The following is a 288,358-nucleotide window of genomic DNA, read 5'->3' as shown; positions in this document are numbered from 1 at the left end:
AAACTGTCCATTCGATTTTTCTCAAAATGTTTTCGAATATTGAAAACAATATTTCTTGTAAGTTAAAATTAGGTGGAAGATATAATCTCAAAGTTTTGAAAAGATATTTGAATAAAAAATCAATTTTTATCAACTTTTATTAAATTTTCTTTTAAGTTTTTATTTTTTGTAAAAAAACTGTCAATTCGATTTTTTCTCAAAATTTAAATGAATATTGACAACAATAGTAGTACCCGTGGCATGATGGTTAGTGCGTTGGACTGTCATGCAAGGGGTCTTGGGTTCAATCTCTGCCTGTGCCACCTTAATTTAAAAAAAGAAAAATATTCGAGGGTACAAATCAAGGTTTTGAGCAAATTTGAGTTTAGGCTGTTGTAGTAGTAATCAAAAAAATAGTGCCAACAAAAAAATTGTTGGCGTAATTTTAACAATTAGTAAAGTTTGTGTTTAAGAGTGATATCAAAAGTTAAATATATTCATACAATACTTCCACTGCCATTTAGACCCTTAAATGCAAAATACTTGAACCACCCGCCCGTGGCGGCGGCGGAGTACTGACTTAAGATCGATATTTAGTGTGTGCTTTAAGTCCCACCTTAGTGAGGCGCAGACTATAAAAATATTTTATTTTGTTATAAAATTTGTTTTAAACATTAAAGAAAATATTTAATTTCCAATAAATTATAGTTTTGTCGACGTTTAAAACTAAAATCGCAAATTTTGAAAAGTATATGGTTTTGTCTACAAGTTTGTATTAAATTTGTATTTTGTTGGTATCCAAGCAAGTTTACAAGCCTCTTTTGCTTGAGCGCACTTAAGAATTATTTAACGTAGTGCAATCGTAATTTTTTTGATTTTTAAAGAAAAGGTAAACTGTTTCCAGACACATTTTCAGTATTGTTAATGAGTTTAACGGTTAATAAGAGCAAAACAAAGTACATGCTGTCAAGAAAGGACTTGCAACAACGACGTCTCGGTCAAAACGTCACAATCAATGGACGTAACTTTGAGGTAGTCAAGAACTTCGTCTATCTATGCTCCGATATAAACGCAGAAAATAACACCAGCAATGAGATCAAACGACGAATAACTCTTGCTAACCGCAGTTTCTTTGGGCTAAGAAAGCAATTGATTAGCAAAGCCCTCTATCGAGGGACCAAGGTATCGCTATCTCATTATCTCTGTCCTGCTATACCGTGCAGAAGCATAGACCATGACAAAAGCACCTTGGGTCTTTTCGAAGGCAAAGTTCTCTGTAGGATCTACGGTCCCGTATGCATAGAAAGGTAAAAGTCCAACGCATAGAAGCATAGAAACCAATGTTCCGGCCCGGAGTGTCTTGGAAGACCGCGGATCATGTGTCGGGCATAAGTAGATAGTGACCTCGTCCATTTAGCTACAGACCGAGTTCACACAGGACTGTAGCGCCACCTAAAGTAAGTACGTACGGGAATTTGGTGAAAATTGATTTTCGATTCTCGATATTTCGTTTAATTAAGGTATTGATTTCAAAATGATTTCATTCTGGGCTAAATTTTATTAAAAATTTAATTAGTAATTGTTTATATACAAAATAAAAACAAGGAATTCTACTAAAATTGTTAAAAATGTTTTTGAATACCTAACATTCATATTCAAAAAGGGTATAATAAATTATTTTCGACTCAAGTATTAGGAAAACAAAGAAAGATATAGACTTTAATTTATTTATCTGACATAAAATAATCTGAATATTTTGTTAAAATTTTAAACAAGACAAATCTACAAACGCGATGTTAACATATTAGAGTAGGTCGCATCCCAAACTTTTTTTGTGATTATCAATAATTTTTAAAAGCTTTTTTGCTGAAACTTCGTATTTACAAAATTGTTTCGCAGCTTTTCTTATTTGATTATTCATTCAAATTCTTGTTGCTCTCCGGTGTGGACTTTCAACGGCAGAGTTTTAATTTTGATGTTGACAATGTCGTCCAATTTTGAACCAAAAACCCCGCAGAATCCAATACTTCAAAAACTCGATGCTACATACTGTCCTTTTAACGTAAATCTCCCCCTATGACACTATCCATGGGTATTACTTCCGTTTGGGAAGAGTGAAAAGCTTTTTAATTTGGAATATGCACATCAGAAACCACCTGCTGTGAAGTGATCACATATTTGAAGTATAACTAAAAACTCTGTTTTAAGTTTCAAGGTTTTCTACGACAAAGTGCAAAAAGATTTCTATCCTTTTTAAATTGGCTGTAATCTATAAAGTCTTGGTTCGTCCGAAACTCAAGTAGGTACAACTAGTATATTTGCAGATTGGCCCCAATAAAACACTCGAGTCTTGGACATAATTTAAAAAAAAAAATCTCTAAAAATTATGCGTATATTGTATAAATGAAACAATTGCTTTCTTGATTTGTATTTAAATGGATTTCAATTACCTTTATTAATTGATATTATTTGATATAAAATGACACTTATAGTTATGCTAATGGCTATAGTTATGTTATTAATAAGTTCAAAAGTTGAATTCTAATCGTTAATTTGATAAGTTATTTCTATAATTCTATGGCAATAACCAATATTGAAAAAATGTATTCAAAATCATTACAGTTGCAGCGCAAAGACCAGTTATAATGCAAGCTACTATGACAGCACACATCATGCAACGTATCCAATCACATTGAGTATTGCGATGAATAAAATAACCCATTTCTGGATTATTAACTTGAATACCAACAGAATATGTGGAATGATGTGCTCGATTTCTTGGGACATAGGAAGCGGGACGGCGTCGGCCAGTAGCAGTAGAAAAAGTAGCATCGCTTTGTAAAAATTCCCAAGGATTTTCATCGACCGGGGTTTGTTGTAATCTTTGAAGCTCGTCACTAATACGATTTAATGAAGGTGAGTATTGTTTTGTAATAATTCGGTCCATATTCGGGCCCACGACCACATTTTCATTTCCAAATGATTCCGGGGGGTCAACCTGAGGTCCTAACTCAGAAGCTGCACTAGGAGAACAATTACCCTGGATAGATTGACTTCTATTTATAGTTGTTGCAAGTGGAGGGTTTCCAATAACATTGTCAATATCGTCCTCAAATCCATTGAACATGAATAATTCGGCTCTATCTTCTGATGCTTTTGTTTGTAAATCATTGTTATTATCATTCCCTTTTTCATTCGAATTACAAAGAATTGTTTTTATGGACTCCTTCGAAAACTCAATTGGACTGCACGATTCAGCTGTTCCAATATCTGAGTCCGATGAGGTGGTAGACATTGGTTGGACTTTGCCAGTATCCTTACATCCATTATCTGCTGAGAGTACTTGCACTTCAATTGGAACATCTATATGAAGAACTGCAGTGACGAACGAAGAAGAGGAGCCTGGAGATTCAAAAATTGAAAACGTTGAAAATGTGTTGGTTTTGAATAATGTACTGTATTTTCACCATTTGTCTTAATTACATTCTCTTCATGCGTAATATCCATATCTATCAAATCAGTCTTTTATTTAAATTTTCAAAATTACAACTTCTGTCTTGACCGAAAGTACAGATTGCTGTGTTCCCTCAGGAGGTGAAAACGTTTCTGAGCTGATTGAAAATCTTGATGCACAACCCAATAAAAAGCAATAATATTTTGTACTTTTTTCTTTTCTCATCTGATATTTTTATTTTGTTTTTGTTCTAAGAATCAATTGGGCGGGTGGGAGTTTTATTCTTGTTAAAAAGAACTCCGATGGATTAGAAAAATGTATAACCTTTATTGCATGATGCAGGTACCCCCACACAATTAATGTCACAAACTTATGATATATGTATGTTGAATTCTAAGAAATAAGAAAACCAAGCAAAAGGATCCACTGAGACAATATTCTACTTATTATTGTATGCTTTGCCGCTTGAATGATTTAAGAAGCTACACAAACAACAGTAATTAAACGAGACGATATCTTCTGTGCTGTGCGTCATGATTTCTGTTGAAAAAAAATTCTGGAAAATATTCTTTGTTTTAACAGAAAAACCAATTACCTTTAAAATTAATTCTATTAAAATTGAACTTGAAGTTTCCATTAATATACGGTGTTTAAGATGATGATGTTGATGACCCTTTTGCAAAGGAATATAAGATATTGTTATACTTCCATAATACTCGTAATGCTTTAGATAATATTAATAGTTGGTTAGGTTAGATATAATAAATAGGTCTTAAGCATCAAGTTTACTTCCAGCAATAGTATAAACAAATAAGCTTGCGATGGAAGGCGGCTTGTGACGCCTTATACGTTATGTGTGCAATGGTTACAAAGTCTTTCGTGTCAATTCTGGAATTAGAGATTCCAATAGGCTAAGTACGATAACTCAGGCGACAATCATTTTTTACTATGGGATGCGTTTAGGATAAATAATTTGTACTCCTAATACTTGACTCGAAAACTATTTGTAATCAGTTCTTCGTTGTTTCTTTAGGTTTTCGTGTATTTTTTAAAGTTTTCTGTTGAATTTTTCTAAAAAAATTAACTAAAAATAACCAACATTAATTTTCATATGATAAAATAGATTGATTTCAAAATCTATTTTAGTTGAAAACAATTTTAGCAACATTTTTTGAAAGCTTCTATTTCCTTTGTAAGCAAATACAAATAGGTTAGACAATTTAGCACAAATTTAAATCATTTCGAACTCAAAATAATATTTTCTATGAGATGAAATTAGTTTGAAGGCAATATCTTTAATTTAAAAAAGACATTTAAGTCGGAAATTACTTTTTAACAACTTTTAGTAGTGTTTTATTTAGGTTTTTATTTTTTTTTTAAAGAATGTAAATTTTTTTTTTCTCAAAATTTTACCGGATGTTATATAAGTTATTTGTCGTTGCATGAAATTGTTTCGGAGTTAAAATCATTTGTTGTTCATAAAATATTCGTGGTTACACTTAATTGTATTTGAATTTTTTTTTTAATTATATCAGTTTGTCATCATGTCACAACATATAATATAAAGATATTTCAAGATATTCGTGTGACTTCCGACACGTTTCAATCGTTCAACATTGACGACAGTTTTGGTAACGTAAAACTAAAGAATTACCTATATATTTAAACTTAAGACTTCTAATTGCACAGATAAGATACAACAACGATGACCCATGAAGTTTAAGAAAATCATTATGATTTAATTAATATATTTTTATATTTCCTTTTTCCTTAGTTGTATTTAATGTAATGTTGGTATTTCCTTTTAATAAAGTAATCATTTAGAATGAAGCTCAAGAACCAGAAGATCGACTTCAAATAAATTGTGTTATATATAGATAAAAAGGCAGAAATATGCAGAAAGGGCTCTCAAGAAAATTGCGTGGGTGTTTTTTTTTACCATAGCATTTTTAAAAAAAACTGAAAATGTTGGTTAACCTTTAATATCTTACGAACCAAAACCGCTAGAGACTTGAATTTGATTTTTCTAACATTTTACTGAATATTGAAAACAAAATTTTTTAATAGATAAAAGAAGTCGAAATCCATAATCTCAAATTTTTGAAAAGATATTTAAGCCGAAATTCAATTTTTACCAACTTTGAGTAGTGTTTTTTTTTGTTTTTATTTTTTATAAAAAAACTGTCAATTCGATTTTTCTCAAAATTTTACCAGATGTTAAAAACGTTATTTTTCGTTCCACAAAATTGTTTTGGAGACGCAATCATTTTGTGACAAATTTTTTTCATTTTTTTTTATATATAAAAACAACCGTTAATTGGATTTTTTCAAAAAATATATTTATTTGGTATAACGTACAATATATTATATAAATTTTTGATCAAGTCTCTAGCCTTTTTGGTTCGTAAAATATTTAGGATTAATCAAAATGTCCACCTTTTTTGAAACTGCTATGGTAAAAAAACCGCCCACCCAATTTTTTGAGGGTCCTTTCTGCCTTTTTATCTGCATAACAAAACTTATTTGAAGTCGATATCTCTTCTGGTTCTTGACTCTTGAAATAAACGTCGCGAACGTACGGACGTACGGACAAACGTTCGTTTGTACGACCCTGTAACGTCGAGATTTGTTAAAATTTTCAATTTGACAAATCGGACCCATTAAAATAACGTCCTATGGGAAGTTAAAAAAGCTACATAATATATACTTTTTTGGGCAGTTTATGTTTCTAAGATTTCTGAGAATTTTCTCAGACTCCAATTGCCAGAGGAGGAGAATGAAATATAAACACAATTCACTATTCATTCTCACTTAGCAATTGTATTACTTTTCTGTGTTTTTGAACTGTACGATAGAGAATTCTTGAGAAATCGAATCATATCCGTTCTCAGAAATTTGTGTGTGAAATTTTGTTTATATTATACTGAAAATACGAACATCTCTAAAGTCTTGGAAATATAAACTTAACTTGCCAAATGATTTGTTTGAAAGGCCAGCTACATTAGAATACAAAAGCTCACAGACTTTCAATTGCTTATTATTCTGGAGTAGTTTCTATACCTTTGAATTTTGATGTCTAAATAAAATCTAGGAATAACTAGTATCTGGACTGTTTGCAGACTTAATTTTAATGACAAAAAACTAGCGGTTTTAAATTTAAAACAAGTAAGGAAACTAGAAGTTCAGTAACATATCTTAAGAATACTCTTGGTACTGACTTGGGTATTACGTTCAATACCTATTATATTTATGTTTCCGGAATTCATTAAATATGTGCTCTTATGCACTCAGGGCTTGACCCAGCTAAACTTGAGACCTGTGCTCTTTTTTATTTGCAAATATACTATACGCGTAATACAAAATTAATGTAGTTGTGTGATATAGTTGTGTGATGCTTGGGAAACTAATAATTGGATTAATTGTCATGAATTTGTTGTAAATTGTAAAGAACTGGGTTACTTAGTATTTTTTTTTATTTTTTCGTAAGTCTACAACATAGAGCGAACAGTTTTACTAGAAATGTTTAAAAACAATTTTTTGTCTTTCATGAGAATTGATTAAATTATTATTTTCCTAAAATTGTATAACAGACATTAAAAATAACTTATCATGATGGATTTGGATATGGACTTTGGCAATATTTTTAAAATTTTTTTGGTTAAATTACAATTACCAGCATTTTTTGCGAAAGTTCGAATTTTATTTTCATGCTCTTGCGGTCTGAGACGTTTTTCATCTGATTCGTTGTTATTTTCCGAATTTTCTTTATTACTTGCGACAAAGGAACTATATGGCATGTAATGCATTAGTACAAAATTTAAAACTCGAGATTTTAATCAAACATGACATTACGATGGTAGGGAAGTTCAAAAAAGTAGGTTCCCCGATTCCGTTTGCTTTCCTTTTTTTTCCCCTTCACCAAGAACAGACTAAGTTTGAAAATGAATGTTTCTAGCCGATTGACGTTGGTCGTTTTTAACTTCAAATTGGAAGTTAATGTAATCGGTCCACTTTGTCGAATTGAACATTTTAAGGTCACTAAAATCTTAATAAAATATTTTTAGAAAGATGTCTGTGTGTGCGTTCGGAGAGCTTTTCTTTCGTCCATATTTCAAAAACCTTTGGAAATATCTAGGTGGCATTCATTTAAAAATTTGTCATACTGATAATAATATAGATAGATAGAAAAAGGACTCTCCAAATAATTAGTGAATGGTTTACCATAACAATTTAAAAAAAAGTAAAAATGTTGGTTTACCAAAAATATTCATGAACTTATAACGACTCGAACTAAATTTTATATCATATATTGTGTCGTGATACAAAATTAATACAATTTAAAAAAAAATTCAACTAATAATAAAATAACTAAAAACTAAAAATAAAACAGAATTTAACGCAGCATAACGTTTTTGACTCCGGCAAAATTTTGAGAAAAATCGAATCGAACCCTTTTTTACAAAAAATAAAAACCTATACAAATAACATTACTCAAAGTTGGTTAAGATTGATTTTCGATTTAAATAACTTTTCAAAAATGTAAGATATTGGCTTCAAACTAATTTCATCTCATAGAAAATGTTGTTTTCGACATTCAGTAAAGTTTGTATGAATATAAAACAGCTTGTTTTGTATTTGCAAAAAATAGTACGCACAATTATTTAACATTGATATTCAATTCTCCTTATCTCGTGTACATTTTTTTTAGAAAAACCAATATGTATTTTTGATTGATAATAACAATATTTGGCGACCAGGGAGTCATAAAGATATTGGGGTCATTAGGAAAACCCACAAACTTTATGAAAGAAAATAAAAAAAGGTACGTTTTTCAAACTGTGCGAAAAAGTGTCCGAATCGCTAAAAACTTGTGCTATAAATGTCACGTTATTTTTTCATCAATATCTACTCGTAGTTTGGTTTTACTATAAGAGAAAAAATTATTTTGAGTTTTACAATTTTTGAAAAACATTAATTTTTGCTTTTTAAACAAATATATTTTCAAAGGTTTTAATGCTATGTAAGTGTAACATTTAAGAGGTGACGTGAATTTTTTCAAACAAAATTTTCTTGTAGCAGAAAAGATTTTAATTTCTCCCGGAAATGTCTAGCGACTCCAGCAACAGTGATGTACCATCTACAAGTAAGAGGAAGCGAGGAATAAGAAGAAAACATTTATATAAGCAAAAAGTCCAAAGGTTACACCGCTAACGAGGTTAAGCGGTTACAAAAGCGTTAGAACTGGAACCAGAAAATCAGCAAATCATTAAACAAGGATTCCATGTTTATGATTTCTAAATACAGACATCTGACCTACAGCTCAACATCTATAGGGCGCGTGGAAGCTTCGGAATAGATCGATGGTCTAATAAAACACCAGTTTTTGCTCCAAAAACGCCTCGTCACTCTTGCCTTACCAACGACAATGGCTTATGAAAATAAAATTCCCATGAACCATAAAAAGATGGAGGATGTCCGCAAAATCATATCGTATATAGAAGATGACAGGAAAGAGGTCTTCTTAACTATATTAACATGGCCAACCACAGCTTTGAAGGTGATGAAGAAGAAAAAGGATACAACTTTTTTTTACTATATTTTTGTATGTGATCTTGCTTATGTAAACCACTTTTTTTTAATTACATAATCTCTACTATTACTTAAATATTTTGTTATCATTTAAAGCTTTATTTTAAATAAATTATGTATTTATTTCATTAACATTTGAGTTTTATTTGAAATTACAAACCGTACGTAAGATGCAAGAACGGAATAAGTCTAACGTTTTCAAACCGTTATACCTAGCTACCAGAACCGGCTAAAATACAAATTTTTTATCACATTCCACTCAAATCCACGTGATCTTCATTTTATCTATAGGTCTTGCATCTCAAAAAAAAAAGTAAAATATAGACGCTATTCAGTTTTTTGCGTTTTCCCAACACTTTTGCAAAATGGACATAATCCGTTCTCACAACTGACGATTCAATTGGTTAACGACTAAAAGTATTTTCTTAAAATGGGATGGGATGCGACCCATACAAATAACTTTCCATCCCGTCTGCATATTTATTCTGCTCAGATCTTCAACAAAACATTCAAAACAAAATTTTGTGACCTACTGACAGTAGGATTTTTATCCCTGAATTTATTTATTAGATGAAAATATTTTGAAGCAAATATTTTTAATTTTTGAAAAATTATTTGATTCGAAAATCAATTTTTACTAAAATTTAGTAATGCTTTTTATACCTATTAGTATTTAAAAAAAACTGTCAATTCGATTTTTATCAAAATGTTTCCAGATGCCAAAAAACGTAATTCTTTGTTGTTGCAACGTGTAGCTTGCTGAAGGATTTTTTTTGTAGACAATAATGTTTTTGGTAGTGCTTGTACTATGAACTAAAGGTAGAGATTAGTAAAGTAATGCTGAATTTGAAATGTAAAATGAATGGTATTTGAAAAACTAACTAGTTGCCTTTGTTAAAATTTACGTTCAAAAAATGCAGTTGATTACAAATAAAGTGCCTTATGTAGTCTAAACCTGCCCAATGTTAATTGTGGTGGGTGTTAGGCTATAATTGTACACAACTAACACCTAGCACCTTATTTTAGATTTTAACACTTTTTTCCTCTTATTCTTCACAGTTTTTAACTAAAACCGTGTTATAAGATTACGTCGCTGAGTATTTGGTATTTCAAAGTGTTTATAAGACAACAGCACTTACAAAAATCGGCGGTGACGATACGTGAGTATCTTTGCACAACTAAATTTTAACAAAAGACCTATAATTGATTGCATCGTTTTTGTATGTCCTTGTTTTTATTAAAATAAGAGATGCACTCACAAATATGTGCTTGTAATATGCAGGAATTATTATTTTGCTATACTGTTGAAAATTTTGTTGAAAATATTTTGATTAAAAAAGAAAAAGCTTGTTCTTAGTGAAATTTGCAAAGCCTTATTTTCCTGTCATATTTAAAACAAATTTCAAATATGGATTGATTATGGCACTTAACAACACATAACCTTATCGAACAATCATCAACAAATGCACTTGTGATGAACCTCAGATCGTATTTGACGGTTGCTACAAATCAGTCGTTATTTGACTTCCAGCGAGTGAAGAAGTGTGCATTAATCTTTTTTTTTAGTTTGCAATTTAAATTTAAAAGTGTTGTGCATTTGCTAAGTTGGCATTGTGCCACAGTTTTCAATAAGTAATCGATAGCCTAGTGGAGGTGGCGGCCGAACACAACTCCAAGAGTCGTGGGTTCGAATCCCGGGCGGAGCGCACAAAAAATATTGAAGCTTTTTTTCACAATCGTGAAATCGTAGATTTTATTGATTGGGAAAAAAAGCAAATGGAGAGGGAGAGGAAAGCAGGGGTATCGAAAGATACCTCTGCCAATACATCAGGTGATGTTACTGTGGTGCAAGCAGCGGTACAAAAAATCACCGAAACACAATCGGACCATTCAACTGACCAGTGGGCAATAGTAAAGAGAAAAAGGCAATCTCCCAACTTGGTAAAACGTACTAATCCAGCCAAGCGGAACGCAAATAAGAAAAAAATGGAAGAAAAATCGAAAGGTGTGACGTCAGAGCACGAAACATCAGAGAGTGACGACTCTGGGAGCCCAGATTACGTCTCAGAGGGTGGAGAAGGGCAGTTTAGGTCTCCGAAATATAGGAACAAGATCCTATCGGAGACAGAACCGCCAACAAATAAATCGTTGGAGGGGGAGGTGGACCAAATCCTCCATGAAGAAAAGCAACTGATGGAGGCACTGCAAACTAAACAGGCCGCCATCAGTAAATTTGAAGACAGCCTGAAAAAACTAAAGGAGGAAATGGAGCCACTCCTCAGCCAACTAAAGCTTAAGCAAGAAGCGCGCCGGCAGCAAGTGGCAGCGCAACTGCAACTGCAACAAAAACACCAGCAGCAAAAACAACAGCAACAACAGCCACGGCAGCAAAAACAACCACAACCCAAGCCCGCTCCCAAAAACACAGGAGCGGAGCAAAATAAAAAGAAGCCAGCAGCAGTGACAGGCCCAATTGCTGAGGGCCCATCGACTTCGGCTAAGGCCAAACAGCAGCAACAACAACAGCTACAACAACAGCAGCAGCAGCAACAGAAACAGCAGCAACAGACACAGCAGCAGCAAAAACAGCAGCAACAGCAAAAACAGCAGCAGCAGCAACAACACCAGAAACAACCACAGCTCAAGAAGGAGAAGGTGCCACCAATTAGGACCTATCAGGTTGACCTGCAGGACTTGAAACAGGTATGTAAGTCGGCCACTAAGGGAAATTTTTTACTAAATATTTTGAACGAAAAAGAAAAGCGGTATTCGGTACAGTGCTTCTCACTGGCCGAATACAAGCTAGTGAAAGAGTTACTTAAGGAGGCCACAGCTGAGTTCTTCAGCTACACGCCTAAGAGCGAAAAATTCCAGACGGTCCTTCTGAAGGGCATAAGTTCCTGCACGGAACCAGAGGAGCTTTTAGCTGAGCTCCGTCAAAAAGCCACAGACGATCTCGATTTTATCGGGGTCAAGCCTTTCACTACGGTGAAGTCCAGGCGAGGGGGTTATACGCTGCCAATGTTCCTGGTAACATTATCGCCCCAAAGCAGTGTTAATAGTGTCAAGGGAATCACATCTCTCGACAATCAAACTGTACGCTGGGATACATTAAAAAGGCACGACGGCATTTTACAATGTACTAACTGCCAGAGGTTTGGCCATGCCAATGCCAACTGCAATATGCAGTTGCGTTGTGTCAGGTGCGGAGAAACCCACAAAGTAGGGGAATGTAAGCTGGGGAATGAGCGGGTTGAGGATTTGACCCTGCTCAAGTGTGTCCTTTGTGGAAACCAAGGGCACCCGGCTAGCTATAGGGGTTGCCCTAAGGTCCAGGAAATGAAACAGAAACAGGCCAGTCAAAAAGCCGAAATAAGTCGAAAAGTTCGACAGGCTCCTATACAAAAATTCGTAGATCCCAAATTCTCTTACGCCCAAATGGTGTCAGGGAGTGGAAACACGAGACAGGCTCCACCAACGGTTGCCCCAAAGGCCCCTGTGCCTAAGGCACCAGAGGTGCAGCCTGACATTGTAGCCTTGTTGTTGAGCATTCAAGGTCAACTAACAGGACTGCAAAGTCAGATAAAGGAGCAAGGCAAAAGGGTAGATCATCTCTACTCTTTGTTGCCTGGCCTGGCGCAATTTAGACCATAATGGGCGCGCTGCCGGAGACGCGCCTAAAAGTCCTAGCTGTGAATGTAAATTCACTGATTAGGATTGAACGAAGAGCCAATATGTTCCAATTGTTGAAAGACTACAGTCCCGATGTGTTTATGGCTAGCGAAACTAAGCTAAACCACAAACACAAATTGACTCATAAAAATTACAATATCGTAAGAAAAGACCGGCCCGACTCCACTCAAGGGGGCGGTGTCGCTCTCTTTATACGAAAAGGCATTAATTATAAAGTCATATACAACAATGAATTGCGAAAGCTCAAGACGCTAGAAGTTTGCGTTGTATGCATCTCTCTCACTCAAGGGAAGCGGATGTATATGATTGCGGCTTATGCGGCTGGAGCTCCGCAGGTTACTTACTTTGCTTCAGAACTCGAGATTCTTTTTAGGGAACTGAAACTGAGCTTGGAAGAAAACTATTTCATCTTGGCCGGTGATTTGAACGCAAAACATGAAGATTGGGGAAATCAACATAATAATCCCAGAGGTAATCATCTTTTTAATTTGATGAATCTTTACAGCGTTGAATATGGCGTCGACCTGCTGGCTACCGAAAAGCCATCGTATCCAAGAAGCGGCTCCTTTCTGGATCTTTTGCTGTACGACACCAGACTGACAGTTACAGACAAAGTGGGTAATCACCCGCGAAACTGCTTACAGACAGTCGAGTACGACAGTGATCACTGCGGACTGGCTGCTGTAATGCAGATTCCGAACGAACGCGTGGAGTTGGAGGAATACGTTCCAACGCATTCTTACAATTACAGTAAGATGCGGTGGCCTCGTTTCACCAATGCCCTAGCGAGAGAACTTCGTTCGAGTGACATAGCCCCACCAAACAACAGAAACCTGACAAATACAGAAATCGACCAACACTTACAACAGATGGACGAAACAATAAAACGAACGATGGAACGGACAATCCCAAAGTACAAAGAACGGGACCAAATGGACGCTTACAGAAACGCGACAATTGACGCACTACGTAGGCACAAGAGTGGCTTACTGACAAGACTCAAAAACTTGCACAGACGACTTACAGACCCACGCGACTTGGAGGTTAGGACACTGAAATCGTCAATAAAAAATGTCAATCTGTTGATTAAGGAGAACTACAGGCTATCAATTAACAAGTACTGGGACCGCAAGATCCGGTCAGTTAATTCGATTGACCCTAGTATGTTCCCCAAAATCAACAAGATATTCAGGAAAAAAAACGATAATGACCTTCCGTGTCTTAAACTCCAAAGAACTGAAGAGAACAGAAACGTACTAAGGACAGCGCAAATAGATCCAGAAGAAGCCATCTTTGACGATGACTTTTACATAATTGAAGATCCGAAGGAAAAAGTGGAGGCGGTGGGAGCTGCTTTTCAGCAAGTGTACAAGGTGAATGTTAGCATTCGCCCCAACCACGACCTGGAAAACAGAGCCCTACTTAATCACTTTTACCTCCGTAATGATATCACACATTGGCGATCTGAGAACCGCGGTTTCATGCGGTTCAATGACGATTCCTTGGCAAATGCCATAATCGCCGAGCAAACGGGACCAAGTCCCTTGTTAGTGACGAAGGTTGAGCTTCAACTCATCTTCAAGTCAATAAAAAATAAAAAGTCAGCAGGTGTCGATGGTATATCCAACGTTGTACTGAGACATTTACCGATGGAAGCAATTGACATATACACCACACTCTTCAACAATGCACTGAATAATGCATATTATCCAGCGCATTGGAAGACCGCTGTGGTTCATCCTCTCCCGAAAAAGGGAAAGGACAACTCCAACCCGTCAAATCTTCGGTCGATAAGTCTTCTTCCGAGCATCAGCAAAGTTTTCGAAAAGATCATTAATAGGGCTCTGACTAAGTGGGCTGCGGACAACAAAATAATTCCGGATAAACAGTTCGGGTTCAAGGCGGGTCATGACACAATTCATGCTGCGTCTAAACTCGTTTCTGATATCCAATGGAATAAATCAAAACAACAATGCACAGGTGCTGTTCTGGTTGATTTGGAAAAGGCCTTTGACACCGTATGGTTGGAGGGTCTTTACCTAAAACTGAGCAGGCTTGGCATAAGCAAGCCATTGTTGTATATACTTTATGATATGCTTAACGGTAGAAAGTTTGTTGTCAAAAGTGGCAATGTAACTTCTACCACAACATTCTCAATTAAAAATGGTCTTCAACAGGGAGCAGTGAATTCGCCGATTCTCTTCAGCATTTACACCAGCGATCTGATAGGTAGTCTTACAAAGGCAATTGCGTACGCCGACGATCTAATTGCGTACAGAACGGCCCGAAAGGTTGAGGTTATTAGAATTCTCTTGCAGCGTGATTTCGACAAGATTCAGCGATATTGCGACGACTGGAAACTGAAAATAAATGTCCAGAAGTCAGAGACAATTCTGTTCCGGACTCCGTTGGCTGGGGCTACAAGGGATACGTCTAAGAATTGGCGCAAGATGGTCATCGTTGATCTTCACGGGCAGCCATTGGCGAGCAAAAGTGTAGTGAAGTACCTCGGTATCTGGTTAGATCAGTATTTATATTTCGACAGACATATAAATGCTGCTCTGACCAGGGCCAGAGGAGCCTTCGCTCTGACGAAACGGCTGTTTTTTAGCAGTCGGCTTGACCCCAGAGTGAAGGTAATTTGCTACATGGCCCTCATACGGCCAATGATCGTGTATGGTTGTCCTGTGTGGTTCAACGTTGCCCCTTCCCAGATGGAGAAGTTTCGGGTGTTCGAGCGGCAGTGTTTACGACGCTGTACCGGCTTATATCGAACAGCCGAATCTTCTTATGTGCATTATTATTCAAACGAGGTCCTATACAACGGGGCTCGAATCAACAGAATTGACAATTTCGTGATAAAACTCGTTCGAGGTCACATTGCAAGAGCTATGTCTGCGACCAACAATTTAATTTTCGGGGCGTTCTATCCGAACGACGAGTATTTTGAGAGTGCACGCTTGAGCGGCTTCATTCCCCCAGAGGCATTCCTCTTTTTAGATAGATGCGGTCTGATACAGGATAGATTGGCAGTTCCGTTAATCTACCACGTCAGACGAAGAACCGTGGATAGGCGACTCCTGTACAATCGGGACGTCATGGCACAAGGCGGAGCAGAGCTCCTTCGGTTCAGTAGGGCTGTGTCCGAACGGGACCGAACGGATAGGGTGAAGCAGGAGAACCAGTTTTGGTGGCTTCAATCTGCACTTGATATTGGGTAGTCGGGATGGGGCTTTAAGCCTTGGCCGGCTTACATACTTGTTTTATAGTTTAAGGGTTTAGTTTTAAGTAGAATAGGCATGGTGGCACAAAAAAAAATTAAAAAAAAAATTAAAAAATAAAAATAAAAAAAAAAACAAAAACAAAAAAAAAAATTAAAAACAAAAAAAATCAAAGAAAAAAAAATAAAACATGGAATAAAAAAAAAAAAAAAAAAAACATACAAAAAAGACAGTAAAATATAAAAACAAAACACGTTAGATTTGCTGCTGTGGTTGTTCTAGTTTTAAGTAGTTTATAGGTAGAATAGGTAGTTTAAGTTAGTTTTAAGTTTTATTTAAGGACCTTATTTTAAGTAGTTTGTAAGTAAAAATAAAAAAGGTTATTGATATTAGTTTTTTTCAAAATTTTCTAATGAAAACAAAACAAATAAAATTTAAATTGAAGTAAAATATATCTTAAGGCCGAAAGGCATTAGTAATTAGTGTTATAGTTTAGCTTAGAGTGTCCGTATGGGACCATTAAGTTAGTTGTAAGTTATGGATAATTTAGGCTAGTTTTATGAATTTTTGTCTAGCTTTAAGATAGGTTTAAGATTGAATTAAATAAAAATGAATTTGAAAAAAAAAAAAAAAACGGTTGCTACAAGCAAACTACTTGCTTTCAGAAAAATTCTGAAGTGTAATGATTTGGGATCATTTTTGTATTTATATTATTGTGTTTTATTCACGTAACCACATACCGAAACACCAAGCGGATAAAGAAAGTTGAAATGAAAAATAAACTGTCATTACACAAGACTGAAAAATCAGAAATGTCTTCGTGTGATTCACACACTTTAAAATAAAATAACTGAGAACTGCACCTTAAATGCATTCACCGTGTAATACCGGGATTAAACAGATACATACGGTTTTATAATGCACCGTATTTAGGAGGAAAATTTAAAAAATACATAGTGCAGCGCTAGGAGCAGAATTTAAAAAATGCATCGTGCAGCGCTGCCGCTGGGCTGAATGCAGCATTTCTTAAAAAATGTACTCCCATCACAGCCCGTGTTATTAAGGTTCGCTGTACGAAAAAAGCTGCACATTTATAATCCATAAAAAAATCAACTTAGAGTTCACTTATCATGATTAACTGCATTGTAAAATTTTAAGTGTATCGACAAAAATCTAAATTCACGCATCTCGATCAATACTCCACTTTTTTTTAATTTGCATTCTTTCAGATACACATAAATCTGCGAGAGAGCGGGAGAAACTTACTTGAAACTTTAGCTGCTTAAAGCTCTAACTTGCTTCTCTTTAATAACATAGTTGTTGTTATCTTCAAAACTGTTGATATCCTATAGGTATCCAAATTAAGAGAACTTTTCCACCGTTATAATTATTACCATCTCCTCATTAGAAACAGTTTGATTTTCTATTTAGTTTGATTCCCGAACTTCAAGATTGAAGTCTCTCCTCCTCATTTAAAACATTTAAGTTTTCTATTCAGTTTAATTTCTGAACTTCAAAACTAAAGTTTTGCTATACTAGATTATTAAAAATTAAATTTATAGTGTAACAATAAGGCGAGTGAATACCAGCTTTTGTAAAAACAAATGTAAGAAAGCCTTTGTTTTATTCTGTCCTATTTTCATTTCTGTGATTGATGTTCGATCGGCATCGTCGTCGTCGATCGGTGCACAACAACGATAAAAACTTAAACAGTTGAAGGTATCCGAAATTTAAATCTTTAAGTATAAGATATATTTAAAAAAAAAATACATTTGATTTGTCTGCTGATCTTCAAAAACATAGCTTCAATAAAAGTAGCATTAAGTGCGACCGAATTATTTCATTTCCAAAAACACACAAAATCTGAGGGTGACCCATAGCCTATTATTGTAAATTTACGACACTGAAAACAGAATTGTTTATTTGTTCAAAGTTATTAATCGGCAATATCTATGGAAATCTATCGGACTGTTTACCTCGAAACAAATAAAGTGGAGTAAAATGTGTCTGAATTCATTCTTAGAAATTGTTAAGCGGATGATGTCGCTAAAAATGGGTCATAAAATATTTAATGCTTGAATTTCAAAAAGCAAAAGCTAAACTTTTCATTTCAGTTACAACCACCAAGATTTTAATTATCAATCTGCATTCAAATCTCAAGGTAATTATTTTTTCTTAAGGTGCTCGAATTTCAACGAAAAGCATCTTTTGTTTTTCGAGATAAAATCGTATCGGTAAAAAATAATATGTTCCGCTTTGCTGAAAAATAATTGCAGCGCCTTAAAACAGAGGCTCATAAAAACTTGAACCAAATGTTAAGTATTAAATTTTTAATGACCAACTAGATGCATTTTAACTGACACACCCCACACATGTATACAATATACATACATATATGTATGTTTATATGCATTTGCAAGTTCTGGGTAATTCATAAATATTTTTACCAGAGATTTAAAGACTTAAAACAAATTGATTAGAATCTAAATTCTTTTCGATATTTTAATTTATATCCGCCTCGGGTAGGTTGATGATCTCTATAAAAAAAAACCTTTTTCAATGTTGAAAATCTATTTTTCCTCGCGTTTAACAAAAAAAAACTGTCCGCTTTCAGAAAAGGTGGCTAAATTTTGTTCATGTATACAGTCATTGAAAAAACAATGGAAACGATTTAATTTGTTTGTAATGTTGAAACGCCCTTTTTTTAAATGTTAAATTTCTTGATTTATTTCCGATTTTTTAAAACTTCGTTCCACCTGCAACCCATGGAATCACTAACTTGGCACAAGTAAAGGGCTCTGCAGCGTACCACTCTTCCTAGATTGTTTTTAACAGCTTATCTTTGTTTTTGGTTTTACGAGTAAGTCCAATAAGTAATTTTTTTTATTCCCCATATATGCTTCATGGGATTCAAGTCCGGCGATTGTAATGGCCATTTCAATAGATGGACTTTGTTTTTTTGCAAGTCGGGATGAGTGCTTGGGGTCATTGTTCTGTATATACTCCTACTTTAACGGCATGTTTTCTTCGGTAAATGACAACATTAAATTTTCAAGGACAAAAACATCAATGTCAAAACATCCTTAATTCAATAAATTGGTCCCATACCTGAAGCCGAAAAACATCCTTATCTTTGGTCTTGTTCGTGACTGATGCATTTAGCTCCTTCATAAGGTAAGCCGACGATAAAAATTGATTCTTATCAAAAAGGCACTTAAATTGGAGGTTTCCCGCTTTCTACCGGACTGCTCTGGTTATGGTTCAAAATGAATGGCAGTAAATAAATGGAGCAATTCATTAATAAGACTTTTCACGAAGTCTCTTTCTTCGTTTAAGCACGGTAACCCATGGCCCATTCTAACAGTGTTAAAAATAACAACAACAACAAAAATTCACGATGCTGTTTTGACACCTTTGTTTTTTCAAGTTAACAAATCAAATCACCTTATTTTAGATTTTAAAACTTTCCTCTTATTCTTCACAGTTTTTAACTGAAAGCGTGTTATAAGATTACTTCACTGAGTGTTTGGTATTTCAAAATGTTTATAAGACACCAGCACTTACAAAAATGGGCGGTGATGATACGTGAGTATCTTTCCACAACTAAATTTAAACAAAAAACCTATAATTGATTGCATAGTTTTTGAATGTCCTTGTTTTTATTGTTGTTTTATTGTTAAGTTGCACTCATACATATGTGCTTGTAATATGCAGCAATTATTATTTTGTAATACTGTTGAAAATTTTGCTGAAAACATTTTGATGAAAAAAAAGAGAAAGCTTGTTCTTTGTGAAATTTGCACAACCTTATTTTCCTGTCATATTTAAAAAAAAATCAAATATGGATTGATAAAACATGCAATTGGAAACTGATTTAAAAAGATTAATTGATGTTACACTTTTGAATGATTCCGCACCCAAACCAGTGTCTACGTTATTTAAATAGGATAATAAGTAAAATTTTGTTTGGTCACGAAAACAGGGTGGCAAACTAAGTATTCCTAGTTGAATGACTTGGCTTCAAATATAGTTAGCACTTCATTTAAAAACCTTACACGAGCAAAACTAATTAAAGTAACACAATAGTCTCTTTAATTGCTTTTTAATTTTCGAACAAAGTAAGCATTCACAATCCGCTGCAATTAAATATAGCAAATGTCCCCCAGATTGAAAATGCTAATTATTTAAGAAATCTACTATCTTTAAATTGATTTCAATCGTACAAAATTTTAATTGCAGGTAATACAAGGCGATCTGTATGGAAGCCAATCCTAACAATTGCAAGGGGTGTCTGCTACCCCCATGCACTTTGCATGATTACCATCCACCTACAAAAGATGTCCAATCAACAAATTCAATATCCCCTAGAATATTGTATGATAATAACACTGGTGAAGATTCTTCGAGCAAAAACAAAGCTGAACTGAAGGGAATTTTATTAAACGAAGGGAAAAATAAGTTAATAACAGAAAGCCAATGCGGTATTGAAAGAAAAGTCAGAAGCACTAGCGATTCAAATCATATTACTCAAAGTGATACATCAAATGCATCAAAACATAATACAGACGTTATATATATTGAAGCTTCAACAAGCAAAAATGAGGGGAATCAGTTAAAAACAGAGACCGACAATGAGAGCAAAACTAATAAAGGTTCTGAAAATGACAACAATATGGAAAATAATCAGCGAAAAAAAACAACCAAAAGCAACATAGATATCGCAAATAAAAATCAATCTAGTTCATTAAATGTGTCAACGCAAACTTCATTCGAAAGTAAGGAAACATTGCCACAACCGAGCGTTTGTGTTGTTCGCCCGTCAGTTAGACAGGGGTTTGCAGAAAACAACCGAAATGTATCACAAGAAACTGTCTATACATCTTTTTATAGAGGAACACAAAGAGAATTACCAAGAATTGTCAGAAATCCTCCTTTATCCATAGTCGGCGAAAGATTTATGATGCTTTCCCAAAATGTCGACTTCATACGCACTTCCACTCACCATAATCAGGATTTTTTACAAGCAGATTATATTACAGCTCCTTTAACCCGGCAAATAAATGAAGTTTCTAATCAGTTGTATAATTTTCCCAATACTCCAGAAGAAAACATCAATCAAGCTCAAAGCGAACAAATGATTCCAATCATGCTGACCCTTAACAGAGAACAAGTAACTACGGTTCAAGAAGATAGTGGACCAAACTTCGAATCGAATCACTATATCCAGAATATTGGCAACCCATTGATCTACAATCAAAATTCATTACAGGAAATTCAACACCCATCGAATGCTTTGGAAATAGTTATCAGAAATCCACCACTATCCACAACTGTCGGAAGCGAAAGATGGCTCTCTCAAAATATCCAAACTAATCAGCGAATTGAAGATACTTTACGAGAAGAATATCTTTCAGCAACAATGCAATTAAGAACCGAAATTGATCAGCATTTGCAAAATATCCATCCGTCTGAAGTCAATAGTGTTTCAGCATCAGATATTGACCATGCGCATTTCCAAGGCAGAGATGATGGTTTTTTTGAGAGTTCGCAGGTCCATATGAGAATGCAACAAGACCATTTGGACCGAGGATTTCAAATGCATTATCATCAACCGACTTCGACTAATGTTTCAAACACAGTCAATTACTATTCACGTTCTCCGCCTGACTCGAGCATGGAATTAACCTATGGTTCAAGAATAAACGAATTTCATATGCAAGATCACAACTACTCTTTAAGGTCAAGCCAACAGTGGCCTCAAGAACGATATGTATCAAATCAACTTATTTCAATAGCTGCATTTCCAGATTACCCATTTCAGTCACATAATTCAATTTCAAATCATCGAGCCGATGGTTTTTACCAGCATTACTCATCAAATGAGGAAATTATCTCGGACCGGTATTGTCCAATGGCCTTCAATAGTCCCAGTCAGAATTATGCTCAGATTTCATCAAACTCCGATTCATCTCTAGAAAGATATATGTCTAGAGTAGATGGTTGTCTCTGTCAAAATTGCTCACGAAACGCAAATAATTTTGGATCCATTTCAAACGAAGGGGTTTTTGGTTGTGAGACCCCATACAATACTGAACCACTTCCAATCATATGTGAACCGAATATGTGTTGTTGTGACCACCAGAATTACTCTTAGGGATCATCAAACAACGAGTCATAATCAGGCTCATGATATCTTAAAAAGCTTATCATAAATTTGAGATCTTTTTCGATAAACATTATAACATATTCAGACAAAATATTCAACCACTTTCAGGCATATAACATGCTCTGGTCAGTTACTGGTAGACACTTAAACCTACTCTCAGTGCTATTTATTCTTCCGAACGACTAAGATACAATGCTGACTCCTTCACTTAAACAATCTTCTCGACATGCCAGCAACAAACCTACCATCTATATCTATAAATTAAACCAGCTTCCACATGTTTCTCGAGGAATGTAAGGCTTAAGGATCTCCATACGCAAAATATATCCAGATACATAGCGCGACAATCACCGTTTTTGGGTCCCGAAATTTGAAGTACTGATTTCAAAAAATGTTTCAGTATTACTTGATTTCCCTAAAACAATAAATGATTATTTCAACGGAATTCAACATTTCAACTTGTGCGTATATAATGTATGTATGTCCTCTCAGCTTCCAAAAGAAGCCTTAATAAAAATGTATTCTATTATTTTTATCAATAAAAATTATGAAGATATTCATGCAATGAGATAAATGTCCGCTTTGCAGAAAGGAAAAACTCCAAATAAATAATTTTGGAATATTAGAAATGTTTGGCTTCTTCTCCTTGTTTATTAATTTCGACTTTTTTTTCGTAAACTATAAAGTTTGGTTAAAAACCTCACCTAAAAGTCAGAAATGACTCTTTTCAGTTTAACTGGCAATTTTTAAAGTTTGTAAGGAGGGGATGTTTATCTGGCTATCAGGTTTATACTGGTCTTCCTCTATTACATGAATATCTTTTATGTTTTTTTACTATAATTATTGTGTGTTTTGTTTTTGAAAGTTTATTTTATTTTTATTTTGTTTTAATTTACTGATCATTAAAGCGACGAGTAAAAAGTCAAGAATTAATTGTTTTCTTTGGAAAAAGCCTTTACAAAGTTGCAATAACTGAAACTCATCTTTAATTTCTTTTCAGTTTCTTTTAGTGCACAATGAAAGTTTCGAGACTTTTTGAAATTGGATAGTTTTTAAAATGTATTAAATACCTTTTACCTTTTTTTAAAACCGTAGGAGGCCATATCAGTGTAAGATTTACAAAAATAAATGTTTACCTTTTTAAACAGTGTAATTTTACAAAATATATAAAATAAAGCACAAAAGCGGTTCATTTGATTTCATAGTGCTGCAATTTAAGAGCAAAGAGAATTTTTTGACTTTCTTGCTACTGCTGACGTCACAAACTTCCAGTTGTTTACTCTCTGATCAAAAAACCCGTTTAAGGTTTATTCTTTTGTTAACCAACATCGGTAATATTGCTGAATATCAAGTTGACACGCGTCAAAACAAAGTGCAATTTGTATTACTCTTTAAATTTCTTACTAAATATTTAAAAACAAAAATTAGGACAATTTTGTTAGCAGAGAAAATATTAAAAGGTTTATAAATTAAATTTAAACTTAAAGTCATAATTTAATTGCTTATTTTTTTTTATTCGGTTAAGGATATTATGAAACCGCTTTCAACCGAAGTAAATGAAATGTTTTTTTTTAGACCCTCAACATGGGTTGACATTCCAAAAACTAGCAGAAAAATATGGATTGTCTGTTTCTGGTGTAAGAAAAATCAGCTTTTAAAATTCTTGTGGAAGGAAAAGGAAGACTACAGCTGTCGATGATCGCAGAATAAAAATTGAGGCTCGAAAAAAACTGTTATCCTCGGCCAGCAGCATCAATAAAGACCTGAAGTTATCCATTACCCCAAGGACTGTTCAAAGGCGACTGAATGAAAGTGGCTTAAAAAACTTTATTGCAAAGAAAAAGCCTTGACTTCAATGAATATAAGAAACGGCTAGCTTTTGCCAGAAAGTTTCTATCAAAGCCACAATCCTTTTGGGAGCACGTAATTTGGTCCGATGAGTCCAAATTTGAATTAAAAAAATTAGAAGCCAGAAAAGGTGCATTCAAAAAATCGTCAAACATGGAGGAGGGTCACTTGTGGTCTGGCGATGTTTTTCTTTTCGTTGGAAATATTATTAAAATTGACACTAAAATGACAGGTTCTAGTTACGTCAATATTGTCAGAGAAAATCTAGCTTCTTCTGCTTCAAAAATGTCTTTGGGAAATTATATTTTTCAACAAGATATAATGACCCAAACCATACAAGCAGAATTGCAAACTATTTGTTTGCTCAAAACAATATTGACGTTCTAGAAAGGCCACCTCAACCCCCAGACCTTAACCCTATTAAGCACTTTTGGTCTATTTTGGATGACAGAATACCTTTGGATGAGCGTCGCAATTTAACGTCTTTTTTGGAAAGTATCCAAAATAAATGGAAGAGAATTGCGCCTGAATTTAACAAAAATCTTGCCTGCAGTATGCCCAAACCTCGTGCTGAAGTTATTCAAAAAAAGGCGGAGCCACTCGTTATTATCTTAAATTTATTTTATCAAACTGTATTTTGAATATTTTATACAATTTATGTTAATATTTTAAATTTGCACTATATTTTGTCTTTTCTTTTTTTAATATTTCAATATCTTTTTTTCTTAACTAGAATTTTGTAAATAAATGTATCATTTATTTGTAAAATAGCATTAAGATCATGGTGTAAACAAATTTTGGAAGTAAAATTAAATATAATATATGTATTTAAACGAAAATATTTCACTCCAATTTAAGATTTGGGATTTGGACTTTATTTTGTCCAACAGTTTATATACCTGAACCTAACCCCTTCAGATTTTCGGAAGCGTTTTTATGAAAATACTCGTTAGATTTTTTTTAAATACGACTATGTAGGATATTTTGGGCATTTTTTCTCAAGCCGAGATGTTCAATTTTGTCATACAGATAATAATGCAGAAAGATACAAAACGAACTCTCAAACAAATTGCGTGTGAGGTTTTTTTAGCATGGCAATTTTAAAAAACCAATAACCATACCGACTTCAAATAAATAGAATTTTTTAGAAAAAATAAAGACCGAACAAAATATATCTAAAAGTTGATAAAAATTTATTTTTAGCTTAAAAAATTAAAGATATTATCTTCTAACTAATTTTATCGTATAAAAAATATAATTTACAACATTCAGTAAAATTTTGGGAAAGATCGAATTGACAGTTTTTTCTTACAAAAATAAAAACCAAGAAAACATTACTTAAACTTGATGAAAATTTATTTCAGCTCAAATGTCCTTTTAAGAATTAAAAATATTAACTTCTAACTAACTTTATCTTATAGAAAATATTGTTTTCAAAATTCAATATTTTTTTTTATAAAAATCCAACAGATTATCATAAAAATTAAAATCTACAAAAGTAGTACACAAAATTGGTAACAGTTGATATTCGATTGTCGATGTAAATAAAGTTATTGACTTCATTCTGTGCTAAATTTTTTTGACAACGTAAGATATTGTTCTTGGAAAAATCCAATCTGTATTTGTTTATATAAGAAATAAAAAAAAATCAAGAAATTCTAAAATTGGTTAAAATTAGTTTTCGACTAAAAATCTGTTTAACAAAAAGGATAAATATATTCAAAATAATTGCTATAAGAAATGGTTTTCGACTCAAGTATTAGTAGAACAAATAAACATATTTACTTCAAGTTATTTATAACATATAAAATATTGTTTGGAATATTTTGTTAAAGTTTTAAGAAAGACAAATCGACAGACGGAATGGGAAGTTGTTAGTGTCGTTCGCATCTTATATTGTTTTTTGATTTAATTAATGGCATTTAAATTTTTGAAGATACATTTTAAAATATAAGTACTATTTGCCAAAAGATCCTTTGGATTCAGGAGTAAGTTCGAGCGACCCAGTCGTGAACTTTATTTTTAATTGTACGTATTTTCTTTATTTAATTTCCTATAACTCTTAAAAAATGACTCGTTTTATGATAAATTTAAAACATTTTTTTTTAATGTGAAAACCATACAAAAACCTTTAATTTTTCTACACAATCCAAATTCATTATATTACAAAGTATCAGTCTCAAATCAACACCACAGCCATTATGATGATAACAAACAATGTTATTAACATTTCCATAACTGAAAATGAGGATATGATTTTTAACGAAATTTTATAAGTCTTCAGGAAACGTCTGTTTACTAAACAGGGAGCTTTTCAAATTTTGCATTTTTGTTTACAAAACTAAACCATACATATTTTCACAATTTTAAATGTAAACATATGCCAAGAAATTAATTATATATAATTTTACCAAGTAGAATGCTTAATGCGTTGTTCATTACGGATAAATTCTAACTTATTTAAATTCACCATAAATGTTCAATTCTTTTAAGGGTTACTATGCACTCGCATACGTCAGTGTATACTTTTGATGGATTACTTTATTACTTGAAACAGTAATTTGAATTCCAATGAATGCAAGTCTGTGAAAAAAAAACTACCTGCTGTTTTATGAATATATAATTTTTGTATTGAAATAATTTATCAATGTTATACTGCACACAAATGCTTTTATTACTTTATTTTTATTTTCTACAAACAAAATTCCCTTTTAAAAATAGAAGGCCGCACCCACAATTTAAAAACTCGTCAAACTTGAATCTCATCGTCTTAACAGATACCTACAATTTACCTGTCCAACCACAATCTCACGGGCCAATGCGACGCGAGCTCTTCGTCTGCGCTTCTATTTCACGTCATTCGTCACGAAGAGGAATACAACATCAGACCCCTCGACCAAAAATAAGTGGTATACAAATACGATGCCATTGGTTTTCTTACAAAACCACCATGGCATGCTTCCAAATTGGGGGCGCGGAAAAGAGCTAATTTGACAATCGCCATGTCGTTGGTCTCCCCATTAAAAATTTGGCCTCCCTATTTTATACCTAGTAGGTAAGGTACCTACTTACGTAATAAGATTAAAAGCTTTAACAGAATAGCATTAAAAAATTTATTTGAGTTCAAATAAAGCCTCCCTTTAACCGTTTAATTATCACACACAAACAGTACATAGTGTTACGAGATATTGGCACAAAAATGAGAAATCGGTTTAGGTGCCCGTAATACTACTCTGTTGAGAGCCAAGGATAAGAGGCCGGTATAACTACAAGGGCGGATCCACAATTTTAATCAGGGGGGAGTTCACAAACTTCACATTTAGATGAGTTTTGAATCACCGCTCAAAAATGTTCTTTAAAGGAGACTGACAAAATTTAAATAACATAATGCGTATCTTGACCTTACATTAACGTATTTCAAGTTCTAAAGGAAATTTTGTTATTAGATTATTTTAGAACACTGTAGTTGTGCAGCATGGTATGCTTTGGTCTTAAGTAGTATTCACATGACAGCGACCAACGAACGACGAATAAATTACAAAATGTTAGTTTATATACGTTTGAAGACATATTTCCCCACAAATTCTTAACAAAACGATAGCAATATAGTTTTTATTTGATTTATGGTGCATACTTTCACTTTTCAATATAATATACTAATAAATTTAAAAAAACAAATTTATTCGTCGCGTTCCACATTAACCACACTCGCAACGATTAAAAAGATCGCGCGTATTTAACCTTAAAAAATCATTCTGGTATCTGGTTTTGGTTTCGGTGGTGAATGGTGTTTGGCTGTGGCTTCTTGTCAAACTTTATTCGCGACGAATGAAAAACTCTCATGTGAAAAAAAAGTCAAAATCGACGAATATTCGTTCATTCGTTGGTCGTACTCATGTGAATAGTGCTTTACTTTGTAATTTTGACGACACCCCACCTATATGAAAGCATTCCAAAATTTCAACAGGATTTTAAATATGCCATATTTAAGTTAAAATACAGTAGGATAGAGAGTTGTTCGTTAATTTTGACGAAGAATTTTTAGAAATTGTGTTTAAAAGTAGCTTTTTTCAAAAATAATAAACTCTATTCATGTTGGCATTTCTATAAATGCGAAGAACGTTACAAAAATACAGATGCAGAAACCCAAACAATTTGCCAGAAAAATTTGATCTTATTTCGTAGAAAAATAAAAAAGAACCTGGCTTTTTTCGGACTCAATTTTCGGCAGTCCATTATTACTATAGTTGTCAGTCTTCTTACTCTTAGATTGGAGATGATGCTAGAAGAAAAATCCTAAAAAATTACTGTATTTTGATTTTAAGGGAGTCAGCAAAACTAAAAATTTGAAAAATGATTGGTTCTTGAATTTAAGGAATTATGTGCATTTAATTACAAAATATTTCTAATAATTTAATAAAAACAAAAGGTAAACAAATAAGTTGGGAAGAAACGTTAGTGTGGCATTTAGAATCTACACTTTGCAGAATTTCTTTTCACTTCGTCTCGAGAGATTTAAAGCTTTTATATTAAATGAATAGATATAAAACGTCCATTGTTTTCCAATTAGCCATTAGTTTAAAGAAAGTGTCATTTTTCTTCGGGAAATGTATTTCAAAAAAATACATTTCCCGAAGAAAAATGACACTTTCTTCGTGCTTAAATCTCAGTTTTCAAAAAGAAGATGTTAAAAGTTTTTGCATTTAAAAGAAAATCAATTTAAAAAAAAAATCTTTAAGAAAGCAATAAATTATTTACATAGGTGCCTCAAAAAAAAAATAATATGGTATTAAAGAGGAGTTTAAGAAATTTGAAGGGCAACTTAATTTCAAATTCACAATCTCTTGTTCAAATTTTCTTCTTAAGAACGTAAATATTTTTTTCTTTTTCTCTCAGGAAAGAGCTTAGAAAATATTTTAAGGCATTACTAAAGTTTAATTTAATTTTTACGCTGACTGCAAAACGCCAACAAAATTCCATTTCGTTTTGCTGATGGTATTACTGTTCCGATGGCATCATTAAGAAAATTATTGATGAAATCAACAGCAAAAAGGAAATGCTCATCTGTAAAATATTGTACACCCCTTTTTACTGGCCCCTAAAGAGCAATAACACTTTTACAGAGCTTTACATTCAAAGCAAAACCGCTCAAGTGGAGCGATGGTATTTAAAAATACTGTGGAGCTATAGAAATTCAAATACAAAATATCAAAGTTTACGTGTATTTTATATGAGACAACTTAAAGGGCCATGGGTGAGTACTTAATATTTATAATAAGAGCTCAAAACTTAGGGAATTGTTATTTCTTAGATTTCGAACAATTTTTATAGAATGGGCCGACAGAAAATAATATCGAAAGAGACTGTTTACAAATTTTCCTGCAATAAAAAATTTACAAATGTTCCTAAAATAAAATTTAAACCCAGTTCAATGGTATGCAGTTTTTTAGAGCTTATTATTTTAAGAGAAAATTAAAAAACAAATATGAGCCGTTTCTTTTGAAAGTAGTATAAGTCACTTTTTAAAAAAAAAATCGAGTTAATGGCAACACTTAATACAATTGAACGGTATCTTTTCATTTTTAAAAAATTTCTCGACTAAATAATAAACTAATAAAAAAAGTGACTTATGCCACTTTCAAAATAAACGGCTCATATATCGTTTTGTTTTTGAGCAAAATCGAACTTTTGATTTGTTACAAATTTTTATGGGGGTTACTGTTTTTTTTAGTCTTAAGAAAAATGAGAAAAATACCTTACGTCAATCTACTCAAAACGTTAATTTCCAATTTTGAAGTCAATCAACCCAAAGCTTTGGTCTATAAGGCCAGGACAGGCAGACGTATGAATTACTCTACCATCGTAATTTCATGTTTTCATTAGAATATTTTAGTTTTTAGTTCCTATATGTCGCAAGTAAACAATTTTTAAAAAAATTACATTAAGAAATATAATTTAAATTTTCAAATTCGAAACGTGAACCGTTTAAATTCGAGAAAAATGTTTCATATAATTTATCCACAGATAAGATTATATGAAAACTTTCTTGCAAAACTGTACCCGCAGCCTTAGACTTTCATATATATACATATCCACACTCAGAAAATAATGTATGTATGTATATTTATGCAAAAAGGACTGTTTCACAAAAAAAAAACAATAAATAATTTTTATTGTGCATTCAATTTTTTTTTAGTGCAAATAATTTTGTTTGCAATTAATATTAATGTATCATAATAATTTCTGTAAGAAATGCATTAAAAAAGATCATTTTTCAACTCTGCTAGGTGGCCGCAAAGGTCACCGAAAAAACGTTTTTGACGTTTTTAGACACTTGGGAAACTAATTGAGATTAGTCCACTGCGATAGCTCTCGACTTCCTGATTATTATACTGGACAGGTCTATCCCCTCTTCAAAACAATTTTTAACGCTCTGCAATAGAACCTTGATGGATACTATAACAATTCCCATGAACTTGAACTCCTTATCCCCTAATAGTTTCATTACAGGAAACACATATCCTATCAAAGGCAGCAATACACAAAACCCTCAAACAGTACATTTCATAATTTTGAAACAAACTACTCCGCAAAACAAAACAAACAAGGGAACTAAAATACTAATCCACAGGTCAATCCCTCAACAAAAAAAGATATTAAACCCAATATATCTATGTATCTATTAGCAATTGCAGTTCATCTCAAAATGAAAACAATTGTTGTTTTTTACAGAACAAGATTTAAATACCATACTAAATTCTGTAAATAGCTCAATTTTATCGATTTGAATTTTATGACTTGCTTTCTTCTCCCTTATAAAAAATGGGATATAAACAATTTTCTACATGGAAGTGATCACTTCCCGAGTTTTATATCAATTAACTTTGGGCATTAAAAAGTTTGCCCTAACCCCACTGTAAAATTTAAGACTAACAAACCTAACTGGGGTTTGTTCTAAACAGAAGTATTTGAACTGATCGTACTACACCCACAATCCCATAACATTAATCAGAAGCTGCGATTCTAAAAAAATGTATCTTATCCGCTACAAATATATCTATACCTTAGACCAAAAATTTAAAAAATCGTTTCATGCAAAAACAAAAGCTTTGGAAAACATTAAGAAAACATCTTAGTGACACAAAATTAACAAAAGTTTACTGCAACAATTAAACCAACTTCAACTTTCAAGAATGTACAGTCTGACATAACTAGCAATTACTCACCCGAAGTTGTAAAAACCATTTCATCTACAACAAAATGTAAAAGTGACTCAGATCAAATATCAGAACACACTAAGAAGTGGTCTTTTTACTCAAGTTTCTAAAGTCAATTCAGATTTGAAAAAAAACAAGCTATCACAAATAACTATTCCCAACACTTTTAAGTCCCGCTGAAAAAAATACATCGAAAACCCCATAAACGTAATTGAATTTAAATCTTGTCTTAGCTGTGTTAAAGAAAAAACCACAGAGTTTGAACAAATGGCTTATTCTATTTAAAAAAAAAAGATCAAAATTTGTCGACATTCGTTATACGCAGACGACGCCTACCTGTCTACGTGGTTTTGAAAATCGACAATAATTCAAAAACGAAAAATGTATTCAATTGAATACTAACTGGTTTTGAAAATCTACCTGTTTTTGAAAATCAACAATAATTCAAAAACAAAAACTATTCAATTGAATACTTAATCATGCGCCTTTCTTCTTGGTATTTTTAGATGCTGCAGAAACCCTTCCTGAAACTCTGCCTAAAAGCATCGATTTCAGCTACAATAAAAAATTACCTCCGGAAGATACGACTCTTTTACTCACCGATTCATTCCGACGTGGTCAAAATTGTAAACCTGCTCAAGCTTTCAAAAACACCCTCCACTCAGAATGGATTAATTCTAGTAAATTACAAAGTTTGTTTTAATTTGAATAAAATGAGACCAGAATCACCCCCTAAATTGAATTTCATGATTACTTACCCATTTGTAAAATATGCCTAAGGCAGGCAATACAAGTTTAATAGGCATTTAACAATTTAAATTCTCCTGAAAAATATAATTTACAGTCCCAAAAATTATTATCACTTTTGAGAAGATATTTAAAAAATTCATAGCTTTCAAAATGTGAATACAAATTGATGAAGTCCAAAATCTAGCATTTAACTTAATTAAAATTCAATGTTTTTTATTAAAGGAAAAATTACAAACATTGTTCAAAAACGAATTGGCATTCAATCCGCAAAATGCACCCTTATTTTAATATTTCTTCAAAAGTTGGTACACTTTAAGTTTCACACCCTCGCCCTCGACACTGAACTAAAGCATTTTAAGCAAATTTTATATTTTTATCAATTCATTGGAACATTTTTAAAACAGCCTTTGAAGTAAAATATATTAGTGGACTCTTTTTAATTCCTAATGGAAATGCCAAATAATACATCTAGACAAAAAATGTATTTAAGATAATTTTATTTGAAAGGTGTTTTTTTTTTAATTTACACCGGGTTGTGCCAAATTGAATATTTCAGTTTGTATGATTTTCACCTCCGCGAATCGCACCTATTAAAAGCAAAATTAATTATGATCATGAATTAATTATTCCGACCTTTGAGCCTATCTTTGCCATGCTATAAACTAAAACTGAGATATTAATTAAAAAGAACTAAAAATAGGTATAATGTAAATACATCGTTATGTTCAAGGTCTACGAAAAATTTCAAAACCCAAAATATAATCTAAACAGTCATAGAAACAAGTTCTAGTAGTTCACTTCAAAAGTGGATGTTCGCTGAAGCACAATGTGTTTTTTAGTGGCATAAAATACAAATTGTAATCTTATTTTCCGTTCATCTTAAGAATTTGCTTTTCTCTAACAAAACAAGTTAATCAGTAATTAATTAAAAAAATAATAATTATTAATTATTTCATAAATTCTTAATACAATACTGAAATCTAGATGAATTATGTTTTCTTGTTTATGAGAAAGTTCAAAATTACCTAAATTAGCTTTCTATTGAATTTTACTTATTACTTGAGTTTTTTTGTATTCAACAGAACTTGGATCCTTTTTTCAAAATATATGTTTTCGGTGTAAATCCGCTGCTTTTTTGATTTCACTTTAAACCCCGCCGGTATGCGTTATAATTGAATAATGATAATAGAAAAGGATGGGATACGACCCACACTGATAACTTCTTTTTTTTTTATAATATGAACGACACCAAATACAAGATAAGTGGGCCGATACAACGCACCTCAGTGTATATAGTTTCAAGTTTTCTTTGTTTACACATCCCTTCCAGCTTGCTAAATTTCATTATTTTTAAAGAATAAATATTGAAGACACCGAATACATAAAAAGAGAACCCTAAATCTAATACCTACCTGAATTTCCCTTTTTCTACACCAAACCACCTAATACATTTTAAGATGATACGATTTTGGTAACTAATAGTCAGTTGATCAGACAAGGGGTTTGTGATCTTTGAAGTGCTATGTTTAGAAACCACTTATGATGCAATGTTAAAATTTAATGAAGTGAGTTGATGACCTCAACTTGTAACCAATTAGTAAATATTGCTAATTTTGAGGTCATAACTCAATTGGTTTTAAAGTCAGAATGTTTAAAATGGGATGAAATGGAATTTGCCTTAATAATAACACTTTTAATCTCAGAAAATTGATTTAACGCAATTTCTTACCATTACTAGCTGGTAAGATGCCTGATTGAATCTATCGAGACTATCGGAATTCAGTCGATACTTACAGGCAAGAAAACTGATTGACAAGTTAAAATAATTATTCAAAGCCTTAAATCTTAATAAAAACTAAATTATAAGTAGCCCATCAAATACTTTCATTATAGATTACTGAGAACGTTAATTAAGATGTATGTCGATTCAAGTTGTAATACGATTCCTTATATTTACCAAGCCTGACACCTTAAAGCGGTAAAGTTTTAATGATTCACATTAAAAGTACCTACAATTTGTATAAAACGAAAATATATAAAAAAAAAGAAATTCAATTTTGGAATATATTAAAATTAACATTAAGTAACAATAAAACAGAAAATAAAATAAACAGGAAACAAAACTTGATTTGTTTACATACACGAAAATTATAGAAAATGAAAACTGAAAAAAGTACAGTAATAAGGAATAACATATTACATTCATCGACGCTATTAATTATTGTTCTTGTTTAAGAATTTTAGGGAAAACAATAATTCACAAAGTGGTACATTTTTTTTTACTTTAAAAGTAACAAGAACGAAAAAATGAAATTTAAAGTTATGTTACACATCATTCTAAAACAATATTAAGTTATGATGAATCAGGAAACTAATAATGAAACAGATTGTTTACATTGATCTTCATAAGATGGTACAGTTTACATAAGAAGTTTAGAAGTAGCAAATTCTTTTTAAATAACCAAAATGAACAATAATTTTTAAGCAACACAATTTGTTTGCAAAATATTGCAGGACATGCATAATTAAGAAAATAATACAAACAAAAGAACATAAAAACTAACCAAAATTCAGTGACAATAAAAATATAGATAATAAATAATAATATTACGTAAATAATAAATATATATGTACATACATATCGAAAAGCATATTATTTATTTATAATTCATTGAGGTATTCTTCTTCTTCTTGTTCAAAAAATTTATTAATAATCTGGAAGTCAAGAATAAACGAATTATTCATAACCAAACTAATAACATTTTTGTGATCGAGTCGAAGATGTTTCCCATTCATTTTTATCCCATCTAAGTACAAATTATGTCCGACGTCTATTAATGTTGGATTAAAGTATTTTTCGCAATGAATTACAAATTCGCTTTTCTTAACTCCGAATTCTTTTATTTCAATGTAGTTTGATTCTTTATTGCCAATTACATTCCATCCGTATTTGAGACTTACTCTGTGACCTATGTGGGTTACTATTTTCCATACAGATCTTTCATAATCTTCTGGAGGATGTGTTGCAATCAAAACATCTTTTGCGAACTCAAAGTTCGGTTGGGTATTGGTCGCCTGATGTAACGAAAACAAAAACCAACGTTTTAATAGAAATATGAATATATTTTAAACAAAAGAACAGCAATCATCAAGCAAATCAAATCAGCAGCTTAGCTTTTAACTTGATTCATAAATCTTAACCATAGAAGAACCAATTTTTCATACAGATCATTAATAGAACTTAAATTTAATATTTGATTAAAAAAACACATACTTGTATTTGTTTAGTATTATCAGTTATTTAATATTTTAAAGCAAAAATTGAATACGTAAAAATTCCTAGTTTTTTTATAATTCCAAAAATAATTGTAACTTTGTTCTAGTTCAATATGAATGTCAACTTACCGTTCTTGCCATTTTAATTATGTTTTGTTTTTGTTTGTTTAAAAAAGCTTTTCCACCTTCAAAATAAATAAAAATATATAAGCTTAACATTTTTATCAATCTATGATTTATGTTGTAGAAAATGTTTTTTAAGTACTTAAAGTAATGTAATATTTGGATCCGTTATATATTTGTTGAAACGAAAACAGAAAATAAAAATAAGAAAATATTTTAGGTATGAAGTCTTAAGATTGAAATTTTTAGATGCAGGAAGTTTTAAATTCAAAAGTCAGAAGTCCAAATCGTACTAGTTATCATGGATAGGAATTTAAAAGAAAGGTAAACAGAATTTGTTCCTGGGCAAAAATAAAGAATAGGAAAGGACCCAAGGACTATCTAATAAAAATATAGGGAAGGCTAAAAGAATTGCTCCGGCTTTCGAGAACGATATTAAAATTGTTTTATCCTAGCTATTCATGCATCCATACACGTATTAATGTAGACATTTATGGACTGCGTAATAAATACAATAGAGTTAGGTACATCAAATCAAAAATACAATTTTAATTAATTAACTTGGAGTTGAGAGGCAACATTTTAAAGAAAAATTAATTTGCTAAAAATATTAACTTATTTAACAAAAATAAAAACAGTTTTTGGAAGATAGATGGAGTCCAATTTCATTAGGGCACATTGACAGAGATTAAATCGAAATAGTACTGTGATGCATTAATTCAAAAGTTCGTAAGCAAAATGAAATGAAAAATAACATTAAACCCACTCACGGTAGTTATGCATGTTTTCACAATCTAGAATTCAAAACAGGATTTAAATAATTATCAGCAAAATAGAATATAACTAATGTACTTGTAGTTTGGTTTATGATTTTGAATTCTGAACAGCATCCGTACGAATTCCATTTAGTTTCGTAAGAATATCCTCAAGTGCGTATTTACTCTGTGTTTAAGTAGGTCTCTATTTTGGATTAGATGCGAAATTAATTGAACAAAAACGATTTTTAATGTTTAGCAGGTTTTCAAAAGCGCAACACTTCTCAGCAGTCACAAATATATATGTAATTAAGTATTTCTAAACAGGATCCGTAGCAATTTTAAACTTTTGTTTTGGACGTTGTTTTTCCTCAAGTTAGTATTTACCCTGGCTTTTTGTAGGTCTCTATTTTAGAAAATTTACGAAATACGGTGACGAATTAAACGAATAAAAACAATTTTCAAAGTTTAAGCAAATTATCAAAAGCGCACTACAAATCCAAAGCAAACAGACACGTTAACTCACGTTGAAACTTGAAATATTTCATTAAATTGATGAGCCAGTAAAATAGGAATTTTGAAAACCAAAGGCTACTTATTTATATTATGAGATAAACACAGAACGAGTCTCGAAAAAAAATGTTATGTTATTCTAGGAACAGAAAGAGAGACGAAAGCGAACAATATTGCAACATGGAGTAAGTAAGTAGAAGTGAAGTAAGCTAAATCATTATTCATTTTGCTATAGTTATAAACAGAATTCAAAGCTTGAGTTGAGTTGGTGTTGATCTTCGATCGGTTTATATGGAGAGTTAGTTTTCTTATCCAATAGGATTAGGGTCGATTGGGAGTTAAATGGAAGTTGAATTAGAAGAACATATGTTATTTGACTTGCAACTCTTATTATACGCAGAATCAAAAAGCTTGAGTTGGCACCTGTTTTTGAGACGTTTTATGAAGAACCGAAAGATGGATTTTCCTACCCAATAAAGTAAGGGCAGTTTTGGAATTGTTTGAATGTGTATTTTAAATTCAAGCCAACTTTAATTTCGTAAACTCTAAAATGAATGTAATAAATTTTTTATAAAAAATGCACCAATCCATAAAATAACCGAAGAGTGTCATTCATTTTGTTGTAATAAAATGAATTATAATATTATTTATGAACATATTCTAGTTATATTTGTGTATGAAATTCATTGTTTGTTTTATAAAATCAGCTATTTATAAAATATATATTATCATGGATTGACACTGAGGTGCGTTGACAGAGAAAATGTTCATTTTTGGAAATGGCGTTGGCCTTGTGGTTGCAGCTTTATGCTATAAGACCCATTTGACTTACTTGCAAATTCGATGACAAGTGAGAGAGGAAGTGCATTTGGCATTTTAAACGCTGCACAGGCGCTGCTTAGTTGGATTATAGACAAACCAAGATGGCTTCCGAGGATTGGTATCTCTATGTAGAGTGTTTTTAAATAAACCCACCAAAGCCTATTTGATTGAAATGTCGATAAAAAGATGTGAATTCTAACAATAATTTTTGGTTCGTTTTCACACATACTTGGAATTGAAATTAACTCCTGAGAGTGTTTGCGCCCATTTAACGCACACATTAGATGAACTCCTAAAATTATGTATTCACGGCAACGGCCTATTCACTGGAAACCATATGTTGCAATCGAGCAATACAATCAAGCAACTAGAGAACGACTTTTATAAAGTTTGTTCTTTTTCGACCTATTAGATGCACTGAGAGGATTTTGCCGATTAAGTCTAAGCATGTGTTATATTTGTACCGTGCATATATTATGGAGACGTCGAGATGTCTATGAAGTTTGTATGTATCTGTTGTACAATTATGAGGCGAGTTCGGCCGTTCAAAAAGGAGATCATTTGAATTGAAAAATTGATAAATGAATTTAACTTATAATGAAAAACTCTTTTTAAATTGTTATCAGTAAAAATTATGCTTAATTCTGTATTTTAATCCTTGTTTTCATGAACATTTTCACTAAGAGCAGAAAAATGAAGAAAAAGTATAAATGCACTCTAAAATTGGAGTGTGTGGCTCATCTTGCATTAGCCCAGTTTTGACATTAATAAGGAGGTTAATATTTTTACAACTCATCGAAACAGCAAAACTATACAAATTTTGCGATTCCTAGTAATACACATACATATATCGAAGTGAAAACATCAACATATTTGCACACAATTTAATCCTGCAAGGAAGAAGAAAAGAAGGAAAATGTTTCAAAGGGAAAACAAAAGTAAGAAGAGAGCAAACAATTGCCCAAAGAAACTGGCATCTTTCCCTAAGGTGCTAACAAGACCACCGACCAAAAATTCATTCAGTAACCCTGAGGCTCCACAAGAGTAAAATCCAATCCAAAGCCTCTTCCGCAATATATGTTTTTTTTTTTTGGCTGGGCATATTATGTCTTGCAATGAGCAACCTCAAATGTCACATTTGAAATTAGAAAAGGTTAATCTGTTGTTTACTTTTTTGTTGATTCACCTTTAGTTATTGTTTTTGTTTTTACAAAATTTCAAACAAATTATATAAAAAAATGCCTTGAGTAAACACAAATTAGACCTTTAAAAAAATTAATGAACTTGAAGAAGCTGGAGGAACTACAACAGCTAACACTATTCAAGAGGATAAAAGAAAACACAAGTTTTGGGTGAATCCATTTCTCGGAGTAAGGGAACTTTATGATTCGGAGGCGCACCTACTCAAGGACTTACTATGGGAGGACGGTGCAGAACAAAAGAATTTTGTAGGATGGCAGCTTTGAAACTGTTCTGGGCCTAGTAAAGATAACTTGGAATTAATGAATTTAGGCGCTCGACGACAATTTAAACGAAATGAAATCTTAATTTCAAAAAGACTGTGGAAAATGGACGCTCACCACTACATACAACACAAACGTCAAATTTGATGCAGGATTTTGATCTGCTCGAAAGATCCAAACTGCGATGACCGGATCATGGACTGAATGTTAGATTGTTGGATGTTGGTCTCCATTGGATTATCAGGACTATCGGCTTGTCATCAGAAATGTTCAATGGAGACCCCAAGAAAGCCCTCGAAGCTGTCGATGACTATGAAAAAAGATACATTCGTCTCCACAATGAGAACTCAGCAGCATCGAAAAGATTTAAGACAAGAATATTTGTTTTGAAGCAAAGAATATTATTTTTAACATGGAATATATAAAAATTGTTTAGTTTTATAGTTGTAATCATTAGACTATACGATTGAACGTTGGTACATATGTACATAGATGAGGGACAATCTCGAAGTCTATAGCTTGCTCTTGTCTTGTGTTATTTCATGTTGTTCTTTCACCTTTTTTCTTCTGCCTTTTATTAATGGCCTGTGTTGTATCGCCTTAAATACAGTTTTAGTCACTTAATTTGCTGTGTATCTAATCCGTACATTTATGTGCTGAGTAGTATGTAACGTAATTATCTGTTCTGATCACTTTAGCTTTTTGGCTAACTGAGATAATTACCCAAGATTTATACCTTTTTATAGAATGTTTTTGATTTTAGCTTTTTATATACATAAGGTTTTAAATATCCGTGTGCCTTTGGAAATGCCATCCGTAGCACAGTAGAATTGTACATGAATACTAAATACAACATCTAAAATAGAAAGAATGTAGATAATAGGTTAGGAAATCCTGCTGCGCATACAGATTTAATGATGACTTAAAAGTGAGCAACGCACGGCACATTTTCATTTAAAGTTTATGCAAATAATACAAACGTCAAAATATTCACTGGTTTCTAGTGACGTAAGTATGTATGTATCATTCTTCAAAATTCATTTGGTTACATTTTTATATTTTTAATGTCGGTTAAAAGATTTGAATTCCAACGTTTATATTTGGGTTGTTTTCAAACACATACATATAATCAAATAATGAGCTTTTGCATGCAAATGTCACGCTCACGTTAAATCAACTAATGAGATCAGCTGTTTAAGTTAACTTTTAAACAAGCCAAGATGGCTTATCTAGGATTTAAATATTCATAAGGTGACCAATCCATTGTATCCGTCGTCGTTTGCGTTGAGGTAACGAATCCGTTGACTTTAACTTACGAAACGGATTGGAATGCAAAAATGGAATGCACATGACTATCACCTTACGTAGATCAAATTCGATAATTTGTATTGTCATTGATCAACAATCACCTTAGCAGATTCCACATCTGGCAGGATTTTGAGAAAAATCAAATTGACAGTTTTCTCACAAAAAATAAAAACCTAAAAAAACTTTAGTAATAATTGATTTTCGACTTGAGTATCTTCACAAAATTGAAAATATTTTCTTCAAATTTATTTAGTCTAATGAAGATATTGTTGTCAACATTCAGAAAATAAATACCTAAAAAAACATTATGTACTAAAAGTTTATAAAATTGATTTTGAACTTGAGTTTCTTTTTCAAAATAAAGGTATGGCTTCAAACTAATTACGTCTTATAAAATATATCATTTTCAACATTCAATTTTGAGAAAAATCGAATTGACAGTATTTGTACAGACAAAAAAAATTGTATTCGAAATTCAGTTGAATTTTTAGAAAAACCCGACAGTCAGTTGTTAGGTTTTGAACACTGTCATGAATTTCTGATTAATTCGTTGACAGTTGATCTCAACTTTCAAAGAGTGGGAAAAATTGATGCAAATATTAGATGTGTGCGTGGATATTAACGTTTAAAGATATCAATCCTCGGTAGGCATCTTGCTGGACAACAGCCAAAGGGATAAAATTTGGCATGACATTTGACGCAAAACTCGTTTTGTTTTTGTTCAAATTCAAAATGTAAATAAATGGGTTATACGTACGAAGGATTTATATCTACATCAAGTGTGCTTTTGGCTGTTATTCTAATAAAATGATAGCTTTTTTCTTGGGTTGATTATGGATTATCTTTGGCAATATCAAGCGAAACCAAACTCATTCTCACATTTGGTCCTCCAACAAATATAATTGCTTCTCTACGAAAAAAATTCATGGGAATGTCCAAGCACAAATAACTCTTAGCAGCATAATCAAAGTTAATCAATTAAGACCAGAAACCTAGTTGTCATTCTCAATTGTCATTTCACATTCGGAAATCTATAACTAAAATGAATTAACAGCACACATTGAAAGCCAATATGAATTTTCCACGAATTTATCAGAAATTCGTGGTAGTGTTTAGAAAGTATGAAAACGCAAACTACGACTTTTAATGTGCTAAGTTGGCCTTAAATGGACAAGCTCCTTGCAACAATTAGTTTAAAAGGGAAAATGTATTTAATCTGATTCAGGAATCGGGAAATATAAACTGAATCGGAACAATTTTAATTCTCTGTTTTATTCTGTGTGCAAATTCAGGATAATTCGAATCTTTTTTATGTATGGCATAAACTTAAAAAAAGGAAATAAATATAAAAAAAATTGGTAATAATCATTAGGAAGTGACATTATATGTTCATTTTTATGGAATGTCATTTTCTAAGGAATTTCACGATTCGCCTAAGTCTCAATTTTAATTGTTTACTCAAAATTTAAGGATTATTATTACGGATCTTTCAGGATTGTTTACTAAAAGCCTATGTTGACAATAGTAAACAAATGTTGTTTAGGACATATAACATGCTCGTACGTTTGTAAATTCCATAGTATCTAATTATTTGTATGGGTCTCCTTTCTGAACACTAGTTAGACCAGGTCCCATATATTTTTAACCAATATCCTTTAGTGGAACTAATTTAAGAAAACTACATTTTGAGAACCTAAGACTAAAAAAGTCTCAAATAACATTTTAACATAGGTAGTTGTATGCTCTACCACCTCTACCTTTCCAACGATGCATGCGTATACATGTATAGATATTTTTGGCTTTTCGAAAAAAATAGTGGGCTAAATATTTTTTTTAACATTATCATTTTATCCAATGCCGTCGAAATAAACATCAAAAGAAAGGTAATTTTAGCTCCACCTTTCCAATGATGCATATATTATATTGAAAAATAATTGTTTACTTTTCAAAAAAAAAAAAACAAATGGTGGGCTAACCCCTTAAATACAAAAATATTTGTTTCGACGTTGTTTCCGATTCCGTCGAGGTACACATTAAAAGAAAGGTATTCTTAACACTCCCTAAAAGAAATAGAAGTTTATGATTTGATAATAAAGTGCACTACTAGATCGCAAAATAAAACTTACGTGTATTTTAAAATTTAAAAATTTAAATGCCGTTTATTAATCAAACAACCTTGATATATTTATATTCTTTTGAAAATCGTTAAAGCGGACTCTTTTAATTAGTTTTATAAATATATGTACATATATAAAATTGTTCAATCCAAGTTTAAAAATTATTTATTCATGCAGTTTCTTAGAACTTATTAATATACGTTTTACATTTACATTACATTACATTTCACACTAATCAGTTGTCAGTTCAAAAATCATAACTAAACATTAACAACAATATTTTGCATAACGAGATTTTTAGTCGAAAACTAATTCTTATTTATTTAATAGTATTCGAAAGTTTATTTTCTTATATCAACAAATACAGATTGGATATTCTATTCACGAGATACCAATTTTTACCAATTCTGGATGTCGAAAAAAATATCATCCATACGAAAAAATTAAACTTGAAGCCGATTTCATACACTTTTAAAAAGGTATTTGATTCGGAATTACAATTTTACCAAGTTTTAGTAATGTTTATGTTTTTATATTTTGTAACAAAAATGTTAATTCGATCTTTATCAAAATTTTACCAGACGTCAAAGACGTCATTCTTCGTTAAATACAATTTTGGAGATAAAATTAATTTTTCCGTTCGTAAAATATTCGAGGTGACAAATATTTCTTTTTGGCTTTATAAAAAAACGTTAATTGAATATTTTTTCAAAGTTATATTAGTTTAGTATAACGTTATATGATGTACAGGTCAATTTTGTTTTAACCAAAATGTTTTAAATTGCTATGATTCCTTTTGCATTATTATCTGTGTAACAAAATTTATTTAAAGTTGAAACGATTTAAAGCTACTCCATTTTTTGTAAGGACTTTAAAATACTTGGCGATCATATACTTATAGAAATCGGACTTCTCAGCAATTAATTTATGTTATGAAGGTTCATGCACATTTGGATTTTTATACAAAGTTTTAATAAAAGTTTGTGCTATTTATAACATGAGATATATTTATTGATTGCATATAATTTATATCATTTTATTTCAACAATAATGTATTTAGGTATTTTATTTAACAAAAATTTGTTTCAGGAGTGGAAATAACAGTTTAAAAATAATTCATACAATACAACGCTAAACGTTTAAATATTAATTTACATTAAATTTTAATAAGATAAAAAATATATATTGTTAAACTCATACAAATTTATATAAATCTAAATGCATCGTTGGTTCTCGGTTGTTTAATGAAATGAAAGTTGAACGAATTACACAATATTTGCATACAAATAATTTGAATTAAAAATCAAAAGAAACAATGATTTTTTCAATAAATTTAATTATATATATTGTGTATTTATAAAAACATAAAGAAACCTTCAAATCTTTACCCTTTTAACACAAAACAGTATGTCAAGTTTTTCAAATTTTCAGGTTAGATGATTTTATGTTTTTTTTTAAATAACTTTTCATTTATATAATTTTGAAAAAATTAATTTTAAAAATGTTAAGGTTAAATTTGTTTGTGGTTTAAAAGATATTTTATTTATTTAATAAAGTTATACTGTTACGTTTATGTGCATTAAATTATAATTATCATCTTGACTCTTTTTATTGTTATGAAATTGTTTGTTAAGTTTTGAATTAAATTATTATTTTCAAAATAAATTTTATTAAGTTCATTTTATTAACTTTTTCCTGGTAATATGTGAACACAGTTTTGTATTATTTTGTTTACGTTATATTTACAAAATGCCTATACCGCTGCCAATACATTTATTATTCCTCTATGCAACCACCTTACGATGTGTATCAACTACTGCCTTGAAACTAAAAAAAACTCGAGTCACATATCTATGACTACTATCATCAAATCAAATATATTTATTATTTTTGAACATCTCTCAATGTGAGCATGAACGGAATCGCAATTAGTCAAATTGTAACATTCTGTAAGGAAGAAAAGATTTGCTTGATGGCAACTCAAAAACAAATAACTTAGATTGCACTCCTTGCAGAATCTCATATATCCTTTTCTTCGTTTTTGAAAAGCAAACAATCATTTTTCTTCGATTTTTACTGAATCTGGGCACATGTCAAAATTCCATTATTTTTGTTAAAGATTACAATCTTTGCCATATCTCACTGTTCAAAAGACTTAGCAAGAAAAAAACAACTTGAAAAACTTAAATTAACTTCAATATAAATGCTTATATGTGAAATTTAAAGAACCAATATTAGCCTATATTTCACAAATTGAAGACATGAATCAACTTAAAAGAATGGATTGAATACTTGACGAAACTATCGTCGTAAGACAATTTCAGATGTCACTCAGAGCAAAGTTTAAGCATTTTGTGTCAGCTTAGTAATCTGTCTCAACAATAAACCAGAAGTTGAACAGATTGTTTGAGAAAGAGGAGAGAACCGGCAGCCAAACTTAAACGTCATCGTTTGACATAGATTTCGAGAGGCAACATAAAACCAAAAACCAAGGAAGTATCAGCAGAAAAAACAACGCAGCAAACACGAACTTAAAAGATTCTGTCATTTCTGTAAGAAACCAGGAGCGATTAATCAAGGGCTGCAGCTACAAGATACAGAAAAAGAATGAAGAAAACCCTTCTCCTTTTATAGGTTCCGCGTTTATCCAGTGGATTCAGATTTAGATTTAGATAGATTTTAGTGAGTAAAACAAATATCACAATATTAGTAAAGTGACATTTACCTTTGATTAAGACAGTTAGATTCATAATTCATAACATTGGGCAGGTTTCGATGAATTGAAAGTAAGACAAGCTTCTAGTATCTGCTTGGTTTCTAGTTATCTGCCAAAATATTGCCTTCCAATTAGAAAGTAGACTGGAAAGTCAGTCAAGAAAAATCTCCCTAAACATCAAGTCATTTTAAAATGACGGTTAATCATAATTGCTCAGTTAACTTAAAGCTGAACTTTATTACTCTGTAATAAAGTTATTGTCTGCACCATTCTATTTTATGATTTATGTATAAGGGTTCCTTGTCAAATTCGTAAATGAATGTTATATTTATTTAAAATACAAAATATTGGTCGAGATGGACTTGTAGCTTCCCTGAAAAGTTTTTTGTTGTAATTATGTTTTAAGTTGTTTTTTCACGATTAAAGGTGGGTGAAGTACAGTTCCGAATTTGAAGTTTATGATACTTTACCAACTAACTAGTAGTCTTGGTCACAGTTTACGTTCAAACAAAGCAGTTGGCTGCCAATGAAGTCCATTAATTTTCTGAACCTGTCCATTCATTCATTTACAAGATGCAATTTGTCTCCAGTGCTTCAATAATATTAAGTAACAATAATTCTTATTAGTGCATGAAATTTAAAGTGCTTAGATTTGACAAGGATACGGACATTTTAAATGCTAATGCAAGAGTAATTTTTAATTTAAAAGGCATCATACAAAAGCTCACCGTACCTTCCTATCTACAACGAACCTTGAAAATTGGGCAAGAAATGAGAACGGTATGGTCTGCTCGTGCTAGTCTCGACAAAAGGTTTGGGCTGAATGTATGAATACAGCAACATACTTGTAATCGACATAAAGCACCTACATAATCTATGATTGATTTTACTGCTTCTATTGGTACCATAACCTAATTATTCTCAACTCTGATTGGTTAGATTTATTTAAAAATTGTTTTTATAAATTTTTTTAAAACATCTCACGGTAAAAAAATATATTTGTTTTAGATTATAAGAAAAAATTAATATTAGTGAAAATAAAAATAAACCGAAACAAAATAAAAAAAAGCAAGTCAAACACAACCTGGAATATGATAGTATTAGTTTGATAGCAAGATTGCTTGTAAGAAAAATAAGTGAAACAAAAATGGAAAAAGTAATTTTAAAATAAAGGCGATACATAATAAAAGAATTAATCTCTAGAATTGAAGCCGAAGCTACAACTTCTTTGATGAGTGAATTTGAAAACTTGAAAAATCAACTTTCCTTAACGACGAATACGAATATTACGGAACATAACCCAGAAATTGTCTAAATTCACAGAGCGTGATGGACTTCTAAGTTATGAAACCGAATTTAATCAAATTTGCAAACCGTGTGCAGTTTGATCCAACTTGAAACACAGGACATCTTTCATCCCAATTTATGATCGCAATATCATTGTATAGCAAATTATTTGAGAGTTACAATTATCTGTTAGCTCCAAACAATTCTAACAGATGGCGACATCTGTTGACTGGTTTGAGTAATTATTTAATAGATGAACGGCATATTCAAAATTGAAACTGCCATTGGACATTCATAACAAACCCAATGCAGTACGTTACATAACAAATATGGCTAAGTGTTGAAACATTTTAACTGACGAGAAACATGCGCGTATGATTGATGATGAAAATGATCCATCCGCACAAATATTTTCCAAATACTTTCTGGATATTGGGAACGGTAAAATAGAACTGTAGCCAAATACGCAATACATTAAACTTCCAGACAATTTCTGCACTGTTCTTGAGGAAAAAAAGTGAATTGATTCAGAGTATTTTTTTTTCAATTAAACATTAGTTCACTTATTATTCTCCTGCGTTATTTAAATCCACCTCAATTATGCAACGGTACACGTTTGGTCATAAAAAGTTCACCGGCAATATAACTGGAGAGGTGGCCCTGTTGCCACGTTCAGATAGTTCAGATTCTAAAATACCCTTTAAAAGGTAACAGTTTCTAATTCGTTTTTCTCAAGAACAATGTAATATTACAAAAAACGTTAGCCACAGCAACGCGTGGCCAGGTCAGCTAGTAAAATTATAACAAAAAGGTTGTGATAATTTAACCCATCCAAAAGTTGACATTATTGATCAATAAAACAGTTATGACTTTTGGTCCAGAAAGTTTAACTAATGAAGCTCATAGAAGAAGTCCCCTTAAAATCACCAACCTGAACAGTTCTCTTAACAAAACACCATTTTCACTAAGCCGTAGTGATTTATTAAGTGTAAGCAAATTATAAATTAAGAATAATTAAAATAAAAAATGATCAGATCGATACGATATACCTAATCTTTTAAGAAACAACAATGTTTTGAATTCAAATTTAACCTTAAGGTGTCGACCGTCACTGTGCCTTCAAGCCAAAAATAAATCGTGCATTATTACAATAAATGCTCGGAAAATATGACTTATCATGTCTGTATTTAGGAGATGCTCGGACATACATATAAGCGATTCTAACGGATTAAGACATTAGAATTAAAATGAATATAGCAAGAAAAAGATTAAAACCGTCTGCCTACATTACAAATTAATGGTACTCGTAAAATGTGATGTACATATGTATATAAAAATATCAAGAATGCCGATACAGGCGCCCTCGTGGACAGATTTTTTATCCTGTCCGGTTTGTTGTAAAAAATTTTCTCACCCTACATCTGAAGCCATTAATAAAAAAAATTAGTCACTTTAGCCAAATGTTAACCAATGAAAGAGCGCGTTCGATGGAACTAATAATGCAATATATAATCTTTAACAATTGAGCACAAACTTGTGGGCAGTTGTGCGATGACACGACTGTTAATTCCTTGGTGCAGCCATGCAAGATCAAGTACTTAAAATAGTTCTATTATCCCTAAAAGGTGGATCTGCTTTATCAAAAAAGATTCTTTTATGTTTGTTGTTCAACGTCTGTAACCACACTTCCCCAAGGCGTGCGTCGCGTCGATAACCAGTATAACCTTGTCGTTTAGCTTTTGTATCGTATGCTAGTTGCTGTAAGGTATTGAAAAGAGAATCTAATTCTTCACTGATGCAGCTGAAGAAGATTAGACTTAGAAGAATACAATCTCACAATAGTCTGCATTTGTGGTATCACAATAGATTAATTAAAATGAATTCCAACCAAAGCAGTAAAAGTAACGACTAGATCCTAAGCTAAACGTTAAAAGCAGTAAATACTACAGTTGAAAATAAACATAAAAATGTGCAATATACGAAGGTTTTAAAGACGCGCTTACACAAAAAAAAGTCCATATACATTCATATATTTGCAAGTAATTTACAATTTGAATTTATAAGAAAATCATGTACATATGTTTAAGATGACGAATATGGTTGTTAACGAAAAATGCATTTCTTTCGAGTCTTCAAAACCAGACCGATGACCATCCAATTCTTAAATAACAATGGCCACAAACGTTTTTTTTGTATTAAAATAAATACTAAAGAATTCAAAAAATTAAATAATTAACCAACCCAAAAATATTTTAAATGAAAAAGAAGAGTAAAACTTATATGATCACCGAATCGGAGGAGGACATTGCGGACATAAGAAACTATACGCTAAAATAATCAAGTCGCTCTTCTTAAGTTAGTTAAAAATAGTTTGAACAAATTTTGTATTATGAAAAATGATAGTAACTTTTGTTTAAATTTTTAACTGTGGAAGGGTATTGCTATAATAATAAGATCCATCTTAGCTGATAGTTTAAAAAGCAAATTTATAATGCATTTATCAATTTAAACCCCCTCTGGTAAATGTTTGTTTTTTGATTTTCAATAAAATATCTTTTGCAACGACAACGTCTGTCTGTCTAAAATCAGCAAACTTTTACATAGTCGATTAGTCAAAATGAGGATTACTCTTTCATTTTGAATAGTATTTGTGTTGTCTATTCCCGCCCCGCATTGAATTTCAATTACGAATCTAACAGAAAAAGCGTACTGCCATAAAAATGTATTTGGAATCAAATATCTAGTTATAGAAACTGTTGCGGCTTAGCAGTAAAATTCCAAATTTTTAGCTTGTTAATTTTCTGCATTGCCAGGTGCGGCAACAGAAACGTATCGCCTCATAAATTTATTTGTTTCCATGGACTTGGAAAAAAAGTTGATGTGGGAAGTGCTTACTTTTTCTACTTTTGAACTACTTTACTTACTGATACAATTTTTGTCACAATGTAGAATTTTATATATCTTAAGAAAGGTGTCAAACCCAGTCTAAAATCATAAAGTCACTTAGGCTACGAAATTTCAAGATATAACAGATATTTTCGTCTTGTGGAGAACAGAAAAAAAAGAACAAAAGTTATAACAATATCCAGTAATATAAAAATATAATATTTATAACAAATCCCACATCATCAAATATTTCCAAACGACATAACCACCATCAATCCTGTTGATAAAATTTCGAAATATATAAAACGAATTTAATAGATACAACAATCTTATAGAAATTTAATTGCGTGTTATATGAATTAAACATAGTATAAAAGCCGTAATTATTAGTTACATGTGTCTTCAAACAAAATGTCAAGAATAGTCAATAAAAATAAAATCAAATAAAAATGCAAAACTGGTCTACAAATCAATATGACCAACTGCTTAAAATTGGCCTTATTTTTCTTTTCTAAAGTGCAATAAGACCTGTGTTTTGTTGTAAAATCTATTCATAGTATAGTAGGATTTTACACGCATAACAAAACAATATCCATAGTATGAATAACACCGATACAAGTTATAATAGAACCTTTCTATGGATGGGTTTTTGACATGTATACGAGTCTCGAATACATCTTATGTGATTTTGTTCTCAAATGTTGGTACGATTGAATTGCATTTGTGTCTTGATGGCTTTGTTTGTTGAGTAGTTGTGCATTTGGAAGTATGCATGTGTTTTCCATTGGGGAAAAAATCAAACTGTTACTGTTGATTATCTCCACCGAAAAGAAGATTTAAAAATGATTAAGTATGACAGCACTGTCTAAGATACAAATGGTGTTTCGATGTGTGAAGTGAAAGTGATGTACTTTGATTCGTGTTAAACAATGAAGAACTGATTAGTGCAGCACAGTATGCTATCTACTCCATGTCCTTTTTTTTGTTATTTGATTAAAACAAAACTATATTTTTTGTACACGTACATGCAAATAAACAGACCGTAATGCATTATCTGTTAAACCAACTCCTCCACAGAGGTTTTTCTCCTCAAATTTTGACTCGACTCCAATCTCCGACGGGAATCGAGTCAAATCAAGCTCATTTCAACTCGATTCAGGTATATAAGGAATTGAGGTGATCTTCAAGCTCGCTTCAACACCACATGTTAATGTAGTAGTCTACGAACAAACCCACTCCTTGAAGCAATTGTTAAATTAACTTTTTTTTTATAGAATATCAGTGTCCAGATGTTTTCTAACGATTTTTTCTTGAAAATTGTCCATTTTTTTTGTTTAAGTTAGTTTTTTTTGCTAAGTTAATTTTAGCATTTGATTTTCACAAAACTTTATTTTATTTGTGTGTTTTTGTATTATTATTCTGACAGATATTCTTTCCGTTGTACCAATTTTTAAATACAAAAATCTGGCTACTGCGGATCGTTTTGTTGGTAATTTCTCACTGTACTATATATGGAATACCAAAAAAACGCACTTGATGTCATTTTTTGAAAGACTCATTCGGTCAGAAAAAAAGCACAAAAGTATGCTCCTTTGGCATTTAGTTTGTATCTTTCTCTTACACTTTCCACCCATATTTTGGTATTATGGGTTTTCGTTCAACTATACATTTTAAGGACGATTAATTAGTATTCTTGGCATCGCAAATATAACATACAAAATTAAAATACATATTAATTTAAGGACGAACACCACCATCAATCATCTCGATTAAATTTCAACATACCCAAAGGAATTTAATATATGCAACGATAGTATAGAAATTGAATGCATCTAAGAATTGAACATTAAAAACCGCAATTATTAGTTCCATGTGTCTTAAAACAAAATGTTAAAGAAAGTCAATAAAATCAAATAAAAAGTGCAATTGCAAGTGTACGATGTGTTGAATCAATTTTTGCTATAATATGAAACCGCTTGTATCATATCGCTTTTTAAGTTGTATCATTTTTGATACGAGAAATGAACAAAACATTTCACTAACACAAAAACACGCAGTGGACTAAAAACAGCATTATCCATTATTATGTATTTTGAATGAATTCCCAACTATTATTAGGAAGGAACATATTTTTATACTTTCCAGATCTTTCTGGGATAAGTTTTTGCCGAAACAAGATTCTATATAGTAAACAAAGATGAGCTGGGATAATAGCATCTTTCTGGATTTATTCTGTTCTTCAAACAGAAGGTTATTTCAAAATATAACCACCGCATAGAAATGTAATGCATAAAGAATTGAACATTGTATATAAACTGCAATTATTAGTTATATGTGTCTTAAAACAAAATATTTAAGAAAGTTAATAAAAGCAAATAAAGCTCGAGACTTTAAAAATGCAAATAATTTGTTTACGGCGTGGTTAGCCAATTTTTACTTATCTTGCACTACTGGTATTATATAGCTTTTTTCTATAATTTTCATATCAGAAAAAAAACTGAGAAAAAACACAGTTATTTTTCCTAGTGCAAGTGGGAAAGTTAAGGAAAACTACACAACCTTTTCAATTCAAAAACAAACTCAAAAAAAAAAAGAAATAATGTTTTCATAAAATAAAAACAACAATCTAAATTTATCCAACCGCTTGTCCATAGTTTCGAAAAATACCGTTTTTATAAGAGAAACATGCAAATTACGGTAAGAATTTTTTTTTAAATTAGCTGTTCGAATTCGACTTAAAACTGTAAGTCCTCTCCATCCCTTACAACATTAGTCGCACACAGGAATGGTCGAGAATTGTAAGTCACTAGGCCCTAGCTCTCAAAGGCGAAATTCTAGCCCTGATCAAGTACTTGTTACCATTTCTTAAAACCGGGCTAAGAGTCCCCTATAAAAAGAAACTTTAAATGTAAACCACCCTAATCGAAAAAACCTTCTGAAACATTCAGTATAAGGCAATCTTTCACCAGGATTCAAATTAAGTTTCAAAACTGAAAACGGTTATCATTCCCTCAAGTGATAGAGGAAAAAGTTAAAACATGCTCATCACACTCGCCTTTGAAAACGAATGCAAGATAGACTAATAGACTAAACAGAGCTAAGCATTAATATTAAAATTATAAGCCTTACAATTTTAAATGCTATATTTAGAATTTTCAACCTTAAACACGTAAAATACATTTTGTAAAAACGACAAAATTATTTTCAATTGATAATTTCCATTGAAGAAAGCAATATTGCTAATTAAGGAAAAGTACAAATCAATTGTCTGGTTTATCCCTCAGTTCCGGCATATCAAGCTATAAGCCAAGCCAAAATGTCCGAATGTTATAGTTTGATTGTATTCGAGATAGCTCCATGATTTAAAAAAAAAAAAATGTTCGTTTGATCGATTCAATGAATCAAAGCATTGAAAATGTAATTTAAATAGTTGTTCTAACTACAACACACATTACAAAACATATTTTCCGGCAAAAAACGTGAGTGATTTCAAAGCAGATTACATTAAAAAAGAAGAAATAGTGTTGTGATGTTAAGTTATTATGTAGCTTAAATTATTTATTTCGTTGCATATGCAACAATAATTAATACAATACAACTCGATATTCTACTACTCAATATCATGATATCAAAACGGCGCACTACAGCGCTAATTGGATCTTAGGCTAGGTTGCCTTGAGATCGCCATTTCTACCTACTACTCAATATGTAAGTGATATCTTAGACCATGTTACCAAATAAATACTACACTTGATTTAGCTTCAGAATTTCATATCCATGTTGAAAGACGAAATGGACTATTTCAACACTATGAATTTTCATTAATAACACTTGGTTATTGTATATATAGGCGTATGTAGGCGGCATTCACTTATATAAACTATTTTAGAAACATATTATCATATTATTAGCCAATAGAAAAGCAATTGATAACTGATTTGATGAATAAACTGGTAAAGTCGAATAATGTGTCGTTTTCAACTATTGACTTTAGGTTTAAGTTCACTTCAAAATATTTTGTATAAATAGTGTTTTGTCAAAGTTCAAAAAGTTGCTAAAGAAAAAAATTTAATACAAATGTATATTCGAAAAAAAAGTTTAGTTCATAGCATAGAAGAACAACAAAAAAACAACAAAACTGCTTTTAGGAGAGCACTCGCCTACCAAAGCTGAAAAACGAGCATTTGACCTACAGGGGAAACTCAACGAGTTGTCTTTTCGGCAGAAAGATTTGCAACTGGTATTGGAATAAAAAAACGTAAATATGACTTTGAAGGATTCCTTCAAGGTTTAAATGCTGCCCCAAAAGGAGCAGTAATAATATTGCACACATGCGCTCACAATCCAATTGGATGAACAATGACAACAGCTATCAAATGTCATTAATCCAATGGAGCTTCTTCTATTTTTCAACTCTGCGCATAAAGCTGCACAATCAAAAATCAGAAGCATCAACCACAAACTGATACCACACTGGCTTAAATGAGAAGCAAGTTAAGTTCCTTGGAGAAGAATACTACCTATATTCTTTTACTGAAATTCGGTAGAAGATCAATATGTGTAGACCTAATAGCAATAATATCAAATATGTTGTGAAAGGAATTTGTGATGCTGTAACCAAAGTCAAGTAACACTGTCTCAATTACGATTGTAGAAAAAAAGGCAATTTTATTGGTGAACTTGTATGATCAATGGTGTGCTATGACTATAGAATTTATAAAATTGTATTTGGAAAAGATTCTGTAATTGAAGCTTTATCTAAATTAAAATGTAAACAAAAAGAACGTATCAAAATTCTAAAGAATCAAACAATCATTTTAAGAAGGAACAGTTAAGTGTTTAAAAAATTAAACTATGCTAGAACTTAAAAAAAGAAGAGATCAAATAAACCAAGGCAGCCGTAGTAAGATAAATAACAATTCATATTAACTACTTTAAATTACTTACAACAGAAACTAATTAATTCATTAACTACGTCATGTTGCGAATTATTCAAATACACACAATTTAAGGTTGCATTTATTGAAAAAATCAATTCCATTTATATACATATCTGCATTTTTATTGTTTCAATATTTATCAACCAAGTTGCTTGTAAACATTTTTAAAATACGAAGTCTGGGAATTAGATTTTTAAAATTCAGCTTTATAAACAAATAAACAACTAAACAACTCGGAAGCTGTTCACAATCCATTCAATAATTTTCGCGGTGAAGCTTTCTGGCGAAGAATTAGCTTCAGCATATTTAGTTCAATAATCGATCAAAATATATGTACATTTGTCCGCACATCTTAGGATTTACTAGCGGGTTGGGGTCGAAATACTTTATGGATCAAAATACTGTATTTAATATACTGTATATCGAAATACTGTATTTCAAAATACTGTATGTACAAAATACTGCATGATCAAAATGCTGTATCTCGAAATTTTTGTATTTCAAAATTCTGTTTATCTAAACGATTTTTATTTTTTAGAATTATTTAGAGCATTTTGAAAAACATTACATTTCACATAAATGTACAGAGTAGAGAACACAGCACCTTGAGCGACTAGACTATATAAGGTAATAACAACACAAGACAGAAGGACAGAAGAGAAAGAACAACAGACAGAAAGAACAGAGACGGTCCCCCATCTGTCTACTGACCTAACCACGCTCACTGATGCTTGATTTCGGTGATCGATGGGAACCGAAGCTTTATTAGTGACAAGCCCGTTGCCTATTTTTTGAAATATTTTGAAATACAGAATTCTATTTTTACTCCCATTCAAGGGGGCAATCTACATTGAAACATATTGTTGAATTAAGAAACGCTTATTCCGGAACTACATTATTAATGACATAAAGAAGCAACCAAAATTCGGCAGCCATTTTTATAATATGTCTTCCCTGCCTTCCTAAGCAAAAAATATGTATCTTTTATTAACCAGTCCTTTTTGGCCCATTGGACTACCACTCTTTTAATATACTTAGGGCAATTGAGGTGTAAGTATCAAATGAAAAACAAAACCTTACGATTACGATTCAACCTCCAACCTTCTCTCACATAGGTAATCCACAATTAATATTGAATATTGAAAACACACGAAAAGAGGAACTGTCAAAGCTGACAAACATAAAACTCCCTAACCCTTTGTGTTTTAGAACCTTTCATTACCTATTGAGTTATTTTAAACGTAAATTCGAATTCAGAATGCCTAAAACATTAATTTTGTAAAACTAACAATACCTATGTTGCCTCAGAAAATATGAAACTGGTTATCTACTGAACTCGTTGGATGGTTGCATTTTGGAGACATTTAAAAACATTTATTTTTAAAACTGAAATTAGGATTAAAGCATTAGAACACAATTCTATTTGTTGGAAGGAAAATATTAAATTTTAAAAGTTTTCTATACCTAAGTGTCATTTCAAGATGTTCTTAATACATTCAAATTTTCTAAATATTTTGGACACATAAGACATAACCATACAAACAGTTGCAACACTAGAAACATATATGTAGACAACATCTTACGTTATTTTAAATATTATTCTTACGTAGTTGTGCCCTCCAATTGAGAAGATGTTATAATTCTAGTATAAGATTGTTTGAAATAGGATGTTTCCCTCTAACATCAAAAATTTGCACTCTAAATCCACGACATAACTTCTTTAACTTCTGCAAACAAATAAAAAACAATATATACCAATACAATTTTTCTAGTATTAGGTGTATTAAGTTACCCTAATTAAACGCTTCGTTTTGATTTAGATCTCACCGAAACATAGCTCTCAATACTCTCAGGCGTACTGAAGATTTTGTATCGTTCCTTATTATTATTACATCACAAACTGTTGGGACTATGGATAACATCATCATTTTGGTAAACATCAGCAATATAATAATTTTTCTTAAATCAACGTCCAAAAAAAGTCCACTTCAGCGAAGTCGCAAGTCTACAGTTAAAACGAATTTCCCCAAACCGCCGTTTTTTTGTAAACATATCCATATGTTTACATTAAAATGTTTATCAATAATTATGAAAAAAAATTGTCAATCGATTCCACATTTTTTAAATTTAACGACGACTTCAATAGAAAATAGTGTACACAAAAATCACTATAAACAATCCAGAATTATTTGTCATTTATTACCTTCTATTTTTTGAAACTGTACAAGAAATGAAGATCTACGTACCGAGAATAATGAGTTCCATAGATTACTTCGAAGCTTGATATTATAACACATCACTATGATGAAATCTTAAATCCAAAGATTCTTGAAGCATACATATTTTGTAGACATGTAGATTCGACTTGGGAATGGATTAATGGTGTAGACAGCTTTGTATTAGGTTCAAATTGTGCATTTGATTGGTATTGACTTTGGTAGTAGTCTAGTATAACATTTTCTTGTTTAAAATACATTTTTGTATGATTTTAACATTTTCAAAAATAGCATTTAACTTTTTTTCTTAATTTCTTAGTTTCTCCGTACATTTTTTGCTTACACACATTTTTTAAGTTTTAAAAGATGAAATCTAAACACACATTATTAATTCAACAGTCGTTACAGCAATGTCTCAAATCCGATACCCACTATTGATACACTAGGATACTGACTATTTAAAAGTTCGCTCTCAAAATATTCTTACTAGCTAAAAACCTAAAAATGCTCTTCAATACATACAAGCACAGAATTCAAAGATTAAACAACAAGAGAGATCAATTTTTAAGTGACGATTATCGTCAACGAGGGTTGAGGATGAGGAACGATAGGTATGTTGATCTTCGATTCGAGCCTGTTATGTACTTCATCTATTCGATTTCCTATAAGAGTATTTCCGTAGTTAAGAGAAGAAATCCCATTTTTTCGGCGTTAAATAAATAAAATGCACAGTAAGTCGTACGTACTCGCTCGTTTTGAGTTCAAGTTGTTGTTTAATTTTAACGATTTATTTATTGTCAAAATAGGGAACATTAGTTATTGAACATTTCTGAGACTAGAGGATATTGCCCCTTTTTGGCTATTTGAGTTCCTGTTCTTTATTAACATCTAAAACTTAAACTACAAACTTAGCACGCAGGCACAATTTTGGTATCACAAATATCGTATTATAAACATCAATACATTTAAGTTTGTTTCATTTTACCCTTAACACAAAAAAAAAATTAAAAAGGATTATGTTTAAAAACAAAAAACAGAGATTAATTTACATTCTTAGGTATATAATTTTAATCGTTTTTTTTTAGATTTACACATCAAAAGGCCTTGCTATGGATTTAAGATTTACAGAATTTTAAGATTTTCCAGATTAATGTTTGCCGAATTTTTTTTCGGATGAATTTTCCAACTCCCAGAATTATTCTGGTTAAAGATCTTTGAATAGCAAAAATTATTTGGTTAGAAGAAAAATGGAAAAATTAAAAAAAAATGTATATATTATATAATTTTTTATCATTTGCAATACAGTGTAAATTAAATAGAATTAACTAGGGAGCTTGAAAAAAGACAACCTTTTAAAACAGGGTTGAAAAGAATTTGCAATTTAATTTATGTGCTTTCGAGCTTCCTTTAAATTTATAGTTTGGAAATGCTGCTTCTATGAGTATTTATTTTAGTATTTACCTACACCATATGATTTTTAGTTATTTTCTTTATTTTAAAGGGTCTTAAAGGTAAATTTCTTCTATGAGTATTTATTTTAGTATTTACCTACACCATATGATTTTTAGTTATTTTCTTTATTTTAAAGGGTCTTAAAGGTAAATTTAGATCTTAGCCCTATCCATGTGACACAAAAAAGCAGGTACTTTCTATGACTTTCTTTGGAAAAAACGGCATAAAACTTGCATTTATCAACTTAATCTAAAAATGTTAGCTTGAAATATAAACTTAATACATACCTCATTCTCTAAACATTTCCAAAAACCTAAGGGTTTAAGAAATTCACTCTCGTTCCCACCTTAATTTAAACATATTTACTATGTAATCAATAATCATTGATGAAGGTTTTTACCATTAGCTTTTCCTTCCAATTATATTTCATCACGTTCTTTCAAATTTATTTTTTCAAACATATTATTGACATCAGTAAGGTATCGAAACCATATCTATGTAAATTGTGCAATTGCCATTTTGTAAAAAAAAGAAAAATTAACGCTAATAAATATATTAACTTTGTGTATAGAATAAACGTCTTGTAAATGTAAGGAGTATACCTGATTCAGTTTTTTTTAAAAAGATACCAAAATGTCTGGTGCATCCGTTCCGTGCTCGATGTTTAGTTCCAACGATCGTCGAAACGCTTTATTTTAATTGTAAGTTGTGTGAGGACACATCGAAAAGCCCAAGTAAGTAAGGAAATTCAACTGGATAGGAAATGCTCTGTTCTGAATAAATGACTATATTGACAAATACTCAAGACAAATATTTCTGGTTAAGTCTTCGTTTTTAGAAAAAAATATACACAATCAGTCAAAAAGTGAAGTTTTAATAAGCCATCCAGGTCTTAGCGGTGAGGATTTATGAATCGAGTCGCACCGTAAGAATAGACATATCACTCGGTCGTTTATTCCAGAATTCGATTGAAAGTTCAAAGTATGGCTGGTAATCACATCAGAGAAACAAGATCTGGAGATCGATAAGAGATATGGCATAAAGGTAACAGGAATAGCCAATAATAAATACAATTAAAAAATAAGCTATTGGAAATCTTTCATGAAAAGAAAAATCCTACGAACATCCATGAAAAAAATGCAAGTATTCCTCAGTCCAAAAGATTTTCTTGTTTATAATGGCTTTCGATAAAACGTTGGGTAATCTATTTTTCTTGAAGAAACGCTGCAATTATTTGACTTGGTTGTATTCGTGGTATCTACGAACTTGAGCACAGTACAACATAATAGCTTTTGAGGCGGCATTGTATATTTAAAACTTTGTTGAGTGGTGGACGGTATTGTCTTACCGCATTCTCGACCACGTTGTATTGATTACAATTTTAGATGCTCCCAATCTGTTTGTTAGATGCACATTGCAAGTAGTGCGCCAAGATATTTCTATTGATTAGATACCTTTATTTCAGAATTATTGTAAAACCATTTTTCGCAAGCTGCTCTTCTTCCAACACTGCGAAATATTACTATTTCCGACCTATCAAGATTTATTTCAAGATTCGTTTGAATGCCGTAAGTTTTAAAACCCTTAATTAGCTGTTGCAAATTGGGAGGATTATCTGACAACATTGCAATATCGTCTGCATATAAGGGGGAGTTAATTTGCAGATCGTCTAAAACAATACCGATTTGAAGTTCCGCATGATGATCATTTAAAAGCGTACGAAAAGAAGTGAGATTAGCACACTCCTTGACAAACAACTTTCTTAATGGGCAAGAAGTCTGACAAACACGAAAAATCCCAAACAGCTGCAGTACTATCCTTATAAAGAGACTTTATAGTATCCAGTATCTTCAAAGATATTACCAGAGTCGATAGCTTATAAATAAAAGCATTCCTGTCAATGCTATCAAAAGCAACATTAAGATCGAGGAAAAAGGGGTATAGTTTCTTCTTTCGGCAGAGTTAAAGCATGAAAGGTTATAAACTTGGTCCACAGTAGAATAGTTGGTTCTATATGCTGCTTGAAATTCATTGATGATGTTGAACTGTAGTAAACAGCTTATAGAACATATCATAAAATAAAAGTCCTCTATAGTTTGACACAACATTTGTATCTGCTTTCTTGAACAGCTCTTGTTGATGAGCTTAAGATTGAATAAGAATTTCATATTTATTAGTTCATTTTCAGTTATGCATTACGTACATCCTTGTGTCAATTAGACGGATGACAAAAGTTCATCGAGTAAAATCTTGTTATCGGTTTTTGTCATCCGATTTGAAAAATAAAGGCAAATCTAATTAAAATGATTAAAACAATAAAGTGTTTTGAAGTGTATGCATTTCATTATTTTCTTGATAAAAACATTTTTAAGCTGAACGTCAAGAAAAAATGAAACATGTAATGCCAGGAAATTATTTTAGTTCCAACATTTGTCTTTATCTCTGAATCAATTGTAGATAAAATGGTTTTGAAAAGGCACTGATGCCAAGCTTCAAACACAACACTTTGAGCTCCAAACAAGAGTTGTAAAAGAAATAAAAAAGAGAAAGAAAGAATTGTGAATCTGAAGTTTTGTATCTTACCTTATCTTCTCCGTTTTTTTTTAATATGTAGGGGTAGGCGCATTCTGAAAAAAAATCTTTTTATCACAACGTATTACTTAGAAACTTGAACTGTTATTATGTTTAAATTTAAAGAACTTCAATAAGAAAAATAAATAGTTTTTATTAATATTCACTTTAATGATTTTAAACTTTATTGCATTTGAAATTAACTCTCTGCCATTCAATACAAAACGATTGGTTGGTTTCACGTCAGGCATATTTGTATACATTAAATTGTCATTTTTAAGGCCAAGTAGCCTTATTGATTTTCTGTCTACCACACTATCAAATCCTGGAGGCGCCTTTGCAAATTCGTCTTCTTTTGTATAGGAAGATCCAACTTCAGGTTTCTCTTAGTATGATATAAGAGATGCATGTAAATCTAACAAAACACAAATTTGCATGATTAATCATCATCGATAGTTATCGAAAAGCTCATGAGCTTTCGGATGATCAACAGGCATCAGCTTCAAATGTATTATTCGCTTAAGGCAAGTATACAAGTAAAGTGTGGTTTGAAATTCTCAAAATAATATTTATCCTGCAAACGGTGAGAGATTATCTGTAGAGTTTTCAAATTACGGATGTACATGTAATTGTTTTTTCAACAGTGTTACTTCCGCTTTTGCAATAAGGTTCAACATTAAAATACGATCATACCGATTCTTATTAAAAAGTGCTCCATTATGCAATTGAAACGAAACAATTATGTGTGGACTTACGATGAAGAATTACCTCCCACTTACGAGGAAGCAATGGAGATGACAACTTTTATACAAATTGGAAATATTGGTGAGGAAGAAGGGCAAACAATTTCGCAAACATTAATACAGGCTCCACCTTCATCTCAAATATCATATTGCGAATGTAAAAGGTTTCAATTCTTTTATTTTGGAACTCTTGCTTTGATGCTTTTGGGACTGGTGGCTTTTATAAGTGGCGGATTTGGATTAGTGACCCGCGGTAAATAAAATGGCTTCAAGCCACCGAGCGTCACCCAATTCTTATATTTTATCTTTTATATCATTATTACCCATTGAAGTTCGTCAAATTGAGCATTTTTATAAATAAATAAGATATCGTGTATAATTTCTTTTAATTTGTGACAGGAGAATTATAGCTTTAAAAACATAGAAAAAACTAATTTATTTGTCTTTAACTTTGTTGCTCCGATTGTTGAAAAACTTAAAGTTCAGTACAGACAAATATCGGACCTTACAATATGACCCAATAGCCTTCAATGAAAACAGTTGGTAATTTCTTCCACTGCCAATAAAATTTTAAGTCCACGCAGAATACACAAAAAGTCTTAATCAGCGACAATCCGCTGTGCTTAGCTTACACAGCACAATGCAGGTACAGTCATCTTAGCTTCGACAAATTAAGCATGAAATCGGAAACTATCAAAACAGCTGTTCATTATTTATGCTAAAGTGAGTATTGATTTGAGTTGGGAATTTGTTCGCATTGAAATTGGCACGTTAAAAAAAATACACTAACATATGGAATGAAAATTCTAATGAATTCCTGATAAAAGACAGCCTATATTGAAATCGTAATGCATGAATTTAAGCAATATCTATGTATCTAGGTACGAGTATACTTCGTCCTATTTAAACTTTATTATGGTACTCTGTCTGGTTATGTTGAGGAACATTTGAGCGGTGTTCTCTTTTTTAAAAAATATAATACTTAAAAATTAAATATTTAATTTTGTATTCGTTTTATCTGTTTACCAACTATAGAGTTATCGTTATTGATGATTTCAAATATGTTCGGGTATGATGTGTACGTACGAGTACATAGATGTGTAGTGGGTTGATATTCAGAAATAAACTTATATACCCCTAGACTATAAGGATACAACGCCTTATGTGACTTGAAACTAAGGGAGTTTTTAACAAGTAGGGCTCTTGTAAGGAAGCACATAATCATTACAACAAATTGGAATATTGTAATGTTAAAACCAAATTATTAATCAGTAATATAAAATAACCACCTACAATGGAATAATGAATTGTGTAATAGTTCTTTTATTTATACGTGCATAGAGACACGATTGAGCTCAATATAAAGAAAATTTAGTTAGCTTGAGATCATAGAATATACTTATAGTAAAGAAACTAACCCATCAGGGTTAAAATCGTTTTTGTCGATTTTTTGTAATGTAGCGTTCAGACCTTGGGGTCGAAAAACCTGGATTATTTGTAAGACCAAACTCATTAACGTCTAGAAAAAAGATTGGATCTACAGGATTAATGAAAACGGCTCTTTCTGTCCGGGGAAAATACGATTTGACTAATAGTATAGTAGATGTAATATTGTTTCCAATTTTCTCAAAAACTATCCCTTGATACTATTTTTTTCTTTTGGCCCAATCTTCTTATTCCAGAGTTATGTTAAATGTTTCCAATATTAATTCTTCTTATTACATCTCTATTCTGCAAACCAAAACATCTTCAGACACAACTTTAGGCTCAAATTTTAGTCAAATTATTTGCCTTAAAATCGTTTTACATGATTGTATTACAAAATATGAAAACCAATTTTTACCAATTTTAGTACAATTTTTTGAAAGTTGGTATTTGTTATAGAAACATATACATATTATTGTTTTCGAAGAAAATTAGCACGGAATGAAATCATGTTGGATTCTTATACAAATTTTACTGAATGTCGAAAACAATATATTTTATAAGATGAAATTAGTTTGAAGCGAATAAATTATTATTTTAAAAGACCAAAGAGTTCGTAATATATTCGAAATAAAATATATTTTTTCAGTTTTTTGATTTATAAAAAACCGTTAATTTAATTTGTTTTCAAAAATTATATCAGTGTGGTATCAGGTCAAAATATATAATACAAAACATAATTCAAGTTACTAGCGTTATTGGTTTGTAAAATTTTTTGGTTCAACCATAATTTTCACTTTTTTAACTTCCCAAAGGAAGTTATTGTAATGGGTCCGATTTGTCAAATTGAAAATTTTGACATTTCTCGACGATTCTAGGTCCCTAGCGTCGAAATAAAAGATTTTTAGCAAGAGGTCTGTGCGTGGGTCCGTACGTCTGTACGTTCGCGACGTTTTTTTCGTCGTACATAGCTCAAGAACAGAAGAGATGTCGACTTTAAATAAATTTTGTTGTACAGATAATAAGGCAAAAAGATTCGGATAGGGTTCTCAAAAAAAAAAGTCCAATTAACGTTTTTGTTTGTAAATCAAAAAACTAAAGAAAAAAATGTTGCACCTCGAAAATTTTAGGAAGACAAAATGATTTTATGTCCAAACAATTTTATCCAAAGCAAAAAAAAACGTTTTAAACACCTGGTAAAATTTTGAGAAAAATCGAATTTACCGTTTTATTTATAAAAATAAAAACCTAAAAAACCATTACTCAAAGTTGATAAAAATTGAATTTCGACTCAAATATCTCTCAAAACTTTATGGTTTTGGCTTCAAATTATTTTTAGCTTATAAGAAATATTGTTTTCAACATTCTAAAAATGTTGAGAAAAATCGAATTACCTGTTTTTTTACAAAAAATAAAAAACTAAACAAAAAAATTAATAAAAGGTGGTAAAAACTGATTTTCGGCTCAAATATCTTTTCAAAACTTTGAGATATTGGCCTTAAACTAATTTCATCTTTTAAAAAATATTGTTGTTAAAATTCAGTAAAATGTTGAAAAAAATCCAATTGACAGTTTTTTTACAAAAAATAAAAACTTAAAAGAAAATTTAACAAAATTTGGTAAAAATTGATTTCTGACTCAAATATCTTTTTAAAAATTTGAGATTTTGGCTTCCAGCTAATTTCAACTTATAAAAATATTGTTTTCAACATTCTGAAAAATTTTGAGAAAAATCGAATTGACAATTTTCTTACAAAAAATAAAAACCTAAACAAAGCAATTAATAAAAGTTGGTAAAAATTGATTTTTGGCTCAAATATCTTTTCAAAACTTTGAGATATTGGATTTAAACTACTTTCGTCTTTCAGGAAATATTGTTGTCAACATTTTGTTAAATTTTGAGAACAATCGAATTGACAGTTTTCTTGCAAAAAATAAAATCTAACAAAAAAACAATACTTAAACTTGGTAAACATTTACTTTCGACACAAATAGCTTTTCAAAATTAAAAATGTTGTCTTCAAACTTTTTTTATTTCACAGAAAATATTGTTTTCGATATTCAGTAGTTTTTTTTTTAAATCCAACAGTCCGTTTTTTTTTTGTTTGATAAAAAAATAAAATCTATAAAAATAATACGCAAATTTTGTAAAAATTGATAATCGGTTCTTGATATCTCTCAAATTAATTTCATTCATCCAATTTGTAAAAATTGAAGAAATGCTACTTAAATTGGTGAACATTTGTTTCCGACTAAAAAACTATTTGACAAAACTCGATTTTCAAACTAAACTATTTCTTTATATGAAAAATATTGTTGGTAATTTTAAATTTTTCAAGAACTTTTTTAACCCAACAAGAAAACCTACAAACTTTTAAGCAAGACAAATCGAAAAACGGGATGGGAAGTTATCGTGTGGGTCGCATCCCAGCCTCATTTTTAATTGGTATGGTAAAAAAACACCCATTCAATTTTTTTAAGGGTAATATTTGCATCTTCCTGCATTATTATATTTATGTAAAGTTTATTTGAAGTCGATATCTCTACTGGTCCATGAGATATGGACGACGAAAAAAGCTTCCCGAACGTATGAACGTTCGCACACGCGCACGCACATACATCTCTCCAAAATATTTGTTTAGATTCTAGAGACCTTGAAATGTCGAGTATTGTCAACCTTTTCAATTTTACAAATCGGACCGTAAAGCAGTAAAAAAATGTATTGCCTATACTAAACTTTAGCTATTTTCGATATTTAGTTGCTTTTACATTCAGGAGATACGATCTTAAGCTTCTTACAACAATGAACATAACCATTTGGCCTATGTTCTTTTTTAAAGCAAGTGAAAGCTCATAACAGTTAAGGTACCCACTTTTTTTATTACTTCAATTAATTCTTAACATCCCTCGTTCCTAAATACTTACATGAATTAAAATGGGAGGATACATACACACATCTCAATGTTTATATAAAACTACAATTAAATGTGCATAAGTGATTATTTATTCATTAGTTGCAAAACAATATGTATATGATATTATGAAAACTAGAAGGCAATTATTAATGCATACATATTGTTGTATTGTATTCTTTTTTATTATAAAAATGCAGTTCAATTGTAGCCTTCATAAATAAATGCTGTAAATAGGGCAATAGCTAATATTGCTACAACAACCATTATTCCATTCTTGAACAATTCCGATCGGCTCTGTGATGGCTGCTGATTAAATTGATTCTGCTCTAACTGCATGTCCAATATTTCAGACGGAATGGAACGAGTTGATAGCTTGAGCTGAGCATCCTCTTCAGAATCGCTATCACCACCAATCGAAAATTTCACAGGTGGGTTTGGATTATTCGAAAGACACTCATATCTATCAACCAAGTTTGTTGGATTTATTTTGTTAATGTTCTTAGACGATGAAACTTGTGTTTGGGAATTGTATTTGTAAGCTTCAGCTCCCCAAACAACTTTGAAATCGTTTACATTGCATTCATCCATTTTTGCGGCGAAGGTTCTCGGTGGACCGCACAGCGAATAAAAAGCTACTTGACGCCGAATAGGAGGGTTACGGCGGTTTTCAATTACGCGATCGATTTCATCACTAACATTATCCATATTTGCACTGTTTCTTGACACTTATTCCCGATGTATGTATATATTAGTTATTTTAATAAAGTCAAAATATTTTTTTTGATTGTTTACTTTGTTTTTAATAATGAATTATTAATAGGTTGAGTGCATAAAAGTCAAAAATATTTTTTTTCATTGTTTACTTTGTTTTTAATAACGACTTCTTGTATTGGTTGAGTGTATAAAAGTCAAAAATCATTTTGTATCTATTTTCAAAGTACAGTTAAGGCAAAAATTATGAAAACCATTGCAATGAATTTTGCATGTCAATGCACACAGCAATAGTACGGGAGATAGAGATTTACTTAATGAAATTAATTCTACCCACCAGGCTGGCTTGCAAGAAAAAATTAACAAATTGGGCAACATTTTACAAAAATTAGTATAATTGTAAATTTCTTAAAAGTTGCATTTCGGTATGCTGATAGATGCTACTTTTTATTGTAAGATTTCAACTTTCTTTTAAAATAAAATGCAACCTTTTTTTGCAATAATTTTTTATACAGTTGAAGCTCAATCATTATAATCCAAGAACTATTAAGGATGTTAGGAATCAATAGGGGCAATTCAGTTTATATTATTTGTTTTTTTTAAATGAAAACTAGTTTTAGTGTACATACAAATTAGTCTGTCAATACCTTTTTGATTGGTTTAATTCCTTCTTATATCAAACAAAATAAATAATAACAGTGAGTTTGATACTTCATTTGTAATTGTAGATATTACCGCGAAAAATGTTACGCTAGCTCCTTTACTATAACAAAAGCTTCAGTTCTAGTTCATTGCCTTTTTCTGGGAATATCACAAACTGATTTTGACAGAGTTTTGTACTGTTGTACACTTGTTCTATCGAAAATATAAACGGAAGCTCCAAATAATGAACTCATGCAATTTTTTGATTGATATCGTTCCCCTTTTTGTAAAATTGCATTTAAAGAGTGGTGATGGTCTGAGGTGTAAATAAAACAAAAATAAAATATTCGCATTGGCACAACCAAAATATCTGGAAAAACAATTAAAAATATTATACACATCTTTAAAGTAACGTTATCATAATGGAATTTGGAGCAGATGAATCTATTACTTGGCGTAAACATTAAAAATCTTGAGTCCACGATTATATTATATTATATTATCAAATAATTGCCATACCGTTTTCCAAAGAATTGATAGAAACATAAATTTTATTGCCTGATCTAATGAAACCAAGATCGAGGCAATACGAACAATTATTACCATCTTTTAAAAGTGGTTTATAATACAACTGCTGGAACGTGTGTGTGTCATGGGCGGGGATTTAAAGATTAGAGATGTATGTTTGCATGTTCTAAGCAATTTACATACAAGGATTCAAGATTCAACATAGTTGAGAACTTTGCTTGCATGGAAGAAAATTTAATCTCCAATTAATAAACCACGATACTTGCGTAATAAACGCTACCAATATAAAAAACATTACATTACTAAGCTTCAAAGCCCCGAACACGACACATATTAGCACACACATTCAAATACAAACCCCTACCAAACACATTCCAAATTGTATTGTAAAACATAGCCATGTTATAAAATAACAATAACTTTTGCTTTATTTTCCATTTGATGAGACCAAGCATTGAAAGTATCCTAGCCCATGTGCAATATGCACATATTTTTACTTGCGATAGGAACTATATGACAATTATTGTATTCGTGAAAAAAATCGACACGAGATTTTATTCAAACATGACATTCCGATGGTAGAGAAGTCGAAAAAAGAGGGTCCCCGATCCCTTTCGCCTGTCCGTATGTCCTGGCCCCTACGCCTCAAAGCTTTGGGTCGATTGATTTCAAATTTGGAAATAAGGGTCTTAAGCCCATTTGCTTTTTTTTTTCATTTTTTAAGAGTATAAAATACCAGTAGTCCTTCACAAATTTGTTATTCAAAAATCCAAAATTTGAACTCTCTCAAAAGCAAACCGAGTGATTTGTTGATCGCTAATTTTTTTCTTGATTTGGCTTCTTTCAATAAAAAAAAATGTTTGTAGAACCTTTATTTTGTTTTAAAGTATTCTCAAGAACTTGTTATGAGAAAAAAAAATTATCAGGAATTAATGACCAATTAAAATCAATTTTGCTCAGCACAAGCTCTCTGTCTCAAAGATATTGGATAATCAAAAGTGTCAATGGTTTTATTTCTGATTTTTTAAAATATATTATTTTTTTTTGAAATTCGATATCTTGATCATCTTTTCTTCTTACAAAATTAATTATTAATATCTATATATATAAAAGAAAGTCGTGTTAGTTACACCACTTATAACTCAAGAACGGCAGAACAGATTTGGCTGAAAATTGGTAGGGAGGTAGCTTAGAGCCAGGAGACGGACATAGAATACTTTTTATCCCGTTCGACAGCGTTCCCGTGTGACTTGACATTAAACGTCAGTCACTATAAAACGTGGTATAACAAAAAAGAATCAGACTTGGAATAACAAAACGCAAATGACAGCTATGTATGTAATTGACGTAAAATGACAGATATGTAATGACGTATGGATGACAATTTGATATTTGTAAGAAATCAATATTAAAACTATTTCTATTAAATAAATAATTAAGAAGTGGATTAAAGTGAAGTGAAGTTTAATTAATAATGCCGCGACCAGCCTGAAGCTCTGGATCGTACACTTAGGAATTTTAGAACTGAGTAACGTCCGATGAGAGGTGTTGTGATACTGTTTGCAGGTGTGCCAAGAGGTATAAAATCGTCGTTTCTGTGGACTTCTGTCAAACTTTTAAGATTGACCACAAATATGCGCGTACATTTGGGTGGTGATAGTAATGCAGCACAATTTTCAAGAACTCTTTTGGATATAGGAAATGGAAATATTTTAAATAATGATGGTGAAGTACTAATAGAACCAACATTATTAAAAGCTAATGTTTACCCGTCGCCCAAATTTCAGAAAAAACGGATGACTGGTAACGCGAACGAGTGATTTTAGAACCTAAATACGATTCTGTTCCAAGCATAAATCATAAAATTCTTTCAATGTTTGAAGCCCATCAATAAACTTATCTTTCTATTGATAATCTGACTGATCAAGATGATACTATTGATATTCCAATCGAATTTTTGAATTCTTTGAATACATTAGAACTTCCTTGGTATAAACTAGACTTGAAAATTGCGGCTCCAATAATACTTATCAGGAATTAAATGCACCGAAATTATGCAATGGTACTAGATTACGGATAGTAACTATGTAGGGGAAAGCGATTGAAGCTAAAATTCTTTCCGGTTCAGCCCAAGGCCAAAGCGTTTTCATTCCCAGGATACTGATGATTACTAACGAAGGCCCTATAAAGCTTTGTTTTGCTATGTCTATCAATAAGGCACGGACACTGATGGTTGCAGGCATTTATATCACAAATCCCTGTTTTACCCACGGACAATTTTATGTTGCTTTCTCCCGTGTCAGCTCGGCAAAAAATCTGTATGCTTACAAAAAAGTATTATAACCATAATAGAAATATGTATAGAGATACTTTATAAAAATTATTAAATAAAAAAGGTACAATATAAGAAAATAGTAGTTTTTCATCCTAATTTTTTTATATAAAATAGTTGAATACCTCCCGGGTGAAGTCGGGTAAACCAGCTAGTTAATATATATTAATAAGCTAACTGTTTTGAGAAATCGAATGGCGAATTTACTGAGTGTCGGAAACTATATTTTCTATATGATAAAATTAGTTTGAAGCTTTTAATGTAGATTTTCGAAAAGGCATTTAAGGTTATAACTCATTTTTACCAACTTGGAGTAATGTTTTTGGTAAAATAAACTGTCAATTTGATTTTTCTCAAAATCCTACCAACTTAATTTGTTGAATACAACCCTACCAACAATTATTTATTACTAGCGGCCCGTCCCGGCTTCGCACAGGTAGACATAAATAGTTACAGATATTTAACTTATTAGAAACAAATTCTTTTTTAACGATCTAAAGGATCTAAATCATATCGGTATAATCAGCCTCTCACGTTTCGTAAGGGACTCAAGCTGGTTCCATTGAGCTTAGGAGGAAGCCTCAAGATGTGGTATCACAATGGGCCATTAAACTGGCCTAAGTGTGTCCGTTTCCATCTTGGAGAGCCACTATAACCTAACCTAGGGCAAAGGATATTTTTAAAGGGAACTGTAACCTTTTGAAAGATATGGGAAAATCAGTTGGTATCATCGGGATCCGCGTAACATGTGCAGCTCGCCGGCCACGTGACCAGTAATAATAGTTACTGCAATCACATTATCTCTTAATTCTTTCTCTATAAGCATAACATGCGTACCTATTTTTAATTTTAGTCCATGAGGTGGCAAGTCAGCAAGATTGAGGCAATTTAAAAATTCCTGTGGGTAGTAAATTGTATCTTTGATGTTGTCAACAGATTTGTAACATTTAAAATCACCTGATACTTTTTCAAAAATAATTTTGTTTATCTCATTTACTGAGCCGTTTCTGCGTGACAATATCGCTCTCGAACAGAGCCAATAGAAATTTCTTGCTATGAAGTTTATTTATTTTAAATCAGAGAAACTAATAATAAACTAATAACTAAGTATAAACTAATAAAAATAATAATAAAAAAGAAATTATTCAAGTTCAAAGAGATAGTTCCGAAAAGAGCTTTGACAAATATTATGAAAAAGTGTGATTCCTAATACTAAGTAGCTCTGAAAAGAACTTTTTAAGTGAAGCATAAAAATGTGTTAAAAAAAATCTAAATATTCAATGTCGCTTGCGTCCACTGCGTAAGGAGGCGATTGCGCGAATTGGCGCGGATACCGAGTTGATAATGGTGCACCCCCTTCTCCCGCACTACCCCTCTCTCGACGAGTTCGTTACTCGATGCGTCTAGTACTAAATATAGCCTATGTTACTCAGTGAAAATGTAGAAAATAAATTGTCGTTGTGCTCGTGGAATGGTCTTAAGATCGATCACTGTCTGTGCCATTTAAAGTTTGCCTGTCATAAAAAGTGATTTCTTAACCGTTCGGATTCGGCTTAAACCTATAGGTCCCATACATTCCTTACAACATTACTCGCACACAGGAATGGTTGGGAGTCGTATGTAACTAGGCCCTAGTTCTCAACAGATTGTTGCGCTACCTAATTTAATTTATTTTGTTTTTTAAATAAACTGTCTGCACATGATAACTGATGATACTTAAACGAGGTTAAATATTAAAAATGGTTAAAAAATGAATGAATATTTTCCCAGGGAAAAAAATCAACCTATTTATTAGACCATACATTTCAACGTAAATTCAAAAAATAACAAAGATGACATGAGTTTAATGCAAAATGTAATTCACAAAACCCTATCCTTATATCAGGAAAATATCCTTATAAGTTAAAGTATAAGTCCATAATATATTCAAATTCATATTAAAATTCAAATGAATTATTTTAATAAGAAACGCCTATTGCACAGACAAAAAGGGTAAGACGCCTACATTATTAATATCAAAAAAGCAGCCATATGATGCGGCTGCCATTTTTATAGTTATCTCTTCGCTGTCTTTCTCCAGCTAAACGATTCAATTTAATTTACGAGCAATAAATTGTGTGTTTATCACTAACCAATCCTCTTCCACACATTGTACTTCGTCGCTTCTTATATGGATATAGTGGGGTGTAGGTATCCAATGAAAACATTCTGCTTACGATCTATCTTCAGTCACTCTTCACCCCAAGCATATGGGGCCACATTAGTTAATCAAAATTTAGACGTGACTTAATATAAGTTACAAAAGGTGTTTCATATTTATTTTTCATAGTTAATCAAAGCCAAGCTCCGTTCAATTCGAAGAAGGTAAATAAATAAAGTGAATTATTTAATTAAAACAAAAACTATTTACAAAACTAACGTTAAGTTAAAAAATAAGATCTCAATGAAATTTAATTTCATTGCAAAAATACTATTAATAGGTATTAACTTTAGTTATTGTTTTGTTTTTAAATTGGCATTAGACCCTTAATATTACACACACGAACACTTTTGCTCTGTTCGTTTTTTTTTTTTTAATTTGTATTAAATTTCATTTTTTTTATTATAATTAAATCCTATAAATCAATATTTGCATGTTTTAAGTTATGGCACAAAATATATTTATGATAACAAAATAACATAAATACCAGACTTTGAATCATAGTAGGTACATCAATAGAACTGATTAACTAAGAAGTAAACAGTAGAATCGATTTTTTAAATTTTTAAATATTTAAGTTATAAATGAAAGTAAATACATTTTAGCATTTTTTTATCTCAGTTCGTAAAAAACATAAAGGTTAAAATATCAGTATTAATAAATACATATTTGAGATTAACAAAAGTCTTAAACAAAAGAAAAATTTCTCGTTTCTTTTAAAATCATCATCATCACCATTACCAAAAAGCATTGTCTTCCTCTTCTTCATCATCTTCTTCTTCTTTTTCTTCTTCAACTTAATTCATCACGGTCCAGATCCAGAACCTCTTGACCAAGACCACATCTCTCTTTCCTTCACTTATAGGTTCACCGGATTGACTCCAGATAATCGTTAGCGTCAGATCAACCTAAGAATTCTTGAGCTGCATTTTTCTTGCGGTAATGTTGGAAAATTTCTTGTATTATACCTGAAAACAGTAAGATGGGCTACTAAAGTTGAATGCAATAGTTACAGGGTCTTTGTAATCTTTACCAAATATATTACATACTTTTGTAGAACTATCAACAACGATAGTGTTTCAAAAAAGGAACATGTTAAGTCAGTGATTTCGTGATATGGTTGATTTTTGGGAAAATAAAAATATACCTATGTTTTGAAAACAACAGTAAGAAACAAAACATTTAGAAAAAAATTTTAATAAGATTGATTAACGTTGTTTTTAAATTTATGCAGAAAAAAGAGGCTGGGATGCGAGCCACACCGGTAACTTCCCATCTGTCAATTTGTCATGCTTCAAACTTATACTAAAAATTCATAAAAATATTTTTTGTGAGATAAGTAATTTGAAGTCAAAATCTTTCTTTGTTCTCCTAATACATGAGTCGAAAACTATTTTGTTGTTTTTGTAGTTGTTCGTATTGTTGTTTGAATTTTTGTAAAACACTAGCTAAAAGTTACCAAACTTATTTTGCTCAAGATAAAATAGTTCGATTTCTAAATCTATTTTGTTGACGAGGTTTTTAGTCGAAAACTATTTTTTTTTCTTCAATTTTAGTAGCATTTCTTGAAAGTTTTTATCTCTTAAATATATAAACAAAATACAGATTGGATTTTTCTAAGAACAACATCTTACGTTAAAAAGAAAATTTAGCACAGAGTTAAATTATTTTGAAGGCAATACCTTCATTTGTGATTTAATATGGACTATTGCATTTTATAAAAATTTTACTGAATATCAAAAACTATATTTTCTATAAGATTAAATTTTTTTTTTAAAACTATCAAGTTAATTTTTCTCAAAATTGTACCAGATGTCAAAAACGTTATTCTACGTTTTATAACATTATTTTGGAGATAAACTTTTTTTTCGTAAAATATTCGAGGTGACAATTATTTTTTCTTTCAGTTTTTTGATTTATAAATACTGTACATACAAGTTTCGTATCACTTTTCACTCGTCATAATTTTCACTCGTTTTTTAAATTTATATAGTCATTATCTACCCAATTCAGGGGTGAACGCAGGCAGGGGTTTTGGAGGTTAAATATCAGAATATGTGCATTAATCAAATATCCATTATTGTTTTAAAAAAAGAACATAAATGGTGCAAAATTAATTTCCAACTCAATTTCTCAAACTGTGTTAAAAGAAAAATTTAAATAAATTTCTAAATAAAATTTTACGGTGATAGAAATTTTGCACAAAATGCAAACACGCCAAATCAGAAAAATAAATGTCATTTTTTGGTAAAGAAAGAAAAATATTTGTCTTGTTTTCATTCATACAATTAAAATGTTCAGTATTTATATTTTCAATATTATAATATAATAAATATTCATAGTCATATTTAAAGCCCGATATGAACTATAGCAACAAAATAAATTGCGTTAGGTGTAGAGCCAAAATCTTTGGAACCCTTTAGGCTACGTTCAGACGACCATATTTTTCTCGTATACCGTATACGGGATTTTATCGAATAGAGTAGTGGAAGCGAGTGTATATTTGTGCGTTCACACGAAGCCCATGCGGGAAAATCCCGTATTCGTGAAATATTTTTTTCCGTATACCGTACGAACTTGTCACTACTATTCGATGAATCTCGAATGTATTTTAATCGTATACATGATTATTAGCGCTTATCTTTATATTGTGTCGTTCACACTACTGCCACGCCTCAAAACCCTTATGCGAAAAAATCGAATCAAATATTACTCGTGTGAAATGCCGTCTCGTATTCGATAAGACCGCATACGTGAAAAAATCGAATCGAATAGTCGCCGTCTGAACAGAGCCTTAAAATATTTTGTTTGCTGTTAGTTGAGAAATTTTATGAAGTCGGGTTGGTGGTTTTAAGACTTGGAAGCACGCAATCGTTTCATTAAATTTCGATGTATAATATTTAGAAGGTCCATCATACACTTGACAGTTTTTTTTCTCGAATTGATACCTTTCATACAAAACGTCTTCATCTATTTCAAAGGGGTCCAATCGGGTTAAGTAGAGCTTTTGTTTTTTGTTAGTTGGTAGCATTCCAACATCCATCAAAATATTGACACATGCCTAAGTCTTTTGACATTTTAATTTTTATGTTAAAATTTTCAAATAAAATGTATCGTAACTTAATTTACTCAATCAGTTTGTTATTTTGACGTTTAATAGATTTAGGAACAGCTTAAACATACTCCAGATTATCGTTTTTAAATGGGTTTAAATTGTCTATGAATAACATAAACTGAAGTTTAATTAAGCAAAGACAAAACCAGAACTTATCAAGGCACTATGAATATGACTCTATGTAGTCGGTCTAAAGGTTTGGAACGCATTCAAAATAATTTTTTCTAAAATTTCATGGTGAGTTTAGAAAAACGAGTTTCACAATTTCAAAATTCAATCAACGGTAAATTTGAATATGCGAAAACAAACAAAAGACAATTGTGAAAATAGAAAAATCTCACCTCATCTCTTTGTTTCTGTAACTCACATATATTTAAACATGAGTTTAGCTAAGCTTGATGGGATCGACAACGGCAACTATAGGAAATAAGGCATACATACTTAAACATGCCTAATGCATGTAAAAAATAAGTTTTAGCGTTAAAGTCAAACTGTTTTGTCAATCGTATATATATATTTTTTTTTGAAACGCCCCCCGAAATTATTTTCTGCGTTCGCCCCTGACCCAATTTTTTGAATGTCCTTTCTGCAGCTTTCAGTATTACTATTTTTATAAAAAAAATTAATTGAAGTCGATATCTCTTCTGGTTCTATCGATATGGACGACGAAAAAAGCTTTCAGCTCTCTAAAAATATTTAATTTAAATTCTAGGAATCTTGAAATGTCAAGAAATGTCAAAATTTTCAATTGGGACCAATTACAATAGCTTCCTATTGTAAGTTAACAAATAAATAGATAAATAAATAAATAAGCAAATCAATAATTTCAAAAATTGATAAATAAACAAATTAATAAATAAATGTAAATAAAGAAAAAGCTGTGCACAAAAAAAAGTACAGAAAAAAAAGTATTAATAATTTAAATAATAAAAATCAACGTAAATGCATAGGGTGTTCTAAACAAAAGTCGGCAAAATCTAGGGTCGTCTGCATTTCTAACTCCTTGGCAAGTGTCGGTTTCTGTTTTAATATAATTAATATATAAAATAGTGCCCAAAAAAAAACACTTGACATTTAAAATAAAAAATAATATAATATACATTTTTTAACCCCCCCCCCTCCAAATTTTTCTTCGCCCCCGTATTTTAGTACACCATTTTCAAGTAATTCAAAAAACAACAAATTGAATTCCTTATTTAGACAGTTTTTGATTAGATTTAAATTGTTTATAGGTTTGGTATTTGATCAGCAATACAAAATTGTTCAAAACTCAATTACAATTTTATTTTTATTATTTTTGTGCATTGACCAAGACAAAATGCGGATTGTGAAAAATCGATGTGATCTCCAAGGTGGTTGCTTGCAGAAGAGATCGAATCCATGCAAATATGCATTGAAATCTCCTGCAGTAATTGAGGTATAAAGCAATTACATAGACTTACTTATCACAAAGTTCAAACAAACAAAAGGATTAAGATCACAAATAGTATAGACTTTAAAAAATGTTGTATGGTCTTAACATTTCAAAAATATTTGACTAAAAAAGGAATACATTGTTCCGCATTTTTTCTTTTAAATTGCACACACACGCAAAATTCAAAGCTTGAAAAACCAGAGAGGGTTGAGGATGCGGATGGAGAATGATGAGTATTAAATGATTAAGATCAAGACACTTTTTACAGTCCCTGGCCATATTATTAGACGCGCTTTAGATTTTATGCAAAATCTTAATAAAAAGCTATTTTGATCAGGTTTTCGAATATTTTAATGCGTTTAAATTATTTTAATGCAGAATATAAACTATTTCCTAGAAATCAAGCAACGGATTTGATTTTTTTCTTTAATTTAATATTTTCAGTTGTGTTGTTGTTATTTTTGTAATTTTTTTTGGAATATTTTGTTGAACCTCCCTTTGCTTTAATAAGAGCCTCAATTCTGAGTGGCATACTGACAATGCATGATTTGACTGTTTATTGCAATTGTGGGTTTTGATTCCATACCTGAAATTCTTTTCAATAAGTGACCGCATTTTTAGCTACTCTTTTCATCAGCTCCCACACGTTTTCAATTGGGTTCATATCAGGGCTGTTTCCCGGCCAGTCCAAAAGAGGGATGTTTTCTTCCCACAAAAAAGTTTTTACTGACCGGGCTGTGTGGCATGAAGCCCCATCTTGCATAAAAATGTAACCATACATCCATTCTTGAACGTTAAAAATATTGCGTATAATCTAATAATTAAAAAATTCTGCAGTGCGTCTAATAATATGGCCAGGGACTGTATATAAAATTCAATAAGCGTATCTATAATAATGTTTTTGTTTCAGTGCTTTTTTGAGTTAAATTTTAAACGATTTTGTAAAATTTTAATGCCATTTTTAACAATTTAGTACAGGGTTATTCTTTTTTAAAAGTAAATTTAAATAAAACACGTACGAGTATACATTTTTTTCATGATATTTTATAGAACGTTGACATTATGTGTGAAACACTACATCATTTAAATGACAAGCCCGAGAACTGTTGCAAGCATCGATTCCTTTGAAGTAATTTGCGACCAATTTTTTAAAAATATTGGGCGGTATCCAAGCCATAACCTTACGGATGTTGATTTTTAAGCGCTCAAGAGTCAAATGTATATCTGCAATTCTGCATAAGCACGGTATTTCACGTAGATTCACAAGTGTCAAATCGCATGCCAGAAAATGTCTCTTGCAATAAATCCATATTCTCCCGAGTTGTGTGGCATGTGTTACCGTATTGTTGAAACTACATATTCTTCAAGGCGTATTCTTCAATGGAAGGTAAAAAAAATCGGTTATCATATGCCCATAACGCTCGGAATTGAAGGTGGCAATGGTTTCATCGTCGTTTTCGAAGAAGTAAGGTCAAATTACACCTACGGCCCAAAGAAACTAAGCGTACACTTCCGCAAAGTAAACACGTCATTCGAATCAATTTTAAGTGATTGCCGTCATTTTAAAGCTTTGAAAATCCAGCTTCACGGTCCCGTAATAATCACCTACTACGGGACCGTGGAGCTGGATTTTTAAAGCTCTCCCATACCGATCCCCGGTCCTTGAGGTAGTTGTATACAATATTTAAACATCTTCTGATTTTGTTGACTATAAAACGGAATGATTTGCCGAGGTACCAGCAAGCTCAAATTTAGCCTTTTTTCCCCTTAGTTAGACCCTTACCTATATATTTAGTATCCTTTTAAACACGTTAATAGGTAAATTCAAATCTTGTCCCTATTCGTGTGGCAGAAAAAAACAGATACTTTTATGACATTCTTTAAATAAAACCACCATAAGACTTGTATTTATCAACTTAATTAACAAATTTTTTTCATAATATATCTAAACTTAATACATACCTCATTCATTTCACATTTGAGTTTTTCCAAAAAACCTTAGGCTTTAAGAAATATCGGCAAATAAAAACGAAAAAAGCTCATCCCTATTCATGTGACACTGTGACATGAAGTGTATATATATTTCTTACGAGTCCGGAGCAAGTTTCTTTCTGGCATTCTTACCACTTTGACTTTGTAGACCAGTTAAACTCAACGATGACTTCATCATTTTTTGTATGTATGAAAGATTTGACACAATTTATTTCAAATGTACAGAATTAAAAAAATATCGCTTAGGTGGTAAATCTTTAAAATTTAGTGATCCTTAAAAGAGAAATATAAACGTTTTTGGAAAATAAAACGAATTGAAGAATTTGATTTTGTTGTTGAGATTAAGGTAAAACAAAATTTTGTATTCATTACCTCATTTTCAATTATTTTGCATCACTTGTAGTAGCGTGGTCATCAAGGCAAATTTTTGTTATCAATTTTTGTCATCCGATTTGAAAAGAAAATTCAATTCCAATCAATGTTCCAAATGTTCAAATGATTAAAATTACATTAGTTATTATTTTCATAACTTTCTTTGGTTTTGGTTATGGTTTTTTAAAGCAAATCAAACTATTATTTGGAAATTTCAAACGCAAGAAACAATATTTTGAAAAAGAATGGAATAATATTGAGCTCAATAACATTTTTTCTTCTTAAGATATTTTCTCCGAAAGAATTATCACCAATTTTAAACAGATTTCAAGAATATTATTTTTTGGAAAGTAAAATAATTTTATATTGTATTTATGCACCTAAATAGCTTTCGACATAAAAATTCTGAAATCCTTATTCTTATGTTTGTTTTCCTTTTCATTTAAAATGCTCATATTGAAGCTTTATTGTTTAAAAAAAATAAAATAAATAAATGGATTATTTAAGAACATGCTAACTTTAATATTTGATTACAAAAATCTATTAGGTATCTTTAAACTGGCTTGAACCTTATTTTATAGATAATTATTGCTTCTCTCTCAGAGCTTTTCAATACAGATTTATTTTTTATTTGGTGTGCTTTACTTATAAATGTATTATTTATTCTCAGAAATTTCATATAAAAAGACGCAATTCTAAGACCTAGTTGTTTACACATTTTCCGTCCCATCCATACGTTACGTTGTCAGCCTTCCTGCATCACTTTTAAATAAGCAATGAATACTCTGTCCATATTAAAACAATATTGTTTACGCTTGGAATATGTATGGGTTTTTATTAAAAGGTTAAAATAAAATCGAATAAAAGTAAAATGCTTCGATAGATGTGGACATTTTCATTATTCAGATTTTCACTTGATAAATATAAGTAATAAATAAACATAAATATATTGAAAACCTGATATTGGTTAAAACGGTCCGAAAAATGTTAGAACAAAAATGCCAATCAAACATCCAAATGTAAATATTCCAATAAACATGTCTATACATTTTGTGCATCTTTGAGATTCTTCATATGCTTGAAAGTCCATCGGTATGATTTGCTGCTGCCGATAATAATAATAGTAGTTAATATCACTTATAAAGACTCCAGGAGGTTCACAAATCTCTTCTTGATGTTCCTCCAGATCTACAGCATTATCTTCTGGTTGTTGATTTCCATCATTGATTGTGCCTTCGTTTACAAGTGATGGTGGACTGATAATGAATATAGAATTGTCAGCATAATTGTCTTCATTTAATTCATGAGTTCGATGAAATGCATTGAAGACATTACGGAGAGCTTGAAGGACAAGTATACAAATAGCGATACAATTGTCTGAGTAGTTTCTTATTGTTGAAAATAAGCCACTTAATGCCATTTTTTAACTGACTAAGTTCCTTTTAAAAAAATGAGGAGAACTAGATCAAAGCAAACAGTGGTTGGCTCGAAAACAGATTTAAAACTAATTGAGTCATAACAAAAGTTTTGAAGCGATCAATTTTCTTTGAAGAACGAAACACATATTATGTATAAACACACAGTGCCGCAGTAAATTATTGACACACCATGATTTATAAGCTTAAATTCCTTTTTAAGCCTTCACAAACATGTTATGTTGTTCAATTTCTTGTCACTACTGGTTAAATGTATTTATTATCAAATACAGAACACGGCGGCCAAAATATAGGCCTAGAGAGTCCCTTTTGTTTAATAATAGCATTCAATCTATTTGGCATAGATTACGAGTATATACATTTTCTTTCTACTTGGACTTCCCTTCCAAGTATTGTGAGTGTGGAAGTGATTGCGCAGTGTTATTCTTACCATATTCACATTCGATTGCGTACTCCATTTGGTTTTGTTTTTTAGCTCACTTTCCAAAATTATACTTTCGTATAATTACCCAATTGTTGTAACCGGGATCGAGAACAATCGGCTTATTATTTTTCCAATCTTAAGAATTGCTTTTCGATTAGATTCAGTGGCCCCTCTTTTAAGGGTAGGTATTAATTATTTTTTTAATTAAATACAAAATAATCCGGAATAACGATAACTAATATATTACCACTTTTTGCAAAACTGTTAGATTGGAGGCCATTTTGTACATAATAATATATTAGCAACATGCTAATAATTTATATCGAAAAAATATGTAGCTTTGAGTTCGAGTTAATTATTTTGATACTTGATTCTTAAAATATATACAAGCATCGGAGAAAAAAAAGTAAACAAAATCACATTATTGTAAATGCTCAAATAGGTTTATAGTTTGAAATTTGAATACCGTGGTGGTTCAATAATTAATTGCAACACTGTAAAGTCAAGAACCAATACAATAATAATGAATGGCAGTAGCCAATAGAAGTAAATCTTCTTTTCTTTTTGAAAAAAATATTGAAATCTACTACATTTTTAAAGTGGTCTTGTTTGAAAGGAACTTCTATAATACCAGGAAATGGCCAAACTTCTTTTTCCTCTATATCACTCTTGTGTGGAGTTCCATAAGTCCAAAAATAATAAATGTCGATACAATACTAACGCACAAGTAATGAATAATTGTGTAAAGCATTTATATAAACTTGATACACTCATACGAGTATGCATAAGAATTTTGGGCAAAAATCGCTTGTATTTTTGCATTTACAGTGGGATACCCCTTTTTTTCTTATAATATTCTATTTTCTTTTGCGTTACTATGGAAGCCGTTATTCTCTTAAAAGACTGTAGTTTTTACGAGATGAAATAAGCTTTCAGTCAATATCTGTCGACTTTTTAAGAAAATTTGTTTAAATAATTTTTAATAGGTAAGTGTTTTATGTTTTTTTTTGTCGCAAAAAATAGCAGATAAATTTCTGTAGAAATTTAAAAATAAATTTAAATTCTACAAAAAACTAACAACGAATTTTTAGAGGGGTCAAATACAATACAAGCAGTTTTTTTTACCATAGTAAAGAATGTTTATTTAGCCCCATTTAGAAGGTAGGGGCAGTCTTATTTGGATCGAAGACCGAACTTCTGGCTTTAAAAATTAAGTACATCCATACTTCATTGGCCTTAAGTGTTGCCATTCAATGTAGATAATTTTGTTTTCCAAAACTGGCCCGAAATTCTTAACGGAGAGAGAGTACATGCTTAGCGAGATTTTTAGTCGAAAACCAATTCTTACCAATTTTAGTAAAATTTCTTGAAAGTTTTTATTTCTGACTAAGAAAATAAAGCACATAATGAAAACATTTTAAAGTTAATACCTTTATTTATTCACGAGATATCGAGAATCGAACACCAATTAGTATCAAATCTGCGAACTATTTCTTTTAGATTTTAATTTTGTCGAAATAACATGAAATTAGAAACTAGATAAAAGCTAAGACCTTGAATTTTCGAAAATCATTTTTGTGAAATTTGTAATGTTTTTTAAGTTTTTATTTTGTATAGGAAAAACTGTCAATTCGATTTTTCCCCAAATTGTACTGGATGTTGAAAACAATATTTTTGATAAGATAAAACTAATTTAAAGAATTTAAGTCGAAAATCCATATTTAAAATTTAAATTTTTTGGTAATTAAACATTCAATTCGATTTTTATTAAAATTTTACCAGATGTTGAAGACGTTATCTTTCGTTGCATGAAATTATTTTTTATATACCTATACAATCATTTTTCGGTCGTAAAATATTCGAGTTGAAAAACCTTAATTTGATTTTTTTCGAAATTATATCAGTTTGGCATCACGTCAAAATAATATGGTCTCTGACCATATTATTAGACACACTGCAGAATTTTTATAATTATTAGATTATACGCAATATTTTTGACGTTCAGGATCTTGTTCACTTTTGTAATTATCAAAATACTTTTATGAAATAGTCATCTTTTTTAAATTAGAAAAAAAATGAATTATTTGAACATTAAAAAAAGACATTTTTGCTAATATTTTTTCAAGTTTTCTGTACATAATACAATAAATGTCTTGTTCCGACAATTATGACTTTTTATTAAATTGGAAAGCGTATTCTTCATGGCACACACTTATGTAGTGAAGTTACTAATTACCAATTACTTGACACTTTCAATCAAAAAGACCACTAGGCCACTAGGCGCCGCACAGCTAGTCACCTTGTATGGGAGAGCGGACAAAACTCTATAAATTCTAAACTAATGTGTGTAAAAAAAATGTTTAGATTTATTTTGTTTGCAATTCCAAGGATAACACTTTGCATTTATAATGATATAGATACTTAGTGTTTCCAAAGCTTATCGTTTGATTTATTTAAAAAAAAAATAATTTAAGTAAATAAAATAAAAACAAATTCATTAAATCTTACTTAATAAGCTATCTAATCTTAAATAAATTAAGTTTAAATTAGTCCAAATAAACTTTATTTGGTATGTGCAAATCGATGAAGTTTCAATGGAAGGTATTTCTGATGGACATTTAGTTCTTAAATCCCTGGTACCATTAAAACTTGTTCAACGAGAAAATAAAGAACGAATTTGGAAAAATATTCGACCATCCTCAACCCATCATGCACAAGCTCTTCAATTTTCCTTTTCGAAAGAAACTCCGAAAGAAGTTAGAAAAAAAAAGATCGTATAGAAGATGAAATTCTGAATCTTTGAGAAACTGAAATTCAGTGTAATGGATTCTTCATTAAAACAAAACATGTAATTTATTTTGAAATGATATAAGAAAACGCTTATTGGAGTATATCCTGCACTTATCATACAATACCATACCCCACCGACTGCGGAAATTAAATAAGGAAACTAAAACCCATATACCAAATCGTTTTGAGAAAAATTGGGAAATACTTACTGACATTGTCTAACAAAGAACTGGGACTGCAAATACTGGGAACACCTCTAGAAGTTTTTTGAAAATTACTCAGTTACTGCTTAAATACCCAAAATAGATGAAAGCTAATGGCGTACGATAAAAATAACGGTTTGAATTTGACACTTTAAAGTGTCTACATATTAGTGTTTTATTATTTTTAAAACAAAACAACAAGCGATATTGATTTCTATTGAGAGCTTTTTTTATGAACCAAAATTTAGTTCGTATTCTTGTCCATAGATTGCTTTGTTGAGGATAGGTAAAGAGAAAGAAACAAAAACAACACAACAAGACAAATGTTCACGAGTGTCAAGTTAGCGCTACATTTTTCGAAATTTAAAAAACAGATTATGCATTTAATTGCAGCTTTTTTGTTATAAATTAGTTGTGGAAAAAAAAGGTGCAGCTCGACGATTAAAAAAAAAGGTATGTAGTGCTAGGTTGATGTCAAGTTAGCACTACACTTTTTGACATTGTTAAAACTAAGTACGTATTGACAATTGTTTGTTGTAAATTAGTTGTGGAAGGAAAACAAATTCCAAAAAATTTGTTTACTTTAATTTTTTTTAAAAAGGCGGTACCTAAGTAGTGCTAACTTGACTCCGTGAGTCCAGGCATAAAACAAGGATATTAGAAAATGTAACGATGCAATTAATTGAAGCTTTCTTGTTTAAAATTAGTTGTGAAAGAAAAAAATTCCATACATTTTGTTTACTTTCATTTTCCGATATTTGAAATTCCTCTTCTGAATATTGAGATTTTGGCAAGTGTCAACCATGAGCCAATCAAAATAATATCAACGCTAGCAACAAGGTTTTCTGTTAAAGTTTTTTTCGGTTTTCGGGGTCAGCACGAGGATAACAGGATTTTTGACTTAATGTGTTTTTCGGTTTAAAATTCTCTTATGAATATTTTTGAATGAATCTTTGGAAAAATTTGATCTGAGTGATTATGCATATAAAAACATTTTTTAAATGTCGGTTTTTGTAAAGGGGGGTTGGGAAAGTTTTTTTTTTAAGTAAGCGTAATCATTATTTATTTCATAGAGTTGAAATTTAAAAGATCTTTTGGTTTTGCTGAAAGAATACAGCTTTGGCTTACAATTTTAAATTCTTTCAAGGGGGGCACTAAGGAAGACAAGCATTCTGTTTCGTTTTTGTTCGCCTTAAGCTATATTAACTTCCCATAGGAAGTTATTGTAATGGGTCCGATTTGTCAAATTGAAAATGTTGACATTTCTCGACGTTTCAAGGTCAATAGAGTCGAAATAAAAGATTTTTAGAGAGATGTCTGTGCGTGCGTGTGTACGTACGTTCGTACGTTCGCGGCGTTTTTTTCGTTGTCCATAGCTCAAGAACCAGAAGAGATATCGACTCCAAATAAATTTTGTTATACAGATAATAAGGCAGAAAGACGCAGAAAAGGCTCTCAAGAAAATTGCGTGGGTGGTTTTTTTACCATAGCAGTTTAAAAAAAGGTGAAAATTTTGGTTAACCCTAAATATCTTACGAACCAAAAACGCTAGAGACTTGAATTAAATTTTATATAATAAATTGTAACGTCATCTCAAAGAAGTATATTTTTTGCAAAAAATCTATCCAACGGTTTTTTTTATAAATCAAAAAAACTGAAAAAAAAAATTTGTCACCACCAAAATTTAACGACTGAAATATAATTTCATCTCCAAAACAATTTTGAGCAACGGAGAACAATGTTTTTGAAATCTAATAAAATTTTGAGAAAAATCGAATTGACAGTTTTTTTTATAAAAAATAAAAATCTAAAAAAAAACATTACTCAAAGTTGGTAAAAATTGAATATCGATTCAAATATCTTTTCAAAAACATGAAATTTAGGCCTAAAACTTATTTTATCTTATAACAAATATTGTTTTCAACATTTGATAAAATTTTGAAAAAAATCGAATTGACAGTTTTTTTACAAAAAATTAAAACCTAAAAAAAAATAATAAAAGTTGGTAAAAATTCATTTTCGACTCAAATATCTTTTCAAGACTTTGACATATTGGCTTGAATTCACTTTTATCTTTCAAAACCTATTGTTTTCAACGTGCAGTATGATTTTTAAAAAAATCGAATTGATAGTTACAAAAAATTAAAAACCGAAAAAAAAATAACAAAAGTTTTTAAAAATTGAATATCGACTCAAATATCTTTTCAAAACTTTGAGATATTGGCTTTAATTTACTTTTATCTTTCAAAAAATATTGTTGTCAACATTCAGTAAAATTTTGAATAAAATCGAAATGACAGTTTTTATACAAAAAATTAAAAACCGAAAAAAGATTAATAAAAGTTGGTAAACATTTATTTTTGACTCAAATATCTTTTCAAAAATTTTAGATATTGGCTTCAAACTTATTTATTTTACAGAAAATATTGTTTTCAATATTCAATGATTTTTATATAAAAATCCAAAAATCCGTTTTTTCATAAAAAATAAAATCTACAAAAAATAGTACGCAAATTTGGTAAAATTGATACTAGTACATATAGACAAAATTAAACATAACAAATCGACAGACGGGATGGGAAGTTATCAGTGTGGGTCGCATCCCAGCCTCTTTTTTGCTTATGGTTTTGAACGAAATATAGACACAAAAATTGGGAAATTTAACTTGGAACATTTTTGAAATTTTTGATTTCTTAAAAAGGGGAGCTAAAAAAATGTTTACAAAATTAAAACATATCGAAATTATTTTTGAAAGTTAGATCATCAAATCGATTTTCGAAAAGAGGGGGGGGGGCGCTCGGTGAAAAACAGTTTTTCGGGTATAAGAGCCCCACTTAAAAAAAATTTAAAGTAACAACATTTTTGGATTTTACTTCCACAACTAATTTACAACAAATAATTACAATTAATTGTGTACTTAATTTTAACAATATCAAAAAGTGTAGTGATAACTTGACATCAACCTAGCACTATATACCATTTTTTTAAATCGTCGACCTACAATTTTTTTCCACAACTAATTTACAAAAAAAGGCCACAATTAACTGCATACTCATTTTTTGGCACTGATACAGATTAAAATTAAAATCAAGTCGGTTTTTTAGTGTCCTTTCTGCATCTTTTTGTATCATCATCTGTATAATACAATTTATTTGAAGCCGATATTTCTACTGGCCCTTGAGATATGGACGACAAAAAAAGGTTCGGACGTACAGACATACATACATATATACGGACTTACTAACACGCTTATACAAATACATCTCTCTTAAAATCTTTTATTAAGATTCTAGGGATTGAAACGTCGAGAAATTGCAAAATTTTTAATTCGACAAATCAGACCGATTACAATAACTTCCTATGGGAAGTAAAAAATATCCGTTTCTTTTCTTATTTTGTATTATGCAACCTTTTTATGACGATGAAGAACGAAACAATAATTATATAATTTGAATATGTTGAAATTAGAGAGAAATAAAGCCTTAATTATATTGAAGAAAAAACAATATTAAACTAACACTACCATTAACAAACTCAAATCTGCTTGGCTAATGAATTATGCAAATATTTTTTTCTTTTTAGAAAATGGGATTAAAGCGGAAAACACAAAGCTACTTTTGTGTAAGCGCTGACAATCGTTACGCTTCTATACTTTCGATTGTACTTTGATTGACATCTGTCATTATTCAAATAAGAATTCCCCAATTAAATGTGTTTTTAAATTTTGATTCTCTCAAAATAATAACAAATATCATGGATCTCAATAAAAAAGTGCAAAAAATTGCATTTATTGGGAAAATAGCATATGCAGCATATTGGGCATACGAAAACTATATCGATCTACTTGAAGAAGAGGAAGAAGAAAAACAGAAAAGACGTTGGTGAACTTAATCTAACAAGAGATGATACCGGTTTCTTTGCCCAGAATTTTGAACAAATGAAAGAACGGGATCCAGAGCATTTTTACAAGATTATAAGAATGTCTTACCAGTCTTTTGAAATCCTTGGAGCTCTTATTGAACCCCACTTGGAAAAAACATGTTAGAGAAAACCGATCGAACCGAAAGCTCGATTGTTTTTGGTTTTGATGTAGGTTTTAAGTATTAATTCTTGTATTATTTTATTAAATAGAATAATTCTTCAGATATCTGTCACAAGGAGTACCAAAACAAGTTCTTGCCTGGATGTTTCGAATAGGTTATTCTACGGTAGCAAGCATCATATTATATGAAACATGTGACCTACTGTGGGATCATCTTATGCCCTTTTATTTAACCCCACCTAGTCAACACGATTGGAGACGAATCGCTTCGGATTTTGAAGTTCTCTGGAATTTGCCTAACTGTGTTGCTGCGATAGATGGCAAACACGTGAATATTCAATGTCCTTCTGGTGCTGGATCAGAATATTGGAACTATAAGGGTCATAACTCCATCGTACTTCTTGCCTCTTGTGATGCAAACTATACGTTTACTACGGTGGACATCGGAGCATACGGAAGCCAGAGTGATGGTGGAATTTTCAAAGACTCATCTTTTGGGAGGAAGATTATTGCCGGTAATATCAATTTACCTCCGCCTAAACTACTTCCGAACTTTGACTATCTATGTCCTAATTATATGGTTGGAGATTCTGCGTCCCCATTAAAGACATACCTAATGCGGCCTTACCCATTAAAAGTGTTAATTTAGGTGGCTAAATGGCGTATAATAACGACAACCCTTAATATGCTCCCAAATAATGCAGGTAAAATAGTTAAGGCTACAGTTGTCTTACATAACTTTGTAAAGCTAAATGACACAGCTTATTACTCTCAAAATTCAAAAATGCACATACATATCAATTTTTTTTATGAAATTTGCCCTCTATCCTGGGAGGATATTGACTCTCTCCCAGCCCTATTCGATTTTTTTCTGGTCTAAACTCAATCTACTTGCTGTAGTTTTTGGTGCATCTTATGTAGATGGATACATAAAGTCGGTACATAATGAAAATTAATTTTTTTATCTTCTGCAAAAAAATAGAATTTTAAGCTAAAGACAATGATACAAATTACTTTAGAATCATCCCAAAAATCTGTTCAAAAAATCCAATAAAGAACTTTCATAAATTAGTAGACATTTATTATTAAAAAAGGAACTTCAGAAATCACAGATCTGGTACATATACACAAAATTCACAAATCACAGATCTTTATAGCACATTTTGAGCTCATATAAATAATGACCTCATAAATAATAATAAAAACTTATTTGTCGTTGTCAGACTGTAACAGCTCATTATTTACGAGCTCAAAAATTTGGGAATGTAATCGAATCCTAGTTAATTCCGGCATCCTCTTCATCTTATTCCCCATGTTTTGCATGAACTGCAAGTCTATGTCTTCATTGGCAGGCTCAGTAAGATGAGAGACAACGGAGGTGCTCAACCCATCCAGGAAACTTTTAAAAGTTTCCTCCGCTGCCTTGCGCTTGATTATACATAATACACATACTTCCTGGTAAGGAGCGAAGGAATTAAAAATTCGAGAGAATTGTTTTGCTTGACTTACTTTGAAAAACATACACAAAGTGACAATTTAAGACAAAAAACGCTCAAAAGTAGAAAATATTTCAACCGCTTATGCCGCGTTACGTGTATGTTACGTTCTCTTTACGATTGTCGAAATAAAGGATGAGCTTAAAAGCAACATTGTGATAGGTTGTAAGCGATTTGTATGGTTCAACTTTAAACTTCACTCAACGCTAACACAAAAGTATCTTTGTGTTTTCCGCTTAACATTTTGCTACAATATGTCAATTGACATCAAGAACTTTAAACAAAGTTTAAGACGTTTCATAAAATTTCTTAGTACCAATTTAATAAAATCACACAGTTGAATTATAAGATGCTGAAATGTTCTCTAAAAACTAAAAGTGATTCATTTCAATCCGGATAATTTCTACAATGGTGTTGAATGGTTAGCTAACAATTTAATTATGAATTACAAAGATTTTTTTTATTAAAGCTTTAATTAAAATTATAATTGTTGGATAGTTTTTGTTTTTATTTACATTTGTCTATTAGTTATTATATTGCGATATATTTCGGCTTCGGTATTCATTTTACTGATATCAAGATTCTCATAAAATATAAAATTATATTATTTAATTTGTAATGGAGTATGTGAATAGTACAACGGAAGATCGTGACATAATTTTCGAGTTAAAGCAACATGTTAATGATCTGCCTTCTATCTACTCACTTAAAGGGGCTATAATGCAAATTCAGGCACATTATTCTAATCAAAAACGCCTATTGCATAGTCAAAAAGTGTAAGACGCCTACATTATTAATATCAAAAAAGCAGCCAACTGATGCGGCTGCCATTTTTATAGTTATCTCTTCGTTGTCTTTCTCCAGTTGAATGATTCAATTTAATTTACGAGCAATAAATTGTGTGTTTATCACTAACCAATCCTCTTCCACACATTGTACTTCGTCGCTTCTTATATGGATATAGTGGGGTGTAAGTATCCAATGAAAACATTCTGCTTACGATCTATCTTCAGTCACTCTTCACCCCATGCATATGGGGCCTCATCAGTTAATCAAAATTAAAACGTGACTTAATATAAGTTACAAAAGGTGTTTCATGTTTATTTTTCATAGTTAATTAAAGACATGTCCGGTACAATTCTTAGTAGGTTTAAAAACATAGTGAATTATTTTTTTTATTTTAAACAATGTACATGCATCGTTAAAAAGCTAACGTCAAGTAAAAACAAATCTAATTCAAATTTATCCTTATTGCAAAAATAAAATAAATATAAATAAGTTTAAATGGGGATGTTCGTATAACTTCCCAAAGGAAGTAATGGTAATATGGTAAAAATAAAAGACTTTTATAGAGAGATTCCTGTGGGTGTGTTTGTACATACCTTCGGAAACTGCAGGTCCCCTCCATCTCTGACAACAGTACTGGCATACAGAAATGATTAAGAGTTGTTAGTCACTAGGCCCTAGTTCTCAACGGTCTGTTGCGTCACCCAATTTATTTCTATTTTTACAATACTTGCAGCTTCTAAATAAATACCTAAACCCCTTTTTAATCGTTCCAATCAAATTTTTCAAGAGTGTACTGTTGCGCCATACTAATCGCCCTTCTATTTTATATTTATTGACTAAATGATAGATGGTCTTTAGTTCGTAGTTCATAGGTAACTATTTTTGGTATTCGCACTAAATGAAGAGCTTATAAATATATGAAAATTTTACATTCAAAATTTCGTAAAAAATGTAGTCCCCTTTCTGAGATATCGAGTTTTGCAAACAAAATTAGTATTTTATTAAAAATAAAAAAAATACATTTTTGAACATAAAAAATCATCATCAATTTGACCATTGACAAGAGCTTGCACAGAAAGAGAAGAATTTTAAAATCGTTCCATTAGTTCTTGAGAAAATTTAAAAACAAAATAAAGATTTTTTTGAGGTGTACCCTTTTGGAGCAATACGAAAATATGTTTTTCTTGTAAAAAGAAGCCAAATTAAGAACACAAAATTTTTAGAAAGTTTTAGAAAATAAAATATGTTTGACCCAAAAAATTTGAGTGGGGACTAATCAGCTGAAAATCTTAATTTCAATCAGAACAATTGTTTGGACTGTAGGGGCCAGGAAAGACAGACAGACAGAAGGAATCGAGGTACCCACTTTTATCGACTTCTCAACCGTCGTAATGTCATATTTGATTAAAAAGTCTAGTTTGAAATAGTTTACTAATGCAAAACTTGCTATATAGTTCCTATATTTCGCAGTAAAAATCACTTCAATAATCACTGTTTCTGTGTGTCAAAAAAATGTAATAATAAAATTGAAGGCTAGTTTTAGGAATTTAAAGGCAACTTATGATATAAAATTGATGATCTCTTATTCATGGTTTCTTCTTAATATTCTGGTAAATATTTGCTCTTTTTCTTAGAAACAATTTTTATGAAAATTATTTAAAGCATGGCTAAAGTTTTTTCAAGTTCTAAATTGAGCGAAAATCAAAATTTGAGCTGTTTTTGACAGAAAACCACTTTTTGGTGAATATCGCTAAATTACTAATAAATCTTTAAATAAAATCTTTACTTGTACAACTTAACTGTATAAGCTTTTTGGCTCATATGACCCCCCCCCTGGATCGTCAATTGGTCAAAAGTTGATTATATTTAAACTTCAAATGCAATTTATTGTATTGTGGCCCATTACTATTTCTAATATAAATTAATGACATTTCTAAAGTTTTAAGAAATTCTATAATATCTTTGTTTGCTGATGATGCTCTCATGTTCGTAAGTGGTAAAATAACATCTGAAATTTTGGAAGATATGAAACAAGGTTTAAATAACCTGTGTAAGTAGCTACAGTTAAACAAACTTAAAATTAATGTGAACAAGACTAAATGCATGATGATAAATAGTAGTGACAATATAAGTTTATCGATTGAACAATAATACTAGACAATAACCTGAATTTTAATAACCATAGGGCTTATGTGTGAAAAAATTGGGTTTCTAAAACGCATTCGAAAAAATATAGATAAAGCTTGTCAATGCATTACTGTTCGTGTTCAAATTAAAAAAACGATCTAGCAACTAAATACTTGACATCAAGCCAACTTGAGACAGCCAACCGCTGCACTACTGAAGATCGAATTTTGATTCTAGACTCCAGTTTTATAGAGATTCTAGAACTCAAAATATGCTTTTCCATCGTGAACATAAATTATTTAATGAACTACCTTTCGAAATAAAAAACTGTTTTAAGAAGATTTAAACAATTACTCTTAGCTCATATCAGAGAAACTATTGTATAAAGAAATTAGTTTTCCAATTGTAAATGCATACATTACTTTTTTTACAAAACAAATGTATTTTTATATTTATTGAATTGTACGAGTAATAGTACATTTTTACTAAATAACTGACTTTAAAGTTGAAAGCAAGTAAACAATTAGAGATCGAAGTAGGTAATATAAATTAATATGATTTAAATTCAATACACAATTAATTTATAAGAAAAACAAAAACTCAACCTTTTTAGTCATTAACGTATTCCATTCTGTTTCAAGGCTTTGTTGCGGAATTATCGCAATAAAACATAAAATGTTTTATGGGATATCTTGAAATTCTGTAAGTTTATATAATCCTCATTATTTCGGTAACTAAAGCTCGCAAAAACTTTTGGTTTGCGTAGAGTATAAAAATAAGTTTCTTTGGATGTTCATCTCGAAAGAATTCCGAAACAATTTTCGAAAAGCTAAACAATTATTTTTCGAGATATATATGTAAATACATCTTTTGAAAGGTACAGGTGACTTGAGGATAATAATAACTTTCTTTTGATGTTTATCTCAACGGAATTGAAAAAATGTAAATGTTGAAATTTAAAATCAGAAATATTTAAGGGGCGCGGATAGGGTAACCAAAGGTTGGGAAAATTTATTTTTAGTGACCATTAGTGATTATTGCCATTTCGCTGAAAATGAATTAATTATAAGTTATTTAAATCAAACCCAATGTCGCTACTTTTCAATCTTTGAAGTTGTATGCTTGTTTTTTTCTTTCAACAATATAAAAAATATTATCTGTTTTTAGGCTTTCTATAGCAACATGAATTTTGAGACATTTAAGTTTAAATTGAAAGCTATACGGAGATGGTTTTAAACAAATTAAAAATAAAACACTTTAAATTAAAAAAAATGTGTTTCGTCGCAGGCTTGCATCGCTCAGTATCAATATGTTTTGTAGTTAATGAAAGCCTTAATTTTATTTATGTCGGTAAAGTCGCTTATACTGCGCATTATTTTTCTATTGACGTGATCACATGAATACTGCGATATGGTTGAGAAATGGGTTTAACAGAGTCGTCTATAGGAATTTCAACTACAACATCTTCGAATTTCGGAAACCCTTTCTCTTTCACTTTGTTTATTCTAAGGATACCCAGGGATATCGCCGTAATGTTGTACTTACGGATTTACCAGCAAATTCGATGGCATCATCAAAAGACCCTAAGAGTTTCAAACGTTGTTCATTTCCATATGCCAACATTTGTTTGTGTTTGTGCTGTATTCTGGCTTGTAATATTAACTTGCTTTCGTTTCAAAAGTTAAAATGTTTTATCCGTGATTAAATTCTGGTTACAGGCTGAATCTATTAAAATTTCTATTTTGATGTTCCCTACTCTGCATGTTACTCGTGCATGGCCATCAATATTAAAAATATAGTTGGTACTGCTTTCTTGGAGTCTATCCATATCTACAACGTTATTTGTTGCCTTAAATCTGTTTTGGCTTACTAGAATGCTCCCCAGTGTCTGACATTTCTTGCTTCCTCTTATTTCCGTGTTACATCCCGCATTGAATACGAAAATGTCCCATTATTCCATACCTCAAATATTCCTTGTTTCTAGCGGGACAGTCTTTATCGCGCCCATAGTATTTTAATTCTTGAATATCTTTTTTATTACCCTTCTTGAAGCCATTTTCAATCCTGTTTACTATCTGTATTTCAGTTCTCTTTTTATTGGAGCTCAACAGCTTCAATAATGTTTGCTTCCACTTTAATTTCATCTAATGTCATAGAGTCATCAGTTTTTTTTATTTTCTTTTGCAAGGCAACTGAAGAACATTTTTCTACTACATGGCTGATTAGGTTTTCGTTACTTTCCGCAAAAGCACATTTTTCTGCCTTATGTCTCAGACAAACTAAACATTTCTGACATTTTTCATTTGGTTCTTGTTTTATACTTCTGAATATGTACGGTCTTGGGTTCGATCCCTGCCTATGCCATCTTAAGTTTTTTTACGGGTACTGCATCTTGCGAGGAATTGACAAATCCTCCAAGAGCAATTCTTGTCATGAAAAGTGCTTTCTCAAATTAGGCGTTCGGATTCGGCTTGAAACTGCAGGTCCCCTCCATTTCTGACAACAGTAATGGCATACAGAAATGGTTGAGAGTTGTTAGTCACTAGGCCCTAGTTCCCAACGGTCTGTTGCGTCACCCAATTTATTTCAATTTTTAGAATACTTGCTGCTTCTAAATAAATACCTAAACCCCTTTTTAATCGTTCCAATCAAATTTTTCAAGAGTGTACTGTTGCGCCATATTAACCACCCTTCTATTTTATATTTATTGACTAAATGATAGATGGTCTTTAGTTCGTAGTTCACAGGTAACGTTCTGTGATTGCAATAGGTGAACAAAATTCATTTTTATGAAGCTTTTTAAATACCTTTTACTGTAATTAATGTTTCAAGTTATTTTTACCTCGTCGCCAAAATGTAGTATACCGTAGTCCATCCACCAGGTGCCAAGTCTTACAACAATATCGGTTTACTTTAAATGAGTTGATGAAAGCTGTGCCTGGTAATTCGCCTGCTCCCCAGCGTTATTGGTTCGTGAGATACAGTTGTGTTCATAAAAACAGCAGTGCTCTCCAAATATAACAGAAAGGCCTTAAATATCAACGTTATAATACATTTCATTAAACTTCTAATAACAAACTAAAATATTTTATTCATATTAAAAGAATATAAGTATTATCGATTTTTTACCGTTAGCTTTGTCACAGTAAAAACCGTTTTTTAAATATATGACTGTTCAGTGCAGCATAAAGTACTGGATCTATTACGTAAGAAGTAAGAAAAAATGTAATCAATTATATGAAAGTATGAAAATAATGTTAGCTTACAATTAGTACTTTGTTGCATAACCATTGTTTTTTATGACTGCCTCGCATCTACACGGCATCGAGTCCACTTTCCACGAATCAAGCACTGCTTCCCACAATTCTTTCGTATTCTTGGGTTTTGCTTTATGAAATTTTGGATAGGGTTAAGGTCGGGGGATTAAGCGGGACACTCCATAGCGGATAACTTCTTCTCCGCAAACCATGGTTTTGCCTTTTTTGACGTATGCTTTGGGTCATAGTCTTGTTGGTATACCCATACCAACGTCATTTCATCTTCAGCATAGGGTAACATAACCTCCTCGAGAATTTTCACATAGTCGGTTGCATCCCTTATACCCCCGATAGGATAAATAGACCCGACCCCGTAATATGTAAAGCAAGTCCATATCATAATTTTTCCTCCTCCATGCTTTACTGTTTTTATAGTGTACCCTGGATCGATTGCTGCATTTTAGGCTCTTCTCACATTTTCTCGACGACCCTTGGACCTAAAAGGACGACTTTGCTTTCATCGCTCCACAGAACATTCTTCCATTTCTCTTTTGCCCAATCTCTATATACTTTAACAAACTCCACCCTCTTTGCCACATACATTTTCGTCAAGAATGGTATCTTGCGTGGACTTCGGGCTGGTAACTTCGCTTTTAAAAGACGTCTTCGTATTGTGACAGCGTTAACAGACAGTTGAAGTCCATTTCTTATTTTCCTAGAGCCTATGGAAGGGTTCTGTTTTGCTAACTGAACAAGTTTTCCGTCAGTTCTTTTAGTAGTCATCTTTTTTGGGCCTGCGTTTTCGGTTTATTTAGCCATTTTAAGGCGTTACTGACCATTTTTGCTGAGCAGCCTTCGATGTCTTGAATATTTTGGTAGGTTTTTAACTCCAAACGCAATTTTTTAATAAGTTTTAGAATTTCTTCGGTGCAGTGTCTTGACCGTCCAATTGTTTATTTTTGAGCTAATATTTATTATTTTTTTGTATGCTAGTATGTTACAAATACTTAAAACTTTAAATATTAAAATGTTTACTTACCGAAAAATAAAAAAAATTAACGCTGTGACCAGCACTGCTATTTTTATGAACACAACTATATGTTAGTTTAATTAAAATTGCTATGATAAAAAACCACCCACTCAATATTTATAACTATCATTATCTGTATAACAACATTTACTTGAAGTCGATTTCTCTACTCCTTTTTGAGATATGGACGACGAAAAAAGCTTCCCGAACGTACGGAAGTGTTTTGTTTGTCGACTTCTATTCAAAAATGTTGATTTTTTTCTTGTAGCAAAAGTGTTTATTTTAAAACGATCAAAAGTTTACTGTTAAGAATTGAAATCAAAAGAACTTCTGTTGCTGTTATTAAGATATGTTTTTTTAATTTCGTTTAGGTGCTGGTGAACTCTTGCTGGAGTTTAACATCAAAAGTAGGTTAAACAATTTAAATCGATTTCCAGCAGTAATAAAACTTTCTCTGAATCGGTTCTTATCACAGATTTGAATATTTTGTTTGGTTTATTTAAAGATTAAACTATTTGAATTTAAAGTTTTTATACAGGCCACCTATCAAGGATGTGAGCACAACACAAGTGAAGTTTTAAGCTTCAAAGTAAGCTAGTATGTCTTTTTTGTGTATAAGTTCAAATTGGAGCAGATGAAATAGGGTATGGGACTTGAAGTTTGTCGTGTTTTTTCATATTCATCCATTATCCATATCAAAAATTTCCATTCTGAATTTCTGCATACCCATAATTGATTGCCAAAATCTGGAATATAAGTAGCCCTAATATTTGTACCTCGAAACAAATTTAACATGAAAAATTAGTTTCTAGTGTTGCTCTTGTCGACAATTTTTCCTGACTTGGTAAGTAAAGTAGTGTTTCATCTTAACATTTTTTTATTTTGTAGCGCAGTTAATTTCGAATCTTTTTTTGAAATATTAAGTTCAACGCAGTTTTTTAATGCCCATTATACAGTGCTGTTTAAATTTGTTTTGCACCAACATATGCAGAACTTCTTTGTAAAATATAAAAATAATAACAAACGGAACACAAATTTGAAATCAGCCTAATGAAAGATAGTCTGCAACATTGCGATTCCTTACAAAGCCATGATAATCTAAAAATTTTAACAAATATTTTTGCCCAAAACCTGAGAATTATAATAAACGAGTGTTAAACAATAAAAACAGCATTAGAAACCTTTATTGAAGTAAGTATATAAAGTTTTACACTAGTATCATATAATTAATCATAATTTTGATAGTGTGGATCGCTGCAAAATTATTGAATTTTCGACTTCAGCGTTTGGTTAGAAATTATTTGTACATTTGCTTCTCTGGCCGGAAAAGCCGATGGTGATAATGGAAAATATGATCTTATATATTTTCTAGTTGATGTCATATGAAAAACAGAGTTTGAATGGTAAACGCTTGGATTTATGAAATGGGAAAGTCATTGCCTTTCCAGACTTCAATTTTCGGAAGCCAACTGCTCATGATGAACTTTAAATGGGAGCTTCATCCTTGTCTTGGGTATTTTGGTTGTTCTAGAAAGGAAACAGCTTTAACCAAAAAATATTTCTCCCCCATTTTAGTTTTGTTTACTATCGGCTTCTAAAACGAAAAAAAAATATATATATATATAAATAATTCTAAAATAAAAAACAAATTATAACTGCATAGTCATGTTAAAATAGAACATACAAAAAATATATTCAAAATGTACTTTACCTTTTCTATTACAAACGTCTATGTGTGTGTTATACCACCAATTTGAGTTTCGTGGTCTCTCAGAAAATTCATAATATTAATATTACCAAAGACTTGGAGTATTTAATTGAAAAGCTCTTTATTTCGTCAGTTCTAACTTTTGGTTTCCATTCATTAAAGTTTTTTCAGTTGATTCTTCAATTTTTGTTTTATCAGCGCATACAAAATAAAAAGAAATCGGTCGGGGCAGCGTCAATAGAGCTTCAAAGATGTTAACTTGTTCAAGTGCGTAGGTTATTGTGTATTCCCAACGTTTTGTTAATAATAATAGTTCAAATGGTAGATTTATGCACCCAAGAGGACACACGACTTGAGTCCTAGCCAGATGGATAGAAGTCCAATGACTGAGATGGCTGTGTCACGTAGAGCGTTTGCAAACGAATGTTTAGGTTCAGAAAGTCTTTAAATCCACGCCATAAAGACAACGCAATAGATCTTTCGCAGAATGATTTCATCTTCAACATGATTTAAATAAACTGCTTGAATGGTGTAACTGGAATGACACATATTTAAATAAGAAAATGTTGAGTTCTATCCTTTTCAAGATCATGTTTCCCTTTTATTTATGATTATAAAATTTCAAGCAATGAGCTTGAGAGAGTTTACACCCATAAGGATTAAGGAGGTATACTTAATGCAAAAGTAGATTTTAGAATGTGTGTTTAGTCATTATGGGTTATGCTATAAAATGCGTCAAATAGAATACAAAGTATTCAAACACGATTTACGAGGTTTCCCTTTCGACAGCTAAAATGTAGCGTACCATTACCCTCATATAAAGCTGCTGGATGTCGTTTAATTGATTTAAAAAGTCTTGAATCTAGAAGAGTTCACTTTTTAATTTATTTTGATAGTGATGTAGTTAGTGTGATTTATTGTCCGCATTGCTTTTTAAATTGTATACTTCGGCTCGTTGTTTAAAACCAAGGGTTAACCATTTTTTTCTCCATCCCATTTCATTCGGCTAATAAATTATGGTATCAATGAACCAGTTACACAAGCTTGTACATTTTTCAATAAATATGGTGATGTAACCGATTTTAAATGCTCTGAAGATGTTTTTAAAAATAAAATAATAAATAATAATTATCTCAAAATTTCAATGTAATTTTGTATTAAGTTAACATACATTTAAGTCTTAGAAAGTTTTTGTTCTTATTAACAAACAAATAAACATATATCATTTTAAAACTAATAGCGTGATGAAAATAATGGAGCGAAGATCTACATATCTGATTCTCGAGTATCTTGTGTAATACCAGTTGTTATAACCACATCATTATAGGCTTCAGGCAAATATTTACGCATTTGTTCTATGTGGATATGGAGTGTGAGAGAAACACATAGGCAAAAAGTGAGAAAATAAATAAAATACAAGTATTCCAATAGACGTATTCAACTTTATCGAGGATCTTTTGTTGCTTCGGCTTATGATAATCGTCAGATTATATAATATTCTGTTATTCACATATTATTTTCTTAAAGATAGAAACAAACAGCAGCTCTCGGGATGTCAAAATGACTTTTTATTGTGTCTCTCGGATCAGATTTTTTTAAATTTACACCTTTTAGGATTACGCTAACTTACCCTTCCCTAATATGATGCGGTCGAGAATGTCTGCTAACCAACTTTTTTTTAATAATGTGATTTGTTAACAGGGTGTAAGATAACGTTCTGCCCATCGTTATTAAATCCCCACTTGTGTTCCCCTAATATCCATAAATGTATTTTGGTATTTTGCACACATGAGCCCTGGGTCAGTACCGACATTATAGCACTCTTTTCGTTTTTTTCCAATTACTTTTCTATGTTACTCTTTATATTTATTTATATTAATGGAGGAATTTTTATGATGCACTGGTCTGTAGAAAATTACCAAAACATTTTCTGATTTGCCAAACAGGTAATATAGGTACAAAAATGTCGTATATTTGCTTAGGATAAACTTTTCTCCATTCACTGAATAACAGAAGTCAGTGAGAGGATAAATACATTTTAAATTTTACACTTTAAGCTAGAATTTTATCAATATTACTTTAATTTATTGACAAATAAACTAAAAAAAAGAGGTTGTCAGTGTTATTGCGAGTGCCACTTATTTATCACGTATCAAAAAGTATAGTCTTCAGGTCGTCAGGTAGAGATTGCTTCATACTTTCAATTTGATATAAAAGTTTTTTTCTTGTTTCGTTCAGTTGGGTCTGTGTGCCAGCAATTAATTCTTCATTACTACTAACTAAATTTGAATTATTAGTATCAATTGATGATAGATTTAGTTTTTGCTTCAATTTAATTATCATATCGATTATCTCAACTTCTTGTTTTCCTTGAGCCCATTGATTCAAATCCTAGAAAAAGAAAAAAATTAATTTGTTTTTTTTTTTTAAATATTGACCCTTATTGCAAATTTATAGTAAGCGATATTTAACATATAAGGAAAAGAAATGATTGAAATTTTTCCTTAGCTTTTGATAATTTAGCAAAAAAGGTTAGATAACTAAGAAAACTTACCGCTCCTGATAATGCTTGCAACTGTATAGATTGAAGTGTTCGCTGTAGTTCTTTGTGGCGTGTCTCATACCAGCCCTTGAAATTCGGTGAGTTAAAGAAACGCTGATATAGGCCTTTCCAGTTACCTTTTAACGGAGATGTTAAATGAGGTCCAGATTGATCTAAGGTGGCTAAAAAATCGTCTTGCTTGAATTGATTTGGACTTGGAGCCGACTTAAACGGACTGATATCCCTCTGAAGTGGCATTAACGATGCCATATATCGTTCGAGTGGTATCATGAAGCTTTGGGTAAGTTCAAGTAAATTTCGTCGCAAAAGGGCCGATTGAACATGTTCAGGTCGTTTTGTGTTTACACCGAGTACAATTTTCTTGATTAGAACTTTGTCTTTTTTTAAGAAAGGTTTGTACTTTGTGCTAAGAACAACGGAATTATCAGTTGCAGTTGCTATTCTTTTATTTACAACTGTAGCTGTTAAAGAAGAATTCGAAATATTTGATGTTGCAGATGTCGGCGTTGCTAGATGCGATGACAAGTTAAAATTATTGCTGTGAGGTATCCGAATCATGTGCGGCCAATCTTTCAAAAGCTTCACAAAGAATGGATTTGTCACACCAATTATTATACTTGGCGGCAATGCTGCTGTCGATTGGGCTTGATGTTCTCTTGTAAATTCCTTGAACTCACTATCGTGGATTGTAAAGTAGGGGCGGGCCTCAGCACAGTATTCAAGTGGAGCAATAAGTGAAACCAATGACTGCACCATATGTGAAGTATCCGCTGGAGATGATCCGATAACAACAATTGGCTCAGCTGTCAATACTAGCTCCCACAATGTGTACACATTAGATATAACGCAAGACAAGCTTCGAAAAACGTCAATTTCATTTACTGATGAGATATTTTTTGTTTGTAAAATAGAGTAAACATTACAATTTGGCTGTTTTTGTTGATTTTCTAAATTATAATTTTCATTGTCTGATGTTTTTGTTAAATTTTTTGAATTGCTTCTACTGGTGCTGCTACAGCTGCCGCTATTACAACCACTTTTACTATTTGCTTGTGGGATAATTATTTGGTAGGCAATCTCAAATAATGGAAGCCTTAAGAATTCACCAGCTACCAAAGGTGGCCAGTAAGCCACTTGTGAACAAGCTGATTCGATTACGCTTAAGCCATGTAAAAAGTACATTGGAGCCAATTGAGAGAGTATTTCGTTAAACAAATTAAAAAAAGGAAGCCTCGTTAGTATTATAAAACTCTGAAAAGAATAAAAAAAACGTATTTAATAGATAGAAATTATATGAACAAAATGTCAATGGAAAGTTTCAGGTTTTCATTAAACAAAAACCGGTTTTTGGATTATTATTGGGATAACAAGTTTATAAGTCTCACACTCGCAGCCTTATGAGAAAAGTATGTTTTTTTCAGGTCATAAGTCGAGAAACTGATGAAGTAAATATCTTGTTTTAACTATATTGCCGTTACGAATTAGACGGTGCCGTAAAATAAGGAGAAGTGAAATAAGAACAACTTTCAACACTTGGCCTTATTGCACTTTAAAAAAGTGAAATAGGCAAATGTTCACCAGTTGGTCATATAGCACTATGACAAAGTTAAATAAGGCCAAACTATTTTGAGACATAAGACCAGCTTACTTTAACGCAGGAGCATGTGAGGGAGGGTATTCTGCCCACCTGCAACCCACTGCTTGGACACACTACAGGATTTGGGGTATGTGACTTATTTCACTTGGCTTTATTTCCGGCCACAGAATTAGACTGAAGAAGATATAGACAATGAAACATACAGAACAGAAATTAAACAAATCTCTTTTTTTTGGAATATTAGTTTGTATTGAATTCTTCAATGCCAGTATTTGAATACTGCAACCTTAACTTGAATGTTATTGGACCGCAGGTGTGCAGACTACGTACATACATTTTATTTAATATTGAAAGAATAATAATGACGTAATATCGTGTTTTTAAAATAATAACTATCTTAATTCAGTAAAACGATTTATGATCTTAGAATTATCATCACTTTATGATTTAATTTTTATTAGGTTGGGCACTCTAAAATATTCTCAAATCAATTGTAAGTTTTAAAATTAATATTTTAGTGAACATTCAGTTTTATCTAAACCTCCCTACTTCAATTTCCATTTAAATGCTATTTTACAAATAGACAATAGGGGGACTTTTGAAGTATTGCTTAGGATGACATATTGTGTCGATTCCAATCATAAAATTTCATGGATTAGCCACTTAGACCTTTCACCCTTTCTTACCTAAACTATCATATTTGGGGTGGTGTCCGAATATCGTAGTTATCGTGTTTTGAACATACTAGAAAAAAGAGGTTTAGAAATGATTGACGATCGTTCTCTTAATGAGACATTTGCTACGTAATTTGTCGATATGTTAATGAATAATGCTCTAGTGAAATAGCTAGTTGCATTCCGCCCTAATTGCTCGCGCTGTGTTAAATCATTACAAAGTTATTCATAACCCCTTGAGTACACGTAAAATACAAAAAAGGAGAGAAAAGAGTTAACATCGTCTCAGAAAACAATTTTCTGTCCACATCGAGTATGTGATCGTCCCACAATAGACGGGTGTGTTGCACTTGCACATACCGAGAATTTCGAGATGTTCAGTTTTGTTGATGCAAGTACTACTAATATTTAATTGCAAGAGGAGTACATCTTTCCTTAACGACACAAAAGAGCACTGGGTTTTCGAAGTATTAAGGTACAAGCGGTTTCTTATTTCCCATTGTACACATTGTATTCACATTGTAGGTTGGACTTTAATGAGCTTATCATATTTTGTCCTTGCAGAGGAGGGAATTGAGTGTGGATACGAATATGAAAAGCTAGAAGCGTCGATATCGAAATGATTAATTGAGTAAGAGATCAATTGAGTAGACCCACCCGAATTATAAACAATGTATATTAACCTCTTTGTACACATATATGTTCTGTTTTTTAATCCGAACCTATACCTTTGAAACTAGTAAAAATAATTGCTGACAGCGAATTTAACTCCGGAAACATAAACTTATTTTTTAAAGCAAATAATGTGGACCTTCCTTAAAAAAAGTAAAACACATACTGGGTAACATTTATATTGAAAGATTAAATTCAACATATCATCACAAAAACTATAATAGATAGACCATTAAACCATAAGAATGTCTCCAGAGAAAGAAATGTTCGTCGACATAGCTTATTTGAGCAATCACTTTTAAACAGAAAAAGAAGATAGACTAAAAAAGCTACACGAAAACAGGAAGTATTATAGTGAAAATAGACAGGAAATACTAGCTAGGCAATTACAATTTATACTTACATTTTATTAGATACAATCAATGCCAATTTAAAAGAAAAGAAAAGAAAAGAGCAGTATTAAACATTGTAGGAAAGTCAACCAACTTCCTCTCTGGTATAATGGATGACGATGATAGGAAAGATAAACAAGGACAAACAAACAGAAATACATTTTAATCAAAACATCACGACATTTTAAAAACTTCATAAATGAGATAGGACATAGGCTTTTTCCGAACAGTTTATACCTAAACAAATTGTAAATTTAATATGTATGTGGGAGGAAAAACTTAATCAGATAATAGATTATATATCGTTGATAAAACATGGGCTAATATATCCTTGTTTATTAACAACGACAGAAATTTGGGACACAATACTATTTGTTCAAAATTAAAAATGTTATAGTTGAACCTCTCGAAACTGTGGTAAAAGTAATAAAAAGTTGATGTTTAGAACTCCCATTCCAAATAAAAAAAATTAGAAAAATGCAAAAGCATGTCCTGTTGTCAAAACAATTATGTTTTCTTGAGGAAATTCTAGAAATCTAAATCTACGATCAGAAGCTCATCATGAGTGCATGTGTTAGTTGTTAGTAATAAAAACATTAGAGTAAGCAAACAAAACAATGTACGGTTATCAAAATAATAATGGTAATTTTTGTTTACACTTCAGAAATTCGAGAAAGTAGTCGGCTTATATCAAACCTTAGTCTACGATCAGAGGCTCATCATAAGTGCGGGTGTTAGTTGTTAGTAATTAAAATAATACAATTGTGGACTTAAACACTCACAAAAAACAAAACATTACCCCTTGGATGCTTGTGAATATAACAAAAAAAAAAACATGAAACATAAATCATTCGGACAAAAAATAAACAAACATATACATACAAAAAAGTTTACTATAGGTAAGTAATGTTATGTATATTCTAAACTTAAACTCATACTTCAAACCTTATTGCATACTCTGCAATATGACGACACTTTATCTCTATACTCAACCCACGCTTATTTCTATTTAATTCTTATTTCGTGCACACAGCACATTCTTTCCATTGTTCCGTTTTCTGACTAAAGTCCTAATAATGATTATATGAAAAATAAATTCATTCCTGTTTAACCTACCTATCAAAGAAAACGTCTTTCATTAAATTCACAAATAAAATACTTTATTTATGTTCATAGTTCGATCGGAGGATGAGAAATGTTCAGACTTCTTATTCCTCTTGGGTCTACAAATAGCTACTCCGCCGACGAAATACCAAGAACTCGTAAGGGTTTCAAATAGATGGCAAGCAGATTGTAGTTTTTATGGATTTAATGGGCCCGCTACCTTCAAGCCACTGTATTTTAGTAGATGTCTTCTATTTTAGTTGTTTTGTCGAAGTGGAAATTATGACAATGGAACACAATTTACCAGCTCGGATTTCAACGACTATTGTTCTGAAAATGGTATTCAAATTATCCATTCTACACCATTTTGGCCCAACAAAATGGCGAATTGGAGCGCCAAAATCGATCTATTTTAAAGCGTTTAAAAATAGGCCAGAATTTACACCAGGATTGGGAGAAAGAGTTGCGCGATTATTCATTAATGTGTCGAAAAACACCACACCCCAACACATTGAAATCGCATTAACATTAAGTGACAAGTTGCCACAATTAATAGGCTACTCGAATATGATTAAGAACTACACGATCGGGACAAAACAAAGAAGGAAAAAGAAAAATAATATGCTGATGAAAAACGCAATGCCAAAGAAAATTTAATAGCAGTTGGAGATTTAGTTTGGTTATAAAACTGGAGGAGAAAAGCACCAGCCAAATTCCAGGACTATACACAATAAACAAAATCAAAACAATACAGTATTTAAGTAACAAGACCACAAGTGGAAACAGTTATTCAAAAAAAGGAAGAAGTAAATGTAGTATCCAGCCAGATATCTGGTAACGCTTATTTTTTTTTTCTTGAATGTTATACACAATTGGCTGTAGCTGGCAGTACTAGCCGAGAAATGGAAATGGAATAAAGTAAACGATAAGGACGCTTTACGTACGTGCTTCTACATTAATTAAGAAGGTTTTTCTTTTACTGGAAACCGGGCAAAAGGTGGAGTAAGTTCAGATGAATTCTTATCAATTTTCTGAAACATTATTCAAATATTTTTGCCAAATAATAGAGAAAGCAGATATTTTTTTTACAGGGACAAATGCACAGCTTAAACCAGAAACAACATTTTTGTACACGCATTGCTTAACCCAACAGTTTCACATAATATAGAATTGGTTCAGAATATTCTTGTTAAAGGCCATACCGAAATGGAGGTAGACTCCATGAATTCAAACACCAAAGGAAAACCTCGAAACAATCTATCTTACTTTCCAGCTGATTACGTTTATGCATTTGAAAGAGTTTGATCGAATAATTTTCCTTACAACGTGAAATACCTCCACTTGGATTATTTAAAAAAATATTGTTCTATGAAAGTCTTAAATTTTATACGCCCGCGTAAAAAAAAATTAACATAATATATGTGTTAAAGTATAATCAAGAATATTACATTGAACACTAAATTAAGATGGAACATTTTACTTCAACGCACAAAAGTTTTGGAGCCAATTCCGTCTGGAAAAAAAATTTTAGATGAATTAAACATGGTTTGGTTCCGCATTTTTTTTTATATTTTCTTTGTTTTACAAAAACGAATTTCATTTTATTTTTGTTGCTACTCATTTCTTTTAGAAACAAAAGCGTAGTATTTTTTTAAAATTAATTATTATAATATAATATTCAAGTCTCCTTTCTTAAAAAGTTAAAACTTAAACAATCTTATGACTAACGATTTAAAACGTATAAATGAATTTAAAATGGTTGACCCCACACCACACCACAACGACTTCAATAGGATGTGTGACCAACCGTTAGTTGAATTTTTCTGCATTTTTGTTTTTGTTTTGTATGAAAATAGAGATGAATTAAAGTTTCTTAAGTAGTTTAGTTTAGGTATGTAGGTACTTCAGGTCGGTGTAGGATGCAGGCAGGTGGGAATGCTCCAGAGCGGCAAGGCCCCTGTCGTCTGCGAATGACTTCATATGGCTTGGCAGGCGCCTCACCTGTTTTTTAACAGTATAAGGCTCCTGCAACAGCGCCAGGCTGCACTGTGTCTCACACATCAACTGCCCCAAATCATCCATTGCTGCCTTAGCACGCTGGCAGTTAAATTGTATTAATTTAACTGCCATTTTAGTGCCTGTTGCTCGCCCTGGCCACCGCCTCAGCATAGACAGGACAGTCCATGCTCAGCATGAAGTGACCAGCCGGGCTTCCTCGGAAGTCGCAATCCCGACAATGTATAGCATTGTCGCACTCGCGCTTCGAATGGCCCGACTGACCACACCGCCAACACACCGACTCCTTCTGCCTGTACGCCAAGTGGTCCAGGCCTAAACAGCGGTTGCACAACTCCACCACAGGTTTCTCCCTGATAGAGAAGGAGAAGTGCTTGATGTAACACCTTCCGTCTCCAAGGAGCAAACCAGCAACCCTGGGGCTACAGTTAAGAACATTATGTCGTCCTTCAGTCACCTTCCACGGCGAAGAGAGAGAAACCTCCTTTTCCACTTCTTCCCTGGTAAGCTTGCATAAATTAAGTTTATGCAGCTCACCAAAGAAGTCCTCAGGCGAGATTCTCTTCTCCACACCACGGACAATGAGCTGTCGGCCCTTCCTTATCTCCGCTGATAAGACTGCCTCCTGAAGCTTCTTATGCCCCAGGAAAGCATCCCTTTCCGCCAGGGAGGGAGTACGAACCAGTACACTGCCATCCCTGCCAGGCTGCACAGTGTGCACCCTGACACCTACCGCAGGCACTAGTTCCTCCTCAACCCTCTTCTTAATCATGCCAGCTGTTTCGTTCTTCCTGCCCTTTACAATCACCGACCACGTCTCGGCCGGCCTAATTGAGGCAACATCAGGAAGTTTGGCCTGTGTTGCAACAACTAAGCCGTCCGACACGGTAGCCGAACTGGCAACTTGGGCAAACGAGGGGCGCTCAGCCACTGCGATGCCCACCGGGACCCCAATGATCTGGGAGGCCCAGCAGGCACCTCGACCTTACCATACAGCGCCCTCGTGGTCAACCCCTTGGTGGAGGCAGCCCTCTCCTCAACTCGACCCCTCAGCCTCTCGTTGGCCCCTGACAAGCCCAATATGAGCTCGTCATAGGCCGCCGAGATCTCGGTCAGCCTTCCGGCTGTCGTGGGGTAGTTAGCGATAATGCTGATCACCTTCCTTTTTACCTCCGCACACCTCGCCATTACAGCAGCAAGGCCCAGACGCTCCTCAAGGCTCTCGCCCGCGTCTGGGTCAGGTGCGGAGGCCACCTTCTTCTTCTTCTTCTTTTTATTGGCAGCTGCCCCAGCTGAGCCACCCGCCCAAGCAACACCAGCAACACCAGCAACATCAGCAATACCAGCAGCACCAGCAACACCAGCAACACAACCCGCAACAGACACACCAGCAACACAACCTGCATCAACAACACCAGCAACACCCGAAACCCCAGCAACACCACCAGCAACAGCAACACCAGCCAACGCATCACGGCCCCCAACGGCAACCGAGACACCAGCGGAGCACCCAGCTCCATCTGGTCCATCGGCCACGGCAGCACCCATCTTCATCGTCCCAGCAGCACCCATCTCGTCCGCTAAACTCAGCGCCTCCGAAGCCAGCATCTTAGGACAAATCGGCTCTGGAGAAGAGGAGTCCAAAGACTTCTCTACCCGTCGCTTCCTTGCCTTCGCGGCCCTCAACTCTTCGGTGTCCATGGGGACGATCTCCTCCACTACGGAGGCAGAATCATCCACCGTAGATTCCGAGTTAGACCTCGATACTGCTCCCTTGGCCTTTCCTTTGGGCTTCCGACCTCGCTTCTTCTTTGGGTTGGACTTCACCACCATCAACCCATCATCCTTCATGTATCTCATCCTTACAATTGGAGCCTTGAACTCCGCCAGCGGAGCACCTGACTCAGCCTCCGATTCCATGTCGGTGGTCAAACCGACCATGTCATCGGCAGAGCGTCCAAAGGAGCACCCTTCTTCATCTTCCATTATATTTATTAAGATTCTTATCAAATTCGTTTCACACTTTAACTGACTTAGCACTAACTTATCCACTCACTTTGAAAGTCGGAATCAGACTGAGTGAGCCAACAAGGACAGATAAGTAAAGGCTTAACGTGGACGCCTGCCTCAGGCATGAACACTCCGTTTTAAGGCCGAGGAGGAAACCACAACCAAGTGTGCACACTTCCCCCAATTTTACCGCCCTTTTTACCCAGACTCTCAACGGATGGGCTCGAAGCAAGCACGAGCCAAGCCGTTCAAACCAGCAACAGAAACTCCCTGTTGGGGAGTGCGAACAAACATCGCATGCACTCATCCATGCTGCGAGCTCCCAAAAAACGACGATTCGCGGCCAAACACTACAACAAAACACAACACAAAAACAAATACTACCGGTTACAACTGGATAGTTCACGCACAGTCGCAGTCACTATGCACCCCCAGGTAATCCAAGCACACATGTCAGGCACTCCCTCCATTGCTTGTCCTTGTTCTATGGATCCTGCCCTAATTGTCCAGATTCCCACCTGGAGCAAAAGGCGCATTCACCATAGCAAGGTACAATAATCACAGGACAACTGGCAGTGCCAGGGTCAAGCTAAGGCCTGTAAAGCCCCCCACCCGCCCCAGCAACTGCCCGTCTTTACCCACATGCCATGAATCCTGCCCTATTGTCCAGATTACAACCTGGGACAAGAGGCGCTCTCATCATGGCATTATAAGCTGGAAGAGCAATAGCCGACAATGCCAGAGTCAGGCTGAGGCCTGTGAAGCCCCTCACCCGCTCAAACCATCTGCCGGCCATTGCTCGAGGAGTTGCGAACTCTCAAGAGACCCACCCGGAATACCAACCATTGAGCTCCGAGTCAAGATAGAACTGAAGAGTCCCCCTCTCGCCCAGAACCCAATAGAAGGAACCCCAGGGAATATGGACTCCAAAGAGTTCTACCTGACAGAGCACCAGGAGACCCAGAAGAACATAGCCGCGATCTGTACTATGCCCCATACCAACCCTGAGCAATCATTCAAGACTTCCTACAAAGTCTTGTCATGCCTACAGGACCAGTTATGGGGGAACCCCTGATTGCCCGGCAGTGTCTACAACAAGGACCAACAGAATGCCACTACAACCGCCGAGTCTGGAAAACTCTATCAGCATAGATGGCTAGACTGTCAGCCGAGTCCCTCGAGAAAAGGACACGACTGAAGTCCCAGACGTCATCTGTCCGCACAACACCCATACCAGGAAGATCCCTGAAACGGGCATATCGCGGACACTCAACCAGTACATGCTCCCAGTCCTCTCTCGCAGCTCCACACGTACATTCCGGAGAGCTAGCCAAAGTCCTCTCACACAAAGAGAGAGAGAAACCTCCTTTTCCTCTCCTTCCCTGGTAACCTTGCATAAATTAAGTTTATGCAGCTCACCAAAGAAGTCCTCAGGCGAGATCCTCTTCTCCACACCACGGAAAATGAGCTGTCGGCCCTTCCTTATCTCCGCTGATAAGCCTGCCTCCTGAAGCTTCTTATGCCCCAGGAAAGCATCCCTTTCCGCCAGGGAGGGAGTACGAACCAGTACACTGCCATCCCTGCCAGGCTGCACAGTGTGCACCCTGACACCTACCGCAGGCACTAGTTTCTCCTCAACCCTCTTCTTAATCATGCCAGCTGATTCATTCCGGCCGGCCTAATTGAGGCAACATTAGTAAGTTTGGCCTGTGTTGCAACAACTAAGCCGTCCAAACGAGGGGCGCTCAGCCACTGCTATGCCCACCGGGACCCCCAATGATCTGGGAGGCCCAGCAGGCACCTCGACCTTACCATGCAGCGCCCTCGTGGTCAACCCCTTGGTGGAGGTAGCCCTTTCTTCAATTCGACCTCTCAGCCTCTCGTTGGCCCCTGACAAGCCCAATATGAGCTCGTCGTAGGCCGCCGAGATCTCGGTCAGCCTTCCGGCTGTCGTGGGATAGTCAGCCATAAGGCTGATCACCTTCCTTTTTACCTCCGCACACCTCGCCATTACAGCAGCAAGGCCCAGACGCTCCTCAAGGCTCTCGCCCGCGTCTGGCTCAGGTGCGGAGGCCACCTTCTTCTTTTTCTTCTTTTTATTGGCAGCTGCCCCAGCTGAGCCACCCGCCCAAGCACCTCCAACAACAACACCACCTCCTCCGGTCCGCTCACTACCCATCAAGGCAGCAGCACCACCAACCACGACGGCACCACCTCCATCAACCACAGATGCACAATCCCCTGTAGTCCCAAGAGCCACAGCAACATCTGCGTCCCCAGCACCCATATCGCCACCACTAGTGACAGAATCAACGCCACCAGCAACACCAGTAACATCAGCAACATCAGCAACACCAGCAACACCAGCAACACCAGCAACACCAGAAACCCCAGCAACACCAGCAACACCACCAGCAACACAACCTGCACCAGACACACCAGCAACACCATCAGCAACACAACCTGCATCAGCAACACCAGCTACACCAGAAACCCCAGAAACCCCAGCAACACCACCAGCAACACTACCAGCACCAGCAGGACCAGCCAACGCATCACGGCCCCCAACGGCAACCGTGACACCAGCGGAGCACCCAGCTCCATCTGGTCCATCAGCCACCGCAGCACCCATCATCTTCATCCCAGCAGCACCCATCTCGTCTGCCAAATTCAATGCTTCCGAAGCCAGCATCTTAGGACAAATCGGCTCTGGAGAAGAGGAGTCCAAAGACTTCTCTACTCTTCGCTTCCTTGCCTTCGCGGCCCCCAACTCCTCGGTGTCCATGGGAACGATCTCCTCCACTACGGAGGCAGAATCATCCACCGTAGATTCCGAGTTGGACCTCGATGCTGGTCCCTTCGATCTTCCCTTGGGCTTTCGTCCCCTTTTCTTTCTTGGGTTGGTCTTAACAACCTGCTGATTTGCCTCCTTCATGAAGCTCACCCTAACAACCGGAGTTCTGAACTCCGCCAGCGGAGCACCAGACTCCGAATCCGACTCCAGGTCAGTGGTCAATCCAACCATGTCGCCGGAGGAGCGCCCTTTGGAGCACCCTTCTGCCATTCTTAATCTTACCAATTTGTTTTATTAAATCACTCACTGTATATTAACTACACTTTAACGTCTTTACACAGGAAAGAGTCTTAACTAGGAGCATTTGCTAACACATTCCGCCGATGGGCCAATCGGCGAAGAGAATTTGCGAGAAAGGTCACTTCAGTGTCGCTGGATGCATTTGAGCGGTTAGAGGTGGATGGTAAGGTGGCATTGTTGGACGAATGCGCGTGGGGTGTCAACGACCGACTCTTGGAGAAACACCGTTTGGTGAATCGAAGAATAGTGAGGGGGTGGGCACCGGAGTTTAACGAGAAACGTATGCAGGTGAGGAGATTCCATGAGCATTTACAAGCCTGTAGACGTCTTTTGCTAGAAGACTTACATCAGTCAATACTTTCTTACCGGCAAGGTTTAGTTGAATACATAAGAATGCTTGCTTCTCGGACGAACATCATGATGACCCTCGGAGTCATTTATATCCAGAGATCGGTTTCATCCAGGAAGGAGGTGTCTTGCTCACTCCTGGAGGGAGTGTGCGACTGTCTTGATGAACACCGTCTTTCGCAGGGGTGTGCGGTTGGAGAATCTGCCTCCAGACTCACCTCCTTTAGTGCCGGAGGGTGAAATTGGCTGTGCTGTAGCTAGGATTAAATCGTGGAAGTCACTGTGTTTCCACAGACTGACCGGAGAAATGGTGAAAGCCATTTGGATCGCGTTCCCCGAATACCTAAACCCTATTTACTCGAATTGCGTCAGGGAGAATTATTTTCCCCTGTAATGGAAGTGTGGTAGAGTGATAGTACTTCTCAAGTCTAACGATAGGGTCAGAACTAAGCCTAGATACTATCGTGGCATCAGTCTCCTTCCAGTACTTAGAAATGATCCATAGCATAAGGACGAGTGAGGTTGGGGTGTCTGATATGTGTGTTTGGATGACCTGGTCTCGTACCTAGTTGCGTGCAATGCCCGCCTGACTGGATGCGGCGACCTGGCCGTGCAAAGCGACTGCAAGCTGTGCGTGAATTAAGCAGTTGTTTTTGTGTTGTGTTCTGTTGAAGTGTTGGCCGCGCATCGTCGTTTTTGGGAACTCGCAGCATAGATGAGTGCATGCGATGTTTGCTCGTACTCTCCATCAGGGATTCTCTGTTGCCGGGTTTAACTACTTGGCTTGAGCTTGCTTCGAGCCTTTCCGTTGAGTGTCTGGATGCAAATAGGGTGGTACAAGTGGAAGAGGTGTGCTGTGTCTGTTGTGGGTTTCCTCCTTGACCTCCAACAGTGTGCTTGCCTAAGGTTGCTATTATTCGAGTTATAAGGGACTCATCATAGAAGTCTATATTATTAAGGTACTCAAACACAACCAACACTTAGTCACGTAGATGAAAAGTGTAGTAGTCAATTAAGAAAATATTTGTATTAATAAAGGACATAGTTCCAAGAAATATTTGTTTTGTAATAAAACATTAATAGTTTTATTTAATTGTCGATCCTGCCAGGAGTTTAACATACTATTTTGCTCTAGTAAGTGGACCAAAAGAAACATTTGAAGACCAACAGATCTAGTATAGCAGAAGTAAGTAAAGTGAATTCCAGTGATATATAGTGTTATACAATCAATAGATTCATAATATCATACAACACTCAGTAAACAAAATAAGTTAAATCTAAATTAATTCAGTGTATGAAGAAATTTAAAGTCTTCGATAGTCGTAGATCGGCATTACAAGCAGAAATGCCAACCAAAGACCAAATATCAAACATTATTGCAAGAAAATAATAATTTGAAAATAGTCTTGACTCAACAAGACAATATTAATATAGAGCTCCAATCAAGAGTCAGATCGCTCACGTAAGAAATCAAAATTGTACCTAATGTACACACCTTGAAAGAAATAACAACAACAATTCCTATTGGTAATGATATCCATTTAGAATTTAGTATTGATAGGAAAGAATACAGATTGTGGAAAGAAGAATCGACAAGAATAATGTACAGTATTAAAGGATTCGAGACACATCCTAAATATTATACAGCCTTAACAATTGTGAAAAATAAAATTAAAGGAACAGCCGCAGAAGTCTTAACAAATCATTATACTATTTTTAATTACGAGACAATTCGGAAACGACTCGATTATACACATTTCAACCAAGAACCTCTCTACGTGCTGTAGGATACCCTCCGACAAATCAAAAAAGAGGGATTATCATTGAGTGAATATCACAACAAAATAAACCAGGCTTTGAATCTTATTATAAAAAAGATCTCAATGAGTGGAGATTCAAAATTAGTGACATAAAGATTAACAGCTTATGCTAGAGATGATGTTTTGAGGAACAAGTGATAGTTTCACAAAGGGAGCTTTATATACAGCCAAAATTGCTGATGAAGAACATGAATTCTCAATTGCATCAAACATTGGAAACGACAATGCTCACAGATTACTTCACCTGCAAGACAGACATCGAATACACTGCGACCCAAGAAAATTTAAAACTGAACGCCGAGTAAATTATGACCAGAGGCCACACCAACAACATCAACATAATAACAATTTTCAACAACAAATAGGCGGCGGTCAACAAAATAACAGCTAACAACACAGGAATCCGTTTAGAGAACAAGGTCCAAGACCAATGAAATTCAACAATAGACAAACAATTGATGCACTACGTCATTTCAACAATAACTACAATCAACAGGACAACGCCCAAATTTCAATGTATACCAGGAGAGGAGAGATCGCGAAAACAGCGGGAACTTTCATCAACAGCAAAGGTGAACAATTCAGAACCCCAACCATATGATGACCAGGAGAGATCCCTTAACTAATATGATGAACAGATTGGAATAAAAGAATTACAAACCGATTCAAACATAGAAACAAAGAATATCTTTAAAAATTCGACACGTGGTCACGTTCAAAAATTACTATGAGCTCATATCCTTGTTAAAACAGATCATAAAACCTAATAAAATTATTGCTATCTACACCGCACCAGAATGTATGTAATTCTAAATATGGTGGCCTCATAAAAAAAAATTGTTTATGACCACACGGTTTATTTACACTCCAGTAAAACTTAAATATATAATAAATCGTAAGGAACAACTTATGTAACAACATATCCGAAACGCATAATAGAGCTCATCAAGGCTATAAACATAACATAACATAACATAACATAACATAACATAACATAACATAACATAACATAACATAACATAACATAACATAACATAACATAACATAACATAACATAACATAACATAACATAACATAACATAACATAACATAACATAACATAACATAACATAACATAACATAACATAACATAACATAACATAACATAACATAACATAACATAACATAACATAACATAACATAACATAACATAACATAACATAACATAACATAACATAACATAACATAACATAACATAACATAACATAACATAACATAACATAACATAACATAACATAACATAACATAACATAACATAACATAACATAACATAACATAACATAACATAACATAACATAACATAACATAACATAACATAACATAACATAACATAACATAACATAACATAACATAACATAACATAACATAACATAACATAACTGAAATAAATGAAAAATACTACTGGCCAAACAATAGTAAATATGCAAAGGTTTATTACAAAAGATGAATAGCATGTCTTTTTGACAGGTATGACAGGAACCTTCCTAAAGAACCATTAAACGGATCAAATTTTCCAACACAAACTGGGGCACACATACATATGGATATCTACTTCCATGATAACCATACATTACTTTCTGTAAAAGTTAAGTATTCGAAATATAAAGTAGTACGTTATTTAGATAACCGTATTCATTTCAATAATAAAATAGAATAAGTTTTGGTAAACATGTTTCACAACTGCAAACGCCTTATGACAGCCAATGAAAACTGTTGCAATACACCCATGATCAAAAACATGTGTGAAAGATATGGTGTTAATAAAATAACTAAATCAGTCTACCGATGAACTGCGAACGGCCAGGTTGAGCGTACCCACAACACAATTTCCGAACCTAGCTGTATTTTCATGACATAAGACTGTACCAATTTCCTCGAAGAAATATTCAACACAATGAAACAACTCAATAATATTGTTCCTACTGTAACTTGGTACAGACCAGCATTTAATCAAAATACATTTAACAATAACAGTGATATATTAAAAAAAAAACTAGAGTGTCCATGAAAAAAGTGTTAGTAGGACCTAACAAAAACATATTGAATACAAGGAAGGTGATCAAACATTGTGTATTATTAAAGGTCTTAGGAAAAAATCTAATGCTAGACTAGACACATCCGACATAGAGTTAAAAAATACCAAGGTGAAACAATATTAACAACTAAAGGAATTGAAGTGCACAGAAAACAATATTAAATCATACCGTTTTGATAAAATTAAGCAAGTTATTATACCAAATATTACTCGTGAGTGCAATAACGCATATTCAAGGAATGATAAAAATAAAAAAACGTGAATCACTGACGAGAACTGATGACGTTTTTTTATATCCGCAAGAAAATTATCTGTTTCATATAATAAATATAACTTAGATTTAAAATCCTTATAGTAACATAATGAAACTCGGAATATAAACCTTCTAATGAAGAGCAATTATAGATAGATAATTGTTACTAGAACTGAAGATTTGATTGTAGTAACTTACAAACACCCATTCAAATAAATATCCCCTAATTCAAATAAATATGGACAATTAACTATAGATGACAACAAATACTACTAATAAATTTATAAGGACAACAAAGTGTAAAAACTACCTAAACAAAAACCTTTGTAAAGAAATACAAAAAGATGAATGTACTATATATATATTAAATAATGCTAAAGCAAACTGTAACATATCAAAAGAATATGATAAACCTGTATATAAAATAGATAATGACAATTTTTATTTACTAATGGAAAATATATTAAAAAATTATAAAAATTTTTTAAAGGTAAAAAATATAGTAGAATTTTCCGAATCAATAACCATAAATGTTAAAAATTATACCAATTTTAATTCCAAACTAAAAGGAGCAATACTAAAGCAACATATTCAGAGTATAAGCATAACACTCATATTATAAACAAGTTCTCCTTATTCATTTAATAATATCGATAAATTATCTAAATTTATAATTCCATATGAAGAGAATTGTGTGTAACTTAATTCTCATATTAATTTTAATTACTCCAAGCATAAATTCATACAACTGACTGCGATACCTTCTGCACAGTCAGCAAAAGGGTTGTTAACCCAAATTAAATTCTAAATACTTGCGTACCGAGAAAAGTGATGAGTCTATAAATCGAGATAATATTAACAAATTGCAACCACTCTCATGGTAAGGTAAATAAATACCTCACTTCCGTTGCTTTACTCCAACGTCAAATAAAAATTAATCAGCATAAATAAGTTTTTAATTCATAATATCAATTGTACATAGAAAGCATTAATTTTAGATACATACATACATTTGTAAATAAAATACTTTTTCTTTAATTTAATTTGGCAATAAAGAGTTGAGTTTGGAACTCGAAACTATACGGTCGTCTTTTGATTCACCTTAAAAATATATAACTGGCGCAGTCGGTAGGATACCCAGGCATAAAAAAATATACTTTTACCGAAAGTTGATACGAAGTGGTCAAAATAAAATTTAGTGATCGCGAAGAAACGTACTAAAGTAAAGTATTTTGTGTTTGTCGTCACCCCTATCGGTAGTCAAAAGAAAGCGATTTAATAATTGTATTTCCAAACCACGTCCACACCTTCACCCTAGTAAAGAAAAAGTAGTAAAGTGTTGCTTGTTTATTGTTCCGAACCATCTACATATATGAAAACATGGGAGGTGAACCCCATAAAAATACAATAGAAGGTAAAGTTCAAATAAAAAACCAATATGTTAAAACAAAATGTCCTAATGAATTTAAACAGGAAAATAATGCTAGGATAAGATGGATTGAAATGAAGTTAGAAAAGCCATATGGATTCTTATTAGGAATGGATTGGATAGATAAAAATGTAAGACTAATAGATATCATTAATGAAGAAATAGTTTTGAATAATAACGAACGCATTCTATTTTTAAATAAGAAAATTGTCAATAACATGTTAGAGCAAAGTCATTTTGAACATATTAAATTAGATCATTTAAACGAGAAAGAAAAACAAGGTGTAACTCAGTTAATGTATAAATATAAAAATTTGTTTTATAAAGATGGTGATAAGTTAACAAATACCACAGGTATAGTCCACGAAATCAAAACAACAACAAATGAACAGATTAATTCTAAACTGTATAGGTATCCACCTCAGCATGAGACATAAGTAAGAAAACAAATGAGGGATATGGAAGCTCAGGGTATAATAAGAAAAAGTAGATATAGTTCACCTATTTTTGTCATACCTAAAAAGGGAGATAATTCTGGCGTCCAAAAATTCAGGATAGTTGTCGGTTGCAGGAGACTCAACCAAATTACAATTGATGACAAACAACCACTTCCCAATATGGACAGCATATTGGACAAGTTAGGAAAAGCTCAGTACTTTACTGCAATTGATTTGGCAAAGGGTTACCACCAAATTTTATTAGCAGAAGAAGACATTGAGAAAACAGCTTTTGTCACACCAGATGGCCTTTATGACATTTCAGCGTTTAATTAATGAAATATTAAGGGATTGCATTAATGTAATCTGTGTTGTTTATCTTGACGATATTATAGTTATAGTGTATTCAACAACTCTAATTGAACACTTTAAATCTTTAGACAAAATTTTCAAAATTCTATCTACACATAACTTAAAAAAGGGCATATTCTGACCAAGGATGGTATTATGCCAAATCCCAGTAAAATTGAAGACATTCAAAAAATTGTGTTACCAAAAACTGAAAAACAGCTAAAAAGTTTTCTTGGAATTACGAGATTCTATCGAAAATTTATAAAGGACTACTGAAAGATAGCATATCCACTTATAAAGTACTTGAAAAAAGACATTAAAATTAATACCAATGATCCTCAGTTTATAGAAGCTTTTGAAAAGCTTAAAATTCTTATATCTTTACATCCAATCTTGAAATTTCCAAATTTAGACAAACAGTTTACGGTTACAACAGATGCTAGTGACTATGCCATCGGTGGCGGTTTTCTCACAAGACGGTCATCCGGTTTGTTACGTCTCTAGAACTCTTAATAAACATGAACAAAAATACAGTGTAACCGATACAAATTTTTTGGCAATAATTTATTCGGTTACATATTTTCGGCCATATTTATATGATACAAAGTTCAAAATCGTGACTGATCATGCCCCAATAAAATATTTAAATTCAAAATATAAAGGAAACGAATTTTCCCAAAGAAATCAAAGATGGATTTTCAAATTACAAGAATACAACTTTGATATCGAATATCTAAGAGGGAAAGAAAACACTGTAGCTGATTTTCTAAGCAGGCTAGAAAATAGTCCTAAGATATGTGATGGGAATAGTAGTGAATCTAACATGGACCTATCTGGTAGCATCCATTCAGTAGAGGAACAGCTTCAGGATCATATTTGTATAAAGGAAGAAATTATTAACAAGTACAAAACACAATTTATTTTAACATATAGTCCATGTAATGAAATGGAGAAACTTCATGGTAGAAGAATAATAGAAATTAATCCACAAAATGAAGAACATGAAATTAAAGAATTACTAGTCAAGTATGTTAAACCAGGGACAAATGGAATTTATTCTTATGTTGAAGATAAAGATTATAATAAAATTCAACAGTTGATTATACAATTATTTTCGAACGAAAGAAAAATTCAATTTATGAAGACCACTAAAAGGGCACAAGAAATAGAAACAGAAGAAGAATGTCATAAGCAAATTTCCTTGTATCATACTATTGAATCTTTACATAGTGGAATAAACGAAACTTATCAAGCACTTAAAGATAAAATTTATTTCCCAAAGTTGCAGCAACATATTCAGCTTATAATAAATAATTGTGACAAATGCCAAGAAATTTAGTACGATAGAAATCCTATCAAAATTATGAATATAACAGAAACACTAATCATTTGGAAATTAATGAAAAAGAAAAAATGATTGTAGAAATAGATGAAAAAATATATAAATACGAAGAACATTCACTTTTTAAAAATCTGAAGAAAAGTAAAAATTGTATTATTACTAATTCATGTTACTTAACATACAATAATTTAACAACCATTGAAGAAATAGATGACAAAACTCTATTGCTTAAAAATATGTATAAAGAAGTAATTTGGCAAAATTGTGATCAAAGAAATATTACATTAACAGGAAATTATTTAATTAATTATAATAACTGTTCGTTAACAATAAAACAAACTAAATTTTGTATTTTTATACCAGATAAATATTTCTATCCATCAAATAAAAATAATGAAATGTTTGTTGAACCAATTGATTTTAATAAAATAATTATGCAAAATATTAAAAATTTAGAAGAAATAAAAGAACTATACTATCATAAGAAAATAATGTATGGCTCAAATATAAGCCTAGCTTTAGTGTTAATATTAAGCATAATTGTTGTTACTTTTTTATTATTGAAATCAATTAATAAAACAATATTAATTGTGAACAATATGAAGCCGGAGACTTCAGATTTAAAGCAGGGAGGAGTAACGTATATTGACCCTATCAAGAAAAGCGATGAGTCTATAAATCGAGATAATATTAACAAATTGCAACCACTCTCATGGTAAGGTAAATAAATACCTCACTTCCGTTGCTTTACTCCAACGTCAAATAAAAATTAATCAGCATAAATAAGTTTTTAAATCATAATATCAATTGTACATAGTAAGCATTAATTTTAGATACATACATACATTTATTTATTTATTTATAAATAAAATAATTTTTTAATTTGGCAATAAAGAGTTGAGTTGAGTTTGGAACTCGAAACTATACGGTCGTCTTTTGATTCACCTTAAAAATATATAACTCGCATGAATGTATCAACGAGATTCCTACTGTATGTATGGATCTACTCAGTCTAGTGTTGACTTTTGAAGTGAACAGTAGTGTTTAGTAAGCTTAAAGTGTAATCATGAAAGAAGTTAAATTGGTGAGTTTATTCCTGTATTGTTCAACATGGCAGAAGGGTGCTTCAAAGGGCGCTCCGCTGACGACCTGATTGGTTTGACCACCGACCTGGAAACGGAATCGTAGTCTGGTGATCCGCTCCTGAATTCAGACCCAGAAAACCTCAAAACAATGTAACTAACTTTCGAACTGATTACGTTAATGTATGTGAAAGCGCTTGATTGAATCATTTTCCTAACAAAGGAAATACCCCAACTTCTATTATTTAAAAAATATTGTTTTCTGAAAGTCTTAAATGTTATATATATATATACATACAAATTTTTTAACACATTAGAAGTTATTTTAGATTATATTTTGCTTTATATTTATTTTCTTCCAGTATTTTTTTCTCTTCTCTTTTTTTTTTACAGACGACCTCGTCGAATTGATTAGTCTGGAGCGAGTTCGGATTTCGACATTATTCCAGACAGCATGTCAAAAAACGAATTTGAGCAGATAAAAATATATTTATCTTTCAATTATGAATCAAAGCGGGTCAAGAAAGGTAATATCGGGTATGATCCTATTTTTAGAATAAGAAGAGTTTCGACATATTTGATTCAACGCTTTGATTCAATTCCGAAAAATGCTCGTTCATGCATCGCCGAACAAATGTGTTCAACTAAAATGGCTCATCATTTACGCCAATATTTGCCAGACAAACCACATCCTTGGCGTTAAGTTATTCGTTTTGTGTGTCGTACCGGTTTGAAATATATACTGGAGCAAAAAACGATGACATAATTTTTCCCGATACCCCAAATGTTGTTATAAGGTTGTCGGAAATTGTGCCAGATTTTGTCAACCACATTTTATATTTTGACAATTTGTACACATCCCTTCCACTAATAGAATATTTGAGAGCTCGTGGCATTTTTAGTCTTGGAACTGTTAGAGTGAATCGGATGAAATGAAAGCGAGGAACTTAAAAAAGCTAAAAGAGGTTATTCAACAGAATTCGTTGGAACGGCTTATGATGTCGACATCACAAATGTCTTGTGGAAGGACACGAAGAATATCAAATTGTGTTCAACATATGTTGGCATCAAGCCATTTGAGAGGTCTTATTCGGTCGGTAAGCCATTGAAAATTGCCCGATATAATCGAAAATAAAAATCATATGAAGATGTTGAGTGCCCACAAATTATCCCTGAGTACAACGCCCATATGGGGGGTGTTGATCTAATGAATTCTTATATGGGTGGCAATGGGCTTAAAATCAAAACCCAAGATATGGCAACCAGAATTTTTTACCACTTATTAGACATGACTATAACAAACGGATTCGTCTTGTATAGGAGACTCAATGCAGAAAAAATGAAATAATCAGAGATATGACCATGTATGAATTTCGCTTGAGCATTGCAAAAGAACTTTGCGTCGCTATTGAAAAACGACCTGTGGGACGTCCTTCATCCGCCTCACAACCAACCACAAGCAACGATGTAGGTAAAAAAGCTGTTCATCCCGTGGCGAGCATAAGATTTGACGGTGCAAATCTTTTCCCGGAATGGGGATCCAAGAAATCATGTAAATTGTGTAAAAAATCCGAAGCACACACGTTTTGTAAGAGATGTAACATCCATCTGTGTTATCCTAAAGCAAAAAACAATTTCACAAACTATCACAAAGCTAAATAACCATTTTCTTACACTTTCTCCTTCTTTTATAATTTTTTTTAATAAATAACTATGAATTAAAAGCTTTTTTATATTTGACTTATTTTTTCACCTAACCCGTCCACAGACGGTCTTTCCTTTTTCCACAAAGGTGCTGTAATTTTTTTTACAAACGGATTTCATAATCGACTTCTTAAACAGGAAATCTTGCTAGAAACAAAATTCTTATTAAAATATATACCTTATTTCAAGTGGTTAAAGGGTTATTAATCTTAATCAATTTTTATTTCAAGATTTTTTTAAATTTAATGTTATTTGTCTTGTTTCAAAATTTGCATTCTTATCCACTATATTTTATAATTATAAATCCTTGATCAAAGAAGTATATTGGAATTAAAACTGTCTTTTATTAAATTTTTTAAATATAAATGTCTTGATTTTTTTTAAATTATGTATGTTATAAATTGATTAATTGTTTTTCTCAAATACCTTTAATTATTAAAAATAGTTCCTTTTTTATTTATATATATATTTTTGTATGTATAAATTTAATCTTAATAGTAATAGAGTAACACAAAATTGAAAGCTATAAATCTGAAAATGGAGTTGCTAGGTTTACATTCTTAGCGGAGACAATATATTGCTTTAATGGATAGCGAATTGGAAAAAATTGTGGTTTATATGGAAGTAGTGACGTTCTAGAAGAGCGTTGGGATGAAAATTAGAATTATAATCACTCTATTCTAAAACCATTAACTTCAAAGTCAAATTAACAACAATCAATACAAGAACGTATTTCACCAAGATTTTATCCCATATTGCCTTCAAAAATTATGGAAATAAGCCCAATGCATTTTAAAGTTGACCTTTTATGTACGTTGGATCATATAATAGTTAATAACAGCTTTAGAATACAATAGGATACATTAGATGTGATGGTAATTTCCGTTTATTGTCCTCATTTATGTGAAATTATGTTTTAGTTCAACTGTTCAAATTCTGTAAATTCTGTGTGTCTTGACATATTTACTTTGTGAAGAAAAGGCAACTTAAAAGTAACCTTAAAACTAAAAAACATATCGAAAAATAGTTGATTGCAATGGAAAAATAATCGATGCACAAAATTTTGTTGCATATATAAATAATAAAAGAGAGAATCTGGGATGCGACCCACACTGATAACTTTAAATCCGTGCTCATCTGCCGATGTTTTATTAAGTTAAACAAACAATTATTAATAACATTTTGTGTAAGATACAAACATTTGAAGTCATTTTCTTTCTTTGTTCTCATAATATTTTAGTCGAAAACCATTAACTTTAAGTATTTTGTAGTTTATTGGATTTTTCTAAAAAAAAAAAAATGTAAGCAACAATACTTTCCACACAATAAAATAAGTTTGAATTCATTATCTGTTTTTGTTTACAAAAAAACTATTTGTACCATTTTTATTAGCAATTTGTTAAAATTTTCATTTCTTATTAAAACATACCGATTCGATTTTTCTAAGAACATTATCTTACTTGAATAACAAAATTTCGAATAAAATGAAATAAATTGATGTCAATATATTTTGTGTTTTGTATATAAGATACAATAAACGTTCGCGGTGAGTACTTAATTGAACTCGCTTTATATTTAATATTTATAACGCGGCTAATCGGAGTATTTAAAAATGTTCATTCGATTTGTTTATACCTGCATAACATATTTTTGAAATGAAATAAAAAAAAAAAAAACTGTATGCCAAGAAAGCAATTATCCCAAACACATAACGACAAGTCACCTGAAAATTTCAACGAGATAGGCTCAAAGCCAAGCATCAGCTAAGCCCTTCAAGCCAACAGCAAAAACTTTCTATAATGGAGAGTACGAATACATGTCGCTTGCGCTCATCCCAGCTGCGAACCCCCAGAAACAACGACTCATGACCTAAACTACAACAAGGACACACAAATCAAATACTTCTGGTTGCAACCGGATAGTTTATGCACAGTGTTATTAGTGTTCAAGGACACCTCCTGAGCACGGGAATAAATCACCTTGGTACACATGTCAGGCACCCCAAAAGCCCCACATAACCCAACACTGTGAATCCTGCCCTAATGCCACCAGGTTCTTACATGGGACAAGAGGCGCTATCAGTACAGCATGTGGCAGTTTTGGGGTGAGCCCTAATTAGTAGTGCCCGGGTCAAGATTAGACTTTTGAGGTCTCCCTCCCGCCCAAGTCATCTACACGTTAGAGCCCAAGGAGTTGCGAACCCTAAGAGACCCACTTAAAATACAAGCCAGTATATGCAGGGTCAAGATGGGACTTCCGCAGACCCTTTCCCGCCCAACACCTACTAGCTTAGACCCTAAGGAATATGGACTCTAAAAGTTCTACCTCACAGAGCACCAGGGACATGAAGTCAAGTCATGACGCAAAACTAACCCTAGGTAAACCCCTCGTCGCCCAGAAGTGTCTACAACAAGGACTTACACAATGCCATTACAGCCGCCGAGTATGGAAAATTCTATCAACAACGATGGCTAGACTGTCAGCCGGGTCCCTCGTTAAAAGAATACCACTGAAGTCCCAAACGTCACCTATCCTTACAACACCCATCGCGAGAGATCCTTGAAGCGGGCATATCGGGGGCACTCAACTAAAACATGACTCCAATCCTCTCTCGCAGCTCCATGTACACATTCCGATGAACAAGTCAAGGTCTTCCATGACCAGTTAGCAGAATGCGAATGAAGATTGAGAATTCCAGGCACTCTCGTTCCAACGCCTTACAACATCTGGGAGGAATTTTCATACGATCGCCGCATATATCTCTTAAATTTTTTGCATCTAATATTATTATTGTAGACTTGCTTTGTTGTGGCTTCTAACCGAAACGACATGAATTTAAAAATATTCAAAAAAGAACTAATTTAGCGTGCATTTCTGACAAAACAATAAATTGACAACAAATATTTCTCACCTAAAATATTTTATGAATATATCAAAACAAAAATACTACTAAAAACTGGTATAATTTAATTTTAGACTAGAATACCTTGAGAACAATATAGATGTTGACTTCAAACTTATTGCTGAACTTCAAATGTTCATTGCGTAGTTTTTAAAGTTTCCGAAATGACGAATTATTATTTTAAATGGTAGTTACCAGTGTCAGTCACCTCATAGGCCTCCTTTTAGACACTGATCTTAAATGATTACTCTTCAGCAGAAAGGCACAATCAAAGTGAATCAAATAATCCCTTTGTGTTAATGTTTTCGGCAATTACCCAACTGCCATTTTAAAATCTCACTGCAATCATATAATTTTAACTACCCGTTTTCCATTTCCATTCAAATTCAAATTTGTCAGCCAAGCGATCAGTGATTGCTCTAATAAACCACGTTAACATTTTCAATCTATTAAACTTCTAAAATTTCGTTCCCACTCTCCACGCTCCACTAAAAACCACTAATTTCCACCATCATCAGTTTTCATATTTCTAAACGTGCATTAATCCTTAGAAAAATTACAACTTCAAACATTATGTTTTCAATTTCGAAAAACTTTATAATTTTCAATTTTGTATTGCTTCATAAAAAAAATAATAATTTGGAATACGTTATTCTTTTGAAGGGTTAAACAAAAAAAAACTAAGAAATAAAGGATTATTTTTAATAGAAAATAAGAATTAACGCGAACAACAAAGGTAAGGTATAAATATAGCACATATTTGTAGGCTCTGCCTACAAAGCGTTACGTGTGCAAACAAAATGTTTTGTTTATTATAATCGTTAAAAAACACACAATTAAAAATAAGCACAATCAGTAAAAAAAAACCTTTCAAAAAAACAACAGAACCAAAATCATCTCAACTAAATTATCGGTCCATAAAATAGGCCAGAATATTTGTTTTTTTTTTTTTATAAATTTAGAAGATATTGTATCTTATTGTATAAATCTATGAAATATATGAATATGAACATTATACATATTATATTTACTATAAAACCTTTTATTATATAATAATAATTTTATAATTTATTATGGTAATACTTTTATATCGTTATTTTTATAATAAAACTTATGTTCAAAAATAAGGACATCGAAGTATATGACTCCGAATATTCTGATTTTAGTGCTTTTCAAAAATCTCCTCCCTCTTATACTTTTCTTAAAACAGGAACAGAAATGGCTCCAAAACTAGATCTATCTTTCGCTCTCAAATATTTTTTTTGGGAAACAAAGCATGAATTAATAAAATAGCTGTAAGAATTTGTAAATAAAATTACTATATTTAAGATTGATTTTCATTAAGGCTCCGTTATTGCACAATATCAAGCGAACCACGCTTCACCTAGCAACTTTATAGAACTGAAGAGAGAGAAACATTGTATAACATTATAGTGCATACATTTAAGGTAGTTCCTTAGAAGTGTGTTACTTACTGTATATTACTGTTTTAAGAAACCTCGTTTTTCAATTTCGAAATTCAAAACTTAAATATTAAAAAGAAAAAACATACAAAAAACTAATAAAGTGATCAAGAGTTCAGAAGTGAGAAAGATAAGTAATGCAAGGTGGTGAGAATTATTATGCATATTAAATATACTATAGTATTAGATAGTACAAGGGTGCTCCTCTGATGAGTTGGTCGGTCTTACCACTGACCTTGATTCTGAGGCAGGTACTTCAAGGTGCTGGCTGATTTCAAGAAGCTTAAAAGAAGATGCCTAACAGTTCTAAAGAAAAGAATTATACTGTGTTTATCGGGGAAGGAAACCAATAGAGATACGAAAGAGGGAAGTGTAGTCCATACTACAAGCAAATATAGTGTAGAAAGTCTTATGAGGGATAATCGCCCCATCGGCGGAAGTGTATGAAAGTGCTCCTAGTTAAGACTCTTTCCTCCAAGTTTCAGAAATTAAGTGCAGTGCTTTCGCTCACGATCTTCTTGTCCTTGTTGGCTCAGTCTAATTTCGACTTTTGAAGTGGTAAGAAGTGTTAAGAAAGTGTAGAAAATATAAAGTGAGTGATTTATCAAAGCAAGTTCAAATTGGTAAGGAAAAAATGGCAGAAGGGTGCTCCAAAGGGCGCTCCTCCGGCGACATGGTTGGGTTGACAACTGACCTGGAGTCGGATTCGGAGTCTGGTGCTCCGCTGGCGGAGTTCAGAACTCCGGTGGTTAGGGTGAGTTTTATGAAGGAAGCAAATGGGCAGGTTGTGAAGACCAACCCAAGGAAGAAAAGGGGCCGAAAGCCTAAGGGAAGATCCAAGGGACCAGCATCGAGGTCCAACTCGGAGTCTACGGTGGATGATTCTGCCTCCGTAGTGGAGGAGATCGTCCCCATGGACACCGAAGAATTGGGGGCTGCGAAGGCAAGGAAGCGACGGGTGGAGAAGTCTTTGGACTCCTCTTCTCCAGAGCCGATTTGTCCTAAGGTGCTGGTTTCTGAAGCAGTGAACTTGGCAGATGAGATGGGTGCTGCGGTGGCCGATGGACCAGATGGAGCTGGGTGCTCCGCTGGTGTCTCGGTTGCCGTTGGGGGCCGTGATGCGTTGGCTGGCCTTGCTGGTGCTGGATGTGTTGCTGGTGGTGATGCTGGTGGTGTTGCTGGTGGTTTTGCTGGTGTTGCTGGGGTTTCTGGTGTTGCTGATGCAGGTTGTGTTGCTGATGGTGTTGCTGGTGTGTCTGGTGCAGGTTGTGTTGCTGGTGGTGTTGCTGGTGTTGTTGGGGTTTCTGGTGTTGCTGATGCAGGTTGTGTTGCTGGTTCTGCTGATGTTGCTGGTGGCGTTGATTCTGTCACTAGTGGTGGCAATATGGGTGCTGGGGACGCAGATGTTGCTGTGGCTCTTGGGACTACAGGGGGTTGTACATCTGTGGTTGATGGAGGTGGTGCCGTCGTGGTTGGTGGTGCTGCTGCCTTGATTGGTGGTGAGCGGACCGGAGGAGGTGGTTTTGTTGCTGGGGCAGCTGCCAAACAAAAGAAGAAGAAGAAGGTGGCCTCCGCACCTGAGCCAGACGCGGGCGAGAGCCTTGAGGAGCGTCTGGGCCTTGCTGCTGTAATGGCGAGGTGTGCGGAGGTTAAAAGGAAGGTGATCAGCCTTATCGCTGACTACCCCACGACAGCCGGAAGGCTGACCGAGATCTCGGCGGCCTACGACGAGCTCATATTGGGCTTGTCAGGGGCCAACGAGAGGCTGAGGGGTCGAGTTGAGGAGAGGGCTGCCTCCACCAAGGGGTTGACCACGAGGGCGCTGCATGGAAAGGTCGAGGTGCCTGCTGGGCCTCCCAGATCATTGGGGGTCCCGGTGGGCATCGCAGTGGCTGAGCGCCCCTCGTTTGCCCAAGTTGCCAGTTCGGCTACCGTGTCGGACGGCTTAGTTGTTGCAACACAGGCCAAACTCCCTGATGTTGCCTCAATTAGGCCGGCCGAGACGTGGTCGGTGATAGTTAAAGGCAAGAAAAATGAGTCAGCTGGCATGATAAAGAAGAGGGTTGAGGAGGAACTGGTTCCTGCGGTAGGTGTCAGGGTGCACACTGTGCAGCCTGGCAGGGATGGCAGTGTACTAGTTCGCACTCCCTCCCTGGCGGAAAGGGATGCTTTCCTGGGGCATAAGAAGCTTCAGGAGGCAGGCTTATCAGCGGAGCTCATTGCTCATTGTCCGTGGTGTGGAGAAGAGAATCTCTCCTGAGGACTTCTTTGGTGAGCTGCATAAACTTAATTTATGCAAGCTTACCAGGGAAGAAGTGGAAAAGGAGGTTTCTCTCTCTTCACCGTGGAAGGTGAGTGAAGGACGACACAATGTCGTCCTTAACTGTAGCCCCAGGGTTGCTGGTTTGCTCCTTGGAGACGGGAGGTGTTACATTAAGCACTTCTCCTTCTCTATCAGGGAGAAACCTGTGGTGGAGTGGTGCAACCGCTGTTTAGGCCTGGACCACTTTGCGTACAGGTGTAGGCAGAAGGAGTCGGTGTGTTGGCGGTGTGGTCAGTCGGGCCATTCGAAGCGTGAGTGCGACAATGCCATACATTGTCGCGATTGCGACTTCCGAGGAAGCCCGGCTGGTCACTTCATGCTGAGCATGGACTGTCCTGTCTATGCTGAGGCGGTGGCCAGGGCGAGCAACAGGCACTAAAATGGCAGTTAAATTAATACAATTTAACTGCCAGCGTGCTAAGGCAGCAATAGATGATTTGGGGCAGTTGATGTGTGAGACACAGTGCAGCCTGGCGCTGTTGCAGGAGCCTTATACTGTTAAAAAACAGGTGGGGCGCCTGCCTCAAGAGTTCAGAAGTGAGAAAGATAAGTAATGCAATTGGTGGTGAGAATTATTATGCATATTAAATATACTATAGTATTAGATAGTACAAGGGTGCTCCTCTGATGAGTTGGTCGGTCTTACCACTGACCTTGATTCTGAGGCAGATACTTCAAGGTGCTGGCTGATTTCAAGAAGCTTAAAAGAAGATGCCTTACAGTTCTAAAGAAAAGAATTGGGGTCAATTATACTGTGTTTATCGGGGAAGGAAACCCATAGAGATACGAAAGAGGGAAGTGTAGTCCATACTACAAGCAAATATAGTGTAGAAGCTCTTATGAGGGATAATCGCCCCATCGGCGGAAGTGTATGAAAGTGCTTCTAGTTAAGACTCTTTCCTCCAAGTTTCAGAAATTAAGTGCAGTGCTTTCGCTCACGATCTTCTTGTCCTTGTTGGCTCGTTGAATTTTGGTTGTCAAAGCGAGCGGTTGTGTTGCTGTGTGATTAAAATTTAATATTTGTTGGTTCTTTTTTTCCGGTCCCCAAATTCCGAGAAAATTATATTGGTGTGTTTGTGCTCGAAAAAAGGGTTTTCCCAAAAATTTTAGCACCATAAAAATTAAGTGAGTGTCCGTTACCGAGAATTCATTTTTTTGAAATTTATAGACTACCTGGAAAGGTGGCGCGCGGGTAACCGTTATAAATTTTTAAAAATATACCTGTTTTCGGTAGTGAGTGTTCTAAGAACGGCGAAGAATTAGTGGCGATGACTAATTTATATGACGGAGGCGGAGGTGGTAAAAATATCACGTTGTCATCGGAATACGAATCCGATGATAATCCGGTGATAAACAGAAAGATATCGAGGGTCAAGGAGTTTTTACTTCATCCTGAGGTAAGCAGCGGGGAGGAGAGTTCCTCCAGGAAAAAAGAGAGAGCAATAAGACGCCAGAGGAAGGCAGCTGTTATGGCTACTGCCAATGCGGAGGTGGCGGCTAACCAAATGGAGCTGGAGGAGGCCTCCATGAAAAGGAAGGCTGAAAAGCCAGCATCGGAGGAAAAGAAGAAGGCGCGTTCATCGGGGTAAATTGCTGAGGCACATAAGCCCAGTAACCAAAGTGGTAAGTGTTATGAAAAAATTGTTGAAAATTCTAACAGTGAGGGAAAAGTAAATGATGCTAGGGAAATTGGCGTCTCTGGTGGTGGAAACGATGACGGTGGCAGGGTGAGTGCTAGTATTGAAGACGGAGTGGTCTCCAATGCTGGTTCCTCGAATGCCTCCGTCGTTCCGCGTTCTGCCACTAAAAACGCAGGTCAGAGGGAAGAAACAAGGATAAAGGACTCAATTGCGCTTATAAAAAAAAGTGTAATTGAGTTAATTTGTAGGCAGGTAGAACCAACCATTGTGGCAAAGGTGTCGGAGATCTCGGCGAGTTACGAGGCTGTCATTATGAACCTAATTGTTGATAATGCTAGGCTTAGAGGTCGAATTGATGTATTAGGAAAGAATGAGTTTTCAAGGGGTTCAATAGGGTCAGTTTCTATAGTACAGGCCTCGACTGTTACACAGCAGGTTAGGGCGACTGCTCCCACTTCAGGTGCTGGACAGCCAACTTTGGCGAATTTGCAAGGACGCCCGTCGTATGCATAATTTCTTAGCCCAGCAGGGCCCATAGGGAAATCTCCAATTGAGGTTAAGCCTGTTGCCCATAGCTATGGGTTGGTTATTAAAGGGGGAAGTAAAGAGACCCCAAAAGAGGTAAAAACTAAAGTTGATTTGGTTACCCCGTAATTAGGCGTCAGGGTTAGGGAAGTAAGGGCGACGAAATCGAGTTGTGTGGTTAGTTTCCCAACTAATAAAGAGAGGGAGAAAGTGGTAGAAAGTGGTGTTTTCAAGGAAGCAGGGTTGTCCGTAAAGCTGAATACAAAAATAAGGCCAGAGGTAGTTGTGAGCAGGGTCCACAAGATGATTTCTGTGGAGGACTTCCTTGATGATCTCCACAAGTTAAATACTGAAGGGATCACCAGGGAAGACTTCTTGAAGGAAGTTAAATTGTTGACTCGGCCATGGGAAGCTAAGGCTAATGAAACAGTCAATGTAATCATGCAGTGTAGCGATAGGATTGCTAGGGGGCTGGTACAGGAGGGAAGAATGTACGTGAAACATTTTTCGTTTAAAGTGAGGGAGTTGTCTCCAGTTAGGCATTGTTATAGGTGCCTTAGCATGGAGCACATTAAACCTCACTGCAGGGCGGTTAAGGATGTTTGCTGGAGGTGTGGTAGCTCTGGTCATCCCTCGACGCGTTGCAGCAATGAAATACATTGCCGTGACTGTGCTTTCAAGGGTGAGCCGGCGGGCCACCTAATGCTTACGGACGGTTGTCCGATATATGCAAAGGCGGTTGCTAGGGCGTTGGCAAGACATTAGATGGCTAGATTCTTCCAGCTAAATTGTCAGGGGTCGTCCAATTGTTCGCTTAGCTTAGGGCAGTTGATGCGCAACGCGAGGTGTAGCTTTGCTCTGTTGCAAGAACCTCATATCACAGGAGAGGTTATGAGGGGATTGCCGAAGAAAATGAGGTCGTTCATAAGTGAGGACGGTAATGCGGCCATACTTGTGGACGATCTCTGCACTGAGTCTGTGCTCATCGACAAGAGTAAATGGGGCGTATTAGTTAGTGTTGAGGGCGCTTTTGGTAGGGTCTTTTTGGCTAGCATTTACTGCAAGTTTGGTGAAGAAATCGAGCCGTACTAAGAGTATATGAGTGAATTGGTTCGTCTCATTGGCAGTGGTGCGGCGATTTTTGGTCTAGACGCAAACGCGGTTTCCCTCAGGTGGCATAGTAAGTTCTTAGAATCTACGTCTCAGAGCCGAAAAGTTGCAAGGGGGGAATTGCTTTGCGAATGGATGACTGAAAATTCGATGCATGCAGTCAATGAGCCGAGTGAATTCTACACGTACTGTGGAAAAAACAGGTGGGGCGCCTGCCTCAAGAGTTCAGAAGTGAGAAAGATAAGTAATGCAATTGGTGGTGAGAATTATTATGCATATTAAATATACTATAGTATTAGATAGTACAAGGGTGCTCCTCTGATGAGTTGGTCGGTCTTACCACTGACCTTGATTCTGAGGCAGATACTTCAAGGTGCTGGCTGATTTCAAGAAGCTTAAAAGAAGATGCCTTACAGTTCTAAAGAAAAGAATTGGGGTCAATTATACTGTGTTTATCGGGGAAGGAAACCCATAGAGATACGAAAGAGGGAAGTGTAGTCCATACTACAAGCAAATATAGTGTAGAAGCTCTTATGAGGGATAATCGCCCCATCGGCGGAAGTGTATGAAAGTGCTTCTAGTTAAGACTCTTTCCTCCAAGTTTCAGAAATTAAGTGCAGTGCTTTCGCTCACGATCTTCTTGTCCTTGTTGGCTCGTTGAATTTTGGTTGTCAAAGCGAGCGGTTGTGTTGCTGTGTGATTAAAATTTAATATTTGTTGGTTCTTTTTTTCCGGTCCCCAAATTCCGAGAAAATTATATTGGTGTGTTTGTGCTCGAAAAAAGGGTTTTCCCAAAAATTTTAGCACCATAAAAATTAAGTGAGTGTCCGTTACCGAGAATTCATTTTTTTGAAATTTATAGACTACCTGGAAAGGTGGCGCGCGGGTAACCGTTATAAATTTTTAAAAATATACCTGTTTTCGGTAGTGAGTGTTCTAAGAACGGCGAAGAATTAGTGGCGATGACTAATTTATATGACGGAGGCGGAGGTGGTAAAAATATCACGTTGTCATCGGAATACGAATCCGATGATAATCCGGTGATAAACAGAAAGATATCGAGGGTCAAGGAGTTTTTACTTCATCCTGAGGTAAGCAGCGGGGAGGAGAGTTCCTCCAGGAAAAAAGAGAGAGCAATAAGACGCCAGAGGAAGGCAGCTGTTATGGCTACTGCCAATGCGGAGGTGGCGGCTAACCAAATGGAGCTGGAGGAGGCCTCCATGAAAAGGAAGGCTGAAAAGCCAGCATCGGAGGAAAAGAAGAAGGCGCGTTCATCGGGGTAAATTGCTGAGGCACATAAGCCCAGTAACCAAAGTGGTAAGTGTTATGAAAAAATTGTTGAAAATTCTAACAGTGAGGGAAAAGTAAATGATGCTAGGGAAATTGGCGTCTCTGGTGGTGGAAACGATGACGGTGGCAGGGTGAGTGCTAGTATTGAAGACGGAGTGGTCTCCAATGCTGGTTCCTCGAATGCCTCCGTCGTTCCGCGTTCTGCCACTAAAAACGCAGGTCAGAGGGAAGAAACAAGGATAAAGGACTCAATTGCGCTTATAAAAAAAAGTGTAATTGAGTTAATTTGTAGGCAGGTAGAACCAACCATTGTGGCAAAGGTGTCGGAGATCTCGGCGAGTTACGAGGCTGTCATTATGAACCTAATTGTTGATAATGCTAGGCTTAGAGGTCGAATTGATGTATTAGGAAAGAATGAGTTTTCAAGGGGTTCAATAGGGTCAGTTTCTATAGTACAGGCCTCGACTGTTACACAGCAGGTTAGGGCGACTGCTCCCACTTCAGGTGCTGGACAGCCAACTTTGGCGAATTTGCAAGGACGCCCGTCGTATGCATAATTTCTTAGCCCAGCAGGGCCCATAGGGAAATCTCCAATTGAGGTTAAGCCTGTTGCCCATAGCTATGGGTTGGTTATTAAAGGGGGAAGTAAAGAGACCCCAAAAGAGGTAAAAACTAAAGTTGATTTGGTTACCCCGTAATTAGGCGTCAGGGTTAGGGAAGTAAGGGCGACGAAATCGAGTTGTGTGGTTAGTTTCCCAACTAATAAAGAGAGGGAGAAAGTGGTAGAAAGTGGTGTTTTCAAGGAAGCAGGGTTGTCCGTAAAGCTGAATACAAAAATAAGGCCAGAGGTAGTTGTGAGCAGGGTCCACAAGATGATTTCTGTGGAGGACTTCCTTGATGATCTCCACAAGTTAAATACTGAAGGGATCACCAGGGAAGACTTCTTGAAGGAAGTTAAATTGTTGACTCGGCCATGGGAAGCTAAGGCTAATGAAACAGTCAATGTAATCATGCAGTGTAGCGATAGGATTGCTAGGGGGCTGGTACAGGAGGGAAGAATGTACGTGAAACATTTTTCGTTTAAAGTGAGGGAGTTGTCTCCAGTTAGGCATTGTTATAGGTGCCTTAGCATGGAGCACATTAAACCTCACTGCAGGGCGGTTAAGGATGTTTGCTGGAGGTGTGGTAGCTCTGGTCATCCCTCGACGCGTTGCAGCAATGAAATACATTGCCGTGACTGTGCTTTCAAGGGTGAGCCGGCGGGCCACCTAATGCTTACGGACGGTTGTCCGATATATGCAAAGGCGGTTGCTAGGGCGTTGGCAAGACATTAGATGGCTAGATTCTTCCAGCTAAATTGTCAGGGGTCGTCCAATTGTTCGCTTAGCTTAGGGCAGTTGATGCGCAACGCGAGGTGTAGCTTTGCTCTGTTGCAAGAACCTCATATCACAGGAGAGGTTATGAGGGGATTGCCGAAGAAAATGAGGTCGTTCATAAGTGAGGACGGTAATGCGGCCATACTTGTGGACGATCTCTGCACTGAGTCTGTGCTCATCGACAAGAGTAAATGGGGCGTATTAGTTAGTGTTGAGGGCGCTTTTGGTAGGGTCTTTTTGGCTAGCATTTACTGCAAGTTTGGTGAAGAAATCGAGCCGTACTAAGAGTATATGAGTGAATTGGTTCGTCTCATTGGCAGTGGTGCGGCGATTTTTGGTCTAGACGCAAACGCGGTTTCCCTCAGGTGGCATAGTAAGTTCTTAGAATCTACGTCTCAGAGCCGAAAAGTTGCAAGGGGGGAATTGCTTTGCGAATGGATGACTGAAAATTCGATGCATGCAGTCAATGAGCCGAGTGAATTCTACACGTACTGTGGAAAAAACAGGTGGGGCGCCTGCCTCAAGAGTTCAGAAGTGAGAAAGATAAGTAATGCAATTGGTGGTGAGAATTATTATGCATATTAAATATACTATAGTATTAGATAGTACAAGGGTGCTCCTCTGATGAGTTGGTCGGTCTTACCACTGACCTTGATTCTGAGGCAGATACTTCAAGGTGCTGGCTGATTTCAAGAAGCTTAAAAGAAGATGCCTTACAGTTCTAAAGAAAAGAATTGGGGTCAATTATACTGTGTTTATCGGGGAAGGAAACCCATAGAGATACGAAAGAGGGAAGTGTAGTCCATACTACAAGCAAATATAGTGTAGAAGCTCTTATGAGGGATAATCGCCCCATCGGCGGAAGTGTATGAAAGTGCTTCTAGTTAAGACTCTTTCCTCCAAGTTTCAGAAATTAAGTGCAGTGCTTTCGCTCACGATCTTCTTGTCCTTGTTGGCTCGTTGAATTTTGGTTGTCAAAGCGAGCGGTTGTGTTGCTGTGTGATTAAAATTTAATATTTGTTGGTTCTTTTTTTCCGGTCCCCAAATTCCGAGAAAATTATATTGGTGTGTTTGTGCTCGAAAAAAGGGTTTTCCCAAAAATTTTAGCACCATAAAAATTAAGTGAGTGTCCGTTACCGAGAATTCATTTTTTTGAAATTTATAGACTACCTGGAAAGGTGGCGCGCGGGTAACCGTTATAAATTTTTAAAAATATACCTGTTTTCGGTAGTGAGTGTTCTAAGAACGGCGAAGAATTAGTGGCGATGACTAATTTATATGACGGAGGCGGAGGTGGTAAAAATATCACGTTGTCATCGGAATACGAATCCGATGATAATCCGGTGATAAACAGAAAGATATCGAGGGTGAAGGAGTTTTTACTTCATCCTGAGGTAAGCAGCGGGGAGGAGAGTTCCTCCAGGAAAAAAGAGAGAGCAATAAGACGCCAGAGGAAGGCAGCTGTTATGGCTACTGCCAATGCGGAGGTGGCGGCTAACCAAATGGAGCTGGAGGAGGCCTCCATGAAAAGGAAGGCTGAAAAGCCAGCATCGGAGGAAAAGAAGAAGGCGCGTTCATCGGGGTAAATTGCTGAGGCACATAAGCCCAGTAACCAAAGTGGTAAGTGTTATGAAAAAATTGTTGAAAATTCTAACAGTGAGGGAAAAGTAAATGATGCTAGGGAAATTGGCGTCTCTGGTGGTGGAAACGATGACGGTGGCAGGGTGAGTGCTAGTATTGAAGACGGAGTGGTCTCCAATGCTGGTTCCTCGAATGCCTCCGTCGTTCCGCGTTCTGCCACTAAAAACGCAGGTCAGAGGGAAGAAACAAGGATAAAGGACTCAATTGCGCTTATAAAAAAAAGTGTAATTGAGTTAATTTGTAGGCAGGTAGAACCAACCATTGTGGCAAAGGTGTCGGAGATCTCGGCGAGTTACGAGGCTGTCATTATGAACCTAATTGTTGATAATGCTAGGCTTAGAGGTCGAATTGATGTATTAGGAAAGAATGAGTTTTCAAGGGGTTCAATAGGGTCAGTTTCTATAGTACAGGCCTCGACTGTTACACAGCAGGTTAGGGCGACTGCTCCCACTTCAGGTGCTGGACAGCCAACTTTGGCGAATTTGCAAGGACGCCCGTCGTATGCATAATTTCTTAGCCCAGCAGGGCCCATAGGGAAATCTCCAATTGAGGTTAAGCCTGTTGCCCATAGATATGGGTTGGTTATTAAAGGGGGAAGTAAAGAGACCCCAAAAGAGGTAAAAACTAAAGTTGATTTGGTTACCCCGTAATTAGGCGTCAGGGTTAGGGAAGTAAGGGCGACGAAATCGAGTTGTGTGGTTAGTTTCCCAACTAATAACGAGAGGGAGAAAGTGGTAGAAAGTGGTGTTTTCAAGGAAGCAGGGTTGTCCGTAAAGCTGAATACAAAAATAAGGCCAGAGGTAGTTGTGAGCAGGGTCCACAAGATGATTTCTGTGGAGGACTTCCTTGATGATCTCCACAAGTTAAATACTGAAGGGATCACCAGGGAAGACTTCTTGAAGGAAGTTAAATTGTTGACTCGGCCATGGGAAGCTAAGGCTAATGAAACAGTCAATGTAATCATGCAGTGTAGCGATAGGATTGCTAGGGGGCTGGTACAGGAGGGAAGAATGTACGTGAAACATTTTTCGTTTAAAGTGAGGGAGTTGTCTCCAGTTAGGCATTGTTATAGGTGCCTTAGCATGGAGCACATTAAACCTCACTGCAGGGCGGTTAAGGATGTTTGCTGGAGGTGTGGTAGCTCTGGTCATCCCTCGACGCGTTGCAGCAATGAAATACATTGCCGTGACTGTGCTTTCAAGGGTGAGCCGGCGGGCCACCTAATGCTTACGGACGGTTGTCCGATATATGCAAAGGCGGTTGCTAGGGCGTTGGCAAGACATTAGATGGCTAGATTCTTCCAGCTAAATTGTCAGGGGTCGTCCAATTGTTCGCTTAGCTTAGGGCAGTTGATGCGCAACGCGAGGTGTAGCTTTGCTCTGTTGCAAGAACCTCATATCACAGGAGAGGTTATGAGGGGATTGCCGAAGAAAATGAGGTCGTTCATAAGTGAGGACGGTAATGCGGCCATACTTGTGGACGATCTCTGCACTGAGTCTGTGCTCATCGACAAGAGTAAATGGGGCGTATTAGTTAGTGTTGAGGGCGCTTTTGGTAGGGTCTTTTTGGCTAGCATTTACTGCAAGTTTGGTGAAGAAATCGAGCCGTACTAAGAGTATATGAGTGAATTGGTTCGTCTCATTGGCAGTGGTGCGGCGATTTTTGGTCTAGACGCAAACGCGGTTTCCCTCAGGTGGCATAGTAAGTTCTTAGAATCTACGTCTCAGAGCCGAAAAGTTGCAAGGGGGGAATTGCTTTGCGAATGGATGACTGAAAATTCGATGCATGCAGTCAATGAGCCGAGTGAATTCTACACGTACTGTGGACCGAATGGCGGTGTCAGTGACATCGACGTGACACTGGCAAATGAGGCGGCGCTTGACAGACTAGGTTTCCATTGGTCCATCAGGGAGGGCGAGGGTGTGAGCGATCACAGCTTGATTGAAGTTGAGATCGAGTATGCTCCCGTGCTTCGTGTTGGCCATGGAGGGTTGGGAGCCAAGCGTTGGCGACTGAACAATGTCGATTGGGCATTGTATCAGGAGCAAATCAGGCGCGGTCTGGCGTTGGTGCCTCTGGCAGAGTTCGATAGCCTAACGATTGATGCCAAAATAGGCAAAATTAATGAGGTAGTCTGGGGTGTCAACGATTATCTCCTTCAGAGGATTCGGAAGGTGAATCCAAGAAGTGTGAAATGGTGGACACCTCAGTTGGAAAGACAGAAGTGTGAGGTCAGGTCGCTTCGAAAAACATTTCAGAGGGCTGTTCGAACTAGGGCAGTTAACTTAGATGAGCTGAAGACTGTCTACAGGCAGGGATAAGCACAGTATAAGAAGATGCTGCGTAGTGTCAAAGAAGAAAATTGGGTATCTTTAACCGAACGGCATAGAGATGACCCATGGGGTCAGCTTTATCGCATCTGTCGTGGGAGGAGAACCCAGGAGATAGGGTGTATTAAAGAGGGAAGTATAGTCCATGATATGTGGAAAGATAGTGTAGGGGCGCTTATGCGATCTTTCTTCCCTAGGGCTGAGCAATTATATGCCCCGTCGGCCGGCGGGCGGCCAAGTGCTTCTAGGTTAGATTTTGTTGAAATCGAGATAGCAGTAGCTAAGCTCAAATCGAAGAAATCTCCAGGTTTTGATGGACTGACTGCCGAAATGGTGAAAGCCATATGGTCAGCTGTTCCGGAATACTTGGAGATTCTTTTTGGAAGTTGTGTTAGGCTAGGGTACTTTCCCTTGGAATGAAAGTGTGCAAGGGTACTTCCGCTTCTTAAGTCTCCCGATAAGATCAGGTCGAATCCTCGATCTTATCGCGGCATCAGCCTCCTTCCAGTGCTTGGCAAAGTACTCGAGAGAGTGATGGTGAATAGACTGATGGAAGTGGTGCCTGAGCCATGCCCATTCCAGTTTGGCTTCACGCCAGCTTGTAGTGTAGTTGGCGCTTGGATTCATGTCCAGCGTCATGTTAGGGAATCGTCGGGAAAATACGTATTGGGTATTTTTGTCGACTTTAAGGGCGCCTTCGATTACTTTAATTGGAATTCGGTCAGGTTAGTCGAGGTCGGTTGTCATGAACTGGCTCTCTGGGATAGCTATTTCTCGAATAGGAAGGCCAGAGTAGTTGGTAGGTTAGATGAAGTGTCGGTTAGGGTAGAGCGGGGTTGCCCGCAGGGGTCGATTGCAGGTCCATTTATTTGCAACCTGATGATGGATCCCCTGCTTGTCAGTGTTAGCATTGAATTTGAGGGCGTTAGTTGTAGCGCTTTTGCTGATGATCTCCTTGTTCTTGTTGAAGGCCAATCTTGTGCCATCATAGAGCGCAGGGGCATGGAGGTCATGAGTAGAGTGTAGTGTAGTGTAGGTGTAGAAATAGAGGTAGATAAGACGTCCATGATGTTGCTCAAAGGCAAATTATCGGACACAAGAAATCCTACTGTAAGAGTTGGCGAAGTTTCGCTAAGCTATGTGAAGGAATTTCGCCCGGGTGAAAAATAAACTGAACGCCGTCGTGCAGATGGTTAGGCGCATTCTCGTTAAGGATTGGGTCCTAACCAAGAGGGCAGTTCGCCTCATTTATGAGGGGCTATTTGTTGCTTGTGCAACATTTGGTGCGCCAATCTGGTGTGACACTGCCAAAGAGGTCTTGGGTAGGAAGAAAATTCTTTCCTGTCAGAGGGTCATGCTCCTGGGTTGCTTGCCAGTATGTCGCACTGTCTCTACGGTGGCATTGCAAGTATTGGCTGGGGCGCCACCTCTTGACCTGGTGGCAGTACGTCTTGGTATTGCCTTCAGGTTGAAAAGAGGAATGAGCTTGGCTACAACTGACTGGGAAGAGGCTTCAGGTGCTGTAGGTTTGAGAAGTAGAGAAGCAAAATTCTTTCTCCAGGAGTGTGTCCTTGCTAGATGGCAATCTAGATGGACTAGTTGTGAGGAGGGAAGGACTACTTTTGAGTTCCTTCCCAATGTAATTCAGGCATTTGGTAGGAGGAACATTGGTTTTTCAATGTTCTTAGGTTTTTTGTTGACAGGGCACGGCTCTTTTAATGCATTTTTGCATAAAATTAATCGTGCCTTGGCGTCTGGATGTTCCTGTGGAGGGGCGTTCGAGAATTGGCTACACGTCATTACCGAATGTTCCCACTTCGAGGATATAAGGGATCTCTCTGCTATGGGAGTAGAAGGTTCCGATGGAAGCTGGAATTTCAGTGGCATCCTCTTCAATGTGGACGCTACTGCAAATCTAGCAGCATTTGCCAATGAGGCCTTCAGGAGAAGGAGGCTTGTTATGTTATGTTATTGTCGCTGTTCTCTTTTGTTGTTTATTTGCGGTGTGATGTTGTCCTGCATTACTACCAGTACTAAACTGGTGGTCGAGCAGGATAACATGAAGGCTGCCAGGCTTTGGACTGTAAGGAATCTATCTGGAAGTAACCTTAACGGTTGCGAAGCTCGACCTGAAGCTATATTCGGGTACCCTGGGAGACAAGAGCCCTGATTCTTGTTGTTCTAGTGTTTCAAATACACTGGGCGACCTGATACCACCTGTCTGAGAGGTAGGCCCCCTAGTGGGAGCATCGTGGTGGCTGTGGTTGCCGTATGCGGAGCTAAATGGTGTTCTGAAGGTTCAGTTTAACACCTATGGCCCTTAGAATACAAGAGGTGCAAGATAGACCTCGCTCTTTAACAAGGGGTGCAGTTCATGCCTTTCACATGACTGTGAAAATTGTACTGGGGTAGTACTTGTACTGACCTGGGGTGTTGACCAACACTCTTCTTGGTCCTGATATTGTGGGTAGGCAAACCGTGAAATGAGTCCTAAACGGAAGGTGTTCACGTTAAGCAAGTCTATAATATCTGTCCTTATTGGCTCAGTCTAGTTCCGACTTTTAAAGTGAGTGGTTGAGTAAGTGCTTAGTTCTGAGTGTGATATCAAATTTAGTAAGAAATTTATTAAGAATAATGGAAGAGGAAGAAGGGTGCTCCTTTGGACGCTCTGCCGATGACATGGTCGGTGTAACCACCGAGATGGAATCGGAGGCTGAGTCAGGTGCTCCGCTGGCGGAGTTCAAGGCTCCGGTTGTACATATGAAGTACATGAAGGATGATGGTGGTAAGGTCCAATCCGAAGAAGAAGCGAGGTCGAAAGCCCAAAGGAAAGGCCAAGGGAGCATCATCGAGGTCCAACTTGGAGTCTGCGGTGGATGATTCTGCCTCCGTAGTGGAGGAGATCGTTCCCATGGACACCGAAGAGCTAAGGGCCGCCAAGACAAGGAAGAGACGGGTAGAGAAGTCTTTGGACTCCTCTTCTCCAGAACCGAATTGTCCAAAGATGCTGGCCTCGGAAGCCCTGAGTTTGGCAGACGAGATGGGTGCTGCTGGTGCTGGCACCATGACAATGGGTGCTGCGGTGGCTGATGGACCAGATGGAGCTGGGGGCTCCGCTGGTGTCTGGGTTGCAATTGAGGGCCGTGATGTGTTGGCTGGTGTTGCTGGTGCTGGTGGTGTTGCTGATGAGGGTCTTGTGAGGGTGGTGTTGTTGCTACTACTTGTGGTGGCGATATAGGTGCTGGGGATAAAGGTGTTGCTGCTGTGGGTCTTGGTGCTACTGCAGTGTTCTGTGGTGGTGTTGTGGTTGAGGGTTCTGCAGGGGATGATGGTGTTGCTACTGTGCTTAGTGGTGCATCTGTAGTTGATGGAGGTGCTAGGGTTGATGGTTCTGCCGCCGTGGTTGGTGGTGCTGCTGCTTTGGTTTGTAGTGAGCAGACCGGAAGAGGTAGTGTTGTTGGTAGAGGTGCTGGGGCAAGTGGTTTAGCTGGGGCAGCTGCCAACAAAAATAAAGAGAGGAAAAAGAAGAAGGTGGCCTCCGCACCAGAGCCAGACGTGGGCGAGAGCCTTGAGGAGCGTCTGGGCCTTGCTGTTGTAATGGCGAGGTGTGCGGAGGTAAAAAAAGAAGGTAATCAGCCTTATGGCTGACTGCCCCACGACAGCCGGAAAGCTGACCGAGATCTCGGCGGCCTACGATGAGCTCATATTGGGCTTGTCAGGGGCCAACGAGAGGTTGAGAGGTCGTATCGAGGAGAGGGCTACCTCCACCAAGGGGTTGACCACGAGGCTGAGCGCCCCTCGTTTGCCCAAGTTGCCAGTTCGGCTACGGTGTCGGACGGCTTGGTTGTTGCAACACAGGCCAAACTCCCTGATGTTGCCCCAATTAGGCCGGCAGAGACGTGGTCGGTAATTGTGAAGGGCAGGAAAAATGAGACATCTGGGATGATAAGGAAGAGGGTTGAGGAGAAACTAGTGCCTACGGTGGGTGTCAGGGTGCACACTGTGCACCACGGTATCTGTGGCGACAAGAACTTGATTGTAAACGTAGGCAGGTTAGAGGTATTTGAAAAGATTGAACGCAGTTAGGTAAGGTATCGTGGGTGGTGAATTAGATAGACTTTTTGCTGTGTTTAAAGTAGCTCTAGCACAGTATTTATTAGCTGAATATCTCGTTTTTTTTTGTTTTAAAATTGTGATGATCATACTTCTGAAGTCTACAGATAAGGTCAGGTTCAATCCTCGGTCTCATCGAACAAACGGACCTATTGATGTTTTCAAAGCACTCAGAGTTCCTGATGCTATAAAAAACTTACCTAAATTTGATGGTAATCCTAGACTTCTTTTTGAATTTATTCAAAATGTAGAAGAAATTTGATCTCTCATTTCGCAAGATGATGCAACAATTCAAGGAAAACTACTCTTGCGAGCCATTCGCAACAAAATGATCGACCCTGCCAATGAGATCCTTAACATGGTATTGGTATTCTTCTCTCTTGGACAGCCATTAGAAGCAATTTAGTTTTGCACTACAGGGATAAGAGAAACGAACTGCATTATGAGCAGAGAATGATATAGAAGGCGTATATCACACATTCAAATGGTATTCAAATATAGTAGTCTCACTGTTTTTACAACAACCTCTCAAAGTCACAAAATTCGTCAATCAAAAATTTTGCGAACTAAATAACTTTGAAATTAATAGTGAATGTCCTGAAACAGAACCTATAAATAATGATGACATAACACACCTTATCCGAACCAACCATCTCAATAACGAAGAGAAAAAGGTTATCCACAAAATACTATACATAGTATACACCAGACGATATAACCATATATTCAACATTCCATAGATTTCCCTACATCCACAAAGAAGAAGTTCAGTCACAAATAGAGAAAATGCTAGAACAAGACGTTATAAGACCCAGTTATTCACCTTGGAGTACCAATCTGGATCGTCCCAAAAAAAGGCGACTCGTCATTGACTACCGAAAACTGAACGAGAAGATAGTTAGTGACAAGTACCCTTTACAAAACATGAACGATATATTAGATAAGCTAGGTAGAAGTATATACTTCACAACACTCGATCTCGCTAGCAGATTTCACCAGATCGAGATGAATCAAAAAGACATAGAAAAAACAGTGTTTACTGTGGAAAGTGGACACTGAGTATCAACCTTTCAAAGGGTTATGGACAATCTTCTCAAAGCCTTTCAGGGAAAAATCCGCCTTGTATATTTAGATAATATAATCATCTTTTCTATGTCACTCCAAGATCAAACGGAAAATTGAAAAAAAAAATTTTGATAAGTTACGTGAAGCAAATTTCTAAATTCAGATAGATAAATCAGAATTTCTTTGTCAGGAAGTAGCATTTCTGGGCCACATAGCGAAGGTGTCAAACAGAACCCCTACAAAATTTCGGCACTTCAAAATTTTCCGATACCTATAACCCAAAAATAGATTAAGTCCTTTTAAGGTCTCCTAGGCTGTTACCACAAAATTCATTAGGGATTTTGGAGAGCTCACCAAGCCACTTATGGAATGCCTTAAGAAAGGTAGAAGTAAATACTAGCGAAACATTTGGTGCCATAATTCATTCTGCAGCCGAAAATTTAGATGATCATATAATTATTTCGAAACGACCCCTAAACGAATTCAATATACAACTTATTTTAAAGAAAAATTACATGGACAAACCAATAAAACTTCAAATGCTGTTCAAAAACAAACGAAGGACAACCGTTTAAAAACAAGACTTTACTAAAAATAACATTAGAGACGTTTTCAAACAACATTTACCCCAAACAAATGCTGTGCAATTTACACGGATAATAAAACATTCAGATTGTACAAGAAGTATATTCCAAGTATTTTGAAAACAAAAATTACAACACTAATTGATAATTGTAAAACTTGTCAACTAATGAAATATAACAGAAACCCTCCAAAAATAAAACATGAAATCCCGCCAACTCCAAAGAAACCACTCGATATAATCCACATAGACGTAAATAATAGAAAAATTCTAATAATGGACAAATTTTCAAAATTTTCAGTTATAGCCTAAACATAATAAAATCCATCAAGCATGTTATTCAAGGATCAGAGTTCACAGCCCTAATCTTTAAAGATTGCTGTACACAATTTAGCATTAACTTGCATTTTACATCTTTTCAACAGTCCAGCATCAGTAGTCCCATTGAGCGATTACTCTTGACAACACTGATATTTGGCAACACCAAAAAGCAATTACCGACCGATGCCTCCTATAACAACCACCAGCAACCAGGTATAAAAGGCAGTTCAAAAACCGACATCATCATCGAAAGCCAAGTGGTAGTACAATTGTAATAATTATATTCTAACAATTGTTTAATAAAGTGGATTTTTATATTTAAAATATTGTTGTTTCAATTTGTATGCAAGAACACAATAATTACACAAAAAACTCACTGAAATTTATAGAATAATCTTCAATAAAAGGAAGGAAAGAGACCATAGCTCTATTTTAAGTCAAACTATAATAACTTATAACAATTCCATTCACACATCTACAAGACTTATAAGTTTAACAAAGAAGTACATTTTAATAATGAACATGAGTATCTTCAAAAACTTAATGAATTTCAAGAAAAATTATTTCCCACTATAAAAGAAAGATAAGGAAAAGTAGCAACTAAGAACAATGAGAAAATTAATTAAATCGAAAATATGCCGTAGATCTTAAGGAAAATTCAATCAAGTATAGATTAGAATTTAGACGAAATAAACTAGATTTAGTTAACATACAATTAAAACAAATAATAAAGTTACAGTTATTACTATACGACCACAAGAAACTCCAAAATATCAAAAAATAAAAAAAATAATAAAGTTACAGTTATTACTAACGACCACAAGAAACTCCATAAATCAAACATTAAATACAAACGAAAATTTCAGACTCATGACCATGACAACGCTCACGACAATAGACAAAGGACAGAAAATGGAACTGCAAAAACTCAGTGAAAACACGGGAATTTTTCCTATGAAATTAGGATTAAGCAGAACAATAAACAAATACGACAATCTAGTACACATAGTCAAGTTGGACTCATATAAGCAAAATGTAGACAAAATAACTACATCATTATTAGGCTTCAAATATTTAAATGATTTCAAAGACTCTTTGACCAATACGAACATCAAAGTCAATGAACTTAGAGCTAAATTAGACATTTTAATGCCAAAAATCAGACACAAAAAAGCACTTGTTAACGGACTAGGTTCGGTAATTAAAAGTATAACCGGAAACATGGACGCAGTGATGCCATGCATCTAACGGTCAAATAGACCAATTGACACAAAACCAACAATTAGTAAAAGACAAAATAAACAGAATCACTCAATTTAACAACCAAATCACCAAGATATTTACAAACATTACTGACCACATAAACAGACAACAAGAAACTATTGAAGGTTATTTAAGGTATTCACAAAATCAAATCAGAATGAATTAAACCGGAATCAGATACTCCCATTATCTGAATCAAATTAACTTTAACATCGTTTTGTTAAATAGTCACCTTTCCAATATAGCAGAAGCTATAATTCTCCCAGACCTAACTTCATTTCAAAACAGAAGGAGAAGATAAACATCATTGAAACCCAATGACAGCTGCATTACCAACCTTCTAAAACATCTCCCTGCTAATTGTGATTTCGAAGAAAAAACCGACAAAGCCGAAATACTGCAACCAAAACATAATTATATACTTTTAGTAAACATCCCAGAAACAACCATACAAAGCACTTGTGAGCTCATTACCAAAAAACCAAAAAATAGAGATTAATCAAATTATTTATGAGAGCAGCGAAATGGTGTTCTGGTAGGATATCCACATTTTAATATCACAATCAAATACAATAAACTCATCACCAAACCTTCAAAAAATTCAAAAATAAGGAATTAATTTAAACCCTACATACAAGGACCTCACAGGCCAGCATCCTGATGATCAATACGACTATAACATTCAGTTTCATTATCATCATCATATTAATCTATTTAATCAAACAGCATCAGCCCACGGAATAGATATCCGTACATATAAAAATCATCGAAATAAAACAAAATATCGAATTTCTTACCGTTGGAAAAAGTAAAACTATCAGGTCCTGTCCAAACCTTCGACACGTAAAAATTTCACTACCTTTACTAATAGCTAAACCTTTGCTAGCTCCATCTTGCCTTTCTAATTCACTTATTCTTATTCCATCTTCAAAAGCCTTTCCAAAATAATTTGCTATTTAGAAACTAAATGAATTAATACAAAAAAATTACAACACTTTTAATCTAAACGTTCCAAAGATTCGTGCCTTGCGCATAAAGTTTAATCTAAAAAATGCAAATTTTCTCCATAAGCGAGACACCAGGGGCCCTACTATGTATCTCGATTCTACTTTTGATTATATTCGAAACTCATTTCCGATTCTACTTTCGAATCGTACTACGTATGAAAGTAGAATCAAATGCCGGTTATACCAACTTATTTTCAAAAAATGTTCTACTTTCGAACGAGTATCGAGGTGTTTGTCAGTTTTAAAAACAAAACAAAAATAAAACATCAAATTTTTGGACAAGAATAATTATTACAAAAATGGAAACCGTTGGAATTTGGTTTGGTTTAATTTGCAAGGAAATGAAGAACGGTACGAGCGAATTCAACGCAGAAGCAGAATTGGAAAAATCACGAATTCCAGGTGTGATTGGGGTGGTAGATGGAACTCATATTTAACATTTTACTTACACCCTGACAACAAAAAAAACTGCGCTCGCAAACACATTTGTTGTAGAACGATTATTTTCGATTTTGCCTTGTTTTGAATTCTACTTTCGAGTTACGTAGTTCCTCGTTTATGCGCAAGTTTATAAAAATATTGTTTTTTACACTTCAGAATTTCAGAAAGTAGTAAGCTTATAGCAAGCGTCAAACTACGATCAGAGGCTCATCATAAGTGCATGTTTTAGTTGTTAGTAAAAAATAATACAAATATAGCCTAACAAACGCACAAAATACAAAACAAAATTAACATTTAACTGTTACAGAACAAAAAATAAAATGAGAACGTTTACGATAGTGGAGCACTGGTTCTAAACAATGATTTTAATCCCACCTTATTTAAATTTAAATCTATCGATGAACAGTTTAAGTTCTATAAAATGCTCATTCGACTTAAAGCTTCATTCTTGCGAGAAGTTCACTTGAGCGTAGACATGACGATACATCGTTAATAGACAGGATGAACAGAAAAGGGCCAAGATGGCTTCCCTGGGGAACACCAGATTGAGCAACAAAAGGTTCAGAATGACAATTTCTAAATTTTACCGCGTAGGATCTGTTTTCAAGGTATGACTTAATCCAAGCTAAGAAAAATGGTGGAAAACCAAGAGCCTTAAGTTTAAATAAAATAATTCCGTGGCTAAGTTGGTCAAAAGTTTTAGAAAAGTCAGTGTATACACAGTCAACTTCATAACCTTGTTATAAAGCGTTTGAACATATATTTGAGAAAGTGAGGAGATTAGTAACGGTTGATCTTTTTTTCACAAAACCATGCTGCTGTTCGCAAATGATATTTTTACTAAAATATGCTACGCTTTCACAAACAACTTGTTCAAATACTTTAGGAATGCAAGAAAGCTTTACAATGGGCCTGTAGTTGCTTATATCCGACTTGGTGTAAGAAATGACTTCTTCCATATACTGGGAAATTTGCCTGTTTTTAGAGAAAGTTTGAATAAAAACGTAATTGGTTCAACTAAATCATTACTACACTTTTTTAGTACTATCGGGGGAATACCATCAGGACCGGCTGAGCAGTCATCATTCAACGCAGATAAAAGATCAAGGACCGTACTCTGTAGCACAGGTATGTGACTACAGCTAGTTTATGAAAATATACTTCATCAACTTCTTGAGGGCTATTAACAAATGACTCACGGAAATTCCTCGCGAAAGCGTTACAGATATCAAAAGTTTTATCTAACAAAAGGTTCTTGTAAGTGAAGTTAACTAGAAAGCCATCTGATTTTTTCTTTGAGTTTACAAAATTTCAAAATTTTTTAGGATTCTCTTTCAAAGAGGTGCCCATATCAGTAACATAACAAGCATATAAAAAATTAGAAAGAGGTTTAAATTGGTTAAAGAGTTCAACATAAAAAGAGAAGTTGACTGGAGACAGAGTTTTGAGATACGTTTTCCATGTCTTATTTCTTTTGTTAAGCAGTAAACGCAATTCTTTCGTGTACCAAGGATGGCTAAAGTTTGTATTTATTGATTTCTTTATCGGTACAATTTTTTCAAAACAATAATTAAGGATCCTATAAAAAATTGAAACTGCTTCGTCAATGTTAGAAAGTGTATCAGCAATTCCAGAAATGGTTAAATCTTCAGACAACTGCTGGAAATTGGAAATCAAAAGAATTACTGTAATTAGTAAGGTGATTACTTAAGTAAAAAAAAATGTCCAAAGGGGGGTGATATTTGTCAATATTAGTAATTCCTGATCTAGATTCTTCGAACTTCGAACTCTTGACTAAAAAGTTCTGTGTCGGAAAAGCTTGAATTAAGCCACGTTTCTGTCAAAACGAACTACTAGAACTATTCGATTCTCGTTTTTTCTAAAGTAGTCAAATAGATACATACTACCAATTTTTCGAATTGGAGCAATTTCATTGTAGAATCGAGTTACATAGTAAGGCCCAGTATATGATTAATCGTAATATTTTATTTATGGGTGATTTACACGTAGACTGCATTGTAATCATATATGATCCATATTTTCCAGTTTCCAACAAATCCTGTTATTTTGGGCTAATTATATTGATAAACGCCATCTATGAACGAGTTTCGGCAAGACATTTTTTCCGTCAAACTCGTTACTAAGGGTACAGCAGGAGAAACGCGTGTTCAAAATTGTATACAAAATATAAAAATAAAATGTGCTTGAAAAAAAATGTAGGGAGCAACAATTACTTATAAGTTGAGAAAATGGTTTCGATCATATATGGCACACCATTCAGAAATATACATTCGTCCATATGAACCAACATGCAATAAGAGCACAAAAGTTAAAAATTTGTTGGTATCTACATGAACGATAAAAACAATACCCCTAATTACCTTTTAATTACTTTATGTTACAACTTTCTGTATATTGCCCTAGGTCACGCACAACAAGGGCATTCATATATAACCAAGTGCATTCACAATACGTTGCAGATAAGTTGCAGTAAAAGTTTTTTTATTTTAATTTTTATGAAATTGTAGTTATTTATACGAACATTACAGAAATCCGATATGGACCCACAATACTTTTACGGAGGTATTCATACAAAATGTTCACAACAAGAAAGAAGAAACAAAAATGTTCGTACATTTCAACACCGACTCGAGTCAAGTACCCAAAGGACAAACAGGACATGATCCCCTTCATAAAATTAGACCATTCTTTTACCAAACAAGGCAGACTCCTTACTGTCCCTAGAGAAGAATATATGACAATAGATGAACAAATTATACCAACCAAAAGCAGATCATCTTTGCAGCAAAACAACCCAAAAATAACACAAATGGGGATATAACAATTTTGTTCTCAATAGTAGATCTGGGTTGCCGAAAATTAGTACATCTAGTTGTTGCTGTTCGACTGGCGACAACTATTCCCGACGGATCCAACTACAATTTAGTCTTTGACATCCGGTACACGTCCTTACCGCTGTTGACTTATGACTTTGTTGACTTTATGAGGACGGTAATGCGGCCATACTTGTGGACGATCTCTGCACTGAGTCTGTGCTCATCGACAAGAGTAAATGGGGCGTATTAGTTAGTGTTGAGGGCGCTTTTGGTAGGGTCTTTTTGGCTAGCATTTACTGCAAGTTTGGTGAAGAAATCGAGCCGTACTAAGAGTATATGAGTGAATTGGTTCGTCTCATTGGCAGTGGTGCGGCGATTTTTGGTCTAGACGCAAACGCGGTTTCCCTCAGGTGGCATAGTAAGTTCTTAGAATCTACGTCTCAGAGCCGAAAAGTTGCAAGGGGGGAATTGCTTTGCGAATGGATGACTGAAAATTCGATGCATGCAGTCAATGAGCCGAGTGAATTCTACACGTACTGTGGAAAAAACAGGTGGGGCGCCTGCCTCAAGAGTTCAGAAGTGAGAAAGATAAGTAATGCAATTGGTGGTGAGAATTATTATGCATATTAAATATACTATAGTATTAGATAGTACAAGGGTGCTCCTCTGATGAGTTGGTCGGTCTTACCACTGACCTTGATTCTGAGGCAGATACTTCAAGGTGCTGGCTGATTTCAAGAAGCTTAAAAGAAGATGCCTTACAGTTCTAAAGAAAAGAATTGGGGTCAATTATACTGTGTTTATCGGGGAAGGAAACCCATAGAGATACGAAAGAGGGAAGTGTAGTCCATACTACAAGCAAATATAGTGTAGAAGCTCTTATGAGGGATAATCGCCCCATCGGCGGAAGTGTATGAAAGTGCTTCTAGTTAAGACTCTTTCCTCCAAGTTTCAGAAATTAAGTGCAGTGCTTTCGCTCACGATCTTCTTGTCCTTGTTGGCTCGTTGAATTTTGGTTGTCAAAGCGAGCGGTTGTGTTGCTGTGTGATTAAAATTTAATATTTGTTGGTTCTTTTTTTCCGGTCCCCAAATTCCGAGAAAATTATATTGGTGTGTTTGTGCTCGAAAAAAGGGTTTTCCCAAAAATTTTAGCACCATAAAAATTAAGTGAGTGTCCGTTACCGAGAATTCATTTTTTTGAAATTTATAGACTACCTGGAAAGGTGGCGCGCGGGTAACCGTTATAAATTTTTAAAAATATACCTGTTTTCGGTAGTGAGTGTTCTAAGAACGGCGAAGAATTAGTGGCGATGACTAATTTATATGACGGAGGCGGAGGTGGTAAAAATATCACGTTGTCATCGGAATACGAATCCGATGATAATCCGGTGATAAACAGAAAGATATCGAGGGTGAAGGAGTTTTTACTTCATCCTGAGGTAAGCAGCGGGGAGGAGAGTTCCTCCAGGAAAAAAGAGAGAGCAATAAGACGCCAGAGGAAGGCAGCTGTTATGGCTACTGCCAATGCGGAGGTGGCGGCTAACCAAATGGAGCTGGAGGAGGCCTCCATGAAAAGGAAGGCTGAAAAGCCAGCATCGGAGGAAAAGAAGAAGGCGCGTTCATCGGGGTAAATTGCTGAGGCACATAAGCCCAGTAACCAAAGTGGTAAGTGTTATGAAAAAATTGTTGAAAATTCTAACAGTGAGGGAAAAGTAAATGATGCTAGGGAAATTGGCGTCTCTGGTGGTGGAAACGATGACGGTGGCAGGGTGAGTGCTAGTATTGAAGACGGAGTGGTCTCCAATGCTGGTTCCTCGAATGCCTCCGTCGTTCCGCGTTCTGCCACTAAAAACGCAGGTCAGAGGGAAGAAACAAGGATAAAGGACTCAATTGCGCTTATAAAAAAAAGTGTAATTGAGTTAATTTGTAGGCAGGTAGAACCAACCATTGTGGCAAAGGTGTCGGAGATCTCGGCGAGTTACGAGGCTGTCATTATGAACCTAATTGTTGATAATGCTAGGCTTAGAGGTCGAATTGATGTATTAGGAAAGAATGAGTTTTCAAGGGGTTCAATAGGGTCAGTTTCTATAGTACAGGCCTCGACTGTTACACAGCAGGTTAGGGCGACTGCTCCCACTTCAGGTGCTGGACAGCCAACTTTGGCGAATTTGCAAGGACGCCCGTCGTATGCATAATTTCTTAGCCCAGCAGGGCCCATAGGGAAATCTCCAATTGAGGTTAAGCCTGTTGCCCATAGATATGGGTTGGTTATTAAAGGGGGAAGTAAAGAGACCCCAAAAGAGGTAAAAACTAAAGTTGATTTGGTTACCCCGTAATTAGGCGTCAGGGTTAGGGAAGTAAGGGCGACGAAATCGAGTTGTGTGGTTAGTTTCCCAACTAATAACGAGAGGGAGAAAGTGGTAGAAAGTGGTGTTTTCAAGGAAGCAGGGTTGTCCGTAAAGCTGAATACAAAAATAAGGCCAGAGGTAGTTGTGAGCAGGGTCCACAAGATGATTTCTGTGGAGGACTTCCTTGATGATCTCCACAAGTTAAATACTGAAGGGATCACCAGGGAAGACTTCTTGAAGGAAGTTAAATTGTTGACTCGGCCATGGGAAGCTAAGGCTAATGAAACAGTCAATGTAATCATGCAGTGTAGCGATAGGATTGCTAGGGGGCTGGTACAGGAGGGAAGAATGTACGTGAAACATTTTTCGTTTAAAGTGAGGGAGTTGTCTCCAGTTAGGCATTGTTATAGGTGCCTTAGCATGGAGCACATTAAACCTCACTGCAGGGCGGTTAAGGATGTTTGCTGGAGGTGTGGTAGCTCTGGTCATCCCTCGACGCGTTGCAGCAATGAAATACATTGCCGTGACTGTGCTTTCAAGGGTGAGCCGGCGGGCCACCTAATGCTTACGGACGGTTGTCCGATATATGCAAAGGCGGTTGCTAGGGCGTTGGCAAGACATTAGATGGCTAGATTCTTCCAGCTAAATTGTCAGGGGTCGTCCAATTGTTCGCTTAGCTTAGGGCAGTTGATGCGCAACGCGAGGTGTAGCTTTGCTCTGTTGCAAGAACCTCATATCACAGGAGAGGTTATGAGGGGATTGCCGAAGAAAATGAGGTCGTTCATAAGTGAGGACGGTAATGCGGCCATACTTGTGGACGATCTCTGCACTGAGTCTGTGCTCATCGACAAGAGTAAATGGGGCGTATTAGTTAGTGTTGAGGGCGCTTTTGGTAGGGTCTTTTTGGCTAGCATTTACTGCAAGTTTGGTGAAGAAATCGAGCCGTACTAAGAGTATATGAGTGAATTGGTTCGTCTCATTGGCAGTGGTGCGGCGATTTTTGGTCTAGACGCAAACGCGGTTTCCCTCAGGTGGCATAGTAAGTTCTTAGAATCTACGTCTCAGAGCCGAAAAGTTGCAAGGGGGGAATTGCTTTGCGAATGGATGACTGAAAATTCGATGCATGCAGTCAATGAGCCGAGTGAATTCTACACGTACTGTGGACCGAATGGCGGTGTCAGTGACATCGACGTGACACTGGCAAATGAGGCGGCGCTTGACAGACTAGGTTTCCATTGGTCCATCAGGGAGGGCGAGGGTGTGAGCGATCACAGCTTGATTGAAGTTGAGATCGAGTATGCTCCCGTGCTTCGTGTTGGCCATGGAGGGTTGGGAGCCAAGCGTTGGCGACTGAACAATGTCGATTGGGCATTGTATCAGGAGCAAATCAGGCGCGGTCTGGCGTTGGTGCCTCTGGCAGAGTTCGATAGCCTAACGATTGATGCCAAAATAGGCAAAATTAATGAGGTAGTCTGGGGTGTCAACGATTATCTCCTTCAGAGGATTCGGAAGGTGAATCCAAGAAGTGTGAAATGGTGGACACCTCAGTTGGAAAGACAGAAGTGTGAGGTCAGGTCGCTTCGAAAAACATTTCAGAGGGCTGTTCGAACTAGGGCAGTTAACTTAGATGAGCTGAAGACTGTCTACAGGCAGGGATAAGCACAGTATAAGAAGATGCTGCGTAGTGTCAAAGAAGAAAATTGGGTATCTTTAACCGAACGGCATAGAGATGACCCATGGGGTCAGCTTTATCGCATCTGTCGTGGGAGGAGAACCCAGGAGATAGGGTGTATTAAAGAGGGAAGTATAGTCCATGATATGTGGAAAGATAGTGTAGGGGCGCTTATGCGATCTTTCTTCCCTAGGGCTGAGCAATTATATGCCCCGTCGGCCGGCGGGCGGCCAAGTGCTTCTAGGTTAGATTTTGTTGAAATCGAGATAGCAGTAGCTAAGCTCAAATCGAAGAAATCTCCAGGTTTTGATGGACTGACTGCCGAAATGGTGAAAGCCATATGGTCAGCTGTTCCGGAATACTTGGAGATTCTTTTTGGAAGTTGTGTTAGGCTAGGGTACTTTCCCTTGGAATGAAAGTGTGCAAGGGTACTTCCGCTTCTTAAGTCTCCCGATAAGATCAGGTCGAATCCTCGATCTTATCGCGGCATCAGCCTCCTTCCAGTGCTTGGCAAAGTACTCGAGAGAGTGATGGTGAATAGACTGATGGAAGTGGTGCCTGAGCCATGCCCATTCCAGTTTGGCTTCACGCCAGCTTGTAGTGTAGTTGGCGCTTGGATTCATGTCCAGCGTCATGTTAGGGAATCGTCGGGAAAATACGTATTGGGTATTTTTGTCGACTTTAAGGGCGCCTTCGATTACTTTAATTGGAATTCGGTCAGGTTAGTCGAGGTCGGTTGTCATGAACTGGCTCTCTGGGATAGCTATTTCTCGAATAGGAAGGCCAGAGTAGTTGGTAGGTTAGATGAAGTGTCGGTTAGGGTAGAGCGGGGTTGCCCGCAGGGGTCGATTGCAGGTCCATTTATTTGCAACCTGATGATGGATCCCCTGCTTGTCAGTGTTAGCATTGAATTTGAGGGCGTTAGTTGTAGCGCTTTTGCTGATGATCTCCTTGTTCTTGTTGAAGGCCAATCTTGTGCCATCATAGAGCGCAGGGGCATGGAGGTCATGAGTAGAGTGTAGTGTAGTGTAGGTGTAGAAATAGAGGTAGATAAGACGTCCATGATGTTGCTCAAAGGCAAATTATCGGACACAAGAAATCCTACTGTAAGAGTTGGCGAAGTTTCGCTAAGCTATGTGAAGGAATTTCGCCCGGGTGAAAAATAAACTGAACGCCGTCGTGCAGATGGTTAGGCGCATTCTCGTTAAGGATTGGGTCCTAACCAAGAGGGCAGTTCGCCTCATTTATGAGGGGCTATTTGTTGCTTGTGCAACATTTGGTGCGCCAATCTGGTGTGACACTGCCAAAGAGGTCTTGGGTAGGAAGAAAATTCTTTCCTGTCAGAGGGTCATGCTCCTGGGTTGCTTGCCAGTATGTCGCACTGTCTCTACGGTGGCATTGCAAGTATTGGCTGGGGCGCCACCTCTTGACCTGGTGGCAGTACGTCTTGGTATTGCCTTCAGGTTGAAAAGAGGAATGAGCTTGGCTACAACTGACTGGGAAGAGGCTTCAGGTGCTGTAGGTTTGAGAAGTAGAGAAGCAAAATTCTTTCTCCAGGAGTGTGTCCTTGCTAGATGGCAATCTAGATGGACTAGTTGTGAGGAGGGAAGGACTACTTTTGAGTTCCTTCCCAATGTAATTCAGGCATTTGGTAGGAGGAACATTGGTTTTTCAATGTTCTTAGGTTTTTTGTTGACAGGGCACGGCTCTTTTAATGCATTTTTGCATAAAATTAATCGTGCCTTGGCGTCTGGATGTTCCTGTGGAGGGGCGTTCGAGAATTGGCTACACGTCATTACCGAATGTTCCCACTTCGAGGATATAAGGGATCTCTCTGCTATGGGAGTAGAAGGTTCCGATGGAAGCTGGAATTTCAGTGGCATCCTCTTCAATGTGGACGCTACTGCAAATCTAGCAGCATTTGCCAATGAGGCCTTCAGGAGAAGGAGGCTTGTTATGTTATGTTATTGTCGCTGTTCTCTTTTGTTGTTTATTTGCGGTGTGATGTTGTCCTGCATTACTACCAGTACTAAACTGGTGGTCGAGCAGGATAACATGAAGGCTGCCAGGCTTTGGACTGTAAGGAATCTATCTGGAAGTAACCTTAACGGTTGCGAAGCTCGACCTGAAGCTATATTCGGGTACCCTGGGAGACAAGAGCCCTGATTCTTGTTGTTCTAGTGTTTCAAATACACTGGGCGACCTGATACCACCTGTCTGAGAGGTAGGCCCCCTAGTGGGAGCATCGTGGTGGCTGTGGTTGCCGTATGCGGAGCTAAATGGTGTTCTGAAGGTTCAGTTTAACACCTATGGCCCTTAGAATACAAGAGGTGCAAGATAGACCTCGCTCTTTAACAAGGGGTGCAGTTCATGCCTTTCACATGACTGTGAAAATTGTACTGGGGTAGTACTTGTACTGACCTGGGGTGTTGACCAACACTCTTCTTGGTCCTGATATTGTGGGTAGGCAAACCGTGAAATGAGTCCTAAACGGAAGGTGTTCACGTTAAGCAAGTCTATAATATCTGTCCTTATTGGCTCAGTCTAGTTCCGACTTTTAAAGTGAGTGGTTGAGTAAGTGCTTAGTTCTGAGTGTGATATCAAATTTAGTAAGAAATTTATTAAGAATAATGGAAGAGGAAGAAGGGTGCTCCTTTGGACGCTCTGCCGATGACATGGTCGGTGTAACCACCGAGATGGAATCGGAGGCTGAGTCAGGTGCTCCGCTGGCGGAGTTCAAGGCTCCGGTTGTACATATGAAGTACATGAAGGATGATGGTGGTAAGGTCCAATCCGAAGAAGAAGCGAGGTCGAAAGCCCAAAGGAAAGGCCAAGGGAGCATCATCGAGGTCCAACTTGGAGTCTGCGGTGGATGATTCTGCCTCCGTAGTGGAGGAGATCGTTCCCATGGACACCGAAGAGCTAAGGGCCGCCAAGACAAGGAAGAGACGGGTAGAGAAGTCTTTGGACTCCTCTTCTCCAGAACCGAATTGTCCAAAGATGCTGGCCTCGGAAGCCCTGAGTTTGGCAGACGAGATGGGTGCTGCTGGTGCTGGCACCATGACAATGGGTGCTGCGGTGGCTGATGGACCAGATGGAGCTGGGGGCTCCGCTGGTGTCTGGGTTGCAATTGAGGGCCGTGATGTGTTGGCTGGTGTTGCTGGTGCTGGTGGTGTTGCTGATGAGGGTCTTGTGAGGGTGGTGTTGTTGCTACTACTTGTGGTGGCGATATAGGTGCTGGGGATAAAGGTGTTGCTGCTGTGGGTCTTGGTGCTACTGCAGTGTTCTGTGGTGGTGTTGTGGTTGAGGGTTCTGCAGGGGATGATGGTGTTGCTACTGTGCTTAGTGGTGCATCTGTAGTTGATGGAGGTGCTAGGGTTGATGGTTCTGCCGCCGTGGTTGGTGGTGCTGCTGCTTTGGTTTGTAGTGAGCAGACCGGAAGAGGTAGTGTTGTTGGTAGAGGTGCTGGGGCAAGTGGTTTAGCTGGGGCAGCTGCCAACAAAAATAAAGAGAGGAAAAAGAAGAAGGTGGCCTCCGCACCAGAGCCAGACGTGGGCGAGAGCCTTGAGGAGCGTCTGGGCCTTGCTGTTGTAATGGCGAGGTGTGCGGAGGTAAAAAAAGAAGGTAATCAGCCTTATGGCTGACTGCCCCACGACAGCCGGAAAGCTGACCGAGATCTCGGCGGCCTACGATGAGCTCATATTGGGCTTGTCAGGGGCCAACGAGAGGTTGAGAGGTCGTATCGAGGAGAGGGCTACCTCCACCAAGGGGTTGACCACGAGGCTGAGCGCCCCTCGTTTGCCCAAGTTGCCAGTTCGGCTACGGTGTCGGACGGCTTGGTTGTTGCAACACAGGCCAAACTCCCTGATGTTGCCCCAATTAGGCCGGCAGAGACGTGGTCGGTAATTGTGAAGGGCAGGAAAAATGAGACATCTGGGATGATAAGGAAGAGGGTTGAGGAGAAACTAGTGCCTACGGTGGGTGTCAGGGTGCACACTGTGCACCACGGTATCTGTGGCGACAAGAACTTGATTGTAAACGTAGGCAGGTTAGAGGTATTTGAAAAGATTGAACGCAGTTAGGTAAGGTATCGTGGGTGGTGAATTAGATAGACTTTTTGCTGTGTTTAAAGTAGCTCTAGCACAGTATTTATTAGCTGAATATCTCGTTTTTTTTTGTTTTAAAATTGTGATGATCATACTTCTGAAGTCTACAGATAAGGTCAGGTTCAATCCTCGGTCTCATCGAACAAACGGACCTATTGATGTTTTCAAAGCACTCAGAGTTCCTGATGCTATAAAAAACTTACCTAAATTTGATGGTAATCCTAGACTTCTTTTTGAATTTATTCAAAATGTAGAAGAAATTTGATCTCTCATTTCGCAAGATGATGCAACAATTCAAGGAAAACTACTCTTGCGAGCCATTCGCAACAAAATGATCGACCCTGCCAATGAGATCCTTAACATGGTATTGGTATTCTTCTCTCTTGGACAGCCATTAGAAGCAATTTAGTTTTGCACTACAGGGATAAGAGAAACGAACTGCATTATGAGCAGAGAATGATATAGAAGGCGTATATCACACATTCAAATGGTATTCAAATATAGTAGTCTCACTGTTTTTACAACAACCTCTCAAAGTCACAAAATTCGTCAATCAAAAATTTTGCGAACTAAATAACTTTGAAATTAATAGTGAATGTCCTGAAACAGAACCTATAAATAATGATGACATAACACACCTTATCCGAACCAACCATCTCAATAACGAAGAGAAAAAGGTTATCCACAAAATACTATACATAGTATACACCAGACGATATAACCATATATTCAACATTCCATAGATTTCCCTACATCCACAAAGAAGAAGTTCAGTCACAAATAGAGAAAATGCTAGAACAAGACGTTATAAGACCCAGTTATTCACCTTGGAGTACCAATCTGGATCGTCCCAAAAAAAGGCGACTCGTCATTGACTACCGAAAACTGAACGAGAAGATAGTTAGTGACAAGTACCCTTTACAAAACATGAACGATATATTAGATAAGCTAGGTAGAAGTATATACTTCACAACACTCGATCTCGCTAGCAGATTTCACCAGATCGAGATGAATCAAAAAGACATAGAAAAAACAGTGTTTACTGTGGAAAGTGGACACTGAGTATCAACCTTTCAAAGGGTTATGGACAATCTTCTCAAAGCCTTTCAGGGAAAAATCCGCCTTGTATATTTAGATAATATAATCATCTTTTCTATGTCACTCCAAGATCAAACGGAAAATTGAAAAAAAAAATTTTGATAAGTTACGTGAAGCAAATTTCTAAATTCAGATAGATAAATCAGAATTTCTTTGTCAGGAAGTAGCATTTCTGGGCCACATAGCGAAGGTGTCAAACAGAACCCCTACAAAATTTCGGCACTTCAAAATTTTCCGATACCTATAACCCAAAAATAGATTAAGTCCTTTTAAGGTCTCCTAGGCTGTTACCACAAAATTCATTAGGGATTTTGGAGAGCTCACCAAGCCACTTATGGAATGCCTTAAGAAAGGTAGAAGTAAATACTAGCGAAACATTTGGTGCCATAATTCATTCTGCAGCCGAAAATTTAGATGATCATATAATTATTTCGAAACGACCCCTAAACGAATTCAATATACAACTTATTTTAAAGAAAAATTACATGGACAAACCAATAAAACTTCAAATGCTGTTCAAAAACAAACGAAGGACAACCGTTTAAAAACAAGACTTTACTAAAAATAACATTAGAGACGTTTTCAAACAACATTTACCCCAAACAAATGCTGTGCAATTTACACGGATAATAAAACATTCAGATTGTACAAGAAGTATATTCCAAGTATTTTGAAAACAAAAATTACAACACTAATTGATAATTGTAAAACTTGTCAACTAATGAAATATAACAGAAACCCTCCAAAAATAAAACATGAAATCCCGCCAACTCCAAAGAAACCACTCGATATAATCCACATAGACGTAAATAATAGAAAAATTCTAATAATGGACAAATTTTCAAAATTTTCAGTTATAGCCTAAACATAATAAAATCCATCAAGCATGTTATTCAAGGATCAGAGTTCACAGCCCTAATCTTTAAAGATTGCTGTACACAATTTAGCATTAACTTGCATTTTACATCTTTTCAACAGTCCAGCATCAGTAGTCCCATTGAGCGATTACTCTTGACAACACTGATATTTGGCAACACCAAAAAGCAATTACCGACCGATGCCTCCTATAACAACCACCAGCAACCAGGTATAAAAGGCAGTTCAAAAACCGACATCATCATCGAAAGCCAAGTGGTAGTACAATTGTAATAATTATATTCTAACAATTGTTTAATAAAGTGGATTTTTATATTTAAAATATTGTTGTTTCAATTTGTATGCAAGAACACAATAATTACACAAAAAACTCACTGAAATTTATAGAATAATCTTCAATAAAAGGAAGGAAAGAGACCATAGCTCTATTTTAAGTCAAACTATAATAACTTATAACAATTCCATTCACACATCTACAAGACTTATAAGTTTAACAAAGAAGTACATTTTAATAATGAACATGAGTATCTTCAAAAACTTAATGAATTTCAAGAAAAATTATTTCCCACTATAAAAGAAAGATAAGGAAAAGTAGCAACTAAGAACAATGAGAAAATTAATTAAATCGAAAATATGCCGTAGATCTTAAGGAAAATTCAATCAAGTATAGATTAGAATTTAGACGAAATAAACTAGATTTAGTTAACATACAATTAAAACAAATAATAAAGTTACAGTTATTACTATACGACCACAAGAAACTCCAAAATATCAAAAAATAAAAAAAATAATAAAGTTACAGTTATTACTAACGACCACAAGAAACTCCATAAATCAAACATTAAATACAAACGAAAATTTCAGACTCATGACCATGACAACGCTCACGACAATAGACAAAGGACAGAAAATGGAACTGCAAAAACTCAGTGAAAACACGGGAATTTTTCCTATGAAATTAGGATTAAGCAGAACAATAAACAAATACGACAATCTAGTACACATAGTCAAGTTGGACTCATATAAGCAAAATGTAGACAAAATAACTACATCATTATTAGGCTTCAAATATTTAAATGATTTCAAAGACTCTTTGACCAATACGAACATCAAAGTCAATGAACTTAGAGCTAAATTAGACATTTTAATGCCAAAAATCAGACACAAAAAAGCACTTGTTAACGGACTAGGTTCGGTAATTAAAAGTATAACCGGAAACATGGACGCAGTGATGCCATGCATCTAACGGTCAAATAGACCAATTGACACAAAACCAACAATTAGTAAAAGACAAAATAAACAGAATCACTCAATTTAACAACCAAATCACCAAGATATTTACAAACATTACTGACCACATAAACAGACAACAAGAAACTATTGAAGGTTATTTAAGGTATTCACAAAATCAAATCAGAATGAATTAAACCGGAATCAGATACTCCCATTATCTGAATCAAATTAACTTTAACATCGTTTTGTTAAATAGTCACCTTTCCAATATAGCAGAAGCTATAATTCTCCCAGACCTAACTTCATTTCAAAACAGAAGGAGAAGATAAACATCATTGAAACCCAATGACAGCTGCATTACCAACCTTCTAAAACATCTCCCTGCTAATTGTGATTTCGAAGAAAAAACCGACAAAGCCGAAATACTGCAACCAAAACATAATTATATACTTTTAGTAAACATCCCAGAAACAACCATACAAAGCACTTGTGAGCTCATTACCAAAAAACCAAAAAATAGAGATTAATCAAATTATTTATGAGAGCAGCGAAATGGTGTTCTGGTAGGATATCCACATTTTAATATCACAATCAAATACAATAAACTCATCACCAAACCTTCAAAAAATTCAAAAATAAGGAATTAATTTAAACCCTACATACAAGGACCTCACAGGCCAGCATCCTGATGATCAATACGACTATAACATTCAGTTTCATTATCATCATCATATTAATCTATTTAATCAAACAGCATCAGCCCACGGAATAGATATCCGTACATATAAAAATCATCGAAATAAAACAAAATATCGAATTTCTTACCGTTGGAAAAAGTAAAACTATCAGGTCCTGTCCAAACCTTCGACACGTAAAAATTTCACTACCTTTACTAATAGCTAAACCTTTGCTAGCTCCATCTTGCCTTTCTAATTCACTTATTCTTATTCCATCTTCAAAAGCCTTTCCAAAATAATTTGCTATTTAGAAACTAAATGAATTAATACAAAAAAATTACAACACTTTTAATCTAAACGTTCCAAAGATTCGTGCCTTGCGCATAAAGTTTAATCTAAAAAATGCAAATTTTCTCCATAAGCGAGACACCAGGGGCCCTACTATGTATCTCGATTCTACTTTTGATTATATTCGAAACTCATTTCCGATTCTACTTTCGAATCGTACTACGTATGAAAGTAGAATCAAATGCCGGTTATACCAACTTATTTTCAAAAAATGTTCTACTTTCGAACGAGTATCGAGGTGTTTGTCAGTTTTAAAAACAAAACAAAAATAAAACATCAAATTTTTGGACAAGAATAATTATTACAAAAATGGAAACCGTTGGAATTTGGTTTGGTTTAATTTGCAAGGAAATGAAGAACGGTACGAGCGAATTCAACGCAGAAGCAGAATTGGAAAAATCACGAATTCCAGGTGTGATTGGGGTGGTAGATGGAACTCATATTTAACATTTTACTTACACCCTGACAACAAAAAAAACTGCGCTCGCAAACACATTTGTTGTAGAACGATTATTTTCGATTTTGCCTTGTTTTGAATTCTACTTTCGAGTTACGTAGTTCCTCGTTTATGCGCAAGTTTATAAAAATATTGTTTTTTACACTTCAGAATTTCAGAAAGTAGTAAGCTTATAGCAAGCGTCAAACTACGATCAGAGGCTCATCATAAGTGCATGTTTTAGTTGTTAGTAAAAAATAATACAAATATAGCCTAACAAACGCACAAAATACAAAACAAAATTAACATTTAACTGTTACAGAACAAAAAATAAAATGAGAACGTTTACGATAGTGGAGCACTGGTTCTAAACAATGATTTTAATCCCACCTTATTTAAATTTAAATCTATCGATGAACAGTTTAAGTTCTATAAAATGCTCATTCGACTTAAAGCTTCATTCTTGCGAGAAGTTCACTTGAGCGTAGACATGACGATACATCGTTAATAGACAGGATGAACAGAAAAGGGCCAAGATGGCTTCCCTGGGGAACACCAGATTGAGCAACAAAAGGTTCAGAATGACAATTTCTAAATTTTACCGCGTAGGATCTGTTTTCAAGGTATGACTTAATCCAAGCTAAGAAAAATGGTGGAAAACCAAGAGCCTTAAGTTTAAATAAAATAATTCCGTGGCTAAGTTGGTCAAAAGTTTTAGAAAAGTCAGTGTATACACAGTCAACTTCATAACCTTGTTATAAAGCGTTTGAACATATATTTGAGAAAGTGAGGAGATTAGTAACGGTTGATCTTTTTTTCACAAAACCATGCTGCTGTTCGCAAATGATATTTTTACTAAAATATGCTACGCTTTCACAAACAACTTGTTCAAATACTTTAGGAATGCAAGAAAGCTTTACAATGGGCCTGTAGTTGCTTATATCCGACTTGGTGTAAGAAATGACTTCTTCCATATACTGGGAAATTTGCCTGTTTTTAGAGAAAGTTTGAATAAAAACGTAATTGGTTCAACTAAATCATTACTACACTTTTTTAGTACTATCGGGGGAATACCATCAGGACCGGCTGAGCAGTCATCATTCAACGCAGATAAAAGATCAAGGACCGTACTCTGTAGCACAGGTATGTGACTACAGCTAGTTTATGAAAATATACTTCATCAACTTCTTGAGGGCTATTAACAAATGACTCACGGAAATTCCTCGCGAAAGCGTTACAGATATCAAAAGTTTTATCTAACAAAAGGTTCTTGTAAGTGAAGTTAACTAGAAAGCCATCTGATTTTTTCTTTGAGTTTACAAAATTTCAAAATTTTTTAGGATTCTCTTTCAAAGAGGTGCCCATATCAGTAACATAACAAGCATATAAAAAATTAGAAAGAGGTTTAAATTGGTTAAAGAGTTCAACATAAAAAGAGAAGTTGACTGGAGACAGAGTTTTGAGATACGTTTTCCATGTCTTATTTCTTTTGTTAAGCAGTAAACGCAATTCTTTCGTGTACCAAGGATGGCTAAAGTTTGTATTTATTGATTTCTTTATCGGTACAATTTTTTCAAAACAATAATTAAGGATCCTATAAAAAATTGAAACTGCTTCGTCAATGTTAGAAAGTGTATCAGCAATTCCAGAAATGGTTAAATCTTCAGACAACTGCTGGAAATTGGAAATCAAAAGAATTACTGTAATTAGTAAGGTGATTACTTAAGTAAAAAAAAATGTCCAAAGGGGGGTGATATTTGTCAATATTAGTAATTCCTGATCTAGATTCTTCGAACTTCGAACTCTTGACTAAAAAGTTCTGTGTCGGAAAAGCTTGAATTAAGCCACGTTTCTGTCAAAACGAACTACTAGAACTATTCGATTCTCGTTTTTTCTAAAGTAGTCAAATAGATACATACTACCAATTTTTCGAATTGGAGCAATTTCATTGTAGAATCGAGTTACATAGTAAGGCCCAGTATATGATTAATCGTAATATTTTATTTATGGGTGATTTACACGTAGACTGCATTGTAATCATATATGATCCATATTTTCCAGTTTCCAACAAATCCTGTTATTTTGGGCTAATTATATTGATAAACGCCATCTATGAACGAGTTTCGGCAAGACATTTTTTCCGTCAAACTCGTTACTAAGGGTACAGCAGGAGAAACGCGTGTTCAAAATTGTATACAAAATATAAAAATAAAATGTGCTTGAAAAAAAATGTAGGGAGCAACAATTACTTATAAGTTGAGAAAATGGTTTCGATCATATATGGCACACCATTCAGAAATATACATTCGTCCATATGAACCAACATGCAATAAGAGCACAAAAGTTAAAAATTTGTTGGTATCTACATGAACGATAAAAACAATACCCCTAATTACCTTTTAATTACTTTATGTTACAACTTTCTGTATATTGCCCTAGGTCACGCACAACAAGGGCATTCATATATAACCAAGTGCATTCACAATACGTTGCAGATAAGTTGCAGTAAAAGTTTTTTTATTTTAATTTTTATGAAATTGTAGTTATTTATACGAACATTACAGAAATCCGATATGGACCCACAATACTTTTACGGAGGTATTCATACAAAATGTTCACAACAAGAAAGAAGAAACAAAAATGTTCGTACATTTCAACACCGACTCGAGTCAAGTACCCAAAGGACAAACAGGACATGATCCCCTTCATAAAATTAGACCATTCTTTTACCAAACAAGGCAGACTCCTTACTGTCCCTAGAGAAGAATATATGACAATAGATGAACAAATTATACCAACCAAAAGCAGATCATCTTTGCAGCAAAACAACCCAAAAATAACACAAATGGGGATATAACAATTTTGTTCTCAATAGTAGATCTGGGTTGCCGAAAATTAGTACATCTAGTTGTTGCTGTTCGACTGGCGACAACTATTCCCGACGGATCCAACTACAATTTAGTCTTTGACATCCGGTACACGTCCTTACCGCTGTTGACTTATCTGGCAAAGCTGTATAAAGTTCCTACCGAAAAGGAATTGAAAAAAGGAAGAGGTGCAACTGTGGAAAAACTGGCGACAATTGATAACCTGAATATTTCTGTGGTAACATGGTTTGACAACAGAATTTTGAACCTTGTTTAGACATACGTCGGCAGCAAACCATCTCCTGAAGTCCAACGCTTCAACAAAAAAGAAAAGAGCTACTGACAACTGTATCATGTCCAAAGGCAGTCATGACATTCTTATAACCGGCATATGGGTTGAGTTGATCTGTTGGATGCTCTTTCTTCTTGGACATTATAGAATACAAATTAGTTACAAAAATGTTACCATAGAATATTCTTCGACATGAACGACGAATGCGTGGCTATTGTACAGACGATAGCTTGATGGTTCTTAGGCCTGGCTGCCATAATCAGATTTCAAATGAGCAGTATCCGAAAATCTTTGCCATGCCAGCAAACTAAATACAACTAATAAACGTGCCTGACGCTCGTATGTCATGGAGAATTATCCACGATTGGAGAAACTGAAAGGATGACAATGTTTTTTACCACAAGACAGCGATGGTTGCAGACTGCAATGGAAGATCTTATGTGGAGTGCCGAAAATGCAGAGTAAATCTTTGGTTAAATGAGAAAAGTAACTATTTCACGATGTTTCATACTAAAGTGTATGAATTTTATATTCGTATCCCTTCTATTAAAACTTTGAATATTTTCCTGATCCTATATCACAATGGGCCATTAAACTGGCCTAAGTGTGTCAGTTTCCATCTTGGACAGCCACTATAACCTAACCTGATCCTATATGGCTTGATGTAGGACATTAATACCACATGCAGGTTAAGTGTATATTCATGGTTGATATATTTGATCAAGTTATCTTAGTTGGTCAAAATCAAATCAACCAATATTAGTTTTTTCTTTTCTTTAAATGTTTCAAGAAAAATTAATTGTACCAAGTATAGAAATTCAATAAAATATACCTACTAACCATGAACTTACTTAATTTATCAGAAATCATTTTGGATGAGGAAAACATTCAAAATTTGTATTGAAGGAGTACGAATATAAAATCAATACACTGTATATTATTTTTTTTTTAATAATTAGTTGATTTGATTTATTGAAACAATTTTTGTTACTTTTCCGGTCAATTTGCCATATATATGATCTAAAAGGAGATTTCCGCCATTTTTTTTTCTTTAATCAAAGTTCCTCAAACACGTGTTTTTTTTTAAATTATGATTAACTACACTTTGAACGATTTATTGATTAATTTTAACATAACTCCTTTCCTTTTTAGAAAAATAGTGCTGGTTCAAATCGGCCGAGATTGCTAGCTTGCTGTGATTTTATTAATATTAATATTGTTACCTTATACTACTTATTCTGTTTAAAATTCAAGATTAAATTTGGGAAGGTTTTTTTTGTTTAAATTTAATAACACGACTCTTAATAAACATATTGAACACCGGGTGAAGATTTTTGTAAGATCTGAACCTATTTATTCACTTTATCTAGTTTCCAAATACAATTGGTTTATTCTTTAAAGCGACACAACCTGGATTGTGCAGTTACACAATGAGCTTAAAATCTGTCGGTAAAATATCAACGAACTTTTAATTAGTCTATAGGTTACTGATTAATTGATAGAAAAGGGTTATAAATATAAAAAAAATCATATCATAACTCAAATTTAGAATAAAATAATTTTAAATGACCAAAAGTTTGAAAATAACCACGTGGCAAAGATGTCTCCTTACGCTTGTGGAAATGTTTCATTGTTAGCTGACCTTGTGATTTTATTAATATTAATATTCGTATTAAATAGTTAACTGTTCAATATTCCAGAGCAAATTTTAAAAGGGATTTTAAATTTAAGAACATCATAGCATAATAAGTACCGAGTGAAGACTTGTTCTAAACTTAAACTAACCATTCAGTTGATTTGAATTAAGGTGCCGTTTTTGTTCTACTTTTAAATGCGACGCAAATTAGACGGTGTTGGAATTTGTGTTTTCTTTTCATATTATTTAATTGATTGATTGTAAAATAGTATTATCAAGAGTAAAAAGGCAAAACACAAAAGAGAATAAAATAAAGTTAAATTACAAACCTTTTGGAAATAACCACGTGGCAAGGATGCTTCCTTTCGTTGGCGAAAGTACACAAATCCCCAATAATGTGCTTTGTCGGACTTCTGGGCAGCATTGCACTGTGCATTAAAACGTTTATGTTCTATGCTCAACGACGTAGGGCTTTTGTTTTTTCCATCGTGGTGGTGACAATTTGTGTCTGGAGCTAGTCTCAACCTTACATGAAACTGCGTATCTCCCATGCATCCTGAATTCGAGTCTGGAAATGCTAAATAGCATATATTTGTTTTTTCTTTTTCAGATGGAGCAAACTTCTCAGGATAGATAACCTGCACAAAAAAATAATTAATTTTATTTCTAACAGAATTCAAAATAAAAACTTACCTCAATGGCCTGACCAAGTTCCAAGTCGAAAGTCACAACGCAAATGCAGCGAATCCACTCTGAAAATCTCGACCAGTCACTAACACTTTCTGTTCTGATAGAATTTACCGTTTCTGGAGAAGATACCGTTTGACGTATTTGTGTTTTGAGTCGTGTGTTTTTTACTTCTTCGCATGTTTCTCTGGATTGCTTTTCTTCATTCTCCATTAGGAAATTTTAGTTAGATAATTAATTTCCTGATTGTGGTCTTTTTTGTTGTTGGCTTTCTACTAAAAATAATTTTGCTATCCTGTCATATTTGTTCCTTTTTCTGTAGTTTTAGTTTTGGACAGTCTGTTTGTTTGAATGATGTTCTGATACAAATATTTTTGCTAAACTGTCATATTTTTGTTCCTGAATGTATTTGTATGTGCTGTAATTTATGTTAGTAAGCAAAAATCTGGTAAAATTTCTACACAGAACTATTTACTGTTAGCTTTAATAAAATCTTCTATAACCATTTCATTATGTGTTGTTAGTTGTAATATAATAACAAATTTTATATTGTTTTTCTTACTTTCTCTCCGAAGAATTTAATCAAAAACGATACCAAAAACACTTTTTACAAAAATGCCAACCCTCGTTAGCACTCTAATATTAGTTGACAATCTTACCAAACAGCTGCTTTATGAGTTGACTCTCTTTTCGCAATAAACACATGAGCTCATTGTATGGATGAGTAAAAACAAACACCAAGAAATTGTTGCTGGAATACACCAATGTTACGCAATGGTCGCGTTCTAAGATCAACCGAAAACTAGTCGAGATGGATAGTTGAGGTAATCGTATAAGAAACATAGAAATCATCTGTTGGGAAAAACGAGTCTCGGGCTGGTCCAAAATTTAGGGTATACTCAGGTATTCAGTTTGAGCTAGATTTTGATTTTCTGATGAATAATAAAAGGTTTTATGTACAAAAATGTCACGTTGTTAATTGGTTACAATACATATGAAATTAAAAAGTCAAAGGAGATATGTGAATAAATAAATATAAGGCATCGTCAGGTTGGAGACTCAACTTTGCATTACCGCAGCATGAATTTCGAAACGCAGTATTTTTATTTGATAGATATTTGCAAATAATAATTAATTACTTTAGCAATTTTAGAGCGAGGAAAGATTTGTTTCTATTTTAAATTAATTTTCAAAGTTCAAAAGTTTTCACATACAAAACACGCAAAAATGGTTGATTTTGACATTTTTTCCCTGGTTTTTGTTGTGTTGGCATACTTGCTTTTTTTTGTTAGGGATTTCTTTGATTTTAGTGTTCAAATGCAAAAAGTATAAATCTAAACTCGCACTTACACCAAATCCTATAGTGATCAGAAGGAAATTCGTACTGCGGTAATGGAAAGTCGCCCCAGCTTGAATTTTAACAGCGAGTTAATTTGTGTGTATGCTATTTCAACATTTACTACGTACGCTGTCAAAAAGACAGAATTGAATTGATATTAGTAATATGTATGAAAACAAACAAAATTTTCTGTTCAAATCTTTTTTCATTCCTTTAATTTTAAGCTTTGTTTTCTTCTCATTATGTTATAAGGATACTAATGTTAATGTTATTATTTCATAAATCAACAATAATCATCAAAACATTCATTAATTTATTAAATTGAACTAGGTTTTCGTTAATGAATAATCAATTATTAATGTCAAAAATGTCCATATTGTTATTTTATTCTCTACAACTGACACATCGATTTCACAATAATTGTTGTGATTATTTTTTCTTAAATTTTTGTGTTCCTTTGATATATTACAGAAGTTTTTTGATAACTTAACATTTCTTTTTAACTCAATTGACAAAATCTTAAATTCGAAATCTTTTGGATTTTCTTAGTAACATAAAGAATTGCAATGCAACGTGTATATATTTTAAAGTACATGTATCAAGCAATTAGTACCAGTTTGGGGTCTTAAGCCTTGGCCGACTTGTTTTGTATAGTACAGTTTTAGGATTAAATTTTAAGTAGAATAGGCATTTTGGCACAAAAAACATGATTACAAATATAAAAAGAAACATAAAAAAGTTAGATCTGCTGCTATTGTTGTTCTATTTTTTAGAAGTTCATAGGTTGAATAGTAAGTTTTAGTTTTATCTTTAGGACCTAATTTTAAGTAGTTTTCAAGTTAAATTAAAAGAAAAAAATAAATTAAATTGAATTGAAGTAAAATAGATAAGGGCTTACAATTTAAATACTATTGTTTAACTTAGATTGCCCGTATAAGAACAGTAAGTTAGTCGTAAGTTACGGTTAATTAGGCTAGTTTTATTAATTTTTGTCTAGCTTTAAGAATGAATTAATAAAAATGAATTAAAAAAAAAGTGCTTTGGACTGCATGTGCCATCTAAAATTTTTTTGACAGGTACTTACTCTTGTGATGAGTTGGCGGACCCTCTAAATGTAATTCTTGTCAAAAAAGCCGTTTAGATTTGGCTTACAACTATAAGTCTCTTCCATCCCTGACAATAGTACCGCACACAGGAATGGTTGAGAGTTGTTAGCCCTGGTTCTCTAAGGGTTGTTGCACCACATAATTAATTTTTTAGTTTCCTTTCATAGTATAGTCGAAAACGGTGGCATCGTTGTGTATATAATCGCAAAAAAACAACAACAACTTTGCTTACTTTATTAAGAATAAATATTAGAGGTTGAACTATCGTCATAATTTGAAGCGTCAGAAGTATCAGAAATAGAAGAGGTGTTGACATGGGGCTTTAACGTGATTACCATCTTATGAAAGCTACCATAGCACTATGCACGTCTGCAGTACGGATATCGAATTTTAACATCAAAATGCCCAATACTTTGTTACAATTTAAAGCTGATTTAACAGCTGCTTAAGAAAAAATTGAGCTAGAATCCTTATACCGCACAAAGATGAAAAACGTGAATAGCACAATGACATGCGGTCAAGAAACAGAAGAAGCCGGAACTAGGTGCGACCGCGACGGCAGTCACCTCCTTAGAATAATCAAAGAGCTCCCTCGTATTCAGAGATCAAAACAACGTCCGGTGAAAGATATAGATAGTGCCCTGCTGATACCGGATGAGAAATAGCTTAGAAGGTGGAAGGAATATTTTGCTCCGATTTTAGAGCAAATATTCGACAGCAACTTGCAACTGACATCTTCTTCAGTAGGACTAGGTAGAATTGAAGCAAAAATATTTAAAGCAACACCAAGTTACTACTCTTAAATGCAGTATGGTTGCTTGAAAGTTTCTCCAAAGATTGGAAAAAAGCGAATGATTGTCAAGCTCTCCCAAAAAAGCCGTCCTTATCATTTATGTTTTACGTGCTATGGATATGTGTCAAATTTTATTTTAATATATTTCTTACTACCTTTCGTTTACACTTAACCGACTTGACTTTCAAACAAAATCCAGCTTACCAATCCATTTATTGCTTAATTTAAACCAGATATTAGAAGTTAATTGGCTCTGTCACTTATTTCCAACCGATAATATCACAATTCTTTATTTTATTCTGGCTTAAAATTCTCCTCTTTCCAAACTCACCTACACCAATTTTCACGTTTCTAGTCACCATCTAGATTGAACTTTCTCGCCGATACCAGAGGAAATATATTATCTAGAGTCCCGATTTAATGGGTTTGCTCTCTTTCGGCCTACAAACTACATTGAGAGAATTTTCACCATTAGCATAAGCATGTGTTAGTTGTCCCATGCATGGCTTAGGAAAAGTTCTGATTCTATGAAGTTATTATTTGTTATTGGGCTCAGTATGCACAATTAGGGGGAAAACAATGTGAGGTGAACTTAGCCGTTTAAAAAAAGAGATCCCTTAAATTAAAAAATTGAAAAATTATTGCACTATTTTAAGAAAAATTAATTGAGCAACTTTTGTTCAGTGAAAACTGTGCTTAAAATAATATTTGACTGCTTTTGGCATACAAATTCTATGATTTGTATGAAACATTTTGCTTAAAACAGAAAAAGTCATGCCAAAATATAGTCAGTCCCTAAAACTGCAATGCGAACGTCGCCCAATTTGAGTTGGTCCCAGTTATGACAGATTAACAACGAGGTGAGTATTTTGACAATACAAATTTAATCAAAACAAAAACAATCTATTGAATATTTTTTCTTTCAAAAACAGAATGTAATCAGATTTTTATTTTTAAAAGATTGCTTCGAACCATAAGATTTCAATAACTTGAAATCTAGATCGGTTAAATCGAATGCATCTATTAAGTCAGCCAACACGTCCCAGTCCTGTTGGGCATACGATACGAGCAGTATCGTGGTTCATCAAGAGCATCTTCCAATTCGAATTTAGTTTCCTCATCGTATTCGTTATCATCATCAAGCAATAAAATTGACAAAGCTTGAAGCGCTAAAGAGTCGCTCAGCAAACCTACTTTCTCAAGCAGAGAAAAAAGTGGTGCACAGAGGCCGGGTGCGGTGTCTCTCAATCAATCCACTCGACCTGCCAGACGTAAATCACGAAGTTGAAGGAAAGTAAATCACGAAGTTCAAGGAATGTAAATCACGACGTAAGAGGAACTCTAGTGTGTCCAGTGATGGGAATACGAAATACGGTGCTATTATTATGAGCCACAAAGACCTGAGTTATATTAGCGAAATGAAAGTGTGTCGATAAGGTGATCAACCAAACCACTAAGCAGTTCCATAATGGTTATGCTCATATCATGCATAGTTGGGTTAGTTACCTTGAGGATCAATTGATTGGACATGCCAGGCTTCAGTGGCTTTTCACATCGCACGCTCAGATGCTGGGAGAAGGACGTTAGCAGCCGACTATGGAATGGCAAAACTTTCACTTGCATCATTGACTTGATGGTGTTGTTGCTGATTATTTTGTTGCATGGAATGCTCTTGGCTTTTGATAGAGATGGTGACACCTACACCGTAAAGGCTACTATGGCCTTTGAGATGTACACACAAACACAATTGGCAGTGTCTATCGTTAAAAACATTGATATTATTTTGTTAAGAAAAATATAATATAAAAACTTACCTGTAAATTAGCGACTTGTTTTGCAGATTTCCTGATGGAAGTTGCTTTCTGCACTGTGGTATGTATTGGGCAGCATCTTATATGGAAACACAGACTATAAAATAAATCTATAATTTTTATAGGGATTTTGCTGCAATTTGGCATACTGAAAAATATCAAATTATGTTAAATATCGAAACAAATTACAAAAAACTTACACTTAAAATCCTAAATGCATTGTTTTGTTTTGTAAAATAAAAATTGAGGAATTGTCATTTTTGACAGGGCACAAACATTCCATAATTTGCTTTTTTTCCACCACTCACCGATAGCGAATTTGAGGGAGTTCACCTCGAATGGAATTGGAGTGTGTTTCACCTAGGACAGGTACCGGTCATATCTTTTTCTATGACAGATCCGACAGATCCTTCGAAGTAACCACCCATACGTAGAACCTCTCCTTCTCAGTTGTCTGTGGCAAAAGATAACTGGACTATACTCTTCTCGCTCTAACCTTATGAATTAATTTGCTCCATTCTTAATAATTTACTTGAACAACCTGTTTGGTTGAAACAACAACAAATAAGATAACAACTCCATCACATTTTACATATTTACAGGAACCGGACACGGTACACATGGTAGTAAAATGTAAAAACCATGAGTATTTAAGTATACGTGTGATTTCTGCTCTAATTTTATTAAATGTCCCCTAAAAACTTAGTTAGTGAGTTTATGTATGCGTTCAAAAACACGTCAATATTTTTTTCGTTGAATTCGTCCACATTACAAATACGACGATGTAAACAAATGGGGTTTGAAGGGTGATACGTACGAAGGATTTATATCTTCATACATTGTTTTTGATTTATATCTTCATATAGAGTGTTTTTGGTTAACTTCTGCCTTCTAATTTGTTTCTACTTTTAGATTATTTGGCCATAACCAGCGAGCTTAGGATGATTTCACCAATGTAAGTTGTTATCAATGATATAATGATTTATTTACTTGTTAGAAATTTTGTACAGGGTGATTTTTTAAAAGCTTTAGGAAAGTAAAAAAAAAACAATAAATTTAGAAAAATGCATAAATTCTTTATTTGAATCGATAGTATGGTCCATAGCCCCACAAAAAATTGTCTAAACTAATAAACTAATAAACGATAACTCAGGCGACAAAGTTTAATGATAGATTTGTATAGAACAGTTAAAATCAAGCATGTCTTACTATGAGAGGGGTGATCTATCTAGCTCCATTTAGGGGGTAATGACAATTTAAAAAAAATATGTGCGTTAAATGAAAAAAAAAAATCAAACAACAAAAATAATATTTAAGTTAAAATAGTAGTTGTGGTTATTTTCATTTTTCTCAAAAACAAAACAAATTAAAGTATCATCTAGCTTTATCGTTTACCTATAGCTAGATTAAGTTTAGAAATCTAAAATAGTATAAATTGCTTTGCAAAATTTAAATTGTGGAACTGCCATTTTTGACAATTCACACAAAATTCCGTGATTTGTTTTTGTTTCCAATCTGACATGGTGTTTTTTTTTTACCACTCACATATATTCACCATTTTTTTGTATTCAACAATGGGGAATTTAAGAGAGCTCAAATGGAATTTAATAGTGTTTCTGGCAAGACCACTATCTGCCAGGACTCTAGATAGTATAGGTGCTCTATGACACCATGGCTTTTTAAGAGAGGCAGATCTATTACTTCCTATCCGTTTTAAAAACTCTAAACACACTTTTGTGAAAAACAACTTACTTGTTTTTGCCCCAAACAATTCTCGTGTTGACTCCATTCCACTGACAACAGAAGGAAAATACAAACATGGATGAATAATATAAAAGTGGAAACAAAACAGTGTTTTTGGTGGAAATATACTCACTCCATTCATATGGAGTGTAAGTAATATGTAATTGGCTATACATACTTGTAATAGCTTGAAGACCGGAAACCTAGCTGTCATTCTACAGCCTATTCAGCCCATAATTTGAAAAATCTATTTTCACGAACACATCTAATTCCAACATCAATTTACTGCACACACTAAAAGCTAAAGAAATTCGTGATAGTGTTCAGAAAGTATTAAATGCAATCTGGTTTGCAACAATTGATTCATAAGAGAAAATGGTCAAGTTTAGACAACATAAGGGACTTCATTTGCAGTCAACTTTATTCTTTGAACGTAAATTTTGACCAAGACAACTAGTTAGTTTTTCAAGTGTCATGAATTTAAAATTCAGAACTTTACTTCACAAACCTCTACTTCAAGTTAATAGTACAAAAACTTCCAAAATCAATTTTTCTACAAAACACTCCTCAGGCAATCTACAAGTTCATCACGATTTGTGTTTTGTATTTTAAAGAAATATTACTTATTTCTATTCCAAATTTACAAATAACTTTTTTCAGAAAGCATTGAATGAAGTTGTGCAGAAAATAAATAAATTATTGAGAAATAAAGTTCAGCCTTCAATTGAACGAATAAACATGATCAATTTTCATTTTGACATAAGTTGACTTGACTTGATAGTTAGGGAGATTTTTCTTGACTAACTTTCCAGTCAACTTTCCAATAAAGTTGCCTTAATTGGAAGGCAATGGAAGGCTGGCGAATCAGATGCTAGAAACTAGCTTACTTTCAAGTCCCCTATGTCGGCTGAACGTGCCCAATGTATTACATCTGGCTCAGAATTTGCGGGCTATAAATGTTATAGATGGATTGAAATTTACTGTTTTATTCTGTCTGATTTTTTTTATTTAATTACTTAAAGTAGTTCTACTTATTTTTGTAGAGAAATGCAATGTTCAGGTAAATTCAGAAAAAAATCATATAATTTTTAAGTATGTTTTGAACTTAGAAAGAGCAAATAAAAGAACTAAACGAGCCCTTTTCATTTGAGCTGAAACATAAGTTGTGAAAATAAGCTCTAAATTAAGGTTAAATAAATGGTTAATAACAATTACAAGGAAGTATAGTTATGTATTCAGTGGACTTGAACCACCTGGACCATTTATGTATTCTAACTTTTAACTTACTAATTTTATCGAAGTAGTCCCAAGTAAAAGCTGTCACAGCAAAAATTGAAATGTCAATTTCCAAGGAATATGACATTTCTGTAGCAATAAGAATGAATTAACCATACATTTTCCTTAGTTTGAAAATGTTTGCACAAAGGCGACAGACAACTTGGTACTTTGGTTTCGATAAATTTATTAAAAGCTTGAGACTTATCCCAGTAACCAATATTTATAACTTTTAATTAATTATTATATTTTCTTTTAAATTCGTTTCAATTTTATTTTTATTTTCAATTTAAAACTAATAATTTGTAATAGTATCGAACAAAATATTTATGTGTGTGTAATAATAATTGTAAAATTGTTCTATTTTTTCTTAACATGGATATAAATTAGAAAAAAACTAAAATATAGCCAAAGTTCTTGAGACAATAAAAGTTTTTAATAATAATAACATTATTAAAACCATTTGAAAACGGTAATTGAAAATTGGTAAATCCATTTGATTTACACATACGAAAAAGCTGGGCGTTAGTCACTTTTGTCTTCCAAAAATGCCACTATTAGTTATCATAACTTAAGAAAAGAATAAAATAGCGGATTTGGAAGCTTAAATCACAGATAATTATGCATTATATATGATATCTCAAAAGCCTGACGAATAGATTGATTTTAAAATCGTATTCGAAATAAACCCTTTAAACCCGTAAGAAAATGTAAAATTTGATTATTAATATAACCTTATACATTACATGACAAAATAAAGCACGCAAATGTGTGGGAACACATTTTTTCAATGTTTCTACATTCTTCAATCGCTTCAAATACTTTAATATTAAAATTAATTGGAAGGAAAGTAATTCTTTCATTAGAGGCTCATTTTATACTAGGCAAAAAAAAGTACTTCAGTTTTGTTATTTTGGACATAAGCAGCGTTCACGTGTTTGGTGTAAGCTCGGCGAAAAGCTTAACGACAAAAATGTTCAAAAAACAGTTAAGCATGGAGGAGGGAGCATTATAGTTTGGGGTGTTTAGCATCGTCAGGATAGAGAAAATTGGTGTGAATATAAATAATAAATAATCAATGAAAATCTGGAGGAGTCGATGCTGGTGGTGGGTCTGGAAGATGACTTCGTCTTTCAACAAGACAACGACGCTAATCATATGGCTTTTCTTTCGTTCTTCCAAGATCAGACTGCTCGATTGGCCGGCCCAATCACCAGATTTGAATCCAATCGAGAATTTGTGGTATATTTTGGACTCCGACCTCGAAAAAGGGGAAGCTACGAATCGCGACAACTTATTTGACACCAAGCGTACATCCTGGAAAAATATTGATCCCCAACATTTGAAAAATCTCGTGGAAAGTATGCCAAGGCATCAACAAACTGTTATCGACGCTAAAGGAGGGCATACGAGGTACTAAATAAGTTCAATTCCAATCTTTTATTGATTGCGTACTTTATTTTGTCTTATACAAAAAAATGAAATTTTAATCGATTTAAATATTTCTGTTTCAATTTTAATATGTTTAATAAGTATTCAATTAGAAAACATGAAATAAAAAAATAAATGTTCGATATATTTCGTTTTTTTATTATTATTATTATTGGCTTATTATTTGTCATCCATTATAGCACGAACACAAAAATTACATCGGTGCGTACTTTATTTTGTCCTGTACTGTAGATCAGTGCAAATAATAATAATTTTTTTAAAAATTTTACATAATGTCAAAAAGTTGCATAAAATTAACTTTGAGGTAAAATCTTTTTTTTTTGTAAAATATTTAAGGTATAACAAGTATTCTTTATTCAGTTTTTTTTTATTTATAAAAAAACATTACTTGATTTTTTTGTTCAAAATTAGCTTTACTTTTAGCTATTTCGGGTTAGCTAAAATGTTCACTTATTTTCAATTCGCTGTGATTAAAAACACTCACGTTTTTTTGAGAGTCCTTTTTGCATTATTATCTGTAAAACAACATTTATTTGAAGTCAATATCATTATTGGTACCTTAGATATGGACGACGAAAAAAGCTTCCCGAACGTACAAATAGATAGACACACACCTACAGACATCTCGCTTAAAATCTTTTATTTAGATTATACCGACCTTGAAACGTAGAGAAACGTCAACATTTTTAATTCGACAAATCGGACTGATTAAAATAACTCCTTATGGGAAGTTAATATATTTTTTGTATGAAAGAAGCTGAGTTAAAAAAATAGAGAAAATTTCATAGAAATATGTCGGTTCGTTTTTGAGTAAATTCAAATTTTCGATTTTTTACCAGAAATTTGTAAGGGACCTACTGTTATTTTTGATCTGACAAAAACTATAGAACAAACGCCTTATGCGAATCTGGATAGAACTTTAGTTTCCATTTTTGAATTCAATCGATCCAAAGGTTTTTCCTGTAGGGACGATGACAGACAGAGAGGGACGGAATCGCGGGACCCACATTTTTTAACTTCTCTGCCATTGTAGTGTCACATCTGATTACGAATTCAAAACTTGCCATATAGTAACAAAATGTCACCAAAATAATCCATTTGAAAGCGTTTAGTCCTAGCAAAATAAAAAGCATCCTAGACTTTTATTTTTGAATACACATTTTTTTGAAGTTCCTTAAACGACAAAAAAATGTTATTTGCAATTTTTAAAGGGCATCAATGGGAAGTTATTGGGATGGGCTACATCCAAACCCCCTTTTCTTTAAAATTGAATTGAAACAAAAATACTACAAGGAATAGAAACAAACAAACACCCACAAAAAAAAACCTTACTTAAAAAATGCTTTAAACCTAACCTTAGAACTCAAATCCTGAGGCGTTATTGTTTACTATTTTTATTACAAAAAATAACAAAGAACTTGTTTTTTTTTTTTTGGAAATTTGTCAACATTTGTAAATCTCAAAGTGATATTTCAAACGAAGACATATCCTGTATCCTCTTTGAATATGCCTACATACATAGCATAATAATAGTAGAGCAATCACTTTTTTCTTTCCGTATTTTCTTTTTTCTCAAACTAAAAGAAAATGAGTGTTTTTCCGAGAGAACTTTGTGTACGTATCGTATCTTTTTCATTTGTTTGATACACACATGAAACATTTTCTCTTTGCTTAAAATCACGACACCAGTGATGTTAATGAACTATTTTGTTTCAAAAACATTTGTACTGAAATTGTTGCGTATAAATATAAATACAGGGGCGTCACCTAGTGGTCACATTCTAGTTCTTTTACTTCACCTTTTGTATACAAAACTAACAACGACTCCACATTGTAGCTGCGGTGAACTTAAAAAGTACCAGCTCCATGATAATCGCAATCAAAGCAAATAGAGGAAATACTTTACATATTGTGGTTTATTCCTTTTCGTCGAAAAATGCTATTTTGATAGTGTTGTTTCAAAATTTAATTATTAATTAACGCAAAGAAATTAAGAAAATCAACAATGTTATTTACCTCGTATAAATAAAACATATGTTTTTTTTCTGATGGTTGCAATATAAAATGTAAGAAATTAGGTGGCTCAACAGTCCGTTGTGACTTAAAATTCTCGACCATTCCTGTGTGCCAGTAATGTTGTTTGAAATGGAGGGACCTACAGCTTTTAGCCGAATCCGAAGCGCTTTTCATGACAGGAATTGCTCTTGGAAGACTTGACAATAGGCAAACCTATGCCATGACAGTCCTACGCACTAACCCTCACGCCACGGGTACCACACCAATAAAAGATGTAACGTGTTCAAAATATTGATATTTTCCACTTTGCTCTTAAGAGTATGTTTTTAGAGTTTTTATTCTTATCAATACAAACCATGAGATATTACAATTTTTATTTCTAAATTGAGAAAAATTATCTTCGTAATTTCTTTATATTTGTTTCTAAAGTAAGTTAGTTTCTTTAAAGGTTAAAACGATGTTAAAATTTCATACTTCAAAATTAAAAAAAAAAAAACAAACAATTTCTTAAAATTTAAAAAATACACAAATTTGAAGAAATGTTTAAATTCTGAGGGAATACCTATTTAATTTAATATGGTTAATTTTACACTTACTGCCATGAGTAAAAAGTTAAAACAGCTTTCACCCTTAATTTAGTTAAAAAACAAGGTAAATAGTAACACATATTTTTCACAAAACGCAGTACTTACGAGCTGCAATAACAGTACAATAGTAGGAAAGAATTTTCATATATGACTTGGTAGCAAATAACACATTATTGTATGTATCAAGAGTACTAGTTAACTAAAAATCCAACAAACCTAACATTTAATGGAAAATTCAATGAAAATGAGAACTCAGTTGTGGTAACGTGCTTCATCCCTTTCATTGCATAGGCAAGGGAGCTGACATAATTTTTTCCAACAATCTATACCAACATTCAATTCTGTACATACTTTTTCTATTAAAGAGGACAAACATTTCGTAACTCTTTTTTTGTAAGTCATAATCAGTTAGGTCGGTGAGATATTAAGAATTCGGCTTTATTGTTGTCCATTTTTTATTTCCATTTTCTTCCATGACATGATAAAAAATACCACCGACAATAAATTACATTTGATTCGAGAATTTTTAATAAAAAAGGAGCTTAACGAAAATAATAATTAAAAAAGATACATCTTTTATTTTAATAACGTTTACATATGGTTTTGTTGAATCTCAGAAAAAATTTTTAAAATTATTATTGAAAGTTTTAGGACGTGTCTATTTTTATTATCGTATGTACTTGGAATTTTATATATCTTTCCCGAATAGGAAGTCAACTCTTTATAAAATATTTCTATTCTTATCGGAACAAAGTTTGAACTTAATATTTTTTTTACATAACAAAGAAAAAGAACAAAAATGTAGAATTCATATAATTAAGAGTGAAAGCATTGTGCATACTTTAAGGTGAAATACAAAAAAGCGGGCGTATCATGTCAACATATCTTTTATAAATTTGATTGAAAAAAGCATAGAGAGGATGTATTCTTTCTTTTTTTAAGTATTTTCTGGATTTGAAATATTATTATGTTTCTATCTCTGTGACAGTATGATTGATTAATGAAATATAACATGTTCTCAGGAAATTTATTATTAATTTCGTGTAAGATTGTTGTCTAAAGCTGAATTTAATGTTACACTTTTTTTTTTAATTATTTCATTTTAAAATATCGCCGACTAAACATTAACACGTATACCAAAAATTTTATATTTTTAGAATATACAACTAAACGGCATATCCCGAAGGTGAACAATAGTGTGATTTCTAGTTAAAAGAAAGTTAATTTAATAAACAACACTCTCAATCAAAGTAATATTTAAAACGAAAAAAAAACATTTGTGTAAAACAAAAATTAAAGTGGAACAACGGCGCGACAATATTTTTGGTTGTTGAGTGGTTTGAAATATGTTTTTCTTTTATTTGCTTATGCGGTGTTAATAATCTTTTAATATCATAAACCTAAAAAATACGTCGATAATAATACCCATAAATATTCTAAAGATGTTTTTAATAAATCGGACAAACGTATAGCTTAAATTTAAATTATATTTCTTGGACTAGGTTTGCGAAGCACAAACAAAATTAAAAAAACAAAAAAAAAAACAAACAAACAAATTAGAAAAATATAAAATACATACAAAATTTAAAATTCAACGAATTAGTGTTAAGTAGAAAATTAAAACAAACATTTGTATTTATAATCCAAGACTTACATTGTTATATTGCATTCTGTTTTAAGAGAATTATTACTCAAATGTTAAATGATTAATATTTACAATTAATAAAATATACATTCTGAACAAAAAAAAAATATTGTGAAAAAGAACATAAAATAGTAAGAAATCGTATTTTGGAAAATTTAACTATGTACCCACAACTCATGGAATTATAATAATATTAAAATATAATCGATATATTAGTGCCTCCATAAGTGCGACACATAAATTTAATTTCATATATTAATCAAATGAATTTTTGTGAAAGAACAAAACAAAATGATAAGCAACAAATATTCTCCAGATTTTAATCGAATGTTAAACTAATCAAATTCCAGAAGTCACAAAACATGTAACAAAACTATTTTATATTCCATTGACAGCAGGAATAAATTAGTAGAATCACTTTGTTTTCTTAAAAGTAGAAAACGGTTCAAGGAAATATATGCATATTGCTTGAGATCCAACAGAAGAAAAAAGGTAAGTTTGTTTTTTATTTCCTTTCAACTTTTTTACAAATCCTTATTATAAGATCCCAAAATGCTAAGATTCGTTTTTATGAAAAATGCATATACACATTATAGGTAGTTTAAAAACTAAAAATGAGGACAGCCGGTTTGAGTATTTTTAATTGTTAGTTATTTTGTTTTGTTTTTAATTATGTAGGTATCCGACGTCGAATGGTTTGTGATTTTTGGAGGTTCCTATTTAACTTTCGGTAGCTGCCAAAAAGGATAGCTGCAATTCAGTTATTTTGATTTTCATTCGTAGACATTTTGGTCCCAGTTATATTTTTGCCGTTTTAAGTAAACTAGGCAATTTTGATTGTTATTTAAAAATGAAAGTGTTTTTGTTGTATTGTTTGAATAGGAGTTGTCCTGCAGCGGGTTCATAGATCTATAGTTTTTATCCTGTAATTAGAAAGAGTTGTTCCAAAAGAAGTTCTTTTTTGTTTAATGTCACACACACATAAACACAATCATTTTTGATGGAACTCTTGATTTTAGATTTTCTAAATTCCATTCTGCTGGTCTGATAAAAAGTGATATTTACAAAATGTGACAAAGCTAGAGCTACAGGAAATAATCCCCCAAAAATGTTGTTATTATATTACTATGCATGTATTCCCTCAGTATATATTGTTAACTTACCTACCACACATTTTTGAATACTACGATTGCAAAAAGGCCAATTACATCAATTGTCTGACAGACATTTTCTTCATTATTCTTATCAAAACTAATATGTTGCTGACAGGAAACGCCAACACAAATAGTTGGTCCGCTATGTTACAAAATAAATCTATTTCGTGGTAGCTACGAAGCCTTTGATACAATAACTGTCCGAATTTTTCGGATCAGTAGAAAGTTCCTAAGTGGAGGCTTCGCTTTGGGAAAATGCGGGATATGAATATAGCGAACATCGAACTTCGAACATGCTTAATGTTTTAGATATTGTTCTTTGTTGTTACATACGATTACATGAAGGCCGGAAACCTAGCTTTGTATAAATACAAAATTGTAAATCTGGTTTGCCTATAAGCTGAAATGTCAATTTACATATGCTCACATAAAATTTTGCTATCAATTTACCACACAAATGAAATCTTTGGACCAATTTAATTTATCTGAAGCGTTTAAAAAATATAAAAATAAGAACATCGAATTATAAAGAGCTAACCTTTACTTAAATGAACAAGTTTATGCAGTTCCTAGCACTAACCATCACGCCACGGGTACATGCTACATTGTTATCCGTTAATATAACGGTAAAACAGGGTCAAAAAAGGTAGGCGATACTCAAGCGACCTAAATAATACAACGATAATATCATCCAAAATCAATTTGAACACTCTTGATTGAAGACTTAAGTAAGTTCAAATACCACCTAGAAACGTAAATTATACTGAAGCATATACATATGTAAGGCTTATAGATAAAACCACATCAGAAGTGAAGAAGAACTGCTTGCATCGCCTTCATAGCGTAAGTGGCATTTTCGGCGACATTCTTCCTTAATTTCTTTCTTTTAATTTTTAAATAAATTAAACAACAGAATTGAAGACTCTGTTCCTATACACAGATTATGTCTGCTGATTTTTAAAATTCATTCTCAATAAACTTGAAAAACGATACCAAACCCATGTAATGTATACCTGCTGATTTTGCAGAAGCCTTCGACAAAGTAAAGGAATTTGGAAAACCTAGGACATGGATTTCACCGCGTCTATAAGAACTCAACATATTTTCAATGATGATACAGTCTCATTAGCAATTTGTGTTTCCTCAGGTCTTCCAGAAGGGTGTCATTTGGGACCTCTGTTGTAAGCTGGTAAAAAGATACATTTTTGATATAAATATCTATGTTAGCAGATTAGTTTTAAAAAATAACTTATTACGTTTTGCATGGATACGAATAGAATTAAAATCACCGTCTTCAATTAGGTACGTCTAAAATTCGGAAACAAATTTCTAACTCGAGCTTTTAATGAAACATGACATTACGATGGTAGAAAAGTCGACAAAAAATGGGTCCTCCAATTCCGTCCGTCTGCCTGTCTGTCCTGGCCCCTACATCTCAAAGCCTAATGTCAATTAAGTTCAAACTGGGAAATTAAGGTTTTAAGCCGGTTAGCGTAAGTCGTTTTTTTTTTCATTTTTTAATACAAAAAATAGCAGCTGTCTCCATACAATTTTTCGGTTAAAAATCGAAAATTTGAATTTTTTATAAGTTAACCAATACATTTTCTTAAAACTTTCTACATTTTTTTTCTAAATTTGGCTTCTTTTTACAATAAAACCATATTCCGGTATTGATCCAAAAGACCGTTACTTTTTTCTAAGTTTTCTCAAGAATGTAAATATTTTTTTTATTTTTAAAAGTGTATTGATTTTTATTACAAAACTCCTAAAATGTATATTCATAAGAAAAATTTAAAAATGTTGTATGTAAAAATCAATTAAAAAGCGCTCCATTGATTTTTCAAAAAAATAAGTTAATCTAGGTTTTTGTTGAAAATAAAAAACCTTGTTTTGCATTTTTAAATCTTAAAGTACAATAAATATTTTTCAACATACCTTTTGGAAGGCATAAGCAAGTTCTAGTGACCCAATCGTGCATTTATTTCATTCAGTATTGAACTAAATAAATACGAAAGTGAAAAAATAAAGTGATACTTTTGTTAAATTAATGGCAAATTGAAAAACATGAGGAAAGTTTCATATCTATTGATATAAAGGCTTTGAATCTTTTGAGATTTGAAATGATGAGATTCTTAAACGCGTAATTTGTGAGTACAACATAAAATGTTCTTCTCAACTTATTCGTTAACCTTAATTTATTTTTATTTAATATTTAGAGAAGTTATATACTTAAATGTACCGATTTCCTTAAATTCAAGAACCAAACATTTTTTTTCTACAAATTTTAAGTTTTGTTGACTCCTTGAAGATCAAAATAATTCCTAGCATCTACGAGTAAGCAGACTTATAGCGATAATAATAATTTACTCCCCAAAATTGAATTAAAAAAACTACGTCAAAAAAGCCCGAAAGGTTTTCATATCACTTCCTCTCTCATTTTTTGGATTTTTGTAGCGTTCTACGCATTAATAGAAAAAGAAACAAGAAAACTATATACGAGTATAATATTTTTGGGAAAAAGCTACGTTTCAAAGCAATTTCTTACATTTCTGCGTGAAATGCAAAAAACTCTAAACGATTGTGTTTTAACTCTTCAATAATGGAATGTTTTCATATGGAAGGTAGTTTTACTTTAAAAGAAATAAGCATTTCAATTTAATTAGTCACGATTCGCGTTAGGCTCTCTTTTTAATTTTTTAAAGATTAAAAATAACATACAAATATTTTGGTCAAAATTGAAAATTCGAGTTTAAAAAAATATTTATTTATTTATTTCTTTATTAATATTGACAACAAATTAAAATCTATTGTTAACAACTTTCTTAAGAGCGCTAGCATCAAATTACTTTCAGCTCTGAAAAAATATATATATACCCCTTATATAACTTTTATTTTGTTTTAAAGTTTTCTCAAGAACTAATTAACCGCTTTCAATAATTTCAATAAATTTCCGCACGAGCTTTTATACTGTCTTAAAAATATATGATGATCGAAGCGTTCGTGATTTTATAGGTTATGTTGGGAAGAACAACTGAATTTGTTTTTCTAGGAAACTAAACAATTATAGATCTTACTTAGCATATTTAGGGCCCTGAAATTTTTAAAATTTAAGTATAATTTTTTAAAATATTTTAACAACATTTTTCTATTTACAATTCTACAGCAATGACAAGTATAATACTAATAGGATGCTTGGCAACACTGGGAATCATCATCGCGATATCTCTTTTCCTGGCTGGTGGCTATTTATGGTGGCGACATAAACGTTCCCAATTACAATTTATAGAGCCAAATGAAGATGAAGATTCGAGTAATTATAGTATGCGGTAAGAAAAACAATTAAATTATGGTTTATATAATAGATACATGTACATATAGTAAGTATAGTCATATAAAATATGCCATAAATGTGTGTGTTCATAAAAGGATAGCTGTTCGATTTAAAGCCCCCACAAGAAAAAGTCTAAAGGTATCAAATCACACTTTCTCGATAACCATTCCATGTAACCACTTGCGCAAAATATCATAGTTGTCGGTGATCCTGGCCAGAAGCATTTTCAAAGAAGTGTGGACCGATGATGCCTTCAGCCCAAAATCCACACTAATCATTAAGTTTATTTAGATGCATTGACACCTCATCAATCGTGGATTGGTGTCGTCCCAAATCCGGAAATAAAGATAAGGTCAATTTATTTCAGTTTCTGAATTGGAAAACCTAAAAAATTTTGGTGTTTTAGCATTATTTAATAATTTGAAATCTGCAACTATCATATATTTTTTTTTGTATTAGGAGATTTGCATCTTATGAATACGATGAAAGGTTTTATAAAATCAATTTCTTTGTTTAAAATTAAAAATTCTTTGACAGGATTTTGTTCTCAAAAGCTTCAAACGCCAAAAGCTCCTTAACAAATCCGCTGTATACGCTCTTTTTTTTGCTATTAAGAATGATAATGGTAACTCTGTTGAGATGAAGATATTATTAATTATTGTCAGTATCCCATCAGCCAGCACTGGGATACTACTTATTGTATAACTTTTTGTAGAAACAATTCTTTGAGAAATGTCACTGGGTTACACATTTTTTTAGTGGCTTTTTTCCCGAGGGTACATCAGGTGCTGCTTTGCTCGTAAGGCCTGTTCTGACAATTTTTATTAGACAAAGTATAGACAAATTTGCGACTTGGTGTGAACTTCACAGGCATTATGCATTATGTGTACATTTGTCTTTAAAATATGCCAATCTTACATATCTAAATCTGAATAGAAAAGACTAATATTTTCGTAATTAGTAAATCAAAACTCGACAAGAATTTCTATTTCAAATATGTGTTAATTACTTTTTTTATTAATACCCTTAGCTTGCCACATTCAGCCACACAAGAGATTCAACAAGAACCTGCACAACCATTGAAGCCGCCCCCACTACCACAGCAATCAACACCAATACAAAATAATATCAACAGGAAACTGAATGGTTTCCTTAATTTGAAAACTCCTTTAATTGGGTAAGTTCGATAATGGATGTACGAGTTGATGTTACCAATGCTTTATTTTTTAAATGGTTTTTGTCAGTTCTTTTTATATAAGTTTACTATAAGTAAAAGCATTACGATATCACTATTTCATGCCTGATTCTTAAGTCTTTATACTTCCTACTCAACAATTGTGCATTGTTTTGGTGGGTTTTTGAGATCATCAAATAAGCAATAAAGGTTGTTTTTAGACTCTATTATAAATATAAGGGTTTCGTTCGATTTTGGGCAAGTAGCCGCTGCGGCTAGTTTGAATAAATTCCAGCCGGGAACCAACATTTTCAACCACTTTTTAAAGCATTTGGGGCAGTATGTCACTAATTACGCCCCATATATTATCTTCCAAGGCATCTATCGTCTCATTAGTCTAGACCAGCGACTTGACATAACTATATAAAAACTGATTGCACGATCTTGTGGGGAACACGCCACAAGCCCACGACAACTCCCGTTTGTATGGGAGTCGCCGATATAGCTCTTGCAATGTGACCTCGAGCAAGTTTTATCAAGAAGTTGTCAATTTTATTGATTTGAGCCTCTTTGTATAGGACCTCGTTAGAATAGTAGTGCACGAAAGAAAATTTGGCTGTTCGATTTAAATCGGCACTGCTTCGTAAACACTGCCGCTCGAACACCCGAAACTTCTTCATCTGGGAAGGGGCAATGTTGAACCACACAGGACAACCATAAACGATCATCGGCCGCATGAGGGCAATGTAGCAAATTACCTTCACTCTTGGGTCAAGCCGATTGCTGAAAAACAGCCGTTTCGTCAGAGCGAAGGCATGTATATGTCTGTCAAAATATAAATACTGATCTAACCAGATACCGAGGTACTGGACTACACTTTTGTTTGTTAATCGCCTCCCATGAAGATCAACGATGACCATCTTGCGCTAGCCAACGGAACCGGGAGCAGAATTGTCTCCGACTTCTGCACTTTTATTTTCCGTTAAGCATATCATAAAGCATATCATAAAGTATATACAACAATGGATTGCTTACGCCAAGCCTGCTCAGTTTTAGGTAAAGACCCTCTAATCATACGGTGTCAAAGGCCTTTTCCAAATCAACCAGAACAGCACCTGAGCATTGAAAAATTGAAAAATATTGAAAACAAAAAACCGGAGCAACCCGTATCTCTGTCAAAAAAAGCCTATTTTCATTAAGGTTGACGTGTGCTATATTTTTGTTCTCAAATGTCGGTTTTACGGAGTGATTTGATATGTTTTGTTTTTGGGTCTGGAAGAGACTTACTTAAAAATGAACTTACAACATATAAAAACCAAAAGAATTCAAGAACTCGGTTTCGAATATTTGTGATGAAATCAGTAACAAATTGATCAAGTTAAGTTCGATTTGGAATAAAATAAAAAATTATCATGATAAAACGCGTATTTTATTGAAACCCTTCTAGAAAAGACGTAGATTCGTACAAGCATCGTATTCAAACTTTCAAAGAAAATTCTCGGTGTCTGTTTGATTTGCAAATGTTAAGATTTTAATTTATGTCAATGTGGAAACAATTCAAAGTACCAATGGAAAAAAGACAATTTTTGATGGACCAACGAACCCAACGTACCCGAATACCCATGATGTTTAGTGCGATGAACTGTCATGCGAGAGGTCTTGGGTTCGATCCCTGCCTATGCCACCTAAAGTTTTTTTTTCACGGGTATTGCCTCTTGTGAGGAGTTGAAAAATTCTCCAAGAGTAATTCTTGTCATGAAAAGTGCTTTCTCAAATTTGCCGTTCGAATTCGGCTTAAAACTGTAGGTCCCTTCCATCCCTGACAACAGTACTCGCACATGGAATGGTTGAGAGTCGTCAGTCACTAGGCCCTAGTTCTCAAACGGAATGTTGCGCCACCCAATTTATTTTTATTTAACGAACCCAACGAAAAATGATTGTAAGCAATGTCGAAGTCAGAGTGACAAAGCAGATTACAAAAAGCCTTCAGAGAAAAAGAAGATGTTACTGAAGTTGAAGAAATGAGACTACAAATCTTACTCTAACATGATTATATCAGTCGGCAATTCCAATCTGTCCAGAAAATTTAAACACACAGAAAGTTATAAACTTTTCAGCAGTTGTAATAACTCTTGACAGATTTGGGATTTCAGAGAGGGCAGCATCAGCAATTTTTTCGGCAACTCTTCAAGATAATGGAATGATTTTGCCAATGTTGTAGATAGGCACAAAATCAGACCTCTCGTGAGAAGAGAGGGCATCTCTATCTTCCTTGTCGATGTCTTTCTAAGAGCTGCAATTTGGAATTTATTTCAATCGACGAAAAGACAGATAAAAGAAGGAAGGTTGTTGTTGAAGAGCATTTGAGTCTATTGAAAGAGCCTGGATATGAATAATTAAGACATCTCTGACTTCCAAGTGGAAAAGATGAAACCGTAAGTACAAAATTAAAAGGTTTCTTCGATGAAACAGAGATTGTTAAGGCTGGAGTTGTAGTTATTGGAAGCTATGGTACAGTTGTAAACACCGGTTCCAAGTGAGGTGTGATTTGTCGGTTGGAACTAAAGCTAGGAAAACCGTTGCAATAATGGTTCATATGCCAATTGAATGCTAATGAACTGACATTAAGACACTTATTTCAGCATCTCGATGGAACTACGACCGTACCACATAGATTTATAGGCGCTTTGGGAAACAAGTTGAAAGACTGTGACAACTTGCCAGTAGTGTTATTTCGGACAATCGAATGAAACCTTCCAGGTATATCAAACCATCAGGACTGATCAACGGTACTTGTTTCAAATTTGTCAAAATCAATGTGGTCTTTCGTTTTACCAAAATTCAATTTTAATGCTAAGGATTACAGACTGAAATGGGATTATTTTGTGTGTCTCACCAATATTGTAAAATATCCGTCTTGAAGTCATTAGTGAATGTGTTCTTGATATTAAATTGATTTAAACTCTTATTCTTCCTTACATAAAGTGTTATCCTCACCACACTCAAGCAACGGAGCGGTGAATTAAGCTCGTAACTGAAACTTCGGCTGCTGTTTGTACCCCAATAAGACGTGATGGACTTATAAAAGCAAGAATTGAATCTCGGAAAAGAATGCCTTTTTTAAATCTAAAATAGATTTCAAAATTTTGTAAAAAGAAACTTCCAAGGTCTTAAGCCCTTGTTCCTCTATACCAGGTATTATTATTGGCTAACATTTGACTATCGAATTTGATCTGTGTAAGGTCATAGTCAAAAGAGAAACTTTCACAACAGGAACAATATGTATGTATGTCAATTTCAAGAAAGCCAGTTTTTTTGATTACCTTATTATAAAAGCTAATGATGTTTTAAAAAAATATATGGTAAAGTAGGAATATCATCACATGACAAGTAACGTGTTATTTTTATTTCGATAGTATTGGAGCCAACTAAAAACTTCACCTTGATAGCCGTTATTTGGAAAATAGTTATTGGAAATTGTGCAATGGAGTTGAACTGAGTTGAGTTGAATTACCTTACATGTATGAAAAGCTTGGTGGAAATTAAAAATGTGAATATCATTTACCGCATTAGCAAAATGACAGATTTGAAATTAATCTAAGCTTTAATTCTAATAAAAAAAAAGAACTTTTTGTAAAGTGACATGAAACATTCTTTTCTACTTTTTATGAAAGCAAGTATCTCCGATAGGGAGTGATTGAATTTTTTATTTTGCTCGGAAATTAGTTTTTCTAAAAAGTAGGCCGTTCGTTGTTACGCAGTTGAAATACTTTTTATTTCCCAATCAATGCAACTGACATTCTTTTGTGTTTTAAAAGTTTTCAACATATTTTTGTAAAACTCAAGAAAAAGTCATTTAGTAATAATTGGCCAGTTTATATTTCTAAGATCTTAGCGATTACCGTATTCTCAGAAAAGAAAGCAAACATTTTTCACAAAAATTGTTCACTATTGCTGTGAAAAATCTAAGAAGAGAATTTAATTTGTATAATTCTCAAGCATCACATACATTTAAAAACGATGAAAACAAATGAAAAGCTTACTTGATTGCTACTTGAGAATGAAATTTTTGTAACTTCTAGGAAGTTGTTGCATCGGTCCAATTTGTAAAATTGAAATTTGTACATATCTCGACGTTTTAAGGTCTCTAAGTTCGAACGTCCCTATGTTCGTGAAGCTTTTTTCTTCGTACATATCTCAAGAACTGGAAGGGATATCCTTTTCAAATATTTGTTCTATACCGATAATAAAGCAGAAAGATGCAGGTACCATTTTCAAAAAAATTGTAAACAAATGTAATATTTTTTTTAAAAATCAAAAACGAAAATGGTGACACTTTTTTTCATCAAATATTATTAGGATTTGTGCAGAAAAACATTTATTGAAATCAGTTCATTAGTTCCTGAGAAAAATTATAATATAACTAGCTGACCCAACATACGTTGTATTGTCATATAAATAATTTCTAGAGAATATTTTGATAGAAATAAATAACTTATTGCAAGTGTGTAAGGATATGGTATACACGTGGTAGACAAATAGAGCGCTGTAAACGCTGAGAAAATATAAAAATAACAAATCACCGAACAAACTTTATCAATAGATTTGTATGACACCAAGTCTCCTGGTATCGTCTTGAGATCTAATTCGTTGACATCCACATTTTTTGCTGCTAAAATTGATTTTGCTGCCAGACAGTCATGATTTGTATATTGTCTGTGTACATTGGGAAATATCTGGTCAATGAGAGTATCCTGTGAATCAATAATCGTGCACAAATCGACCGGTAATTTTATGGACCTAGTTTCATCTGTTTTAACTTTTCCGTCGCCTATATTTAATAGTTGTTTTAAGAATGTTTTAGTAGATGGATCCTGAAGCATTTGAACACTCATATTTACTTTCAGTTGTACTTTTTTCACATTACGCCCGCCGCCGCGCCGCAGTGGCGATAATTTTAAGCACGCGTTAATCTCATCGGCGTACGTTGAACGCGGAATAACGTTAAGTATTTGTCTGATATCACCTGAAAGGAGTGACAGAGTGTTGCCAAATAGCCTGTCATTGTTTTGTAAATCTTTCAATGTCCTGTTAAAATCCTTGTCCTGCCGGAACTTCGATCATGGTGTTATAAAAATTGGTTCTTTGTTCTTCATTCATTAGCAATAATCGCTGCCATTTCTACAGTATTCTATTGTAGTTCACGATTTTATTTAGTGTCTTTTAAATAAGATAAAATTCGAGTTGGTGAATGCATACCAAAATGACTGAGTGGTAAGTTAGCAATGATAATGCAAAGCTTCATTATCATTGTACATAGCGTCACTGAATAACATTGTAAGACCGTTGCACCGTGTACGATGTTGATGCAATTTAACCATAGCTCTTACGAATATAAAAATAGATAAAAACCTATTCTCTGGTTAAGCCGTTTCGGAGGAGTATGGCAACTAACACTGGGAAGATTCGATTTTTTTATTTTTGAACAGCAAATTTTGCGAGGTTTTGACAAATCTTCCAAGATAAATTGTTGTCAAGAAAAGAGCTTTCTTAAAATAGCCGTCTCCATCTCTGAAAATACTCGCAAACATGAGTGGTTGAGAGTTGTAAGTCCTATGCCCTTGTTCTTTACGCCCTGCTGCGCCACCTATTTTTTTATTCTGTAAGATAAAACATTTTGTGGTCAATATCTTAAATTGTTCTCAAGATACTAGAGTCGAAAAATTTGGTACCAGTTTATAGTTGTTTTTGTAAACTCAAGAGTTTTTGTAAAAAAAGTTGTAAATTATATTTGTCTACGAAATTAACTTAAAGTTAGCAAAAATGTTTTTAAGTTTTATTTAAATGTCTGTTTTGTTCGGGAGGTATTTAAGCCGAAAACTAATTCATAGTAGCATTTTTTGAAAGTTTATATTTCTTATGAAAATAACGCCGGTTGTTTTTCTCTAAGAAAATTTCCTTCAGTTAACAACAATATTTTGAATGGAATGAAATATTTTTTCCAGAATTACAATAATTTATTCTTGCAAGATTAGAGCCGAAAATCAGGCTTTATCAAATGTGTGTATTTTTTATTTCTGATAAGAAAACTGTCAATTTGATTCTTATTTTTTATTTTACCAAATGCTAAAAATAATGTTTTTTTTTTATAAGATAACATTTTTTTGAAGCCAACACTTTTGATTGTTGAAAATGCAAAGGCATTCAAGTCGAAAGGCTATTTTATCCAGTTTTTGGTAGAATTTTTTGTAGATTTTTAGTTTTTGTGAAAAAACTATGACTTAGATTTTTCTTTAAATTTTATGAGATGCCAAAAATGTTGTTCTTTGATGCATACAATTATTTTGGAGCTAATTTTAATTATTTATTTACACAAGTTTTTTTATAAACAAACAAACTGAACAATGGAATATTTTTCGAACAGGAATTGATATCACTTCCAAATTAATTTTATATAACGAAGTGTAACGTATTATTTATCTGCCAAATTTTTTTAGAAACATTTTTTTTTTTTTTGATGAGAAATAAAGGCAATAGCGCAAAATTTTAAACGAAGTAACAAGGTGTTAAATCCACTTTAAAAATTTACGGGGCTAAATAGTGGATTTAGCTAATTTAAATGATTTTTACATCTCACTTTCTTAATAACAATAATATAACTATTTTTAAATTTGAAATCACGGAATAGCTACTTTACCTTTACCGATTTGCTAAATCCATGTGACATCTGTATGGATGAAATGGACCAGTCAAAAGTTGTGAATTCCACTTAATAGGTCCGTTTAAGCGTAGTTGCTTTGCTTATTTTCAAGACTTGCCACTTTAAACATATTATGATGCTCGTTTTTTTATTAAAAGGCAATTAGCAATTTATTAGTTAACTAAGGTTTAACATTTTGGACTTCCTTAATAAATTGATAAATATATAGGAAATTGCTTACCTAATGACTGAAACTTCTAAAAATTGATTTTTGACACTGTACATCTCGGTAGTAAGTAATTTTACTGCTTTTCATAAAAAATATTGTTGTCGATAACAGGTAATGGTTTTTCATAAAATCCCATATATGCAATGTGTTTGTACAAAAATAAAAACATTACAAAAATATCACTTAAATTTGTTAAGAAATGATTTTCGACTCAAATATCTCTAAAGCAAATAAAAATATTAACTTTAAAATAATTTGTTTGGCACAAAATATTGTTTTTGACACTTTTTTAGTTTTTAATAAAAACTCGAGATACATTTTTTTTACAAAAAATAAAAACGAAAACCTGGAGAAACTACCTAAAACTGGTAAAAATGGATATACGACTCAAGTATCTTGAGCACAAAGAAATTATTGACTTCAAACTTCTTCTCATGCAAAATAATTGTATTATTATTTTTTAATATATTGATTAAAGTCCTCAAAAACATCTCTATAGAAAACAGCTTAAGCTTAAATGTTTGATTGTATATCTGCTCTTTCAATTTCTCTTGCCAATATAATTGACTTGTTTGAAAAAATATCATTTTTTCGAGTAAGTTAGTAATAACCCTACACTGAAGCTTAGTGTACTCAGTTTTTAGATCCTTCAAACGTTTTTTAAAATGAGAAAATGCCGAATGTAATATTTTTCAACTCATAGAATTTTTTCAGTGTCAAGTATCTACCAATTAATTGTCTTTGATGGCAGCAATGTTTATTATATGCATTCTTCAAGAAATAACTATTGTATTGTTGGACGAATACTAAAAACTATTGTAAACTGGACTTCGTTTTAATCTATCAAAATGTTGATAAGTTAATAATCAGGATTCATGCTTTTAGAGACAATAATTTTTGTAAATACCTGTAAAATTTAGTTGTCATATGAAAATCTCGTATGATACTTTGTTGAAATTTTGAAGTATAGGCAAGAAGAAAATAAATAAAAGTTTTTACTTAATTGTCAGAACCGTCTGTTCAAAATCAAGACTTACGACATACCACTTTACGAGCCCCAATCAAAACGAGGAATAGAAGTCTGCGACAATTGTGCTCAAATAAGGGCCTGGTAAACCTGATGGACTTTAGTATATGGCATGAAATCCTCCCTGGTGAGTGAGTGACATTCAGCGCTGTAAATTGAAACACTTCCAACTCTCAGTCCGAAGCCGGATGGTGTATAGATTTTTTGTATGAGTTTCCTGCTGTTACTTTTTCCTACTGTGGGCCTTAATGCGCTCCTTCAGAGATAGAATTTCTGTATGCTGGTGGTGGTGATGGTTTTTACTGCGCCTGGTCTGGCCCTGTTTCTATGAGATGGACGAGGATGATAATAATTTTATTTTAGCACGGTGGGGAGAGGGTGGAAACTAAATCCCTGGTAATTCATCACCACCCCAAACTCATTGCTGCTTACATTATTGTTTTTGTATTTTTCTATTGTACCGCCGATAGATGGCGACTGCAAAACCTAACACAACCAACGCAACTTCGAAATCACATTTCGCTACGATATATATTATAGTGTACACATGTATACAATTTTTTCTCTCACACAACTTTACAATTTCTCGTGACTTGATTTGACGTTTTTGTGTTTATTTTTGTGCCCAGCATATCAAAGCAACAGCTTTTATGTTGTGGATACTCAATACTCTTTGCTCCTTCTTCCTTAATCCATTAAAATACACATCCCTTAACGAAAGCTATACCATTCATATGTTTGTAAGTGTGTGTAATCTAAATTTAATATAGATCTATAACATTTCTCCTTGATGCCTTGATATTGTGTAGCTTTGGAAAAACCTTATCCAGGCATCGGCAGCAGCAACAGTTAGTCTCGCGTGTTGGAGCCAGTGTTGTTGACTTTTCATCACACTTTTTTTTTACATGAAATAAAAAAAGTTTCAAAAAATTATTAAAAATTATAAACGTATTTATTTAAACTAACATTGCCTCCTTTGTATTTTGTAATGTTTTAATATTCGTTAAGAGGATATCTTCAAAACAGCATCATATATTAAACCATTTTACAATTCTTGTGTTTGTTTAATTTTGTATCAAGTGATTCAAATAGCTTTAATAGAGTATATACATATTAAAAAAAAATAACTCTAAAATTAAAAATATTTAATTGCAAAAATACCTTTGTATTTTCAAGATTTTTTTTTAGTCAAAAGTGTTAAAACGCGAGTTTTGTTTTTGCGTGAAAATAATATTACAAAAGCGCAAGTTCACGTACTTATATTCCATGCCATCTGCAAGAACTTACATACCTATCTGTTATTACAAACAATGTTTTATATAATGAAAAATAAGAAAAAGATATTCAGGTGACCGTTGACAAGACAGAAACAAAAATCATGGGTACATACTCTTAGTTGGTTTTTTTATGCTGAGCTCGGTGAACACAATGCGTACACTATACACAATACATAACAAAACATCACACATGAAAATAATTTCAAAAAATGTAAATCATGACTTGTTTATGTCCGATTTTCCACTGTAAAGAAGGGGGTTTTTCGCTCGTATGTGATATACCGGCAAAATAAAAGCTTCTTGTACCTGAAACTAGTTCGCAAGTGTAATTATCAGGTCCGATTAAGGATTCTTGTATACTATACTCATGGAGAATTCAAAGTGATTTAACTAGAGTTTAATCACATTAACAAGTTTCGTTAAAATTTGAATTCTACCTATACAGGGTGATTGGTGTAAGTCCACCAAAAAGATTAAGTTAAGGCATCAAAACATCGTATAGAAGGGGCATATTCCCTCTAGTTCAAGCCAAAGGGGCAATTTAAAAAAAATGCGTTAAAACAGAGCAATTAAAACAATAAAAAAAGTCGCTGGCTGTCTTGCTTGAGACTTTAACTTTAATTGATTTATAACAATTTGTGTCAGATAAATAATTTGAATTTAATACCTTTCTATGTTTTCCTAATACTTGAGTCGAAAACCATTTCTTATTAGTTTTGTAGGTTTACATGTTTTTTTTTTTTAAGTTGTCGGTTGATTTTTTCTAAAAAAAGTAACATAAAATTTCCACTAATGTTTTGCATATGGTGTAATAGTTTGATTTCAAAATCTAGTTTTGTTTGAGATTTTTAGTTGAAAATCAATTTTTTCTAGTTTTAATTGGATTTTTTGTTTTTATTTTTTATGAAATCAAATACAGACTGGATACTTCTAAAAAAAATTTCACAGAATTTAATCATTTTCATGAGATATGAAGAATAGAATATCAATTTTTACCAATTTTGCGTACTAATTTTTGTAGATTTTAATTTGACTGAATGTCAGAAACAATATTTTATATTAGATGCAAGTTTGAAACCAATATTTTTAATTTTTGAAAAGATATTTGAGTCTAAAATCAATTTTTAATAAGTTTCAGTAATATTTTTTTAAGATTCATTTTTTGTAAAAAAGTGTCAATTTGATTTTTCTCAAAATTTTCAAGGCTTTATTTTTGTATTCAAACAATTATGTTGAAGATAAAAACCTTTTTTTTTGTAAAATATTAGCATTTTTTGTATTTATAAATCGTTAATTGAATTGTTTTCAAAATTATATACAATTTCTTTCAAGTCGCTAGCGTTATTGGTTCGTCAGATATTTTGGGGGCTTTATTTTTAGAGCCTTTTCTGTATTATTATCTGTGTATAAACAAATGTATACAAATGGTTTTTGGGATATGGAACGAACCATTCTGAAAAGCCTTAAACCTATTCTTTAATTTTATTTCCAAATAAAGTAGTTTGAATTGAACTTGAAATATAAAACAAGCAAACAATTTTCTAAACTTTTAATTTTCTGGGCATACCACACAGTCTTAATCAAATAACAAATGAATATTTTTTAGTCAGGCAACTGGTAAATTTATTAATTGTTAAATAATGGAATAAAGTTTTTTTTTTACTGTCCTAAAATTTAAGATGCTTCTTAGCATTCGGTTTTACTTTTTTGTATGTAAAATAGTTATGAACGTAAAATTTTGAAAATCAAGATTATACTTAAGCACATATAATTTTGAAAAAAAAAATTATTATTTTTTTACAAGCTTATGCATAATTTTGTAAAGAAGTGAATAGCACTATTTTTTTATTTTAAAACAGAATAAAAGAATGGGTTTTTGTATTTATCATGACTTGGAAGGTTATATCATAAGATTTCCTTTTACTGTTTTATTTAGAAAAATACTCATCCCACCTACACGGAAGGAAAAAGACATCCCCTCCCATAGGTCTCACGTGTCTTTCAAAATAAAATCAAATTACGGTAAAGCTATCTTCATGTTATTGTTATTTGCCCATGAATTATTTTGTTTTATTTGTAGATATGCATAAAAGGATTCCTTTATCAAATTTGTACAAAATAATGGATTGAAGAGTTTTTTTTTAAATAATGTTAATGTTTGTGTGTAAAGAATGTAGTTGACAAATTAAGCTCCTAAAGTTATCTGAACCTGCTCATTGCAATACAGTACTTACTGCAGAATGAGATTTTAAGATAAATTAGATCAAATTATTAAAAACAAATATTATTATCATTATTGGAAGCTCCTTTTACCAAATTAAATTTAGTCAACAAAATAAAATATTGATATACTTACTGCCAATTTTTTGACAAATTTCTAGCCTTGAGAATCTGTCCTGTATCAGACCCTATACCAGTCCAAAAGGAAGAATGCCCTGGGTGGGATGAAGCCACCCAAACTTGAACGTTCAAAGCATTCTTCGGTGGTTTGAATAGAACGTCCCGAATATTGAATTGTTGGTTCTATCAGGAATTTGTCAATTATATTAATTGAAGCCCGTTATATAGGAACTCCTGTGAATAATAGTAAGCGTAAAAAGATTTGGGCGTTCGGTTCAATCCGGTCTCTTTCACCTGAGATGGGACAACGTTCAACAACACAGGACAACCGTAAACAATCATCGATCTTATGAGGGCCATGTAGTAAATTACATTCACTATTGGTTTATTTCAAAAATTCCCTCGGGCCCGGGGCAGTGATTTATTTGTAGAAGTTACATTGCCGCTTTTGAAAATAAACTTTCTACCGCTAAGGATATCATAAAGCATACATCACAATGGTTTGCTTATTCTAAGCCTGCTCACTTAATAAGTAGAGATTCGTTCTTTGGCCGTACTACTCGAATGTGGAATGTTTAAAACAAATGCGACTTTGTTTTTTTTAAATATTATTATTTTAATTATTATTATTATTATTTTTAAGTATATGTAGGTTGAAAATTGCACTATTTTTTGGATACGTTGATCGAAATTTGAAATCATAAATGATTTCTAACCATGAAAAATGTATGAACCAATATCCTGAAATACATTTTTCTATCTCGAACTTATGGACAAGGCTTATTACCACTTTGGAGGTTGAGATTAGAAACAAAGACTAAGGAAATGACTGGGTAAATATAGGCTAGTCTGATATTAAATCACAAAACACTCTATATGAAGGTCTAAATACTCGCTAGCCATCTTGGGTTGCCCACAAGCAAAAGAGAACGCCTTATTCATTAGTTTGCGCGCAAAACTTATAAGTTACTCTTGTGTGCATATGCGTAAAAACAAGCCAAATTGGTTGAAATTTACATATTTTCATCGACATTCCAAGTACAAAAATGTAAAAAAATGTGTTTTGCAAGGTGATAATGTACAAAGGATTTTCTAATATATAAAATTTTCCTGTCACAGTGTTAGTTGCCACACTCCACCGAAACGGCTTAACCAATTTCCATGAAATTTTGCATATACATTTGGTAGATCTGAGTATAGGTTCTTATCAATTTTGTATATTTCTTAGTGCTATGGTTTACTTACATCAACATGGTACACAGTGCAAGTATTCAGTGACGCTATGTGCAATGATAATGAAGCATTGATTGCTATTGAGGATTTTTACATTATCATTGCCAACTCAGTCATTTCGGTATGCATTCACCAAATCGAAATGCATCTAATTTAATAGACACTGAATTGAATCGTGAACTATAAAACAATACTGTCGCTCGCAAGGTCTCACTAATGAATGGAGAAAAAAGTACCATTTATGACCACACCATGCTCGCAGCTTCAGCAGGACAAGGTGGATTCTTTTTTCTTATGCACCAGGTGATACTGGCAAAACATTCCTTATTTCGCTAAATCTTGCTTAAATACGATCAGATAATGGTATCGCATTGGCTGTTGCATCTTTTGAGATTGCGGCAACTTTATGGATGGAGGCGGAACAGCTCATTCAGTATTTAAACTGCCACTTAATATTCAAAAAACCCAGGCGCAGTGTGCAATATGAAAAAAAAACAATCATCCATGTGATGAAACAGTGTAAAATTATCACCAGGGATGAATGCACTATGAACAGGACATTGAAAGATATAAAAAACAACGGCAGACTATTTGGCGGCACTCTGTTAATCCTTTCACGTGACTTCAGACAAACACGCTGACGAGGTCAACGCGTGCCTAAAATTATCGCCACTATAGCAGCAAAAAATGTGGATGTCAACGAATTAAATCTCAAGATGCAACATAATTAATCTTTAATTAAGATTGGCATTGGCAATGACTATCAATAAGTCGCAAGGCCAAGTGACACCTGCCTGCGGCTTATATTTGAGCATTTCATGTTTTTTTACATGGACAACTATACGTGCCGTGCTTTCGAGTGAACCATCCACTTTACACTAGACTTTATTTCTAGCAAAATATTCTTTAAAAATTATTTATATGACAAAACAACGTGTGTCGGGTCAGCTTGTATCTTTATACAGTGTTTTTTTTTTTTTATTAAACGGAGGGCATGCGCCTTCTTCGAATTGTTGTTTGTTGTTTCATTTCGTCCGCTGTTCCAAGCGCAAAGTGAATCCGATTTAAAACTTCTCTTTATTTTTTCATTTCCGTGCTAGTTGGCCTGTGCTCGTTTCTTTTGAAATTTATTCTGTGCTTATCTACCCTTATAGTAGTTTCGAACAACGAAATAATGGCAAGCAGAATACCAAAAAAATAGAATAAGTTAAAAGAGAAACGTCAAATAGTTAATCTTTTAAACATCTCATGCTTACGATTTTTTTCTCTTGCAAAGTCGAGTGTTTAAGATACACCATGCAATAGTAGACTAAGCTTATAAAAAAATAAAGAACGCTACATAAATATAATAAATTAGGTGGCGCAACGTTTTTTAGAGAACTATGGCCTAGTGACTTAAGGCTCAATCATTCTTATGTGCCAATAGTTTCAAGGATAGAATCTACAGAATCTAAACCGCTTATTTAAGAAAGGACTTTTCATGACAAGAATTAGTCTTCGAGAGTTTTTCAAATATTATGGATTATTTTTAACTTGTCTATGATCTGTCAAATTTGACGTTTTCAAGGACCGGCATGATGTTTTTATCTGGCAAAAAGTTGTTTGTGAACGGCAAAAAGTGGTTCTGCTTTTTTGCCACCCATCTCGCCGTGTAATACCGGACAGATATTATTGATACGCTTTACGTGAACACCTTCCGTTTAGGACTCATTTCACAGTGGGCCTACCCACAATATCGGAATCAAGAATAGTGTTGGTCAACACCCCAGGATAGTACAAGTACTATCCCAGTACAATTGTATAGTCATGTGTCAGGCATGAACTACACTCCTTCCTGAGGAGCGAGGCCTATCTAACGCCTCTTGCATACTAAGGGACTTAGGTGGTAAACAGTACCCTTAGAATGCCATTCGTTCCGCATATGGCAACCACAGCTAGCACGATACTCCCACTAGGGGGCCTACCTCTCAGACAGGTGGTATCAGGTTGCCGAGTGTATATGAAACTCTAGAAACAACAAGAACCAGGGCTGCTGTCTTCCGTGGTACCAGAATATAGCTTCCAGTGGAGCTCCGCAACCGCGAAGGTTACTTCCAGATGGGCTCCTTACTGCGCAAGGCCTGGGAGCCTTCATATTGCTCTGCGCGACCACCAGTTGAATACTGGCAGTAATCATAGCAACACCAATACATGGAAATGACACCATGATATCCAATTATCATCATGTCTAATAACGCCTATACTAGAGAGACTTCTAATATCTCATAATAAGTGCGGACAGTCTACCACAGGAATACTCCGCTGTTGTCGAAAGTGTCCTCCTATGCAAAATTGCATTTATGGACCCGTGTCCTGTGAGTAAATAGCCCATGAAGAGCGAGAAACCAAAGTCCCTAACCCTAACTAACCCCAATACCGGACAATGCTTATTAATGCACCTTTTTGTTCGCGATTTTCAGTGGAGGTCTCATGAATGAAATTTATAAATTATAAAAAAAGAATGTAAGCCGGACAAGACTTTAAGCCCCATTCTCCCACTTTACCCTATAAGTTCGGCCTCATTGGGCCATAGCCCTACGAACCGAAGGAGCTCTGCTCCACCTTGTGCAATGATTTCCCTATTTTACAGGAGTCGCCTATCCACAGTTCTTCGTCTGATGAGCTAGATTAACGGAACTACCAATCTATCCTGTATCAGACCGCATCTATCTGAGAAGAGGAATGCTTCTGGTGGAATGATGCGTGCACTCTCAAAATACTCGTCGCTCGGATAAAACGCCTCGAAAATTAAATTGTTGTTTGAACACATAGCTATTGCATGTGACCTTGCCCGAGTTTCATCACTTAATTGTCGATTCTATTGATTCGATAAATGATTTTTGTAAAAATAATTTGTTTCCCACAGTGTTCAAGTTTTATGGAGAAAGGCATTTTTGTAATCTATTTGTCAATGGATCTCTGACTTAAGTCTTACGGAGTTGAAATTTAAAATATCATCCCACTAAAAATCATTTTTTTTTACATTCATCATCATCATTTTTTCTTCGTTTTCAGATGTATTCAGAATCAAAACTTTAATCGGTTTATGTTTAGGTCTTACGTTTAGGCCCCGTTCAAAGAGTAGCATATCTCCATTATTCGTAGAAAAGGACCCTCTTTCAAAGACACTCCATATAAAGACCTTTTGTACGTTTGACCCTCCAACACCCATTTCTTACATTATGGTATTTGTAATTTTGACATTAGGTCCATGAATAATGTAAAATCCAACAGCAATTTGATGCGGTGTATTTACTTGTTTTGACAGATGTAGTTTTTTTTTTATTAAATTGCTGTGGTGAGGATATAAGATTTGATGTTATGTGGGATTTTTTCTTAATTCAAGTGATATCACACCTTTATGTATGTCTTATAGTACTTTATCGTTTTTAAATTAAAAACAAATTATTAGAACATTCGAAAGTTTAATTTTACCTGGGTCAGAACTCTTTATATTTCAATTAATCAATTTCAATCAGTAAGACCTCTGAACATTGAGATACAAAAGATTAACACAACAATGCAATAGCTAATGTCGTTGTATACTATATATATATAATATTTTTTTTTTTAGAAAAATCCAATAAAAGAAATGCTACTTAAATTGGTAAAAAGATGTGGACAAAAAACAGATAAAAAATGTTGTTGCTGATGTTTATTTAATTTCTTAGAAAGATTATATATTTGTAAGAAATGGTTTTCGGCTCAAGTACTATTAGATCAAATAAAGATGCTGACTTCAAATGTTCTTATCTCTCACAAATTATTTTGTTATTAATATTTTGTTAAACTTTAAGAAAACACTTATCAGTGTTGTTTGCATTCTAGTCTCTTTTTTTTATTAAATATTTCTATAGTGTAACCCCAGAGACGCATGGAGAGTCAGAAAGATTTTGTTTTTGGTAGTAAAATTTTATTTGGAAAACCTACCCTGTCCACCAAATGTTAAATTTATTTACTCCGTTATCGTGTTTCTTAGTAGCATAGAAGCGTGAAGAACGGAGAGTCAATAAAACTAATGTCTCGTTTAATTGGAGATATTCAATAACCAGGAGCTTCACACTTCCTATTTGCTGTTTTTAAAGTAATTTTTTACTTGCGACATATAGGAACTATGTGGCAAATTCATTCATTGCATTCGTAAAAAAATTAGAGCTCGAGATTTAAAGCACACATGACTTTACGTTGTGGAACGCCGATTTCGTGCATCACTCTGTCCTCGCCCCTACAACCTCCAATTTAAATTTGAATTTTAATTTTTGAATATTAAACTTTAAAAAAAATATTCATTCGTTTGAATTCAATGTCTTTCTTTGTTCTCCTTATATTTGAGTCAAAAACCATTTCTATTTTGTTTCTATTCTTGTTAAAAAAGTAAATTAAAAATTTATTTCAAAATCTATTTTTGCTAACAAAATGTTTAGCCGAAGACCAATTTTTACCAATTTTAGTAGTATTTCTTGAAAAATTATATTTTGTATGTAAAAAAATACACATGGGAACATTTGACACAGAATAAAACCGTTTTGAAGTCAATACCTTCATTTTTGCACAAGATATCGAGAATGCAACAACTTTTGAGTATTATTCTCTGTAGATTTTATTTTTTATGAAAAAACTGAGAGTTGGAATCTTATACGAAATTCACTAAATGTCGAAAACAATATTTTATATAAGATGTTATTAATTTGAAGCCAGTATTTTATATTTTTAAAAAGACATTTGAATCGAAAATCTATTTATATCAAGTTTTAGTAATGTTTTTCATAAGTTTTTAATTTTTATAAGAAAAACTGTGAACTCCCAAAATTCATCTGAATGTTTAAAACTATATTTCTTATAACATGAAATTAGTTTGAAGCCAATCATCAAACTGTAGATTCGATTTTTTTCAAAATATTACCAGATGTCTAAAACGTTACTCTTTGTTGCATACAATAATTTTGGAAATAAAATCGTTTTTAGTTCGTAAAATATGTGAGGTGACAGTTATTTTTTTAAATTTGTTTTTGATCTATAAATTAACCGTTTGTTAATTTTATTTTTTTGGCATCAAATTACAGTTTATAATTGAATGAATTTGCTAGCTTGATATTTTGTATGGTATAATTTACACTATAAAACCTTGAAACGTCCTATGGGACATTAAAAAAAACCCTCTAGAGATGAAATTAAGTGTATTCTAAATGGCGATAGTAGGTTATAAGGTTCTTAGATCAGTATCAAGCTTCAGGTTTTTAGTAGTAAACCAGATTTTCCTCCTGTTCTTTAGGTGGCGGTATCGACATCAATACGTCTCCCCGTGTCCTCAACCGGTGTCTATATTAGCCATTGAGAATTTTCTGACGGAAAGAGCGATTCTAACATTTTAGGTGTTTTTTTCTCAGATGTTGTAGCTACTCTAGGTTTCTGAGCATCTTGCTTTTAGAGAGGAGTGATTTGATTATTTTCCCCTTAATCTCAACTCGGTTTTTGTCGACTACATTTTTAAATACGTCTTGTAGGGGTTTTCCCATAGTAAAAACATTAAGTACAATTTGTTGGATGTATCACTCAGGCAAAGCTGAAAACGGTTTTGTTTTAAATGTTGGTGGTATTTGGTTTGCATAATCGCCTATAACCGATCGGTTATCAAAAAGGAGGTATTAAATATTGTAAAGTTGTATTTTAATAATTCGTTTCCGCAATTAAAAATAAATAAGTCTTAAAATATATTCTTCCAAAAGCTTTTATTGGATTTTCCAATAGGGACTTGATAACATCGAATTTAATTTGTGTACGCACCTTTTTTCTAGGATTTCTCGAAAATGGGTCGTTATATTTTTACGGAATTAAAATGTAAAACGTATATTAATAAATAATAAGCATTAAATAACTCCATACGAAAAACATTTCTAAACTAAAACTAAACAATTTTATATATAAAATACTAGCTGACCCGACAAACGTTGCTTTGTCATATAAAAATGTCTTAAGAATATTTTGCTAGAAATAAATAACTTATTTTAAGTGTGTAAGGATGTGATATATAAGAGAGAGAGGTACAGAGCACTGTGAATGGTGACAAAATATTAAAATAACAAATCACCAAACAAATTTTTTAAATTTATTAAAATTATATACATATCGCTTTATATTATATAATATCAATCCCTTTGCTACAGAGTGAACAATATTTTTTGTGATCCCATCTCTCGCCAATACAAACTTACTGGATGGTTTGCCCAATTGATAGCACGCCACGTTTAATTGTCCGTGTCAAAAACATAAAGTGCTCAAATCTAAGCCGCAGACAGGCATCGTTTGGCCTTGAGACTTATTGATAGTCATTGCAAATGCCAATCTTATTGAAAATTGAAGGCGTTTGAATTAAATTGGCACATCTGTGGGTTATAGGGATTCGCGGTAATAATATTTTTTCCCCTCGGAATTTGTGATTTAGAATTATGGCTCCGATAACATTTTTCATTCATTTTGTAATTACTAATCGCTTGCCGTTGCACAACCGTGGTGGGGTTACGAAGCAAAATTACCGGAGATCCAACCTTCAGTTGTAAATTATGCGGTGGCATACCTGGTAAGTCCAATGAGTTCAAAAACTCAGTTGGATAAGAATAGTTTACAGCTTTGGTAGTATCACAAACTGTATCAATAGATTTGTATGACACCAAGTCCCCTGGTAACAAATGTTGTATCTTGAGATCCAAATTTTGTGTTGCTGAAATTGCTCTTTCTGCCAGCCACTCCTGATTTGTGTATTGTTTGTGTACATTGGGAAATACCTGGTCAATGAGAGCATCTTGTTAATCAATAATCGTGAAGAAATCGACTGGTAATTTTATGCATCCAGTTTCATCTGTATTAGCTTTTCCGACGCCTATAGCTAACAGTTGTTTTGAGACTGTTTCAGCGGATGAATCTTGAAGCATTTGAGCACGCATATTTATTTTCAGTAGTACCTTTTCAACATTACGCCACAGTGGTGATGATTTGAGTACGCGTTAATCTCATCGCGATTCAATTCAGTGTCTAATAAATCAGATGCATTTTGATTTCGTGAATGCACACCGAAATGACTGAGTGGTGAGTTGGCAATGATAACGCATAGATCCTCAATAGCAATCAATGCTTCATAGTATTGAGTGACTTTATGTACAGTCACTGAATAGTATGGTAAGATCGTTGCACTGTGTATGATGTTGATGCAATTCAACCATAGCACTTAGAAATATAAGAAATAGATAAAAAACTATTCTCAGACCTACCGAATGTGCATATGCAAAATTTCATGGAAATTGGTTAAGCCGTTTCGGAGGAGTATGGCAACTAACACTGTTACGGGAGAATTTAATTCATTAGATTAATTTAAAAAATGCTCTAACGATTTTAAAATTAAGGTTTTTTTTAATTTTGAAATACAGACAATATTTTTAAACAGACTCTTTGGATACATGAGCAAGATTGTGCGAACCAGTCGGGCATTTTATTATGTTTAAATTTATGTAAGAATCGAGAATTGTGATCAGTTTCCCCATCGTCATAGTTAGCAGATCATATTGGAATGTGGGCTTATGAAATATTGCGAACACAATTTCGATGTTACTTAGTGCTTTTGGTTTTTATTTCAGAGTCAATTTTTCATGTTAAGTACCATGAAAACATCATTACAAGAAGGTACCAATGTGATTAAAAGCTCTTATCATTTTTACTATTCTTATATCATTTTTACAATTCGTTTTAAGGTAGTTTCAGGCCTTTTGTATTTTTTTTTTACATTCACTTCTTTTTTTTTCTGTTTTTGTTTCGGTATAAAATAAGACACCCAAACTAAGATAAGAGGTACTTCCTAAGCTGTTTTTTGATTGATAAGGTTTTCGTGCTGTTATCATCAGAACTTTTTGTTACTAGAAAATAATTAAAAACCATTTAAATTTCGATGGACTTTTATTTGACAGTACCTTGGGTCAACAATCCAATTTCAAAATTCATATCCAAAATTACAAAACAGATTTGATCTTCTTTTTTTTAGAATTAATGGAATTGAAACATATAAAGTTCGCAAAAATACTTAAAATCCCTGCCAAACGCTGAATATATAAACATTTTGTATGCATTTAAAGAATACAGAATTTATGTTAAGAACTGATATTAGTCCTTACTACACGACTCAATGTAACACTTAGTACAAAAAAGACAACATCAAATATTTTCGTACGAATGAATATTGATTTAAAAATATACACTTAAAAATAAGTTAAAGGAGAGAACGCGAAATGTGGGCTGCTATGGCAAGATCATTCGAAATGATTGTCGCGCTGTTTGAATATTATTCGGCGGCAAATGAAACCGATGTCGACACAACAAACAGGTATACACACTAAATCATAATTTTACTATTGTTGATTTTATATATAATACATAAATAATCTGCTCTTTGTTAGAAAGGAGTTAAGTAAAAAAACATCATATTCGAATCGTATCGTACCGTTTGATCCTAGTATTTTTTTATTATCCTTTGTTATCAGCATGAGTCTTTAGTGATAGTGAATCTTCCTTCGCATTTATAGTATTATAAGTAAGTACTACTGAAGATAAGAAGAGATGACTTATGTGTCCTTGCGTGCCATGAATATAATGCTAGAGTAAGCTTTAATCAGGGGGTGACGCTGAAAAATGTTGGTGCCGACAAAATTTAAATAACATAATGTGTATCTTAAACTAACATTTACATATTTCAAGGGCTAACGTGACACCTGTTCTTATTAAATTATTTAACAACACTGTTGACCACAAGATATGGTCTGAATATTCAATTTGGAGACGATTTTCTACATATTAAAGCGTTCCAAGATTCCACCAGATATCTAAATATTTCATATATAAAGTTAAAATACAATAGTTTAGAGGGGTTTTAATGCATTTCACGCAGGAATTTTCCAAAAACAATATATTCTGTTCTTTGTTGGTATTCCTTTAAATGCAGACACAGAAAATGGAAAAGTTCGTCAGAAAAATGTGATCTTTTTTATGGAAAAATAAAATAGAATCAGCTATAAAGACATTTCTGGCTTTTTTTACGTATTTTTTCAGAAACAATTTTCGGGAGTTAGTTATTATTATCGTTATATAGAAGCTAGAAGACAAATTCTAAAAAATTACAGTTTTGCGTGAGTCTTTCCAAATATTGCGATCAAAGTTAACTTCATTCAACAAAACTTGAATTACATGAATTCTCCAAAAATTAAATAAAAATAAGTTAAGGTAAAGAAATAAGTTGGGAAGAAACTTAAGTGTGACACTTACAAATTACACATTGCAAGTTCTCTTTTCACTTCAATTATCGGGAGATTCAAAGCTTTTATTTTAAATTAATGGATGTGTTTTTCAATTCGAGTAAGGCATCCCAAGCAAATTCACTTCAAAAAGTAGATTTCTTTAATTTTTTAAAATCTTAACAGTTTTTGTATTAAATAAAAAATAAATTTAAATTAATAAAAAATAGAATTAAAGATGAGTTTCTGGAATAAAAAGGCAACTTAAAAACAAATTGGTGATTTATTATTTAAGGTTACTTTTTAAGAACCTGAATAATTGCTCTATCTCTCAGAAAAGATACTATGAAAACAATATAAAGCTTTACTAAAGTTTTTCCAAATTCTAAACTGTATGAAAACAATTGACAGCATACCGCTTTTTGGTAGGCATGATTAAATTACTAACAAATCTCTATTCATACAACTTAACTGTACAATGGTTCATATGACCCTCTCTTGGGATCGTAAGTCAAAAGTTGATGAATTTGTGATGCGTGATTGGAAATGCGCTGGATTTGTTTTTGGTACAGCCCTCAGTTAAAGGTGGTATTTTTAGCAACAAAGTTTAAAGTGGTAAAATACGAATTTTATGTTTATATATAAAAAGTTAATAGTTAACAATATAAAGGGGTCTTATCCATTAACACAATAGGATAGATTTTGAATAGAAGGGAATTCCTACGAAAATTAGAAAAAAATAATCTCCCAGGCGGTGGGTCATGATCCCTACGAACAAGCCTCCCTGTATTCACCATTGAATGTAACTGGAACGGAATGCAAAACATCAGATTAATCTTAAGTTTGTGGCTAAACAAATCCTAAACATAAGACAAGGTCATAATAAAATCTTGTCAGATGGCTTAAACAAAATCGGTGGTGAAATTCATTTTTTTAATTAAATTTTAGCTTAATTTATAGTTTATTTAAAACCCGGACATTTTTTTTTACAAGAAAACAAGAAACTATTTAATAATTCGTATATGCTTTAGAAGTCTAGCCCTAATAACCAATAATATGATAGTTGTATTTAAAAAAGAGTGCTACTGAAATATACTAAAATCTTTTACCTTAAACGAAAACAATTTTCTATAATATAATAATTTAAATTTATTCAAACTCTAGCTCAAATTATCAAAATCTACAAACCCTATTTTGAGAACATTTGGAAGTTATGTTTAAACTAGTGTTATTAGTTTCTATCTCATATTTGTATGTATGATGCCCTGTGCACAAAAACTTAGACTTTTCCCCTATACTGTCTTCATTACGAATTCATATATATAAATAAGTTTTGAGTCCTGGCCACAGAATGTTTGTTTTTATTCGGTGTACTTTATTCCCACTTTGAAAGAAATAAGGACCGAAGATGGTGAAATGGTCAGTTAAACGCTATAGAATTTCCCAAATATTTATAACAATCAACAGATAAAATCTTATTTTGTATGTTTCCCGTCCGATTTTAATCATAATTGTTTGATAATTCAATATCTAAAAAATATTTTCGGTTTATTTATAGTTATTGAATTGATATCTTGATAAAAAAATATTTAGATTATATATTACCTTTCATTCAAAAACAAATTGATATAATGAGATATTATTTATCTTTAATAAAGTTTCACTGAACCGTTTAGGACGACGACTCAGATACCACAGACAAAGTCACCAGGTGGTTCAAATTCAGGTGCTGAACGCGAGACCAGTGGAAAGGATTCCGTTGCGGTAATAACAAATACATTTTTTTGCATGTACTAAATACTATAGTTAATAATTATTTAAATTATGGTGATTCGTAGGGAATGTATAAGATTAAAAAGCGAAGAATATGTTTTCACCATTTTTTTTTTTTTGATAAATTGTTAAGGTCATGCACCACGATCCTTGGACTGAAGTTCAATTCTAATCTAACCATGTAATTTGCTTTTGAACCAATTGAAGGTTATGATGGCTTTTTATCATGAATGGGGTTTTACATGGGCAAAATAAATCAATTCTTTTTTATCTAAATTTGGCAAAGAACAAATTGCCTCTGTTTTTGCATTCCATGGAGCAAAATAAATTGATTTATTTTTGATTTCATATCATATCTGCAGATGTGGATGTTTCGGCAGATTTACCCCACTGCACTAATACCAACACAATCATAAAAAACTTCTATGTGAAGATTTGACATCTATACCTAATTTGTTAACACATATATGGAATTACTCTAATACGATGACAAAAAACAAAACAATTCTAATAGTGTTCCATACTCCACGAAAAAAGCAATTTTTGAATTAAATCTAAATTTACCCATGAAAAACCTCATAATAGATACTTCAGACTAGCTGCCTGTGTCAATAATAACCAGCATATTAATAAAGATACTTTATTGGTAGTGAACTATAAGCCTTAGATTAAGTGGAGGATTTCATTAATAGAACAAAATATCTGCTTTGTGGTAAATATGAATTAGAATTTTCAACCAAAAAATAAATTAATACAAATTTAATTAAGGGCTCGAGAAATGAATTTTAATTTAAATTTAGTAATGGCTTGTAGTGATATTACGAGTACGTGTGTAGGAATGTGATGCCAGACATCTTGGGGTAAATCTTTTCCTGTGGCATCTACATTTTTTTTTCACGGGTACTGCGAGGAATTGACAAATCTTCTAAGAGTGATTCTTGTCATGAAAAGTGCTTTCTCAAATAAGCCGTTCGAATTCAGCACATAAACTATAACCCTGAAATTACTTGCAAACAGTAATGTTTGAGAATGGTTTGTTACTAAGCCTGGTTCTTTACGGACTATTGCGCAACCTAATTTATTTATTCAGTTATGGCTTAAGAGTTTTACCGGTTCTTGATTCCTTGATTCATTGCCAACCATCATGTACCATCTATCAAAACATTCTTTTTCCGGTCTAAGTGATCAGATATTCAAGATAAAGGTCTATATTTTGTCAAGTAACAGCTTTGTAGGTATTGACATTTATACTCGTTGTAGATATCTATAAATGTTCAATATTTTGCATGCGCGGCTTATGTGAAATATGGACCTCAATTTATACTTTATAACTATGAGTTGGTTTATTTAAATGTCGAAAATAATCGTCAGATCACTCCGCCGCTGTCAGATATAACGCTTGTGCGACTCCATACGAATCACCCAATTTTCAAAATTCTTACATTTATCTTATACCACAAATATTTATTTAGAATCGCAGCATATCTATGGTTGATATGTACGTGGACAATACAGAGCCCAGCGAAAATGTTGGACAAATACATTTTTCATTGGAATATGACTTCCAAAATACCACCCTCATACTGAAAGTTCTCCAGGGTAAAGAACTGCCAGCGAAAGATCTAAGTGGCACTTCGGATCCATATGTCCGGGTGACCCTCCTGCCTGACAAAAAACATCGTCTTGAAACAAAAATTAAAAGGCGAACATTGAATCCGCGATGGAACGAGACTTTTTACTTCGAAGGATTCCCCATACAAAAACTTCAGTCGAGAGTAAGTATTTTTGTTAAGTTTGAAATATGTTTCTATTTTTTCGTTTGCGGCTATAACACGATGACTCTTTGCGACATGACACTTTTCGAATTTAACTACAGAATTATTGATTATCTTGAAACTTAAATTCATCAAGATCATCATATTTCTCATGAATTAGACTTAATTTGATCGATGGCAAAAGCCATATTGGCCTTCTTTTCTACAAAAAAAAACACCAACAAAAAGTCTAATGGGGTCAAGTTGCAAGTTCACATATCACATAATTGATTGATCGTATAATTTCCACTTTGGCTTGAGCTGCATAGAACGTCGTTATGTTGTTCATACCATCGAAAAAAATATATAGATAGAACTGGATTGTGACAGTTTATGTCGATCTTAGAGATAAATGGCCTGATGACTCCACGCGCCAGCAGCCTACAATAATTAGGGTCAGTTCCTAACTGTTTCAGAGCCTATTAAGCTCATACTTATCTTGTTTATTAGGGTGAAGGCTCAAGTAACTTAGCAAGTCCTAGCTTTCGAAAGACTGAGTTCATTTCAGCGATAAAAAATCGACTTCCTCCGATTTTTCTTGCAGACTTGATTATTTTTGTGGATCGTTAATTGGTTAAACAGACTAAAAAAAATACAGCCAATTTGACAGAATAGTTTGGATAAAATGCCAGCTATGAACTATCAATGTTTTGGAGTGCTCTTTAGCATAGAGACGAAAGAATATGCGCTCAGGAGTGCACGAGAATTAGAATTTTAATGAATACAATTCTTTGACAGATAAAGTTTTACTCGATGGTCGAAATATTCGTAATTCATAAATATTAAAATAAGTCAAAGCGTCATCATGTAATAGTATTTTTGTTTCGTTTCGTCTACCTTTTTTTATATTTTTTTGAAAATTCAGGTTTTGCATTTACACGTATTTGATTACGATCGATTCTCTCGTGATGATTCGATTGGAGAGGTTTTTCTGCCACTGTGTCAGGTATTATTATAAACTTTTATATTTTGGACACTCTCTTCCCAAAATTTGTATACATTTATAAATTTTTTAATAATCATAACAACGTTTTATCTTCTTTTTGATAAAAAAAAAACAAACACACACTTAATATACAACAAAACTAGGTCGATTTTGCTGGTAAGCAATCATTTTGGAAAGCCCTTAAGCCACCAGCTAAAGATAAATGCGGCGAACTGTTATCATCTCTTTGTTATCATCCATCAAATTCAGTACTAACATTGACATTGATAAAAGCTAGAAATTTAAAAGCTAAAGACATAAACGGAAAGTCAGGTAAGATGATTTCATACAAAACTATCCGGAAAAAAGATATGGTGCACCATCACTCAGAAACCGCATCTTTTTAATACCTACAGTGCGGTTCAACCATCATCGTTTAGAGGCTATATTTATTATTTAAGTTGCATTTGCCTTACCTTACATTAATTACTTCAGTTGGCTCAAACGTCTAGATAAATTGTGGTATCTAGCTTGTTCAACCATCTTCCCTATTTCTTCCTTAAATTTCACATGCAGAATCCATTTTACTTGCATGCATCTTAATCGCAGTATATACCTTTAGCGCTAATAAAGATTGATTAAAAAAGTTTCCATGGATTTTTGTTGTCTGCACTACATGGCAAGATTACCGTCCAGCCTGATCTTTAATTCTTTTCCCTTCTCTTATTGCTTTGGTTCCAAGGAACACTACTTTTGTTCAATTTAATTTTTGAAAAGGACTGCATTTCAGGAATCTCGTAAAAGGAATCCATGTGCTTTATTCTTAGCAAAAGTCGAGATTTATGCAAAGGAAGTTCATTATATTAACTTGAGTTAATATAGACGCATAGAAAGTGTTTTCCGTTTTTATGGCAACGGATCGAAAAAAGAGAAAAGTGAGTATTTAAGCTGTTTACATCTATCCCTTGCATAGCCATTGCAACACATGTATAACGGTTTCTTATTAAAAAAATTCCTGACTAAAATCCACCGACAAATTTTTACTGACAGAAATCCGAAAAAATTAGAATTTTGTGAAACTGGAACACAAATCAGTGGAACGATTTATTACACTTTTAAACACAAGAGTATCATCTCTTCAGGAAAATGAATTTCCAACCGGTAAATAGAAAAAACACATTTTTAGCAATTAATCTTTTTGTCTCAAAAAAGTTCCTTGTGTGATTTCAGATCAATCAGTACATATTTTGTATTCCTGATCAGGGGCTTAAAACAAAATGTCCGAGTTGATTTCAATAATAGCTATAACCTGGAGCCTAAGCAATCTTTTTTTCCCATTTATTTCTTAGCGTCGTCAAAACAACGATGTAAATTCAAGTTCTACACTTTGTATGTTACTCTTTTTGCTTTAATTTTTTTTTCCTAAAAATATTTTCTGCGACTGCCTTTCGATTTCAGTTCATCCTTACTTAACAATCGTGGGGAAAATAGCCATCAATCCGCCATAATAAAAACTAATTCTTGGGGTTCTGAAGCTAGCTCATACCTAAACCAGAGTTCCAAATTGTTGTTGTATTGCATACCAACTCCGAATCATAAATGCATGTTATTGACACATCAAGTCACGACAACTGGCTATCTAGTGCCAGTGAAGTTCAATTTTAATATTTTCCATAAGAGAAAAGTAAAAAGTGAATTGGAAAACATTGAAATAATCTAATTTATATGATAGATTCATATTATGTCTTAAGACTATAATTGATGTTGAAAAAAAAAGTCCAGCGGTGTCAAATCGCATGATCTTGGTGGCCAGTTGATATCGCCACGGCGAAAAATTTTGCGGCCAGGCAATGCCTCTTACAAAAAAGCCATATTCACCCGAGTTTTGTGGTATGTGGACCGTCTTGTTGAAACCACATAATATCCAAGTCGACCATAACGCCCCGCATTAAAGGTGACAGTCGTTTTCGAAGAAGTATGGTCCAATCACACAGTGACTTTTTGTGGATGTAATGACCTCCCTTCAATTACTGAGGATTCTCAGAATCCCAAATACGGCAATTTTGCTTATTAACATACCTACCGAGTTAGAAATGTGCTTTGACGTATCTAAGACGTTGTGAGCTGGACTATACATATATGGATAGAGGTGTAGGTCCATATACAAAATACGCCATAAAGTGCAGTAAGAAAATCCTAATTCATGAGAATCGGGTCTTCGGCAACACTTTCACTTACAGCAGCAATATTTTTAGTGGTACGGGAACTACAATATCTGTATACAATCTAATCTCTTCAAATTTCTTCACAACTATGCCAATTGCTTGCGTGGTTGGACAATTATGTAAACCAAAATCTCCTTTTTAAGCACGATATGTGGCTGTGTCAGAATCAACATTTTTGTAGTAGGTTTAACAATTTGTATGCGTTGTGCGAGAGTTAAGCGATCTGACTGAAAGAAAAAAAAAATATTTAAAAACTTTGTTTGAAATATTTCGAATTCCAGCCCTATACTTTTAAAACCGAAAAATGAACAACCCGTTATTTTCCACCTTATTCTTTTATAATCACAAAATTAATATTCTTTTTCCTAATGGGAAATACATCGAACGATAAATCGAAAAGAAATCTATTTTCATTCTTCAATTGTGACTACACACACTGACTTCCAGATGGTGTGCGTATCTCAAATTATTTCTAAGATGTTTAAAAGATTATTTTGTCATGTAAAGTTTTTTTTACTTTTTGGCACTAAATTATTGTATTTTTCCTTACAATATTATATTGATGTAGCCCTGGCAGGACAAAAACCCGGTATTAAACTCTCGATTCCATTTTCTCCCTTCTTAATATGCAAACACTCATTCATCTCAATCTCAATCACTTCATCTTCAATCGCTCATTTTAATCTACATAAACTTTGTCAGATTATTTTTGGTGCCGATTTTTCTTTCTTGTTAACATCGTGTGATACAAATGTCGAGGTGTAACTGACCTGTTCATTTGAATTTTCACACGGTTTTTCAACTAAGCACTAAAAGAGTCAGTCAAGATTTCATCCGTCAAAATTATTATAATATTAATATATGAGAACATTAACCATATCAAACCTAATGTTTCGCGTTGGTTTGGCACAGAGCATTCAATACGGAAAAGTTCATCAAATTAACATGGTAAATATCAGATACCTTAGTGATATACAGTTCGAAACGGAAATTTGATTTGTTAGCTGGAGCTGGATACAAGTCGGCTAAAATGCTTGACTAAATTTTAGCTTACCTTAATTTTTGAGAAAATTTTGAATGTAAGCTTAAGTTTAGATCGAGTTGCGTGTTAAACTACTCAAACTCACATATTAAACAAAGCCTGAAATGCCTACACACATCTATATTTTACTCAACTTTAATTAAATATAAAATAATTATAATTATTATGTGATATACAATTAAATTTCTATTTTTTCAATCTAATAATTAAGAGAACCGCACTGTAGGAAGTACATTTATTTAAAAGAGTGAAGAAAGTGCTTAATAAACCAACAAAAAAAACACAAATTTATACAATATTTCAGATCCATACGTTAAGGTCTGGCTACAATTTGGTGATAAGCGCGTCGAAAAGCGAAAGACTCCGATTTTTAATTGCACACTTAATCCTGTTTTTAATGAATCATTTAGTTTCAATGTGCCGTGGGAGAAGATCCGCGAATGCTCCTTAGATGTTATGGTAATGGATTTTGATAATATTGGACGAAATGAGTTAATTGGAAGAATATTGTTAGCCGGTGAGTAGTGTACAACAACAACAACTAAACAATAACAACCAAATTACCAAGTATTCTTACATTCTCATATTGTCTAAAATTGTCATAATATCTATGAAAACCATAAAAAATTTAAATATGCGTTATTTTTGAATGTATAGGTAGTTTAATTAACAATTACAAACAAATATTCAGAGCGTCCACATTGAAACACCCCCTTTTGTCGCGACCCGTTTTGTTATAGTGCTTAGGTTTCTTCCAAATTAAGATGATAACACTTAAAATTGCACCAACCAAAATACAAATTAGAATCGAAAATAATGGAATTGAAACTAAAGCAGAAGCGGATGCGGCACGACAGAAGCGGGACTTATTTTAAATATCTAATAATACTACAACTTCTGCGAGAAAAAATCCTACTTGTAGATCTTTTAATTATTTAGAAAAACAAAATTAATGCAAATTTTGACTTTATTTTTTAAGAATATTAGCAGGCTTCACAGGATGGGAAGACCTTAAATTGTATCTGCACATTCTTTCTCCGCCAGAATGTTTTAGTTCAAAGACGTTATATTAAGACAAGAGTGGAGACTCGTTTTGTTTTTCTTTATGTAGCGGTTAAATTTTAGAGCCTCACAAAACCATTTTTTTTATATTGTAAACAACACTAAGAGAGGTTACATTTACAAAGTTTTTGTATAGAAATTTTAACTGAAAATATTTCGACATAAGGAATATTTTTATTCACCAAACTGAACTCTCTCATAAATGGTAAAATCATTACAGTAATTATAAACATTGCTTTTAATTTTTATTTTAACTGCAAACAATAAATAAAAATTAGTTTGAGTTGTAAGATTTTTATTAAAATATTTTATTTAGAACATTTAAAGTTTAAAACACTAATAATAATATCAAATATAAACTTTTTGTGTACGTGTTAACTAGTGCGGTCAATTTTCCGTTTTAAGTATTAGTGCAAAGGGGTAAATCTGCCGAAAATCCAGATATACGGATTTGACCTTAAATCAAAATAAATCAATTTATTTCGCCCCATAGAGTGCAAAAACAGGAGAAATTTGTGTTTTGATAGATCTAGATCATAAATAAATTTATTTAATTTGCCCATGGAAAACTCCATTAGCAACAAAGGAATTTCAAGTCGAAAACGACATAAATGGTTAGGAATGTCAAGATGCAAACAAACGAGGAATTAATAAAATACATTTTTTTTTAAACTTACCAGATGTATTCGAGCTGATTTTTTCAAGTTTTCTTTGTTATAAGTAGATAAATTCATCATAATACAAAAGAAAGCTCTACGAGGTACACATTGCTCTGAATTGAAATGATTTTATTTGAGACGTACTTCAATTATAAATTACGTAATTTTTCTGAATGTTCTTCCAGGAAGGCTGTTATTTTTATAAATAAAGGATGTATCGAAAATGTAAAGTCAACGATTTTGTGAGAAGATTTACATTAATTAACAATTAATAATATTTACATACACATTCAAGATATTCGTTATTATACTTGGAAATGTCCGTTTTATAATTTTTCATCTTTTAATTACAGTACATGTTTATATTGAACTGACGGAATATTTAGCTTGGAATGTTTGTTTGTTTAATTTTGGGTTATGGTTTTTCATTCATTTTTTTATTAACACAGTGAAATGAATCTACCAAAATGTTCTTTTTTAAGCCAAAAATACTTTAACGGAATCACTCTTAAGCCTTATTACAGGGGGGACGTACATAGGTGCCGAAACTTCTGAAACTCAAACTCCGACTTCCATTTAACAGTCTAAATTCATTTGGATTGGAAATCGGATTTTTATATCTAGATATATTTTAGAAACCAACATTACAGTACCTCCTACACAGTCAAACTTCTTTATAACGAACTTCCTTTTAACGTAATTCTTTCTCACGAATTTCATTTTGTTTTCCTTAGCCTCAGGAAATATCCGATACAAATTAGGTTCTTTAAAACGAAACTCTCTATAACAAAATTCTCTTTACGAGGAACTAATTTTTTGGGCCGAAAGAAAAGTTTTTTCCTTATAACGAAATTTGAATTTTCAAATTTGGAACTGTAAACTGTTTTAACCCTTGGCATGATGGTAAGTGCGTTAGATTGTCATGCCAAAGGTCTAATGCTCAATCCTTGCCTGTGCCATCTAAAATTTGTTCTCGGGTATTGACTCTTGCAAGGAATTAACAAACCCTCCAAGAGTAATTCTTCTCATGAAAAGTGCTTTCTCAAAATATCCGTTCGGATTCGGCTTGAAGCTGTAGGTCTGTTTAATCCCTGACAGCAGTATTCGCACACAGAAATGGTTTAGATCTGTAAGTTATTAGGCCCTAGTTCTATTGCACCACCTAATTTATTTATTTGATAATGTTGCTGAGAATTTAAAGGTTGCTACCACGAACTTTCTTCAGAGAAGACAATTTTGAATATAAATACATCTGAGGAAACAACGACACAGATATAAGAACTGCATTTTATAATTTTGGAAGTTTTATTAAAACAAGAGATGAAACATCAGACGATGCATATGTTTACCTTTCTAAATTTTAAGATTTGTATAATAAAACAAAAACTGAAACTATTTATGTTCAATTGAGAATTCATATAATATTGGTATACATACAGTAAAATTCGGTTATAACGACCACTCACGGGAGACAAATTTTCCGTTGTTATATATAAGCGGATGTCGCTACGAAACATTTTGTTTGTAAATATCTGTTATGTTATATTTACATGTTTCATTTCATTTAAATAAAAGTAAATAAATCTAATCAAATTTGTGCAAGTACATTATGTATTGACAGAAACGAAGTTTAGATAAAAGTATATAGACTAAGTTCTCCTGTGCTAGTTGACTATTTTTTTGCTTTTGAGGAAGAGAATTTAATGTTGGTGTTTTTTTTATTTAAATAAAGAAGATATGCCTAACGCATTTAACGTAATAATAATAGTTCTAAACGAAATGGTCCTTATAGCCGATGTTGTTACAAACTGAAGACTTAATTAACAATTTAGTGACAAACCAAACTTATCCTTTAAGTTTCGTCGTTATAACCGATATGTTATTAAAACCGATGTCACTATAAAAGAATTTAACTGTACTGTAGTTATAAATTCTTTAAATTATACTTTTTTAACATAAAAGAACACCTACAGTGGTTAAAGAAGTAAATTGTTCATGCAACGTATTTTTTTTTATAAAATTTCTTTATAACGAAGCAATTTTTTGTTATAAACAGGTTTGACTGTAATCTTTATACCTATGTATTTAACTATTTACTGTAAGTAAGAGGTGATTAAGATAATAACAACAGATTTTAGTTGGGTTTAAACATTTCGAAAGGGCTTCTTCGCATACCGTAATTTAGTATTTACTGTCAGATTAATTTATTATAATTTATAATTTGACAACTGGTGAGATGTATTAGGTTCGTGTCGAAAATTGTACTGTCAAATTAAAAAAAAAAAAAAACAATTTAGAATTATATTTGAACACACGAATTTGGACCATATTGCTTTTAGGTAGGTATATTTACCCAATTAATATTATGTAACTTCTCTAGGATAGGTTACTGTATGTTATTAAAACAATTGAACATCTAATTTGTAAATCATGTTTTGTTAGATTTTTGTTGTTTTTTTTTAAATGAAATATACATTTACAGGAAAAAACGGATCTGGGGCATCAGAAACAAAACATTGGCAAGATATGATATCGAAACCAAGACAAACAATTGTTCAGTGGCATCGACTAAAGCCGGAATAAAACACATAAAGACAGCAGTGATAAAAAACATTTTACACGCACATTTAATGAAGCAACACACCCATAAAAAACAACCCCTACATTCCCGAAAAACGATAAAAAACAACAACAAACAAAACTTAAAACGCACTAAAACCTAAATCCAAATGCAACAAACTCTACACATCAAAAAGTGACGACTTTAATTTCTTTCATTACCACTACAACAAATTCAAAACTGTGTATGTATTTGTATAGGTATTATATATTTGCGTGCACTCTCGAGAAAAATTAAAAAAAAAAAAAAACAAAAAATAAAACAAAAGGCAAACACAAAAAAAAACACAAAAAAAACTAAAAACAAAAAACAAACAAAACAAAAACAGATACATATGAAATATTTATATACATTATTAAATATTATATTTATTAAATATTATATTTATTAAATATATGTTATATAAAATTTATATATCCTCATTTTGTTTATAGTGATACTAAACAAGTTGATAAAAATATTTATGTAGTACATAAACATTAAACATAGAAATTTAAAGAAGAAGTTAAACTTAAAAATACAGAATATATCTATGTGTGTATGTTTGTATATATTTATGCATCTGTACACATGTAAGTGTATGCATATGTGATCGTATATCTATATAAATGTGTAAAAAATACCGTAGACTTGCAGTATTTTTGTTAAGATTGTTGTTGGTTTTTCATAGGCATTAAAAAAATAAGGATAAAAAACAAATTTGTAAAAGGGTGACAACTATAAGATATACAAAAATAAACATTACAAAATTTAATAAGAAACAAAAGAATTAAAGTTTTAAAATAGTAGAAATTGACATTTAACAAGAATTAATAACTCCCAATGGGAAGTAAAAAAAAAAAAACATAAGCTAGTTACATTATACATGTTCGAAAGATCTTGTTATCATCGCTAACTTATTCCTTAAATTTCCTCAGAATAATAATACCATTTTTTTTTTGAAGTAACACTAAAATATATTCCTTACTTATTTGATAGTAAAGCAAGAACAAACTTATATTATTTGTAAATGCTATTGTGAATTTAAATTCGATATCGAATTTAGCGACATCAATCAAATAACATTTTCTATTTTTTAAATGTCAATGTCATAATTGAAAAGTACTTCGATATGAATTGAAATATAAGTTAACCTTTATTTAAATTCTATAGGTATAATTAGTTTCCAGTTCTGAAAATATTTTTGGTTTTGAGAGTAGACTTTTTTTCACGCACTGATTTTGAAATGTGTATAAAATGAGGAAATGCGTATAGGTACCTATTTTAATTTTTATAGTCCAGCATGGTGTGAAACATAAAACACGGGCTTGCTAAATTAGAAGAATTACATTTTTTCGCAAAACTCTAATTTTTGTATTGTCCTACATATCTCACACCTATTGTTTTTATACCTATACGCACCTTAAGGAATTCTTTAATTGATTTATAATCATTAAATCGACAGTTCAATTCAATAAGAAACCAATCAATTTTGGTTAAAAACACGTAATACAAATTAAAATGAAAGAAAACCATTGAATTTCAGTTTTTATAAAGGGGCATTTACATATGTAACAATATAAAAATAGTAATGCTTTGTTTTTCTTTTCTATTTGGCTTCAGTTTTTTTCCTTCGTACAAATTTTAATTTGCTTCTACTTTTATTTTAAATGTCACATGAAAATATTTTTCTGATAAATTTATCTGCTCTGAGGATGTAAAATGTTGACAATTTCGATTCTGCATAGTTTAATTTATCGGGCTTATCCATGTTTTTCATCGTTACATGAATTACCCCATTAACTTTTTACCTTGAATTTGTAAAAATTTTAATGAGATGAAATAATTGATTTTATTTTATATTAAACTGATTGCGATAACTACGACGAGGATTGCAAAATAATAAAGGATTTTGTAAAAGGGTAAAACATAAGGCGGCCCATACACACAACACTTGAGTTGGGGTGCAGATATGTGGGCTGGAGAAGACACCAATTTTCAGAGTAAAATCAATCGGTGTGTGGGAAGTTGTTTCGATAAAAGCTTCAACGTCATTTTCTCTTTCCACTTTAAGATCTCTTTCACAACTAACGTGTAGTGTGACGTGTGTGGCGGAATACTACAAAAGGTGTCAGTACACTAGTGTGCATACAAGTGTGGTTTGTATGGGCCGCTTAAGCATTTTTTGTAGGATGGTCTCTCTGCTTTTGTTTAGGCAGCGTATGAGAGAACATAGTTTTCGGCTTTTAAAAATGCTATAATGTTTATATTGTAATTTGCCGTAGTTTTTAAATATTCTCTTTCATTTGAAGGTATTTTTGTTTGGAAATTACTCTTTCAAAATAAACGGATAGATATAGACCCTAATGTTTTGATAAAAAAAAACACATTGTATTAACCCCTTACAAAAACCTGATATTATTTTTTGGTTTCTATGTTATTGTATACTCTCCCCATGTATTTCCCTAAGCACGTCATGGTCTAAATAATAATCGAAAATAAGTTCCACTTGACACTTCTGTATAAAATAGGCTAAAGATATTTAATTTGCAGTTTTGTCTACTGTTTACTTCTGAACCATTTTTTCTTTATCAAAATCAGATGCAGTGTCAGACAAATTCCCCAGGAAAAAGTTCTAGGCAAACGTGCCAACATCCTTCATAATATTCCCAGAAAAACATTACTGGAGATAAACTTTATTTTTATATGCCCCATATTAATTGGACAGATAAAAAATGGCACATTCTAGATAGATAACGAAAAATAAACTAAAAAATATCTTAAAAATCCTTTCCTCAATTTTAATTCAATTTTTGATGAGGATGTACAAATATTTAAATATTGTTTTGAAAAAAGAATATCATTTTAATATTTATTAGAATAACACCCTTATCACATTTTTGGTTGATTGTGAGAAATTTTGTACAAAACCGAACCTTCCCACCAGCAACACCATATCCTTAAAGGAATAGTAGACAAATATGTAAATCGGAGAAAAAACATTCATTGCCCTAAAGCGCTTGTTTTCTTTATATGTTAAAAAGACGGTTCGTTGTATGTGTAATTATTATAGAAAAAAAGAAATAATTATTCAAAATTAAATAAAAAAAAGGAGGTATATATCAACCAACGATAGAGTAACTAGAAAATAAAAACACATACGACTAAAAATAAAAAAAAAAATATATACAAAAATTTCGACAATGCCGATTATGTAAGTTAGACTAGAAGCAAACATAAACATTAAATCAACACCAACATTAATTGCAATATTAAAAAAGTAATTGATTTAACATAAAAATAAATGAAATAAAGTACTAAAACAATAAAATTATATTTATTTGTATCTGTGTTAATAAAATAAATATTATATCGTTAAAGTTAAAAGTTGTTACTAGAAACGTGGTTGCCTTTGATACCAACCTTAATCCATAATTCGGAAAAAGATAAAAATATATGAAGAGAAATTTATACACATACACATACATATATATATGTATCAGAAAATTATTTAAACAAAGATCTGAAATGCACAAAACATTAGCGATTTTTTTTTTGTAGTGTAAATATTTTTTTTTGGTTTAAGTTAGGTCTTTTTAAACATAATAATATATTAACAGCGAAAGAAAGAATAATGAACAAACAAAAGTTTCTGACGTTAAGGGAATGAGCAAAATTACTAAAATATGCTCTTGGGTGAATTACAAAAATAACTGACTTTTTTCTATTGAATCGACGTTCTTGACTTTTATATATTTGCATTAAAATTTTAGATTTTTGATTAGTCAGTAAAGTAATGCAATAACATTTTAATTAACCATTTTTGAGAGTATTCAGGTAACGCAAATGTTTCAAGCTTTTCAAAAGTAAAGAAGTTTTGAATAGGTATTTTTTTGAGTTATTTTGTGCTGTTTTTATAATACTTTCAGAGCTGAAGCACATTGAAAATGTTTGCCAGTTAGGGAAGGGTGGAAGGTCAGATGAAAACTAGAATAACATTAATTTTTATGAACTAATTGCAACTGCACTTCATCTAACGATGAAAGTGGACCACTTATGTAGGTATAATCGTTTTTCAAAAACTATTGGGTGCCGAAACATTATCAGTAGAACAATTTTATATGCAGCTCTCGGAAGTTTTAAAAAGAAATAGTTTAATTTGTTTCTGATTCGAAAAGTAAAAAAAAAAGTTAAGGCATCTCATTTTTATTTTTTAAAGTTTGGGACGTGTCCATGGTGCAATGCTGTCATGCGTAGGACTGTCATTCCAGGGGTCTTGGGTTCAATCAATGCCTGTCTAGTTTTTTTGTATGAGTACTGTCTCCTGTGAGGAATTGACAAATCCTCCAAGAGTAATTCTTTTCATGAAAAGTGCTTTCTTAAAAAAGCCTTTCGGATTCGGCTTAAAACTATACTTTCCCTCCATTCCTGACACCACTAGCACACAGGAATGTTTGATAGTTGTAAGTCACTAGGCCCTATAGTTCTCAACGGACTGTTGCGCCTCTAAATTTTTTTAATTAACCTTATATGATTTTCCTATTGTCGTTTGGCTTCATATTTCTTATTGAAATTCGCTAAATCTTGAATAACGTATGGTCTATGCCTATTAAATTTTAATATTATCAATTCAACAGAGAAAATAGATTATTGAATGAAATGAAAATATAATTGAAAAAAGTTGTAAAAACATACAAAGATCAGTAATAGTTTGGAATTTGGGAAAATTAAAACCAATTTAACAGAGAATGCCAACAAAAAATTACAAAACCGTTATAATGCTATGAAAAAATATTAACGGGAAAATTACCTCGTAAGTCTTCCGGCTAAAAATGACCTCAGGAACTAATTGTTGTCTTCAGCAAGAATTGTGCAACAGCTTGTAAAATGGCACCTCACCTTGTATAGAGGATAAAATACTTATCAAATTCACCAATAGAATGCAAAACTATTACACGCTTTTTTTTTTAAATCTATGAACACAGTTTGCTAACCAAAATCTGGTCATAGATAAAGTTGTGTTCCATTTATTTGCTCTAGAAATTTCGAATTTATTTCTATCCTTATAAAACACAAAACACCCATAATATGTTTAGTGGATAAAAACGGTTAGAACAAATTTGCTACGTTTTAAAAGACTTAAGCGAATTCATATGCAATCAACAAATTATGCAAAAATAATAAGCTTTTCACATGTCGCCAAACTTAAATTTGGAAATTAAATTCATAAACCTTAACCTTCGGTTTATTTGCTCTTAAGGTTATTTTTAATTATTTTTTAGGAAATATTATTAATATGAGGAATACCTTCACACGAAACCTTAAATGAAATGTTGAAGAAAATTAATAAATCCCACCACAGTAATTGAGTTCAAGTCATAAGTTTAAAAGTAGACATTTTTCGAAATTTAATAAGTGCATTAACTGCAGATGCAAAATAGTACAAAATTATTGTGAAATCACAATATATGAGGCCTACAACTTACATGTATTGACAACAGGTTGGGCTGTGGCTATGATAACTGTTTTAATTGCAGCACTTCATTGTATTCAGGCGGTAACACTCCATGTAGGCCTTGTCTTCCAAAATATAACTCCACTATAAAAATAAAATAGGATTAGGTGTTATATGAAAGGAGATAATATCATTTAATTTATATTAAAAAAAACAAGAAAACTTGTTTTTATTAAACAATATTTTTTATTTTTTAAATGTTCAATGGTTTTATAATAAACCAAAATTGCTTTCCACAAACTATAAACACAAAGTTGTTCTTCATTATTAAATGTAAATTATAAATATGAATTAAATATTTATATATATATTTATGTTGCTAAATAAAAATAATATTAAAAAAATAACATTATTCGAGCCATTATGAAAATCTTTTGTACAATTGTATGGATACAGGATGTTCAATAAGTAATGGTCAAAACTTTATATGGTGCAAAGTCAAGTCATGATCTACCAGAATTTCGTAACTTGTCTCTTCCGCATCCTCATTTTCAAATACACATACTTTTATTCAATTTTCACTCACCCTGTCCAATCTTGAATAAAAAATAACATTTTTACATGTAAACAATTTCAATTTTCTGCACTAATTTGCAAAAAACTAAGAGTTCATACTAAAAGTAATTTTTAAATCGAGCTCTTAAATAGTCTTATTACAAAAAATACATATCAAACAGTACTGGTTTTTGTTTTTGGTTCAAAAGATATGAGCATTTCAATTTAATAAATCACAATTTTTAAAATAAATATTATGAAAAAAAGGTGCACGATTTTTAAAACAAATATTAAGATTTGAATAAAATACAGATCGAACTGTGTGCCAAAAATTGGAATTGTTTAAAAAATAGTTGTCTTTTTATTCAAGATTGTAAAATATTAACATATAATATAAACAACAAGAATTTGAGACTTCAAAACCAACTGTAAGTAGGCATTTTTGAATATTTCATTAAAACACCGGACAAGCTATTAAATTCTGATTGGGTATGGACCTTTCACCATATACAGTTTTGACAATTACTTATGGGAAAACCTGACCGTACGTTACATTTTATTGGTTTAATATGTAAATAACTATAAACAAGTCAAATCATCACTGGAATAGAAGAATACCATAGGTTCCTTCAAAATGTTTGAAGTAATCTTCTCATATAGGAAGCTATTCCGCTCATAAGTAGCAAAATATTTCTTCTTCAACTTATAAAAAAGCTTCACATTTTTGTTGTCTACTCTATCGCTGGTTCTAACTTTTCTAAATTTCCACTAATTCAGAATAATTTTTTAGTTGTGTTTAAACAATTGTTGGCTGAGTTTATCTTCCTTTTTTTTTAAACAGAACTCTTAAAAATGAGCGGAAATAGTTTGTTAACTTTGTGGTCCTTCTAAATTTCCACTAATACAGAATCATTTTTTTAAGTTATGTTAAAACTATTCGGGGCTGACTTTATCTTGGTTTTTTTAATAAAACTCTTAAAAATGAGCGGAAATAGTTTGTTAAGCAAAAGTAAACATTATTTTTTGAGAATTTTGTTCGTTATAAAAAGAAAGATATTTAAGAAATATTAATACCAACCAAAAAAGAAAAATATCATTTTATGCTATTAAATAGCTACAAACAAAGAAAATCATAAAACTTACAGGTTTAAATTACATAAGGGTTTTTTGATTCCATTAGGATCAATGAAATGAAAATACAGGCACAACTTCACTCTAAAAGAAATAACATTTAATTTTTTTGAAACATTGGTTCCGATCTGAAAAACCTTCACTTGTAAAATGTATTAATTATTCAAGTAGCAGTGACTCGTTAGTAGGCACATTTTGAAAGGAAAACGTGTCATCGGAAACCTTTTAGGAAATACAATTACCAACTAAATGAGCAAACATTTAGGACAAAAGCAGATAACCGTAAATAGAAATTTTGATAGGATTATTAAAAAAATTCTATCTTTTAAACTTTCTATATTCTTTAAACTTTATAAAAAAAAAAATTAATAATTTTATAGAGGGGAAATAAAGAACAAATATAATTTTTTAATGACGTTTTCAAGAAAGATAACTGACAAACAAATACTTTTGTGTGGTAAGGTTTTAGGAGCATTTACCTCTGATGCAAAGTATTGCTAAGAATTGCCCCATACAAAACTAAGCAAGCAGCTTTTGTATACACCCTCCACGACTTTTCGCCTCGAAGGTCAAAGCAAACTGACCGATTGTTGGTTTCAATTGTCTTTATCAGGGTTGCTATGCCAAAATCAGAGTTGAAAAAAGTAACCTTATATCAATTAAAAAATATTTAAGTTTTAATCACAAATTCTTTTATCAAAACAAAATAACGAAACAAATAGTTGTACATTGAACATGACCTTTATATCATACTAGATACTACTGTCACTACTTTAAAATGCGATACAGGCCAATACAATCAGAGTGAGATGCAAAGGTCATATGTTTACTATATCGTCATTTTTGTTGAACAGAGTATAATGTTATTGGAAGTGAAGTTAAGCCGACGAAATTAGTGAGTTTTTAACTTTTGATAATCCAGAAACGTTAGTGATAGAATAATGCCAATAGATTATGCTCGGCACGACAATCTTATGTATTTAAATCTATCTTTATCCCATCTTTCCTATAGTGATATTTTTTGTTGGACAGAGCATAGTAATAAGCGGTCTTTTCACCTGATGCACACTTCCAAATTCCTGAAATAGTTCTTATCGATGAAGAAAACATACGACATTTTAGACTTCCAGACTATGTATGAAACTGAAGTGGTGAATTTATTACGAGCAAATCTATTTTTATTACGTTTATGTGATTCAAGCTGTATATGCCTTGACAAAGTAATTTAAAGAAAATATCATAGTCCAATCAAAATAGACACAGCAATCATCAAAAATAGGAATAATTCTCAAATCGATGAAAATTGGTACATTGAGGACATCTTTATTAACCAGCGGCAAAAAGTCACAAACAATTCAGAGTGAACATACAAAATATTGAGGTTTTCAGTCGAAACTTTCTTTTTTTTAAGCAGTGACTTTGGAAATAAAGGCTATAAAACAATTAATTTCTACGAGCAAGCGTTTAGAAGATACATGGGTTAAAAAATGTCAATTTTCCGGTAAAAAATGTTATTTTACGATTTATCTATCAGAAAATATACTTTTCTTCTAAAATTATGGTTTTTAAAGCTATATACTTTTAAAAAAAATTGTTAATTAAACAGATAATTTCGTTTATGTTGACAAAAAACAACTTCTTCTGTAGATACTCAATCAACAATTTTAAAATCAAAAGATCATACTAAAGTTTTCTTATGGATCTGCTCAAACTTCTAATGATGATCATGATCACCTTATATAAAAAAAATTGGAATGTGTACAGGCGTGTACAGAAATTAAGATTCAGTTTTGCATCCTTTTTTTTTTGAATAACAGACAGGCAAAGAGAAAGTTACAGAGTTTACAATAATTTTAAGTCATTGCACAGCACAGAGATATGATATCAAATTGTATCTTACTACTGAAAAATAATAATTAGTTTATATTGTAGTTTGAAGGAAGACTTTGCAAAGTAAAAACCTTCATTCGAATAACAGACAAATACTACTAATTTTTAATATCTTTCAGAAAAAAAATTCAATATTGATGAAAATTGGTACATGCTTCTGAATCATCATCAGAAGCTATAAAAAGTCCTCATAAACCAAAATGTTTTTTGGGGTTTGATCAAGTTTGATAAACACGAAGAAAATTGTGTTTGAAAAAAATAAATTCGATATTTCGGAAACTTGGAAAAAAATATATAAAAAAGACGAAACTAAAAAAAATAATCTTAGAATAAAAAATGTTTATTTTCTGATAGAAAAACAATAAAAACGGTTAGTACATTTTAGGTATAACTTGTAACTTCTAAATGCTTGCTGGTAACAAAAAATACTTACGTTTTGTTTATAGTTAATATTATGGTTTCAAAGTGTAGCTGAAAACTTTTTTACGGGCTTGTGAAACAATTTACTCAGTACATGTAGCAATTTGTATCGATATATGAATTATTTAAAGTTGAAATGTCTATTTTGAATGGACTATTAGCATTTGAATCATATATAAATTTTTATAATTATAACGCCAACGTTTTGAACACTTGATATTATACAGACTTGAACAACAAATATTTATATCTAAAGTAATTTTTCATATCTAATTTTGTTGGGAGATATACATATAATAAAATAGCACCAATATTTTACATTTTTAATTATTTTTTTTAAATCTACTTATATAGTAAGAATTTTTTTGAAAATTAAATGGCCTACACAATTTTTGAAAACGACTTAAGAGGAGTTCAAATACAGCTGCAGAAAGAATTGGAGGGAAAATATCGATAGGTAAGAAACTTAGTTGTAAATCCATAGAATTCCATGGTTCACCTTAAAATTATGTTGGACGTAATTTATTTATTTTATTAGTCAAGAATGTCGGTGAGATCAAAGTTTTAACAAATAGACAACATGTAATTATAATATTGCTTTTTCCTCCACATTGTGTGATTTTCTATGTAGTTATGAAATAAAATTAACGTATTAATTAAAGTTACTATTAAATATCAAAACATTGTTTTCAGTTTATAAATCCGACAGGAATAAGCATTACAAAATATAAGAATTATTATTTTGTGATATTAATTAAAAAATCAACCAAAAACTTTGAATGTTTTATGTTTATGTTTTACATATGTTTTTTTTTTTTTGAATATATAGTTTATAAATTATGCAATAAAATTATTTATAAATGTGTTCCTATCATAAATGTGTATTAATTTTAATTTAGAATTAACTCAAGCTGCTTCCTTAATTAAAGAATAAAAAAAATAATAATAATACAAATTATCAATAATCTATCAATCAAAAGCAATTTTCTTCACATTTCCTTAAAAAAGCAAGCAAGAACAATACTATTCCAATAAAAAAATAAGCAAAACATTTGTCTGTCTTCATAATGGAATAAAATTTAACGTTAAACAATAAAAATAACTAATATAGTAAAAGAAAATAAGGAAACAAAAGTAAAGTAATATTTTTAATCGCCTTAAGTAACGTGCCATTAAAGTTTCAGATAAAAATCTGTTACGTTATTGTATATGCCTTAGGTTTCCCTTCAAAAAAATAAATAAAAGCAAACCAAATTCCTGGAAATTTCTTGGGATGGTAGAACCTTAAATTAATTAGTTGTTTTTTCTTGTAATTTTTGTTCAAAATGTGATATAAAAAAAAGTTTAATTCTCATATCAATATTAATTGTTGAAAAATGTTTCTGTTGTATTGTTGCTGTCTCTCCACTTTTTTTCATCAAATCTAAATTTTAAAAATATGTATTTCTGCTTTTCTGCATAATTACAAATGTCTATTCATGGCAAGTTCTGAGCAAAAAGTTATGTATTTCATTCTTAAACGCCAAGAAAATTAAGAGTAAAAGTCAAAGTAAAATTAAAAGTAAAAGTAAAAGTAAAAGTAAAAGTAAAAGTAAAAGTAAAAGTAAAAGTAAAAGTAAAAGTAAAAGTAAAAGTAAAAGTAAAAGTAAAAGTAAAAGTAAAAGTAAAAGTAAAAGTAAAAGTAAAAGTAAAAGTAAAAGTAAAAGTAAAAGTAAAAGTAAAAGTAAAAGTAAAAGTAAAAGTAAAAGTAAAAGTAAAAGTAAAAGTAAAAGTAAAAGTAAAAGTAAAAGTAAAAGTAAAAGTAAAAGTAAAAGTAAAAGTAAAAGTAAAAGTAAAAGTAAAAGTAAAAGTAAAAGTAAAAGTAAAAGTAAAAGTTAAAATAAAAGTAAAAGTAAAAGTAAAAGTAAAAGTAAAAGTAAAAGTAAAAGTAAAAGTAAAAGTAAAAGTAAAAGTAAAAGTAAAAGTAAAAGTAAAAGTAAAAGTAAAAGTAAAAGTAAAAGTAAAAGTACAAGTAAAAGCAAAAGTAAAAGTAAAAGTAAAAGTAAAAGTAAAAGTAAAAGTAAAAGTAAAAGTAAAAGTAAAAGTAAAAGTAAAAGTAAAAGTAAAAGTAAAAGTAAAAGTAAAAGTAAAAGTAAAAGTAAAAGTAAAAGTATAAGCAAAAGTAAAAGTAAAAGTAAAAGTAAAAGTAAAAGTAAAAGTAAAAGTAAAAGTAAAAGTAAAAGTAAAAGTAAAAGTAAAAGTAAAAGTAAAAGTAAAAGTAAAAGTAAAAGTAAAAGTAAAAGTAAAAGTAAAAGTAAAAGTAAAAGTAAAAGTAAAAGTAAAAGTAAAAGTAAAAGTAAAAGTAAAAGTAAAAGTAAAAGTAAAAGTAAAAGTAAAAGTAAAAGTAAAAGTAAAAGTAAAAGTAAAAGTAAAAGTAAAAGTAAAAGTAAAAGTAAAAGTAAAAGTAAAAGTAAAAGTAAAAGTAAAAGTAAAAGTAAAAGTAAAAGTAAAAGTATAAGCAAAAGTAAAAGTAAAAGTAAAAGTAAAAGTAAAAGTAAAAGTAAAAGTAAAAGTAAAAGTAAAAGTAAAAGTAAAAGTAAAAGTAAAAGTAAACGTAAAAGTAAAAGTAAAAGTAAAAGTAAAAGTAAAAGTAAAAGTAAAAGTAAAAGTAAAAGTAAAAGTAAACGTAAAAGTAAAAGTAAAAGTAAAACTAAAAGATAATGTTAAAGAAGGCGTATATGAATAATATAAAAGAGGCACAGGGTCGCTTATTAGAATTTCAAAAAGATATCTAGATTTAGGTAGTTGTCATGACAAATAACTGTGATAATACGACATATGTATGAGCATTGTTTTTAAATTTAAGGGCATCAATTGTTTAAACTAGTAAATTCAATTGCTCACTGACATTTTATACACAAACAAAATGATTCGTCGACGAATGACATTATAAGCCCTGCCAATAGTTGTTGAAAATATAAATACAACACAGCAAACAAAACTCATAAGAAATACATTAAAATACTCAAATAAAAACAAAGTAACTAAACACATCTTAAGTCGTTTTTTCTATTAGTTTTCAAACAGTGTAATAAATTGATACGTTTAAGTATACAAGTATTTTTTATCAATGATAAGATAAACAAACAATCTAATTGTCAACTTCATCAATATGGCAGAAAAAACACAAATAAATAAATCAAAATCTTAAACAACAGAATTAAAATACGTACCAGTTGACATGGATTTTAGCTTATTTGGTTGGGTTAAAAATCCATAAGAAAATTTAAATATTTGAAAAGGCAAATCAGTAAATATGCAAACAACAAATATATACGAACTTTTAATCGGAAGATAACAAAAAGCTTTTGAGCTTATTTCTTCCAAGAATTAAGCCAGAACGAAAACTAAAAAGCCAAAATAGAAATTGGGCCAGAAAATAAAACGATATTACCCAAATCACTATCAAATAAAAAATGCATAATAGCGTACATAATAATGCATTTTTCCCCCCTACTTGACCACACTGAAATATTTGAGATAGGTGAGAGGTTTTGAGTTGGGGCTTTTGGCCTATAGTTAGGTGGGCTAAGAATTCACAATGCATTAATGCAAATTTAACACGTCCAAATGATTTAAAAGTTCATTATAGTTTATTGGATCTTTGACTTTTTACGTTGCCCGAAATTAACTAACCAAATTGGTGTTATATAAGATAGTAGATTAATTGGAAGTTGAGTTTACTAAACATATAATACATAATCGAATAAAATTTACAACTTTTTAATCTCCACAATGTTTTTCTTAATTATTTCATCAAAATCCACGTTAAGTTGATAACAACTATTTGAGATTTCTTACACTTATTTGCATTCCTATAAGGCTTTGAATTAATTTTGTCTTATATCCTTTTCTAAATTAATCTAAAACATAAGACATAAATGACATCATTTTAAAATATATGCAATGTTTTAAATGACCTAAAGATACAATCAAAACTAAAAGAAAACACGTTAGCAAACTCATATTTCATGGCAGCAAAGATCAATTCTTAATTCTTGATTCATGTGTAGTACAAAATATCAACAATAAAAGTATCCATGCATTCTTATTTCACATTCTTTTCTTTTTTAAGTAATGAATCACACAGGCATTTTAGAAATCTGTTTTACTTTAAGGAATGAAGAATTTTAAATCAATACAAGAAATCTAAAATAGTTGGAACAAAAAAAAAAGATTTTATTTTGTGCCAAATCATTATTTATTGCAAAATTAATTTTCAAGTGATAATGTGAATTCAATGAATGCAATCCTTTAGTTGAATTCTATTACATATTTATAAGACGCTTAACACAAAAACATATTGTTAAAATGTTTATCAGTTAGATTTGACATATTTAACCCATGAAATTGTTGAGCGTAAGCGAATGAGCTATTTTATTTGAATCAATTAGCCTATCCAAAAATTTGGATATCGAACCAGTTTATCTTGGTTACAATACAATTTTGTTCAGCGATTAATTTGCCTTAGTCATTAAATATATAAAAATCAAAAGTGTATAAATAAAATAATATCATAAAAACATAAATCAACATAGCAGAACATTTCCATAAATCTGAATGACGAGATGGGTTACAATTTGTACGCTGTGCTTTCATTCAAAATTGCAGATGCAAGACCTTCTTAATTCATCGTAATTCTTCTTAAAAAAGCGTATTTTTCAAAATATTATTTTGCATGTCAATATGATTTCATCAAAATCCCACTATAATCAGAAGTTCCGACAGACAAAAACTAACAAAACATTCTTATAACATGGCATACTAGCACCAAACTGAACATTAAACTTCTTCTCTTAAGCGCACTACTATAAAATGCTTTCTTTGTTTTTTTCATTTAAAAGCAACCACTTAAATAATTATTATTATATTATTAAAACGCTCAACAAATAAATACAAATTATGCACATATGTCTATTATATGGTTATAGTGATAAGAATAATAATAATATTAATAATATTAATAATAATAATAATAATAATAATAATAATAATAATAATAAAAATAATAATAATAATAATAATAATAATAATAATAATAACAATAATAATAATAATAATAATAATAGTAATAATAATAATAATAATAATAATAATAATAATAATAATAATAATAATAATAATAATAATAATAGTAATAATAATAATAATAATAATAATAATAATAATAATAATAATAATAATAATAATAATAATAATAATAATAATAATAATAATAAATATAATGATAATGATAATGATAATGATAATGATAATGATAATGATAATGATAATGATAATGATAATGATAATGATAATGATAATGATAATGATAATGATAATGATAATGATAATGATAATGATAATGATAATGATAATGATAATGATAATGATAATGATAATGATAATGATAATGATAATGATAATGATAATGATAATGATAATGATAATGATAATGATAATGATAATGATAATGATAATGATAATGATAATGATAATGATAATGATAATGATAATGATAATGATAATGATAATGATAATGATAATGATAATGATAATGATAATGATAATGATAATGATAATGATAATGATAATGATAATGATAATGATAATGATAATGATAATGATAATGATAATGATAATGATAATGATAATGATAATGATAATGATAATGATAATGATAATGATAATGATAATGATAATGATAATGATAATGATAATGATAATGATAATGATAATGATAATGATAATGATAATGATAATGATAATGATAATGATAATGATAATGATAATGATAATGATAATGATAATGATAATGATAATGATAATGATAATGATAATGATAATGATAATGATAATGATAATGATAATGATAATGATAATGATAATGATAATGATAATGATAATGATAATGATAATGATAATGATAATGATAATGATAATGATAATGATAATGATAATGATAATGATAATGATAATGATAATGATAATGATAATGATAATGATAATGATAATGATAATGATAATGATAATGATAATGATAATGATAATGATAATGATAATGATAATGATAATGATAATGATAATGATAATGATAATGATAATGATAATGATAATGATAATGATAATGATAATGATAATGATAATGATAATGATAATGATAATGATAATGATAATGATAATGATAATGATAATGATAATGATAATGATAATGATAATGATAATGATAATGATAATGATAATGATAATGATAATGATAATGATAATGATAATGATAATGATAATGATAATGATAATGATAATGATAATGATAATGATAATGATAATGATAATGATAATGATAATGATAATGATAATGATAATGATAATGATAATGATAATGATAATGATAATGATAATGATAATGATAATGATAATGATAATGATAATGATAATGATAATGATAATGATAATGATAATGATAATGATAATGATAATGATAATGATAATGATAATGATAATGATAATGATAATGATAATGATAATGATAATGATAATGATAATGATAATGATAATGATAATGATAATGATAATGATAATGATAATGATAATGATAATGATAATGATAATGATAATGATAATGATAATGATAATGATAATGATAATGATAATGATAATGATAATGATAATGATAATGATAATGATAATGATAATGATAATGATAATGATAATGATAATGATAATGATAATGATAATGATAATGATAATGATAATGATAATGATAATGATAATGATAATGATAATGATAATGATAATGATAATGATAATGATAATGATAATGATAATGATAATGATAATGATAATGATAATGATAATGATAATGATAATGATAATGATAATGATAATGATAATGATAATGATAATGATAATGATAATGATAATGATAATGATAATGATAATGATAATGATAATGATAATGATAATGATAATGATAATGATAATGATAATGATAATGATAATGATAATGATAATGATAATGATAATGATAATGATAATGATAATGATAATGATAATGATAATGATAATGATAATGATAATGATAATGATAATGATAATGATAATGATAATGATAATGATAATGATAATGATAATGATAATGATAATGATAATGATAATGATAATGATAATGATAATGATAATGATAATGATAATGATAATGATAATGATAATGATAATGATAATGATAATGATAATGATAATGATAATGATAATGATAATGATAATGATAATGATAATGATAATGATAATGATAATGATAATGATAATGATAATGATAATGATAATGATAATGATAATGATAATGATAATGATAATGATAATGATAATGATAATGATAATGATAATGATAATGATAATGATAATGATAATGATAATGATAATGATAATGATAATGATAATGATAATGATAATGATAATGATAATGATAATGATAATGATAATGATAATGATAATGATAATGATAATGATAATGATAATGATAATGATAATGATAATGATAATGATAATGATAATGATAATGATAATGATAATGATAATGATAATGATAATGATAATGATAATGATAATGATAATGATAATGATAATGATAATGATAATGATAATGATAATGATAATGATAATGATAATGATAATGATAATGATAATGATAATGATAATGATAATGATAATGATAATGATAATGATAATGATAATGATAATGATAATGATAATGATAATGATAATGATAATGATAATGATAATGATAATGATAATGATAATGATAATGATAATGATAATGATAATGATAATGATAATGATAATGATAATGATAATGATAATGATAATGATAATGATAATGATAATGATAATGATAATGATAATGATAATGATAATGATAATGATAATGATAATGATAATGATAATGATAATGATAATGATAATGATAATGATAATGATAATGATAATGATAATGATAATGATAATGATAATGATAATGATAATGGTAATGATAACGATAATGATAACGATAATGATAATGATAACGATATTTATAAAATTACAGGTTTTATTATTACGTTTCGATAAATTGTTTCTATCAATTGCGTTATAAGATAGATTTAATTTTTTTTTAAATTTAAAATGATAAAAACTAAGATTGTAAGCCGAAAATTCAACCCACCTTAGTATTGCATATTTGTTATATACCTGTGTAATATAGTTATAAAAATTTATTTTAATAATCAGTAAAATTAAATTATATAAAATTTAATATTAATATTTAAAGAAGTGCTTATTAATATAAAAATATAAAAAAATGTAATGAAATCATATATGTATATCCAGCATGCATTATACAAGTACAACGTGTAAAAAAGTATATTTGTACACAAAGTATTAATACTACAGACCTTGATTTAATTAATACAGTATGATATTATTGTTTAAAAGAAAAACACATATTCAGACAAACACAAGCAAATGTATTCACATGTAAACAAAACAATAACAGATATACAGACAAATAGAAGTATACATACATACACAAATAAATACACACTAATTCACCACCAGTCAAAAGCAGAATTATATTAAATATGATAATATGATAAATTTAAAACTGAATAGAATATTTTTTAAATACAAAAACTACCAGAAATTTATTTTTTTATTATTGTGAAATTGAATAAAATGCCAAGAACAAATATAAAACAAAAAAATAAATAACAACTTCAAAAAGGAATATCTGATTCGAAATAAATAAAATCACTAGTGTTTTGTTTATATTTGTATTTGTATAGTTACAAGACTCTAATAACCTAGCAGCAATAATTGTGAATTGAATATCTTTAAAAATAACAATAAATATTTAAGTCGGTTCTTCTTCATGTTCTAAACAGGCAAAAAATGAAACAAAATTACATAAATTAAACTTGGATATGTAATACAAACAACAAAAACAAAACAAAAATTTACAGAATAATATAAAAATACATAAAATATTAAGGATTTTAGTTCAAATATTCGAGTTTGAAAAAAAAAATAGAAAAAGGAAAAAAAAAAAACACAAAAATACTTCAGTCCCTTTTTCTATAGAGATCAAGTTTATATGTTTGATAAAAAAGTAAATAAAATGAATAAATACAATACAATTTTACCAAACCAATAGCAAACATTCTTAAATAATATAATTTCATATATAGCCTTTAATTTATAAAATGAAAATAGGTTGTAACTTATGTGTCCGACCGAAAGCCAGTTTTGTTATTCGGCGGGTTTAAGTTCTTGAACGAACTTAAATCCAATGCCTTGGTATATTGTTCCAGAATCAAAATATTAAAATATTTTCTAAAACGCTCTTGACTTATGATATGGGGACTATAGCTTTGTGAATACAAATATTTTGTTTAGTTTTAATTAAAAATTCACTACTATTAGTTGGATTTTAATTCTTTAAAAAGTATTTTTGTTCTGTCTTTTGTATCCAAATACCTTAAAGAAATCTGTGATGACATATCACAGGTAGTAAATATACCTTCTTTTAAAATGCACATAAATAGGACCAGGAAGATATATGTTTTATTCTAAAATCATGAACATCGTATAATTTCATCCACTGCAACAAATAGTTATTTATTAAAAGTCTCCATAATTAATGATTAAAGTCTTTTTCAAACTGACTTAGATGACATCAAAATCAACACGGTCCGGTCAAGTGAAATTCTTTTTTACATTACGATGTTTAATCTTCAAGATGATAATTCAAAGTTTTTTTTGGTGACGTTGTTAGAGGTATCGGGTTTTTCAATAATTCAACTATCATTTTTTTTAAATAAAACAAAAATGATTATAGATATGAATGAAATTCATTATATCTGTAAAAATACGTTTGATGCCATTATGTATGGAACTTGATTTTTTTTGCATGGTCACCACGGGCACGCTTGCAAAAGTCCAGACGTTGAACCCAAGCATAAAGCAGGTTTTCAAGCATAAATTGGCCGATAGTGCTGCAATTTCACGTTCGATATTTGTACGAAGTTCATGCTGGCTTTTCGGCATAGACCATAGACTTGATGTAGTTCTGCAGGAAATGACCGAGGCTGCCAAGCGACTGAACCATTTCATGAGACCACGTTCTCCAAATTTGGGTTCCAATAAATTGATTGTGACAATCGCTGTTTGTCTTGTGGCGTCATCCTGTTGGAAGCAAATGTCCTACAAATCCAGATCATCCTTCGAAGTTACGTGCAGGTCTTGATCATCACGGAAGAAGTACGGCCCAATGACGCCGCCGGCCCATACACCACCCCAAACCGTTTTTTTTTCGGGATGCAATGATGACTCATGGAATACATGGGGAATGCTACTTGAAGAATGCTTCATATTTTTTTTATTGACGTAGCAATTCAGCCAGAAATGAGCCTCATCTCTGAAGATGATTTTTCGATGAAAATCCGAATCATTTTCAAGTTGTTGCTCAGCCCAACTCACGAACATACGACGCTTCTGGTGGCCAAGCGGCTTCAGTTCTTGAGTCAATTTAATTTGTTAGGAGAGAGATGCCCAAATGAGAACGACGCGACGTGTGAGAGACACATTTGGGCTTTCTGCAACTGAAGCTTTAGCGGCAGCAATATTCTCGACACTATGGGCATTTCTTTGTCTCACTGGAACATGAAAATTTTGTACTGTGCCTGTGGATTCAAATTTTTCCACTAGACGCTCAATTATTGATCTGCTATGATGACTATAAATTGGACGCAACGCTCTTAACGTTTAGGCCACTGACTCCGAATATGGGAGGTAAATTTTAATACTGACTCGTTGTTGGCTCGTATATTTGTTCATGACAATCTTCAAATGGCAAACCTTACTGAAGGGAAATGTCAAATGAGCGGCTAGAAATATGGTGTCGTTTGCTGACCCTGTTGCTATACTTTTGTAGCGTCGTATTAAAAGTAACGTCATCACTTATTACAAAAGTAATGTCATCACTAATTTTTTGAAGATATTTGCCTACATTTTTAAAAACTAAAATCTTAAAACTGGAGAAGAATAATTTAACTTTCCATTAATATCTAACAAAATGCCCTTTTTACTATTCCTTCTAGTTTTAATATCTCAGCCTCCCTATTTCTGTGTGTTAATTTTGGTTAAAAATTAACAACACCTCTTAGAATTTAAGATTTAGCTAAATCACTAAGACGATTCATTTTAAGGCTTCAGTCGGACACTAGTTGTGATTTTGTATTCGTCAAAAATATAAAGTACTATTTTAATTCTAATATTATAAAAAATATACACAAAATATTTGTTGATATATTATTATACATGTATTACTTTCGTATTTGTTTAACGCGTAATATTTTAATGAAAATATCTTATTTTTAATACATTTATATTTATTTTTCAATATTCGAGATCCCACCTCTCATCCAGAAATAAAAGCTGAAATAATTAAATTAGCTATCACAAAAAATATGAACAAATAAAGAATTACAGTTACAAATATCCATTTATCGAGAAAAAATAAAAGCTATGCAAAATCAATCACTGTTTAAATTGTTAAGTTATCAAATTGAAAAAAGAGAATATAAATGTGTAGTGCTTAAAGTAAAGTAGTGTTTAGCACTTTGATTTACTGGATGAAATAAAAAACCTTCTATGAAACTACTGAACTATTTTTGTTTTTGTATTCATTCATTAATAAAGTTTAACAGTTGTGGTGCAGAAAAATAAATCCACGCGCTCTTTTTCCACGCAGTGGGAACTAAATCCACCCTAGCAAAGTTCATTCATTCATTCAACATTAAAAAGTTCATTCCTACTTATTCATGACCAAAATATAAATGAATTGGTAAACCTACAAAATATTAGCAATGAAGACTCACGGAAGTTGTCTGCTTCAAAAGGACCTGATTTATTTTTGGAAAATAAGATTGAAATGTTGGAAAACGTGCGTAAGAGTACTGGAAATCAAAACAGTCAAAAAAGTGAAGCATGTTTGGGTTGCATGCTGCTAAGTGAAATAAGGTCAAATTGGTATTATTGAGGAACGAGGCTATTATATATTATTTGTCAAAATGTATTTTGGTAGTTCGTAGTGTTTTCAAAAACAACGGAGTTTCAAATTTATAAGAATTGACTTTAAAAAGATAGTTTGAATTAAAAAGAAAATTTCAAATAAAGAATGATCTTTGTTTTATTTTATCATCTATTAAAATATGTTTCTATGTCTTCGTCCTTGCACGAAAGCATCATCATTGTCGTTATAATCATTCTGATTTAAATCACCATCAGGCATAATTGTATCCGTTTTTTTTTCACTAATCGAATTTCCGAGGGCTCACTGGGAAATTTGATGAAGTCCCTTACTTTAGAGGCCAAGGCTCCAACAAATTTCTTAATAAAATTACCAACACCTGAAGAAAAACAACTTTTTGAAACATTGAATATGTATTTCATAATTTTAACTTACCAACATCCTTCTGGTAAGATCCTGCGACAAGATATCTCAGCCCCATCAATACAATTAGCTCACTTGAAATTACACCACCTCTGCTAGTGGCCGAGGCGATGTCTCCTGCAAAGGTATGAATAAGGAATCTGGCAGTTGCCCTTTCAAATCATGAATTTATTTGTTTTATTTTTTCAAGTTTGTGCCAGAAAACAAAAATATTTATCTGTAGTGCAGATAAAATTCTGTATCGGCATGTTTTAAAAATGGTCGTCTGGAAAAAAAAACACACGCCAGTCGCTGACATGCTGCAGTAGCGGCTTAGAATAAGTTATCTTTAGTTTAGTTTTAAAATTGTAAATCAGTTGTTTAAGCGACACAAAGATGTTTTTTTTTTATAACCTTCTAACAATAAATAATTTAATTTATACTTTTTGCCTCTTTGCTTCAGCCACATCCTCCAATATATTTATATCTTCTATTACTAAATCGTCCGAATCCATTTAGAAATTTAATTTTAATCAAATATTTTTGATTTGTTTATGTTTGCAAATTTTACTAATGTCAATAATTCAATGCTGTCTGATTGACAGAGAATGTAGTAGATTTTGTAATAGAACGCTACTTAGGAAAAGACGTTTTTATTTTGGTTATTAGTATAGCACATGCTAATTAACTCGGTTGTAAAATTCAACTCTACAATACCTAAACGTGTGTTTAGCGAATGAAAAACAAACATTTTTTTTATTTTTTGGCAACATATGCTCGTTCCACAAGAAGTGGTTGCTGTTGCATAAGCAATCAAGAGTGCGATTGTCATCGAAACAATTAATTTAATTGAAAGTTTCGGATAGGGATCATTTATAAAAATGAGAAAAAGTGTCGGGGACAAAACGGAGCCCTAAGACTTACATGGATTTATATTGTTTCAGAATCCCTGAATCAAATTTGTATTGAACGGTTCGAAAGAAAATTTATTAACCAACAAAGAAAGAATTCGCCAATATCAAAAGCAAGCATTTTCGAAAAGAGAGTAAGATCCTAGACTTTACGAAAACAATGTACAAATTTGGTAGTGTAGAAGAAAATCTCTCCAGAATAATAGCGGTTTAAAATACCATATTTTGGTTAAATTTGGTATGCGAGACCATGGTTGGAGAAGAATATAGACATCGCAATTCTCATCTACTTGGGTTTCACTCAGCGACAAAACATCTGTAACATTTTTTCTTGTTATTCATGCGAGTTTGCCTTTTTTGTATTGCTGTTGTTTTTGGCTGTGTTTTTGCATAATTGTTATTAATGGGTTTTGTTGAATTCGTAATTTTAGTATATCATATTTAACTTCGCTAGTGTGCTCTGTACTAATCGTTGTCTATTTTGGTCGAAAACGTCAAATTCTCACAATCTTTGTAGTTTTCGTAGTTTCGCCCATAGCCACATTTCCTTACAACAAAAAGTACTCAAAACACAACGAATTTCACGAAGCACAATAGATCACTTAATTCTATATCCGAATTAAACTTCTCCGAAGGCAACCTTCCCTTAACCATGGTGTACTTAATCCATTTAAATCCGAATTGGTGTGTTATTTACCTTCCATGAATTGACATAACAAAACACTTAATGGAATTGGAAGAAACTAGGGAAACCACCTTTAAAAGAACCATTGAACAAATAAACAAAAAGTTCTTTAATGAATACTCTATGGATATTTCTCACCTCAGGCAAAATATTGCATCTATTACAGCTGAACTGAATACTGTAAGAAAATAACCGATATTATACGTTTTTAATTCCAAGTTCGACTGAAGAAAAGTTCAATCTTATTTTTAATCCAATTTGTTCATTTATTAAATTAGAGCCAACAATTCTCGTAAATATTTTTCAAAATAAACCCAACGAAAGGCAGTACACGAAAATCAGACACTGGAATAATAATTTAATTTCAAACAACGTAGAAACGAAATAGTACCCTCAAAACAATTGCCTGTTTTCGAGACCAAATCTACGAAGAACTTTTCAACACGCTCGTCGGTATTTACTCCACGAGCACTATACACCTGCGTAAAAGTTTATTTCACAAAAATCAACAAATCAATAACAAAATAGCATTGAAGTTGAAAAAGATTTAAAAAGTTTTATCTGTTTTTTGATGCAAAGCCGAGGCAATAAAACGATAATATTCGAAGTCTTTACAGCTGCTAGGTGATAAAATTAATATTACTTAATTCTTGTCAATATTTTATTTTTATATAAATTACATTACATACTAATCAGCTTATAAATGTACAAAGTAGAGATACAGCACTTTGAGCGACTAAGCTACGTATATAAGGTGATAAGAACACAAGACAGGAGGACAGACAAGGAATAACAACAGATAGAAAGAATACAAGACAACAGCACCCGGTAGGTTTCTAGACGGTCTTCCAACTGTCTACTAACCGCTTTCTCTGAGACTTGATTTCAGTGATCGATGGGAACCGATGCGTTATCAGTGACAAGGGCGTTACCTGTTCTTTTATATAATTTAAAAAAAAAATTCTGTAAAGGTTTTATTTTCATATCATCAGTTCAATACATTCATATTCTAGCATTAATAGATTACATATACATTTATAATTTTTTTTCAACACTTTTTATATATTTATCTTGCTTATTTGTACCAATATTTTTGTGCTTAATTCTAATTGATTTTTCTTTTGTTATAACTACAATTTAAAGTATCATTGAGCTTAAAAAATATGACAAAGATCGCTTGCTGAAACCGCTGGATTTCGTGATATTTTTGAAAATTCTTTGATTAAGGTGGTATGATTGTCCGAGACATGGCTCAGAGATAATATTAATAATGTATTTTTTTACCTTAGTGAGTATCATATTTTTGGTTCAGAAGCAATGTCTGTAAACTTTAAGAAGTATCTTCCATCGGCTTCGTCAACTAGTTGCTTTCGCATTGGCATTCGATCTTTGAAAACTATTTTTTGAATATTTTATCTTTTTTGCCAGACCTATTGCTTGCCATACTAAAAGTGAATTTCAACTTTAGGCACCTGATTTTTATATCTCATATCTAACCAGGCTTATTTTTAATCCTAGTCCTTATAACTGAAATCTAATAACATAGTTATATATTGGAAAAAATATAAGTTATCATCTTACTTTCCTTCCATACACATGTAAATAAATATGTATGTGGATACTTCTAAAAACATTGGTACACCTTTTATAGGTAATTAATGTGTTGCAATCACAAATATATCTGTTCGAAAGACTAATAATGTACTTCACACCTTATGGGTCATTCATCACCATATCCCTTTTAAAACAAGACTCCTTCTTTCTAAATCATTTGCGATGAGCATTCTCTTACATATATGTATGTATACATTGTTGTAAAATATTTTTTCAACTCCAGCCATGCATCCACACACATTCTCAATAAGCTTCTAACAGGATGTTTTTTTACTGCACGAGCATAAGTTTGTGTTTCAAACTATGTATGTCAAATATGTATATAACATTTTGTTCCATAACCCCTAACAAATTTGTACACTGATTTTTTTTTTTCAAATATCTCAATGTCTTACATATTTTTATCAAAAAATAGGTCTTACCTCAAATCAGGATTAACTGAATTTATTCATCCTCGGTGTCCTTGTTTGCCCTCGCAACGTTAGTTTTTCATTCAATCCAATCGTTCATAGAATTCTTTGTCTCGAGATATTAGAACTAATTGCACAACAAAATTTAAAAGCAAGCTAAAAATACCTATGACTAATAAAATCTAAATCTTTCTCTCATCTTTACTTAATTTTTGTATTGCATCATAATTTAATTAATATATAAATTTGACCTTATTAGCTAACATTTGTTTCCCAGATAATGTATGTTTTTTAAATAATGCATACATGATTTTTTTTCTTTTCTAATAAGAACTCATGTAGTTCTAATTTAACTTTTTTTTTAAGCTCAGTGTTATTTTATAAGATATATATCCAATTGTTTAATTGAAATAAATAAATATATATCTCTGTCCCAAGATATGGAGGACGAGAAAAGATGTTTCGCAGGTATCGACGTAAGTACACAACAGTGCAGACAAATGATGAAACGTCGAGAAATATCAATTAAACAAATCGGGATGATTATATATCATAATAAATACACAAAAAGAGAATCGTTTTATAAATCAAGTTAACTATCTTTTTATATTTAAAGGAACTTTAGAAATCCTTTATTGTAAGGATATTTTTTCTTTATTAATATGTTATGTACACAAACATATGTATTTGTGGTACGTATGTATGTATGTACTTACAGTGCATTAGCTCATTACCTTCACATATCTTAATTATCATTATCAGTATACACATTTTATTCAGAATTGTATTCTTCATTGTTTTTATTTTTACTTTTTTTTTGCTTTTTATTTTTAAATGGTAAATAGTTTCTCAGTCTTCAAACTTTCTGGATAACAGAGTTGACTTCTTATTTATATTACAAAAATATGAACTAAAGAAGCTGACTTACTTTTCTTTTCATTTAAGATTCTCAGATACTTATTTTAAATCCATAAATTATATTTTGTATAACATTAAATACCAATTGAATATATTACAAGGCTTATTCATTACTTTTTCCAGGATTTTTTTCTTGTAATAATCTTTCTATGAGATCTTAAGATCTCAGTAAGCGTTCTATATTATTTTTTAAAATTTCATAGAAGTAATGACATTTTTATTTAAATCATCTCCTGCTAATACTTTCTTTTTAATTAAAATTTGCTCTATACCGGCTCATATTTGTTAAAAGAAAAATGTCTGGTTGTATTATAAATTGTTTATCATATATACTATTACATAAACATTTTATTATATAAATATAGTTTATTACATTTTTTTTTATTTAAACACTCTTCTTCTGTTTTTTTTTCAGAAATGTTATTTAAAAAAAAGATTGTATTTAAAATGCTAACATTATTTTAATTAAATATGACAAGACAAATACAAAAGCAAATAAATAATATTAAAAAACAAAACTAAAAAATACACCGGCCTTTTTTAAATATATCTATTTGATTAGGTAATAACTATTTTGAAAAAAAATTGTTACATCTCTTTTGTTAAGGCAATATGACATAGAAGTTATACAAGTAATAGATATTTTGTAAACCTGCTCCTTAAAACAAAATATTTTACACTTTTGATTATGTTAGATATACATTTTCAAGAACTGTCATCTCACAGAAAGTCATTGCTTTCTAAAAGATTTAATTTTTTGAAAAAAGTGGGTCACCTTTTAAATTCACAAAGATTTTAAAATACAAGAAAAATAGCTTGTTTTGCTATTTTAGAATTCCAAAATTTTGTTTTAGTTGTTGACATAAATGCGTGAACAAAATGCTTAGAAATTATTGACTGTAATATTAAAGTTACCTATGCATACAAAAATTGCAGATTAGGTCTATGCAATGCTGGAGCTCGGTTCGAGTTATCTTCTTAAGAAAAATACAGCTAATTTGACAAAGTCCAGAGTACTTTGTTTTCCTTTTTTCACTCAAACGCTCGTCCAACGAAATACGAAAGAGAATGTATCAAACATTTATTTCCTGTGAAATTTGACTTTTCTTAAAGAAATTAATATCGAAAGATACATGTCTTTAGTGAAGTTTTATTGCATCTAATCATAAGGAATCCAAATGTTTGAATGCATGTTTTAGTTAATATCATTTAAAATTTTGCTTTTAATTTTAATGTTATCAATTAAGCTACATAAGGTACAGGAAGCCAACTTTACCATTATATTATAAGGAAAACATACATTTTTAAAGTTCTAAAGTTGGACGGCGGCGCATTAAGTTAATTTAATAAACATATGTGTTAGGTTTTTTTATTTATCTTGATGATTTGTATGTCTTATAATAAATATAATAATATAATAAAAAGATGAATACATGACACTACTGTTTTCAAATTCAATTTGATGTTGACAATCGTATCTATATCACCCATTACTGGGTGTCACATAATGAAAGTTTGTGCACCTCACCTCCTGCTTAACGCTAAAATGATAACCTACAAATGGATGCTTTTCGTGCAGTTTTGGGTATTTACAAAATCATGCCTGTACTTGAAATTAATCAACAACTAATAATTTGTGTCAGCATATAATTTTAATACACACATCATAATAGGAGTTTATGCTTAACAACAAGGCTTGATAGAAATAGACTCTATAGAGGAAGTTGGTTTTACGTTCAAATTATCAAACATTAATGGTTGTTTCCATATGATTTGAAATTTTTATAAAGACCTACTGACTCCGAAATCAATATATCAACATACAAATTTCAATTTTTTTCTTTAATTTTGTATTTGTACATAATCCGATTTTTTCATATTTTGTCTCAATATGTTTTGTTCGATTCCAAATTGATTTAATTTATTTAAAAAAAAAATCTTACATGTCATAAAGAAAAACAAATATCAAAAAAGGAATACGATTTTATTTTTGGATAATCTTATGAAACTCATGAAAAAGTGTTCAAGTGCAATGCTTGATGAAATCTTTTCTTAATGTTTTGAGTGAATTTATTTTCAACAAGATTTTCAATAAAACGTTTTTTTTTTTAAACCACAAAGAAATTTTATAGCTTTTAATCCGTTTTCTGTGGGTATTAGTAGCATTTCCGTTTTATGAAATCGAGGAATAAAAGTAAAAGCATAATACAAAACCAAGGAGACATTGATCGGAAACAAGTAACATTTTTGAAACCAAGTATTATCCAACTTGCAAGTGAAAACAAAAATAAATGTATGATAACCTTGCGTGTGAGAAATTCAATTCGAAATATTTTTTAAGGATTAATATGCATAACAAACATTGGTATATCGAGTGGTTTTACTTTATAGTAGCACTGAAGTAATATTATTTACAATTTTTTAACAGCTTAAAGCTAAATGTATAATATATATCTTATCACTAGATTTTCTATTTTAAATATTTAGAACAACAAAAAATAATAATTAAACTTACAAAATAACCAACATTTTTTTTTAATCAATGAATAGAAAATAAGAAATATTTACAATCCAAATTAAATGTTATATGCCGACGTTAAGATTTACACATTAACAAAGTACTGCTGATATGAGATATTTTAATATTTAAGATAATGATTTCTTATAGACTGTTATGTTTTTTGCATCATTTTGAATTTTGGCAGCACTTAGATAGAGTGCATTATTTTGTTTTATTCTTTTTTTTTTTATTAAATATCACCATTTATTTTGGTATTGTGCATTATCACTAAGTATTTTTTGGTATAAATTTTATAACGATTTTATTGTTCTTATAAAGCAATATAAGGACTAAGAGCAACTACATTTCTCAACGGCCATATTAGGTATTGTGCTCATAACCAGTGTATTTTCTGTATTAAAATACAACAATCTTAATGGACTCATTTTAGTTGGTGAACAACACGGTTGTGGTGCTGTGCTTAATTGCATTAAATGAGTATGTGGGTACTTTTCTAAAAAACCAAGCTTGCATTCGCCATTGCAAAAGTACGCATTGAATTGAGTGGGTGCGACAACCCATGTCCAATCGAATTCAATAAAATTGACAACCAACGGATAGCGACAGCAACGTTCTTCATTGTCACTCTCGGAGCAATTCATTGACGTGTTACGTTTTGTTCGACGTTTTCTATTGTCTTTTGTTAGCATTTCTATATAAACTGTCTATAAAGGAAGAGAGGAAAGAAAAAAGAAAAATAAAAAGATTTATAATTTAAAACTTTGCTTGTGGTTACTCGTATAATTTATTATATATAGTAAAATAAAACTTTTCGATAATACTCGAATGTACACACGATTTTTCTTAGTCTTATTATAATCTGGGTTATTTTATACGACTTGATTAGACAAAAATCGTACATAAGGTGTAGAGCTCAACATTCCATAAATTAATTATTTAAGTTTTCAAAATCAACCTAATAAACTAACCAATTCAAAATATTATATGCTAGATAAAAAGGCACAAAACTTATGTGGCCAGGCCACCTACATCGCGACGCATTGGCACACAAATCAAACCAGTAAGGAACTTGTAAGACTAAAAATCGGTCTTAAAGTTTTGAATATCAAAATTATAGGGAAAAACAGAGTTGAGTAAAGCATTCCACATTATCGATGTGTGGTTAGAAAAAAGAATCTATATACTTGACAGTACTTCCGAAATTGAGCTTAAGGAAGTGCGAGTTTTGGACGAATGAAGTCTTCGTAAATAACAGCCAGATCTTCATCTAAAATGTACGTTGTCGGCAGGTAACTGTTTCATTTCAGGGCCGGTCATAGCTATTAGTAATTTTTCTTTTAATTTTCAAATTTATTTTTGCTTATACTATTTTTAATTTTCTAATTCATAATTTTCAATATAAATAATATATATTATTTTTTTTTCTTAAATTATATTTTTTGTAACCCCACACTAACTATTCTTTTTATACAATGTTATTGTCAACTATGTCTATGTATTCGAGTGCAATGTAATATATGAATTCATTAATAAGAATAAAGAAATTATCTATCTAAAAATTGAAACAAAAGACATCCGAAATGTTTTACTGATGAACGTTTATACCAATCAGTAAGTTTACTTCATTAAATTAGAGGTATTAACTTCTTATTGCTGTTGATTTTATCAGTAATAATATTTTTGACGATGCCATCAAAACAGTACAAAATTTTAACACCATCAAAAGGAATTTTGTTGGCATCTTGCAATCAGCTCTGGTCAGTAAAAATTAAATTTTATCATTAAATCTTTAAAAATTAATTAACAAAGTAAATTTAGCTTCAAATACATTTTTTCTTTTTGAAAAACGATACTTGACATTGGAATTTATCTTGCTGAAAATGTATTTTATTGATAGCAATAAAAGCTCCTTTCAAATATAATAAAGGGTCCGCCAAAATTTTTTTTTAAAATGGGTTTTCTGTGCCCCAAATGCGACAATTTTGCTTGCAAGATCAAAATGAGCTTCATCTGAAAACATGATGATTCGTTCAGCGGAAGGTCAAATCAGAAATGAGCTAAGTGTTCCCATTCACGAAATCGGCACTTGTTGAAAAAAACGTTAGATGCCGGACCCTATATATTTTTAGTGGTAGTTTTTGAAAATTATATGTTGTGTATTCATCGGTTTCAGTTAAAAACAAAATACGACTTAAATAGGTTAATTTTATGTCAAGAGCACGATCATTTAAGGACCAAACATGACTATCATTAAAAAAATGTTTTTCGATTTAAAACGGGAGTCTAACAAGTCTGCTTTAAGTGTTGTGAGCAGTTTGAAACAAACAAAATATCAAAAATAAAACGACGGCAGCACCTAAAACCAATTAATACAAGGGTATTGTTAGCCAGAGGTCTGTTCTTTTTCTAACTGTTGTCGCTCTTAGACGTTAAGTGAATGATTGTTTAAAAACAAGTAGCCATATTTGTTTTTTGTGGCTTGGCTGAAAAGACTGAACTTTAAAGCAATTTGTCATATAAATTTGACCACGAATTTTCATTATACAGTAAGCCATGTACTGTTTAATGTTCTCTTTGCGTTTAACCCTTTTGTTGATAAAATAAAATGTACGAACTTTCTTATGTATCCAAAGAATATGTTTAAAAATATTTCCAGCATTTTATGATTTAAAAATGTACCCGCAAAAAAGTTTGTTTTTAAAAATTTGAATGCCATTTGATTTATCAAAAAAGCTTAATTTAAAATTTGTATTTTAAAATCGTTAAAAGGTTTTTTTTTATTATTTTATTTTATATAAAATTTTTCAGGTTTAGTTTAAAAATATTTTTGGTATAGAGGTAATAAAAATACGTTTTACAGTTCAATTTCGTAAAAAATTGATGTTTTTTTCTTAAATCAAAAATAAAATCGATGACATTTTTTATTTATTATTTTTTCTTCATTGCAAGGACTATGTTTATACTTAAGTAAATAATAATGTTTCGAATTAAACCGAAAAGTGTTCAAAGTAGATATTTATAACTTTGGTTAGGATTTCAGAAATAGGCTTCTATCGATAAATGACACAAGCTAAGAGTTGCGCAGTTGCGGACTTTTTTCAACCCGACAACCGTTTGACAAGACTCTTCGCCAATGAAGGTATTTTGCGGAAGTTCAGAAATGCTGCACATGATTGCTATCAACAAGTCTTTCAGTTCTGCTTGTTCAACACCTACAACAAATCGGATAGCCCAACTAAAATTAATTGTTCGTTTCCAGCCTAGAAAAAACAAGAAAAGTCCTGTTTTGGCAAACGCTGTGTGCACACTTTTTTTGTTTTAAAGTGGTTTTTGTTGCAAAGTTAAGTGTTAACCTGTTTTAATTCTTACTTTTCGGGGAGTAAGTTCTTTTATAAACCACCTTTCTCCTCAGGTAGACTTAAACCAGAGCAATAACAACAGTAATAAACCAAAATATAAATGCAAGAAAAATGATGATTCCCCTTCACGATGAAGATGAAGATGATGAAATGATGAAGAGGAATACCCTACCCAGGCTTGCGCGTAATTCAGGATGATAGTAATATTCCGCGCTACATAGTAGTAACAGAAATGGAAAAATCAGGTGATAATCTGCGCCCTCCTTCAACAAATGTATAATCCTATTCATATCAACCGTAGCATATGTATCGAAAGCAATGAGATCAGGTGATTTACTGCTTAAGGTTTTGAATGTTTAAACAGCAGACAAATTCCTGTCTCCCTTTACCTCATGATAAATGCGAAATTGTACCTAGTAATTGTAAGGAAGAGAGCCACACTCCATTCCACCCTGCCTGCCCTGCCTTTCTACGATACAAATCGATAAACAAAATCAAAGCCGATCGTCGCTGTTTTATTTGCGGTGCTTGGGCAATATACAATAATAACATTGCTTTTAACCAGCTCCCAGAAAGCGCAAGGAAGCCAACCATGGCAGAGACAATGAACGCTCGTTTGGAGACTTCTAGATTACGTGATCAACAAAACGTCTGAGAGAAAAGCTCCTTACCTGCAGTCTCCACCACCACCACCATTTCAATAGTACCTACCACCTCCTCACCATCAACCACAACAGCATCTGTACAAAATACTCCTCCAGTACCAGCTTAACGACAACACAACTAACACATTACTCCTAAACAAACAAAAAAAAACCCTACAATAATGGATTGAATATTCAAAAGCTGGCATAGGCATCTTAGTTAAAAATCATATATACAAATAAGCTTCCATACTACCTTTTGATATAAACTTACTACACCAAATTATGAGATACCTCTGAAAAAATCTATTAGAATTACAAATGTATATAGGGAGCATGAAGTAGTTATTAATTGAGAATTGTCAAATAGTATTCCCACTGTTAACGACAATTGCCATCATATTAAAATGGTTGATATGAATGCTCATAGTACACTATGGGGATCAAATACTAAAAACAACTCAGGTGGATTATTAGAAATGTTTTCCAATGATCGCGGACTCATAGCCTTAAATGACGGGTCACCAAAATTCTTATGGCTGAATCACAAACGTGCTTCAGCTGACTTTTTTTCAATGCATTCTATCACAATGGAGCTTCGACCTCACGTTTCGTTTGACAATCGTAAGGAAAAGAACGTAATGTAACGTAATGTGACTCCAAACGGAACCTCTAGTTCAATTATCAGAACATTTGGTTTGTCTGACAGCTCAACAGCTGTACAAAAATGTCAAGAAACAAAATATTTGCTCTTTGGAGGGAGATGAAATAATAGAAATGTCATTCAAGGCAACCTCGAAGCAGGCCCACCCTAACGCAGACGAAGCCGAAGCTGAAGCATGTTTGTGATTCAGCCATTAGGCACTTGAAATAATTTGTTTGCAACTGATGTGACTTTTGCCACTGAAGATCTGGCACCGCTCCTTTATTGGTAGGTACTTTGAAACGCAGAAAGTAGGGACCATATACCGAGTCCTAAACTTGTCAATCGTTTCAAGGCAAAAACCACAAAATGTCTTAGTTCACAATCATCCACAACCGAAAACACAAACCAGGAAGCATCAATATAAAAAAAAAATTATAGGAACTGCTCGGCAAAAGCAATACCGACGACGAAAAAAAGCACCTTCTAGGAGTCAATTATCTCCAAAAGAGCTTCATAGGATAAATTCATAAAAACAATGAATGCGTCACTTGATATGAGAACCCTATGGAGTACGATTAGATCTATCCGCTGCCCGAACTCAGCTTGATAATTGTCTTCCATGCTCTTAGAAGGTAAAATGCAAATAAACCCAGAAGTAATGCAAAAAAAATGGCAAACATATAGTTCAGATTCAGACCGTACTTATGAAGCGAGTATTATTGATAATACAACAAATTTCAGTCTACAAAACCATTTATCGCCCACAAACCATAGATCTTGTGAACTTTTAGCAGAACTTGTTACGCGTACTGAACTGGAAATGACTTTTAAGATGGCAAAATGAACCCACCCAGACGAGGGCAAAATCATCTACAAGATAGTAAAACTATGCAACGGCAGCCTCAAAGGCAGAATTTGCCTTCTTTATAATAACATTATATCGAGTTGAACTTTTCCGCATGACTGGAAAAGAGCAAAACTTAAGCCGATTCGCGAAAACATCACGAAATCAACCTGACTTCAATGTATATCGTCCAATTTCTCTGCTTTCTCTCTCAAAAATGTTTGACAAAATTATTGCTAGATGAATTGGTTGGTTAATAGAATAATAATTAAAAATAAATTAGGTGGCGCATGGTTTCCGACCTAAAAGAGCAGTTTCAACAATCCTTCATCTTTTGGATCATACACTTTCTGGACACTTTTTCAAAACCAAACACAGCGTAATCATGTCATCTGATTTTAAAAAAAGCTCTTGATAGGGTTATGATGGTGCCAGTTATCAAGCAGCTTCATCAATGGGACGTTGCTAAGTAAATGCGAAACTTTTTCAACCGCTACAAAATCCCGATTTTATTGGAGTATACGCTGACATCAGCATTTATGTTGGTGCTTCCGGAGACCCCATCCAAATAGAAGATACTTTGGCAAAAGCAGATTCAACAATGTTTAATTGGGCTCGAGAAGTTGTTGCGGTTTTTCCTCCATTAAAAATAGAAGCATTGTACATTTTCAGAAACAGAAAATACACCCCTACCCAACTTGTCTTCAGAGAAACAACAATTCCTCTTAAAAGAGAAACAAAAGTTCTTATACTTATAAAAAAACCTTGTAAACCAGCTCAAACGACGCAAGCGACGGAACAATGCTTTAAAATGATTTGCTCACAGCGAAAAAGTCCACATCTTAAAACTGCACTTCAAATTGCTAAAATTTAAGTCGTCGGTACCATCCAACACTATTTAACTATAAATATAATAAATATGGCGGTAAAAAGTTCTTTGGGTCAGCTAGATAAATATAAACTTTACTATCTTTGAATAAAAGAATGTGGATATTATATGAACACATTTTTATGTTAAAAAGCTTTAATAGATTTTGATTCACTTTAAACAAAACTTTTTTGTGTACTTTCTAAGCGAAGTTAAAATCGAAATAGCCTTTTTTATGATTTCGCTGTTTTATATTTTAACATGTGTTTGTATCGGGTCAGCGGCGGCGCGCGGTGCAATTAGCTTTACTTATTTTTTGGGAATAATGAGTTCGGGAACCAATATGCCAATTTGTGGTTGAAAATAAATTTTAAAGCTTTATCAATGTAGGAAAAAATATTTCAAGTACCTGTGCATAAGATTTTAAAATTTATCAATTATATTTCTTCCATAACTAATATATCCAATAACGAGTATATGACTAGTTTTGCCACTTACTATTTTCAATAATAAGGCTGTATATGAATACTAATCTATTAAAGCCCAACTATAATAGACTGAACCAAAAGTAAGCTAATGTCAAAACCGAAAGAAAAGTTATCAGAACTAAAGCAAATACGTTTCAAATTTGACATTTGCTTAAAGCCTTAACTATAATAGACTTAACCTAGCTTAATCCAGCTTAAGGGAACGAGCCAATACGCAGCCTTATATGTCACTAACCATAACAGACGTTCTGCTCAGTTTCGTTAAATTTCGCTAACTTTCGCGCAATTACGTAAGAGCCATTTAAATGTCTATCTAAAAAGTAAAACCGATTATGCCAACTTAAGATATTTTACCACAAAACTTTTCTTGCATTTACATTTAAAAATTTAATAAAATAAAAAAAAACGAATAAAAATAAAAACACTATAACGGTTCAACCGAATAAGGATACTTAGTAACTTAAATACTGTAAAAGTATTTTGATAAAAGCACTTACATAACACTAAAAGAACAAATGGAAATTTAATTTAAAATTTCTAAAATTGTATATTTAATTAACATAATTTATAGTACACTTCACCCGTGGCATGAAGGTTAGTTCTTTGGACTGTCATGCCAGAGGTCTTCGGTTCAATCCTTGCCTGTGCCTTCAAAAGTTTGTTTCGGTACTGCCTCTTGAGAAGAATTGACAAATCATAGAAGGGTATTTCTAGTCATGAAGAGTGCAAGACCCTCGTTCTCAACGGACTGTTGCCCCACCTAACTTATTTTGTATTTATATTTAAAGGCAAATTTGCTGAAAACTGTATCTTCATATCCTTCTTATTTCTTTTTTTAACAAAGATTGCAAGTTAAGATTCCACTTTCTAAAAAAAATAAACATAAGCTTAATGGCTTTTACCTTTTAAACACAATAATGTTCTTTAAAGCCTTTCAAAATGCGTACATGTGAGCTTCCTTATATTTGTAGAAAATGTAGTTGCAGTAACAACCCATGTAGGAACACATCATAAAAGTATGAATTTTGTGGTTCCACAGCAAACCCACTTGCAAAACAAAGGATTATATACCAGGACACATTATATTATGGTCCAAATACGACTTGAAAATTTAAAAATATTTGTTGAAGGTAATCTAGTTTTCTTTAAAAGTTTATTTTATTAGTGTGTGATTTTAACCTTTAAACCGACACCAACAGTAAATTAAAATAATTAACCATAAACAAACCCAATACTCACAAATGCTTTATTATTGGGTAGATCTCCTGTTGTAATAAATGGCCTCATCCAAGCTTCGGCCGCTTTTATCACTATTCCTTGGTTTGTTGTCGTATTTCTTACCCATCCCTGTACTAATTGTGTAACATCTATCGAAATCCATTGACCTAGTCCGTTTGGAATCTTATGCTTGGATTCGTTTATGTTCACAGTATGTGTTGCAATTGTGCTATTTATACGACGTATAACTCTATGAATTGTTATGACGATTTCATTGTGATCATCATTTATATTTTTCTGATCGAATTGAACTGGCTCGTTTTCATGCATCCAATCTCGACCGCGAATATATACGTGAAGTAGAGCTTGTGATATTGTTGAATGTTCGCTGCCTTTAAATTTAAAATTGAGTATTTCAGCTTTTCGATTATGTCGCACACGGGGCACTGGAAATATCAAAATACAAAGTTAGTACTTGGATTACCTAAGTTTGAAAAAAAAAAATCAAAATGATGATGGTAAAAATCTGTTAAAATAGTATTCACTATAAAATTGATATTTTGAGTTGAACTAAGGGCCATAATAAAGAAACTGAAAATTGCATTCAGAAAACACAAAGTTTCAAAAAAGTAGCAGAGTTCATAGAGATCTATTTAGATATTTTTCAGAAAAAACACGGTGGTTTTTTAGGATTTTGTATTTGAAAACATTTTATATTTATCCGAAAATAATTTTGAAATCGGATTTTTGTACAACATTCTAGATGATAGTTTAAACCAAAATTAGGATTCGGGATCGCCATCAAAAATTTACTCTTAAACTACTATTTTTTAAACAATTAAATCGAAAGATACAAAGCTTTTTTTTAATTTAGCATACCGTCAAGTGAAAACCGACAAATCATAATTATGTAATGAGAAACTCGGGCAACCAAGTAAGATACTTAATAAGTTTAAAATGAAATTTCATACAATTTGTTCTTAATAATTATGTTGCGTTTTGCATGAGTACACCGTATTGCTTCATTTTTATATTTAAAAAAAAACTTATTCCAAAAACGCCAATATTCCTTGGAAAAGTATTGCATGGTTTGTGTTCAAGGTAAGGAAAACTTAACGACTGCAGTTTTAATAAAAGCTGTGGTTTATAAACATTTGACCTAATCCGGTTCAAATAATATCGAATTGACCATTCATGTGACTGAAATATCTTCAAAGGTTCTATATTTAATATAAGATATGCCATGAGAATTTTTCCAAAATTAAGATCTATTATTTTACTAATAAAACTTCAGACACTTTCGGACATGGGAGTCAATAGCAATAATATAGTTTACTTACTTGTTGGAAAAACATACACGCTATTGATCACAGAAAAAACTTCATCTTCTAGATTATTCCTCAGCAGCTCATCATCTTTTTCTCCTCCTTCGTCATCGTCATCGTCCACATCATGGTCAACACTTTGACCGAAATCGCTTGGAAAAATGTTTGGATCATCGCCCTGCATATTATTGTCGTTTCGCTTGATTCCTCCGTTGACCTTTGAATTACTGTTACTATCGATTAACGTATCAGATTGTGATAAAGGATAAGTCTTATACACTAAGCCATTTTTCGTGTCAGATGCTCCTTCTGAATATGAATGTGAATTTTCTTGCTGGTTATGAATTGAAGATGAAGACGAACCTTTTTTGTTTCCATTGAAACTATGACTTTTATAAAAGTTTTCTATTATCGTACGTGGAACCTGGGGGGCAGTTATATTCGGTATTGTCTGCATCTCGAGGCGCAGTAAAATGTGCCGCTTTATCGATTCTAGATTATCGGCTTTAACTTGTTCACGCATTTGACATGAATGACAACCGCTATTGGTATAACTTAAACTAGGATCACGTCGAATTTTCGCCTCGTGACCGAAATAACTTGTTATACTACTACCACCTGTTGGACGGTGTGATATTTCACTTATTCTTGATGCTGTTGATAATTGTGAAACTACCGATGGTGCTGAAGATCTCTGACCTTGGCCATGTTTTTCTTGGTCTGCTATTTTTCTATTTTGAAAACTCAAATTACTTAAAGATGCAGTTGATGTAATTGCTGTGGATGGTGATGTCGATGATGATAATAAGTCTGCTGCCGATGAGTTAGAAGCAGACATGGCTGCAGCTAAGGACTGGTTCGTATTTGGCGGACTAGTGCAATGCGTAAATGGTACAGCCATAAGCAATTGCAAGAGTATAAGTAAAGGAAGAAGGAATTGAGTCTTACGTCTTATGCGATTTAAAGTATCACTGAAGTTAAGATGACACTCTTTAACTATCATAATCAATATAATCAGCATATAATTACATCTAAATTTAGGAGGCTTCCTTAAAGATGACTTCGTTGTTGTTTCAACCGATAACTTTTTCCCAAAAGTCACTTTAGTCAATTTATTTAATGAACTAGTAGTTGAATTTATAATTGAATAATCATATAAGATATCACAAGATGTTGTTGAAGTCGATGAAGATTTAAATTTAGTTGTTGCTGTTGTTGTTGTTGTTGATTGTGTCAAAGTTCTTCGGGACCGCCAATCCAAATTTGTGTGATGAAAACTTGAATAAGGAACTTTTTTTGTACATTTTGTTAATGATGATAGTGAACTACTACTACTAATGGAAGGCGGCGCAGATGATTCGAATTTATTTGGCACTAATGTTTCAGCTAATGGATCTAAAACAAATGAATTTGTTGTTGGTCTTTTATCCTCCAGTGGTGACGTAAATGCTTTTCTATGCAACTCTTGTGCAAAAATTGACGTACAGTTTTCTGACGATGAAGATGACGTTGACTCCAAAAAACTTATCTCACGAAAATGATGATGATCATGATGATCATCATTATCATCATCATTATCGTCATCATCATCATCATATTCATCATCGTCATCTTCATCATCAACACGATAATATTTATCATGATCATGATATTCATCATCATCTTCACCATCATCAACATCATCATCATCGATTTTTTCAGGTTTAACTTTTTTGGTTTTACAGTTGCATCGTTTCTTACTGTATTTATCGAAACCATGAGGTCCTGTTGCCTGATATTCTTGTTCATGATGATGTGTTGATGCCTGACGGATCTGTTCTAGAAAAATGATTTCTTCTTTAACATGACGGTAACCAACAAAGTGTTGATAGTAGTCTTTCAAATATTTTCTACATCTACATCTATGTTTACATCTGTACTTGCTATCGATTAGCTGAAAGCAATCATCACCATCTGACGAAAGGGCCATAGTTCCACTTTTAAGTTTCGTGTTTGCAATTTTGTTGTTGTCTTGCCAATTAAGAAAGGTTGTGTTGAAAACTATTTAGCTTAGTGATATGTTGAGCAGTAACATTTTTGTCTCTGTAAGAAGATACATTTTATTGTGGAAGAATTTTAAATGAATTTAAAATTAAAATAATTTGTATATATTTAAAAAAAAAAAAAAAACAAATATTTGCACATAGCACTCAAATATAAATTATTTAAATCCCTAATTTTCATTGTTTGAATACAAATATAATTCATTATCCTTAAGTATCCTTGTATTCATTGAACATTTTCGAATGATTGGATTTCAGAAAATTCTAACTACAATTATAATGAGGGTACAGTCGAAGCTCTGTTATACAATTTGAATAATCTGTTTGTATACAAATTAATATGCCATAAAACTCTTGACCAATTTCTACGCAAATGCGTGTTGTGATTGCACATTCTTCAAAAGAATCGATAGCCTTATCATATTTAGTAGCCTTAACATTTGCCATTAGTCAATACCCTATTCAAAATATATTAACCAAAAGATAATTTATATCTTTTTTTTATTTATTTTTTTATAAAATTTAGTATTATAAGAAAAAATATCATTTCCATTGTTTGTTTATGATTTGAAGTTATTGTTGCATTAAATTCGATTTGAAATTAAATATGACTTGAATTAAGTTCAACTTTTAAACAAGGAAATATTCAAGAATATTTGTTCTTTGTTGTAGGGAATTTTCTGTATGTAAATAAAATTAAGAAATGTATTAAGAAACATTTAAGATTGTTTGTGGATAGTATATTTGCTTCTAATAATAAAAGGGCATTGAAGTTGCAAAACGTAGAACACATAGTTTTGAATGCATATTTGTCATTTTTCGCAACATTTTTAAAGTGCACATTCTTTTTGATTGTATTCACTTCACATGTTTCACCTTCCTAGCTTCTAAATGTGAACCCGTATGACAACTTTTCGCTAGATTTATTTAAAAATCCTTCAAGTTTAAGCATGAACAATATTGAACTCAGTAACGAATCGCGCAAAGGATTTAAATTACTAGATAGATCAGCCAATAATTGGCCTGTTTACATATTCAAGATCTCAGAGATTTTTCTATTCTCATGTCAATGTTAATGTCTCATACTATTTTTGAGTTCTTGTTGTCAAAATTTTGAGAAAAGAATTTTTATATTTCGATTTCTCATAAATTCTCTAACGCGCTATTCAAAAATTAAGAGAGAAAAGGTAATTTCATTACTAGGTGAGAATGAGTAGTGAATTTTGTTTATATTTTATACTCCTTATCTGTTAATCAGGTTGAGAAAATTCTCAGTCTCAGAAATCTCAAAAATAGAGACTGGACAAACATAAACGACTTAGTAAAAATATCATGTGTATAACTATCTTAGTTCAAAATAATACCATGATCTCTGATAATTTATCAGGTCGTCTAGGTTTTATGAACAATATGACCCATTGTTATCGTGACAAAGCTTTAGGTACCTTTGTCAGAGGCTTGAAAGGAGATTGACCTCGGTTACTTAGTAGTATAATATAACCAGAAGAGATCATTGAATTTGTGTTTGAAACTTAAAAATGTCGACTTTCTAGCACGATACGTAAATAATTTTTATCTTGGTTCCAACAAAAACTCAAGTACACCAAAATCGATATTATCTTTTTCAAAATTTTTCATTGCTTTTTCATAAAACCAAATATGTTTCTGGGGAATGAACTGTATTTACTGCAATAATTTTTTAAGTTTTGAGTTGCTGGCATTTTTTTTCGACAAGTTCCATGGTTTTGTTGGGTCTTGAATTTTATCGGGAACCGTTTTTGCTGACACTTTTTATTATATTCCTATATTTTTTAGCACTTCAAAAAAGTTCATGTTTCCATAAATTCCTTTTATCCTTCGGATAAAAGTGCTTCCTGTAATTACATGTTTACATGGTTTAAGAAATTTAAACATCCGGAGTAATGACATATGTATGTATATTGGCAAATTATAAAACCACATCTGCGTCATGTAGAATGCCTTCGATGTCGAGGTTGTTAGTTTTGGCAAGGGTATAGTTTGTTGCAAATCAAAAGTGAACACAGTCTGGAAGCTTATTCGATGTTTTGTGCCTGTTGCACTAGTTCTAGGTAGGATTAAGGAAAGTTAAATGGAATAAATGAGTTTAATGAGTATACGTTCCTTTTAAAAGGCTCGCTAACAAGCAATCCGTCATCTTTGCCTTCTAAGGTGCAATGCTCAATGCAGAGCTTATAATTTGTTGTTGTATTAAGCAACGGTAAAAGATAAATCTTATATGGGCTTTTGTTATGAGAGTAGAGAGATTCTTCGGCCGGAAACTTAGGAAGATACCAATTCACTAGTTAGCGTTTTGCTAAATGTTTAGAAATTTACTAAGTGAGCCCATAATGTTAAACCTTTGCTAAATATTAAATTTTGAATTGCCTTTTAATAAAAAATGAGCATCCAAACATGTCTAAAAAGTGACAATTCGTGAAAATGAACAAAGCAACTATGCTTAAACGGACCTATTAATTGATATTTCCAGTTGTTGACTGAACCAATGCATCCATTGCTAAAAGTAAAAGTGGCATTACTTGATTTTAACTTTTTAACATTTTTAGAGATAGTTAAAATCGTGTAAAAATGGTTTTAACAATTTACAAAATCGTTCAAAATTTTGTTTGTAGTTTTTATTTTTTGGTAACAAAAATTAGTTTTTATTAGATTCAACGCCTTCTTGCAACAATTAAAAAACAAAAGTTATTTCGGTTTTCATGTCTTAAGGTCGTACAGATATTCCAATGAGACATAAATCTAAATTTGCGTTATGCATAATCATTTTCGCAAAAAAAAAAAACATACATACAAATTCAAAAATGTCACTTAACCTTTTTTTCTTCTAAAAGCTTCAATTATACCTTCCTTTATTTTAATTTGTATTATAGCAATCATTTTTTCAGAGCTTAAGTCACATTTGTCTTTTTTTTACACCAACGTTTAGAATAAAAAACTACTAACCAATAAAAAAAAAATTAACAAAATAAATGAAGAGCTATTAAATTTTTCCACCTATTACGATTTTGCACTAAGAGTATAGAAAATACCCGTTTGTGATAGTGGTCTTCGAAACTTACCACCGTTAAGCTTGAAGATTGCTTGATATAGTGGTATTCGAAACTTACCACCTTTAAGCTTGAACATTGCTTGAATTAGCTTGGATTTAAACTATTCGTAAAAAAATTTTCTAACGATTCCAAATAAATAATTTTTGTACAATACTTTAAGGTGCATTCCGCCCTCCATCAAGCCCTAAAGGCATGCATTATAGCTTATGTAGCACAATTTCGTCAAAAAGAATCCGCTTCCAGGATGCTACGTCTGTTTATTTTTGCAATTGTACAATCTATTAGGATTGTCCTTTAAGGTTATCTTCCTGGTAAATACGAAGAACTTTTGGAGAGCTAGTGTAAGTGTTAAAATATCGGTTCAGATGTTTTGGGTATAAATAGATTAGCTCTTGATTCTCTTACTAAAGATTTTCTGTCTTTAAAAGTAATTTTAGCTGCAAATCTTCTGGTTTGTTTGGATTTTTGGCTTTGTGAGACATTATTAAAAAGTCCTGAAAAACTTTGGTCTACTATCAAGATCTCACTTTTGGGCTTTGGATACGTGTAAATTATTTTTTTGTGGAGTATTTATGTTGCATATTTAGGAAAAATTTAGACATAATTTGGAAATAATCCCCTATTAATCAAACAAAACTATTTTATATGATTCGTCTGCGAGTATTTCTATTATTATAAATCTGACAAAATTTTAACCGTTTTCATGACGTGCTAGCTTTCCTTAAATGACAGCCATATATTAAAAGTAAGAAATTTTATTAAGCTGAATGTTGTTGCATTTTTGTATCTTGTTGCTAAGAAAAAATTTGTAGTAAAAAAAATCAATGTTAACAAAAATTATGAAACATTAAGCCTTGAGTTTGTGAAATAATGTTTGTACTTTTTAGACTATTCCATTCACTGATCATAAATCAAATTTGATAAAACTAAAAAACATCGCCCGTGTAGTCGAATATTTTGGACCCCCTTTGTATTTTGCTTAAAATTAAAAGGCTGTTGGTTTTGTTATCTGCATTTCTAAAAAAATGGTAATTTTTAAACTCATTAACAAAATGTAGCGGGATGAAATTTAAAAAAAAAATTGAAGACACCATCTTTAGAAAAATGTGTGTCCAACATTTTGTTGGCATAAGCGACTTGAAGGTAAGCCAAGTTTCTAGTATTTTATCGGCAAAAATTGGCTTACATTTTAGGCAACTTTATTATAAAAGTTACTGGAAAGTAAGTCTAGAATAATCTCCATAACTATCAAGTCAAGTCTACCTATATCAAAATGATAGCTGATCATGTTTTTTAATTCAACGATTTACAAATTGCATAAATATGTCTCTTCGATGATTTTTATCAATATTTTAACTATACAAAGTATTTTGACTGTTATCCAAACAGTTTCCATAGCCCCATTTGTAAGTTTCGAGAAATAATTCAAAATGGTAAAATATCATGGTTTATACTTAATCTGCTTTCCGTATATTCCTTGATTTTATCAGACTTTTAAGAAAGAAGAAGGAGTTGGATGAAATAAAATCGAGCTATGTCGCGTTAGTACATATTATTTTATAACTATAAAAACTGCATCAAAAAATCGTTTAAACATTGATACAAAATTGTATATTTTGTAGAAAACATTATTTCTTTATTTTCCGTTTTTGTCACATTTTACAGCAAAACAGTATCTATACATACATATCCAATCAAAATAAAAAAATTCCTACTAAGTTTAGTATGATCGATAAGTGTATGGATACCAAGCTATATCTTATATCAAATTCAGGAATCTTTCAGAATTTATCCAATAACTTAAAATTTGCACCTATCTATATTTAAAACGTTTACATATAGAAATATTTATGAAATAAAAATATTTCGAATCAAAATATTATACCTACCTATATGAGCATAATAAATTCTTTATCAAGAAAGCATCTGAAATATGTTTCAATGTTTTTGTTATATTCATAGAGATACCTGTTCGTGTGTTATAAGAATAAAAAATTTGGAATCATAAATATTCACTTAACTATTGAAATTTATATGAATTGACAAAACATTTCTTCATTAAACATACAAGTATCTATACATTTTGAAAGATGCATCTTCTTAGAAACAAGTGGCATTTTTTGAGTGTAACGAACTCTTTTTTGTTTAAGTTTCATACTCTCACTTTTCTATTCAAGTCTTATGTATAATTACTTATGTAAATTTCTTTCCCAAGATCAAAACAAAAATGAAAACAAATGAAAATCGCAAATTTAATTCAAGATAAAAATTATTATTTCTGACCTAATATGTACATGTACCCTGCATCCATATACAGTACAAAATATTTAAAGAAAGAAATAACAGTAAAGGAAAAGAAATTCGAAATTGAAAAAATAAAACAAAACAAAAACTCTCAGACTCACCACTTGCGATCCTTTCTTTCATTGACCGACCTTGTTCTTTAATATAAGAAGAAACACAAACGATCTACAAAAATTTCTGAGCACACGATCGAATATAAATGTAATTAATTTATAGTTGCTGTTTTTTTTCTTTTTTAGTTTTGTATTAAAATTTTATTTTATAAATCAAATTATTGGGGAATCTGTTTGTTTCTGAAAATTTTAACATGGTATCGTTTTTTTTTGTATTTTTTCTTCAAAAACATAATGAATCATTTAATTCAAAACAATAAAACAAATTATTTGAAGCATTTAAAAAGTAACTACAAAAGAAATTCAATCAGGAAAAAAATAAGAAAACAAGAAAAAAGCGCTACATATTGAAACACATTTCGAACAATTAATTGTTTGTCTGAGGTTCAGTTCAGTATTTTTTATGCGCAAAATGTGTGTGGTATCGCTCAAAGGCGCGACAGATTTAAATTTAAAATTGTGTCTATATGGGTACATAAATTACATTTGTTGTTATATTATTTTCATTTTCGCCTGATTTAATACTGTGAAGCAACAAAAACGAAGATAAAAAATAAAAAATTGAATTGAATGTTATATTTATAAAACATAAAACATTTTTTCTCCGTTTTCCGTAGTTTCGGAAAAAATTGCGAAAGTTTAGAAAAAAAAATTTTACGCTAAATTTATTTTTTTAATTTTGAATTATGTTTAAGAAATCGTTGGATTAAAAATATATATTAATGCATTTTGATCTAAACATTTGAAAGGTTTTAAAAAATCAAAAATAAATAAATAGTAACTCTCAATGAAACACGACCGATCGCTTTGAAATGCCGGGGGTAACTGGCAAAGGCAATGTGAATTCAAATTGTGGATAGATTAACATGCTGATGCTGATAGGCTGGGTTTTACTGGCTGACTACTGGGTACACTTTTTGCGGCCGCCTTTAAGCAAGCAGAAAAGTAGCACCAGCAATATATGTGATATGTGAATAAATACGCTATGCTTCTCGCTGCTTAGCTACAAGAGCGCAGCGCATCGTCTAAAAATTTAAAAAAGACACACACACACACACAAGTAAAAAAGAGCAAGGCGAAACCCTGTGCACTGATAGCAAATATTATTTTGTTTACATTTGCAACAAACTTGTTAAATTGTTATTTTATATTCATGATAAAAACTTCATTCCACGGTGTGCAACAATAAGTTCGATTGAAAAACTACTGATTATTATTAACTATGGTATATACAGGGAGCTAGGTCGGGTGTCAAAGTCGATTTGAAAATTAGTAATAAAAACCAACTTAAGCTCTAAGAATAGAATTTTTAGTGACCATACTTAAAAAAAACATGTTCGGGAAAATTGCATTTTTTGTTAATTTTTTTCTTCTAGCTTGATGATCAACAATTATTGCCTGAAAACAGTTTTTAAGGGAGTGCAGAATTGACTTTCAAAAACAAATATATTCTGAATAATTTCTCTAATATTCAGCTCCACATTTATTGTATTGTGTGAACGGAAAAGTCATAATTCAATAATTTCTCTAATATTCAGCTCTACATTTATTGGATTGTGTGCAACCAGTGGGTGATACTATAAAATTAATTTCAAATTTTTAAATTAATGATGTGCAAATAATGGTAGTGCAAATTCGACCTTCAGCTAACACAAAACCAATTGTATTTATTCTATTGTACCGAATTGGCACCGTTTAGAATTTATTCTATTCTATTCTATTCTATTCTATTCTATTCTATTCTATTCTATTCTATTCTATTCTATTCTATTCTATTCTATTCTATTCTATTCTATTCTATTCTATTCTATTCTATTCTATTCTATTCTATTCTATTCTATTCTATTCTATTCTATTCTATTCTATTCTATTCTATTCTATTCTATTCTATTCTATTCTATTCTATTCTATTCTATTCTATTCTATTCTATTCTATTCTATTCTATTCTATTCTATTCTATTCTATTCTATTCTATTCTATTCTATTCTATTCTATTCTATTCTATTCTATTCTATTCTATTCTATTCTATTCTATTCTATTCTATTCTATTCTATTCTATTCTATTCTATTCTATTCTATTCTATTCTATTCTATTCTATTCTATTCTATTCTATTCTATTCTATTCTATTCTATTCTATTCTATTCTATTCTATTCTATTCTATTCTATTCTATTCTATTCTATTCTATTCTATTCTATTCTATTCTATTCTATTCTATTCTATTCTATTCTATTCTATTCTATTCTATTCTATTCTATTCTATTCTATTCTATTCTATTCTATTCTATTCTATTCTATTCTATTCTATTCTATTCTATTCTATTCTATTCTATTCTATTCTATTCTATTCTATTCTATTCTATTCTATTCTATTCTATTCTATTCTATTCTATTCTATTCTATTCTATTCTATTCTATTCTATTCTATTCTATTCTATTCTATTCTATTCTATTCTATTCTATTCTATTCTATTCTATTCTATTCTATTCTATTCTATTCTATTCTATTCTATTCTATTCTATTCTATTCTATTCTATTCTATTCTATTCTATTCTATTCTATTCTATTCTATTCTATTCTATTCTATTCTATTCTATTCTATTCTATTCTATTCTATTCTATTCTATTCTATTCTATTCTATTCTATTCTATTCTATTCTATTCTATTCTATTCTATTCTATTCTATTCTATTCTATTCTATTCTATTCTATTCTATTCTATTCTATTCTATTCTATTCTATTCTATTCTATTCTATTCTATTCTATTCTATTCTATTCTATTCTATTCTATTCTATTCTATTCTATTCTATTCTATTCTATTCTATTCTATTCTATTCTATTCTATTCTATTCTATTCTATTCTATTCTATTCTATTCTATTCTATTCTATTCTATTCTATTCTATTCTATTCTATTCTATTCTATTCTATTCTATTCTATTCTATTCTATTCTATTCTATTCTATTCTATTCTATTCTATTCTATTCTATTCTATTCTATTCTATTCTATTCTATTCTATTCTATTCTATTCTATTCTATTCTATTCTATTCTATTCTATTCTATTCTATTCTATTCTATTCTATTCTATTCTTTTAAAATAATATAATATAATAAAATATATATTGCATTCTGTTTTATGTTTTTTGCACCATCCTGTTAAAACCACATATAGCCCAAGCCCAAAGACAGTTCGATGATAAGTTCAGGGGTGTGTTCACAAATTAAATTTAAAGTTTTCAAGTCGCTTTTGGAAAACACTGTATACAATGTTTATAAAATTCATTGATTAGTTATTTGGATCTTAGATCGTATCTTTCCCGTTTATTAAATAGCAAACTATAGGAAGGAATGACATTTTTTAAATGTTTTCTTTTGTCTGAATGCTTACGAAACATATTTGAAACGTTTCTCTGTTTTCTATTCAAAATGGAAACATTTATTTGCTCCCAAAGCAAGGAAAAATTTTAAACAAGGTTTTCTGAAATCGTTTTTTTTGTGTCGTGGACACATTTTGAGTGTCAAAGGTCGATAATTTTTAAGCAAAATCGCTTCATAATCTTAACTGTTCCAAGACTCCACATTTGTGCACATATGTTTCGGAGTGTGAAAATGTGTGGGTTGTGATATGTATAAGGATGCGCGTTCATACTTATAATTCAGTTGGTTTAGAATCGTGGTTAAAAAAAGAAGTGGGAATTTTTCCGAATTAAAATGTGGATTCATTGTGACCTAAATAAATCATACACCTAGGGCTAGCAACTAGGCGAGACCCAGCGAAACCTTTGCATGTTTCGTCTGGGTCCCGTCAAAATAAAAAAAAAAATAATCTCGTTTCGGTATACTTTTATGATTTGAATAATTTGGTTAAGTTGTCGGAAATAAAAAATCTAATACTGTATTATAAACATTGTTGAATGGTTCTTAAAAGACAAACTTTCAATTAGATTTATTTGACATTTAATGATATTATCAGGAAGACTCACGAATAATGATATGCCAAATGGTAGGGGCATTCAAAATCAAAATATAAAACGTCTTTGGATATTTTGTACGGAAATTAATATTACAGACAAAAAAATCGCAGTCACTGAAAGAGGATGTTCTGAAAACAAAAAGTCAAGGCTCTAAGCCAATTTCGGTACAAAAAAAACAGTCTCGTCAAGTAAATTTCAAAAGTAGTATCGTCTAGTCCAGGTTCCACGAGACGATACCAAAACTAGTTTCGTCTCTTTACACACACCGCTGTCGGTACCCACAAATGTGATCTTTTGTAGCCCCTTCGTGATTCATTAAAATATAAATCAAATCTAAATCGGAAAGTTAAGAAAGCGGCATACAAAGTTTCAGTATAAGGCATTAATAATTTTTCGATATTTACCTAAAGATTTTTTTTTACATTTATGTTGGTTTGTTTTGTAATTTTTTTTTTTTTGTATTTTTTTACCACGACTTTACCATATAAATAAATTCTTCTAAAAACTTGCTACATGTTCCACATAAAATTTCAGCTTATGTTGTTCTAGAAAGCCACCGAAAACCTTAACGAAAACAAATAATACACAACGAATTCAATATTTTTTTAAATTCTTTAATTAATAATTCAACGTAAGTACCAACACAGAAAATAATCAAGTCGAATTAATTTTGGTACGTAAAATTTCAATATTTGTTCAAACATTTTATTTTAGTTTGGAAAATCTTTAAGGTAATTGGATATTGAATAAAAATAAAACAAAATTTAAAAGTGATAGGTTTACTTCAAAAAAGGGTGAAGATTCGACAGATTATATAAAAGCTCTGAAAACCTAATTATACACAACGATATATTGAACAAAACTGTAGGGTGACAATTGATGAGGAAAAAATTCGAAAAAAAAATAAACTTAGCACCTTAAGAAACCATAAAAGTGCGCTAAAAGAAACATAACTCTGAATGAAATTAATTGAAACGGCCCCAGAATAATATCAACGCTTCGGATTACCCTTTGTTTAAACGACACATCACATATTCCTTCCATAACATATTTACCACACTCCATTCTGATGATTGTTATATAGATGATTAATCATTCCACTTCATTCGTATGGAATAAAGCTCCACCAAGAAATATAAGTTATTTTTTTTTACTTTTTACAAATTTTTTAACTATTTAAAAAGAACAACAAATTGATGTGAAAAATCAAGGAAAAATAGTCATGCAATACAATACAATACAATATAATAATATCTTAATATATACAAATTATGTTTCAGGATGTTGGCCCGCGATCAATTTCAAAACTACTTAACCAATTTTAATTAAATTTGTACACCGTGTGCAGTTTGGTCCAACTCAGTTTGGTCCAACTTGAAAGATAGGATAGCTCACATCGTAATATTATTTAATTAAAAGTATTTGTTTATTATTTGACAGTCAAAATTATTAATTAGCTCCAAACGATTCTAAGAGATGGCGACATCTGGATTGAGTAAGTATTTAAAGATGGCGCTATGTCAAACTTCAAACGTTTCGTATGAGCCAGTGGCTAACGCAGGTAGTTGTTTCGGGGGTACAAAAATGGCTTGTAGAGGGTAACAACATAATTGCTTTAGCTGGAAATCTAAAATCTTTGAAATCCTTTAAACTGTTTTGTTTGCTGTTAGTTGAATTGTATGAAGTCGGGCTGGTGGTTTTAAGACTTGGAAGCACGCAGATATTAGATAACATTTTTATCTTTAATATTTAGAAGATAAATCATTAACTTCACAGTTTTTTTTCTCGAATCGATACTTTTCATATAAATCGTCTTCATCTATATCAAAGGGGTCCAATCGGGTTAAGTAGAGCTTTCGATTTTTGTTAGTTGGTAGCATTCCAACATCCAGTTCGATTTTTTTCCAAGAGTAATTCTTGTCATGAAAGGTGCTTTCTCAAATTTGCCGTTCGGATTCGACTTAAAACTGTAGGTCCCTTCCATCCCTGACAACAGTACTCGCACCCAGGAATGGTTGAGAGTTGTCAGTCACTAGGCCCTAGTTCTCGAACGGACTGTTGCGCCACCCATTTTATTTATTTATTAATAGATTTAGAAACAGCTTAAACATAGGTTCCGTCGTGTTTGTCTTTAGACTCCAGATTTTTTAAAATGGATTTAAATTGTCTATGAATAACATACACTGAAGCTTAATTTGGCAAAGACAAATTCAGAACTTATTAAGGAACTATGAATATGACCCTATGTCGGTGTAAAGGTTCGAAACGCATTCATAATCATTATTTCTAGTATTTTCGTGGTGAGTTTAAGAAAAACGAGTTTAACAATTACGAAATTCCATCTAGCAATCTAAGGTAAATTTGAATATGCGAAAACAAACAAGAGTACTGTGAAAACAGAAAAATCTCACCTCAACTCTTTGTTTCTGTAAAACACATTTATTCATGTGTGAGTTCAGCCTAAGAATGATGGGATCGACAGCGGCAACTAGGAAATAAGGCGTACCAACTTATACATGCATAACGCATACAAAAATTAAGTTTTAACTTTGAAGTCAAAGTCAAACTTTTTTGACAATCGTGAAAGCAAGCTATATGTGTATATATGTAATTTTTATTCATAAATGAATTGATTCAGAGTATTATTCCAGAGTAAATACTTGAATCATAACTGGCTGAGTCAACAGGCTATTTTGGCAGCCAAAAATGTTGATGTTGACGAAATTAGCTAACAGATTCTAAATTCAATCGGTACTGTTGTTAATGAAAATGACAGTGTAAAATTTCCAATTGAATTTTTAAATTCACTACATATACCTGAAAAGTCACCAAATAATCATCGATTAAAGATTGGCTCACCCACTATTCTCCTGCGTAATTTGAATCCTCCTCAATTATGCAACGGTACACGTTTGGTCATCAAAAAGATCTCCAGTGGCCCTGTGATACCAAACCCTTCACAAGACTGCAGTTTCGAATTCGTTTAGCTTATTCCATAAGTTTCAAGACCAAACAATGTCCATTTGTGCTTTAGATTTCGAAAATCTATGTTTTTCTCGTGGGCAGCTATAGGTTGCATGTTTACGTGTAGGAGAACCGTCGAATCTATTTGTGTTAGCGAAAGACAGGTTAACCAAAAATGTTGTTCACCTATTAGTGCTAAATGAAATAAAATTAAATTTATTTATAATTTAGAAAATTAGAAATATTATTGTTAGAAGATTTCAAACTATCCGCGCTACCAAACTCATTTATAAGTTTAACTTTCACAGGTTTAAGAACAATTTAAAAAAAATCTATCGGTTTATTTTTCCAATTCTCGATTCGACCAAAAACTTTGTATGTAACTTTTAGTTGAAAAAAAAAGGAAAACTTCGCCTAATGTGAGTCAGCTAAAACCTTAATTTCTAAATTTGACGGACAGAATGGGAGACCACCTTTGTTCGACCATCTCTACCATCGTAATGGCATGGTTGATTAAAATCTCAAATTCGGATTTTTTTAAGAATGCAAAACTGCCACATGGTTCCTATGTGTCAGAAGTAAAAATGCTTGTTTTTGACCCTATAAACTAAAATTATCAATTTTTGGGACTCAAGTTATCGCACTCTCCCCGTATGTTTTTTTATTTTCCTGCCGGAAATTAATTTTCCTGTCGTACGCTCCTGGTTTGTATTAATATTTCAATCATGTACAATTCTAATTACAGATTCTTCTCGAAAAATAATTCCTTGCACGATTTCAACTAAAACAATGATATTGTCGAAATTGTCTAAGATCGCTTAAGCCGACTTGTTTCCAAAAACAAAATTTCAATGATTTGTTTCAGTGATGAAAAAAAATTAAAATTTGCCACAAAATGTACTTAGGTATATCCAATTTTTGTGTACCATAAATATATAAACCGCAAAGTCGCTACTGATTTTCTTACATTATTTTATTTTTTAATCTTGGATCGCCTTATTTAGTAGTTTTTTTTCTTTATGATAAATTGATAAAGTTGAACCTACATCCATACCACAAAAAATATATGGACTCCATTTTCAAATTATTTCAACAAAATTGTCTAATAGTACGAGTCAGACAGTCACTCAGACCAGTATAGTAGAATTCTTTGACTTAATAACATAATGTTTTCATTATTTCGATGTGTTGTTCTGATTTTCTTAACGTATTTTTTCATAATTAATAACGTCGTCAATGCGCAACGAGCACAACGCGGACAGAGATTACGTTTATGTTCAATAGTTAGTGTTCCAAATTCTGTAGTGCGCTTTAAGCATAATTATAAAATTATGCGTATAAGTTGTGTGTCAGGATTTACTTTGCAAGGAAGTAATATTGTCGGTTGTGAAAACGGCAAATGGAATGCAGAAATTTCAGTTTGTACAAGTAAGAATATGATGTTTTTCTTCAAAAGAACTACTTTTTTTTTAATAAACTATGAGGAACCATAGTTTTGTAAGACTTAATTCAACTAATAATTTTTAGTTTAAAGTCATACATGTTAGGAGTCTTAAACGGATTTCTTAACATATATAATAAAATATATTCAAAAACTCAATAAAATAGGAATGATTTCTGTATTTAAAATTATAATTTCCGGCTCGGTGCTAGATCGGTTAGAATAAATTCTGTTGTATTAATTTTAAATGCAAAAACAGATAACAAAGAATTCAAAAAAAAAAACACAACCACCATGCACTAACAGTCTCAATTAGATTTAAAAGGTTTTGGACCTGGTGATAAGCGAGCATATAATTATCGTATACAAAATGTGCCCACAAGAGATAAAAGTGGATATAATCCATACCATAAAAAAGAAAAAAAAGGACAGAAAAAGAGATTGCTTCATAAAATAATTTTATTTTCGAATTTAAACTCAATTGAATTTTGAATGTTATCCTTGCTATAAAAAAAACTTTTTACTATTAATAAGTAAACTTTTTGTAAAATATAAGAGAAAACATTTTTATTTTCAAATTTGAGGCAAATGCACCTTAAATCGTAGGCTGGCTCAAAAATCGTAAGTCATTATGGGAATTGTAGAAAACTTTATTGAATTGTATCTGAAATATACGACCTTGTGCTTGGCAAAATCACCATGTATTGTTTGGACTGTGTGACAAAGAAAACCTAATTTTTTGTCTAGCTTAATTTAATATCCTAGAATAATATTAAAGATTCTTTGTTAAAAAACTTTACACACAATTGTCTTGATTTAAATTCATTTACTGTAAAACCACTTTTAATGTGAATTTATATCTTTAATTATTTCAAACTCAGCAATTCTCTACATGTAGGTGCGAACAAAAAGTGTCTTCCTTTCCACTATGTTGGTTTTTGACAGTTGAAAACTGTCAACTTGTTTAAATTTAACGGTTATGGTTATTGAGGAAGCTGAAGTTTGTCATCTAATCGGAAGGGTCATCTTAACGTTTTGGAAGTTCCAACAAAATTCCTGAAAAAAAAACACTTGATTTTAACTTGAAAGAAAAAGGTAAAGCAGATCTCCTTTGCCTTCTTTACTCAAAAGTATGCAACACTAAAAAAAAAATTAACAAGAAAAGTCTTGGGCAAAACAACATCTTTGCAAAATCTATTATATTCATTTAATTTTAACATTTATTTGAATATACACTTTTAAAAACTTTAAAAAGGTATTCTAAGAAACTTTTAGTTTTTAAAATATCTATTAAAAATGTTCACCACAGTAAAATATTGTATGCACGTATATGTATTTACTAAAAGTGGAGATATTATTTTTTAAAGAAAAAGCCGTATTAATAACTTCGTGTTTAAAAAAGTTAACTTAAATTGTAATAAGCGTCCTAAGGCCCTATTAAGCTAAAAGCTTTATTTTATTGCACATTAAAGACCTTCAATCTAGTCCCGGAGAAGAAAGTGCTCAAGAGTGGTGTTTACCTGGAAGGCGCTATCTCTGACAGGTCTTCACAACTGCTTGACGACATCGACATCATGGACCACAATAAAATCTTTAAAGGACCAATAAAGAGAAGAAATTAATAGACGTGTCACAAATATCTGGCAAATATTTTGGAGTCTCAAACTTGAACCAAAGTATAGAAACACGGAAATGCTTCTTTGACTGCGCTATTCTACATATCAAGGTACCTTTGATAGCATAGCCAGTGTAGAACAATAAAAACCCATGAGAGAATTCAGCATCTCAACTACGTAAGATGACCATGCCCAAATATTAAAGCCAAGTAGAGGTATGTGGATTACTAACCAGACCGGTCAAAATCGTTTGCTCTTCAACCTATTGTTGGAAAAAGAAATATAACACTATGAAACATCTACTAAACAAACAATCCCCAACAAGGATATCAGGACTCATTGAAACTGATTGAACGATCTGCAATAAGCTAGAGTGCATATAAATGACTGAAAAACAAAGTACAAGGTTAGTGTTAATATTTTGGAAACCAAACAACAACAGTGCTCCAATCTTTTACCTACCTTGGTTTAGTAGTAGCATTTAATAATAATAAAATAAGAAGAAATACGCAGGCGTCTGTTAAAAGCAATAGCTACTACAAACACACACAAACAAATATCTCTCCAAAACTCTTTTATTTCGACTCTGCGTTGAAACTTCGAGAAATTTTGAAAATGTTCAATTTGTCAAATCGTAACGATTACAACAACTTCCTATGGGAAGTTATGAAATGGAAATGGTCCTGAAAAACTTCTTCTACTAATAGGCCAACCTATGGTGACGACTATTTAAATAGCCATAACACGGTTGATAAGGCTATATCTTTCTCACAAAAGATGATATTCGTTTTTGTCGATGCCGTGAATTAAAGCCAAGTAAAAGAAGACAAAGTTTCGAAAGTTGTCCTACTAAAACTTTACAAAAGTGAATTAAGATTAATTTTCGGAAGGTGGTCATATTGCACTTTTGACCATAGTTCAAATTGGGCTTATCAACGAGTTAAGCAAAGATAATGCGAATTACCCGATTCTTCATCAATTGTAATATTAATTAAAAAAGTTGCACGAAGGAACGATCACGCTCATATTTCGGTATCACTAATTATAATACTAAAAGACTTTAGAGATCCCAGAAATTACGGTCATTTTGAGTTACGTCATTTCATTCTAATAGAAATTTTGTTTTATTTCATTTGGCCCTATTTCGCATCACTGTTTAGACTATTTTAAACGAGATACAAAAACTCAGTACCTAGACTAGATTCGTTATAATTTACGAGACTGAGAAGAATGGGATTTTCCTATTTTGACAAAGACGACAAGAAAAGTACATATGTACATACTCGTATATTTAAACACACATAGTACAAAAAGTCTCTGTACAACAGCTTTCTTTTTGTTGATTCTGAGATAAAATATTTATTACAACATAAACAAAACAAGAATTTTGAAAATCACAATCACATTTGTGTTTTAATTTGGTAAAAAGGTGAAAGTGGAAACTAATTTTTTTCCATATTACCACTTTGGTTTTTACATTTATTCCTTGCACTTTTTTCAAAAAAACACTGAATTTAGGCTGCTGTACGGAGACTTTTTGGACTAAGCGTAGCTTTGTGTTTTTTATCTAAACTTTTCACCTTTTTTTACAGAAGAAGGGTGTCCAAAACCTGAAGCAATACAGAATGGGTTAGTAATGCCAACTCGTTATAAGGCCAATCTTTATTGCAAAGATAATTACAAATTAATTGGTGGTAGAGTCACCTATTGCAATGGCACACATTGGGATCGCCCTTTGGGCAGATGTAAGGGTAAATATTAACCAAAATTGAATGCAGAATAAAAAATAAACTAAAACATATTTTTAAAAACTATTATTTTATGTATTTAGAAATAAGCAATCAAATTCAATTAGCATGTGATTTCGAATCAGACGATTTGTGCGGTTGGTCCCATGACGAAACGCACAATTTCGATTGGAAGCGTGTAATGGCAGCAAATTTATTTCAACAGCTTCGAACTGGACCGCAACACGATCATACAACATTCACAGCTAATTCGGGGCATTATATGTTGATGGAAAGTTTCGATCAGCTGCCACATACGAATGCACGCTTAATTTCTCCAGTTTACTCAAAAGCCATAACAAATAATTACGGATGTTTTCAATTTTTCTACTTTATGTATGGAGCAGCAGTTGAGAGCTTAAATATTTACGTTAAGCCCGTATCGGTGGATATGGAACAAATGTTGCAGGAACCTGGGTGATTTTTTTTTTCAACATATTTGCAATATAATCATCATTATCATTATATTATTTTTATTATTATTTGTGTTATTGGGTTTAATTATTATCAGTTTTATTTAGACAATACTTTGAGATTATTCAAATAGTTATGTTATTAAAACCCTCTTTTATAGATTCAAGCACTTTAGTATAACAGGAAATCAAAAAAATGTTTGGAAAGAAGGCCTTTTTATTATAAAACAAACAACAGAAAATTTCCAAATTGTTATAGAAGGCACAGCTGGAATAAATCATTTAAGTGATATAGCCATCGACGATGTAAAACTAATGGAACATTCCGAATGCGTGGCACTTTCTTCAGATGGAGTAACAAAATCTCCCGAGTTTACAGGTAAAAGAAAACCTTACTTTCTAATGCCGTTTTGATTTTAAAACGACTGTATTTGAAAGCTGTTGAAATATGTATTATAAAATGATGATTTGGAATATCGTATACATTTTTTTTGAAGCCATGAAAAGTATAAAATTACTTTAAATTGAACTTAAATTGCTTTACCCTGCCAGTGACACCTAAAGCATATTGGTCCCTTCCCCCCTGGCAGGACTCGCACACAAAAATTGTTGAGAGCAATAAGTAAGTAGGTGATTTCTACCGGCTGGAATTAATGGATGTATTAATAAATATAGGTGTATAAATAATAAGTATGTATAGTATATCTACAACAAATAGGATTACATAGTCGTCTTTGGTTTTAAATTGTGACTTGCGACATATAGGAACCAAATGGCAAGTTTTGCATTGATTTATAATTGATTACTTCCGTCTGTCTGGCCTGGCCCCAACATTAGCTTGATTGACTTCAAATTTGGAAATTTGTTTAAGATGTTAAACAAAATTTGTTGGTCAAAAATCTAAAATTTAAATTTTCTTAAAAAAACTAACTGATAGATTTTTTTAAATTTTTTTGTTGTTGTTAATTTGAACTTTCGAAAATGTTGTTGTATTGCTGCCGACTAATCCACTGATTTCAATAATTTTTGTCCTGCACAAGCTCTTATAATGTTTCAATAGTATTTGATGATCCCAAATATCATTGTTCTTATTACTACTACGCATATTTTTTCAAAATTAGATATCTTGAAAATGGGTCATCACTTTCTTTGCGTAAATATTTTTAAACTAAAATGGCAAAATTGTACATGATAGTAATTTAAAGAAAACCGCTGTAACGATTTTCAAATAGAAAATTATAAAAATAAAGTTTTCTTCTGAGAATTAAAAGGGCGTTTTAAAATACAGAAACTGTTTAAAAAAAAATTCCTGCATTTTATTTTGCTATTAAGTACCCTTTTTTTAAAGTGAAAGCAAATCATCGAAAATCAATCAAAATAAAAAAAAACATAGCGTTGTAAAACTAATAATTTTCTATTTATTTTCAGATTATGCCATTTTCGATGTACAATCATGTGAAGGACGTTGCAATGAAACTACCTCATCGAATTACGGTTTAACAAATATAAAAGGAGTATTTTATAAGTCTTGTGATTGCCATGAAGATTGTGAAAATCTTAATACTTGCTGTCCCAACTATCGATCAATCTGCGAATTTGGTAAATTTATATTCAAGTAATGGTCATAGAATAACTTTTCCTTGGCTTGTAAAAAATCCCATCGTATTTTATTATGAATTTTGAAATCGTTGAAGGCTTGATAATTTACGTTGATATTTAAAACACAATAGCATTCCATTTCACTCAAAACCATAATGTTTAGCTTTGAGTGTTTAACAAATATACACATGAGAAAGTTTAGACCGTTCCCAAGTGGCAATTTAATTTCAAGATAATGGGATTTATGTTTCAGTATAATATAGACACTTCTTCATAGAGAAAACCATAACTTTGAAGACAAAAGAGTTGTTTAGAGCATTATTTGATATTTAAGGAAAACGAGTCATTTTAGACAAAAATTACTTGAATTGGTACAAATACAAATATATGGTCTCAAATTTAAATTCAATTCAATTTATGTAAATAATTTTTGAGTAATTCAAATATAAATTAAAAAAAATATATTTAAAAAAAATAATGCTTAGAACAATATTTTTAAATTTGGTAAAAAAATAGATAAAATGCTAAATTAGCTTTGATTATTTTAAAAGCCTAAACAATTTTAGTTGAAAACTAAAAACTAACTAAATCATCTAGTTTATGAATGAATTTAAAGTTATCCAAAACTACTTTTTATTAAATTTGTGCAAAATTATTATGGTAAAATATTTTGACTCTTAATTTCTAAAATGAAATAAATGCTAAATAAAAATGCAACCATTTCTTATAAGGACTCACATCATTTTCTTCCCATAAGAAGTTATTATAATAGATTCGATTTGTCGAACTGAATATTTTGACATTTTTCGACGTTTCAATGTCGCTAGAATCTAAGTAAAAGATTTTTAGAGATATGCCTGTGTGTGCGTGTTCGCATGTTCGGAAACCTTTTTTCGGTATTTATATCTTAAGAACCAGTAGAGATATTGACTTTAAATAAATGTTGTTATACAGATAAAGGACTCTCAAAAATATTGAGTGGCTGGTTTTTTAAATAAATATCAACCCAACATATCTCATGAACCAATAACGTTAACGACTTAAATTAAATGCTACATTATATATTGTAACGTGATGCCAAACCAATATAATTATGAAAAAAAAATCAATTAACGTTTTTTTTTATAAATCAAAAAATCTAAAAAAAATAATTGTCAACTCGAGTATTTTACGAACAAAAAATGATTATATCATTAGAAATGTTATTCAACGAAGAATAACGTTTTTCGAATGTGGTAAAATTTTGGGAAAGATCGAATTGACCTTTTTTTACAAAAAATAAAAACCCAAAAAAAAACATTACTTAAACTTGATTTTCGACGCAAATTTTCATTTTATGGAAAATATTGCTTTCGATATTGCGCACAAATTTTATACTAATCCACTGTCATACAAATTATAATCTACAATAGAAAATACGCATAATTGGTAAAAAATGATTTTCTAATATCGATATCTCTGTGCAATATTTTCAGCGTTGTGAGTTTTCAGTATTCGATTACGAATTCATATGGATATATAGGTTAATTTAAAAATTGTGGAAAAATGTGTTATAAACAAATGTTTATACATATTAGTTAGTTTAATTAAATTTTAATTTAATTTTAGAATAAAAGAGTAGATTTGTGGCATACAAAATATAACAGCAGCCCTCGACTGTAAGAAGCAAACAAGAGATTAGGTATAAATAACGAGTTTATTTTGAACCCCCTAAATTATAAAAAAAAACTTTAAAATATAGCAATTAATCCTTTTTTTATAGATTTTTCCTTAATGGTTTAAAATAATGAGATTTAATTTAATATTTCTTAAAGGTAATAATGCTGAACAAACAACAACTGAAATATCAGGGCCTGCAACATTTATTCAATCTTCTTCATCAACCATTCCTCGAACTAAAACTACTTCTGCAACAACAACAACTTCTACTCCCATTACTACAACAACTACTACAACAACTACTTCTTCTACTACTAATACTCCTTCTACTTCCACTATCACAGCTGTCAATTTCACCATTAATTCTTTCAGTACTAAAACTTCTACAATTCCAATTGTAAAAATGTTTACAATTATTAATAGCGATAAATATAGTAAACTTTCGACACAACATAAAATAGAAATACCGGAAGCGAAAACAACATTAACGACAGCGCCGATTACAGTTGAAATAGTCACTGAAATGCAACAAACAGTTCCAGCCTTGAGTTCAACAACATCAAGGACAACAACGTTTAATGACAATAATGAATTGTTTATTTCATCGTCTCCAGCTAAACCTAAGTTATCGTTTCCTAGAAGCCCAGAATCAATGGCGAATACAACAACGGAAAACATTTTATTATTACGGAAAAGTAAATAGAAATTTATATACCATATACTTTTTTTAAAGCAACAACGTAATGGCTGAATCACAAACACGCTTCAGCTTCGGCTTCACTTGACATTTACGAGTTCAGCCATAGGAATTCAATGCATGCTATCACAATGGAGCTTCGACCTCACGTTTCGTTTGAAAATCGTAACGAAAAGAACGTAATGTGACTCCAAACGGAAGCTCTAGTTCAATCATCTGAACATTTGCTTTGTCTGACAGCTCAACAGCTGTAAAAAATGTCAACAAACAAAATATTTGATCTTTGGAGGGATGAAATAATAGAAATGTCGTTCAAAGCAACCTCGAAGCAGGCCCACCGTAACGCAAACGAAGCCGAAGCTGAAGCGTGTTTGTGATTCAGCCATAAACGTCTAGGAATCATTTTTGTTTTTGTTCTTGAATTTCCCAAAAGGAAATTCTTTTTTTTTAATAGTTTTATTTATATAAAAAAATCTTCTTAAATTTTATTTTAGACAAACTTATAATTTGGAATATACCAAAATACAAGCCCATCAAACAAAATGGCAGTGGTTCCAGTTTAGGAATATTACATTTGACTTTGATCATAGTTACTATCTTAATTGTTATACTGGCAATCAAACATCACAAGCTGATCAAAAGATTCAAACAACGTCATCTTGATCGATTTCTAAAAGAAGACAACGAAGATGCAACAGTGTTAATTTATAATCAAAACAATGAATTATAATTAAAGAGATCTGATATGAAACAAATAAATTATTTCATGCATTTGTGAAATAAATGCGAAATAAACAATTTTCTTAATTGTTTTAAAAATTATTAGTTCTTATGTTTCTAGAAAGAACAAGATTCTTAAAGCTTAAAATATGTAAGTCTTCGAACAGCCTCCAACAAGCTAATGAAACATTTCAATATATATAGGTATATAGAGTGAAATATTAGTAGTATTATCTTCTATTTTTGTAGTTTGCTTTGAGATCATATGTTCGCAGATGGTATTGCAATTCATTCTTGTTTTAAAAATAAACATTATTTTCTATTATTCATGCATACATATATGTATTGGGTGGCCGAGAGAGAATGGAAAGGGCTCACAGGACCACCCGGTCTTAGTTTTTAATGATCAAAAATAACAGTAACCTCAATAAAAATCTTTTGTTCAAAAATAGAAAGTGCGAATTTTCGCTATTTTGAATGGTCCTAATGTTGAACACTTTAAACAAGTCTTCTAACTAATGAAGGTTTTAACGTGACCTAGCACATCTGTATAGTTTTTTTGTATGGGATTGCAGATCGAGAGATCCCCTTTCAAATTTTAATTTTGTTTTTTGGACCTTTTCCCTTTTTCTTTACTCACATTTAGCCAATTCACCTTTTCAATTAAGATGATGGGTGGTAGCAACATGGTAGTTAAAAACTTTGTACCATATCCTTTTTTGTTTTTGTTAGGGGTTAGTGTCGTAGCCAATTGAATCGGTAATGATTGTTGAGTCCAAAATCCATATCCAAAGTCATCTTCTTATCTTCAAGAAATATTTTGAGTAAAATCGAATTGACAGTTTTTTTATAAAAATAAAAACCTAAACAAAATTTAAGAAAAGTAAATAAAAATTGATTTTCGACTCAAATAACTTTTCAAAATTCAAATTTTAAAATTTGTTGTCAATATTCAGTAATCTTTTGAGAAAAATATCAAATTGAAAGTTTTTTTTACAAACAAAAACCTAACAAAAAATAACAGAAGTTGGTAAAAGTTGATTTTCGACTCAAATATCTTTTTTTTTTAAATTTAAGATATAGGCTTCAAATTAATTTTATGTTATAAAAAATAAAAGTCGTTTTTTTCATTAAAAAAATACGCAAAATTGGTAAAAATTGATGTTCCGTTCTCGTAATTTTTCAATTTTATTTCATTCCTCCAATTTGTAATTGTTAATATAAGAAATAAGAACGAAGAAATGCTACAAAAATTGGTAAAAATTGTTTAACGACTGAAAATTTCGCTAACAAAAATAGATGTTGAAATCAAACTATTTCATCATATGCAAAATATTCTTAACCGTTAATTGATTTGTTTTCAAAATGTTACTAGTATGATATCACATTATATTATATAATATAAAATTAAATTAAATTCAAGTGGCTAGCTTTATTGATTCGTAAAATATTTTAGGTTAATCAAAGTGTTCACTTCTTAAAAAAAATTGCAATTTTCATTTCGACAAATCGGAACGATTATAATACCTTCATATTTGCAGTTACCAACCATTTAATGATGTTTTTTATTTATGGTCAAAATTAATTTTTAAAGAGCTTAGATAGTTTGGATAAATTAATGAAGAATAATTTTAAAAAATAAAAACATCAAATTCTTTCATATAATATTTATGAGACAATATAGCGAAACAAACCTAAATTTTCATGAAATGAATAGTTTTGGAATGGGTGCACGATTACACACAAAAATCTTTGAAAGCAAAACACTAGACATTGTATCCAAACCGACTAGGTGGCACGATTATTGTATTGGCATATTTTCGACAAAAATAACAGTAAGACGACTGTCAATACAAGCAGACACCGATGAATTTGAAGCACGCTTAAGTTCGAAAAAATAACCGGTTGAGCAAACAAGACAAGCGTCGGGTCAGCTTGTCTGTGTATATATATTATGGCACCCTTCTAAAAATCAGAATTGCAAAATATAAGAACTAATGCTGCTGTTATAAAAATCATACTACTGTTACAAATTGTTACAATTAATGTAATCAATGTGCATACATATAAAAATAATGTATACATTTACAAGTTGAAGTTTAAATCATATATTAGAGAAAACAAACTTATTTTGTTTAAAACCATTTTTCAACTCACTGTGCTTCCCGTCTGGTATGATTGTACAATGTACGTTCTCTCAAAGAAATAAAAGGCACAACTATGTTACATGTATCGAAAAAGTTTATTAACAAATATTGCCCGTATTTTAAGATTTAAAAATGTACCTGCAAAAAAATGTAAAAGCCATTTCACTTCTAAAAACAATTATTTTTTTTTTAATATATTTATTTTCTTTAAATATTTTGTTACATATTAAACTTTCCTA

The 288,358-nt window shown here is 32.5% G+C and overlaps 5 protein-coding genes across 24 annotated transcripts; 2 read left to right on the top strand and 3 right to left on the bottom strand.

Moving 5' to 3' along the window:
• Window positions 1–34,288: 34,288 nt before the first annotated feature.
• On the bottom strand, window positions 34,289–36,757 carry LOC129953375 (uncharacterized). Of its 3 annotated transcripts, XM_056066520.1 has the most exons (4): window positions 36,169–36,435; window positions 36,087–36,110; window positions 35,323–35,378; window positions 34,289–34,992 (listed from the first exon to the last, which is right to left on the bottom strand). In XM_056066520.1, the coding sequence occupies exons 2-4, from the start codon at window positions 36,097–36,099 to the stop codon at window positions 34,579–34,581; spliced, it is 483 nt and encodes a 160-aa protein (XP_055922495.1). In that variant the 5' UTR covers window positions 36,100–36,110; window positions 36,169–36,435; the 3' UTR covers window positions 34,289–34,578. The 3 variants fall into 3 exon arrangements, with proteins under 3 accessions (XP_055922495.1, XP_055922496.1, XP_055922494.1); XM_056066521.1 differs by lacking the exons at window positions 36,087–36,110; window positions 36,169–36,435 and adding an exon at window positions 36,459–36,757; XM_056066519.1 differs by lacking the exons at window positions 36,087–36,110; window positions 36,169–36,435 and adding an exon at window positions 36,598–36,757.
• A 63,246-nt stretch (window positions 36,758–100,003) lies between these two features.
• LOC129953182 (protein DENND6A) lies at window positions 100,004–170,211 on the bottom strand. 2 transcript variants are annotated; one of them, XM_056066052.1, is made up of 5 exons: window positions 170,084–170,211; window positions 169,528–169,939; window positions 169,164–169,472; window positions 100,608–101,867; window positions 100,004–100,444 (listed from the first exon to the last, which is right to left on the bottom strand). In XM_056066052.1, exons 2-5 carry the CDS (start codon window positions 169,732–169,734, stop codon window positions 100,199–100,201), a joined length of 2,022 nt encoding a protein of 673 aa, XP_055922027.1. In that variant the 5' UTR covers window positions 169,735–169,939; window positions 170,084–170,211; the 3' UTR covers window positions 100,004–100,198. The 2 variants fall into 2 exon arrangements, with proteins under 2 accessions (XP_055922027.1, XP_055922026.1); XM_056066051.1 differs by having other exon boundaries at window positions 169,997–170,152.
• An 11,693-nt stretch (window positions 170,212–181,904) lies between these two features.
• LOC129953205 (synaptotagmin-7) lies at window positions 181,905–227,209 on the top strand. 7 transcript variants are annotated; one of them, XM_056066140.1, is made up of 10 exons: window positions 181,905–182,036; window positions 182,801–183,780; window positions 187,606–187,768; window positions 188,804–188,950; window positions 212,723–212,828; window positions 214,310–214,612; window positions 215,517–215,597; window positions 215,741–215,909; window positions 219,148–219,360; window positions 223,047–227,209. In XM_056066140.1, exons 3-10 carry the CDS (start codon window positions 187,608–187,610, stop codon window positions 223,145–223,147), a joined length of 1,281 nt encoding a protein of 426 aa, XP_055922115.1. In that variant the 5' UTR covers window positions 181,905–182,036; window positions 182,801–183,780; window positions 187,606–187,607; the 3' UTR covers window positions 223,148–227,209. The 7 variants fall into 7 exon arrangements, with proteins under 7 accessions (XP_055922115.1, XP_055922116.1, XP_055922119.1 ...); XM_056066141.1 differs by having other exon boundaries at window positions 181,914–182,055; XM_056066144.1 differs by having other exon boundaries at window positions 181,971–181,986.
• Window positions 227,210–252,258: 25,049 nt separating this feature from the next.
• Window positions 252,259–270,002, bottom strand: LOC129953187 (uncharacterized). Of its 11 annotated transcripts, none has more exons than XM_056066064.1 (6): window positions 269,753–270,000; window positions 269,579–269,618; window positions 269,083–269,384; window positions 261,562–263,628; window positions 260,243–260,667; window positions 252,259–252,858 (listed from the first exon to the last, which is right to left on the bottom strand). In XM_056066064.1, exons 4-6 carry the CDS (start codon window positions 263,513–263,515, stop codon window positions 252,484–252,486), a joined length of 2,754 nt encoding a protein of 917 aa, XP_055922039.1. In that variant the 5' UTR covers window positions 263,516–263,628; window positions 269,083–269,384; window positions 269,579–269,618; window positions 269,753–270,000; the 3' UTR covers window positions 252,259–252,483. The 11 variants fall into 11 exon arrangements, with proteins under 11 accessions (XP_055922039.1, XP_055922041.1, XP_055922043.1 ...); XM_056066066.1 differs by having other exon boundaries at window positions 269,083–269,315; XM_056066068.1 differs by having other exon boundaries at window positions 269,083–269,274.
• Window positions 270,003–277,160: 7,158 nt separating this feature from the next.
• On the top strand, window positions 277,161–286,054 carry LOC129953414 (MAM and LDL-receptor class A domain-containing protein 2-like). The gene is made up of 7 exons (XM_056066623.1): window positions 277,161–277,468; window positions 280,690–280,848; window positions 280,929–281,301; window positions 281,459–281,676; window positions 282,726–282,896; window positions 284,711–285,250; window positions 285,747–286,054. The coding sequence occupies exons 1-7, from the start codon at window positions 277,207–277,209 to the stop codon at window positions 285,980–285,982; spliced, it is 1,959 nt and encodes a 652-aa protein (XP_055922598.1). The 5' UTR covers window positions 277,161–277,206; the 3' UTR covers window positions 285,983–286,054.
• The last annotated feature ends 2,304 nt before the right edge of the window (window positions 286,055–288,358 follow it).

This window comes from Eupeodes corollae, chromosome X (assembly GCF_945859685.1).
Source record: "Eupeodes corollae chromosome X, idEupCoro1.1, whole genome shotgun sequence".
Taxonomy (NCBI): Eukaryota; Metazoa; Arthropoda; class Insecta; order Diptera; family Syrphidae; genus Eupeodes; species Eupeodes corollae.
The sequence above is the reverse complement of the archived record's forward strand: the minus strand, read 5'-3'. Positions and strand labels throughout refer to the sequence as shown.

What these genes read in the sequence shown, in the direction of transcription:
- LOC129953375 (XM_056066519.1), bottom strand. Translation starts at nt 36,619, where the DNA reads ATGAAATATTTCAAGTTTCAAC. An exon ending in GAAATATTTCAAGTTTCAAC is followed by an intron (nt 35,379 to 36,597) that starts GTGAGTTAACGT and finishes TTTATTTTGAAG; the next exon opens with GTGGAAAAGCTTTTTTAAAC. An exon ending in TAATTAAAATGGCAAGAACG is followed by an intron (nt 34,993 to 35,322) that starts GTAAGTTGACAT and finishes TCGTTACATCAG; the next exon opens with GCGACCAATACCCAACCGAA.
- LOC129953182 (XM_056066052.1), bottom strand. Translation starts at nt 169,734, where the DNA reads ATGGAGAATGAAGAAAAGCAATCCAGAGAAACATGCGAAGAAGTAAAA. An exon ending in CACGTGGTTATTTCCAAAAG is followed by an intron (nt 101,868 to 169,163) that starts GTTTGTAATTTA and finishes TATTCTTTTCAG; the next exon opens with AGTTTTATAATACTAACGAG. An exon ending in TGCAAGCATTATCAGGAGCG is followed by an intron (nt 100,445 to 100,607) that starts GTAAGTTTTCTT and finishes TTCTTTTTCTAG; the next exon opens with GATTTGAATCAATGGGCTCA.
- LOC129953205 (XM_056066140.1), top strand. Translation starts at nt 187,608, where the DNA reads ATGACAAGTATAATACTAATAGGATGCTTGGCAACACTGGGAATCATC. An exon ending in TCGAGTAATTATAGTATGCG is followed by an intron (nt 187,769 to 188,803) that starts GTAAGAAAAACA and finishes TAATACCCTTAG; the next exon opens with CTTGCCACATTCAGCCACAC. An exon ending in TGGAAGAATATTGTTAGCCG is followed by an intron (nt 219,361 to 223,046) that starts GTGAGTAGTGTA and finishes ATACATTTACAG; the next exon opens with GAAAAAACGGATCTGGGGCA.
- LOC129953187 (XM_056066071.1), bottom strand. Translation starts at nt 263,515, where the DNA reads ATGGCCCTTTCGTCAGATGGTGATGATTGCTTTCAGCTAATCGATAGC. An exon ending in CGTGTATGTTTTTCCAACAA is followed by an intron (nt 260,668 to 261,561) that starts GTAAGTAAACTA and finishes TGATATTTCCAG; the next exon opens with TGCCCCGTGTGCGACATAAT. An exon ending in TACCCAATAATAAAGCATTT is followed by an intron (nt 252,859 to 260,242) that starts GTGAGTATTGGG and finishes CTTCCTTTATAG; the next exon opens with ACAGTTTATATAGAAATGCT.
- LOC129953414 (XM_056066623.1), top strand. Translation starts at nt 277,207, where the DNA reads ATGTTTTCATTATTTCGATGTGTTGTTCTGATTTTCTTAACGTATTTT. An exon ending in CCCTTTGGGCAGATGTAAGG is followed by an intron (nt 280,849 to 280,928) that starts GTAAATATTAAC and finishes TTATGTATTTAG; the next exon opens with AAATAAGCAATCAAATTCAA. An exon ending in CATTTTATTATTACGGAAAA is followed by an intron (nt 285,251 to 285,746) that starts GTAAATAGAAAT and finishes ATTTTATTTTAG; the next exon opens with ACAAACTTATAATTTGGAAT.